The sequence below is a fragment of the Panthera pardus genome, unplaced genomic scaffold (assembly GCF_024362965.1).
Source record: "Panthera pardus isolate Hobbes unplaced genomic scaffold, ASM2436296v1 HiC_scaffold_5, whole genome shotgun sequence".
In the NCBI taxonomy this organism is placed as follows: Eukaryota; Metazoa; Chordata; class Mammalia; order Carnivora; family Felidae; genus Panthera; species Panthera pardus.
This window is the reverse complement of record NW_026526980.1, coordinates 7,353,551-7,641,908: the sequence shown is the minus strand read 5'-3', so window position 1 is coordinate 7,641,908 and position 288,358 is coordinate 7,353,551. Positions and strand designations below refer to the sequence as shown.

Genomic DNA, 288,358 nt, shown 5'->3' with positions numbered 1-288,358 from the left:
TGGCTTCTTGCGTTAGGATTCTGACCAGAATGGCCCTTGCCCACGTACGTGTTCCAAAGTCCTTGACAAATGTGGCCTCCACATTCAATGAGTCCACTTTTCCTCGTCCTTCTCCAGGAATTCACCAAGAGGTCAGTCCAGGGGGGCTTGAGGCATCCCTCGGTCTGCGTCACGGCTTCACGCTGTCATCCACGGTCAGCCACACATGGGCTCTAGGCATCCCTGTCGCTGACCCCCACCTGGCCACGGGGGGACTCTCTCTCTCTACTCCGGCGAAATTCCGGGACTTGGGGCACCACCACCTCCTCCCCCAAAGCCTGAGCTCTGGAGAGAGGCAGACAAGATCAAGAGAACAGGTTTTGCAGAGTTAGACAAAAAACCTTTGCGGTTCATAACGTCAGCGAGAAAATTCCAAAACCCCGGGGCGAGCTGTGATGTGGATGCTGCTATCAGAGGCCGGCCTCTGATTGGAGCCGCCCGGGGCCTCCCTGCCAATCAGCGCGCGCGCTGCGAAGCCTGGAACTTGAGAGCTTAGCAACGAGAAATCCGGAGGAACTCTGGAATTAATTTCAGGAAAGGGGCAGGAAAAAAGGAGAAGGGAATTAGTAGGCAGATAATCAGGCAGCGCAGTTTTATGATTACCTTTCGGCCAAGGCAAGTCACGAACATTTGCAGCATTAATTACAAGCCCAGAGGGAACCAGCCAGCTATCTTGTCTCAAACGCTGGGGCTCGTGTTTTGTTTATATTTTGTTTTGGTTTTTCTTCCCCCCTGAACTGGTGCCGATGTGAGCTGGTGCTGATGTGTTCAGATGTGAACAGGGCCAACAGGGCCAAGAAAGAACAGGTCCAATAATTAAAGAAAACGCTCCCTCCCTCCCGGATCCTGGCTGCCACAGCTCCTTCCAGGAGCCTCTTGGCCAACCTTTTCCTGGGATCATCTTCTGTCATGTGACATCACGGATGCCAGCCTGTCTGAAATGGGAACTGGAGGTCGGGGTGGCTGTAAGTGGTTTCTGTGATTTCAGACGGAGGCCCAGGCGAGGTGATGGCGGCATTGGTTGGGCCATTCGATGACTGTTCAGTAACTGCCTTCACCACCGAGACGGGGGCTGTAAGACAGAAGTGAACATCTCCTAACAGTCCCTGCTTCTGCGGCCTGACAGTCCAGCCGGGGGCGGGGGAGACTAGGTATTCCTAATGACTTAATCACGCAACCAGCCGTGTGATTACAACCGGGCTGATTCTGTGCAGGGACGGGTGGGTGCTAGGAAAGGGGCGTGTGGGTCGGGGCCCCTGCAATTAGAAGGGCCCTGACTATCTTGGTCCTGCTTCAAGTAGGGTAGCGGTCACGTGGGTTCTGGAGGGAGGCTGGACGGCCCAGCTGGGCCAGGCAAACCCAGCGCAGGGGGCCTCTGGGCCGGCAGAGTTAAGAGTTTGTCCTAAAGCAACGGGAAAAATGAGAAACCATTTAGGTTTATAAACTGGGACGTGGGGTAATTAGATTTATAGCTGAGGTACAACACTCTGTTGGAGGAGAAGAGATCAGAGTCGGCAAGGAAGGGAGCGGGGTGATGATGTGTAGGTGGTACCCCCCCGGGGACCGCGAGCAGGACCCCATGATTCCATGGGGGCCTTGTGGATGGTTGTCCTCAGCCAGCTCCGTCCCAGGGCCCCGGGTCCTCGAAAACACCCCTTTAGGTGCCTTGCTCTGCGATATAGCGTGACCGACTCATCCTGATTGCCTATGACCTGCTTGGTGTCAGCCTGTAAAGATCCCGTTCCCCAGGAACCCCAGGATTGTTGGTCCCCCTCCTCTGGGACGGGATTAAGTGGGTCAGAAGAGCCAGCTTCGCTCACCACGTGGGGGCTTCCTTGCATCTTCTCCCCAAGCAACCTAAACTACAGGCTTAGCAAGCTGACTTGCTGTGTGGTCTGGAGCAAGTTACTTGGCGTCTCTGGGCCACTATTTCCTCATTTGCAAAACGGAGTTTGACCTGGGGAGAGCCTGTCGGTCTCCTTGAAGCCCTGATTTCCTAACTCGGCTGCTGCATTTTCAAAGCTCGATCACAGCAGAGGACCGAGCAGAGAGGACAGGGCCATATACCCACGGTGCAGCCTTAAGCAAGGTAGCTCGCCTCTCTTTCCCTAGTCGCTTCTTGCATAAAATGAGAATAATAGTACTTATCTCATGGAAATGCGAGCACTAAGTTAAATAAAATTATTCTGTGTCTGGCATAGTTGGATCCTCTGGTTAACCAAAAATAAGCTGGAGACTTAGGATTTTCCTAAGTAGTGACTTATTTACCGCACTTCTACTCTTTTTAAGACTGCCTTTTACCTCTGTCTGGTTCCATGAGGTGGAGCCAGGGTCCTTTTTGCCACTGTCTCCCCATAATAAAGGTTTGTTGAGCTAGTCGAAGTCACATTCCGCCCATTTTACGAGTGAGAAGACTGAGGCTCAGGGAGGCTAAAGGTCCTGCCATTAAGTGATGAAAGCAGAATTTAAGTCTGGATCTGATTCAGGGTCCTGTTCTTTTTTTAAAATGGTTGTTTATTTTTGAGAGGGCACAGCGGGGGAGGGGCGAGAGAGGGGGACAGAGGATCTGAAGCGGGCTCTAGGCTGACAGCAGCGAGCCCGACATGAGGCTCGAACTCGTAAACTGCGAGATCACGGCCTGAGCCGAAGTCGGAAGCTCAGCCGGCTGAGTGTGCCCCCGGGACGCCCCCGGGTCCTGTTCTGTCTGCGAACTGGCCTCTGCTCCCTCGGGGGGGGGGGGCGGGGAAGGAGGGACAAAAGTGATAGGGCAGGGGTGCGAGCAGGCAGATGTGGGGAGGGCGCCCCCTGTGAAGATGAGTGAGTGGCAATTCTCTGAAGGGAGCAGCTCCAGTGGCATGGCATGACAGGAGCAGCCTGACCTGATCCTCATGTGGACAGGAGCATATGGGAGGCTGTTTGCTCCCATCGCTGGTTGCTGTGGAAATGGATGTGCGTGTGTGTGTGTGTGTGTGTGTGCATGTGTGTGTACGTGCTGAGATGGACCTCAAGTCTGCGACCCAGGCTTGCCCCAGCGCTGCCAGCAGTGGGTGAGCAGACCAAGCCAATACCCTTGAGAGGAGGGAGGGAAAAAGGGGGCGCTCTCATTTTTATCATGAAAATCTTGGTACACAGGCGTGGGGTATACGGTACAGTAACCCCCAGCTACCCACCACCCACCTCCAGCAATCCCACCTCTTGGCTGATCTCATTCTGTCTCTCCTCCCTTCCCTTCCGCCCTCATCCCAGATACTTTGAAGCACATTCCAGACATCAACCGTTTCTTTTGCAAATATTTTAGTATATGACTCAAAAAAAAAAGGGATTTTTTTAACCACCGTCACCCCTACGAAAACAAACAGTAATGCTTTCATATCGGCAAATATCCGGTGTTCGGATTCCTCTGGTTGTCTCATGAATGTTTTTGTCACAGTTGGTTTAAATCAGGACCCATATAAGGTCCATACGCTGTGGATATGTCTCTTAGGTCTCTCTTAATCTGTAGGTACTCTCTTCCTCCCTTTTTCTTCTCTGGCAATTTATCTGTTGAAACAACTAGGTTGGTTGTCCTGTGGCGCCACTTACGGAATGAGTTTTGCTCGTTGCGTCCCCGTATTGTTATTATATGCGTTCTTCTCCCCGCTATCTTTCTTTCTCTCCCTCCCTCCCTTCCTTTCTCTTCTCTTCTCTTCTCTTCTCTTCTCTTCTCTTCCTTTCTTTTCTTTTTTCTTTTCCTTTTCTCTTTTCTTTTCTTTTTTTTTCTTTTCTTCCTCTCTCTCTTCTTTCCCTCCCTCCCTTCCTTAGCAAGCTCCTGGAGTCACGACACGAGCCACAATCAAGAGTCGGACGCTTAACCAGCTGAGCCACTCCGGCCTCCCTCCCAGCTGTATTTCTGATAAATCCCTCGTTAGAGCTAGAAGCTCACTTAGATTCATGTTCCGTTTGGCGTGTGTGTTTGTATGACTACTCTTCAGTGGCTGTTTAGTATTTCCCTTTGAAGGCACATAACGTCTGGCTGCCCCTCTTCGTGGTGTTAGCAGTCATTGGTGATGACGGTCCGGGTCGACTGGACCTTATAAGATGGTGGCATACCAGTTCTGTCCTTTTGTCTTCGCCTATTAGCTGGAACACTTCCATAAAGAGAAACTTGCCCTTATCTACCGTCTGGTTACTGCCAGGTAGATATCGTTCGTACCAGAAACGACAAGTGTTTGCTTCTTTCCCTTCACTTGACAGTTTTCAAAATAATGAGTTAGTTCCTCAGTTTCCTCCAACGATGACAAAGGAGTTGCTGTTTTTCTAGGTATCTTTGTGAACCCATAGATTTCGATGCAAATGGCATGTTTTAACCCGTTGGAGTTACTATTCCTATTGATATCAAATGGTCCCATCTGTGGCCAGTGGGAGCCTCTTCACACTGTCCCCTGCATCCTTTCTGATGCGACCCCAGAAGTCTCTGACAGCTCCACACGATCTGGGTGACAGGATGTTTCCAGGCTCATTGCGCACATTTCCTGCCTCACACCTGCAGTCGGCCATATTTCCACAGAGCCCTGATCTCCAGTGAGAAGTGGTGTTTAGAGACCATAATGTGGGTGCCAGGAGTGCTGATAGCTACTGAACTGGTCGTTATTTAAAAAAAAAATTTTTTAATGTTTATTTTGAGAGAGAAAGGGAGAGAGGGAGGGAGGGAGGGAGGGAGAAAGCACACAAGTTGGGGAGGGGCAGAGAGAGAGGCAGAGGCAGAGAAGCCCAAGCCCAGTGCAGGGCTCGAACCCACAAAACCACGAGATTGTGACCTGAGCTGAAACCAAGGGTCAGACGCTTAACTGACTAAGCCCCCCAGGCGCCCCCATACCGACACTTCCAATTCAAATCTGGGGCTACGGGAGTTTTACTCTGTCTCTCTGATCTTACATTCACCACTCCTTTCTTTCATGACAGTGTGACAGAGCCTGCTTCTAAAAGCGGAGATCTCTGTTGTGTCTCCCCTTGAGCAGGACGCTGAAATCTTTCCCCTCAGACATGAACCCGAGCTCTCTTTGAGGAGGGTGTTTAGAGGTGGTTCGGGGGAGCCCACGTCCAAGTCCACCAGGGGCCACGTTCTCACGGGAGATGAACCAGCTCCGTCCACCATCCCTTTATGGATCCCCTCACCTAGCTGCTTTCAGTCCTGCCTGCACACTTGAATCGCTTGGAGACTTACAAAAACCCCTCCCGGTCACATTTAAGTCGGAATACCTGGGGCTGGAAACCTCTGATCCATAAACCAGTCCAGGTAATTAAAAAAATAATATATTTTTTTATTTTTTAGAAAGAGAGCAGGGGAGGGGCAGAGAGAGAGAGAGAGAGAGAGAGAGAGAGGAAGAATCCCACTCAGGATCCACACTCAGCTTGGAGCCCGACACGGGGCTCGATCTCACGATCCTGGAATCATGACCCGCGCCAAAATCAAGAGTCAGACGCTCAAACACCTAGCCACCCCTAGTGCAGGTAATCTTAACGTGCAGCCAAGATTCAAATCACTGCTTTAGCTCACCCTCCTTGGCCAAAGGAAGAGAAGGAGGAAGTCAGGGGCAATGATGGAATAGTGTTGCCTTCGAAGATCATTAGCTTGGGTCTGAACCGTGGCACTCCCAGCTTCTGCCCTTGGAATCTTGGGAAGAACACCCACCACTAGAGCTTTCTGCAGTACTCAGAATGGTCTCTATCGATGCTGTCCAATGTGGCAGCCGCAAGCCACATTGAACTAATTGCTGATGCAACCCAGGCTGGGAATGTGTACATTTTTAAACTTAAAAAAAAAAATGTTTATTTATTTTGAGAGAGCGCGCGTGCGCACGCAAGCGAGCAGGGGAGGGGTAGAGAGAAGGAGGGAGAATCTCAAGCAGGCTCCACACTGTCAGCGCAGAGCCCGACACGGGGCTCAATTTCACAAAACATGAGATCATGACCTCAGCCGAAATCAGGAGTCAGACGCTTAACCGACTAAGCCACCCAGGCGCCCCTAGAGATCACGTATATTAAGCTCACGGTGCACACAAGGCATTCAGTAAAGTGCCCGTTTATTTTCCTTGTTAACATCGGCCTGTCGCTCTTTAAAAAAACAAAACGAAACAAACTTGCCGTGAAAGTGAGCGCTCAGCAGCACCCCGCCACCGAGACGAAAAGTTCTAAGCGGTTCCACAGGACCTCATGGAAAATATTCCTTAATTGTAGAAGTTCAATTGCAGCAGGACGTTATCAGTTGCAAGGGCTGTATTTCATTACAGATCTAGCCGCAGCTCAATAAATTAAGCAATCACTCAAAATAACATGTTGCTTTAATCCCCTCTTGGAACAATTTCAAGTTGTTTGGTTTCATATTAGCACAGCGCTTGAAAGGAGACTCACGTTGGCCTCGTTTCTTGTTCCTCAATTCATCAGCCCTTCTCCGGATAGGTCTTTGTGCGACTAGCAGGAGGGAGCTGAGCCAGAACTGCTTTTTTATCAAAACCCGGAGCGTTTCCATCCTCTGGCCTTTATGTGTGCCACGGCTCATTCGCTAAAATTACTGGCAGGCTTATCTGCAGCGAACACAGAAAGAGACACCTCTCAGCAGCCAGTTCTGGACGTGAAAAGCAAACTTGCAGGGGCTTTTCTGTTCCCATCTTCTCCCAAGTGGTTGGTTTATAATCTCACAGCAGAATTTCATTTCTCCTAGAAACTTGGCACCGGAGGTGTCAGCCAGGGAACATATTTGTTTGTGTAAATTAAAAGAAGAATATGTTTTGACCATATTTAAGTTCTAACTGCACTAAAGAAATAAATACTGAGCTGCACAACGCTTCTCCCTGCACGGTTCTGGCTCCCCTCCCCAGACTCTGCCTTTGTTTATAAAACCCAAGCTGATGAGAACTCTGAACAGGTTATCATCCCGGAAAGCTCAGGGGCCACGTCCACCTCACCCGGGGCCACGTGGGAAGCCCGCGTACCTCACTTGGGACTTGCTTCCCCTAACGGACTGTGCCCTTGATGGGGCGGGTGAGGGTGCGGAAACAGGCACCCCGCGCATGCGCTGTGGATGGGCACCGGACAGCGGCTGTCGGAATTAGAAATGCACATATGCTCTGGACTGAGAAATCCCGCTTCTAGCAATGTATCCTAGGAGTGTACTTAGACCCGTGCCAAAGAGAGTGTATGTTATAATGGCAAAATCCTGCCGTTAAGTGAAATGCTGGCCGGTAGGGGACAGGTTACGTATGGTGCAATGCTAGAAGTCATTAGAAAGAATGGGGTGGGTCTGGGCTGTCACGTCTTCAAGATACATTGGAACGCCCCCGGCTCTCTCGACGTTATGAGCAAAAAAAAAAAAAAAAAAAAAAAAGTGCACTTGAACCTGCCTTGAAAATGTATGGAGATTATGCAAACTGCATACAGTGGCTACTTTTTAGAAAGGGAAATTAAAGGGAAATGGCCAAGGGGGTCCTTCATTTCCCACATTTTTCTCTTCTGTACTATTTTTCTTGCCATGAGCATGGTATTATTTTTACAATTTGGGGCAATGACATAACATAGTGTATTTAAAACGATGTCCAGGGGCGCCTGGGTGGCTCAGTTAAGCGTCAGGCTTCCGCTCAGGTCATGATCTCGCAGTTTGTGAGTTCGAGCCCCACGTCGGGCTCTGCGCGGACAGCTCAGAGCGGGGAGCCTGCTTCGAATTCTGCATCTACCTCTCTCGCTGCCCCTCCGCTGCTTACCCTCTTTCTCTCTCTCAAAAATAAACAAACATTAAACAACTGAATAAGATGAAGTCCACACTCAGGAACAATATAAAAGGGTAATACTCTTTCCTTACGTTTCTGGCAGGCCAATGGAGTAGTGGTGGGGATCCTTGCTTCTCCGGCTTCTTAATGCAAATAATCTGTGGTGGGCTGCATGGTGGGTCCCAGAGAGATACCGGATACGTCTACCCTCCCAGTCACCGGAACCTATGAACATTACCTTGTGTGGCAAAAGAGGTGTTTAAGTCAAGGATCTGGAGATGAGTTTATGCTGGATTATCCAGATGAGTACTATGTGCCTCCTTAAAGAAAGAAGCGGAGACAGACACAGAGTTAGAAAGCCTGAAGACAGAGGCAGAGATTGGAATGATGGGGCCATCGGCCGAGGACGATGGGAGCCACCAGAAGCTGGGAGAGGCAAGGTACAGATTTTCCCCTGAAGCTCTGGGGCGGGGGGGGGGGGGGGGGGGGGTGGGGTGGGGATATGTGACCCTGCCAGACTTTGGACTCCTAGCCTCCAGGACTGTGAAAGACTCCATTTCTATCATTTTAAGCCTCTTGGTTTGTGGTCATTTGTTACGGCAGCCCTAGGGAACTAACACCACGCCTGCTTTTCTAACGCCTCTAAAATGCATGAAGGAAGCACAGAGGTATTTTAAGAAACAAGTTTGGGGGCGCCTGGGTGGCTCAGTAGGTTAAGTGTCTGACTCTTGATTTCGGCTCTGGTCATGCTTTCAGGGTTCATGGGTTCGAGCCCTGCGTCGGGCTCTGTGCTGGCCGTGTAGAGCCTGCTTGGGATTCTCTCTCTCTCTGCCTCCCCTGTTCATGTTCTCTCTCTCTCTCTCTCTCTCTCTCTCTCTCTCTCAAAATACATAAATAAACTTTAAAGAAAGAAAGAAAGAAAGAAAGAAAGAAAGAAAGAAAGAAACAAAGAAAGAAAGAAAGACTGGCTGGCCTGTGTGTTTGGGGGGAACACAAAAGATTCGTTCATTCACAGCACGGGTATTTCTTGAGCATGTCCTTGGTGACAGGCCCGGGTCTAGGTGCTGAGGGGACAGCGGAGAACAAAGATGCCTGACCTCCTGGAGCCAGTACACATCCCTGAGGTGGGAGGGATAGTATGTAAGATAAATGGAACATAGAGAAAGACCCGTGGTGGTGGAGGGGGCCAAGGAGAACAAGAAAACATGGAAGGAAGACAAGCGTCCAGAAGGGGGCTGGGGCACGGGGAGGTGACACTGGAGTAGAGCCCTGAAGGCGATGTGGGCAGGAGCTGTGTGTCCACCTGAAGGGAGAGTATCCAGCAGAGGAAAGGAGCACAGAACTTGGCCCCGCCTGTGACCCAGTGGTTGGACCACAACGAATAGGAATGAACTGCCCTTTCTCCCCTCAAGTTTCCTTCCCCACCTCCCTTCCTCCCACGCTTGCTGCCTGCCTACTGTGTGCCCGCAGCTGGGGGCCCAAAGATGTCCAGGGTCCCCAGGCTCAAGAGGTGGGGGGAGGGGACAGCCCTAAACAGATCACCACAAACAACATGGCAGGCATCGGAGCTTGGCCAGGATAAGCTGCCTGCCCGGCCCATGGCGGAGAGCAGGGCAGGGTGGGGAGGAGAAGTGGGTGTGTGTTGGAGGTGAGGTTGGGGAGACCCAGGCGAGCAGGAAAAGGGTGTGACTTCAAGTCCAAGGACGTAGCTCTGATCCAGTGGGAAACTAACGGTGCGTTGCCGCGGTGCCTCGAGACGTGCCTGGGGGTTGTCGTATTCTCAAGTACAGCAGGCACACCTGGGGGGGGGGGGGGAATGAGTTCCGAGGATAACCCACCCCTGTCGGTTTCACACAATCCACCAAGGGAACAGTCCCCACGTCCTGAGTGGGGATGCTCTGGGCCGCACAAACACCGGAACTGATCTGAGGTACAATCAGAGATTCGCTACTCTGGCAGCTGCGATGGAAAAAGGGCAACGCTGAGCTGCTCCCGGATCCGGGACCCGTCAGGCTCTGGGGTCAGAAATTAGCGCCGGCCTCTTTCCGTCCTCCCCACCCCACCCCCTTGCTCATGTCTCCCTCTTGCAGCTTATTAACTTCAGTCTCTGCGATCGCGGGTATCTCTGGACGCCAGAGAGTGGGGATGAGGCAACTTTCCCTCCAGGTCCAGGTAGGACGAGCCTTGTCTGGCCTTGCTTGGGTCCCATGACCCCACGCGGACCGCTTGTGGTCAGGCACAGAAGTGGGCCGCCGTGATTGGCCATATTTGGTCACGTGCCCATGTTTGGCCCAATTACTACAGTTGAAGGATGGGTGACGGCCACCTTCGGCCATATTTGCACATGGCGTCCGGTCTGTTGGCAGAAGGCGGGAAGCAGGTGCTTGCAAAAAACAAAAAATAAAAAACAAACAAACAAAAAACCCCAAGAAACACAAGACCCACAAATAACAACAACAACAAAAAAACCCCCCCAGAGGCACCCAACCCCTCCGGAGACATCTGCTGGCTGTGCTGCTTCTACCTTGACTCTGCCGAGAATTGCCTCAATCCTGGGTCAGACGCTTTGAGATCCACTCCTCTGTCCCCCAGCCCCAAAGCTGCCTGCGGGGTTTACTCAGACCTGTCGTAGTTCTTTTTGGCTACTGCCATTATATTACTCTGATCAAATTAAAAAAAAATTTTTTTTTTTTCACCTTTGGTTTGCGATGGCCTCTCCTGCCCCTATAGGAGCCGCCCGAGCGTTGAGCGGGGCATCGCTTGACCCACAGGTGAAGGTGTAGGTGGAGAACGGAGTGCGTGGGTGAACGTTCACTTACTGCACATGCCGCCGGAGGAGGTGCAAGGTCCTTACCTGTTCTTTCCTCAAGGAGTCCCTCTCTCGTCCCCTGGCCCCCCTTCCCAGCCGTGTCGTATGCCCTCCGTGACAGGGCCCTGGTGGCATGAGGGCCTCGCTGGGCATCATCCAAACACACACTTGGGGGCTTCGGATCTCTCGCGGTCTTGAGTAAAGCTGATACGTTCCTGGGTTGAGATGCGAGCGCTGGAAATCCGGTTCATTTGGTCGGTGGAGCTCTTTGGAGCTGAGAGGGTTTGGGGTGCCATGATTAGTTGCCAGTGTCTGCCATGGCCACCTACCTCGAAAGGGCATCCCGGGTCCTGCCGCTGCGCTGGACTGTTTGCTAACCAGGGGGCCTCTGTTCTTCAGCCTGAAGCCCCGGGACCCGCTGTGAGATCAGGGGACACTCAGGGTCCAGGACAAAATGGCGTGGCTTAAATAAAACAACTGCAGGCTCTTAGGGAGGAAGGCTTAAGGCCAATGGCTAATTCTTTTTTTTTAAGTACTTATAACCCACAAGTCAACTGGGGTCATCTTATTTTTGGAGATTCCAATGGAATAGGCTTGAACTCTGTCCCACATGCCACTGTCTCCCACATGGGAGACCCAGCTTTCCTTGGAAACGTCCCAAGCCATGGAGGTGAGGGGTGCTTAGGTCTCTCCTAGGCACCAAGGCTCTGATGAACTCGTTCTGCCTGGGCACCCTTTCGCTGGCCTCCTGGGGACGTGACACGGACGGTTGCACAAGGCCTATGTTTGCTTTAATGCTCCGATGTTGTCATCTTGAACTTCTTAATACTTTGTGAACCAAGGGCTCCACATTTTCCCTGTGCCAACGATGTAGCCAGTCCTGCTCTTCTCAGGAGCTGCTTCCTTTCCACCCCACGTCGACCCACTCGGGACCGTGCCCCAGTCCGCCCATTCTCCCCACTTCCGTCCACACAAGGATGTGGGTGTAGGAGGCTCTGTTGGTCTGGGACAAAAGACAAGCGCCGACCTCTCAGCCAAGGGAGCAACCTCAAGTCCGCGCTTGAATTGGCTTTGGAACTCTTCAGAGAGTCACGGGGCGGGGGGGGGGGGGGGGGGGGGTGGGGGGCAGGACGGGAGGCAGATGAATCAGAACTGGCGAAGGTTGGTACTGGGTGGCCCTGGATGGTGGGCCCGGGGTGCTCCTTACAGCATTTTCCTTCCTTCGAGTATATACTCCTTAAAAGGCTAACCACGCATCTTCCACATAACCCGGAAAATGCCACCTGTAGGTATAACGCGGAAGAGAAGTGACCGTGACAGGGCCCACCCACGCACGTGTGGAAAGCTGCGTTATCCCTAACAGCCAAAACGTATGAACGATCCAGATGCCCGTCAGCTGGCAGGTGGGTGAATAAAACGTGGATAGCACTGGGCCGCAAAAAGGAATGAAGTGCTGCCGCGTGGACGGACCTTGAGAGCGCGATGCTAAACGAAAGAAGCCAGTCGCAAAGCGTCACGCCGCGTGTGATTGATAGGAAATGTCCAGAACAGGCCATCGACAGAGAAGAAAGTACATGAGTGATTGCTCAGGATGCTGGGGGTGGGGCGGCGGGGGGGGGGGGGGGTGGCGGTGGCAGATGCTAAATTTTTGGGTGATAAGAAGGAACTCTCTCTCTCCTGCACCCTCTCCCTGTGCACGCGCAAGTGGCCGTCTTCCTTTCAGTCACCTTCTCGTGCCTTAAGATGTTTTTCATTCTATTTCCCAGTCGTACAGACTTCAGAAAACGATCTTCTTTGAGGAGAAGTTCCTTCCACAGCCACAGTGCCCCGCTGAGGTGTCTTTCTAAAACTCTAACACTTTCCTCTTCAAAAGTTACTCAGTCACAGCTATTAAAATCACAATTTTAAAAGCCACCCCCCCCCCCCCCGGTGTTCTGTTATGGCAGTCACTAATAATTCCTAGCAGTTGTAAATTCCAAGAGCTTTGTGATTCCCTCAAGAAACGAGAGGCCGACTCAGTCTCTCCAGAGCCAGGGGTCTCTGACCGAAAACGTAACTCTTAGCAGCCGCACAGGTAGGGAGAGAGGGTGGGAAAGAAACGTTGCCAGGGCCGAACCCGAAGGCAGGTTTCGAGTCTGAAACAGAGACGGGCCGATCGCAGCCTGTGGACCAAGTTCAGCTCATGTCTGTTTTTGTAAATAAAGTTTTATTGGAACACCCAGGCATGTCTGTTCTGTATCGTCCATGTCTGGTTTTTTTGTCCTAATGGCTGAGTGGACACAGACCACGAGGTCTGCAAAGCTGAAAATATTTAGTGTCTGGCCCTTTAGAGACAAAGTTTGCGGGTCCCGGGATGGGAGAGCCAGGCTTGAACCCCAGCTCATCACCTGCTGGGTGTGTGACCTTGGACAGGTCAGTTCCTCTAAGCATTTCCTCATCGGCAAGCTGCGGACAGTTGTGCCTCCTTTTCATGTTGCTTGGGCAACTAAAATGACTTCATATGTGTAAAGTGCCTCGTATATATAAAGCCCATATACATGGGTGGTTATGTTATTTAGAAAAGGAAGCTGCTAACTCCTCCTTTACAGGGTTATCTGCAGCAATGGAGATAATGCCTGTGAAAACAGTTGGCGAAAACATATGTTTATCATTGTCATAAATATCTTAAAGGCTTTTGAGATGTGCCTGGGTGGCTCCGTCGGTTAAGCGTCAGACTTGGGCTCAGGTTGTGATCTCATGGTTGGTGAGTTTGAGCCTGGCGTCGGGCTCTGTGCTGACAGCTCGGAGCCCAGAGCCTGCTTCGGATTCTGTGTCTCCCTCTCTGACCCTCCCCTGATCGCTTGCTCGCTCTCTCTCTCAAAGATAAATAAATATTAAAAAAAAAAATTTTTTTTAAAGGCTTTTGAGATGATTCCTTGCTTCTTAGTAATATTTATAATTTGAGCTTTGAGGGTATAAAAGACCTGTAATAACAGAGGAAAAAGGACCTTTAATCCACACATCCAAACCCTCTCATTTAACAATCCAGGAAACAGTGCCCCCTGGTCCCCAGCTGGGACTTGAACCTGCCCAGAACTAGAACCCGAGTATTTTTTTCAACTGAACTCTGCGTCTTCCCCAGTAACAGATGCTCAGGAACCCAGGCCCCCCACGTCTCTAAATATTTGTGCCGTGGCTGAGCTCCCCGCCAGAAGCTGTTGAAGGTGCTCTGCTACAGAGCGTTGGCACACGGGTTTGGAACGGGGAGGGGAGCAACCAGAAGCACATCCGCACCCCCTTCAGGGGCCGTCAGGGCTGGCCCCGCACCACCCACGACCTGCTTTCCTGGAAGGTGTCATTTAAATAGGTTTGGATCAGGGGCACCTGGGTGGCTCAGGCGGTCAATTTTCTGACTTCGGTTCGGGTCATAATCTTGCTTTTGTGTCCCAGGACACATTACTGACACACACATTACTGACACACACACATCGGAGTACACACGCGTGTATGCACGCCCCTTCTCTCAGATGCTGACGCCACGCACACAGTGCAAAACGTCCCCCCCCCCCCCATATGGGATAATTTCTTTGCTTACTCTCCCACCTGTGCCTCCCAACTCAGCTGGGAGCCCCATGGGGACAGGGGCTGTCGGGCTCCCGGCTGTGCCTCTGGGACCCAGCACAGTGCTTAGCACACAGTAGGCCCTCAACAGACACGTGCCCAGCGACAGGAGGCAGGAAGCCGGTGTCCAGCCGGGGCGCTCTGATCCAGAATGAGCAGCTGCAGTTCTCAGAACCTCGAGACTGAGTGGCTCAAGAACTTGTTTGGGGGAAGTCCCTAGCTAAAGGCACTCCTGGCTTTTCTCACCTGGGGGTCTCCCCCCTGAGCAGGAGAGAGGCACAGAAGGGGTGCCTGCGGGCCCAGCCCCCATCCTGGCAGCCTGCAGGGCAGGGGCGTGGGCCGTGCTCTGGCAGCTGGGCCGGCAGCTGGCCGCCAGGCTCTCGGTGCCTGCCCCAGCTGGCCAGCTGGGCCCCGATGCCACCCCCCACCCCATGACACAGCAGAAAGTGAAACCAGAGTCCGCCCCTGCCTGCTGGGGCCGAGCGCCCGCTGTTTCCCTGTAAAGCCACCAGTCCGGGGTGTGTGTGTGTGGGGGGGGGGGGGGAGGCAGGGAGCTGGCGCCCAGGCCTGGCATGGGGTGGCCTGTTGAAGGAGTGTCCCTCCAGGCTGAAGGCACTGCTGTGGCCCCTGCCTGTCTCATGGGGCTATTGGTGAACCATGGTAGCTGCCCCATGGAGCCCTGTGAACTCCTCGATCTGGGACAGAGGGTTCATTATTGTCCCCATGTCGCCGAGAAACTGAGGCCGACAGGTTGCCTGGTGAGGTCATGGGTCGTCACGACCCCAAGATGAGAGACACATCAGAGCTCTGCGTGGGTGTAGGGGCGGAGGTCTCTGTGTTGGCGAGCAGGGAAGGGGTTGGGCACCCCCGAGAAGGGAAGACATGTGACATCCAGGCTGTCACAGGTGGACCCCTCACCAGATTTGAATTGGGAACCCACCCCGCTCCACCTTGACTTCTGCCCCAGGCTCAGTCAACCGTGTACCACAAAGGGCCCTTCTCCCCGTGCCCCAAATTGCAAACCAACTGCTTAGTGTAAATAGAAATGAGCTGTACAAAGAAATACCTATGAGAGAAACGTACATCCTTAGCCGGGTGCCGCTTAAAATTATTGAGTAGATCTGTGCATCAGACTCGGGAGATCGCTATTCCGAGGGGTGGGTTTCACGTGGGAGGAAATGGCAGTGCGAGAGGTTGAGTCATTTGCCTGGGGGAGGGGGGGCACAGCAGGGGTCACAAAGTGCAGGCAGGCTGATTCCAGAAACCTGTGCTCACTGTTGGGCTGTGGTCTCTCCTCCATGTCTGGGTCGTCTCAGCATATAAGGCGTGTGTTCAGTAAATATTAGTACTAACACCTTCCATGGTTAATGCCTCAACTCCCCCATTTTCAAAGCACCTTCGGGACTTGTACTGCACTTGAGCGCATAGCACTGGGTACAACCAAGAACCCCTTGAGGCCAGATCCTGGGGTGTTGCCCTCCCTTGGCAGATGGGGAAACCGAGGCAGAGAGTGGGAAAGTGACGTGTCTTGGGGAGCTGGGGAGAAAGCCAGGACCGGCCAGGGCCCCGTGCCAAGGTGAAGATCCCAGAGGCCCAGGGCCAGGCTGAACGTGAAATTTTCGCCTCATTCGCCTGGTCAAACAGGTAATGCCTGTTTCTTTTCCACTTTCCCCACCTCCCCGCCAGGAACCCCCAGAGCAAAGGCCAAGGCCCACAGTCCCCACGGCTGCCCTGTTTCCCGGGTCTGACTTCCAGCCCTCTGCCCGTGGAGACAAAAAGCATGTTTAGCAACCAATGTCTGTGCGTGGCGCCTTTTTCTCGCTCGTGGCAGTGACCAGTTCTGAGCGCTGTGAGTGGAGAAGGAGGTGTCTGGGGAGAATTGGGGGGGGGGTGTCTTTCTCTCTTCCTTTGGGTGCTGGAGGAACTCAGAGCTGCCGTCTTCCCAGCCGGCCCAGGGGCCCCGAGGAATACTGCAAGAGCAATAAGGATTTTTAGGGGCATTATGATAGTGGAATAGAAACACATCTGCCCCCAAAAGTCCCTCATTTTCCCTGCGGTAACGAACCAGCTGGGCAGGAAGTGGTGGCTCCCGGAGCACCAAGAGCCAAAACTAAAAAGGAAGAAACGTACAAAGTTAGAGCAAATTTTAAACAAGCCAAAGCTTTCACGGTATGCGGCGGCTCCACCCAGGCTCCCCCAAAGGCTGACGATTATTGGCTGGTAATTGGCTAAATGTGTCTGTGTGCGGCGGCTTCGAGACCGACGCGCCTCCTCTGTGCCCGGAAAACCAAGATCTGGAATCCCAGCGCGGGTCATGAGGCTCGTCCCCTGACACCAGGTGACTCCCACGACTCGCCCGTGACGTCTCTCCAAGACCCCGAATGGTTGATTACTCCCCACTCTCGTTACTGATCTAAGGAAACCACGGATCTGTCAATACCTCCTCGCGGGGACTGTGGGAAAGGTGGTCAGCTTGGGAACCTGCAAGGAAACATGCGGGAAGGGAGCAGCTGTTTCCAACCAACTGCAGGTTGAAGGCTTGGGGAGGGGAGCCTGCTGGTCAACACTGATGGGGCACAAGGCGGGGAGAATGCCTGCTAAGATCCGGGATGCCACCTCTCAGGTCTGGCCGCTAGTGAGTGAGGACTGGGAAGTCCAGGGCAGTGGCTCCCCTGGGGCCTGTGGCCTTCAAGGTCTCTGCAGGTGGGCCACCCAACCCGACCCCCCCTCCCCCGCCAGCCAGCACTCCTGGCTGAAAGGGTTAACCCTGAAAGGGTTAAGCTCTCCACAGTGGCTGACACCCAAGGAGGAGAAGGCTGCTCTCGCAGGCTGGCATATCACACTGGGCCATCTAGACAAGAGAGGGGCTGAAAACAGCCTCTGGGAGCTCTGTCAATGGAGGCCACCTTATCACCATCAGAATGAAAACGGGACGCAAAGCCTTCCTGACACAGAACCAGCTCCCTGGGCGCTCGCTGTCTCCTTGGCACCTGCCGTGTGGCCCCGGAGCCCTGGCGGGGACCCTGGGCATCTGTGCTGGTGAGCACCCAGCCGTCTGGGCCAGGCCTGCAAGGGCGCGATTCTACACTCGCCATGTGACAGCTGGCAACCCGGCCGGATCTCTTCTTTCAAGCAGCACCTAAAATATTCTCTGGGTGAACCCGAGGCTAAATATGGCCTGGCCTACAAGTGCCTGGTCTGGACCTTTTAATGCCATCCCAAGAGACAATCAGGAGCCCACGAGGCCTTCTGGTGGACTGGAGTCCGGTTGCTGGGGCCAAATGGGAGTCCCGTGGGACTGGTGACTCAGGGCTGGGTGCACCTTGCCTGAGCGGGCTTCCTTTCGGCGCGTTCTCCCTGGGGATGCCCACCCAGTTCTCTCTGGGCTGCTGGCCCCGCGCCGTGCCCCCCGGGCCCATCCCAAGTGGAGAGTGGAGAAGACTTCCTGCTGGCCTGCAGAAGCACAGCTCTGCCCCTGAACCTTCTAGACTCACGTCCGCTCTCTCCGCTCTCGCCCAGGCGGATTTGCCCCAAGCCCATAGGGCGGCCTCCTCTATTTCCCTTTGAGCATCTGGGAGGCCGGGCTTAGCGAAGTGAGGTACTGCCCTCAGCACGGACCACGTGGCAACGGCTGGTGAGCCCTGAGAGTCTCTGGGGAGTCCCTCAGGAGCCACACACCCCTCTTGTAGCCAAGAAATGCTGCCGGCTGGGTCCTGGGAGCAGAGACCCCCGGACACCTGTCTTGGGGCTCGTGTGGGCTCCAGCGGTGCCTCTAGGGCCACGTTCAGGCCTGAGCTGGCAGCGGTCCACGCTGTCTTGGGCAGAGATGCCAACAGGCCTGAGCACTGATCTCACGCACGATTCCAACAAGAAAGCCTAGTTTTCCACACGCCTCTGAGAACACCGCGCTGCCCGGCTGGCTGAAGACTGAAGGTAGACGCCGACTCCCTTCCCTGCGGAGGCCAGATCCCAGAGAAAAGGCTCAGTTTGCCCCCCTCCCCCCCCCGCCCCCCTCTTCCCGTGGCTTTTTTCCCCCGTGGCTTTCTTGTGACAGCGACGTACACGTTTTGTAGGTCTGTCTCCCTTTTGTGGAGTGGCGTGGCCATTCAGGGACACAAACTGGCCTTGTGGTTCCTTAAATGCAGATGTGTTATAAAAGGAAGATGATGTAAAATCAGAAACCTGAGGGTTCTGTAAACACTGACGTGCCCCCTATAACTGAAGATGCGAGGTAAGGCTGCTCTGAAGAGAGCCCCAGGGGGTGCTCAGGGTAACGGGAGGGCCCCCAAACTTCAGTCCTTCCAAACTCTCCACCACATCCACCCTCTTGCTTGTAAAAGCCCGCGCGGCTACGGGGCCCGAAGAGTCTCTGGTTGTTTAGCTCACGTTTGCGTCGTGTTTCAGGGTTTCTTTGCACCCCGTTCCATGCACAAGCCGCAAAGAAGCCTTTTACTTCATCCTGATGCCGGGCAAGAGAGAAAATTCCGGCTTACGTGAATTCTGATCAACACCATTTTCTTTTGTTGGCGTAGGCACCTCGGGGCTGGCAAACGAGTCTAAGGACCTGAGTTTGCCTCAACTTTCATCAGGCTCATTTTTATCCTCATGCCCCTAAGAGCTGTATTTATTCTCCTATCCCAATGAAAAGAGGGTGCACCGATCCGCTTCTAGAAAGCCATACCTTTAGCTGGCAAGATTCTTCTTTCTGTTCTTAATATAAAGAGTGTGTGTGTGTGTGTGCGCGCGTGCACGCGTGTGTTTTTGGGGAGCAGTACTGGGGTACTGGGAAGGGAGAAATAGAGGGAGTGGTCCCTCACAGGGACTGGTTGGCATCACAAACACTTTCATTCTTAAGGAAATATTCGTCACACTACCCCCTCTAAATACCTCACCCCTAGCTAGCTACACATTTCCACCCCCTTCGAAAACTTTTTGTCCCTAGGCGATGGGCTCTGCTTGTATATTGCGAAGAACTAATTTCAAAGTTGCTATTTTTTTTCCCTTCTAAACCCACACTTCTTGGTGGGGTGGGGGGGGGGGGGATAGCAGCCGCTTCATGAAATTTCACACAGACGGGCCAAAGGAGAAAAGCCAAAATGCATTCAGCATATTCAGTGGTTACACGTTCCTTTTTTTTTTTTTTTTTTTTTTCTTATTGCTGCAGGGAGGGCAGGGAGAGGGGAGGGTGGTGGGAATATGAAAATAAGCTGTGATTCTCTGCCGAATCACTGAGGACCTCTCACTGCAAAGTCCTGATTTATAATCTCTCCACCATACTACTTTGCCTGTTTCCAGACTCGGTGGGGGGGTGGGGGGGGCAGAGTTCGCTAAATGTATTCGGCGTTACAGGCTCGGTTTCAGAGGGCTTCGTGGAAGCAAGGGCTGTGCTCTCTCTCGCAAGTGCTCGCCTGACAGCCGACCAGCTCCACACGCAGCTCGCAAGTCCGCCTGGTTCCCCGCACTTCGCAATCCAGCAGTGGTAACATACGGCTTCCCCGCCCAGTTCAGTGGCTCGGTATCTTGGGGCCACGTTCCCGATTCCGGCCTCGTTAATTCACGTAAAACACCCTATTTGTGGAAGTATCATTAAAGGCTAATTTGGCGAGAGATCCTTATTTAGCAAAGCAAATAGGATCTGACAGCTCTCTGGTGCGGCCAGGGCGGTGACAATTCAGCAAAGCACAAACACAATTTATGTCACAACGTGACAACTGCCCATCATTGAGCCGCGCTGCAATTCTGGGCTCCTGGATTTTGTGCTGTTTCATCGTGTCCCATAACAAAGAGAAAGAGCCCGGGGAGTAAAGGACAGTTTTTGCCAAGGCCCCCAGCAGCGCAAATGTCATCTGTGTGTACATGTGTCGTGTCTATTAAACACAGGATCCTCTAGCAAGAACCTTGTGTTCCAAAGTTCTTCAGGAACAGCTCACTTGGCTATTCTGTGCGGTGGACACCTGATTGAAATCCAGGTTTGCAAGTAAATAAACTTAAGGTATGTGGGTGTCTGTATAGGTCACGGCTGGAGGGCAGGGCTGTGTGTGTAAATTAATACGACGTAATAAGGTCAGCGTTCTGGGAAGGGTATGGGTGCCCCCACCTCCCCCCACCTGCCCCCGCCTTGCAGAGCTCCTGGGAACCCAGTGTCCTGAGTTTCTTATAAAATGGCTTAGAGCGAGGTGGCAAAGAAATCCTGTGACTGCCGGTGGGAGCAAGCAGAAGGTTGCTCCTTTGACAAATTTGAAGACAAATCTAATGTAATTACCATTCCCAGTGTGATTCTGGGGTGTCAAACAAACACTTTGACATGACGGGAATGCCACTCAGTCCCTTCAAATCCTACGACATCTCACTAAACCACAGGGGGGGAAAAAAAACAACAACTGTACAATTCCCTTATCTCTCTGGCCTCCCAAGGCAAGAGGCCCTTAAAAACATAGCAGGTTCAACAAACTGAGAACACACACACGCACACACAGAATATTCAACCCACCCCCACGTACAGCCTTTCACTTTTACCAAAAGTAGCAAACCTCCCCCCTTTTCTCCAATCAGCTTTTAGACGTGCAGCTTGGAGGTGTTAGCTCTTGGCTGGCTCTCTCCACGGGCTGCTGGGCCCGAATCCCTCGATGTTTAGAATGACCCCAAAAGCGGGACTTTGTGGGCCAGTTGGATAAAACATAAACTCATCTCGCCCTCAAAACCCCGATTCTGGGACCACAGCCTCCGAAACGGTTCCAAAGAAATGTGTTCCCCTCCACAGCTCACAGCACTGGGGCAGGCTGCCTCTGAGGCAGGATTTTGGAGAATCCTGGATAATTAAAGGAATCCTGGGTTTTCCTGCAGGGATGACAGTTGATCTCATGGAAAAGCCAGCACCGTGGTGGGAGGGATGGGGGAGGGTATCTGCCTGCCCCTTGGGGGTATCTTCTCCTTCTTCTGCTTCCCAGCCCCACTGTAAGGCCTGAAAGCTTCCCAGGAAAGACGCTGGGCGCCCAAAATGTCCCTCAGCGAAGCACAAGTGCCCCTGGTGCCGCATACGGTCCCCACCCCATCCCCCATATCCAGCTAAAGTTTAGTTATTTATGCTCCTAATTGTCCTTCATTAAAGTCAAATTTGCTGCTTGCCCGGATCGGGGGAAATGATTTCCACCTTAATAGCTCAATTAGCCTCCGGGTTCTGACAAGGCCACCCCCCCACCTTTTCTCCCCACTTGCACCCCCCTCCTTTTTCACAACTTCTCCTAAAAATAAATTATAAATATGGATGTGTCCTCAGAGGATCTGAGCGGCACATTCCAACGCTCCCCACGGTGGGGATTGGAAGCGAGATAAAGCAGAAAGGCCACTCCCCCCCATCCCCAAATCAAAATGCCTTTTTTCCCCCCTAACTTTTGCCAGAGCAACACGGTGTGGTCTCGGGCCCTGGCACCCGGATCTGCACCCCGGAACCTAGTTTTCCCCTAACCCTCCCCCCCCCCCCCCTTGCGCCTGCCCATCAGAAGCTAAGCCAACGTGCTATGGCCGCCTGCTCCTCGGAAGGAAGGGGGGAGCCGCCAACTTTACTTCGGGGAGGTGGTAACTCTCTGGGGACTGTCCTTCCTGCTTCTCCGTTGGTCCCCAGGGCCCGGCCCGAGCCCGCGCGGCCCGGGGCGCACGTGGAGTGGCAGGGCGCGGCGGGCGCGGACCGGCGGGCGGGCGGCCTGCTCTCCGCGCGGCATTGATATCGGGGTCACGCAGCGAGTCAGTTTCCCGCACGGGCTTTCCGGGGTGGGGGCGGGGTGGCCGCCTCTGCAAACGCCCATTAATTTCCCAGCCCCGGCATCAGGGGAGCGGGGGGCTGCCTCGCCCCATCCCACCTTCTCTCCTAACACGCCCCTCTCGGGAGCCGGGGAGGGGGCTGGGGGAGGTGGCCCAGCCCCGCCGCCTCGGGGGGCGGCAGCGGCGGCGGATCGCAGCCCAGACGAGCGTCTAGCGCCGGGTCCCCGGAGAGCCCGGCGCTGCCCCCGCCACCACCTCCCGGCTCGCGTCCCCCCTCCGCACCCCCCCCCCCACCGCCAGGCGGCCGCCCCGCACCCCTCCGGCCCGGGAGCCTGGGCACCCACCTGCCGCGGCCCCTGCCCTGGCGCGGGGGAGGGTGCCGTGCAGGCAAGAGGGTAGACTCACCGCCGCTACCTCCTCCGGGGGCGCAGGGGGCCCCCCCGGGGCTGCGCCTTCCTGGGCTCCCGAGAGGCGTGCGCGGGGCGGGGGGGCGCCCGCGGGCCCTGCAGCCTCCGCCTCGATTGGAGCCCAGCCTCAAATCCTTCACCGCGGGGGGTGGGGGGGGGAGACTTCCAGAAAAAGATCCCACCCCTCCCCAGACAAGATCCAAGTGATGGGCGGGGGGCGTAGAAAATCCTTTTCTGCCGAGAGCACGGAGCCGACGGGGCTGCACCCGGCCTCCACGGTCCGCTGCCGCCACAAAGCCGCGCCCCCGCCCCCCCCCCCCGGCCCGGCCCCCCCTCCCCCGCTCCCCCCCCCCCCACGCCCTATGGCCGGCCCGGGGCGGGGGGCTGGGCCGGCCCGGGGTTGGCGGCGCTGGGGAGGCGGCGGCGGCCCAGGCGGGGCGGCTCCTCCCCGGCCCGGGAGAGAGGGCGAGAGCCTGGAAGCGGCGCGCGCCCGCCTGCCCGGGTGGGGGCTGGGGCGGGGGCCGGGGTGGTGGTTGGGGGGTGCCTTCCTAGAAACCCTCGCCAAATATAGTCAGCGGATAGGGGCATTCCTAGAAATGCGGCGGCGACGTCAACCTCGACCTGTGGGGGCAGAGCCTGGGGTTCTCCAAACTGGGGGGGGGGGTGGGCTCGGGGGAGGGGGAGATCCCCACTTCCAACACCCCGTGGGCCGGAGGAGGGAGCCTGGGCTGGGCCTCCCTCCTGGGGGCGGGCAGGCGTCCTCCACATGCGCTCCAGGGATCCCTCAGCTGGGGTGCAGGGTGCCTGAATGGGGACACATCTACTTGAGATTCAGACTCGCCCCCAGATCTGCTAGCCTCTTTTGGGAACACTCAGTGACAGCGCCAGCAGGAGCTTTTAGCCGGTCCTCCCAATTTTCTTCATCCCCCCCCACCCCCACCCCCCATGCACAAACTGCACAAGTAGGAGCAGCGTCCAGACTGGTTCCCAGCCCTGGTGGCCACCTCTTGGTGGCCCCGAACCTGCTTGGGGATGACCGGAGTCCCTTGGAAGCCCCAGGTTTGAAACTGGACAGACAAGCTCTGTTCCCAAGAACTCCCCAAATACCAACCCACTTTCTGGCCAAAAAATAAAGTTGTGTTTTCCGCCCTCCCTGTTCCAATGCACTCTGTTGCTGTTTTCACAGCCGCTGGCCACCGGCTCTGGGAGATGTTCTGGAAATTGGAGGTGGGGCATTGAGGGTCCCCTCTCCACCCGGCAAAGATCTGGCCCCTGGGGTGACACCCCACTCCATAAGCTACATAAGGTTCCAGCCGTAAGGGGGACCCTCCCCTACAGCTCAGCCCCTCCTGAAATGTTCCCCACCTGCAGCCCTTGTCCAGGAACCCCCTGATCATCATGCAAGTGTCCCCTCTCGCCCAGACAGGATCCAAATAACTGAGACATGACTTGTCCCCTTCCACTGCCCAGCCTCTTTTTCGAGTAACTGTGACGGGATCGAGAGCCTCCCAGGATCATAAAAAATGTATTTGCTGTCCTCTGTTGGCCGACGTGTGTCACACTCAGAAAATATATCACCCAACCCAGTGGGCCCTCCTCATGCCATCAAGGGGGTCCCAGGGACCCCAGCCAGAGGGAGTGAGCCAGGCAGAATCCTCTATTCCTTGTCTCCCGGGTGCACCCCTATCTCCTGCCCCCACTTTGCAGGGAGGAAGGGAGGAGGGGGTCCTCATTTGCAGCCACTGCACAGGACTTTGACTCACTGGTGTGTGACTCAAGTCCCTTCTCCCTCACTGGGCTCTAATTCCAGAAGCCTGGAGGACAGTGCTCAAGAAGAGGCCAGGAAGGCTGTGTGTGTGTGTGTGTGTGTGTGTGTGTGTGTGTTGGCGTAGGGGTTCTCTGGGTTTTACTCTGGGCTGAGGGACCCCTAGGGGATAGTATTTCTCATAGCAACTTGGAGGGGAATGTGACAGAAGAGGATAGGTCAAATGCCTCTTAAGGCAAAGGGCTGATCACTGATAATCATCAGTCCCCATTTCCTCCTGAGGCCCTACTGTGTGCCAAGCATGTGACATATACTAACTTACTGAGCTCTTCCCATTTTCCAGAGGAAAACACTGAGGCTTTGAGGTCAGTTGTTCCTTGATCTAAAGCTTGCTTGCCCTCTTTGTGCTAGGCCCAGAGCTGACACTGGAGCCCCTGTGGCCAACAGGTTGGGTCCCTGTCCCCAAGGAAGGCATCGTCTCCGGGAGAGACCTGAGTCAGCAGCCAGTTACCATGCTGACCCCTGTGGTCCCGGGCACGAGCTCTGGAGCCCAGCTGCCTTGGGTCAGGACACCATGAGAGACCAAAGCTGGGCTGGGGGTGTCCACTGGGACCCCCCACCCCGGTCCCACTGGCGTGTGTCTCCATGACTGGATACTGCCATGGGGTAGGACACGGGAGAGGCTGGACTCTCCCTGCTGGTGCTTCTCATCAGCTAGGTGACTCTGCCTGGGCCTCAGCTTCCTCATCTGCAAAGTGGGAGTTATTATTATTTTTTAAAGTTTATTTACTTAGAGAGAGAAAACACAAGCTGGGGAGGGGCAGAGAGAGACTCCCACGCGGGCTCCACATTGCCAGCACGGAGCCTGACAAGGGGCTCGAACTCACGAACTGTGAGATCATGACCTGAGCGGAAATGCAGAGTCAGATGCTTAACTGACTGAGCCGCCCAGGTGCCCCTGTCAAGGGGGAGTTATAGAACGTGTCTTCTAGGACTTTCACAGGGATTCAGTGAGACAAGTACCCTGGTAGGGGTAGTTGGCTTTTTTTTTTTTTTTTCATTTCTTCTTCTAAGTTTCTTCTTTTTATTTATTTTGTGTTTAAAAGTTGCAGGGTGAAGTACCACTAACAGAAAATCCGTCACAAAAACCTCCTAACAAGTGGAAAAAATAATAATCAGAAATGCCGCAAAAGTTGGCCCCGTTCACGTATTTTCAGACTTTTACTGAGTATTTCCTCCGCTGCAAATTGGTTCTGTGACATTTATACAAGCATTTCCGGATGGCGCTGCGCGCCCCAGTTCATCACGGTCTCTCACCCAAAGCTGAGAGTCCCCGGCTTCTGAAGGCGATACCTGCGAGCTCGGGAGACGGTCCATCTGAGGCGCTGCGGACGTTGCTCTGTTCCTTCACCTAAAGATCTTTCCAGGGAGGCGGTGTTCTTGCGTTTCCCCCTTCTCTTTGCTCTCACCTCCCCACAGCGTCAGAACGAGGTTTTGGAAATCCGAAACAGATTTCCTCTGTTTTTGCGCTCATTCTTAGGGGCAGGGAACCCGCTTGCCAAGTTCATAGGTAGCTCCACACTGAGAATGGGGTTTCGCCCAGGATTTTAGCAACATTTGACCAAAGAAGGGCCTCTGAGTGAGTCTGCGAGATGGTTGGTTGTGCGTGGGATTATTACCTGGAGGAGGCGATGTTGGAGGAAAGAGGAAAGAGCTGGGGGCGGGGGGGGGGGGGGGGGGGGGTGGGCGTGGAGTCTGGGCAGCAGGTATGGCCTGTGCGAAGGCCAGACCGCTGGGGAGTGGAAATAGCTTCCTGGTGCCACAGTGGCACAGGCTCAGGGGCCTGGAGGGGCTGACCCCCACCCACGTCTGTGCACGGGGCCACAGGAGTCTGGAAGCTAACTCATCACCCCCGGTCCAGGCCCTCGGAGCTGGGTGCAGAAAGAAAATGCACGCTGTGTTGGGACCAGCAGGGCCTGGGGGCAAGACCCCCCCCCCCCGAAGGCAACCAGGGCCCTGCCTTTACCTTGGACTTTAAAAGCCCCCTAAAAGATGTCCCCCAATCCCTTTGAGGCCTGCTCTTGCCTGTTCTGGCTCAGCTGCCTGGGACTCACGCTGGTGGCCAAGCTGAAATGCAGTTCAGCTCTGGAAGAGCCGCCAGACTCCGGAAAACACCCCACTCTCCAGCCGGAAGCCCCAGGGGCCCGCTCCGGCCCTTCTCCCAGGAAGGAGCCCCACCCGCACCCGGGTTTCTGGCCCGGAGCAGATGCCAAGGCCCAGGCCGGAAGTGCAAGGTGGCCACACCAGGCAGTGGGAGCCTCAGGGAAAAGGCCTGGATTCCTGCTACCCTGCCCTGTCTAGCCCCCACGGTAGGTGGGGTGAAATCAAGTTTTGTTAGAGAATGAATTAAAGAAAGAATGAAAAGTACTGGAAAGGAAGCAGCCGGGCTGGGACCATAGTGACGTCCCATCTGTGAAAATGTTGAGGCTCCCAAGAGGGGGAGAACAACAGGCCCTGTGTAGACCGAAAGATAAGCTGCCATTTGGTGAGACCGAGGGGTCTGCGGTTCCTGGTCTGCTGGCGACAAGCCCCTCGCCTGCTAGAGGCATCATGACACTGGTGTGTGAGAAAGGCCGGTTAAGAAAGCCTTTGCAGGGTGCCCGGGTGGCTCAGTGGGTTAAGCGGCTGACTTCGGCTCAGGTCATGATCTCACGGTTCGTGAGTTCGAGCCGCACATCGGGCTCTCGGCTGTCAGCGTACAGCCCGCTTGGGAGCCTCTGTCCCCCCTCTCTCCGCCCCTCCCCTGCCTCTGTCTCAAAAATAAATAAACATTTGCAACGGAGAGAAAGCCAGAGATCAATTGGGCTGTGACCTGGGACAAGTCCTTGGCCCTCTGGAGTTGAGTTTCAGTTAGTTTCCTGATTGCCAACAATGGGGATGTTAAAAGGATTAAATCGCCTGATTCACAAAGTGCTTGTTGGGGTCTGGTGAAGTGAGCGCAAATCGCCTGATTCACAAAGTGCTTGTTGGGGTCTGGTGAAGTGAGCGCTCAATAAATTGTAGCAACGATCAGTCGCTATTAAATGGGCTAGGAATAGATTCAAACGCCTGAGGGTTTCTCCCTTGTCTACTCTAAGTTGTGGTTGACGTCCCAGGCACCAGGGACTGGGGTGGGTGAGTCAGCCTGGCCCACGTGGGACCTGGTCCCCTAGAAATGCAGAGTCGGCTCCTTGGAATTTCAGCAGAGTGGCCAAGCTGTGTCAAGAAACTGGAAGATGAAGGAGTGGAGGGGGCGCCTGCGTCCGCATAGACCCGTCTGGAACCCGCGTGATAACGGACCTCGCGACGCCTCTCGGGCCGGCACCAACTTAAAAAGAAATGCTGTTGGATTTGAAGTATTTGACCAGAGGTGGTGACGGGCAGCCCACAGGCCAAGTGGAGCCCGCGGATGTGTTTCGTTTGGCCCGCAGACCATTTAAAATAATAATAATAAATTTGACTTGGTGGCCAACATTTTTAAATCAGGAAGTTTCATATTTAAAAAATCCAGATTTCTGGATTCTCTTTGAAAAAAAAAAAAAAGGGGGCGCCTGGGTGGCTCAGTCGGTTAAGCATCCGACTTCAGCTCAGGTCACGATCTCACGGTCCGTGAGTTCGAGCCCCGCGTCGGGCTCTGGGCTGATGGCTCAGAGCCTGGAGCCTGCTTCCGATTCTGTGTCTCTCTCTCTCTCTGCCCCTCCCCCGTTCATGCTCTGTCTCTCTCTGTCCCAAAAATAAATAAACGTTAAAAAAAAATTAAAAAAAAAAATCAGATGATCAAAAGACTGGGCAATGCGGGGCCGCATTCCCACAGGGCAACAGTCGGCTGGAGCAGGACAGTGGGACCCAGTATCAGTCAGGGGAGGCTAGCTGTGTGACGAGCCCGAACTTTCGGTGGCTGACCACAATACAGTTTCTTTTCTTGGTCATATTATCACAGCCCAAGGAGTGGGGAGCACGGGGGTCCACAAGTTCTTGAGGAACCGGGGCACCTTTTCTTTCATGGCTCTCGTATCTTCTAGGACTTCCTTCTTTCTCCGTGAACTGGGAAGACGGTGAAGGAGCCTCCAGGGAAAGCAAACCAACTAAGTGCATCGGCTAGGAAGTGTCCCACGCCGGTGGGAACCAATCATGAGGCCCAGCAGGCACCTAAGGGGGCTGTGAGTTGTGGTGCCTGGCTCAGAGACCAGGAGGAAGAGGTGGCTTATGAACGCCAGCATCTCTGTTTCAGGTGACCGTCCCCGATGCTTCCTCAGCTCAGTCAGGGACGTTCTCTTCTCATTGTCTTTCCTCAACCCTCTGCCGCTCAGCTCTTTGGCTCAGGAAACGACCAGTCTTTGGTCAGAGAATAATCATGTGATACAATCCCCACCAATGAGACAAGATGGATTTGGATGTGATGCCTGGAACTGCAGCAGCCATTTTGGGCCAGCGTTGGGGTGAAACCAACATGCTGCTGGCAGAGAAGAGAGATGGTGGAAGGGACCTGTGTCCCGAGTGGCCGCATGTCGTTGCTCAAGAAATCAGCTGAGAAACCCACCCTACTTCTTGTAGTGGTACCCCCTGGTAAATGCATAATAAATTTCCTTATTTTTAAAGGCAGTTTCAGCCAGGGGAGCTGCTGTTCCTTGCAGAAAAAAGTACGCAAAGTGCTAAGGCCATATAGTTTTTGCCTGACTGGATTCACTTAGGTCAGCTGCCTGGCCATATAGATATTTGGGTTTTGACCCCTTGACTTAAAATTCTTTCTTTTTTAATGCAAAGCTTGGCCAGCCCCAAACTTTATGGCCTGAAATAGAAATTTCTGAGTGTCTACCACGGGAGAATGCGATGTGCAACTTTCAGTGCTGCCTGGGACAACAGGGTCCCATCCAGGGCCTGAATCTCCACCTGCAGCCTTGGGAGTAAGGCCTTGATATGCCCGTCAGGGTAATGGGTGAGGGGATCGGGGAACCTAGACAGGGGAGGGATACATTAGAAAGGGACAGAGAGTCTGAGAAAGAGAACAGATCGTGTAGGTGACAAGGGGAGAGCTGGTCAGAGGAGAGTCACCCCAGCTGGGTTGGGACAGCGTCTGGGGAGAGGCCAGAGGCAGCTTCCTATGAGATGGGCCAGCAAAGAGGAAGTAGAATTCTTAAAGCCATGGAGTTGGGTTGTTGGAGTCTCTCCCCACTCATGCTGGCTCTGGTATCTTCTGGAGGCCCACAGGGGGCTTTAAAGGGCTGTTCAGTCCCTCTGGAGTGTGACCTTGGAATGCCACATTCTGCAAATGTCTGCATAAATCTGAGTCAGAGAAGGCTGGTTCTGGAAAAGGCCCAGGGATGGGCCATTTCTGCCTCTGCCCACGTGTCTCTAACCCTACCCCATGCCATTCCATCCTCTGGACCTTTGGGACAGTACCTCCTCTCTCTTCTTCTTCTCAACTATGCCATCTGTAAAGTGCAAGTCATATTTTCCTCATCATTTATGTGCCAGGCTCTGAGCCAGGTGGCCTGATGTGGGTTAGACCACACTAGACCCACTTTTTTTTTTTTTTTAAATGTTTATTTATTTTTGAGAGAGACAGACACAGAATGTGAGTGGGTTAGGGGCAGAGAGAGAGGGAGACACAGAATCAGAAGCAGGCTCCAGGCTCTGAGCTGTCAGCACAGAGCCCGTCGCGGGGCTCGAGCTCAGGAGCTGTGAGATCATGACCTGAGCCGAAGTCGGATGCTCAACCGACTGAGCCACCCAGGCGCCCGCCCACCTTTTTTTTTTTTTTTTTTTTTGCCTGTAATTGGGAGGTATTTCAGGCTGACCCAAAACAATAGAGAATAAGTTTTTTAAGTTTATTTATTTGAGAAAAAGAGAGAGAGAGAGCAGGGGAGGGGCAGAGAGGGAGAGAGAGAGAATCCCAAACAGGCTCCATACCAGCAGTGCTGAGCCAGACGCGGGGCTCGAACTCATGACCCATGAGATCATGACCAAAACCAAGAGTCTGATGCTTAACCGACTGAGCCACCCGGGTGCCCCAAAACAATAGAGGATAAGTTAATAGATGCCCATAGACTACCACCTATGGTGGCTTAATTAATACGTAAGTCAAATAAAGCAAATTGAGATTCACTCAATACCCCTCGTGTGCCCTTTCTCCCTCTCGGCCACCTCGGACATCCCCACAGACAACGCCGTCCTGAATGTAGACGTCATCACATGCAGGCCTGTCTGTATGCTTTTACCGCCTGTGTAGCCAGAAACAACTACAAGATGTTTGCTCTGTACAACTTGCAAGATGTTTGCTCTGTATAATGGTATCGAGATGCCTCCTCGTTCCCTGCCTGCCTTGTGTTTTGCTCCACGTTTTGTGTGCCTAATCCACGGAGTTGGATGGAGTTAGGGTTTATTTATTTGAACTGGCTGAGCTTAATTCTCTTCTGTGCGCACTCCACAGTTTGCTTTTCTCTTTTCCTGGACGGACACTTCGCCCTTCCCAGCAACGCTGCTATGAACAGCCTAGTGTAGACGAATTTCCGCACGGTTTACGGGCCAGAGCGGAGAGGCTGGATCTCACTGAACACGAGATTTTCGGAAACGTGGTGGCTCTTAGCCCGGCGTGGCCTCTCGGAGTCCTTGTTGTCTTAGACCCAGAAGGTCTCACACATTCACACACCCTGTCTGGCTCCCCTGGGCATCCGAGCTTTCGACCTCTGGTCTCGTGGGAAATGCATTGGGCATGCAAGGCGGTAATTGTAATGATTCGTGCTAGGTGCTGTGAAAGCAAGAGACCCCAGGCACTGGTGCTGCATTGAGGAAATAGCAACTCCAACTGACGAGTTCAGGAATGATTCAAAATCACAGTTAAGTTAGGCGAAGTTTTGTGGTATGAGTAGGAGTTTTCCAGGAAGCTGGAGGTGGAGAAAGGCCATGATAGGTAGAGGGAACAGCCTAAGTGCAGGCCCAGAGGACTGAGGAACAAGTCGAATTGAAGGAATAAGAGAGGCTGCTGTAAAACACCGAAGAGCACGGGGGAGATCGGTAGGACACTTGGGGCCCAGAATGCCATGCTAAGGAGGTAGGATTTATCCTGGTGGTGGTGGGCATATGGTGAAGGATGGAACGGTAAGGGTGGCACGTTCACTGCTGTTTTCGAGAGAGGTCAGGTGACAGTGGAAGAAGCGTGGAAGAGAAACAAGACTGAAAGCAAAGGAAACCAGGCGGGAGTCTATTGCAATGGTCCAAGCACCAGTCATCAAAGAAGAAATGGAACCATGAAGGTCTAAAGCAACACACAGGAGGTGACTGGCGAGAGTTTAGGCGCTGACCAACTGGATGAGCAGGGGAGGAAGGAGGGGTGAGTCAAGGGTTGGGGTAGGCAGAATAATGGTCTCCCAAATATGCCCACGCTTTAATGCCTAGAACCTATGAACGTGTTGTGTTTTGTGGCATAAAGGACTTTGAGGATGTAATTAATGTCATAGATTTTATTTAATGTTTATTTATTTTTGAGATAGAGAGAGACAGAGCATGAGCAGGGGAGGGGCAGAGAGAGAGGGAGACACAGAATCTGAAGCAGGCTCCAGGCTCTGATTTGTCAGCACAGAGCCAGACGCGGGGCTTGAACTCGCAGACCGCGAGATCATGACCTGAGCTGAAGTCAGATACTTAAGAGACTGAGCCACCCAGGCGCCCCCTAGAGTCATAGACGTTTAAATAGGAGGATTAGACTGGATTATCTATTGAGATTGAGGCGGGCCCAGTCTCAGTCCAGGAGCCCCTTCCAAGCAGAGAACTTTCTTTGGCTTGCATGAGAAAGAGGCAGAAGGCCAAGTAAGATGTGAAATGTGCGGATGTCAGGACACACACGTGCAGGGACTGGAGAGGGGCCTCGAGGCGCCACGGAAACAGAGCCCCGTCCTACCCACGCGAGGAACTGAATGTGGCCACCAAGCTGAGTAAGCATGGAAGCAGATTCATCCGGAGCCTCCTGATAATAGCCCAGCCGGGCAGCACCTTGACTTTAGACTTGTGGGAGACCCAGAACCAACCTGGGCTTCGGACCCGCAGAAACGGAAAGATTAGCAAACGGGGCGGTTTTAGGTCGCTAGGGTTGCGGTAAGGTGGTACAGAGGCGGGAGGAAAGGGTCGCGAGTATGGGTTCTGGGTTTGTCGCTGGGCTGCGGGCAGCTGTCCCCATGGACCTTGTGGGGACTTGGATGGAAACTAGATCTCCGTGTTCCTCATCAGACTCTTCCTGTGTTAATTATCTGTTCCTGCAGCAGCAAGATTACCAGGAACTTGGCAACTTGAGGCCGCAGGCATTTATTGTCTCCCAGTCTGCGCGCGGCTCCGCTGGGTCCTCTGCGAGGCTGCAGTCCAGGCTGGGCTCTCTTCTCGGTGCTCAGCCGGCGGCTTCCTCGGTTTGGGCTGCTGTAACAGGAGACCACAGACCGGGGGCAGGGGGTGCTTAAACAGCCCACTTTTATCTCTCACACTTCTGGCCGGGAAGTCCAAGATCAGGGTGCTGGGAGATTCGGTGTCCGGTGAGGGCTCATTTCCTGGCTTGCCGACGGCCTTCTTGTCCTCACAGGGTGGAGAGAGACCGAGCTCTCATGCCCCGTCCTTTTTTTTTTTTTTTAATAAGGCATTAATTCCACCGCAAGGGCCTCAACCTCAAGACCTCATCCTGCCCCAATTACCCCCCAAAAGGCCTAACTCTTAGGAGTAATACCATCACACTGGGGATTAGGGCTTCGACATACGGACTGGGGGAGGCGGGGAAAAAAGGGAAGGTGTGAGCTACAAACCTTCAAGCCCAGAGCAACCGGAAGGACTCATTTTCTTCCCTTTTTTTTAAGTTTTATTTATTTATATATTAAAAAAAACATTGTTTTAATGTTTATTTTTTGAGAGAGAAAGAGAGAGACAAAGCATGAGTTGGGGAGGAGCAGAGAGAGAGGGAGACACAGAATCGGAAGCAGGCTCCAGGCTCTGAGCTGTCAGCCCAGAGCCCGACTCGGGGCTCGAACTCACAAACCGTGAGATTATGACCTGAGCCGAAGTCGGACACTTAACCTACTGAGACACCCAGGCGCCCATATGTATGTATGTATGTATGTATGTATGTATGTGTTTATTTGTTCATGTATTTATTTTTCAGAGAGAGAGCCCAAGCAGGGGAGGGGCACAGGGAGAGAGAGGGGACACAGGATCCAAAGCCGGCTCTGCACAGACAGCAGAGGGCCCGGCGCGGGGCCCGAACCCACGAACCGTGAGATCATGACCTGAGCCAAAGGCAGATGCTTCACCGACTGAGCCACCCAGGCGCTCCAGGACTCCCTTCCGAGTCCCCACGGCTGCTGACAATTCAGTCCCTCGTGGCCTGTTGGACTGAGGGCTTCGATTTCTTGCCGTGTTGTTGGCTGGCTTCCGTTCCTTGCCGTGTGGGCCTCCCCAGCACGGCCGCGCGTGTCCTTGAAGCAGCCAGAGAGCGTCTGCTATCCAGATGGGTGCTGCCGTCTTATGCAACATAATCAGAGAAGTGACATCACGTCACCTGTGCCGTATCCCGCAGGGCACTGTCGTCCCACTTAAGAAGAAGGGAAGACACGGGGTGTGAACAGCAGAAGGCAAGAATCGCTCAGGATATTGTCAGAGTCTGTCCGCCAACGCTTCTCAAAGGAAGGTACGGGGTTTCTTTTCTGGGGGTGTTTCAAGAATTGTGAGGGATTTTGCAGCCCGCCCGGCCTGGAGTTCAAGGGTTCTTTTTTTTTTACCCACGGTAAGCCAAAACCCAGGTCTGCTCACCTGGGTTCGAAGGGCCGGGCGGGGACGGGAGGGAACAGACTCACGGGCAGCGTTCTTTGTGGGCCGGCCTGGTGGTTTGCTAAGCAAAACTCAAGTTGATATGACATAAACAACGTCTGCTGCCTCCAGGGGCCTGCCACAATATTTTCTTTTAAGTGCTACTCGTGCCTGAAATACGCTTCTGGTTTTGAAATGTGGTTCTCCACTCATGCACGGCTACAAATCACTGACTCTCTTATTAAGAGCGCCGTTTTTTATTCTTTACTGGAAGTTTGCAAAGCACATGACGTCATTCCAGATGGGAGACACGCCAGGGCAGTGGGCTGGAGGCCTCTCCTTGGAGGGGGTCAGTTTGGAAGACAAGAGTGAGCTTTTTCTTGTTTTTATGTTATTTATTTTACAGAGGGAAAGACAGAACACGAGTGGGGGGAGGGGCAGAGAGCGAGGGAAGCACAGAATCCCAAGCAGGCTCCAGGCTCTGAGCCGTCAGCACAGAGCCCGACGCGGGGATTGAACCCACAACCCGTGAGATCATGACCTGAGCCGAAGTCAGAAGCTCAATCGACTGAGCCACCCAGGTGCCCCAAGAGGGAGCTTTTTCCCTGCAAACTTGGCATCTCATCCATGCAGGGCCGGCCCTGCGTGAACGCCTGTGCTCTCCAGAGCCCTGGCATCTGTTTACTCTTTATATTTTCTCTTTTTTTCCCCCCTGTTGTTAAGTTTGTAAGTTTTTGCTGCCAAAACAGTGCATTCGGAAGTAACACAGCTTCCCTTCCTGAGGCCATGATAATAGGAAAAAAAAAATTGGTCCTTTGCTCTGTAATCCCTCTGTACCCCTCACCCCACCTGCACGTCTCCATGATCAACAGCAGGACATGGAGCCTTCTGCATGGGATGTGGATGTTCTGGAACATTCTGAGAAGCCAACATAAAAATCTCTGTGTATGGGGCGCCTGGGCGGCTCAGTGGGTTAAGCGTCTGACTTGGGCTCAGGTCATGATCTCACGGCCCGTGAGTTCGAGCCCCGCGTCGGGCTCTGTGCTGATGGCTCAGAGCCTGGAGCCTGCTTTGGATTCTGTGTCTCCCGCTCTCTCTCTCTCTCTGCCCCTCCCCCGCTCACTCTCTGTCTCAAAAATAAACATTAAAAAAATTTTTTTTAAATCTATGTGTATGGATAAATATGCTTATTTATAAGCATATCGGCTAACGTTACAGCTATACAAGATGGACAAATTCTAGAGATCTGTACAACCTAGCGCCTATTGTTAACAACTCTCTCAAGGGGCCAGATCTCACGTTGTGTTCTCAGACACACAAAAGAACAAAAGGGCACAGGGAACTTGGAAGTGATGGTATGTCTCTCACCTTGAATGTGCTGATGGTTTCCCAGGTGTGTGCCTATGTCCAAACTCATCAAATTCTATACATTTCAATATGCGCGGGGGTTTATTTGGTTATCAGTTATACCTGAATAAAGCTGTAAAACCACCTCCCTCAAACGGGGCACAGCTTTTCTTACTAAATGAATCTCCAGATCCATAAATCAATCCTTCCTTTTCATGGCGGCCCATGACGCCAGGGGATGGATGGATTGCCCTTTCACGTCCTGGTTGGTGGATGTTTACAATGTTGTCTCAGAAAGCCTCCGTCGCATGAGAACCAAGTGAGTGTGTGCCAGTCCAATTATAGAATGGGAGAAACTGAGGCCCACAGAGATTAAGTGGAGGGTCCATGGCTCCCCCCCCCCCCAGGTTCTGGTAGATTCCCCCAGCGGAGAGAAACCATGGCGGCCCTGCTATTGCACGCTGCTGCCACACAGTGTCACTGTTGAAGCTTGCTCCCCGTGCAGCCTCTGCTAACCAACAGCCCCTCCTAGCTACCACCCAGGAACCTGGGCTCCCTCTTTGCCTTCAGAATTCTTATTTCACCTTCTCTGTCACTGACCATCGTGATCTCTCCTTACAGAGCTCCCTGTGCAAACCCACCTTTTCCCCAGTGGTCAAGTTGTCACTGAACAAACACAGCAGACTTCAAGCTGACTTTCAGAAATTCACAGACAAGTTACGGGAACCCAAACATGGCTTTACAGATTCAGGAGCGCAAGTGGTTCAAACCAACATACAATGGCTTGCTTATTCAGACACACCATCAGCTTTACCCACTTCCGTGAAAAGAGGACCCAAACTCAGAATTTGGCTCACTAGTGTCTGATTCGACAGCCTGCACCAAGCTGGTTTCACAGCTCCGTGGTATCCCCAGATTTCCAGCAGAGATGATGACTTTGAGATTCATGTGTAGTCTTCCAGGCTTAAAAACAAAAAACCGGGGCACCTGGGTGGCTCAGTCAGTTAAGGGTCGGACTCCTGATCTCAGCTCAGGTCATGATCTCACCTTTCATGAGTTCGAGCCCCACATTGGGCTCTGTGCTGACGGTGGGGAGCCTGCTTGGGATTCTCTCTTTTTCCTTCTCTCTCTGTCCCTCCCCTACTTGTGCGTGCCCTCTCTCTCAAAATAAATAAATAAACTTAAAAACAAACAAAAAACAGCAAGCACTTCCCCACACATAAATATATACCCTTAGACATTTTGTGCAATTTTTTTTTTTTTTTTTTTGGAAAAATGGTACCTACAGCACATTATGTAACTTGCCTTTTCCTGAAGCCCGTTCAACATGTGGGGCAAAGGAGGGTGGGCATGGTAGGGACAGTTTTGGGGGGTGGTGAGAATGGGTGTTTTCCTAGGATGATGGCACTGAGTGAGGCTTTACTCTTTGGAGAGAAGGACAGGAAATATGTGTGGACTAACGTCCTCCCACCGATACTGGCCTAACTGAGTGGGGGGGGGGGGGGGAGTGTGGTTTTTGTTGTTGTTTAATGGAAGGAACCTAAGTGTTCCTTTGTGACACTTTTTTTTTTTGGAGAAAGAGACAGAATGCAGGGGAGGCGCAGAGTGAAAGGGAGACACAGAATCTGAAGTAGGCTCCAGGCTCTGAGCAGTCAGCACCGAGCCTGACTCAGGGCTGGAACCCACGAACCACAAGATCATGACTTGAGCAGAAGTTAGATGCTTAACCCACTGAGCCATCCAGACACCCCTGTGGCGCTTCTTTAAAAAGAAATGAATGCTCCAGGGGAGAGAAGACAACACTCAATCATTATCTGTCTTAATTCTGGATCATTCTAACTCGCCTGCCTCCTAATAGGTTATCTTTGGGTTTGTGGGCTCTGGAGAGATTCTGGAAAAAAAAAAAATTCTGCACGTGATACAGTCATCTATTAAATCTAAACAATGTGAAAGTTTTCAGGATAAGAAGTGAAGGAATCCTTTGCACAGATCTCCGACTGGCCAGCTGTTAATTTGATGTGGATCCTTCTACCCTCTGCCCAGTCAGGGAGGGCGGGGCCCAGCCACACGAGCGTCACCCAGCCGCAAGTTAGAAATGCAGGGTCTCGGCGCCACTGAAGAACGAGCACCTGTCTTTTAAGGCGACCCCCGGGGCGAAGAGAGCTTCTCGGTGTGGTCTGGCAGCATCAGGGCCACGTGGGGGGTAGTCAGGCCGCATCTCGGATTTACCGAATATGCAGAAGCCCCGAGGTGGGGCCCAGCGATAGGTGCTTAACAAGCCAGGGGATGCTGAGGAAGGCTGACGACTGTGACAGCCGCTGCTGTGGAGTCGGGGACTCTTAGCCCCTGGCCGCTGCAGCTAGGCTCCTGGCTCCCCATCGCATCCCCCAGGCGCCCTCCCTCCAATCCGAGAGAGCCCGCCCCGATGTGGCTCGGTCACCGAGGTGCCCCCGGAGTCCAGCTCCACCACGTATCCACCAGGAGCTCCGTTAACGCTCCCTTCGATTAGGAATCTCGGGCCGATCCGGGTTTCCCCGAGGAGGTCAAGCTGGTTTTCAGAGGGCGCAAAACCCCCGCGGGTCGAGGCCACTGCACGCGTGGTTAAATGCATTCGAGCAGCCCCGCGGTGCATCCTTTCGTGATGCGAAGAAAACAGGTTCCCTGTGACCCCAGCTCCGTTTCCCGGGGCCGCTTCCACGGCCAGTCCGTCTGGCAGCACGCAAACGCCTACAGCTGGCCAGGCGTCCATTTCACAGAAGGGCAAACGGAGGCTCAGGCGGGTCTAGGTCTGGGCAGGATTTCCTCTCTTCATGCAGTGCCTGCAACGGATTTCTTTTTAAAAATAGCAAGCCAGCCAGCAGCTGCCTCTGGGTGTGGGCCCGGCATCAGGCAACGGCAGTCCTCTCATTAGAGAGGATAAAATTGGGCTTTCAAGTTCAGGGGAAAAGCTTAGCGGCTCTCGAGTCGAGTGCCAGCAGCTGTGGGGTTTTTGCCAGGGGCCACGGTTTCTGGGGGCCCCTCCGCTTCCCGCGGGGGGCGGCAGGGGGCGCCGTCCGCGGGGGGCGCCGCCCGGAGCGGGCAGAGTTTGCGCACTCGCCGAGGCCGGACCACCCAGACGCTCACCTCCTGCGAGGGCAGGAGCAGAGCTTGGAGCCACACGAGGTGAAAACAGTTGGCCGGCTCCGCACCCATCTGCACCCAGGGGCGAGGCTCTCGGCGCGGCAGGCGGGCGGGGGCCTCTCGGGAGGCCAGCTCTTGAAAAGTGGTCCCAACCCTAAAAAGTCTCGCCACTAGAGAGGCTCACGCCAGGCACGGACGGGGTTCGAACCCGTGATCTTCGGTTTACGAGACCGACGCCTTACCACTTGGCCACCGCGCCTGCGTTAGAATGGCGGCTCCGCGAGCCTCTATCCTGGCGTCGCTCCCGTGAGCTCGCCCCGCGGGCACGAGCGCGAGCGCGCCCGCTCGGCCCCCGCGGGGCCCCGCCCCCTCCCTGCGGCGGGAGGGGCGGGGCTCCAGCGGGCGCGCGCCGGACGCTCTCCGCAGACTCCCGGCGGCCGACCCGCTGGGCTTGGAGGGTAACCCGGTCCCCGCGTGTGGTGGGGTGGCGGCCCCGGAGTCCCCGCGGCCACGGCAGGAGGCGTGTCTGGAGCTCCGGAGTCGGCGGAGCAGTTGTCGGGTACTCAGTGCCTAGTGTTCGAATCCCAGCTCCTCCAGAGACGGTCTGAGACCTTGGAGGGCGCTCCTCGGAGCCTCAGTTTCCCCTCTGGGGCGAAGCAGCCCGGAAGCGGGAGAAGGGATGGCAGTGCTCGTTGCCAGCCGGATTCCCCGGGCGGTCCCCGGCTGCCCTGCGCGGAGCACACGCTCGGCGACGGTTGTTGAATGAATGAGTAAGTGTTTAAGAAATAAGCTCAAAGCTCCTTTACCCCGATTGCCGCGGTTAAGCCCAGGGTGTCTGCCTCGTCCCGGAGCAGCGCCATCACCTGGGAGCTTGCCGCCCTGCGACTTGGCGGTTTCACCGGCACCTGCCAAATCACACCCGATGGTGGAGCCAGGCAACGTGAGCTTTCACTAGCCCTCCAGGCGATGCTGATGCGCCGGAAAGGCTGAGCCCGGCTGCGCCAGACAACTGATAGACACATTCATATTTATATACTCAAATGTATGTACGTATTCAAACTTATTTTTATACACATGGACCGACTCTGCAGTTCTCTTGGATTTTTCATGAATGGATGTATGATGTATTAATACAGCGGCTTGTAGTCATAGAAAATAATCACAAGTGACAGTGGATTATTTAACAAACACTAATCTGTGTTTCGTTAATATTATGCATAACCCAATATTGTAAATTATATATACTACAGTATATACGGTAATATGACCATTCTACAAGGATGGGTTACCTTATTCTCTTTAATAGCTATTAGTGATTAATTAGCTAATAGTGGTTTCCTTTTGAGTGGCTCTATCGCAGTTGATTTAATCAATTTCTGGGAAGTAGCTTTATGTTGTCCGCAGCTCTTTTGCTGCACAGAACGTTCTGCTATATGCATCTTTCCCGTCTGGTACCAGTGATGCTTGTAGGGCATATGAAGACATACATTAGGAAACTACTCAACTGTATAGGCAAATAGGAAACTTAAATACCGGGAAGTTGTGTTCACCAAGTTGCTTTAAATGTCATGGTTTGGGACGGTGAGTGGAAAAGGCACCAACACTTACCCTCAGACACTGGGACAGGAACCCTGAGACACTGCACCCAGTGTGTGAGATCTTTCTGCAAACCTCACCGCAGCTCCCTAATTAAAAAAAAAATTGGGGCACCTGGGTGGGTCAGTTGGTAAACGTCCAAGTTTGGCTCAGGTCATGATCTCAAGGTTAGTGGGATGGAGCCCTGTGCTGGGATTCTCTATCTCTCTCTCTCTCTCTGCCCCTCCCCTGCTTATTCTCTCTCTCTCCCTCCCTCCCTCTCTCTCTTTCCCCCTCTCCCTCCCCCCCTCTGTCTCAAAATAAATAAAAATTATCAAATTTGGGGCACTTGAGTGACTCAGTCGGTTAAATGTTTGACTTCGGCTTAGGTCATGATCTCAAGGTTTGTGATCTCAGCCCCACGTCGGGCTCTGTGCTGACAGCTCGGAGCCTGGAGCCTGCTTCGGATTCTGTGTCTCCCTATCTCTCTGCCCCTCCCCTGCTCGTGCTCTGTCTCTCAACAATGAATACACGTCCAAAAAATTAATAATAATTTCCAAAATTTTATAAACATTTTTAAATAGAAAACTCAAGAACATTTTCAGAATTAAAACATTTCTTACTGAGCAATGCCTCTGACTAGTTGAGGATAAAATTGGTGCCAGTGTCTCCCTCCTTTTTTGGGTTGAGCAGTTGGGATGATTGTGCAGAAGTGGCAGAGGCTTAGCCAAAGTTAAAAGAAATTAGCAAATGAAGGAAATTCACATGGGAGCAGAGCCCAGAACTAACCCGGCAGGTGGAGCAGGAATCAGTCTCTTAACAGGTGCTGTTTTTCAGTTTTGTCTTGTGAGGGAAGGGAGGGAGCAGAATAATAGAGGAGCATCTGTAGCTTGTTGGGCAGGTGGGATGCCCCAGGTGTCCAGGATCGGAGGGGCCCTGAGAGAGGCTGGCCCTCCCACCTTCTGTGAGCTGGGTGGTCTGACTTGACTTAATCTGCCAGGCAGAAGACGCGCAAGAGGCCACAGAGCTTGTACACGTGGACGGAGGGTCTGTCCTGGTTCCAGTGTCCCAGAGCGGTACCTGCACAAGGTAGGTCCTCAAAACGTATTATGGAAGGAATTAACATTCAGGGTTTATTTCAGCGCGGTCCTCCTCGTGGTTCTGGGGAACCTCCTTGGCCAGTGCCCTCCAACCACAGTTCCAGGATTGTCCTGACACTGAACTTGTCTGGACTCCTTTTCAGAGGAAGGAGAAACTTTGAATTCCTTGGTGATGGGAGTTGTTCATTGTTCACTCTTGCAGAAAGAGCTTAAATCCAGTGAACATTTCCTCTTTTCTGCGTCCTAACAAAGGCCCTGGGGCAGATGATGGCACAGAATCAATGTGACCCCAACCCCAGGCCTCCCGCATGCATGCGGGGTGAGAAACCAGGGTCTGCTGATCTGGTGACCAAGCCAGGGGATAGGATGGAATACTTTTGATCTTTTTGTTCTGTCTGTATATTCAAGTCACCTGGATCTGAATAATTCATGAGCATTTGCATTTCTTTTGTGTTGAAATGTCACTTTTTTTTTTCCATTTTAGAAAAAAATATCTAGTTTTAAATCTTTCTCTTTTTTTCCTGTACTTTTTTTTGTTTCTCTGTGCCCGTCCCCCAGGTTGATGTGGCTTGAAAAACTCAAGTTCTCTCTGGGACCCTCTCTCCTTGCAGGCCAAACTCCTGATACAGCCCATGCCTGGGTCCTGGCTGCCCTGACTCATGTGTGCTGCCCCCATTTTAGCGGCATTTGATAGTCCGGGAGGGCCTCCACCCACACTGTTTAACGGGAGCCTTCATTGCAACCTTAGCCGCACATCTCACTGGGACCCCCACATCTTGGGAAGGACGCAGACCCATATGGGGACCGTGGGGCAGCCTTTCCGACAAACTCCCATGTTATGCTGATGCTGCCGGTCCTGGCCCTCACTTTGAGAACCCCTCCTTTAAAGGATCTTGGGGGCGTCTGGGTGCCTCATTCGGTTGAGCGTCCGACTTCAGCTCAGGTCACAATCTCATGGTTCCCGACTTTGAGCCCCACGTTGGGCTCACTGCTGGCAGTGCAGAGCCTGCTTTGGGTCCTCAGTCCCCCTCTCTTTCTCTGCCCCTCCCCAGCTTGCTGTCTCTCAAAAAAAAAAAAAGATCTTGGAGACATTCATTTGCATGAAGAAGATGGCAGGGAAACACTTAAGCTTGGATACTTAGGTCACCTGAGTTAATGACATCAGGTTTTTACTGATAACCTAAATCGAGCCTAAACAAAAGCTTCCTCAGCTCCTCCCAGCCTGCCAGCGACCGCGCTGTTAGTCTTGGTGGGTTAGAGCCCAAGGCTGGAGCCAGAGAACACAGCCTGCCTTCATTACTTTCTGGGAGAAAGTCCATGTTTCCCAGCGGGCTGAGCACCTCAAATACTAGGTAGGGGCCAGGCTGTGAACGGAGCAGACATAGGGCACCCCGAGTAAGGGACCTGGGCTTTTTAATTTTAGCTCTTCTGGTGGGTACGTGGTTGTATCTCATTGTGATGTGCATTTCCCTGGTAAGCGCCTCTTCCTGGGCCCATTAGCCGCTGCGTACATCTTCTGTGAAGTGGCTGCTCAAATCTTCTGCCTGTTTTTATAGCTCGTTTGTCTTTCTCTTACGGAATCCCTAGAGTCGGTTGTATAATCTGGATACAAGTCTTTTGTCAGATGCCTAGGTTGTGACTATTTTCACCAAGTCTGGGGCTTGCCTTGTCAAGTCTTGAAGATGTCTTTCAAAGGGCAGGAACTTTTAGTTTCAATGTAGTCCGCTTTATCCTTCTTTTTTTTTTTCCTTTTATGTTTCATGCTTGTTACGTCCTTTCTAAGAAAGGACTCCCCAGGTCATGTCGAGGTAGGTCATGTGTACCTAGGTCACCAAGGTTTTCTGGAATTTTTATCGTTTGACGTTTTACATTTAGGCCTGTGATCCGTTTTGAGTCCATTTATCTGTATGGTGTGAGGTATGGTTTGATGTTCATGCTTTTCCCAGATGGCTATCAAATTGTTACAGCACCATTGGTTGAAATGATTATTCTCTCCCCATGGAATTGTGGCAGTACCTGTGTTAAAATTCAGTTTCCTGTGTATTTGTGGTCTGTTTCTGGAGTGTGTGCTGTGTTTTGTTGATGAGAATGCTTATTTGCAGGCCAGTTACCCCCCAGTCCTGATGCTTGTGTTTTCCGGTGAGTGCTGAAATCAAATGTTATAAACCCTCCATCTTCATTCTTCTTTTCCAGAATTGTTTCTTGCATTCTAGTCCTTTGCATTTCCGTATGATTAGTAGAAACCGCTCATCAGTTTCGACACATGCCTGCTGGGATTTTAATGGGGAGTGCATGGAATCTGTAGGTCAGTATGGAGGAAGTTGAATATTTCATTTCACAGTTGCTTCTTGCTGGTGCCTCTGGGTCTTGGAGTCTAAATTCATTTCCTTTGCATTTCATTATGTGAATTTCCTGTGATTTTCAGTGGAGGAGTAGGTGGGATGCTTGTGGTAACTGTGTTCACCTCCTTTTGGCCTGCCATCCATGTGAAGGAATGGTGGGGGTCCCCGCAGGACACATCTGGAGGAGGGTTGAAGGAGGATGTGTTGTCAGTGTAATCTCGGTGACAACTTTCAGAAGAAGCAATGGTCTCCTGGTTCAGAAAGGGGATCATTGCTTCAACACCCTTCCACAAATAATGCCAACCGTACACCAAAGGTTACAAAGATGTAAATTAAAATTTTCTGCAGAGACATTAGAGTTGTACAGAATGCCCTGGTATCATCTCATCAGATCAATCTTAGAACCTCTAACCTCGGGAGGTCATGTTTCAGTAGGTTCATTCCAGAACTAGAATAAGCTCGAGTTGGCAGCTGTGAATAATAAGTTTTGCTCTTTTTCTTTTTTGCTTTTTCGGATAAGCTCTAAAAAGGTCAGATTATCTGAGGTACAGACATTAGCATGTAGCATTGATGGTGCTTTTATGTATATGTAAAAAAGGCAGAAAGTAATGGAGAAGAAAATTGCTATTTCTCTTATTATTTGTTCTTTGTGTAGCAGGGGGCCCTACGCTTCCAGCTCTCCCTTCCCCTGCTTCCCCTCATCTTATTAGGAGTTTATTTTGGGTCATTCTGTATCTTTTTGTTTTGTGTTGATGTGTATTTATACATGGGAAGTATAGTGTTCGGGGTGGGATTTATCTTCCCTCCAGTGATACATGTTATGTATCCCTCCTGTTGTACATGTTATGTAGCTCGTCTTTTTAAAAGCTCCACAAGGCATCAGATGTCCAGCGGTATCATTCCCTATGGCTCTAATTCCTTTTAACTGCCGTGCTCGAGTGTGCTGGGTGACTGTAGCGGTTTTATTAATTCCCATCTGGCTGGGGTTGTTTTGAATTTTTCTTCATTACACACAGTGCTGCCCTTGTATCTTTGCTTGGGCCTCCTTATGCATGTGTGTGGAGGGTTCTTTAGCAGAGATGGCAGGGTCATTGCTTTCCTAACATAACTTTTCTGTTGCTTTTTAGCAGCCTTGAGCAAACATCCGTTTGGTGGTGAGTGAGCTGCTGTCTGTGCTACCAGGCTACAGGAACAATACTGGCTCTGTTTGAGGCTCTCATTAAAAAAATTTTTTTAGCAGTGCCTGGATGGCTCAGCTGGTTAAGCGTCTGACTTCGGCTCAGGTCATGATCTCACATTTTGTGGGTTTGAGCTCCATGTCGGGCTCTGTGCTGACAGCTCAGAGCCTGGAGCCTGCTTCAGATTCTGTGTCTCCTTCTCTCTGCCCTTCCCCTGCTCATGCTCGCACACTCTCTCTCTCAAAAACAAATAAACATTAAAAAGAAAAAAAGAAAAAAATAATGTATTTTTAAAAATTATCTAATTATTGTTTTGAGAGGGACAGAGAGAACGCGCCATGGAGGGGCAGAGAGAGAGGGAGACAGAATCCTAAGCAGGCCCCGTGTTGCCAGCAGCAGAGCCCGATGTGAGGCTTGAACCCACAAATGGTGAGATTGTGACCTGAGCTGAAACAAAGAGTCAGATGCTCAGCCACCTGAGCCACCCAGGTGCCCCTTGAGTCTCTGATTTTTAAAGTCTTTTTTTTTTTTTTTAATGTTTATTTATTTTTGAGAGAGAGAGACAGACAGACAGAGTGTGAGCCAGGGAGGGGCAGAGAGACAAGGAGACACAGAATCCGAAGCAGGCTCCAGGCTCTGAGCTGTCAGCACAGAGCCTGATGCAGGACTCGAACCCACGAATCACGAGATCATGACCTGAGCTGAAGTGGACGTTTAACCGACTGAGCCACCCAGGCACCCTGAGTCTCTCATGTTTAAGTTTGTGTGGAGTTGGTTGTGAAGAAGCAGAGACAATCAGTCACAAGCTCTGTGTGCCGCATGGCCGAGGTCCTCTCAGCTGGTTGAGACCTGCGTTTTGGGTACGGGTGTGTTGGTGCAAAGTGAACAAACATCTTTGGTTCTTTTCAGTATTATAAGCTTGTGAGAGACAATATGTGAATGTCCCAAACTGGTTCTTTTGCAAATACTGCACTTTGTGTAAAGTAGTACCAACATCTCCTGTGAATGATACATGGGGTGTGTTTGTCAATGCAGCAAAGAATTTATTTTCCCTTAGCTTTATTAATATTATATGGGTTTTTAAAAACTCACATCTTGATTCATATTAACCATGAAGTCATTTTGATTGATAGAGACCATTTTCTGGGCCTTGTGTTTGAAGATGACTGTTACATAAATGACACTTGATCCCCTGGGTTGCAATTTTTTTTTTTTTTTTTAACCAATACAGAGTTTTGGTGAATTTATGCTTGTAATTGGGCCACCTTCCATATACACCCCCTTCCCTTAAATGTAGGAGCAGAAGCAGTGTTTACATGCTTAAAGATTACATGTATGTTATGAAGTTCAAAGTGACTTTAAAAATGTCATCTCCTGTCATCCGACGCCAATTATCATATCCCCAGATTTGGGTGTGGGAGGTGATTATTCCCAGGGCTGTTCTTGGCAACTGGAAAAGATAAACGGGCGGAAGGAAATGAGAACAAATGTGAAGAGACATCTACTTACAGAGCAGAACATACCTTTTGCGTTTTCCCCTGGTGGTTTTATTTTCGTGCTGTGAAAACATAAATACGTATGTAAAACTTGGGGGCAAAGATGTCGAATGTGAAACGTGACTTTCCCCCCATTCCATTATGGACATGTGCGAATTTCTCCTAGGGAAACGTTGAATAAGATTTTACGGGAAACCTTTTAGGGTTGCTCTTTCTCATGGTTCTGTCCCTCACCGTTCTTAAAAAGCTGTCACTGTGTTTTCTTGTGATGCTTTGAGTCCGTAGCTGCTTTCTGGGCACTTCGGTGCTGGAAGTGTGAATGGTTGCTCTGGTGTTTGCCTCTGTGTTTTGCTGGTTGTCATGGTATATTAGTGAGTGCTGTGTAATCTTCTGCTCTCTCTAAAAATAACACAGGGGCAAATATTTGGAGAAAGTACAAACACTACATCCAGACCTCAGCTTATCTCAAATAGAAGCCACTAGTTCCATTCAGGTAAAAACACCTGTAGAAATCGAGAGTGGCTTCTTTCTTTTGAGTTGGGCTGTTTGTTTTTTTTGGGATTGGTTGTTACTGTCATCTTAGAATCTTTTTCTCCCATCTTTCAACAACTACTATTCTGCTTTCTGTCTCTATGTTAGTTTCCACATCCTAGAGTTTTACATAAATGGAATCAAACAGCATGTATTTTTTTTTCTCCTGGTTTCTTTCACTCAACATACTTATTTTAAGATTCATCCATATCATACACGATTTCATGTGCAAGAATCCATTCCTTGTTACTGCTGAGTGGCATGGATATTTACGTTGTTTCCAGTTGAGAGCGATTACAGATAACGCTACCATGAACCCATGAACATTTCATGTACAGGCTTTTGAAAGGACATTGAAAGGCTTTCATGCATCTTGGGTAAATACAAAGGAGTGAGATGGCTGGATCGTGTGTTTATCTTTTTTTTTTTTTTTTCTTTTTAAGAAGGCGTCATGCCCAGTGTAGACTCCAGTGCAAGGCTTGAACTCACAACCCTGAGATCAAGACCTGAGCTGAGATCATGAGTCATTCATTTAGCCTACTGAGCCACCCAGGCGCCCCTGTATGCTTATCTTTTTAAAAAATTGGTAAACTGTTTCCCAAGGTGGTTGTGCCTTTCACATTCCCCCCACCAGCTGGGTAAGAAAGTTCCAGTTCTCACCAGTGCTTGGTAGAGTCAGTCTTTTAAATTTAGCCATCCTAACAGGTGTGGGATGGAATCTCATGGTGGTTTTAATCTGTGTTTCTCTAGTGACTAATGATGTTGAGCATTTCTTCATGTGTTACTACTCATTGGTCTTTGGAGAAGTGTCTGTTCAAATCTCTTCTGCCCTGGGGTGTCTGGGTGTCTCGGTCCGTTGAGCGTCTGATTCTTGATTTCAGCCCAGGTTATGATTGCACCATTCATGAATTTGAGCCCCGAGTCAGGCTCTGCACTGACAGCAAGGAGCCTGCTTGGGATTCTCTTACTCTCCCTCTCTCTGCCTCTCCCCTGCTTGTTTTCTCCCCCTCCCTCCCTCCCCCCGCCCCAAAACAAATAATTATAAAAAGAAAAGGCATGCTCCTGCCAGGACATTTAAAAAAAAAATCCCTTCTGCATTGTTTTATTGGGTGGTTTCTTTTCTTATCAAATTGAGCAAGTTCTTGATCTATTCTGGATACCATTACTTCATCAGAAATTTGATTTTCAATATTTTCTCCTGTGGCTCTTTTCATTCCCTTAACAGTGTCCTTTTAGGAGAAGTTTTAACTTTTGATGACATCCACTGTGTGTTCTTATGCTCATCATTCTTTTTTGTTGTTGTTGTTTATTTCTTTTTGAGAGAGAGAATGAGCACAAGCAGGAAAGGGGCAGAGAGAGGGGGACAGAGGATCCGAAACAGGCCCTGTGCTGACAGCAGTGAGCCCAATGTGGGGCTTGAACTCCTGTGCTGAAGTCGGAAGTTCAACCGACAGAACCACCCAGGTGCCCCACACATCATTCTTTTCTTGATGTATATATAAAAGAAATCTTTGCCCAACTCAAAAGCACAAAATATTTTCCTATAGAAAGTTTTGTAATTTAAAGTTTGGCAAAAATGATCCCTTTAGAGTTAATCTGGTATATGATGTAAATTATGAACTGAAGTTCACTTTTTTGTATATAGAGATAAAATCGTTCCGGTATCTTTTGTTGTAAATCCTGTCTTTTCTCCACTGATTTCCTTTGTACCTGTGTTGAAAATAAGTTGTTCATATGCCTACTTCTGGGCTCTATTTTGTTCCCTTGATCTCTTTGTCTGTTTTTACACCAATTCCACACTGTCTTAATTACCATAGCTTTGTAAGTCTTGCAATCAGGGTAGTGTTGGTATCCCAACTTTGTTCTTCTTTTTGATTATTTTAGTTCCTTTGCATTTTCTTGTGGATCTGGGAACCCGGTAACAGTTTCTCCAAAGAGCCTGCTGGGATTCCATTGAAACTGTAGGTCATTCTGGAGAAAACTGACATGTTGTCAGTACTGAGTTTCCCAGTTCATGAACATGATACATCTCTTGTTTTTTGTTGGTGTTCTTTAATGTGAACAGTGTTTTGTAGTTTTCAGTGTCCACATCTGTTACATCTTTTGTCAGATTTATCCATATGTAGTTCATATTTTTGATGCTATTATAAATGATATTATTTTAAAAATTTCAGTTCCTGATTGTTCATTACTGGTAGCTAGAAATACACTTAAGTTTCTTGCATCAACCTGACATTCTGCCATCTTGTCAAACTCACGTGTTAGTTGTATTGTGGTACATTCCTCCAGATTTCTACACAGAGAGTCATGTCATCTGTGAATCCTGCATTTTATGTCTTCCTTTTTAATATTTATTTTTCTTTATTGGCTAAAACTTTCAGTACAATGTTGAGTAGAAGTGGTGAGAGACAGGCTTGGCTAATTTCTGATGTTGAAGAGAAACCATTCTGTGTTTCAATTTTAAGTGTGATGTTAGCTGCTGTGGGTTTGCCCTTTATTAGGCGGAGAAAGTTTCCTTCTTTTGCCACTTTGTTGGGTGATTTTTTAAAAAAAATCAGGAATGAATGTCAGATTTCATCATGTTTTCTTCTGCCTATTGAGATGACCATGGCTTTAAGTTTTTTTTAGTTTCTTAATATGCTGAATTACATGTTTTTCAAATGTTCAACCATCCCCACATTCCTCAGGTAAACTCCATTTATCTCATGATGCATTATGTTTTTATATATTGTTGCATCCAATTTCCTAAAAATTTGTTTAGAAATTGTGCATGTTCATAAAGATACTGGTCAGTAATTGACTTTTCTAGTAATGTCTCTTTCAAGTTTTGGTGTCAGGGTGATACTGACATGAAGAATAAAGAAGTATTCTTACAGTAAAGGAAGTATTCCCTCCTTTTCAATTTTCTAGGAGAGTTTGTATGGAACTGGTATTATTTCTTCCATAAACGACTGGTAGAATTCACCAGGAAAGGCCTCTGGGCCTGGGGTTTCCCTTGTGAAAAGGTTTTTCACTCACTATTAATTTCATTTCTTTCTTAGATACCGGTCTAATCAGGTTATCTATTTCTTTTTCTTCTTCTTCTCCTTCTTTTTTTTTTTTTTTAAACCCTAACCCCAATTGTATCTATACTTGGAATCAGGGCCCTTTTTTTTTTTTTTTTTTAATACTGTTTTTATTTTATTTTTGAGAGTGCGTGCGAGACAGTGCAAGCAGAGGAAGGGCAGAGAGAGAAGGAGACAGAACCTTAAGCAGCCTCCAGGCTCTGAGCTGTCAGCACAGAGCCCGATGCGGGGCTTGAACCCACGAACCATGAGATCATGACCTGAGCCAAAGTTGGATGCTTAACCGGCTGAGCCTTCCAGGTGCCCCTTAGTTGTTATATATTTATTCTTAAGTTAGCTTTTGCAGTTGGCATCTTTCAAGGAAATTGTTCCATCTAAGTTGTTGAAATACCAACATAAAGTTTTTCATGATAATGCCTTATTATCCACTTCCTGTTTGTGGAATCGGTCTGATGTCACCTCCCTCATTCCTGATATCGGTAATTTGGTAGAGGTTTATCCATTTTATTGATCTTCTCCAGGGACCAGCTTCTACTTCCATTTTCTTTGCTATTGCTTTCCTGTGTTTCTATTTTGTGTATTTTGGTTTTGACCTTTATTATTTACTTTCTTCTACTTAATTTAGGTTTAATCTGCTTTTATTTTTCCAGTTTTTTAAGATGGACACTGAAGCCATTGATTTGAGACCCTTCTTTTTTTTTATTTAAAAAAAATTTAATTTTTTTTTTTTTTTTAATTTACATTCAAGTTACTTAGCATATAGTCCAACAATGATTTCAGGAGTAGATACTTTAGTGCCACTTACCCATTAGCCCATCGCCCCTCCCACAACCCCTCCAGCAACCCTCAGTTTGTTCTCCGTATTTAAGAGTCTCCTATGTTTTGTCCCCCTTCCTGTTTTTATATTATTTTTGCTTCCCTTCCCTTATGTTCATCTGTTTTGTCTCTTAAAGTCCTCATATGAGTGAAGTCATACGATATTTGTCTTTCTCTGACTAATTTGACTTAGCATAATACCCTCCAGTTCCATCCACGTAGTTGCAAATAGCAAGATTTCATTCTTTTTGATTGCCGAGTAATACTCCATTGCATATATATCTTCTTTATCCATTCATCCATCGATGGACATTTGGGCTCTTTCCATACTTTGGCTGTTGTTGATAGTGCTGCTATAAACATTGGGGTGCATGTGCCCTTTTGAAACAGCACACCTGTGTTCCTTGGATAAACACCTAATAGTGCAATTGCTGGGTTGTAAGGTGTTCTATTTTTAGTTTTTTGAGGAACCTCCACACTGTTTTCCAGAGTGGCTGCACCAGTTTGCATTCCCACCAGCAATGCAAAAGAAATCCTCTCTCTCTGCATCATTGCCAACATCTGTTGTTGCCTGAGTTGTTCATTTTAGCCATTCTGACTGGTGTGAGGTGGTATCTCATTATGGTTTTAATACGTATTTCCTGGATGATGAGTGATATGTGGAGCATTTTTTCATGTGTCGGTTGGCCATCTGGATGTCTTCTTTGGAGAAGTGTCTATTCATGTCTTTTGCCCTTTTCTTCACTGGATTGTTTTTTTGGATGTTGAGTTGGGAAGTTCTTTATAGATTTTGGATATTAACTCTTTATCTGATAAGTCGTTTGCAAATACTTGCTCCCATTCTGTCGGTTGCTTTTTAGTTTTGCTGATTGTTTCCTTCGCTGTGCAGAAGCTTTTTATTTTGATGAGATCCCAATAGTTCATTTTTGCTTTTGTTTCCCTTGCCTCCGGAGTCATGTTGAGTAAGAAGTTGGTGTGGCCGAGGTCAAAGAGGTTTTTGCCTGCTTTCTCCTCGAGGATTTTGATGGCTTCCTGTCTTTCGTTTAGGTCTTTCATCCATTTTGAGTTTTTGTGTATGGTGTAAGAAAGTGGTCCATGTTCATTTTTCTGCATGTCAGTGTCCAGTTTTCCCAGAACCACTTGCTGATTGTTTATTCTTTCCTGCTTTGTCAAAGATTAGTTGGCCATACGTTCGTGGGTCCATTTCTGGGTTCTCTATTCTGTTGCACTGATCTGAGTGTCTGTTTTTGTTCCAGTACCATACTGTCTTGATGATTACAGCTTTGTAATACAGCTTGAAGTCTGGGATTGTGATGCGTCCTGCTTTGGGTTTCTTTTTCAAAGTTGCTTTGGCTATTTGGGGTCTTTTCTGGTTCCATACAAATTTTAGGATTGTTTGTTGTAGCTCTGTGAGGAATGCTGGTGTTATTTTGATAGGGATTGCATTGAATATGTAGATTGCTCTGGGTAGTATTGATATTTTAACAATATTTGTTCTTCCTATCCAGGACCATGAAATATTTTTCCATTTTTTTGTGTGTGTCTTCTTCAGTTTCTTTCATAAGCTTTCTATAGTTTTCAGTGTATAGATTTTTCACCTCTTTGGTTAGATTTATTCCTGGGTATTTTATGGGTTTTGGGGCAATTGTAAATGGGATTGATTCCTTGTTTTTCTGTTGCTTCATTATTGGTGTATAGGAATGCAACCAATTTCTGTGCATTGATTTTGTATGCTGCAACTTTGCTGAATTCACCGATCAGTTCTAGCAGTTTTTTGGTGGAACCTTTTGGGTATTCCATATAGAGTATCATGTCATCTGCGAAGAGTGAAAGTTTGACTTCCTCCTGGATGATTTGAATGCCTTTTATTTCTTTGTGTTATCTGATTGCTGAGGCTAAGACTTCCAATACTATGTTGAATAACAGTGGCAAGGGTGGACATCCCTGTCTTGTTCCTGACCTTAGCGGGGAAAGCTCTCCACTTTTCCCCATTGAGGATGATACTAGCATTCGGTTTTTCATATATGGCTTTTATGATCTCGAGGTATGATCCTTCTAGCCCTACTTTGAGGGTATTTATCAAGAAAGGATGCTGTATTTTGTCTAATGCTTTCTCTCCATCTATTGAAAGGATCATGTGGTTCTTGTCCTTTCTTTTATTGATGTGATGAATCACATTGATTGTTTTGCAGATATTGAACCAGCCCCACATCCCAGGTGTAAATCCCACTTGGTTGTGGTGAATAATTTTTTTCATGTATTGTTGTATCTGGTTGGCTAATATTTTTTTGAGGATTTTTGCATCTATGTTCATCAGGGAAATTGGTCTATAGTTCTCCTTTTTAATGGGATCTTTGCCTGGTTTTGGAATCAAGGTAATGCTGGCTTCATAGAAAGAGTTTGGAAGTTTTCTTTCCATTTCTATTTTTTGGAACAGCTTCAAGAGAATAGATGTTAACTCTTCCTTAAATGTTTGGTAGAATTCCCCTGGAAAGTCATCTGGCCCTGGACTCTTGTTTTTTGGCAGCTTTTTGATTACTAATTCGATTTCTTTACTGGTTATGGGTCTGTTCAAATTTTCTGTTTCTTCCTGTTTCAGTTTTGGTAGTGTATATGTTTCTAGGCATTTGTCCATTTCTTCCAGATTGCCCATTTTATTGGTGTATAATTGCTCATATATTTTCTTACTATTGTTTGTATTTCTGCAGTGTTGGTTGTGATCTCTCCTCTTTCCTTCTTGATTTTATTTATTTGGGTCCTTTCCTTTTTCTTTTTGATCCAACTGGCTAGAGGTTTATCATTTTTGTTAGTTCTTTCAAAGAACCATCTTCTGGTTTCATTGATCTGTTCTACTGTTTTGTTTTTTGTTTGTTTATGTTTGTCTGTTTTGATAGCATTGATTTGTGCTCTAATCATTATTTTTCCTGTCATCTGCTGGTTTTGGGTTTTATTTGCTGTTCTTTTTCCAGCTCTTTAAGGTGTATCGTTAGGTTGTGTACCTGAGACCTTTCTTCCTTCTTTAGGAAGGTCTGGATTGCTTTATACTTCCCTCTGATGACCACCTTGGCTGTGTCCTGGAGGTTTTGATGTTACCATTTTCATTGGCTTCCATGTACTTTTTAATTTCCTCTTTAACTTCTTGGTTAGCCCATTCATTCTTTAGTAGGATGTTCTTTAGTCTCCAAGTATTGGTTATCTTTCCATTTTTTTTCTTGTGGTTGATTTTGAGTTTCATAGTGTTGTGGTCTGAAAATATGTACTGTATGATCTCTACCTTTTTGTACTTCTTGAGAGCTGATTTGTGTCCCAGTATGTGATCTATTCTGGAGAATGTTCCATGTGCACTGGAAAAGAATGTATATTCCACTGCTGTAGGATAAAATGTTGTGAATATATCTGTTAAGTCCATCTGGTCCAGTGTGTCATTCAAAGCCATTGTATCCTTGTTGAATTTCTGATTATATGATCTCTCTATTGCTGTAAGTGGGGTGTTGAAGTCCCCTTCTATTATGGTATTATTATCAATGAGTTTCTTTATGTTTGTGATTAATTGATTTATATATTTGGGTGCTTTCACATTTGGAGCATAAATGTTTACAATTGTTAGGTCTTCTTGGTGGATAGACCCCTTAATTTTATGATATAATGCCCTTCTTCATCTGTTACAGTCTGTATTTTAAAGTCTAGATTGTCTGATATAAGTATGGCTACTCTGGCTTTCTTTTGTTGACCATTAGCATGATAGATGGTTCTCCATCCCTTATTTTCAATGAAGGTTGTCTTTAGGTCTAAAGTGGGTCTCTTGTAAATAGCATATAGATGGATCTTGTTTTATTATCCATTCTGTTACCTTATGTCTTTTGATTGGAGCATTTAGTCCATTGATGTTTAGAGTGAGTACTGAAAGACACGAATTTATTGTCATTATGTTGCTTGTAGAGTTGGAGTTTCTGGTGGTGTTCTCTGGTCCTTTCTAGTCTTAGTTGCTTTTGGTCTTGTTTATATATATACATATATACATACACACACACACACACGTGTGTGTGTGTGTGTGTGTGTGTGTGTGTGTGTGTGTGTGTATGTATATGTATTTTGTCTTTTCTCCACTCAGAGAGTCCCCCTTAAAATTTCTTGCAGGGCTGGTTTGGTGGTCACGAACTCCTTTAATTTTTGTTTGGGAAACTTTTGATCTCTCCTTCTATTTTGAATGACAGCCTTGCTAGACAAAGAATTTTTGGCTGCATATTTTTCCAATTCAACACATTGAATATATCCTGCCACTCCTTTCTGGCCTGCGAGACCCTTCTTTTTTATTAAAGGCTTTTATTACCATTCATTTCCCTTCATGTACTGCTTTAGCAGCATATCATACCCTTTGATATATTGTTTTTATTTTCTTTCAGTTAAAAATACTTATTTTCTCTTTGACTTATTTTTTTGACCCACAGTTTATAGTTTCCAAATATTTGGGGATTTTCAAAAGGATCTTCCTTTTATCGATTCCTTATTTAATTCTATTGTGGGAGGGGAAGATGTGCCTTTGTAAAAAACGCATATTCTGTTGTTGGGTAAAATGTTTCATATGTATCAAATTGGTGGGTAGAATTTTAAAATCTTAAAAAAATCCCTACTCAATTTCTTTTGACTTGTTCTATCAGTTGCTGAGAGGATATTAAAATCTCTATAATTGTGGGTTTGCCTGTATCTCTTTGAAATTCTGTAATTTTTTGTTTCATGTTGTATCAATCTGTTAAGTACATAAACAGAATTGTTTTGACTTTTGATGAATTTATCATTATGATATGATCTTGTTTATCTGTGGTCCTGTTCTTTGCTCTGAAAATCTTTGAAATTTTGTCTTATAAAAATACAGCCATTTCAAAAAAAATAAACATAGCCATTTCAATAATTGAGTAGTATTATCATAGTGTACCTTTTTCTATATGTTTACTTTTAAGCTATATCTGTGTCTTTATAATTGAAGAGTATTTCTTGTAGGCAGCATAGAGTTAGGTTTGGCTTTTTTAGCCATTCTGAAAATCGCTGCCTTTTAATTGGATTATTTAGACCATTTACATTTAATAAGACAGTCGATATGGATATGTTGATCATATTCCTGTTTGTTTTCTATTCCAGTTAATGATCCTTCAGGAGATTTAAATACTAAGAAAAGTTGTGATATACTTGTATAGTTACTGTTTCTGGTGTGCTTCATTTCTTTGTGTAGATCCAGAGATGCATCTGGAATCATTTTCCTTTGTTCTGAAGAACTTCCTTTAATATTTCTTGTTGTAAGAATCTGTAGGTGATGAATTGTTCCAGCTTTTGCATGTCTGAGGAAGTCTTGCCTTCATTTTTGAAAGATAGTTTTGCAGGTAATAGAACCATAGGCTAACAGCTTTCTTTTCTTCCAGTATTTTAAAGATGGTACTCCATTACCTTCTAGCTTATATTATTTGCAACAAGAAATCTGCCATAATCCATATCTTTGCTCCATTATAAATAATGTGTACCCCCTCCCCCCGGCTGCTTAAACAATGTTTAAATAGTGGTAAAACACACATAACATAAATTTTACCATCTTAGATGTATAGGTCAGTAGTCTTAAGTACATTCAGTTGTGTCACCATAATTATTGTCCATCTCCAGAAATGTTTTCATCTTGTAAAACTGTAGCTCTGTACCCACAAAACAATAAGTCTCCATTGTCCCCTATGACAACCCCTGCTGAGTACCATTCTGCTGTCTAGCTGTGGATGTGAATTGTCTTTCTTTGAACTTTTAAGGCTGAATAATATTCCCTTGTATGTATATACCATATTTTGTTTATCCCTTCATTCATCAATGGAAATGCGTTTCTTTTACCTTTTTTTGGCTACTATGAATAATTCTCTTATGGACAAGGGTGTATGCAAATATCTCTTTAAGATCCTGCTTTCCTGAGTATATATGCAGAATAGAATTGCTGGATCATATGGTAATTCTGTTAATTTTTTTGAGGGAACAGTCAGGTTGTTTTCCATAGTGGCTACACCATTTTACAATCTTATCAACTACACAAGGGTTCCAATGTCTCCAAATCTGCACCCACCAGTAACTGTTATTTTCTCCCTCCCTCCCTTTCTTCTTTCTTTCTCACTCTCTTTCTCTCCGTCTCTTTCTTTCTTTCTTTCTTTCTTTCTTTCTTTCTTTCTTTCTTTCTTTCTTTCTTTCTTTCTTTCTCCCTTCCTCTCTCCCTCCTTTCCTTTCTTTCTTTTTAGTATTTATCCTAATGGGTGTGAGAGTATACCTCATGGGATTTTGATTTGCATTTCCCTAATGATTATTAATGCTGAACATCTTGTCATGTGCTTATTGACCATTATATACTTTCTTTGGAGAAAAGTCTATTCAAGTTGCTTGTTTATCTTAAAATTGGTGGCTTTTTTTGATTGTTGATGAATTATAGGAGTTATCGGTATATTCTGTCAATGTTTGCTTTATATATTTCAGATCTGTGATGTGTGCATATGTGTATAGTCATTATATACTTGTGAATTGACCCCTTTATAATTATTTAGTGTCCTTCTTTATCACTTGTAAAAGTTTTTCATTTAAAGTCTATTTTGTTTGATAATAGTGTAGCTGTTCCTGTTCTCTTTTGGGTTTACTATTGGCATGGAATAAGTTTTTCCATCCTTGCACTTTCGGTCTATGCATGGTCTTGCGTCTGTGGTGAGTCCCTTACAGACAGCATATAACTGGGTCAGTCCTGTTTTTTTAATCCATTCTGTCAAGTTGTGATTTTTAAATGAGGAGTTTCATCCATTTGCAGTTAATTACTGACAGGGGAGCACTTAATATTGCCATTTTATTTATTTTCTGTACTTCCTGTGGCTTCTTTATCCTTCATTTCTATCCTTCCTTCCTGCCTTTGTCTTCAGATCATTTTTTTCCAGTCATGACTAGTTTTGAGTCCCTTCTCATTTCCTTCTATGTATATTCTGTATATATTTTCTTTGTGGTTACAATGAGGATTACATATAACATCCTAAAGTTATAACAATGTATCTAAATTGATTACTTCACTTCACTTACATGTAAAAATCCTGTATCTTTACCTCACTTCCCCCCCTTAGATTATTGATGTCACAGGTTCCATCATATGTTATGAACGCACTAATGTAGATGTAGAATTACTTGTACGATTTTGTCCTTGATATCCTATGGAGGAGTAAAAAGTGAAGATAAGAACCAAAATGACAACATTACAATTTTTTATTTGTCATATATATACCTTTGCTGGAGAATTTTGTATTTTCACATGACTTTGGGTTATTACGGTCTGTTCTTCCATTTCAACTTGAAGGACTCCCTTTAGCATTTCTTGAAGGGCAGGACTAGTGATGTAGTCCTTCAGCTTTTGCTAATCTGGGGCTGTCTTAATTTCTCCCTCAGTTCTGAAGGACAGTTTGTTGTATAATAAAATACTCGGTTGTGTTTTTTTTAAGGCTTATTTATTTTGAGAGTGCGTGAGCATGAGTGGAGGAGGGGAAGAGGGGGAGAGAGAATCCCAAGCAGGCTTCTGTGTCATTAGCTCGGGGCCTGATGCGGGGCTGTAACTCATGAGCCTTGAGATCAGGACCTGAGCCGAAATCAAGAGTCAGAGGCCTAACTGACTGAGCACCCAGGCGCCCCTCAGTTGTTTTTTTTCTTTCATCATTTAAATCCACCCCGCCAGCTTAATTGAGGTATTGTGGATAAATTAAAATCATGTATATTTAAAGGTATACATTGTGATGATTTGATATATTGTGAAATGATTAGCACAATCAAGCTAATTAACAGACTCATTACCTCACAACGTTCCCATATTTGTGTGTATGTGGTGAGAAAACTAAGACCTACTAAAAAAAAATTTGACTCTTTTAGCAAATTTCAGGTACATAATACAGTATGATTAAACACAGTCACCGTGTTGTACATTAGATCCCCATAAGCTATTCATCTTATGCCTGAAAGTTCGTACCCTTGACCAACATCTCCCTGTTTCTCCTCCCTTGCTGCCCCTGGCAACCATTATTCTACTCTCCTTCTGTGAGTTTGGCTTTTTTACATTCCACATGTACATGAGCTCGTGTGGATTTGTCAGTGTCTGGCTTATTTCACTTAGCTTAATGTCCTCCCGTTCATGTATGTTTTTGCAAATGTCAGGATTTCCTTCTTTTTAAAGGTTGAATCCTATTCCATTGTGTATACACACCACATTTGCTTTTTCCATTCATCTGTCGATGGACACATAGGTTGTTTCCTTATCTTAGCTACTGTGAATAATAATGCAATGAACACTGGAGTGCAGGTCTCTTTTTTGAGTAGTGATTTTAATTCTTCTGGATGTTTTCCTACAGTGGGATTGCTGGACCTATTGGTAGTTCTAATACATAGTTGTATTTTTAGTGTTTTGAGAAAACTTGATGCTCTTTTCCATAATTGTACCAATTTACGTTCCCAGTGTATAAGGGTTCTGATTTCTCTACATCGTTGCCGATAGCTGTTATCTTTTGACTTTGTGATAATAGTCCTTCCAACAGGTATGAGGGGGTATCTCATTATGGTTTTGATTTGCGTTTCCCTGATGATTAGTGATTGGAACAATTTTCCACAAAAACTTATTCACACAAAAACTTGCACACAGCTATTTACAGCATCTTTATTCACGCTTGCCAGAGCTTGGGAACCGCCCACCAGGAGATGAATTGATTAATAAACTGGTACATCCAGACAGTAGAATGTTATTCAGTGCTGAAAGGAGACGAGCTGTCAAGCCCCGAGAAGACATGGAAGAACCTTAAATGCATATTCTGAAGTGAAAGCAGTCAATCCAAGAAAGGCCTCATATTGTGTGTTCTCAACTATGTGACACTTTCGAAAAGGGAAACCATGGAGACAGTAAAAAAAAAAAAAAAAAAAAAAAAAAAAAATCAGTGGTTGCCAGAGGTTGGGTTGTGGGGAGAGATGAATAGGAAGGCACAGGGGATATTTAGGGCAGTGAAAATACTCCATATGATAGCATGGTGATCAATACATGTCGGTACTTATTTCCAAACCCATAGAATGTACACCACCAAGAGTGAACCCTAGTGTAAACTATGAACTTTGGGTGATAATGGTGTGTCAGTGTAGGGTCATCAACTGTAACAAATGTACCACTCCAGTGGGGATGTTGATAATGGTGCAGAGGGTGTATAGAACTCTCTATACCTCCCTCAATTTTGCTGTAAGTCTAAAACTGCTCTAAGAGAATAATTTTTTTTAAATTGGTCATAAATATGAGAGTTTATTTCTGGACTCTCAATCCTGTTCCATTGATTTATATGTCTATCCTTTTTGTTTTTAATGTTTGTTCATTTTTGAGAGAGAGAGAGAGAGCATGCAAGCATGTGCAGGGGAGGGGCAGAGAGAGAGAGGGAGACACAGAATCCGAAGCAGGCTCCAGGCTCTGAGCTGTCAGCACAGAGCCTGATGCGGGGCTTGAACCCATGAGCCGTGAGATCATGACCTGAGCACAAGTCAGATGCTTAACCACCTGAGCCATCCAGGTGTCCCATACATAACTATCCTTATGCTCATACCAAAGTTTGGATTAATGTAGCTTTGTAGTAAGTTTTAAAGTCAGGAAGTGTGAGTCCTCCAACTTTGTTTTTCTTTCTCAATATCGTTTTGGCTATTCTGGATACCTTGAATTTCCATATGAATTTTATGATCAGCTCATACATTCCAGCAAAGAGTCAGCTGGGCTTTTGGTAGGGAGTATATTTAATCTGGAGATCAATTTTTGGAATATTGCCATTGTAAAGATACTAAATCTTCTGATTCATGAACATGGGGTGTTTTTTCATTTATTTGTGTCTCCTTCAGCTGTTTTCTGCACCGTTTTGTAGTTTTCAGAGTATGTCTTGCACTTACGTTATTAAATTTACTCATAAGTATTTTACTCTTTTTGATGCTAATGTAAGTGGAATTGCTTTCTTCATTTTTGGTTTGTTCACTGTTACTGTTTAGAAATACAACAGGGGCACCTGGATGGCTCAGGTGGTTAAGCGTCTGACTTCGGCTCAGGTCATGACCTCATGGTTCGTGAGTTGGAGCCCCACGTCAGGCTCTGTGCTGACAGCCTGGAGCCTGCTTCAGATTCTTTGTGTGACCCTCTCTCTCTGCCCCTTCCCCACTCACACTCTGTCTCTCTGTCCCTCTCTCTCAAAAAATAAACATTTAAAAAAATTTGAAAAAAGAAATGTTAGATTTTTAGTGGATTCCTTAGGATCGTTTATATACAAGATCATATCATCTAGTATAAATTAACATAGTTTTACTTCTTCCTTTCCAGTCTGATGAGTTTTCTTCTCTTTCTTGCACAATTGTCCTGGTTAGAACATCTGGCACAGTTTCAAACAGAGGTGGTCAAAGTGGTCATCCTTGTTTTTTCCGTGATCCCTGGGGACAAGTATCCAGTCTTTCACAGTTAAGCATCATGTTAGCTGTGGGTTTCGTTTAGATGACCTTTATCAGTTTGAGAAAATTCACTTCTAGTCCTAGTTCATTATGTATTTTTATCATGAGGGGATATTGAATTTTGTCAGATGCTTTTTTCATCTGGTATGATTATATAGCTTTTGTACCTTATTCTGTTGATACTGAGCATTATGTTAATCATTTTCAGATGTTAGACCAACTTTAGATTCCTGAGATATGCCCCACTGGGTCCTGGTGTATAATACTTTTTATATGTTGTTGGACTTGGTTTGCTAGTCTTTTTTTTTTTTTTTTTTCTGGTTGTTTGTGTGTATACTCCTAAGCAGTACTGGTCTGTTTCTTTTCTTTTCTGGTGACGTCTTTATTTGGTATTGGTGTCAGGGTGATACCTAATAGAAGGAGTTATTTTTTTCAAAGATGTTTGTGAAAAGTCGGTATTCTTTGAATTTCTGGTAGAATTTACCACTGTGAAGCCAACTCATTAGTAGTTTTTAAAAATTAATTCACGAGCGCCTGGATGGCTCAGTTTAAGCGTCCGACTTCGGCCCAGGTCATGATCTCCCGGTTCGTGAGTTGGAGCCCCAAGTCGGGCTCTGTTCTGACAGCTCAGAGCCTGGAGCCTGCTTTGGATTCTCTGTCTCCCTGTCTCTCTGCCCCTCCCCCACTCACAATATGTTTCTCTCTCAAAAATAAATAATAAACATTAAAAAATTAAAAAAAATAATTAATTTTCTGTATTTGTTATAGTCGATTCGTATTTCTGATTTCTTAATTTTTGATAGTTGTGTCTTTCTAGGAATTTGTCTGTTTTATCTAAGTTAATTTATTGGCATACAATTGTATATAGTATTCCCTAATAACTCTCTTTATTTTAAACCTTTTTTTACATAAAATATTTCCAATTCACAGAAAAGAATGGGGGAGAATAAAGAAATCAACTGCCAGTAAGCAAATGTTAATGGTTTTCTATATGGCTATAGAATTCTTAAAAAAAACAGTGAAGAAATAAAATATTCAGTGTTAATTGAAACTTACTTTATACCTACTACTACCTAATTCCTTTTCTTTCTAGATGTATCCTGAATGTTGAAATTGATCTTAGAAATTGAAAAATTGAAACCTTGAATCTTTACCAGCCATGTTTTTATACTTAGTATCTTTGTATACAGAAAACTGCACACAGCATTCTTGTTTTAAAATGTTACTTGCAGGTGCCTGCATGGCTCAGTCAGTTAAGTGTCTGATTCTTCATTTTGGCTCGGGTCATGATCTCACAGTTCGTGGGCTCGAGCCCCACACAGAGCCTGCTTAGGATTCTCTGTCCCCTCGCCCCCCAAATAAATAAACATAAAAAAATGTTACTTGACGGGCACCTGGGTGGCTTGGTTGGGCGTGTGACTCTTGATTTTGGCTCAGGTCATGATCTCATGGTTGTGAGATCAAGCCCCATGCCAGGCTCTGTGCTGGGAGTGGAACCTGCTTAAGATTCTCTCTCCCCCTGTCCCTTTGCCCCTCTCCCCTGCAAAAAACAACAAAAAATGTTACTTAGGCCTGCTTCATCCTGCACTTTTTTCTCCTAAGCATTTTGAGATTCTCTTACACGGACACATTTGATGTAGTTCATTTATGTAAACTGCTTTGTTTAAAAGTTCTCCAACTGAAAGGCATATGGGTTGTTTTTCTCATTGGCTCTGTAAACGATGCTTTAGTGTTGATTCTGGCACCTGTCTGGGGGCATGGGTGTTTCTCAAGGAGGTAGACCAACAAAGTTAAGTCACAGAGTTTGTATCTCCAACTTGACTAGGTGTTGTAAAATTGTTCTGAAACTCTTGGGCTTTGGGACGTGCTTTAAGTGGCTACAGAAGTCCCAGCTGTGATAGGCAGTGTTGGACAGGGAGTCACTCATTGCGTGTGGCTTGGCCAGCAGGTTCATTTACCACGCCCCGGTCGTGTAATCCAGGTTGTAGCTGGCTGGCCAGGTAAAAGCTGTGCCGTGAATGCCACACACTATTCCTAGGAGTAGCTACTTCATAAAATGTGTGAGACTGAGACTTGAGAGACAGCCAGGTGGGGTGAACCCTTTGACGTAAATGAAGTCAGCTGTGATCAACTGAATCTGTAATATATCGTAATGGAGATGAAGCGTTGTGGGCACCAAGTCTGCAGAAATAGTCTGGGTTCTGGGGTATCAGAAGCGTAGTCTCAAATCCACGCTTTGCTTTCTTTGTAATTTTGGGAAAGTCATTCCCCTCTCAGTCCTCAGTTGCCACATCTGTAAAATGGGGGTAATCACAGTTCGAAGCTCACAGACTTGTGGCTAAATGAGGTAATACGCACGAAGTGTTTGGCACCGGGTCTGGGATCTTGCAGCATTGACTCGGTTTCTGTCCATGGTTGCATTCCCATTCATCAGTGCTGTGTACGAGGAGCGTGCACAGAAGGGTTAAGCAGCTTTCCGTCGTAGTACCTTTTTTTGGTCTGCCCATTGTGGCTTCTGTATCTCCAGTGAATGTGATGTCCTGGTCAGCCTTCCAAGTTGCTTGGCAGACATAATTTAAATAAAGCACATAAAGCTACTATGTCTCAACAGCTCCGCAGACCTTTTCTAGTGCTTTTTTGTTGTAACAAAACCACTGTAACTGCACTCTTGGTCTGGAGAACCTCACCGGCAGACAGCTTTGTTGGCCGTTCTGTTTAGCGTGACTTGACTTCCTTGCAGCCTTGAGACAAGGAGCACAGCAAAACCTTCGAAGGCCTATACTGGAGTGTCTGATGGGAATTGCTTTAAATTCTTGTGTGTGTGTGTGTGTTTTAAGTTTATTTTTGAGAGACAGAATGAACATGAGAGGGGCAGAGAGAGACAGAGACAGAGAATCCCAAGCAGGTTCCACGCTGTCAGCCCCGAGCCTCACCTGGGGCTCGATCCAAGTCATGGATTGGGAGATCATGACCTGAGCTGAAATTGAGTTAGATGCTTAACCCACTGAGCCACCCAGGTGCCCCAGAAGCACTTTAAATTCTTAACTATCAACCTGAATAAAGGCCCCTCCTCCTCATCAGTTAAATTTCAGCTTTGGACACGACACTGGCATTTGCTTCCTTTGGGTTTTAGATGCTTTTGAGTCTACTACGTGTAGCATAGGGTGAGTCCACTGGGGTGACCGCCTGCTGGGCCATCTCCCGTGGTCCCTTCATGGAATGATCTGTGACACAGTCCTGCCCAACAAGAGGGTATTCAGAAAGGTGATGAGCATCTTTTGTTTTTTGTCTCATGACACAGTATGTGTATGATTTCAGTAACTTGCCATAAAAACTAGCAGAAAAGATGGCCAGGATATCAAAGTGAGGTTTCTTTTTGGAAGCTGAATTTGGTTCAAATTAACAGCCATCAGACTCCTCAGAAGCTAAGCTACGTGTGGGAAGAGCAGTGGGGGAATGGTCATTAGGTGACGAGAAACGCTGGAGAGGATCGTGTGGCCACACGAAAGGGTCGGTGGCATGAAGCTGACATCTGTCACCAAGTTGGGCTTGCCTTGGCTCAGTGTGGCTCAGTGCACTTCCAGCCATCGCTAAGCCTGTGTGTCTGTGCTGAGAGATTTGGTACTCACCTCGATTCTAGAGCAAATGTGCATACAGCATTTGAAAGATGCTCAGGGAGGGCCGTGTCCAGGATCTGAACAGCTTTCCAAGGCCCTGTAGGATCCATCCCGACAGAGTGGTCCGCAGAAGATGCTGAAGCCCCTCAAGGCCTGGGACCCTGGAGGGCACAGCTGCCTCCTACCTTTCCAGTAGCCCAAAAGTCTTGTTTCTCAGACTTTCTGTGTGGAGTGTGTCCTGCAGCCAGACTCCAGCATCTAGCCTGTGGCCGGGTGCAGAGGAGGGTCTCAGCCCAAATCGCTTGTTAACCCTGACCTCACCCAGCCTGCGCTCTCTGCCTGGAGTGTCCTTTCCGTGTGTAAACACTGTGTCTTGTGTGTACCTAAAGCTCCCTGCTCTGTCCCGTGGCCTCTCCTCAAAGGCCGAGGCACTTTTGCATGCTTTCATACCGCGTTGTCTCTCCACGCAGTGTGGGGGGCTGGGGGGACCTTGGCTGGTAACATGGGAAGTAACAAAGTTTTAACCCCTTGGAAGCATCGTGTACTTACTGATCTGTTGAGGCGGCTGTCTTGGTCCCTCACCGTCACAGTTAATGACCATCTTGTTGCATTGAGGGAATCAGTGATCTTGTTTTTTCCCTTTTGTGGCTATTGACACGGGGCCTATTTCATAATCAGGTATCAAAATGGACGTTACGGTTTCCATCACATTTGCTCATCACCATTTTATTTCCAAAGCAAGGAGGAAAATATAATGCTGTTTTCCTCAAAACTTGATTTTAACCATGGGCTTTTGGGTTAAAACTTAAATGCCATCTTACTAAAAGAATACCTAATCCTAAAGACATTTTGTATGGTCTATAAAAACACCTTGTAGTGTTTTGTTTTGTTTTGTTTTAAACTTGGTTAAATTGAAGGATTATCTGGGTCTTTCAGGAATTTTGTTGGTACATTTCCTGCGATCAAAGTGTGCGCGTTTTCACTGTCCACGGATGTCCACATCAACCTCCCTGGGGGGAACCAGGTACTTGATCCTATCTTCCCGTCAGTGTTTCCTTAGAAGAATGAACATGACTTTGGTGTAAATCTTGCCATGTTCAGGTTTGGCCAGTCCTGATTTCTGTCTTTTCTCCCATGTTCCTGGACTTGGGGGAGGGTGGCCCACTTGGCCTGTGAGCTAGAGTTCACCTCGGTGAGGCTACTGGTTTCGTCTGCGGCCAGGTGTTGTGAGGTGTGTGTTTGAAGGTGGGGTCTCCTCCAAACTCCGTGCCCAGCTCTGCAGTGGCTCTCCCGACCCGTAGGGTGTGGCCCTCCCTCTGCACAGCAAGAACCACAGTACATCAAAATGTTTTTTATTTGAGACACAAAAAATGCAAAATTGCTGAGATATCAAACGTTTCCCGATCGGCTACAATACTGCCACTATGTACAAAAGATCTGACGATCAGTGTGCACACATATAAAAATACAGTATGCGTTGCCTATGTACAGGACATGTGCAAAATGTATGGCGTTCAGACATGATACGGAATTGATTTCAGGGGTGCAAACAGCAAATACAAAGGCATCATGGTTTTTCTTTTAAAAAACAACATAAAGGCAGTACATGAATGGACCCCCCGATTGCCATAATTTTTTTATTAGGCTAGTGCTTTAGTAAGCGGGGCTCTGTAGATGGGTATCTTTCTCCTTGTTTTCATAAAGTGAGATGCTAAGACATGATGTGACAATGAAAATAAGAAGAGAAACACCTATCACGCTGTGTTTCTACTGCAAGCAAGAAAAAAAGGAAACTAACCTGTACTTAGGAAGAAACTCTGTATTACTACTAAATATGCATTCTTCTGAAACCAACAAAACAAATCTATACTATTTTACATGAAAACAACAGAGAAATATCTACATCTTTGTGAAAACTATAACCTTAAATGGATAATACCTTTTTGGGACTGATTCTTGAGAGCTCGTTAGTCTCAAATTTTAAATAAAAAGTGCCTCCTTTTGGCAAATACTTGGCAATGCCTTTGGTTCCTTTAAAGCGAGTTTGCATTACTACTGGTTACTTGAGGTTAAGTACTTTTGGTAGATACTAAACCCTTCCCTAAATGCTCCCTCTTCCTACCAAGTTAGCAAGTCTCCTTACAGCATCATGTAGAGAGGTAACTGTTACAAGTCTCGGTGATTCTGTGAACTGGGTTAAAGCTTTGTCTTAGTAGTTGGCACAAAGCTCTGTTCAACACAACAGCTGTGCTGATAATCGCCAGTGGCCTGTTTTGATTCCAGACAGCACCTTTGGTCTGAGACCGCCATCCTCGTGTCACAGAATTGTGACCTTTCTGGCTGGTGACTAGCAGAGCAGTGTGTAGTGGGGGGGTGGGGTGGGGTGGGGGGCGATGAGCACTCTGTAAACGTGCAGCTTTATGAAGCGCGGGCTTCAGATCAGCTCTGCAGGCAGGTTGGCCAGGGGGAGTGGGGAAGACACAGACCCCTCTTGGGTGTCATGCGGGCAGTCACTTCACACATGAGAAAGGCAGCCCGGACGGACGGCGAGTGAGCGAGGGTGGGGACCAGGACAGAGAATTACTGCTTCTGGTGATTTTCCAGTTTTGACTGAAACCACTCAGAGGATGAGCTGATGCGCAGGTAGGATGCTCTCCCAATCCGCACCTCTGCACTTGTAAGCTGTGCTCCCTGATAAACCTGACCTTCCGCTTAATGTTCTTTGACGGTGTGGGCTGCGTGGCCTCCAGGGTGGTGGACAGTTTGTGTGGTAGCCCGCTCTGGCGCCAGGAGCCAGCCTGCACACGTCGGCAGGGCCGGATGGCGGAAAATGGAGGGTTACTTGTGGATCTGGATAAACGGCCTGTGTCGCTCTGTTGGTAGACACTGGACAGCTGTTCTCCCCGAACTTCTCTAACAAGTCCCTGGTGGTGCCACAGGCTCCCCCCCCCCCCCTCCCCCTGCCCCACTGCCACTGCAGGCAGGAGCCCGATGAGGCCAGGCGGGCCCACTGCCTTCACCGCGTCTCTGTGGCCCAGTCTGTTGGCAGACTAGAGGGACTGTCCCATCACTTGCGGGGACGGCTGCTTGGCCAGCTCCTGTGGCTGCTTTCGGCCTAGGAATTCTGAAAGGGCTCTGAAGAGAGCCGTGTGGCCTGGAATGATTGGGGTTGAAAGGGCAGAGGAAGCCTGAGTCAACTTTGGTGACAGGATGGGCACCACGCCGCCGATATGCTGACTGCACAGTTCCGTGGCGCTATCTTATTACCATGACTTTGCTTTCAGGAGGCGGCAGCTGGGAGGCAACACCAGGCTACCTTCGCCCCCGTTCCAAAACCGCACCTCCTGCAGCCTCAGTTACGTGGGTCACAGAACCGTGCAGTTTAGAAAGGGAACTGAAATGAGATCTCTCTAGTGCTATAAAAATAGTCCTATGAAACACAAAGCATCCGAGCAAGAAATCCCACGAATTGAGACCGTGCCTTTGTCCAAATAGGTGGCAAATACTGTACAGTAGATTGCACGATTCAGGAGAATGCTAGAACGTGAACCACCAATGACCGGCCTGCAGCGGCTCCCTAGACGCGCTTTGCGAAGATGGACAAGGTGCCCACGTACCCCCGGGGCTTCCAAAGGCTGGAGACGCTTCGGTGTCACTTTCTGTTCGTCCGGCCGCCCAGTGACGTGACCAAGAAAGAACTGCGTACACTCGAAAGGCAAGCTTGGTTCTGTCGTGTTTCAGGAACATTTAGGGAAGGAAGCGTGGATGTGAGGAAACGCGTACGTCCCGGAGCCGGCCGTTTCCTTGGCCAATGGCAGTCTGCAAGACGACGCATGACGCACGACGCTACGCACGTCTGCGCTACAGGCGTTCACACCGAACGTCCACCGCCACCCTGCGCTGGGTTTCGACGGCCGTGAGACCCCTCTCGGACAGTAACAGTAGGCCTCTGGACTGCACAGCCTTCCCGTCGCGCTTTGCATCGCGTCCACAGACTCAGGTCAGGGGCCTCGTTTCCGTGTCCTCTTTGGTCTCGTCACACGCCGCCCACGCTCCGTGTCCTCCCTCTGACCTAGAACGTGAAGCGGGGACCCCGGGCGGCCGCCCCCACGGCACGGACGCCGGGCTCGCCGCCCCGGCCGGGCCCCGAAGGAATGGTGCGAGCGGGAGGCCGGCGGAGCCCCGAACGGGAGCCTCCTCGCCTTCCCTTCCGAGGAAGCCCTGCACGTGACGGCGAGAACGCACGTGTGAAGCGGGCACCTTCGCGGCGCGTGGCGGGCAGAGAGCAGGCTGGGGAGACGGCCTTCTCCGCGCCGCGGCTGTATTTCGGAGAGCGGCCTTCCTGGGGCGTGTTTCAAACCCTGTTTGACGAGAGCGAAGCGGGCTGCTGAGGGCTGGGACACCCCGTGTGCGCGCGGCTCAGGGTGACGGAAGCGGGGGGGGGGGGGGGGGGGGCGGGGCCGGGGCACGAGGCGGCGCCACCGTCCCCTGCAGTCCCACGATGTCGGGTGCCAACCTCGTAAGCCTCGTTTCAATCTGAGTGAAGCCGCGGGCCTCGACCTCCCCTGAGAGGAGGAAGGGCCTGCCCGAGCGAACGGGCCCCTCCGTCCCCAGAGGGCGGCTGGCGCCCTCGCCCTTGCTCACGGGTACATCCTGCTTCGAAGTTTCTAGATTGCATGCGCCGGCCTACCAGTTCCTCGCCATCTCAACTCACTCAGACCACACTGAGCGTAACCGCTTCTGCCTCGAACCACTTAGAAGGGCTTCCAACTTGGGAAGTGCCACCTCACAGAGGGCTGCAGTGTGCGGGGCGACCGGATACGGGAAAAACAAACTTTCCTTGCATGTAGTAGGATCTAGAAACCAAAATAAAAATCTGAAAGGAGGTGGGCTCTGCGGCAGAACGCAAAGCCGGCAGTGATTCCCCAGTTCTTTCCAGACAGTGGGTCAGGCTGGCTCTTCCCACGTCACTGTGGGGATATCACCACCTCACGACCCAGAGAGATCGACCTGACCCTCGGGTTCACACAAAGCGAGGCGTAGAGCATGACAATGGTATGTAACAAACACCTTCACGCTTTTTGGTAGATTGCAGGGTTTTTCTTCAGTTATTTACATTTTATCGTATACTTAAATGACTAGCTTGACCTAATTTTGGAAGTCCTGTGATAGTTGGCATTTTAGAAAACTCTTCAGAAACTACTCAACAAACGTGACAACTTCTATGTAAAAAAAACTACTAAAACCTCCAGTTTTTCAATCTTCGGCCTGATAATATAGCGAGAACTCGGGTGTGACATCCAGTTACAAGCCTATAAAATGACAGGGAAAAGCGACAGGAGAGGCGGCCAGAGCTGGGGGCTGGCGGCCAGCCTGGCGAGAGTCTGACTCCGAGCCGCTGCAGGAATGTCCCGGCTGACGACAGCCTTCTCCCCTGCCCTCTCTTTGCAACTCACCAGCTCAGGAGGACCGTTCACACTGGAGCCTCCTGGGTTCTTTGAGATGGGTCTGGTTACCTGAAATCAGTCAGCTTTTCTTTAAATACAGAAATACACATGGCTCAAGTACTCTAGAAATATTCGAGTTATTAAAACAAGTAGAACCGCTGGCTACCCAATCCCTTACCCCAGTGTAGGCTGTACATACCACATGTGAGAGTGTACAGACAAGTGTCTAATATACACATGAAAATCAATCTAGTCAACCCTGAGGGTTGCTAATAGAATTTTCAGTGTTCTCATTCATTATATGTGGACTTTGTACAGTGGTTTATGACCGTATTTTTTTTTCTTTTTTACATTGTCTGGTGATGGTGAAAGATCATCCATTTGAATTGAAATTTGGGAATCTAAAGTAAGATTCCCCAAACCACAAAATAAACTACGACACACAAAAAATTATGTTGGTTTCTGAATGGAACCGAAAATCTTCAGCTGGAAGCTGTCCCGGAACTGGCTGGCGCGCTCTCTCCACTGCCTGTGCTGCCTGACCAGGCTCAGGCCATTTCTAGGAAACACCACGTGCAGGGACCTCTCCCCTCCCTCAACTGGCATCCTCTTGTGAGTGGAGCCGTCTGCCTTCTATTTGGGGTCTTAAAGCGACCACAGAGGTTTAAATGTAGTTGACGGAGAACCCTCATGTAGTTATCCTGCACACGTCACTCTCTGTCATGTCTTTATCTAAAGGTACTCTTGCATTCTTTACTGAAGTCTGGAAAAACGAATGAGTCTTCTTTGACCAGTGATTTTTTTCAGAAGGCCCCGTGCTATGTTACATTGTAGAAATTCACCGCCGGATGCAATGACATGTTTTCACACTTGGTTTCCAGGCTGTGACCATCTAGCCACCCTTTCTATGACAACATATTTTAAGTGCAACAACGCCGCTATGGATCTGTCTCTAAAAACTGCCCTCTTCAGAACGATCTTCATCTTCTTAGATGTCAGGAACTCGGACGAGAAATCTGTGATGTTAGTCCCATGGCAACGGCAGGTCTTGTGGATCTAGAAAGTCAGTGGAGAACATGCTGGGAGCGGTGGCGCTGAGGGGAGTGAGTCCCGACGTGTTGGGCATGGTAATGTCCAGCCACTCCATGTTGTCTAAGTTTGAGTCAGAGAGGTCAAGTGACAGACAGGGGGTACTTGCAGCAAACTGGGCTTCAGCAGTCTCCATGGGTGAGTGTGAATGGTCCAGCACACTTGAGTGACTCAGCAAGTCATTCTGGAGGTCCTCGATCAGAGAGAAGGGCTCTCTGTCTTCACTGCTGCTTTGCAGGGGAACAATTTCGTTGGCCGAAGGTAAAGTTCCATCCAAGAAAGCTTCTAGCTGGTTCTCTAAGCTGGCAGATAAACTGCTCAGGGGTTCTAAGGAGACGGGTGGTGCCATTTGGACTTGGGGCGGGGGCCGGGACACCACCGTGTTGACTGGCATTGTGGTGATGCTGGCTGTCACTGGTCTCATTTTGGAAATGGGAGAAGGCTCTTCTTTTATAGGGAGGGAAATCTCTGTGTAAAATAATTGAAGTGATTAGTAAGTAAGGACGTGATACTGTTTAAACATTTTTATGAATTAGGACAGTTCTTTTGCTATTTTGTGAGGACTTCTACACAGTCCGTCTTAGGGGTAGGAAGAGAATGCTATTGGTCAGAGTCCTTGATCGCCTGTAGGATGATGGCTCTTTTTAGCTGAATAAACATTTTCAGGTTATAACATTCTGATATGCTTTCTAGTCTTGTTACTTAAGAGCAGTAAGCATGACAAGCAGTGATATGGCACCAGGGAGGAGCTGATGGTTACGTTTATTTGATAATTTGATCTTTGGGTCCTGGTTCCCAGGTACTTCAGGCTCCAGACAGGGTTCATGTCTTGTCCGATACCATGGATCTGCCGTCACAGCAGCAACCACCCTTAAAGTGAACCTTAATGTCACAACTGTGTTCCCAGTTTGTGCAGCCATGAAGTACATTATTAATATCCTGAAAGCTCTAACTATATTCTTTTTCCTACTATCATTATAGTTGAACTTTATACGTTCTGTATAAAGTTCGAAAGAGATGCAATGCCCACCATCTTTTATTTCTGAATTATAGCTAACACACGGCTCCTTTGACCCTCTTCTTTAAGATGGGTCACCTTATTTTTCTGCCTTTTTTGTCTTGTTTTCTGAATGTATACAAAATCTTGACGATCTGGCAAATGTCTTAATAAGCACTAAATATGTGTTATTCCTTGCTGGATCAAGTAGAAAATTAACACCATTTGCATTAGATTGCAGTGTTGCTATAGATACATTTACTTGAATAAAGTATCTTTTTTTACTTTCTTAGGGTATCTGATTGGTTTCGTTCCTATGCAGACACGCCAGGAAGGGTGGATTTAGTAACAGCTGTGACAGCTCAAAGGCCGGGATGCTTAATAAGGGAAAGAACCTACAGGCTGACTCCTGCTTGGGGACTGTCAACCATGTGTGCTGACTGTGCTTCTGTTCCCGGGGTGCAACTCTAGGACGGTCTGTGGTTTCTCACTTCCTGTAGTCGTCCCTAGAATTGTTCTGAAAGCTGACAGCGCGATCTCAGTAACCAGGCTTAATCAACTATTTAAATCTCTGTTCTCATGATTACTGGCCGTGGTTTACAACAGGATAAAATAACATACTCACTGGATACTTTGCCATTTAAAAAAAAAAAAAAATCATGCCTTGTGGGAAATAACTCATTTGATGACTTTGTTACATCTTAATTTCCAAATTTAGGCTGTAAAAATTATTCTTTCTAATCATATAAAAAAAATCTTTATTTTCACCAGATCTGGCAAAAAAACCCCCAAACCATTAAAAATATCCTAAAATCAGGCCATGAAATGTCTATTTCTTTTACCTCCATGGTGTAGATATACTATGAGTTTAAATTACTTTGTGATGCCAGTATAGTTGTTAGGAAAAGAAAAAATCTATTTGCACAAGTAGAGCTATAGTCAAACATCAAGAATTTCCTGTGTCCTCAAAACCAAATACTTATGCTATTTAGGGATATAAGCTGCTATGAATGGGGAAATTTTGATCCTTGTTTAAAAAAGTGATTAAAACTCCTTTCATCAAGGTAATTTAAGAATATTTTATTCCCAAACAGTATTTGTTGAATTTTTAAAATACTGTTTTTTAGATTTGTTTTGAAAGATAGGTTTGCGGAGGTTGAGATACCCTTGATTTCTTTTTTGTGTGGTTAATATCCCTTGTCTCTTTAAAAAAAAATTTTTTTTTTAAGTTTATTTTGAGAGAGAGAGACACAGCATGAGTGGGGGAGGGGGAGGGGGAGAGAGAGAGAGAGATGCCAAGCAGGCTCGGAGCTGTCAGCGCAGAGCCTGATGCAGGGCTCAAACTCACAAACTGTGAGATCACAACCTAAGCCGAAGCCAAGAGTTGGACGCTTAACCAACTGGGCCACCTAGATGGCCCCCCTTATCTCCTTTTAAGATGATACACTATAAAGTCTAAGATTTTCAATTATCTGTAGAAAGTGCTTCAAAATTGCCTTTGAATTCTAATAAAGTCACTACAGTCTGAGCTAGGTAACCCGTGGTTGTTACAGAATTCATGTGTGAAGTAAGTAGAGCACTTTTATCCCATCACAGTGACATACATAGGGAACATGTTTTAAAGTTTTTCAGTGTGGAATTTAAATTTGGCTCTCTTTTGCTATTTTTGAGATGGTCTGTTATTTTCAAAAGGCAGAGATCTACGGATAAAACTAACATTACGTTATTGTTTTAAGCTGAAACAATGGTTTTCCTCCATTTTATAAGTTGTTTTAGTGTCCTCATTTAGCAGATTTAAAACAGTAAATATAGTTGGAATTAGAAAAATATGTTTCTCGCTACTCAAAGATATGCCATGAGCTCTAAAGGAAAATATTCAAAACCTTGTCATAAAAGGTGACTCTGGCGGGTTCTGATGTGACTTGTAACCTACCTCCACTCTTGATAAGGATATCAAAGAGGTCGTCCATCTGCTGACTGTGTGCACTGGAAATCTACAACAAAGAATATAAATTAGCTTTCTTTCATGTGGACCCAGAAGCATTAACAGTTGGGAGCATTAAGGGACCCCTTTCCCCCACTCAGGCTTTCTCTCTCAAAAATATAGATTAAAAAAAAAAAAAAGCTTCTGCACAGCTAAGGAAACAATCAACAAAACTAAAAGGCAATAGAATGGGAAAAGATATTTGCAAATGACATACTGGACAAAGGGTTATTATCAAAAATCTATAAAGAACTTACCAAACTCAACACCCGAAAAACAATCCAGTGAAGAAATGGGCAGAAGACACGAATAGACACTTTTCCAAAGAAGACGTCCACATGGCCAACAGACACATGAAAGGATGCTCAACATCACTCATCATCAGGAAAGTACAAATCAAAACCACACTGAGATGTCATTCCACACCAGTGAGAGTGGCTAACAGTAACAACTCAGGAAACAACGGATGTTGGCGAGGATGCGGAAAAAGGGGAACCCTCTCGCACTACTGGTGGAAATGCAAACTGGTGCTGCCACTCTGGAAAACAGTGTGGAAGTTCCTCAACAAATTAAAAATAGCATTACTCTGTGACCCAGCAATAGCACCACTAGGAATTTATCCAAAGGATACGGGAGTGCTGACTCACAGGGGCACATGTACCCCAATGTTGAAAGGTGTACTATCAACAATAGCTCAATTATGGAAAAAATGCAAATGTCCATCAGCTGACGAATGGATCAAGAAGATGTGGTATATATTTACAATGGAATACCGCTCAGCGTTCAAAAAGAATGAACTCCTGCCATTTGCAACAACGTGGATGGAACTTGAGGGGGTACTATGCTAAGTGAAATAAGTTAGAGAAAGAAAAATACCCTATGTTTTCACTCCTAGGTGGAATTTGAGAAACTTAACAGAAGACCATAGGGGAAGGGAAGGAAAAATAAGAAAAACAGACAGGGTGGCAAACCATAAGAGACTCTTAAATACAGAGAAGAAACTGAGGGTTGATGGGGGTGGGGAGTTGGGGAAGGTGGGGAAAATGGATGATAGGCATTGAGGAGGGCACTTGTTGGGATAAGCACTGGGTGTTGTATGTAAGTGATGAATCATGGGAATCTACTCCTGAGGCCAACCTACACTGTAACATACACTGTTACCCTGTAAGTTAGCTAAAGTGATATTAAAAAAAAAAAAAGTATGCCTCTTCACACCAAGAAACAGACTCTTAACTATAGAAAACAAAACTGATAGTTACCAGAAGAGAGGTGGGTGGATGATGGATTAAATAGGTGATGGGGATGAAGGAGGGCACTTGTGATGAGCACAGGGTAATGTATGAAGTGCTGAATTACTATACTGTACACCTGAAACTATATTTCACTGTATGTTAACTGGAACTTATATATTTTTTTTAATGTTGATTTGTTTCTGAGAGAGAGACAGGGAGACAGTCTGAAGCAGGCTCTGCAGTGCCAGGATGTGGGGCTCAAACTCATGAACCGTGAGATCATGACCTGAGCAGAAGTCAGTGACTTAACCAACTGAGCCACCACCCAGGTGCCCAGCTAACTGGAATTTAAACAAAAACTAAGAAATTTTAGTTACTATCTTATTTTTATCAACCAAAAAAAAAAAAGTATGCCTCTTACTGATGTATACATTAGTTACGCATTGCTGTATTACACATTCTTCCAAGTTTACTGGCTTCAGATGCTATAGAGTTGTTATCTCCCATTTTCTGTGGGTCAGGAATTTAGGAATAGTTGAGGTGGGCAGTTCTGGTGGGGGGCACCTCCATGGGCGTGCAGTCAACATGCTGGCCAGGCTACAGCCATCTTCCAGCTTGGCTGGAGAGTCCTATTGTAAAGATGGCTCACTATATGACTAGCAGGTTGGTGCTGGTTGTTGACGGGCGGGGGGCGGGGGGCTCAGTTTCCCATCGCACGGGCCTCTCCAGAATGCTGCAGGACTGTCCACATGACAGCTGGCTTTCCCCACAGTCAGCATCCAAGAGAGAGCAGGCAAGGCAGGAGGAGGATGCCTTTTATGAACTCGTATCAGAAGTCACCATGGCTTCCGCCACTTGTATTAGAAGTGAGTCACTTATGGAGAAATGTCAAAAAAAAAAAAAAAACAAACCCACAAAAATCTCTTGAAACCACTGCAGGGCGTTTGGTTAGGCTGGGTCTGTTTTTTAGTCACTCTGATAATTTCTGCATTTTAATTGTCTTGTTTACTCCATTTCTGTGTCTTGCATAATCAGTGATAGGATTAAGTGTGGGTTTACCATTTTGTTTTGATTTGCCCTGTTTTTCTTGGTGGTGTTGGTGTTCCTACTTTCTTGTGTTTTAAAAATACATATTCATTTATTTTTGGAATTCTAACTAAATTTTTCTATTTTGTAAAAGCTGTACTTTTTTTTTTTTTTTTAAAGCTGTACTTCTTTATTTGTATGGGCATGCAATATACAGCCTTCATGTTTTGTAGGTTACTTAATGTTGTAGCATCGTACACAAGATATAAAGCCCCGGTCAACATCTAGATCCACTTCCACCATCCGTTATTGATATTTTTAAGTGTTAAATCTATATATTTTAAAACTCCTTTACAATGTTATTTTTTATAGTGCAGGTTTTCTGGTGATGAATTCTTAATTTTTATCTGAAAATATCTTTAGTTCACTTTTATTCTTAAAGAGTATTTCTATTTGATACAGAATTCTAGTTTGACAGTCCCTCTCTCCCTCCTGTTCCCCACTAAGAACTTTAAAGACATTTCTTGGGTATTTTCTTACTTCAGCAGTTTCTGATGAAAACTCGATCATAAAACAAATAGTTGTTACAGTTGTTACCCTGTGTGCATTGTACTGCTTTTTTTTTTGGCACTTTCAAGATTTGCTCTTTAACTCTGGCTTTCAGTAATTTGACTATGATATGATGAGGCCTTCTACTTACCCTGCTTGATGTTCAGTTAGCATCTGAAAGTTACAAACTTGTCTTTCATCATATTTGTGAAAAATTAGATTTCTTTTTTTAAAAAAAATTTTTTTATATTTATTTTTGATAGGGAGAGAGAGTGTGAGCAGGGGAGGGGCAGAGACAGAGGAAGACACAGAATCTGAAGCAGGCTCCAGGCTCCGAGCTGTCAGCACAGAGCCTGACGCGGGGCTTGAACCCATGAACCATGAGATCATGACCTGAGTCGAAGTTGGATGCTCACTGGACTGAACCACCCAGGTGCCCCTATATATTTATTTTGAGAGAGAGACTGGGGGAGAGACAGAGAGAGAGAGAATTGCAAACAGGCTCCACACTGTTAGTGCAGAGCCCAACTCAGGGCTCAAACTCAGGAACCTTGAGATCATGACCTGAACCAAAGACACTTAAGCGACTGAGCCACCCAGGTGCCCCTTGACTATTATTTCTTAGAATATTTGGCCTGCTTCATTTTCTTCTCGGAATCCTATAATACCCATCTCAGACTGTCTGATATTAAACAACAGGTCTCTGAGGTTCTGTTCGCCTTAAAAATAAAATCTTTTCTCTCTTACTCACATTTGGATAAATTCTATTCATCTGTCTTCAAGTTCACTGTCTTTTTACCTGTCATCTCCATTCTGTTAAGGCCATCTCTAACTTTTTTCACTTTATTATTTTTTCAGTGTTTATTTTGTGAAAGGGAGATCATGTGCAGAAGCAGGGAGAGGGGCACAGAGAGAGGAGGAGAATCCCAAGCAGGCTCTGTGCTGTCAGCTCAATCTGACAAACTGAGATCATGACCTGAGCAAAAATCAAGAGTCGGACACTTAACTGACTGAGACACTCAGGCACCTCTTTCATTCTAGATCATGTATTTTTTAGTTTTATTTATTTTTAAGATGTTTATTTTTGAGAGAGAGAGTGAGAGAAGGAGTGGGGAAGGGACAAAGAGAGAGATCCACCATGGGCTCTGTACTCACAGCAGAGAGCCTGATGCAGGGCTCAAACTCATAATCTGCTAGATGGTGAGCTGAGCTGAAGTCAGAAGATTAACTGAGCTACCCAGGTGCCCCATATTTTTTAGTTTTATTATTTCCATTTCATTAAAAAAATCGTTTCTGTATTTCCTATTTTTTCATTCATTGCAAGTACATTTTCCTTTACATCACTGATAGTTATAATAGCTATTTTAACACCCTTATCTGCAAATTCTAATACTTGGATTAGCTGGAGTTGCTCTTAATTCACTGCCTTTTGCCCTTCAGAAAGGGTTGCATTTTCTTCCTCATTTCTATACTGCATGTGGTGAATGGCTATGAATATCACATAGTGGTGACTCTATTCTGTTACTTTTCTCAGATGAGTGGTTTCTTTTGTTTTAGCATGCAGTCAACTTGGCTAGACTTGGAACTTCTGCCCAAGAAACATTTGGAAGGTCAATCACAGCTCACATCTTATCTTCAGCTCCGTTCCCATGACGACCCAATGTCTATGTGGCTTAGGAGTCAGCTCGAGATACAGACAGAATTTGGGGATCTTCCCCACTTATTCCTTTCCTTTTAGGTTGCTCTCAACTCAGCCATCAGACTTCCCAGGGCATAAAGGCTATGGTTTTTCGACCGGTAACCTCACCACTTAGCTTGATCCCAGAGTAAAAGCAGCAAAAAGAGGGAATTCGTGCCTTTTATCTCCCTTCCTGCGAGTCTGGACTCCTCACCAGAATATGCTGCATCGATTCACTCTTCAATGCCCTCATGTTAGTGCTCTTTGTATTAAGACCAGGCTTTACAGCTGTTATCTGTGGAAGACTTGCTTAGCCAATAGTGAAATTGGAAGGCTGAGTGAAGGTATTTTAAAAACCTCAGCATGCCTGGAGTTCGGTTCTTAACGGTGTATAAAGAACACCAGACAGTGATGTAGAGCTGAGCTCCCTTAGCCTGTAAACAATAACCAGAGACAAACATGGCAGGGATTCCGGTCAGCTGTCTTTGGTTAAAGGGAGGTGAGGTTCCTTCGCTGCTGTGGCATGCATCAAGTGAGCAGCACATATGAACCTACACATGAGAACCGGGTTTGGAAGGATGCGTCCTACCTATTAATTTTCTCACCAATTGCAGTTAAGCTCTTTGCCTTTCATTTCATCTCTGCTCTCCTGTGGAGAGAACAGGTGTCACTCCTTACGGACTAATGGGGAGGACAATCTAGTGTAGCACCATGTGTTCCCATTCTTTTTGTAAATGTTTAAAACTATTTCTGAAATTTGGTTTTCCCCTCACAGATAAGGGCCCCTGCTGACCATGGAACTGAAGAAAACCTTTTCAACGACAGGGACTGTGTTCCTTTGGCACTAAGCAGTCAGAAGCACATGGTAATTGCACTTCCCGGGAGGCAGGCCACCCTGGGAGCATGCCGAACTGTATGCTGCGGCCTGGGACCGAGCAATTTCTGCAGCTGTCCGCTGAGGCGGCTGGGTAGGTCATGGTGACTGCTCACTGCCTGGTTGAGGGGACGGGCTTGTTCGGTGCTTGCTACACAAAGTGTGGATCCTCTGTGAGGCAGGGGTTCTTTCTCGAAACTTACCTTTTAGTTTAGAGGGGGAGGGAGACCAGGAAAAAGTTTAGGGGAAGGTATGACAAGGTTGTTGTTGGGCACCCACTGCGGGCCGGACGCCTTTACCAACGGGAACTCTCTTCCCATGGCTTGCAATAGGGAGCAATGAGGAAGGCTCGGCGGACAGGGGGATGCCTGGCGCACCGTGCCTAAGAGCACCTGGTTGGTCTGCGGATCAGCGCCCAGTGAAGTGAGGAGGACATCGGTTTCCTCCAGAGTGCTCTTGCTCAAAACACTAGCAAAATGGTTTGCACAAGCTGGCCGACTGGAGCAGAGGGTTCTGGGGACGCGTGGAAGATGAAGCAGGGTAAGGTAGGGGCTGGGCAGTCCCGATGGCCAGCCAGGTGGAAGACCGTCAGCTGAATGCCCCTGATGAATGGCAGCTTTAGGAAAGAGGGCCCCATAGAGGACTTCTGGGAGGATGGTGGAGTCCAGGACCCTCGGCTCACCTGATCCCACGGACAAAGCCAGATGACAGCCACATGGGTACAAGAGTGACATAGCAGACTTTGCATGGGTAATGGTAGGAGAATACATGGAAAAGAGGGGGGGTGGGCAGAGACGCAGTAGGGAATCAAGTTCCTGGTGAGACAAACCACAAAGGAGAGGGATACCACAAGCACAGAGAAGGGAGGGGAGCAGACCCCACCCACATCAGGCACCCCAAACATCGGGGACCTGAACTGGGAAACGTTGAAAACCAATGGGCCTTAACTCTGGGTCCTTTAACAATCAGTGGGCTTAGCTCTGGGAGAGCGGGATGGCAATGGGAAACCGAGTCCCCACCCTTTGACCCAGCATAACGAACAACCCCACTGAGATGCAGCAGTTTGAAAAGCGCCTGGGGTATAAGGGAAGCAGATTAATTTTGTATTTACAAATCTCAGAACATGTGCTGGAGAGGCAGGGATCTTTGGCAGACTTCTGCAAGAGCCAAAGAGCTGGTGGGCACCATACTTCCCCCGACTGCCAAGTTTAGACACCCGACACTTGTAGGAACCAGTGCAAATACTCTCCACCTGCCTTGGTAACCCCACATACTGATTGTCATTCTCTCGGGGACTCACACCATCCAACCTGCCCTAGGCAGACGGGAAGATAACCGCACACACGAAGGCTTGGGGCAGACAGGTGCTCTTATTAGTGGGCAGGGCCGGCAGTCAAAGGCTCTCAGGGACAAAGCAGGGAGAGTGCCCTGCAGGCTGGTATAACCATAGCCCTGTCAACTTGGGCTGAAGGCAGGGATCTGGTCTGATCCAACTACAAGCCCAAGGCAGCCCCAGACTGGCCCTTTAACAGCACAAAGACAAAATCCTGCCATGGTAGGCAAAGTGGGTCACTGCAGCCAACTGGACTAAAGGCAAATGTGGCTCAGCCACAACAGTGGGGTGCATGCAACACACGTAAGAGACTCCCTGAAGCAACTACTTCTGGTGAGCGAGGCACATGGCACTACAGGGTACGACAGGACCTCTTCTTCATGAGGACCCTACTTTCAAAAGCAGGAGACATAGCTGATTTTCCTAGTACAAAGAAACAGGTTTAGACAAAATAAAGAGACAGTGGACTGTATCCCAAAATATAAAAAAGAACCAGAGATTAAGAACTCAATAACTGAAATTGATTCCCTCTTGTGTATTTTTAATCACAGAGGAAGCAGAATAATGGATCAGTCACCTGAAAGACAGAGTAATGGAAAGCAACCAAGCTGAACAACAACAAAATAAAAAATGAGAATAGGTTAAGGGAATCAGCAACACAACAAACCATAACAATATTCAAATTATTGTGATCCCAGAAGGAGAAGAGAAAGGGGGATACAAAATTTATCGGAAAAATTAATAGCCAAAAACTTCTCTAATCTGGAAAAGGAAACAGACAACCAGATCTAGGAGGCATAGTGCGCCCTAAGAAGGTGACCCAAGAAGGTAAACACTGAGACACATTTCAAATGGCAAAAAGTAGTGGCAAAGAATTATAAAAGCAGCAAAGGAAAATGGTTACGTACAAAGGAAACCCCATATAGCTATTGGCTCATTGTCCAGCATAAACCTTGCAGGCCAGAAGGGAGTGGGATGATATATTCAAAGGGTGGAAAGCAAAAAAACCTCCAAGAATACTCTACCCAGCAAAGGGTATCATTCAGAATAGGAGATGAAGAGTTTGCCAAACAAAATTTAGAGGACTTCATCACCACCAAAACAGCCTTACAAGAAATGTTCAAGGGGATTCTTTGGAAAGAAAAGGCCAGGTTCAGGAATAAGAAAATTAGGAAAGGAAAAAATTTCACAGGTAAATGCAAACATAAGAAAAGTCATAGATTAGTCACTTATAAAAACCCAATTCGGAGGTTAAAGCACGAAAGCAGTGGAATCAATTATATCTACAAAAATCAGTCAAGGTAATTCACAAAATAAAAGGATGTAAAGTATGACAGCATATACATAAAACATGCAGAGGCAAAGAGTAAAAATTTAGTGCTTTTAGATTGGGTGCACACTTAACTATCAACTTAATATATGCCTATGCCATATGCATAGGATGTTACATATCAACCTAATGGTAACCACAAATCAAAAACCGGTAATAGATACGCAAAAAGTAAAGTGAAAGGAATCCAAGCATATCATTCAAGAAAGACACCAAACCACAAGGGAAGACAGCAAAAGGGGAAAAGAACAGAGAAGAACTAGAAAACGAACCATAAAACAAAAAACAAAATGGCAATAAGCAGATATACCCATCAATAATTACTTGAATGTAAATGGATTAAATGTTCCAATCAAAACACATAGGGTGACAGAATGGATAAGAAAGTAACATCCATCTATATGCTGCCTACCAGAGACTGACTGTAGACTAAAGACACATACATTTTGAAAGTACAGGGATAGAAAAATAATTATTATGCAAATGGAAGCAAAAAGCAAGCTGACACAGCAATACTTACATCAGATAAAACAGACTTTAAAACAAAAGACCCTACAGAATGAAATGGGAACAGTCCAATAAGAGGATATAACAATTACATATAGTTACGTACCCATCATGGAAGAATCTAAATACATAAAGCATCTATTAATAGACATAAAGGAAGAAACTGACAGTAGTACCTAAGGGTAGGGGACTTTAACACCCCACTTACATCAATGGATAGATCATCCAGACAAAAAACATGGAAACAGTGGCTTTGAATAACACATTGGACCAGATGGACCTAACATATATTCAGACCATTTCATTCAAAACCCAAAAGAATACACATTCTTTTCAAGTACATATGGAACACTCTCCAGAACAGATCACATATTAGACAAAACAAGTCTCAATAAATTAAAAAAGACTGAAATCCTATCATGCATCTTTTCCAACCACAATGGTATAAAACTAAAAATTACAAGAAAAAAAATATGGAAAGAACAAAAATACATGGAAAGAACATGCTACTTAATGAATGGGTCAACCAACAAAGCAAAGAAGAAATCAAAAAGGAAACAAAATATAAATGGAGACAAATGAAAATGAAAACATAATGGTCCAAAATCTCTGGGATGCAGCAAAAGCTGTTCTAAGAGGGAAGATCATAGCAATACAGGCCTACCTCAAGAAGTAGGAAAAATCTCAAAACAACCTAGTCTTAAACCTAAAGGAGCTAGAAAAAAAACAAAGCCCCAGGCCAGTATAAGGAAGGAAATAATAAACATTAGAGCAGAAATCAATGAAATAGACTAAACAAACAAAACAAACACCCCCCCCCCCTAAAAGAACAGATGGAGCAATGAAGCCAGGAGCTGGTTCTTTGAAAAGACCAACAAAATTGATCAACTTTTAGCCAAACTCCTCAAAAAAGAAACAATAAGACTCAATAAAATCAGAAATGAAGGAGAAATAACCAACACCACAGAGACACAAAAGAATATAAGAAATACTATGAAAGATTATATGCCAACAAATTGGACAACCTAGAAGAAATGGATGAATTTCTAGAAACATACCATTTTCCCAAAGCGAATCAGAAAGAAATAGAAAATTGGAACAGACTGATTACTAGTAAAGAAATTGAATCAGTAATCTAAACACTCCCAACAAACAGAAGTCCAAGACCAGATGGCTTCACAAGTGAATTCTACCAAACATTTAAAGAAGAGTTAATATCTATTCTTCTCAAACTAATCCAAAATAGAAGAGGAAGGAAAGCTTCAAAATTCATTCTATAAGTCCAGCATTACCCTGATACCAAAGCCAGATAAAGACACTACAAAAAAAGAAAATAAAACTATAAATTAGTATGATGTCTGATAAACATAGATGCAAAAATCCTCACCAAAATATTAGCAAACCTAATTCAACAATACATTAAAAAGATCATTCACCATGATCAAGTGGTTTTTATTCCTGAGATGCAAAGGTGGTTCAATACTTCTGAATCAATCAAGAATGATACATCACATTAACAAGATAAAGAATAAAAACCATATGATCTTCTCAATAGATGGAGGAAAAGCATTTGATGAAGTGTCACATCCATTTAGGATAAAACCTCTCAACAAAGTAAGTTTAGAGGGAACGTACATCAACATCATAATGGCCGTATATGGGAAAAACCCACAGGTAACCTCATACTTGATAGTGAGAAACAGCTTTTCCTCTAAGATCAGGAGCAAGTGAAGGATGTCCACTCTCTCCGTGTTTATTCAACACAGTACTGGATGTGAATACACAGCAATCAGATAAGAAAAAGAAGTAAAAGGGTCCAAAGTGGCAAGGAAGAAGTAAAACTTCTACTATTTGCAGAGAGCATGATACTATATAAAGAAAATGATATATAAAGAACTGATAATGAATTCAGTGCAGTCACAAGACACAAAGTTAATATATAGAAATCTATTGCATTTCTATATATTAATAATGAAGTAACAGAAAAAGACATTAAGAAAACAATCCCATTTACAACTGTATCAAAAAGAATAGAATGCTCAGGAATAAACTTAACCAAGGAGGTGAAAGACCTGTGGTCTAGAAACTATGAAACACTGATGAAAGAAACTGAAAATGACATAAACAAATGGAAAGACATCCCGTGCCCATGGATTGGAAGAACGAGTATTGTGAAAATGTTCACACTACCCAAAGCAATCTACATATTTCATGCAATCTCTATCAAAATACCAACATTTCCCACAGAACTAGAACAAACAATCCTACAAGCTGTATGGAACCACAAAAGACCCTAAATAGCCAAAGCAATCTGGAAGAGGAAGAACAAAGTTGGAGGTAGCACAATCCCAGTTTTCAAGATACAAAACTATAGTAATCAGAACAGTACTGTACTGGCAGAAAAACAGACACATAGATCAATGGAACAGAACAGTCCAGAAATAAACATGCCTTTATGGCCAATTAATCTAGAACAAAGGAAGAGAGAATATACAAAGAAGAAAACATAGTCTCTTCAACAGACGGTGTTGGGAAAACTGGACAGCTACATGCAAAAGAGTGAAACTGGAGCACTTTTTTTACACCAGGCACAAAAATAAACTCAAAATTGATTAGTGACTTAAATGTGAGACCTGAAACCATCAAAGTCCTATAAGAAAACTTAGGTAATAATTTCTTGGGATATCAGCCACAGAAACATTTTTGTATATATGTCTCCTCTGCCAAGAGAAACAAAAGCAAAATTAAGCTCTTGGTACTACACCAAGATAAAAAGCTTTTGCACAGTAAAGGAAACCATTAACAAAACAAAAAGGCAGCCTACTGAATGAGAGATGTTTGCAAATGATCTAATTGACAAGGGGTTAATATCCAAAATATATAAAGAACTTCTATAATTCAACACCAAGAAAAACCCAATCCAGTTAAAAATGGGCAGAAGACATGAACAGACTTTTTCCAAAGAAAACATACAGACAGGACAGACACATACAAAGATGCTCAACATCCCTCATCATCAGGGAAATGCAAATCAAAACCACAATGAGCCACCACTTTACACCTGTGAGATGGCTGAAATCAAAAACACAAGACAACAAGTGTTGACAACGATGGGAAGAAAAAGCAACCCTTGTGCACTGTTGATGGGAATGCAAACTGGTACAGCAACTGTGGAAAACAGTATGGAAGTTCCTTAAAAAATTAAAAATAGAATTACCATATGATCCAGTAATCTCAGCACTGGGTATTTACCCAAAGAAAACAAAACACTAACTTGAAAAGAGATAGGCGCCCCTATGTTTACTGCAGTATTAATTACAACAGCCAAATGATGGAAGCAATCTAAGTGTCCAGTGATAGATGAATGGATAAAGAAGATGTAGTATATTATACACAATGGAATATTACTCAGCCACACACAAAAAAAGAATGAGACCTTGCCATTTACAACATGGATGGATTTGGCAGGCATAATGCTAAGTGAAGTAAGTCCGTCAGAGACAGACAAATACCAAATAATTTCAATCATATGTGGAATTTAAGAAATAAAACAAACAAAGGAAAAAGAGACAATAAAAACCAGCCTCTTGAACTACTGGGACCTCATGAAGATAAAAAGCTTCTGCATGGTGAAAGAAACAATCAGCAAAACCAAAAGGCAAGCAATGGAATGTGAGAAGATATTTCTAAATGACATATCAGATAAAGAGTTAGTATCCAAAATCTATAAAGAACTTATCAAATTCAACACCAAAAAACAAAGAATCCAGTGAAGAAAGGGCAAAAGACACGAATAGACGCTTTTCCAAAGAAGACATCGAGATGGCCAACCTACACAAGAAAAAAATGTTCCACATCACTCATCATCAAGGAAATACAAATCAAAACCACAATGAGATACCGCCTCACACCTGTCAGAAAGGCTAACACTAACAACTCAGGCAACAACAGATGTTGCCGTGGATGGAGAAAAAGGAACCCTCTTGCACTGCTGGTAGGAATGCAAACTGGTGCAGCCATTCAGGAAAACAGTATGGAGGTTCCTCAAAAAATTAAAAATCAAACTACCTTATGACCCAGCAATTGCACTATTACGTATTTATCTAAAGGATACAGGTGTGCTGTTTCGAAGGGGCACGTGCACCCCCATGTTTATAGCAGCACTATCAAAAATAGCCCAAGTATGCAAAGAGCCCAAATGTCCATTGACGGATGAACGGATAAAGAAGATGTGGTATATATATACAATGGAGTATTACTAGGCAATCAAAAAGAAAGAAATCTTGCCATTTGCAACAACATGGATGCAACTAGAGGGTATTATGCTAAGCAAAATTAGTCATTCAGAGAAAGACAAACATCATATGACGTAACTCATATAGATGAACATAACAGAAGGGAAGTAAAAATAATGTAAAAACAGGGAGGGGAACAAAACATAATACTCCTAAATACAGAGAACAAACTGAGGGTTGCTGGAGGTGTTGGGGGGGATGGGCTAAATGAGCAAGGGACATTAAGGAGGACACTTGCTGGGATGAGCACTGGGTGTTAACATGTAGGGGATAAATCATTGGATTCTACTCGTGAAATCATTATTGCACCATATGCTAACTGGATGTAAATGTAACTTGGATGTAAATTAAAAAAGAAAAACACAACAACTAGACTCGCAAATTGCACTATAAGCTAACTAACATGGATGTAAATTTTTAAAAAAAGCAACCAGAGAACCTGGTTTACTGGATCACTATATTGTACACCTATATGTTAATTATACTTGGCTTTAAAAAAATTAGAAGAGAAGAAAAGAGAAACGTGTATAAAATACATGCCCTGGCTACCATCACATCTATCCTTAACATGACCCACCCCCCAAGGAGAAGTTAAAAGACAAACCCTGAATTTGTGAGTAAGTAGGAATTGCAGGTTACACAGCTGCCGAAATTGTTTGGCAGTCTTCACAGTGAGTGGTATTTTGATTTAAAGTAGCATTTAAAGGAGAAGCATGGGAAATGGCAGAGTAGGTGGATCCTGAGCTCACTTCCCATGGACACATGAAGTGTGTAACTAAATATAGTGAAATTCCTTCTGAAAATGACCTGAAGACTAACAGAACCTCTCCCACAGCTAAAGATAAAAAGAAAGCCACATGGAGAAGGGAAGGAGGGGTGGGATGTGGTCAGAAACCAAATCCCAGGCACCGTGATCCCTATCACCCATAAGTGGGAGTGAGATCAAGCCCCACAGTGGGCACCCCCAACCTTGGGGATCTCCAATGGGGACATGAACCCCCATAATCTTTGGCTTTGAAAATCAGTGGGGCAGGAGCCAGAAGGCTATAGGGAACTGAGATTCTGCTTTTAAAGGGCCAGTGCATTATATCACTTAGTCTAAGACCCAGCACAGAAGTAGCAGTTTGGAAAGCGTCTGGGTTATATGCGAAGGAGATTTACTTTTTAGGGCATGTGCTGGAAGAGCATAGATCTGTGGGATATTTGTCTATGAATGTAAATACTGGTGGGAGCCAGCTCTGACACTGTCCATCAGTCTTGCTAACGATCCTTGCCCTGCCCCACCAAGTGGGCAGCTTGTTCTGTAGAAGGGTGGGGCCGGCCCTGCCCACCAGCGTACCCACAGAAGTCTTGGCCCAGTCACAACAGCCCACACAGACATCACCCTCGAGTGCATGGTTCTGGTGAGCATCACCTGATTGGATTGCGTCACTGGGCCATAAGGGACGCCTTCTACACAAAGCCACCACTTTTAAGACCAGGAGATGGAGCCAAGCTACCTAATACATAGAAACAAACACAGAGTCAGACAAAATGAGGAGACAGAGTAATATGTTCCAAATGAAAGAACAACATAAAACCTCAGAAAAAGGACTACATGAAACAGAGATAAGCAATCTATCTGATAAAGAATTCAAAGTAATGGTCATAAAAGATGTTCACTGGATCTGAGAGAAGAATGGATGAACTCAGAACTTCAACAAAGAGACAGAAAATATAAAAAAAAGAACCAGTCAAAGTTGAAGAACAAAATAACAGAACTGAAAAATACACAAGAAGGAATCAACAGCAGATGAGGACGCAGAAGAACAGGTGAGTTATCTGGAAGACAGTGCTGTGGAAATCATCCAAACTGAATAGCAAAAAGAAAGAAGAACAGACAAAAAAAAATGAGGTTAGGTTAAGAGACCTCTGGGTCAACAACTATACTGACGTTTGCATTATAAGTTCCTTGAAGGAGAAGAGAGAAAAAAAAGGGCCAGAAAACTTTTTTGAAGAAATAATAGGTGAAAACTTCTCTAACCTGGAGAAGGAAACAGGTAGCCAGGTACAGGAAGGTGGAGAGTTCCAAACAAGATGAACCTAAGGAAGTCCACATAATAACTAAAATGTCAAAACTTAGGGGTGCCTGCATGGCTCAGTCGTTCAGTGTAGGACCTCAGCTCAGGTCATGATCTCATGGTTTGTGGGTTCAATCCCCGCATCAGGCTCTGTGCTGACAGCTCAGAGCCTGGAGCCCGTTTCAGATTCTGTCCCTCCCCTGCTCTCACTCTATCTCTCTCTCTCAAAAGTAAGTACACATTTAAAACATGTCAAAAATTAAAGATACAGAGAAAGGCAACTAACTACATATAAAGGAAACACCATGAAGCTATACGCTGATTTCTCAGGAGAAACCTTCACAGAAGGTAGCAGCGTAATATATACAAAGTGGTGAAAGGAAAAAAAAAATCTACAACGAAGAACACTCTACTCAGCATTCAGAATTGAGGGAAATTTATAAAGAGTTGCCCAGGCCAAAAAAAGTCAAAGGAGTGCATCACCACTGAACTGGCCTTACAAGAAATGTTAAAGGAACTTCCTGAAGCAGGAAAGAAAAGGCCTTAACTAGAAGTAAGAAAATTATGAAAGGAAGAAGTTTCACTGGTAAAACAGTTAAAGATAGTAGATCATTCACTTATAAAACTAGTATGAGGGTTGAAAGACAAAGCAGTAAAATCAACTGTATCTACAATAACTACTTAAGGGATTCACAAAATTAAAAAAATGTAAACTATGACATTATATACATAAAAGGGGGGATAAAAATGTAGTACTTTCAGAATGTGTTGGACTTAAGCAAACTGCCAACTTAGAATACTATATACCTAGGATGTTATTTATGAACCTCAAGATAACCACAAATCAAAAAACCTGTAAAAGACACACAACAAATAAAGAGAAAGGAATCCAAGCACACTATCAAAGAAAGTCATCTAATCACAAAGAAAGCAAGAGAAGAGCTATGAGAGGAACTCTGAAAACAACCAGAAAACAAAAAACACCAATAAGTACATACCTTTCATTTTAAATATAAACAGACTAAATGGTCCAGTCAAAAGACACAGGGTTACCTAATGGATACAAAAAACCCCAAGAGCTATCTATGTGCTGCCTATAAGAGACTCACTTCAGACCTAAAGACATATACAGACTTAAAGTGAAGGGATAGGAGAAGATATTCTATACAAATGGGAGCAAAAAAGCCAAGGTAGCAAATATTTAAAAATTTACAACAGACAAAAACAGACTTTAAAGTAAAGGCTGTAATGAGACAAAGAAGGGCACTGCATAACGTTAAAGGGATCAATCCAAAAAGAGGACAGAACAACTGCAAATACCCATGCACCCAACACAAGAGCCCCTATATTTTGCAGATACAGAAAATATTAATGGACTAAAGGGGGAAAATTGTCAGTAATACAATAATAGTAGGGAACTTTAACACCTCACTAACATCCATGAATAGATCATCCAGGCAGAAAATCAGTAAGGAAATCGTGGCTCTGAATGATGCATCAGACCAGACAGACTTAATAGATATATACAGAACATTCCATCCCTCCACCCCCAAATAGCAGAATACACATTTTTCCAAAGAAGACATCCAGATGGCCAACATAGAAAAGAGTCATCAGGGAAATGCAAATCAAAACCACGAGATAACAACTTACACCAGTTCAGGATGGCCACTCTCAAAAAGACAAGAAGTAACAAGTGTTGGTAAGAATGTGGAGAAAAGGGGACCCTCTTTCACTACTGGTGGGAATGCAAACTGGTGCAGCCACTGTGAAAAACAGTATGGAGATTCCTCAAAAAATTAAAAAATAGAACTACCCTATGATGCAGCAATTCCACTTCTGGGTATTTTTCCAAAGAAAGCAAAAACCATTAATTTGAAAAGATATCTGTACCCTTATGTTTATTGCAGCATGACTTACACTAGCCAAATATGGAAGCAACCTAAGTGTCCACGGATAGATGACTGGGTAAAGAAGATGTGACACACACACACAAACACAGGATTATTACTCAGCTATAAAAAAAGAGTATTTTTCCGGGGCGCCTGGGTGGCTCAGTCTGTTAAGTGTCCAACTTTGGCTCAGGCCATGATCTCATAGCTTGTGAGTTCAAGCCCCACATCGGGCTCTGTGCTGACAGCTCAGAGCCGGGAACCTGCTTCCGATTCTGTCTCTCTCTCTCTCTCTCTCTCTCTTGGCCTCTCCCCTGCTCATGCTCAGTCTCTCTCTGTCTCTCAAAAATAAAACATTAAAAACAAACTACAGAAAGTATTTTTCCTATTTGTGACAGTAGGGATGGACTACGAGGGGTTTATGTGAAGTGAAAGAAGTTGGACAGAGAAAAGCAGATACCAAATGATTTCACTTCTCTGTGGAATCTAAAGGGCAGAATAAATGAACAAACAAAACAGAAACCGACTCATCCGACTCATAAATCCAAACACACTGGTGGCTGCCAGAGGGGAGATGGGGCGGGGGATGGGTACAGTAAGTGGAGGTTATTAACAGTACAAATCTCCAGGTACAGAACAAGTCACAGGGATGTACAGTATAGCACAGGGGACACAGTCCGTGATCTCGTAATAACACTGTATGGTGACAGATGGTAACTGCACTTACCTGGGGAACATTTCATAACATATAGAAGTGCCAAATGACTGTCGAACACCTGAAGCCACTATAATATTGTATGTCAAGTATACTTCAATTAAAAAAAAATAGCATTTCGAATGCAAATGAGGTTCTTGGCTCTGAAATTTGTGTTCGTACAGCGGCAAGCGCGTTTTAGACAAGGGATTCAGTGTGAGGACGACACCCCAGATACAAGCCCACAGACCGTGGCCGCTGGTCTCGCTTACTTACCTCTGGAAGGGAGGACGGGGCGCCACGTGTCTGCTTGATGGCCTCCTCGTAGCGGGGAGGGTCTTTTGTCTTGGGGACCGGGCTCCCAAACAGGGAGTGCTGGACGACGCACTGCTGGGGTGGAGGGGGCGAACTAGGCTGAGGCAAAAAGAGGAGGGCACATGTCAGGTCTGGGCAGTGAGCTCAGAGGGCGGCCGAGTCACGGCGCTCCTGAACTCAAGAGCCTTCTCACCTCCAGCCTGTGTGGCCGATGGCGCCGGGGCGCCATCCCGTGAGGGAAGGGTCATCTGTTCCGCGATAACAGCCAAGCTGCCCCTTAACAACCGTCACCACGGTCTTTGGCTATTTTGTCCCATTAATATTGATACTCAGTCCCTTCACGCCCGAAGCACTGGGTTCTGCAATGCTTTAGGGCCCCATGAGCAAGCACTGTTACTGCTGCCCCATCTGCACAGCACTACCTTGTTGGAAGCGGTAGGTCCATTCTGCAGGGAGGCAAGTGGTGCGCTTCTGGACTGAAGAACACTGGTGGAGGTCTTGTTCACAAAGGGCTGCTGGACCGCTGGAGCAGGTGGTCTCTCATATGGAAGAACCGAATTTGATGCCGAGTTCGTGAAAACCTGTAACGGACAAATACTTTCCATTCAATCTGTTCTTTGGCTCTTCCTACCGAAGCAAACCATGTTTTAGGACGAGGCTTGGCAGACTTGCCCTGTAAGGAGCCACCACGTGTGCAGTTTAGGGTCTGCAGGCCACGGGGTGTCTGTTGGAACTGTTCACCTCTGCCACTCTGGCCCAGAAGCAGTTTGGACAACGCATAAATCAATGGGTGGGGCTGGCTTCCAATAACTTTATCTACAGCAACAGGTGGGGCGCTGGAGGTGGCCCTCAGGCCGTGGTCTGCCGACCCTGATTTTCCAGCATCCGTGGTCCCTTTACTCAGTGGCCTGTCTTTGATGGTGGTGTGGACTGTACCTTCTGGGAAATCAGCGCTTGCTCAGTATGATTTCTGTCTTAAGCGATAGCTGAATCTCTCATATTCCTCACCAGGGTGGTCTCATCTATACTTTCACAGCTTTCATGTCCACGATTAAGCTAATAATCCCCAAACCCACCTCTTTTCCACTCTTGCTTCCAAGTGCCAAAGCCACATTTATAACCTTTATTTACAAACATAAATTCAGGACATCTCAAATGCAATATATTCCAAACGAAACTTTCCCCTTCCACCACCACCAGCCTCGGAGGAAAAGTAATTCTTGGTTTTCCCTTCATTTATTTTTAAAACTTTGGTAAACGGAGACATCAGTCCTCTGCTGTCTCCCTTCAGTGCTCACACGCCTTACGAATGCCTCCTGAATCAGGCCTCTGTCCTCCGCTGTCCTAATCCAGGTCCTTGCTCCTGATCACGGGAGTACCGTGGCATCCTCTTCACTGTGCCTCCCTCCCCGTCGACCCTCCGCTACAGTTACAGCCTCAGCACACACCTGATGGAGCCCCCACACTCCCTGGCTCCTCTGTCCTTACGGTAAAACCCTCCTCTCTGGCTGGCACAAAAAGCTTCCACCACCCGGCCCCATTTCTGTCCGACCGGAAAGGCCACACAGGCTGCGGCCACACTCAGGTTTTCAGTTTGTTGAAAGTATCTCCAAATCCTTGCAGGGCCCCATTTAAAATCTGTCCCCTTCTGAGAAGCTGGCCTCCGCTCTGTCAGGGAGCAGTGAGGACTCCCTCCTGTGGAACTAACAAGTGTCTGTTTAGCCCCCATCACGAGCCAAAGGTCTTATGGCCTTTTACAAATGTATGGTCACTGGGTGATTTTGTGATTGTATTTCACAGAGCTGATTTACTCATAAAAGTATTTTATGTACTTTATACCACTAGTATTCTGAAAGAGAAAAACTTACCTCTGCGTTTCTATTGTAAACATACATATGTATTTCTTAAGTGGGCAAGTGTGTGTGTCTGTGTGTGTGTGTGTGTACACACCCCTTCAAAAGGTACAGCTGCTCTGGGTGAGGAGTTCTGGAAGCATACTCCTCTTTGAAAAAGCTGGAATTAATGATCCCTAATTCTAGTATTGAGACTTAGTGAATAAACCCTTATTTCTCCTGTCTATATCCTGTTTTTCTCTCTCTTCTCTTAAAGAAAACTGTCTTAACATTGGAACGTTCACTGAGGCGATCACCACCCTAGAATGTTATTGTGAGCCCAAAGTCAGTAATATGCTGCTGTAACTCACTGCATTTCCCAGAGGAGATTCCAGAAGAGAGCACATGATAATGTGACTACTGATGACCTCAGGCGTCAATTTCTGTCTGCTGCTCAAGTGGTCTTAGCCCAGACGGTTCATGCTACCTTGGGGCATGTCTACAGGTACACCTAATTATCCAAGTTCTTTTATGCTGAAGATTAACATCCTGGGACTAATAATTCTCAAGGTTAAAAATAATAAGACCTATTTTTGAGGCCTTAAGAGTTTTCTGTCAAGGAGATGTGCACACAGCTCCACCTGCTGGGTAAGAGGGAATTTTTGTAACTTCTGGGCTATTCAACATCACAATTTTTTGGTAGGAACACATGGAGGGGTTACTGAGTCCTAGACCAACACGGTCATCTGAAAGATGAGGAAAATGACACTCAGAGGAAGTAAGTGAATTTTGCATAAGGCCAAACCTGTAGGAAGTGGGGAACCAGAATCCGCACACCTGGGCCCTCTGGCTCTTAGTCCGCAAGATGGCAAACTCTTAAATATATAAAGATCTTATTCAAGGTAGACACTGAAAAAGTATCTTTTTCGACTTCAAATATTTCTTCCCAGGGAACAGCACTTCCCCCTCCCCCACAAGATGATTAATCTGAAAAGAAATTTATTTTAAAACTCAAAAAATCCTACATGAGGATTAAAAACAAACTTTTGAAACTTTTACTTGGAAAAGGGCTTTAACTGTTAAGATGACCCGTCTTTCAGCAAAAAAGAACCTTTTTTCCTTAATAACTGCATAATCTGCAGCCGGATGGCAGGTGGCCTGAGGCCCATCCAGTGGGAGGTGCGTGATACAAAAGAACAAACAGGTGCTTCCCACGGAAGAGACCGCTACGAGGACACTTGCAGAATGGCTGAGCAGATGACAGTCACCATCGGTGACGGCCTGTCACTTGTTAGCATTCACCAACCTTTCTAACTTGCTGAGGCTGACTGAGCACATGTGGCGTGAAAGCTTCTTGCTTCTGAGGTACGGTCTGGGCTAAGCCTGAGGACAGGGTGGTGGCTGCTGTCTGCGGCTGAGTCTGAGTCTGGATTCCTGCTTGTGGTGGAGTCTAGGAAGCAAACAAAATATTGATTTAATTATCAAAATCAAACTCGGAATCAAGAGTATAGGTGTGGGGGCACCTGGATGGTTCGGTCAGAAGAGCATGGGACTCTGGACCTCGGGGTTGTGAGTGGGAGCCGCAAAGTTTGGGTTGAGTTTGGGCGTAGAGGTTACTTAAAAAATACATACATAAACTGAAAAAAAAAAAAAAGAGTTTAGATGTGCAACATGCGATCATGTGGGGAACATATCTGAAATGAAGTGATAAAATACTTACGGATAGATACACACTTCATCGACAACACAGTTTGAACCTTAATTCTAAACCAGAGACCTAACACCAGACCAGTTTTTTTCACGCTCTTATTATTTCTTAAGTGGCTAAGATTTTCACTGGGAAATTTTGAGAAAACGGAAAACTGAAATAAAAACCTATAGTGGCTCTACACACAACAGGCCAGGTGTGACAATTTTAATAGCAGCAAGAAAATCTGAGGCCTAACTGCCCAAACAGTATGTGCTCCCTCTGGAGACAGTCAGCTATGTGCTCGGGCGCACATGGGCCCAGAATGGAGAATGTCAACTCTAATGGAAGATTTGGATGGAAAAATACATGTTTAGAAAAGCTGTGTCACAGAGTAGACTTTGAATTTCACAGACAGTCTAAAGATCAAACAGGAGAATTAGAATGCTGGCACATGCCAAGGACCTCTGGGTCATGCTTCCTAACCTCAGGGGCACAACCCACTGGTCTCTGCCATGAAGAGTATGTGGGTGGGGGGGGGGTGGTCAAAGCTGAGGAGCACTGTCCCAGGTGGTTTCTGTTCACCTGTCGCCCACCCACTGTGTAAAAACCTACCAAATGCACTGCATAAAAACAAGGTCAATACACAGGTTATGGAGGAGGCATAAAAGGAGGTTTCATGCTTACCAGTGTTTTATCAACTCCCTCAACACCTTCACTCCTAAGTTTGTGGTCACATTTTCCTCAGATGCCCCACATGCCTTAGGCATCTTGACTTCAATGGTGTCTTTTGAGAATCGCGTTTAGGAGGCAGAACACACGAGTGGGCGTAAAAGTAAAGGCCGGGCAGTTAGAAAACCCGGCTCTGTCCTAGAGCAACTTACCCAACGTTTCAAGGCCTCAGTTTCTCTACCTCAAAATGGGTGCCATCACTTAGATCTTCTGGGGGGAAGGGAGAGCTGAAGGGAGTGAGCCATTTAAAATACACGGAGGAGCATGTGACTCTCGATCTCGGGGCCGTGAGTTGGAGCCCCATGCTGGGTGTAGAGAGGACTTAAATAAATAAGAAAATAAAGTACGTGATCCTGTGCCTTGCACACAAAAAGGACTCAGCGACACCAGCTATTCTCACGATACTGAAACCGGTATCTCAAAATGTCTGCATGTTCGCTAACGATACCGTGTTCACTAAAGATAAAAGCGATCAAAAGCAGGAAAGCACCGCTTGCTTGTTTTAACTATGTGGAGACAATGCTAGCTATTAACATTTCTGAATTAAATTCCAGGCCCCCGCCCCCCACGCACACATTTTCTGCACCTCTGAGGCCCGGTTGGGGTGCATGTATGAGAAGGCTGGGGCGCTCGCCATAAGGCAAGTTTCCGTTCCATGCAGGCTGTAAAGGCAAAGGAGTTAGAAGACACACTTCACACCTGGAGTCTGAGGCTGCCTACTGGGAGTTGCACTGAGGTGACATTGGAGCCCTGGATGGACAGCGGCAGCAGCAGCTGAGCGGTTTGTGTGGTCAGTAAAGCCTGAGGCTGAGCGACAACGGCAGGCGGCGGCTGTCCCTGGGAACTCACGTAAAACTGCGGGACGACGCTCTGCTGCTCGGCCTGGGCCACGGGGACCTCCTGCTTGATCACTACGGCCTTTTTGGCAACCAGGGTCTGGCCGCCCGCCGAGACGGGCTGGCCCACGGGATGGCTGGCCAGCGGGCCAGGCCGCCTGGGGCTGGAGCAGTCGGGCAGCGCGGTCTCGTCCTTGACGGGGGAGCCCACGCCGCCATGCTTCGGATCTAACTTGCCGGCCGAGCTGGCCGCGGCGCCGGGCTGGGGTTCCAGCGGCTGCTGCTGCCGCTGCCCTCGCTTTTCAACCTCAAGCTGCATTTTCAGAACTTCCACGAGCTTCTGCTCCTGTTCCAGTTTCCTCTTTAGCTCCTCGATCTGCTTCTCTTTCTCCTGCAGCTTGCGGTCCTTCTCGGCCGCGTCCAGTTCCAGACTCGACAGCGTGCTGCTGGCGGGACTCGGGCTGTCCTCGCTGCCCGTCACTCTCAGCGGCGACGAGCACAGGAACTGCGCGGGAGACATCATGGTCATGATCTCGGTGAACGTGTCTGCCATGCTTGTGTCCTCGGTCCCGAGACTGGACTGCTCAGAGGGGGAAGGCGAGATGGGCAGGGGGGAGCTGACGCTCTCGGCGTGGGCGACGTTGCTGCTTCCGGCAGGCGGCAGCTCTGCCTTGAAAGAGGGGCCCGAGCTCGTCACGGAGTTGTGCAGCGTTGTCACCGGCAGCGCCACGGTGACTTCTGGGTTGCTGGCGACGATGGCAGACGCTGGCACCGCCAGGACGCCGCCGGCAGCAACAGCGCTGCTGTTCACTTCCTGGTAGGGCTTCAGGCGTTCGATGAGGTCCGGTTTGGTGCCCGACACCGGAAGACCCCGTAACTTCAGCTCCGTCTTCAGTTCCGACACCTGCAAGTACAAACAAATCACGTCTCTTCTCTCGGTACCGCAACTCCCGACAGATCTACAGGACGCTCAGACGGAAAAGGTGCCTCCCGCCTGTCAGCTCCACGTTACCACGTATGGGCAAAGGGGACGGCTTCTCTTCCCGACACACACACGCACACACAGCTACGGACCTGTGGCACTGGGAAGGCTGCAGGTAAAGCAAGGGCTTTTAGAGGGTAACTCCTGCTCTGTCCGAGGATTTACAATCAGAAATCGTGACGAGGACAGTCACATTCACTGAGTAATTACCATGTGCCACACACTGATGGAAGTGCTTTATACTTTGTCTTTTCTCTTCTTTTCTTTGTAAAAAAATTTTTTTTTTTTAACGTTTATTTTTGAGACAGAGAGAGACAGAGCATGAACAGGGGAGGGGCAGAGAGAGAGGGAGACACTGAATCTGAAACAGGCTCCAGGCTCTGAGCAGTCAGCACAGAGCCTGACACGGGGCTCGAACCCACGGACCATGAGATCGTGACCTGAGCCGAAGTCGGACGCCCAACCGACCGAGCCACCCAGGCGCCTCTCTTTTCTTTTTTTTAAAAGCAGACTCCATGCCCAGCGCAGAGGGGCTCGAACTCACGACCCTAAGATCAAGACCTGAGGGGAGATCCAGAGCTGAACGCTTAAGTGACTGAGCCACTCAGATGCCCCTATTCTTACAATTAATCTTCACATGAGGTGTGGGTGTTATTATTGTTATTCCTAGTGCACAGATGAGGAGATTGGGGCAGTGAAAGGCGGACCCTTATGTCCAACCTACCATGGATAACCAGAAGCTGAGCTGAGGGGGGAAGCCTATGCAGTCTGGCCTCGGAGAGGAGATTCTTGACTGTTAACATTTTCCTGCTTCTCCCCAACTCGGCAAGGAGCAGGGAAGAAGAAAATCTCCCTCTGCGGTCACAAGTGTTCTGGTGCCCACACATGGTCTATGCTCAACAAATCAGTTATTACTGATCGTCTTCAAAGAAACTTAATGGACGTAAACAGACAGTACCCCTGAGAAGGTTATCTTACTGTTGGTAAAGCTGAAGGTCTATTGAAAACTTACCTACACCTCAGACAAATGTGGCCAATCATTTCTGTTTTTGTGGTAATTACGGGTGAATGAACTCTACTTTGAAGTATTACCTTTAAGTCATCCAGGCTAGAAGGCAGGGGCCCCGGCTTTCTCACGGAAGCAGATGGATTCTGTCTTGGTGTATTAGGCGTGGTGCTGTTCAGAGCTGAATTCCCACTGTTGTTATTTTTGTCATTGAGTGGCCTTCAAAAGGAAAAGAAAATTAGACTTGATAATAAAATCATGTCTGAATTTGATCCTGCTCTGCTAACGACTTGACTGTTAATGTGTGAAGAGAAAATCATCATGGTCGTGGATTGGAAGACTCAATAGTATACAGATATCAATCAAATGAGACCCCCCTGCAAGTTTTGCTTGCTTGCTCGGTAGAAATTCTGAAGGTGATTCTGAGCTACATATGGAAACACAAAGGACCAAGAATGGCCATGGCATCACTGAAGGAAATCAAAGCTGGAAGAGCCATACCACTTATCAAAACTCATTATAAAGCCAGTTATTAAGATGGTGTGGTGCTGGTACAAGGGCAGAACAACAAATGGAAGAGAACAGAGAATCCAGAAACAGACCCTCACATATAGAGCCTCTTGAGTTATCGCCAAGATGGCACTGAAGTGCACTAGCAAGAGGGTGGTCCTTACAATAAATGGTGCTGGGCCACCCTGGATATTCACACAGATAAAAATAAGGCCCTTAACTGACCCCTATCTCACACCATCTCAGAAACCTAAACGTGAATTATGAAAGCAATAAACTTTTAGAAAACTTAGGGTAATATTTCAGGGTGCCTGGGTGGCTTGGTTGGTCGAATGTCTGACTTCAGCTCAGGTTGTGATCTGGTGGTTCGTGGGTTTGAGCCATGCGTCAGGCTCTGCACTGGCTCGCTCTCTCCCTCTCTCTCTGCCTCTCCCTGACTTGTGCTCTTTTTCTCTCAAAAAAAAAAAAAAAAAAAGAAAACTTAGGATAATATCTTCATGGCCTTTGGGTAGGGAAAGATTTCTTAAACAGGACACAAAACACACTAAGGGAGACAGCTTTAAGAGTGAAAAGTGAAATCATAGGAGAAGATACTTGTAATACATATTTCTTTTTTAATTTTATTTAACTTTTCAGTATTTATTTACTTTTGGGAGAGACAGAGTGTGAGCAGGAAAGGAGCAGAAAGAGAAGGAGACACAGAATCTGAAGCAGGCTCCAGGCTCTGAGCTGTTAGCACAGAGCCTGATGTGGGGCTCAAACCCACAAACCGCAAGATCATGACCTGGGCCGAACTTGGACACTCAACTGACCGAGCCACCCAGGCGCCCCTCTAATACGTATTTCTGACAAGGCATCATATCTAGAATATACAAAAAAAAGTCTCACAAATCAGTAAGAAAAAGACAAAACGCAATGGGAAAATCCTGAACAAGCATATCACAAGAAAATCTATCCCAATGGTCCTTAAACGTGTGAACAAGGGCTTAACACCTCATCAGACATGAGGAAAATGGAAAAAGGCACAACAAAACAGCACCGCACATCCAGCAGAACTGCTGCTATAACGAGTAAGACGCCAATACGAAGCACTCGGAACATCGAGAGCGCCCAATCACGGCTGGGAGAAGTGTGAATTGGTACAACCGCTTCGGAGAAGTGTTTTATGTTATCTACTAAAGACAAACCTGTGCCTATCCTCTGACCCAATTCCATTCCTCGAGGGACACCTGACAAAAATCTACATACATGAACCAAAACACACAGGTCAGAATGCTTAGTATGGCATTATTCATAACAGTCCCAACCGGAAACAACCCAACTGTCCACCAACAGGATGATGGGTGGATAAATGATAAAATACTAGACAGGAATAAAAATTAACTACTTCTCTCTGCACCAGTAAAGATGCATCTCACGAACACAATGTTGAGCAGAAGAACTCACGTGCGTATGTATACCGTAAGACTGCATTTATATAATGTTCAAAAAAAGGCAAAACTAATCAATGGGAGAGAAGTCAGGTAGTCACTGAGGGGGGATGCCAGGGGGCTTTTTGGGGTACTGATATTCTATTTCTGGATTTAGGTGGTGGTTATGGAGGTGTGTTTACTTAGCATTGATTTTCAGTTATGATTTATGGACTTCTCTATCACTTAACACTTCATTTAAAAAGGTGATTTAAAAAATGTGTTTTATTTCTGTACTCATCTTGCCAGCAGAACCAGGTCCCCATCTAGCTTCTTCCCCCTAGGATACTCTTGGCAACAATGACATTTCCTCCTCTGGGTGGTTGACACTGTACAGCCAATTCCATTAGAGCCTCACACTTTATCCTTATATGAGTCTTGGTGCTGAAGCATGGAGACTCTGACTTCCATGTTCTGAAACAGGGACCTGATGTTGCTTATGGGGAGAGGCTCCTGCTTAGATGAGCTTTGTCCAGTGGGTTTTTGGAAGATTGTGTTTGAAGCCATTTCTGGCCCTGTGAACAGCTAACTCTTGACATTCATCTGGGGTCTTTGAAAACCTGCCTAAATTTTATGTAAGTGAAATACTTTAAGTGTTTGCAATGAAGTTTCTTGAAATTTGGGTGGAATGACAAATATTTTATGTATCATTTATTTCCTTTCTAAAAGTTCAGTTTTAAAATCTTCTATTAGAATTATGAAAACATTTTATGTAAATCAGAACTTCTCAACCTTACTTATTTTCATTACTGTCTCCACAAGGAGACTTTCTATGAATTTTTTTTCCCTAATCGACCTCCCAGTGAAATCTTAATACCCTCAGGGATGTACTGTGTAATCACCTACGTACCGTATGTGTGTCTGTGCTCTCTTCAATCACAAGTGCAACACTCCCCCCAACCAATGTCCGCTCTCTTGTGAACAATAAATTATTCTATTGGTGCGTTTGGTTGAGATTCTATAATGCTTTACTTGTTACTACGATTAACAACAGTTCAGGGCTTGCTTCAGCCTTCGAAATAACGAGAGTAAGTTGGACCTAGGTTTTTTTTGTCCAGATCCACAAAGACAGAAAACATGCTGTGGGGGGACCCTGACAAACGTGATGTCTGTGTGGATGAGAAACCTGAAGTCCAGACACCTGAAAGGACCCTCCAGGAGCCCCCGTCAGTGTGTGGCTACAGCCCCATCTCCCAAGGTACCAGGGGCTGTGTTATCAGGTCAAATCTCACTGCTGTGGAGCTACAGACTTCTGCATTCAGCTTCCTGTACCGGAATTTTGGTGAAAAGAAACACTGTTTTAGAAAACAACACCTCCACTGTCAGGACCCGGAAATCAAACAGAAGTGACGTTCAGTCTTTGCGTGGTGCAATAATACACAAAAGTAAGTGACCTTTCCCCCTCTGTGTCCCCGGATCTTTGTGTGTGATGCTCTCCGGGGCTGGGTGGCGTGGCTGCTATGGTGGTGGGGGTGTTTGTGGAGGACAGGGGACCGGCAGCCTTAGTGGAAAGACAAAGAACCATTAGAGACCAGATACTCAGCTCCTCAGATGTACTCTTCCCATCTACAAACTGGCCCCACACAGTCAATTTCTTTCATTACAGAAAAGACTGTTTCATAGATACTACAAAAATCCTTTTATGGGATTTTCAGTTGTCCGGGTTTCCTCACCCGGGAGCGCGGTCAGTAACGTCACCTCCTCCTGGAGTTACGGTGAGGGGCACAGGGATGTCAACGTCGAGCACACTGCCGGGTGCATCGTAAGGGGTGCGCACAGGGGAGCCAGTCACCGCTCGTGTCCCTGCTGCCCGATGCCAGAGGAGGGAGGCGGCAGGGGAGGACACCTCCCTCGGGCCCGGACGGAGCTGCAGAGCGGCGGTGGTCTGCGTCTGATGCGCTTCCAATCCTCTTTGCTCTTCCCTGGTTCCCTTCCAATGTCAACATCTCACTCAGGCCTGCTTGCTCTTAAAGTAATAACATGCTACAAAAATTCTTTCTTTCTTCATCTCTGTGCCCTGATGTTTTAGATTTACGTACTTCACAGTAAGGTCCAAATGACTAATAGGTCTAATCTTCCTCGAGATATCAGGATCTTAAAAGAAAAAAGTGCATTGATAATCACTAGCATATGAGGAGACGGTTCTTAACAGAGGAGCTTTTTAGCAGGTCTCACTCCTTGTCTGCTCCTAGGAAACAGGGCTCCCTGTGGTGGAATGCTCAGCATACGTGGAGAATATCCGAGTCGAATTTCCACACCCACATGGATCATGAATTGAGTGGCCTGCTCACTGAGAAAAACTTTCAACTCGAATAAACTTTGCACCTTTTTGTACAGTTTGTCTTGTGAGGTCAATGTAAATGTCCCTTTCTCCTGATAACTGAGGGAAATGAGAGACGAGGTATTTTCATTTTTACCCATGTTTCCTGGAAAATGCATACTCAGGATGGAGATCTAGAAATTTCCTTCTGTACATAATTAAAGTTCACTACGGATGTCTTGCTGTGGATTCAGTCTCAGAAGCTGTCAGAAGTCACTTCCTTCTGTCTCTCTCAACTGGGCTCAGACTTTGGAAACGTGTTCCTTCTCCACAGTTGTTGGTCACCAAGACCTTTAACTGTCTTGGAAACATCTCTCATCTGTTCTTTCCTTCCCCTTATCAATGCCCTCATCTTCTCACATCTCCTTTATTGTGAAATGTCTGTCTTGCCTACTGCCAGACTCCCCTCCGTGACCAGCATCTCACTGTCCTTTGGTGCACTGTGGCGTCACCACAACAGCCCTCTGAATCATCTACCACGTCAAGATGCAAGGCTGCCCGGCTTCAGATTCCTCTGGACAGCGGCTCTACTCAGTTTTGTCTCTACTTTTCATCCCATTCCTTATTCAGGCTATTTTCCCTGTCATCCCATCAACAGGCATGGCCCGCTCCTTCCTCTGTTCTCGCACGGGGGCGGGGGGGGGTGCGGGTCACTCTCCTTTGCGTGAAAGGGCCCCGCCCAAGTTTTGGGCTCTTTCTCACAGAGGTATCCTGCCTGCTTTCATAAAGCTTTCCTTGACCACTCCGGCTTCTACACTCATCCCCCCGCACCCTGCCTTTTTTAAGCTGTTTATAACAAGACTCTCGCTCCTTACACTTTTCTCGCGGTGCCTAATACTACATGGCAAACAACAGGCAGACCTCTCCTGGGCGAGTAACTGTGACGAGGCACCGCTACCGTGAAAGGTCAAGGTTCGGAACCTATCTCGGAGGACAAACCCTGGAGTCACTGGCACGAGGGCAAGACGCCGCGGGACGGGCTTCGGGGACCAGGCAGTGAGACCGATCGCTGAGCGCAAGCGCCCCACGACATCCACCCCCTAGGAACCAGGGACGTGGCCCGCGCCGCCCCCGGCCCCGTACTTGAGCGGCGCGGGCAGGATGGTCTGGTAGTTGTAGTGCTGCTGCTGCTGGCTCAGGATCTGGAGCTGCAGGAACAGCTGCTGCTGCTGGAGGAGGCGGGCGTAGTTGGAGTCCATCTGGGGCTCGCTCTTCTCCCCCTTCTGGTCGGGCGGGATGTACTGGTGGTACTTGAGTTTCTTCACCCGCGGCTTGGGATCTTTGCACTTCTTGCCCCGGTGTTTGTCGTTAGGGTTCTTGGGATGGCTTTGCTGTTTTCAAGAGAAAGACAGGAGCATTTTAAGAGGCGCCATCACACGCGGCCTGTTCTACCGTGTGCCTGAATGCTCTGACGGTGACGTCAAAGAGCAAGGTGCCTCAGAAATTGGCGTAGCCGCTTCGGAAAGCAGTCCGCCGAATACGTTGCCAGAGCCACGAAAGCGTGGGTCTACCTCCCTGGACCGAGCAATCTGGCGCTTGGGGCTCAGCCGGCTGAGCTTCCGACTCTTGATTTCGCCCCAGGTCATGATCTCACGGTTTGTGGGTTCGAGCCCCACGTCAGACGCTGAGCGGACAGCGCGGGGCCTGTTTGGGACTCTCTGCCTCTCCCTTGCTCACACCTTCTCTCTCAGAATAAATAAACTTAAAAAAAAAAAAAAATCTGGCTCCTAAGAACTTACTTTCTCCTGTTCCTTGTTTTCTTACAGTAGGGAAAGGATATACTCCACTGAGCATTATCTATTCAAGTTCAACAAAGTTACTTTGGGTTTCTTGTTTAGACACACTTGTATCTATTGTCTCCTAGTGAAAAAGAGGCTGTACGCCAAATATACAAATGGGAAAGGATTAGGTATGCTTCCCCCTGTGTCCTGCCTTCAGTCATTAAAAATATACTCTTTAGAGACTATGTAAAAACAGAAGAGTGCTTCTAATGGAACAAAGCAGACTATAAAGTTGTGTATTTCTAAGGAAAACACAAACACACACACAAAATACTGCAGTCTCACAATATTCATCAATTCACCGTCATCTGCTTATCGTGTTATCGACAACAGATTTTACTTCTGGTCGTTTCAAAGTGATTGAAACAATGAACGGAGTGTGAGTTAAGGAGGCTGGACTCTAACTGTTACGTAATGATACAAGTGACTCAGCCAATCAGGAAGGCACCTGTTGGTAAGGGAGGGGGGCAGGCACGTAAGGACCACTGTTCCTCAGACGAAATCTGCTCTTATTTCTCCACTGGCACATTCTCTCAGGAAGGGAGGGCGGGAAACAGCTTTCCTCACAAAAACCCAAAGAACTGTGGTCTGTTTCCCAGTACGTACCTGTCTTCTCCTCTACTAGCAGAGTCCTAGGATCGCCTACCCAGCCTCTGAATGTCACATTCTTAAAGGATGCCTTTTGCCCCAGAATCAAAGCCCTCCTTAAAGAGGCACTCACTAGTGAAGAGGAGAAATTCAGAGGAGAGGAGAAGCAGAGACCTCTTAGGATCCACAGGGAAAGACGCACTGGCAAACAGTCTTTGTGCCATCAGTGGTACGTGTTTGCGGATGTGGGCAGAGGGGTGCGAGCGGGCATTAGCTCAGCTGCCGCTTGCCACACTCTGGAATTTCGGGCTCCAAGAAGAAGTGATGGAAGATGCTGAAATGCACTGATCTGTGCCCTGAAGCCACAAACGCTGGGCCACCCTGACAAAGAGAGGCTGGAATAGAAACAGAGCCTTCTCTGCAGGAGAGCTGAGGACCAGGAGAGCGCCAGAGGGTAGCCGGAAGAAGCCAGGAATCCGCCCCAGGTACCTCCCCTGGGAGAGCGCAGCCCTGTGTTCACCCGGAGGCAGAAAGAAGGCTCTCCAACCCTTCAGGGGGCCTGGGTCCTTCCTGGCCTTGTGACTTCTTTGGGCCTCACTTCCTCATCTGGTAGGTGCAGAGAGGGTCAGCTAGCTCTCTGATGTCCTTTTTTAGTTCTAAAAGTTTGAGATCAGGGTTCTGCTGCTTTTGGCAAAAGCTGTATCGGAACTGTTTAGACTATTCCTCTGTTTATCCCCCCCCTTTATTTAGCAGTTCTAAATGGACTTAAAAAAATCTTTTTAAGCCTACTATATATTAAAATTTTTAATCTTCCTTGGGGCCTATTCTAACTGAATTGTTTCACCAAGTAAAATTTAGGGAACAGTGCCACCAACGTGCAGCTTCTCGGAAGAACAAAACGAGCTTCAGCGGGCCAAATCTGCTAAAGCAAAAAACGCAGCCGCCTGTCTGAAGCCTCTGACCTGTCATGTGATACATGTGGAGTACCAGTGAGCTTGACCTTGTGTATAAACTCCAAAATTATGTTGCCATTAAAGACGTCTGTTCGTGAGGGGCGTGACTCCCCAGTGCTGTGCTGAAGTGAGTCTATCCTACTCTCCTCCCAGTGTGTCTTTCATGTCAGCAGCCTGGATGGAAGCAGGATTGGGAACCGCCGACAAAATGTACCCTCAAGCCTTTCCGCGTGGCTCTGGGAGTTTTCTAGAGACCAAATTTTGTGCAGTTCTTTGGTGACTACAGAACAACAGGGCATCTGCTGAAGGTGGTGGTTTCCAATATATTTTTTTTTTCTTAATTTTTTTTTTTAAACGTTTATTTATTTTTGAGAGAGAGAGACAGAGCATGAATGGGGGAGGGTCAGAGAGAGAGGGAGACAGAATCTGAAACAGGCTCCAGGCTCTGAGCAGTCAGCACAGAGCCCGACGCGGGGCTTGAACTCATGGACCGCAAGATTGTGACCTGAGCCGAAGTCGGACGCTTAACTGACTGAGCCACCCAGGCGCCCCGGTAGTTTCCAATATTAAGGCCTGACCTAGCAAGTCTGCCCGTGGGTTTTGTCTTCAAGGCTTCAATCAGGCTGAAAGGCGGGCTAGGAGGTGCAGAAACTTGCCTTTGTGTTCCCCGCATGGGCCACAGACGCGCCACGAGTAAACCAACCTCACACCGGCGCGTGCCGGGAACCCACCTTCACCAGCGACGGGCCAGGCTTTGCTGAGGACACGGTGTTTGTGGAGAGCACAGGAGCGGGGGACCTGGTCGGGGGCTGATCCGGAGCAGGAGTTTTCAAGAATTCAGGAACTGCTGGGGACACTGAAGTAAACTGCTGGAAAAGGCGGAAAGAGAACAAGCATGTGAACTCGATGGCATAAAATTAGAAAAACCAGAATTATAAGGGAATGACCTCATTTTCTGAACGTCCCCTAGGAAAGAAACAAAAGAAAAATATACTATTGTGTCTGAGACCCAGATGGCAGAATAACAGGCTTTACGTCAACGGACCCAAGTATTTAGTCTTTGCCCCAATGGCAATGAAAAGCAAAAGCTAAATAAGGTAATTCGATTGACTACACCCTAGTAGTGTTTTCTCAGAAATACGGTCAGAACCGCCCTTTTTTGGCAGAAGCGAAGTCCAAGACTCTTGCAGAAATGATGAGAACGGTACGTGATACTTGTGAGGTTTTCTTGCTGTATAGATCACAGTAATGCCGGCTGATTTAAACGTGGCATTTACTTTCGCTTACGGGCCCGATCAGTCCTCTCCAGCATACCCCAGATCCACGGCCTGGCAGCATTCAGTAAGCAAGCTGCCACTCCCTGGAGGCCCCTCCACACACATGTGCTTTACAGCTTATGTCCCACGGTCCGAGCCCGACTAGCACTCTCTTTAACCATTTCCCCCATTTCCCACAACAGTTGGGCATCTGAACAATGTATTATTCTAAGACGGCCTTGTTTGACTGAGGGCACTCTCACACCCAAAGCAAGAAGCTAATTTACTACCGAGGTCAAACAAGTAACCACTAAACCTGGGTGTGGTGTCGTATACTAACAGAGGAAGCTACCAAAGGCTTTCATAGCTTTTATCAACAGCCTAACAGCCTATTTCTGCTGACACTCTACTTTAAGTAGATTTTAAGTATTCACTTACGAGGAAGAGATATTGATTACTATTCTCACAAATCAGTTAAATGTTGCACAGCAATTACTACATGGACTTAACTATTACCAGCCTTAATTTAAGAAAAAAAATCTCTTCCTTTATCACTCTGCTGCCCCGCCCACAACTCTCAAATTCATTACAAGAATCAAAATCAGTTCTTTTGCTGATGTACTTGGGTTTAAGAATAGCAGACTGTATTTTCCTTCCTTAAAATAAATGACCTGAGAACTCAGAGGCTATTCGGCAGCAAGAAATATGAAGCTTGGCACATACTAGTTATTCAATAAATATTTGTTTAATGGGTGAATGGAAATTCCTTGTGGCTTTACTCATGCTGGGTCACACTCTCAAGGCCGGCTGAGACCGTGAGGATGTGTGTGAGTGTGCAGTGAACTGTGCGTGCCCACGACGGCTCTCTCCCTAAGCATGGTTTTCCTTTCACCACTGATTTCCACTTGTAAATAATTATTACTGACAGTGAGGGTTGACAATAAAAAGACGTGACTTTTGAAAGATGGCTCTACGGTAACCCCCTTACCCACGGTTTATCTTTCTGCAGTTTCAGTGACCCATGGGCAACTGTGGTCCTGAAGGAGATGATCCGCCTCTGACATAGGGTCACAAGGTCAATGACAGCTTAACCCTACATTGCAGGCCTTTGTCATTCACCTCACTTCATCTTCTCATGGAGGCATTTTTATCATCTCACATCATCATCAGAAGAAGGGAGTGTACAATCATGAGATATTTTGAGAGTGGAAGCCCACATTCACATAACTTTTATTACACTTATAACTGTCCTATTTTTACAGTCGTTAATCTCTTACTGTGCCTCCTTTATAAATTAAACTTTGCACTGGTATGTACATATAGGAAAAAACCAGGGTATACAGGGTTCTGTGCTCTCAGCGGTTTCAGACACCCCCTGGGCTCTGGGAATGCATCCCCTGTGGGTAAGGGGAGAACACTGCACTTGATTTCATTCAAAGAGAAGTGAAAGAAACGAACTTCTCCAGGAGTCTCGACACCTGTACTCCAGGCTGACTTCTGCCCCCAAATGGCCCTGAGACAGCCGCTTCCTTAACGAACCTCTGACATGAAGGGAAGCTGATGGCCAGCTAAGTCACTGCTTTAAGGATATGGTTTTAAATTATTTGTTTTCCTCTCACTTTGCACATTTTTTGGAAGTGAGGATATTTATCTCTGGGTCAATTTTCCCATAGGGAAAAACATTCCTTGGCTGTTAAATAATTGGCATATGAAGTAGAATCACATATTTGTGTGTGTGTGTGTGTGTATAATATATATGTGTGTGTGTATATATATATATATATATATATATATATATAGTATATTTAAAAATTGTATATACAAAGGTGTGTATATTCATACGGGTGTGTGTGTGTTTTGTTCCTTGCAGATAAATTCTACTAACCTGGCAAGCTGTTTTACCCCTCCAGCCCCACAATGACTAATGCGATTGCAGTGATGCATTTGACAGCTGTCAGTGTTGATAATCTGGAAAATAATCCAGTAGCATAATGTGCTATCAATTATAATATTTATGAAAATGTTTCTCCTGTATTTCTAAGACCTTGTCTAACTGACTTCAGCCTTGATTACGGAAACTCTCATCTTACTAGCTCTTTTCAGTGTGACTCTGCTACTCAGAAAGCCAGAGGCCCCCCCACCCCCCACCCCAGCATTAACACAAGAATGACCCAACTGAGATACGGTGATTATTCACATTACCTTATCTGATGATAAATTCCGGTTAAAATGGGAGAAACGTCTAAACTCTTCTTTACATTTGCCAGTCTTTGTTATGTGCCTTAGAAATGACCCCTTAAATAACCTTACATCCTAGCTAGACGTTAGGATCCTAGTGACTAGAGTTACCCCAAAATCGAGGTATCAGTACTTCTGAAACGACAGTATTCCAAAAAAGATGAAAACAATATACAAGCCATAAAAGGACACCACACTTATGTTACCCCATCATAAAGCAAGCAGTATATTAAAATCTTAAAAGAATACTTCAAATGTTTAAATTTCCACTGACACCTAAGGTCACCTTTTGTACTTTCAAAATTTAATCTCAAATGATCCGGAGTCTTTTCTCCAAGGAAACAAAAGAGCGGCAAGCTTTGCTCTGTTTTCTTCGATCTGAGTGCTGTTCCCAAGCTACAGGTCTCACGACCGCCAATTCTTCAACTGTCATCATGACACTGTGACAGACAATGTCAGGAAAACACTGCTGTCTAATGAGGGATACTTAGGCTTTAAACAAAACCGAAAAAGAGAGCACTCTGAATCTTCAAGACTGACTTTTCTCTTCTTAGAAATTGCTAAGGGTAAGTTCTGCTACCAAAGAAAAAAATAAGTCAAGGTAAATGTTTAAGCTGATTAAAATTTTATAATGTATCAGGTGTCTGCACTGGTTCCTTCTGAAAAGATGATACACTTGTCAAGGACCAATCACTGTTCTCTGGTAAGTTCCTTTTTTATTAGATTTCTTTATGCAATCCAGAGGGGCAGAAACTAGATATTTAAAAACAAAGTTTTTTTGGACTGGAGATTTTAAGTCTAAAATACATGTGTTTTTAATTTAGGATACAGCACAGATCTTAATTAAGATGGGAATATGCAAATAAGAAATTCAAAATGCAATTATTCTTTAAATATTGTTTCCATACTCTGATCCCCAGACAAATAAAACAAATGCTAGTCAATGAATGGGCTGAATACAAATCAAAAACACATGCTCTGTATATTTAATAGATGGATATTTAATGTAAATTCTAGTTTTGCTAAAATATATCACTTAGCACTGACCACTTTATGTAATACACAGTTACGAGTTAAGATATTTCATTTTTTAAGTTTTTATTTATTTGTTTTGAGAGAAAGAGAGAGCGTGAACTGGGGAAGGGCAGAGAGAATCCCAAGAGGGTTCTGTGCTGTCAGCACAGAGCCCGACTTGGGGCTCAATCTCATGAACAGTGAGATCATGACATGGGCCAAAATTAAGAGTCGGACGCATAACTGACTGAGCCACCCGGGTGCCCCAGGCCTTTTCTTTTTAGAACAAGGAGTTGAACATTAATATTTTGGCACAATATCTACTGAACATTTGGTTGGTACATTTGACCTGGTTAGTAAAGAGGATCTGCATGTATCCCTCATTTAAAAAATCTATTATTTAAAAAGATTGTGGTAAAATACATATAAGTTACCATTTAGGGGCACCTGGGTGGCTCAGTCGGTTAAGCTTCCAACTTCAGCCCCAGTAATGATCATGCAGTTTGTGAGTTCCAGCTCTGCATTGGACTCTGTGCTGACAGCTTGGAGCCTGGAGCCTGCTTTGGATTCTGTGTCTCTCTCTCTCTGCCCCTCTCCAGCTCGCACTCTCTCTCTCAAAAATGAACATTAAAAAAAAAATTTTTTAAGTTACCATTTAAACCATCTGATGTATTAAAAATTTTTTTTTAATGTTTATTTTTGAGAGAGAGAGCATGTGCAGGGGAGGGGCAGAGAGAGAGAGAGGGAGACACAGAATCTGACGCAGGCTCCAGGCACCGAGCTGTCAGCACAGAGCCCGACGTGGGGCTCGAAGGCACAAACGGCGAGATCATTACTGGAGCTGAAGTTGGATGCCTAACTGACTGAGCCACCCAGGTGCCCCTAAAGCATTTTAAAGTGTATAGTCCTATGGCATTAAGTATATTCACACTGTTCTGTAACCATCACTACCATCCACCTCCAGAAAAATGGAAACTCTCTTTCCATCGAACGACTCCCCGTTCTCCCCTTCCACCAGCCTCTGACAACCACCATCTACTTAATGTCTATATGAATTTGACTATTCTAGCTCTTAATAAAGTGGAATCATACAGCATTTTTCCTTTTGTGATCGGCTTATTTCGTTTAGCATAATGTCCTGAAGGTTCATCCGTGTTATAGCGTGGGTCGCTCAGAATCTCCCTTCTCTTTTAAGCCTCAACAACATTCTACTGCATATACACACTGCATTCATTTGTCAGTGGCCACAAGGGTTGCTTCTGCCTCTGGCTATTGTCCACAGTGCTATGAACACGGCTATACAAATACCTGCTCAAGTCCCTGCTTTCAACCCTTTTAGGCATTTACCCAGAAATGGAATTTCTGGATCATACGGTAATTCTATTTTTAGCTTTTTGAGAGAACTGCCGTACCATTTTCTGTAGTGACTGTACCATTTCACAATCCCACCCAGAGGGCACAGGGATTCCAATTTCTCCAAATCCCTACCGACGCCTGTTAATTTATCTTCTTTGGATAGCAGCCATTCTAGTGGTGTGAGGTGATAGCTCATGGTGGTTTTGATTTGCATTTCTCTAGTGATTGGTGATGTTGAGCATCTTTTCATGTGTTTATTCACCATTTGTTGATCATCTTTAGAGAAATCCCTATTCTGGTCCTTTGCACATTTTATTTTTTTAGTGTTTATTTTTGAGAGAGAGACAGAGTGCGAACAGGGGAAGGGCAGAGAAAGAGGGAGACACAGAATCCGAAGCAGGCTCCAGGCTCTGAGCTGTCAGCACAGAGCCCAACGCGGGGCTCAAACCCACGAAGCACGAGATCATGACCTGAGCTGAAGTCGGATGCTCAACCGACTGAGCCACCCAGGTGCCCCTGTATTTCTTAAGTAACACAAAGAACAGCTGTCATTATGCGTTATAACAGGGTGACACGGGACGATGTGCTGGAAAAGGGTCTTAAGTAGAATCTCAAACCGATGGCATAATGAGAACAAAGTCATTACTTTAAATCCTGTGCAGGTCAGACAGATGCTGTCTTAATGACACCTGTAATACACGTAATGTAAGTAGCTCAGCGCCTGGCCCAAAAAAGTGCCCAGCAAATGTTGGCCATTCTTTTTTATCCTCATCTCAATTATATTTGATAAACCCTGACTGATTTATGAATACAGAGGAAAGGCCTATTCTGTAGAAAGTATACTTTCCTATTGGTCACAGGAGAACAGAGTTAGGAGCTGGGTTGGAACACAACTTCACAGTTAATGCTGGAAACCAGCTCCAAATCTAAGTCCTCTCGACATGTAAGTTACATACAATGAGATTGGAAGGGTAACAATAGAAATTACCACCAATATCTTTGATGCCCTAATTTAGGCCTTTATTGATAAGCATTTGTAATAAAAGTTAGTCTTGTTGTAATTATTTAATGTATGTGTACATGACCTTGCTCATTTTGTGAGCTTAAACCTAAGGTGTCTATATTATGTGGGAAAGGTCGTCTAGCTAAAAGTTGCTTGATACAATGGGAAAAAAACGTACCAAGCTCCTCTAATCCCGTCTTCATGAAAGTACACAGAGGATCTGACCCACGAGGTTCCTTCTCAGCCCTACTTCCAATTCAGCACAGGAGTTGTCCCCGCAGCACAGACTTGGAAAATGTCAGGTCACACGTACAGTTAAGCATGTGGGTGCTTATAATAAACGATTAATTAAATGGCTTAAGAAATCGCTGAGGGAGTAAAGGTCTTCAGATTAAAAGCACCAGTGTAACAGCTCCTGGTGCTCACATGTAACTAGCTGTTCTTAATTTTCTACAGCTTTCCATTGTTCAAAAATTTCTTAGGCATAAAATAAATTGAGCTCCACCAATGTGTGATGTCTGCTCCATTAATGTTGTGGCAAGTTCCTTTCCATCTGTACTTTGATCGGAATTGAAAAGAAAAGAGAATCATCCAAGGAAGGGCAGTGCTAGTCTCTTACAGACCACACAGAATTACATATTTCAAAGAAGAATTTTTTTTGGTGGAATGTACATTTTGAAGGAAGGATATGCTGGATATTATGTGTTTTATTATTTTTGTTTTGTAAGGAATCTATCTTTTATCTGAATATTTTCCTGTAGGACTCAATCCTCTGGTATCTCTCCGTATGTTTTGAGAAAGAAGTTAGGAGACAAATGTCGTAACACATTTTGGAGTTAAGCAAGCCATAAAACAATATTAAGCCTAATTTCCTCTAAAGTAATTATCTGTAAATATAACTTTTAAAGAACCAGAAAGAAATTCCCTACACTGGCCCTGAGATTTATATTAGGCCAAATTAAAAAAAAAAAATTGAATAGGAAAATTAGAAAAATGTGTTTTAATCACGTGATTAAATGTGTAGCGCGAAGTGATGACTAATTAACATATAAAAAACCCTGGTTCCGGCAAACAAGAAGAAAGCGAAATCTGTGACAGTTACTCTAAGTGGGGTCTATGGACTTTTGTTACCTGCCTGCTACAAGTACGGGAAGTCCCACAGAAATCTGGTGCTACCCTACTACTTTCACTGTGTTGTGCAAGAAGACTGGCCCACAATGATCTGGAAAACAAGCTATGTAAAAAACACATACTAGTCTTTCACTCCAGGCAATCTGAGGACCACTGGTCTATAGTAACAAAATTCACCAACCAAACTCCTGCCCTGAGTTTCCATTTTAAAGACTGAAAACTAAGACACCCAAGTTATAAGCGTTCTATGTTGTTTTGTTGTCCTGTCTTTATACGGACTGTTTCCATAACAGGGAGGACACTGACTTTGGGGAAGTACAGTGATAATTCTAAAGCAGGAAAAAAGAAATTACAGAGATAATCTCCCAAGTTTTTCATTCATTCAAGCAATAAGCACTTGCTGTGTGCTGGACCCTGCATGTTCAGGATGACATCACCAAGATAGAATGAGGGGACATCCCAGCCCTTTGGAAACTCGATGTCTAATGAGAAGCAGTGTTTTCAGGTACTTTTCCCTTGCGCTACAGATGCGAAAGTAATCATGTTTAGGGAAACAAATATATTTTATATATATATGAAGTGAGATGCCTGGACAAATTCATAAACCAACACTAGAGAACAGTGAAAACAATTAAAGTACAAAATGTGCCAAAACAGACCCTAATTATCATTTCTAGATGACACAAAAATCCCGAGGACGTTATAGGCATCACAAAGTTGCCTGTGCAGTTGATTGAAAAACAAACCCCCCAAACCTACAACATACTTAGAATCCTCCTCAAGGATTATTTTTCTTCAACATCAGTAGAGTACAGTTAACAGGGAGATGCTTCTTTAATCGAGTGAATCAAGGTGTGATATAATAATGAGAATCTTTGTCAGAGTCTTTCCTTATAAATACTAACACACTTACTACAAGGGAATTTTATGAAGGACATGCCACGTAAGAAGGTCTCAAGGTATGTGGTGCAGAAATTATGTGACAGGTAAAGGTGCGGCAGGCCAGCCTGAGGTTCTAGGTTCTTCTACTTGGATGTCTATGCAGGCAGCATACCCCTCTCTGAAGTGGGGCTTCCGGTGCAGGCCGAGCCGACAGATAAAAAGCAGACTGTTAAGGGTCTGCACGTAGCAGGCAGAGCTGGGGCTGCAGCAACATCAGTGTTCTAAAAGCCAGTGTTTAAGTTCCCGATGACCCCAGGGCTTCATGTGTATTGCACTGGCAATAAACTGACCAGACTGATTCTTCAGGAAACACTGCTATTCCTTTTTTCCTTCAAGGAATTCAGGAATGTCAGCCCACTGGGCAGGACTCTCTCTGGTTAAAGGTTCTCACTTAGAAACTTAGCTGGAGACCAAGTTTCAAGAGCAAAGTAAAAGACTTAATACAAGCAATGCAGAGACAGGAAAACGCTAATCTCCTACAACACAGGGGGGCTGTCATGAGGCCATCACCAGGCAGATGGCTGACAGGACAAAAATTCCATGTCACTAAAGCCAAGCCCACTCTGATAGCTGTCTGATATCCTGACCTAAGCAGAGAACAACCAAGATGGGTAAGTAGAACTGTTTTTTAATGGTATTGACTTGCATACCTGACATTCTTTTTAGCCCTATTTTTAAAGCTCAAACCCAGGGCGCAGCAAATATGTGAGAATACAGTAGGGGCTGGGCTCCCTTGGTCTCCCTGTCTGCCTGCTCAGACCTCAGGCCGTGGGTCTGGTCGCTGACCCCACCTCCTTCCAGACCAGGCTCTAGCCAAGCAGAGAGGCCAGTGACTCTCACCCTGAAACTCTGATAGGACAATCTGAACCCAGCTGCCTGCACTACCTCAGATGAATCCGAGCTGGAAAGGCTCTGCTCTCAAACAGAACACAAACACTGACTGCTTCTACAAGCCTGGCATCAGTCAGCGCTTGTGCTGAATTCAGTTCAACATTCACTGAGCGTGTCTTCTGTACCAGGCCCGGTGCTGGACGTTGCAGACGCACAGACACACCACACACAGACACATACACAGACAGACACGCGCACACACACACACACACGCGCGCGCGCGCACACACACACACACACACACTAAAGTAGCTCTCGTTCCTCTCTGAGAGTCAAAGTCCCTCTCCTCAAGGGCTTACAGTTTAGTTGGAGGCATCGACACAATATGCAAATGCATGAATGTATTTCAGATCATGGTGATAAGGTCAATAAGGAAAATCCTGCTGGAAGACCTAGTCCCTAACAAACAGACATTCAGGAATGAGAAGAAATGCTGAAAGAAAATACGCAAACATTTTTAATCACCAAATTTCCATACCCCTCTGAACCCACGCCTCCCCTGGTGTAAGGGTTAAGGCAGGTAATTGCTAAATTCCTTCCCAACTCAAAAATGCTATGATACTTGGCTTTAACAAGAACATTTTCTACTGAACTTAACCAGTTCCATTAAGTAGTTCAATAGCTCTGGCTTAAAGATAACTAAATAGCATTAAAATTTCAGTAAAGCAAAAAAAGGCTATAAGGAGATGAACAACTAACTTATGTGCAGCATAAGACTTCTTACATAACCAAACGAAACATGAACACCCATTGGAAAGTAAGAAATGGGAATTTCCAATGCAATTATTAAAAACTATTTGTTAGATTCCTTTGCATGCACTAGATTTTCAGTTCCCAAAACAATCTGACACATAATACGTGCTCAGTAAATATTTGTCGAACAAAGAAGTTCAATCTAACCCAAATTAAGAAGCCAGTTACAACACTGAACTCTCCAAACAGTGTGCGAGGTTTACAGTGAAGGCATTACCTACCTGTGGTAAAGACACAATGACTGTGGGAACCGTATTACCTTCTTGGAAGGCAGTTGAAATGCCCATCTTTTACCTAAAAAGGTCCAAATCCATTTCAAAACCTGGTAACTATCCAAAGAAATAATCAGACAAGTGTCCAACAATGTATGCATAAAAAACTATGGAGGGGGCGCCCGGGTGGCTCAGTCGGTTGGGCGTCCGACTTTGGCTCAGGTCATGATCTCGTGGTCCGTGAGTTCGAGGCCCGCGTCGGGCTCTGCGCGGACAGCTCAGAGCCTGGAACCTGCTTTGGATTCTGTGTCTTCCTCTCTCTGCCCCTCCCCTGTTCGTGCTCTCTCTCTCAAAAATAAATAAACGTTAAAAAAAAAAACCTTCTGTGCATCAAAGGACACTATCAGCAAAAGGTGAGGACCAACACAAAGAATGGGAGAAAATATTTGCTAATCGTATATCTGATAAGGGGTTAATATACAAAGAACCCCTACAATTTAATAGCAGAAAAACAAATAATCTGATTAAAAATGGACAAAGGACTCAAACAGACATATCTCCAAAGATGACATATAAATGGCCAACAAACATATGAAAAGATGCTTAACAGCACTAGTCATTAGAGAAAGGCAAATCAAAACCACAGTGAGATACCACTTCATAACACTAGAATGGCTACTATCAAAAGAGCATAAACTAGTAAGTGTTGGTGAGGACGTGGAGAAACTGAAACCCGTGCATGCGGGAGTGTGAAACGGTACAACCACTATGGAGAACGGCACGGAGGTGCCTTAATAAACTAAACATAGAATTACCATGTGGTCCATCAATCCCACTTTTGGGTATATGCCCCAAGGAAGTGAAAGCAGGGTCTCAAAGAGATATTTCCAAACTCATGTACCTAGGGCCGTTATTCACAATAGCCAGAGATGGAAGTCAATGACTGCCGATGAGTGGACACACAGAGTATGGCATATATCCATACAATGGACTGTCGTTCAGCCTTAAAAATGAAGGAGATTCTGTCACATGCTACAACATCAACAAACCTTGAAGGTATTACGTTAAGTGACATAAAAAGGCAAATATTGCATGATTCCATTTATATGAGGCATCTAAAGGAGTCAAATTCATATGTACGTATGTACATATTTACTTAAATTCCAGTATAGTTAACACACGTCATATTAGTTTCAGGTGTACAATATAATGATTCAACAATTCTATACATTACTCCGTGCTCATCATGGTAAGTGTACTCTTAACAGCCTTCACCTATTTCACCCATCCCCCACCCTAAAGGAGTCAGATTCTTAGAGACAGAAATGCAACGATGGGCGATCATCAGGGTCTGGAAGGAAGGGGGATGGGGCGTTACTGTTTAATGGCCACAGTTTCAGTTTTTGAAGACAAAAAGTTCTGGGTATTTGTTGCACAACACAAGTGTACTTAACACTACTGAGCTGCAGATTTTAAAATGGTTAAGATGGCAAAAAAAAGGGGGGGTGGGAAGGGTTATATTTTATAGTGTGCGAATTATACCCCCAACAAAAGTTATGTGAAACATTTTAAAAAGCAAGTTACACAACCATTTGTAAAATAAAAGCGTGTGTATAGAACAGAAATGAAATGTAAGAATCTACTGAAAAATGTTAACAGTGTTTGTATTACAGTGAAAAAGAAGTCTGTAGTTTCCCACACTTTCAGACTTTTCTTCTGGAGAAAATGTAATTACCTTGATATACAAAAAACAGGGCGTGGTCTCTATTAAGGGGCAGAAACAAGAAAGCTGATACCTGGGCTGGAGTGCTTGTAGTCACGGGAGACGGCGATTCACTAACTTTTGCCTCAGTCGGGGAAGCGGCGGACCCCTGCGAGTCCTGGCTGGCTGGCTGGTCTGGAGACAGAGCATCACTGCTGTCTTCGTCAAATGAGAAATCGCCCTGAGTTTGAGGATAGTCCTCCTTCCCAACGCCTAAAGAAAGAAATGATTTTCAACTTAACTTGACCTTGGAACACCAAGCTTACAATGATAAAGAAGGAGAAACAATGTTTAGTACAAGAACTTAAGAAGCTGGTTTAAAAAAAAAAAATTGATGGGGCTCCTGGGTGGCTCAGTCGGTTGAGCGTCCGACTTCGGCTCAGGTCATGATCTCACTGCTCGGGAGTTCGAGCCCTGCACTGGGCTCTGTGCTCACAGCTCAGAGCCTGGCGCCTGCCTCGGATTCTGTGTTTCCCTCTCTCTCTGCCCCTCCCTGACTCATGCTCTTTCTCTCCCTCTCTCAAAAATAAACAGTAAAACATTAAAAAAAATCGAACATAATGTACTTCCCAGAGGAAGGACACACCAGTCACTACCTATGATGAATACTTGGGGAAGAAAGTCAGATCAGATCAGTCTGAATCAGATCAAGCCTTTGGATCCAACTACCAGTTTCAGGAAATACAGAAGACAAAAAAAGTTTTTAATGACACTGGGAATGCTAATGCATTCAGTAAAATCCAGTATGTGGGCATGGCTAGAGAACAGAAGGCTTTTTCACCAACGAAGTAAGAAAAGTTAGAAGACCCACCCAGGAGATTAAGATTTAAGAGCTGTATCAGCAAAGACAAGGTGTGAACCTCGCTTGGACCCTGATGTGGAACACGAGTGTTAAAAAACATTAAGAGGCATGGGAGAAAACGGAGCTATGGTTCGGTATCTGTGGATGAGTCCCATTCCATGGAGAGGCCCAGTTACGCTGATGCCTTGCCTTTTGGGGCCCATTTCTTTGGGATTGAATGGAATCATCATTGAATGTACTACTTAGAATTACTGACTACAAATTGCCTGAGATTTAAACCCATACTCAGGCAAAATATGAAGTCCCCAGAGTAATGGAAACAAGACTAGTTTTTACAGCAGGATATTAACTTTTCAAAATTGCTTGCTGAACAAGCGGTATTATTATTATTATTTTTTCTGCTAAAACTTGTGCCAGAATATAAAGTATGCGTGGTGAGGAAACATTAGTAACTATGATAAGATCAGGATAAAATGGACAAATTTTACCATTCTTAATAAATACATCTGTCCTCATGTGCTACTTACGTTGTTGAACTAACACTGAACAAGATATTCATCTTTCCTAGAAGTACACAGAATTAAGTAATGAAAAATCTGTAAGGATCTTAAACAACACAACAGAAATTAAATAGTATAATGAGTAAGTTGAATTAAGAAAACGTCAGAATGAGGGGCGCATGGGTGGCTCAGTCGGTTGAGTGTCCAACTTCAGCTCAGGTCATGATCTCACGGTCCGTGAGTTCAAGCCCACGTCGGGCTCTGTGCTGACAGCTCAGAGCCTGGAGCCCCTTGGGATTCTGTGTCTCCCTCTCTCTCTGCCCCTCCCCACCTGTGCTCTGTCTCTGCTGAAAATGAATAAACATTTAAAAAAAAAAAAAAAGATGTCAGAATGAAATTGGAACTTAAGGACAGAAACCTCAGACGTGACAAGAGGAACTTCTGTGTTAACTGGTAAGAGATGCTTCATCTACCTTATTACATAAAAAACAAACAAAAAATCCCAAGAATAACGGGAATTGGTGCAAGTATTAATCGACTTCTAATTCACCCAGAAAACAATACTCATGATCGGTGCTGGCTTTTTTATTTTAATGTTTTTTTTATTTTAAGAGAGCGAGAGAGAGCATGTGCACGAGAGGGGGAGGGGCAGAGAGAGAGGGGGAAAGAGAGAGAGAGAGAGAGAATCCCAAGCCGACTCCACACCGACAGCACAGAGCCTGACGTGGGGTTCGATCTCATGAACCAGGAGATCATTACCTGAGCCAAAATCAAGAGTCGGACTCTTAAGTGACTGAGCCACCCAGGTGCCCCTGGTGCTGGCTTTTTAAATTAAATTTGTTTGAAACTTCCAAGTTTCTCTTTCTCCCAGAAATAGTAAATTTTTAGAGTCTTGCCTATAATTGCTTCCTTAACACTGGAGTCTACAGGAAGGATGTTTTTCTCTACCAGCTCCATAGGACCAGGTCTTTGAGCAATCTTTTCATTCAGATCATCCGCTAGTCGAGCTCTTTTCAACTTCATCTGAGTAGCCTGCAGGGATGGTTCTGCAAATGTTTCTAAAAGAGGAAACATAGTTTTAACCATTACTTGAATTACTCGGTTCCATAACGTTCCTTCTGGCCAACTGAATCTAATTTAATTTAAACTGGGTTAAACATATTTATGTGTTCTCAACACACCGATGGAAAGAGAAGTAGGCTGTTGAAGAATGCTGTAGTGTACACTGTATATTTTTAGTCCTGGATACTTTATACTGTCCATATAATGCCCTTAGACGCAAATTAACATGAACTCGAGCCAAAAATGTGGTACTGCTCTTGTTCATTTACGGTGAGAGGATCACAGTCACATTTGTTAGGGATTGGGAGGTCTGGAGGATGAACACGAGGGATGTGGTCCATCCGTGGCCCAAGAAGTGTCCAGGTGTGATCTGGCTTCACTGCAAAGTCAACTGCGAGACGTGGCACTGTTCTCTTACTTAGTTAGGTCCTAAAGCTTCTCTGCAGGAGCCAAAGGAAGAGCCAGAATCAAATTCTTGGGTTGATCCTTGTGTGTCTCAGTCAATCATCCTCACTAAGAATCTGGGTTTATTTCTGGGTATATAACCTTGGAACATTCAATTACATAGTCCTATGTCATAAAGATAGATGTCAATGGTCATAGAGAAGGCTCGGCTCATCTACTTGCAAACAGGAAGTTGTGCAACAAATGCAAAAGTAACGTAAGTATCCTAGCTCATTCATCTGGGTAACTGTGTCAATGACTTGGCTTCTGGTACCTCTCATTAACATTTTATTACATTGTTCTAAATAATGTTTAGAAGTGATTAAAAACATGGTGAGATGTTAACCCCAAATTCTGAGTTGACAGTTGCCTGCCAGTTAAATTATATAGCAGAAGGTCTTTTAATGAAAATCCCCATAAATAATCTCAGGATTAACTGATGTTCTCTTTTTAGTGGGTACAATGTCCTGGCTGAAGCCCAAAGCACACCAAAAGCCCACGGCCCGTGAATTACTCCCCAGCACATCCGAGTGCTTCTCCTTCCACCAGCTGAATTACATGCTTACCAAAACTCAACCTTGATGGTCCACAAAACAGTTCATATCATTTCATATCTGCTGTCAACACATAATTTAACTACATCTTACAGGAAAATGATAAACTTCAAAAATAAGACTATTTCTTGGGAACCTAAGTTAAAGCCTTTGGAATGATTTGATAAAGGTGGGTTATTACAGAATAAGTCACTGTCAAATTACGGCAATTAACAACTAAAATATTTGGGAAAAATTATAAAATCTAGGATTTTCCAACTCAGATTGCTTTTCAAGTGTCTTTATGTTGTTTTTTCCACCCTAAATGGAAATTGTAGATGACGTATGATAGCTGTGCTTCATGCAAGAAAGATGATGTGAACTCCATTCACTTCCCTAATGAGGGCCCTGGTCTTAAATCAGAGTATTGGTAATAAATGCACATTTCTGTAAGTGAAGATAACATGTGTGACCTCTCATTTTTAACATTTTCCTGTATAACCTTAGGCTGTGGCCCCCATCTTATTACATAAACCACTTCTAACCACACAGGAAGATGACAGGTAGAGAGAATGAGACCATGCAAATCACTCTTAGGGTGATTTTAAATGCTGTTGTTAAGATCTAGGTAGGACAGTCTTCTGCCTTTCTCCTTTCTCCCATCAACATTTCCATATCAGGAATATGTCTGGAATGAAAATATCCCGAAAGTAAATAATTAGACGCTGGGATTTTGGTATGTTTCTGTTTTTGGTCTTGTGATCTCCTCATCTCCACGATGCTGAGGTTAGATTTTAGCTGAACTTCAGAAAAATAATTTAGACTTTTGCCTGCCAAACATCCAATTCAATCAAAATTGGGGTAATGTTAAGATAAGTTGGGGGGTTTGAAGTTATTTTTTAAAATTACAAATGATATATATTCTTTCTTTAAAAATCCCAACTTGAGAACAGATACTAAAAAAACATCACTTACGGGACGCTCATGCACATAGTTGGGTTTTTAACCATTGGGTAATCTTTTCTTCTTCTTCTTCTTCTTCTTTTTTTAAAGCAAATATGATTCTTTTTGATAGTTAAATGTATTTGCTTTGGTTTTAATTATATTAATAAAGCCTGTTACAATTAGAAGGCAAGGTGAAACAGACAGCATTGTTCCTTCAAAAATGTCCTTTATAGGTCAAGGTATTTTTAGGTGCAGAAGGAGCCCCGTCCCCAGTTACTTACCACCACAATTGCTTCCTGAAGATTCACTTAACCCTGACATTTTTTGGTAGCTGTTTCTACCCTACCACTTGAGTTCTGGAAAAGCTTTTTTAGCCCAATGGACTTCTGAGAACACACTAAGAGTAGTGGAAGGCATATACCCGTCACTTCCCACCCCAGATATGGAGATAGTCACATAATCATAGATTCTTTGGATTAGAAGAGACCCTACTTGGGGATGCAGATACCAACTTGCTACTTGGAATTTGTTTACAACATCCTACTCTGGTGTCATCCTGTGCTTCGTCCCCACCACAACAGCCTGTTTACTGCCATCGAGCCCTTTTCACAATCTGTAATTCATTTGTTTTGCCTGTTTATTATCTGTCCCTGCTACTAGATTGTAAACTTCATGAAAGCAGGCACCGATCTGGCTCATTTGCTGGGTCTCTGGGGTCTAGTTCACTGGCCAATGAATGACCACCTCAAATGAGCATAACCGTATTGCTTCTGGAAGAGTTTTAAACATGTCTGACCTTCAGGATATTACTCCTTATGATGAGCGACAATCTAATACTTTATAATATCAACCTAATTCTAATACTAACTCTATCATTAGACCAGAGGAGTAAGTATAATATTCCTACTTGAGAAGGGTCTCTGAATCTTTGTGAGAAATTTCCAGATTCTTTCTGTATCATCTCAGGGTTTAACACACTCAAGACTATCACGGGGTCAAGCTCCTAGTCCTTGCTTAATAAATCAGTCTGAGGAACAAAACAATGAAAGAAAACGTACTCAGGAGCTTATGCGGGGCGGGGGGGGGGGGGGGGGATACTTTCAAGAATGCTCTGTCTTTAGACAGAAAAACATTCTGGTATGAGTCATGTGTCTCACTAGAGACAGAACAGAACTGTCCCTACCAGCTTCACAAGTGATGAAGCTAGACCACTGAGGAAATCCGGTGGGCTAAGTGGAGAGTATTTATATTAATGGTCAGATCAAGCTGGACTGTTGTGGGTACGTAACGACAAACAAAAGATGTTAGGTGTGGGCAGTGCACCAGGTAGATATAACAGGGTCCATCCAGATAGGTGAAAATCTAGGGTTACACTTGTGGCCACTGTACCCTTTATGACTTAATGGGAAAATATTCCTCACTGATGAAGAAATCCTCTGGACCAAAAATGTTTTTCCAGAACAGATGGTAGAGACATCTACAGCACCAGTTGGTGGGGCAGAGTCAGTTCATCAATTGGTTATTTGGAGAATCAAGCCTTCCCCATGTATCTAACATAACATTTTAGCTTTGGGTCTTCATGTTGGCTATCCAATTTGGAGGATGTCAGCCTGTGGGGTAAAAAGTTATTAGATGGGAATAAACAGCAATGGTGGAATTCTCACTTCTTTTCTTGAGAAAATGCAGCAAAATAAGCAGAAATAAACATTTTTACCTTCTAAAATGTGCATCCTGACAAGTTCAGAACGATCTGGTCGGCTCCGAATCTTATGCTTCAAAAAGTTTTCAGTCTTGAGAGAGAGAGAGAGAGAGAGAGAGAGAGAGAGAGAAAGAGAGAGAAGAGAAGAGAAGAGAAGAGAGTGAGTCTTACTATAAATTGTTTATGACTTATTGTGGTTTTGCATTTTTCTCTCAAGGTACTCCATTTAAGTAAATTGTATACTCTTCGGTCATGATTTTGAGAAGAAAAGAGTAGCAATTAGTACTTTGAAGAGCTATTATCCAATACATAATTTAAACTGCAGCCTTCAAAACTGCACAGGCACTTGAAATGCATGCTGGCATAAAGTAAGCACTTTACAGACTTTTATTTTAAAACTTGGAAAAGGCAAAAGGCTCATAATTTGCACAGACATAGGATTTTGATCATTTAAATATCTAATAGCTACACTTCAGGTCAAGTAAAAATCCACCTAAATAACAAATTTCTTTAAAATCCTAATGTGTTTTCATTGATGAATTCATATCCTTGATCATACTTTCTTACTCAGAAAGGTTCTCAACTGAAACAATAAGGCTTTCAAATGGGTTTTATATTTTATAAGATTCTAAGAGATCATTATCGCCTTCTGGGAAAATTCCTACGGAATTTTTGGAACATGCTTATTTTCATATTGCATGATAGAAGTATTCCCTAAAGCAAAAAGAATGAATGTGCATAATGGTACTTTTAAACAAAAGTAATGAACATGAATTCGATGTGCAAATGGCATGGAAAACTCTCAAAGAATAGAGCGGAGTTGAAACACAGCAACTTCTTTAATTCAGCCAGATTCTCCTGCCCTTGGTCAAACGTACAGCTGACGCAGACCCAGTAAGGAAACCACCTAAAGATGTGTGGTTGTCGGGACACCACTTGGGCTGTCGGTCTGCTGGGGTAACAGGCGGCAGAAATACTCCATGGTTATTCTAAAACCTGTTGGTATGCCCCAGCACTGAAATGAAGAAATGCGATTTGTCCTTTATGTACAAAACCAGTTACTGGTTTTAAAAGAACAAAATTTGAACATCATGCTTTTTCTACAAACTTCCAAGATTCAACTACCCCAGAATATATAACTCTGGAAGCCACCTGTCCTGAAAATACACTGCATTTTCTCTATGGATATATTTAGGAGTACGATTGCTACTTGCCCACAGGTACTTTAAAATACAAGAGAGAAGCAGAGAAGCAGAACCTCTGAAACTGAAATTTCTTACTCTGGCTCGTTCCAAGCTTTTTATCTGCTCATGGAATGCAGCTGGGCTCTTCAAAGCTGTGAGAAGAATAAGAACCATGTAGACAGACGAGTTAATATTTCAGCCAAACGTTAGGGTACATTATGTTGATGTTCCTTCTTAATCTTACTAGTTTGCATCTACAGTTCCATTTATTACTAGTTCCTTTAGGAGATCTGCAAAATTTGAAACCTTAGACGTTTCAGAATTAAAATCATATATTCACAAATAAAACAAGTGAACATTGAGGATAGAGTTGTACACATAATGACAATACAAGTACCAGGTCAGACTAGTTGGAGCCAACAGTTGGGCCAAATTACCATCACCAAGGGAACCGCGTGATGACTCCTTGATGGGTCTTTGCTCTGAGTGGCCATAAAAGATACCAGAAAAAGCCCAAATGTCCAGAGGACGTTTAGCCTAGGAGTGGTCTAACCTTGAACACGAGGACATGCTACACTTTCTGTCTAGCAGAGCTGAGTTACCATTCACTGAGACCCCACAATGGACATAGTCCTTCGCCCTGTGGTCAATCACAGTTATATCGTGGCTGATCGTCACCACCTCGCAAGGTAGGTATCAGGCCAAGTACAGACAAAAGGCTCAAAGTGGTTACCCAAATTCTCGAAGCCATATAGCTAAATTGTGATCAAAGTGCAATCTAAGTCTAGCATTGTGAATTAGAAGGTGTCATGATCTTTCTATTGGACCACGGTGCAACTCACCCTAAAGACCTAATGATTCTTTAATATGTTAACTACTAGTACTTTAAATATTCCAAAATCCCAGAGGGAGGATAAGCAGTGTTTTACTAAAACATCATTTACTACAGTATTTCTATCAATTATCTTTGCAAAATCTTTTGTGTGTATGTCCACCTGTAAGAACTACAGGCAGTCAGACGCTGTGCATAGGATTTGGGCTAGGTTTACATGGGCCGTCACCTCTAAAACTTGACTCTCTGGGTAGGATTATTTTCAGCTCTGGTACCTGAAGCACTGCAAAGATTCCCAGGAGACAAGCCCATACAGGTTTCTGTCTAGGGAGCAGCTCCCAAAATCAGACTAGAGCTGGCTTGGCAGTGGTGTTTTAAATATCACTGATACTATTTAATTGATTGGTTCATCATTGGGAATGTGGTAGAGAAATCTGGCAGATCCTCAAACCACCTTTTGAGTCTATCATAATACTAGATTCAAAATATTTAGATACTCAATTAATAGTAGTCCAGAAAAGTTTTATTGGGAAAAAAGTCTACTGCAGAGAACTGTTCTCATAAGCCAAAAAAAGGTAGGGAAGCATAAATTCATTTTGTAATTTCTTCTTAGTCTTTTAAAGCCATATAAATTACTTCTTCGAGAGATCAATTTTTAGACAAATATCCATATAAATAATCATAACACCAAAGCAACCACTCTTCCACCTCTAAAACAGGAAATTACCTCCAAACTTGGTGAGCAAAGGTAAGAAGGCAACAGGCAAATATTCTAGAATTAATCAACTCTAAAAAATGAAGGCCTCGAAATACCTCCAAATTATCTACTTGGGCAAGAAAGATTTTATTAATTATAAATAGAATGTGTATTAGTCCTGTAACCGAGATGCACTTAATTACAGACCAGACTGTACTGTATCAAGGATAATTAACTTGAATTAAATAAAGTAGAACAAGTTTTAAAATTAATTTTATCACGTTACTTTTGCAAGTCAAAGTAACACTGGACCTGTTAGGCAGAGAGGAGTCTGATGATTTCAAAACTAACACGAGGGCTCATGTTGGAAGTGAGAACTGATTTCAACCTAACTACCCCGTTTTCAAGGTGTTCTTTGTGTAATACAGAATTAATTCAAGCCCATCTTTTACAGTGCATCTGGTTTTCAAAATGTTCTTTGAGAGGATTCTCTTAGGTTGGCAGCGCTGATGCCCGATTTTCCGTATCAGCTCACGTGGACGCCGTATACTGACTACGTGGACACAACTGAAAGCAGAGTGCGGTCCAGGTTCTTCCCGGACGGGTGCGCTTTGTTACATCACACTGGAGGCGACAGTGACACTGAAATCTTACGTGGCATGATGCCCTGGTCCACCAGCTGTTCTCTCGTCCTCCTCTGTTGGAGCCTCAGCTGGAGCACTGTGAAAAGGAAAGGATCACCACTGAGTTTATCGGCAACTGCAGGTGCCAACTAGCGGATCCCGGAGGAGATACAACTACGCTTTATTAAACCCCTTCTACTTCATAAGCGAGTGAGGATAATACCTGGCACCGTCCAACTTGTAAAAAGAAAACCGATTTGTAGTTTCTGCCAGTTTGGTGAGCTCGGAAGTTCCCTTGGCTTCTTTTTTGTTTAGTTAGTTCATAATCTTAATTTGATGAATATAGCTAAGTATTTGTTGTTTAAATACAATGACAACATACTCTGCAAATAAACAAAAATAGTTGGCTTATACCTAAGTTAAGACTTGGGAATAAAAAATTTTAACTTGTAGAAATAGAAATATGAGATTCCTTGACATTAATTGGCTTTTTTTTTTTTTTTAAAGCAACAAAAATTTATTTTAAGATTGACTTATTCGGAGAGATTTGCTCCATCTGGAACGAGTTTTAAATAGCTTTAATGAAGGCCAAGTATATAACAAAAATTAGACCTGTGAGGTATTACTAATGACCCAAAGGAAAATTTCTAAATTAAGAACTTAAAGTTTAATAATCTTTGCACAAACATCACACCATGTCTCACTCTACAAGTTCTAAAAAAAGCCAAAATCAATCGATATCTTATCTTTTTAATGAAGAGAAGAAAGAATAAATCATTAGAATTTGTAGAGAATGAAGTATACGTCACAAAATGTGAAAATCCAGTTTGCCACATTTAATTAAAAAAAAAGTTTCCCCTGTATTTCTCCAGCAGCTTCCTTTCCTAGCATCTATTTTTGTCTGGAAAACGAGCCGATCTTCACAAAAGAATTACGTGAAGTAACTTTGAAAAATACTTTCCTTGGTTTACCTTATGTTCAATTTTAAGTTTCTATTTTGATTTTTGTGGTTTCATCTATGGATGAAAACCAAGGTTAGGATTATTAAGGGTCTGAGTAAGGTTTGCCAATATGCTAAAAAAAAAATTACCTCTATGTACTTCTGGAAGAAAGAGAGAGAATTTTCTAGCAAGGGGGTGATGGCTGGCCCGAGAGGCTAGCTCAGGCCAGTCACGCACCCAGGCTCAAACAATATGCAAATGATGGCTCCTAGTTGTAACGACCCCCTGAGATCCAAAGGCACAGGGCCCAGGGCCCTTATATCCTTTGCTTTTTGCTTGCCCTTGTGCTGGGTGCACAGCACAGTCCTAGAGACAGTTCCAAAACAGTCTAGACTGCAAAATGGCTTGTAAACACATTTTCTTATTCAATGCTAGATATGAATGTCATCCTTTACTAAATGCTGAAAAATTTTTTTTGCTTCTTTTGGGGGCCGTAGGGATCACAAAGCATCAATGACCTCCCATTTAGAACCGAAGCAACTGACCTAAGATTCTATCACATAAAGCCAAAGAAAAATTTGATGAGTCAAAAAAATACAGGCACATGTTTCTCCCAGTAAAATGGCTTGTGATACTTTGAATCAATTATGCTCTAACACAAAGATCGTTTCCCTGATAACTTACAGTTTCCTGAGGACAGTATGTTCCCACCAAGGTACTTCACTAGGAACAAAAACAGCCAAAGAGATGACCTATGAACAGGATAGCACCCAAACGGCTGCATCCTCTAACATTCTTCTGTGAATGCTAAAGCTAACACTTGTCTGAACTTGAGACGGTCATTTCAAGAGGCCGAGTCCCAAGAAGAGGAATACTGAGGGGAGAAAAGGGTCAGAACCATCTCCAGTTCAAAGGCTGACACTTCTGGAACACGGTGGTCCATGTCTGCTGATGGATCTCTAGCAGTGGCAGCCTTCCCTTCTCACAAGGGGGTCCTCAAAGAAAGGTGTAAAATAGAAAGAGTAATGAAAACATCAACAGCCCCCTTCTTTGGTTTAAAACAAACAAGCAAAGCACCGTACTTGTGAGACATTGTGAGACACACGTATCAAACACGATACAGATCTTTAGGGTGCGTGGCATCTCGGGATGATGGACACATTTGCAACAGCTTCATCTGCAAACCACAGTGACAACAGTAAGCCACAGTAAGCCGTAAGCGTCTCCTGACTGCACGCGGGTCAGCAGCCCTCATGCACTTTGCTGGCAGCCCTGCCCGCCATCAGGTCTTTGACTAGACATCACATTCTCATGCTGACATGCAAAGTGCGTGTGCTACCAGGAGGGTACCACACAACGTGGACGCACGTCACCGACGGTGAAGACGAAGCAAACACCAAACACAAACCACGTGTGTTTTCCATCCAGGTTCCTACGTGGCAAAACAAAGCACCTTTCTTATGCCATACTGCTTGCAGGGAGGGGAATCATCTTGCCCATCGATTCCCTTCTCATTGCCTCTGTAACCTTCCCAAGAAGCAACATCATCGTGCTACAGCACTACTCAAAGCAGGGGAGGCGGGCAGCCTTCGTCTCCTAAGAGCCACGTACTGAGTGTCCGCTCGTGACTGCACGGAACACGTGTGGGATGCACGGCCAAGGGCGGCAGGAGCAGCAACGGCCAGGAATGGAGGGTGTGTGTCGAAGCAAAGACGTGAGGAAGAACATGAATGGAAGAGGCGGAGGTACAGATGACAGTCAGGGTGTAAGCCTGATGACCCAGTCTGGCTTAGTTTTCACCTCTAACAGAAGGGGGGCGGCCCTGGACACACTGCACCGACTGTCAGGCACAACGCCCCGTGGAGAGCCTCGGGTACGTTGCCACTTTGGGTCAGTGTTAAAACACAATTACAGTATTTGCCCACATTAAATATAACCAGTCACTCACAACCTGATGGAAGCTCTTCTGAGAATTTATAAAAAGTACAAATAGGTACAGGCTCATGATTCTGGGAAACAGCAAACCTCCTTTGGGTACTTCCCACTCAGCCCGTCAGTAAAAAAGTTCACGTATCATAAGCGACAACCAGTCCGCACCCCAAAGGCAGAACGTCCAGCCCAGGAGAGGCGAGGATGGAATGATGCACACAGTGTGGCTGTTCCACGGCACTGGAAAACCGGAGCTGGCAGAACCGGAAGCTGAGCCAGAGCAGCGAAGGCGCGAGGGGTCCTGAAGACAGAGGACCTGACTCTGTTAGTAATCAGAGCGCCACTTGTAGTTGTGGGATCAAGATGCTTTCTCGACTTTCTCTGGGGCCCTTATGAATCCGGCCCGGAGACCATTTTCCTCCCTTGTAGGCTCCACACTCGTGCTCCCGTGGACACAGGGAAGGCCCGGCCCGCTGACCTCTGCCGGGCCTGCCGCACGGTTGTCGTTCTTAAGACAAAGGAGTAAACTGCTATCCCGGATGGTCTCTGGAAAAGTGACACACTCTGCGTGTGTCGGTAAGACTGCACTTCTGTAGCCACGAAGGCAAGACTAGAGGCTGGTCCGGCAGGTGCTTTCTTGGGGTGGCGGCGGGTGGCCGAACAGTTGCCTAAGAAGCCAACGTCCCGGACAATGGCCTTGCGTCTGAAAAATGAACCTCAGAGTGTCCTCCCTGGTGCCGAGATGGGCGGATCCACTGAGCTACTGGGCTGACACCACAGCCTCCATCCTATTAGGAGATTAACTAAAACTGAGGGTTCTCCATGGGCACTTTGCAAATACTACACGCAAGAGAAGAAAACATGTAAATCTAGAGAATTCTGAGGGAGAAAAAACCATAGTTCCAAACAGTCAGCGAGCGGCTACATCGTTTCAGAAAACGAAGGACACGGTAATAACAGAGCAAAGAGAATTCACGTTACCATTGCTCTTATTTGAACATTTTCAAAGAATGCCTTTGTCTTTGAAAAATGTAGAAATGAAAACAATCCAACACATGATCCTGATAAGTCCTTCAGTTTAAAATTGTTGAGTTTAAACTCCTTTGATTTTCTCAACAACGGGGGGGGGGGTTAGATATAAAAGATACGTATCTCATTATACAGCTAGCACTGTACTCTCTGTGTAAAAGCAAATACCTCAAGTTGAGAATTCTACGACAGCTCTGTTTCCTGATGACAAGACTCACAAGAGGTGCTCAAAGGACCTCCATCAACGAAGGGAGAGGAAGTGACAGAGCCATTTGCATACTGTATGTGGCACATCTTTCTTAATTAGCCGAGTCCAAGTCTTTTATTTTTTATTAGAAGACAAACTTTTCATCTAAGAGTCAGATATGTTCATTACACAGGCTAAGGAAATATACCAAAGGAGGAGGAAGAAACTAAGCAACAAAATCCCTGAGTATATCACCCAGACACACCACTACTGCAACCATACTGGGGTATTTCCTCTGTCTCTTATCTAGGCCTAAGTTTGGACCCTCTGCTTCCACACATCATACCGTACATGTCATGAAAAACACTCTTATTTTAACGACTACACATTCTTTGGCGCTCACACTCCATGGCCTACTAAATATCTGCCTGCCATTTAGCACGGGGGTCGTTCCCAATTTATGCAACTATATACAATGATGCTACGGTGGAATTTTTGTGTATAAAGTTTGTTCCTTACTTCTAGGTATTTCCCTAATTCCTAGAAGGAGTAATACCTCTAGTGGTCCATAGAAGGTATGGCCGTGAAGTAGTGAGATGCATTTCTTCGGGGGCAAACCAGCATCTTTGGAAATTATAGCAGATGGGGGAGGGCGTGAATACAGACTACTTTACATCTACTTCATGTAGAGAAAAAAAATTCTTAATTATTGAATTTTCCCAAGGTGGACAGGTCTTAATACTTTTTACGGCTAACCTTCAGGGCTTACTCTTATATTTCAGCAGAGAGGAAAAAGCACAAGCAATTTAAAAAATTCTATTTTGTGCTATTCTTTACTACAACAGATGAAAACAATAAATGTGTCAAGGGAAGTGCTGGAGGCTTGTTCTTTTTTTTTTTTTTTAAAGAAATGTAAAACTTGGATTTTTAAGCACCGTTCCAAAAAATGAAAGGGAGCTTATTCAATGTTAAAGAGGAAATGTCTCTGTTATACGGCATCACAGATACTCTACACATTGAAGAGTATTTTCTTTTAGTTCCTTTCCCCTGCTTTTTGTTAAATGGATTAAAATGCTTTTGGAACAAAATTTCCAGGTTAGTTTCTAATAGAAAAAAAAAAAGAAACATAATATGCAATAATGTTGTTCACGTAATACTTACACCCCACTTCAAAATTTTCAGCCGCTTTATGAACCAAGGCGATTTGTCTGTTCTTTTTTTTCTGTAAGTAGAACGTTTGAAGTGCTTCTATAATATGACATAAAGTGCTTTTTCACTCTAAAGGAAAAAAGCCCCATATTATGCAGCATTTTAATAACATACGACAGTTGAGCATGAACTGGATAAGCCAGAGCAACGTGCAGTTTTGGCGCAAAGGGCTTGCGAGGGGACATCTGAGGACTGTATACTACAAAAACAGGGCAGAAATGACCCTTTCTGGGAAGCGGTGTGGCAGTGGGCCATGATCTTGGAAATTCTCAATAAATAGCCAGTTTCACTTATGGGGTACGAAGGAGGGTGGAACAAGAAGGGGAGGGGACATAAGCAGCTGTCGGTGCGTCAGAGAACCTGACTGCGGGACATCGGGCAGGATAAACCGCAGAATCACGGGGAATGAAAACCCAAAATCCTGAGCAGTCAAGGGAAGGCCGGCTAACCAGAGGCCAAAGCAAAGATGGAAAACCAAAGAATACTCTGGAATTGATGATGTATCGACTCTGAAGTCAATACCAGGCAAATACCAGTCAAAACCAGGCCCTGGTTTCAGTTTTTCAATTTAATTTTATTTTTTCAAACAGATGTTTGAGGAAAGGGAATAAAGTGATTGGGGTTTGGCAAAAATCTATTACGGACCGTTTAAACTACATTAACTTAGGGGCCTGGGGTGCCTGGGTGGCTCAGTCTGTTAGGCGTCCAACTACGGCTCAGGTCATGACCTCACAGTTGGCGGCTCTGAGCCCTGCGTTGGGCACACTGCTGTCAGCAGCCCACTTTGTATCCCCAGGGTCCCTCTCTCTCTGCCCTTCCCCCACTAGCACTCTCTCTCAAAAATAAATTAACATTTAAAATAAATTAGGGGCCTGATGCTATGAAAACAAGACAATGTTATCATCATAACATCTTTTCAACAGATATGGGAGGGAGTGACGGGCCCCTAAGTCACATCTTAGGACAGTGAAGCCTGAGGGCCCCATTCAGTCCTGGATGCAGTGGTTTATTAAAGTGGCAGTTGAGTGGTAAAATGTACAACTACATTTGCTTACAGGTAAGGCCGAAAATTTGAAGTCTTGGAAAAATGTGATATTGAAATAGCAAAAGATTGATGAACTTTTCCTTGTCCTTAAAAATAAATGTTTAAAAAGGTGGTAGTTATTAATACTGTACTATGACCACTATTACTCCAGATGCTTGGGAAAAATTACCATTTTTTGCCCCAAATATAAAACCATAAGGATTGTTAAAAAGACTTTATTATTTTTTAAAGCAGTTTTAGATTTACAACAAAACTGAGAGGGAAGGACAGATTTCCCACATACCCCTGCCCCCACACATACAGTCTCCCCCATTATCAGCAAGGTTTTAAAAAATTTAATCCCACCAAGATTCGCATGTTCTTGGTGTGGACGGGTACTCTGTAGTCAGAAGGTAAGCAGTCATATCCTGAGAATTCCATCTGGGCCCGGGTCTCAGAAATACACCACTATATGTACCACCAATGCCTCTATTCAAAATCCATGTTTTAGGGAGAATCTTTTCTATTTATTTGTTGAAATAAAAGTGACACACACACATAAAAAAGGCATTAAAAAGAACAGTGAATGTTGGTCCATCCCGCTCCCCACCTCTAGTCCTCCACCATAAAGGAAAGCACTGGGAAGCTTCCATGGCTCCAGAGGTGTTCTGTGAATATTCCCAGAATATTAAATATAAAATATGCAAAGGAGATGTATGGGGTGGGATCTTACTATTCATGTAGTTTGGTGATGTGCTTTAAAACACCCCACGAAATCTAGCTCATTCTTACCAGCTGTGTTAACGGCTGTATCTAATGTGTGGAGGTCTCAATTGTATACACATTAAGTCTCTAGGTTTTTTGCTATTATAAACCAGGCTGCGGTGATTGTCCTCATTCATTTTTTTGGTATCCTTTCATGATGATGATGATTATATAAAATGTATGATAACAGAATATGCACTTCAAATTCTGATAGGGGTGCTTTTCAATCCAAACGGTTTCAGCACTCTGTAGTCCCACTTACGACGTAAGAGAGGACACTTCTGTTCGTCCCTTCCCCAGTATGTGCACCATCGTGTCTTAAGTTTAAATTCAGAAACAAAGATCACTTCCACTCACCCCAGACCACTGGCAAATATCATGCCAAAAATGATAGTAAAATTTGATATAACTAATAAGGAGTAAGGGACCAAAAGACATCAAAAGAATTAGGGAGGGTGATGGGGCAGGTTTTTGACTGAATGTGGAGACATTTACGGTTGTCAGAAGCTCTAGTTAAGCTTTCTGTTGCAAACCTCGTATTTATTCATAAACCTGGAAGAATTTTCTGATGTTCCTGGGTAGAAACCTCAAGCACAAGACATCTCATTTTTTCCCCCTTCAACACAGCTGAGAGATGTACTAGACAGATTTAAGATATATTTAGAATAAAATCAACCAGTATGTGGTAAGAGACTGGATGCTGGGCCTGAAGGGGGAAGACACAACCAAGATGGCTCCTGGGTTTCGGGCTTAAGCACCTGGGTAGACCGGTGATTGAGACGAACAACGCAAGTTGGCCATTTGGGAGCTCGGTCTCGGACGTGTGTGAATTATAAGTGCAGATGTCAAAGTGACGATGGCTCTGGGGGTCCAGATTTCAGAAGGCAGGTCTTGGAAGCAGACTGAAATTTGAAAGTCGTCACTTATGTGGCATTTAAAGCCCTGAGAGTCCGCCGAGCTGGAGAATACGGAAAGAGAAGGCAAAGGAAGCCCGGGACTCAGCAACGAGGAACAAGGAACGTTAACAATTAAAAGCCCACTTATGGGTCAGCAAGGGGATGAAGAAGACCCAGCAAAGGAAGTCGAGGAAGCCGTCTGTGAAGGAAGAGGAGCCTGGAGAGTGGTGTAAAAGTATTTTCTATAAGGGGGTCATGAGGAGCTACTACTCGGAGGGATGGATGTAAGTCAGACCAGAGGAGGCATATGGAGTAAAGGAGGGGCAAGGGTGTGAATGACGTCAACGGAAGCAAGGCTTTCAAGATGGTGCCCATGAAGGCAGGAGAGAAGGCGCAAAGCTTCAAGCCGGAACATACTGGAGCAAGTCTATAACAGATGAAGAGCAAGAGAGAGGAATGGGGAGGGGAGGGGAGGGAAAGGGGAGAACGGGCTGAATGAACAGGAAGTTAGAATGAACAGGAGAGTAGGAGGCGGCAGGTCCCTTGAAGGGAAGGGCGTCGGAGCACACAGAGACAGCTTCTGCTAAGAGCTCCTTCTTCTGGTGCAACAGGAGGGCAAACAGAACGGGGCAGAGCTGCAGGTAGGTATACAGATCTGGATTGGGCTGTCCAGAGACTTGCCAATGACGCCTTCTATTTCCTCGAAGGAGGAGGAAGCCAGGCGACGCGCTGAAAGTGAGGCGAGGGAGGAAAAGGTCAGTCTGAGGCCAATGCAGGAGGTGCGAAACAGTCGCTGCAGACGCTGAAGAGCAGGGTGAAAAGAGAAACAGGTTATTTGTTCCCGAGATGCTCCGACTAATGGTGGCAACAGCTTGGGGGACAGAAGTCACTCAGGAAACTGGCAGGTCGCTCGTCAGCTCTGAACGTTATCACTGTGATCAGAGAAAGAGACCACGAGATACAAAATCACGACGTCTGGCAGTTCTCCCTAAAGCTCAGCAAACCAAGTTTTCGTCACGAGCAGTTGGAGCCCAGCAATTCCCCGTCTGGGTGAACCAGAAAGAATGGACGGCGGGGGCTCAGACACACGGGTGCATCCGTGTGTGCGGCGGCACCGCTGACAGTCCGCAGAAGTTGGGGACGGTCCCCAAGTCAGCAGCGCATCAATGGATGAACGCGCTGCGGTCCGTCCACACAACGGAACAGAATCCAGCCATAAAAAGGAATGTAGCACGGACAGGTGCTGCCACACGGACGAACCTGGAAAACACGATGCTCAGTGAAAGACGCCAGACACAAAGGCCACCTGGTGGACCTGAGACAGAGTTCAGAGTGGTGACTGCTATGAACTGGGGTGGGGGGTGGGAGGTGGGAGGGGGGCGTGGGAGCAACTGTTTAACAGCTGCGAGGTTTTCTTTGGGGTGATGAAATGTTTTGGAACCAGAGGTGTGTCTGAGCAACCTGGTGAATACTACTAAATGCCTCTGAATCGTTCACTCTAAAATGGTTAAGTTTTTGTTGTATGAATTTTAGCTCAATTAAAAAAAAAAAACACGTCAGCAGAACAAGAGACCTTAAGACACGAATAACTCAATAACCAAATTTCTCATTTCTCACCCACTCCTAGCTAGCCCTCACCACAACTCCATTAACCACTAACGCTGACTCCATCTTTTAATAATGTGATAATATAGTCACAGCTACATTTTACACTCGCTGTCACACTGAATTCTAGGTTGTGCTGGGGCTGTTCTGGCCCCTATTTCCCCTTCTAGACCACACCCCTATATTCTAGCATCTTCTGTAATGCTCACAGTATGTAAGTTTCAATCAACACGTTTTACTTAACTTTGCACGGTAGATTTACAGTATGTAACGGAGTTGAAGTTTCTAAGGAAAGAAAGCTCTGCCAATTTTTTTTTTTAATACTAGGCCAAATTTAAGAAGAGATCAACAGAAGAATTTTCGAGAGGCAAGGGCTTATCATGGGCAGAACCAAGATTATTTCAGTTTGTTGTAGGAATCTGAGGCTGGGGTATTTTTGAATTACTGTGGGTGGTAGAACAGAAAATAAAATTTAATACAGGACGACTAATAAGGGAAGGTGAAGGCAAAGGAGTCAAGAAAACCATGAAAACCTGGCAGATACCAGTTTGTTTTCATCTCCACTTACAATTACTGTAAAATTCATGATGCATTAAGGAAGAGAAAAAGCACTCAAGGACTCTCACACATGACAAAAGGGAGCAACCAAAGATCACAGACCTCTGGCTTTATTTTCAGGGCTCTAACTTGCCAATTACAAAGTAAGCCTCTTCTTTAAGTGATGCTACAAACTAGAAAGCACAAAGAGGCCCCAAATAAAGTGGTGGCTTGTCTTCTAAGAGCCACGCCATCTGCACTGACGCGCAGGCTTCCCGGACCACGGCTTCCTTTCTGGAGCAACGCAGTTACGTACGGAGTGTACGTAAATCGACACTCCGACATGACGAAGGGGCAAGCAGCACTGTGATCAGGAATTTTTATATTATGATTATTTTCCACTGAAGAAAGGGAGACAACATCAAATTAGCTAAAAAAAAAACAAAAAAAAAAACTGCACAGGGGTGCCTGGGTGGCTCAGTTGGTTAAGCGACTGACTCCGGCTCAGCTCATGATCTTGCGGTCTGTGAGTTCGAGCCCCACGTCAGGCTCTGGGCTCTGTGCTGGAAGCTCAGAGCCCGGCACCGGTTTCGGATTCTGTGTCTACCCCTCTCTCTGCCCTTCCTCCACTCGCACTGTGTCTCTCTCTGTCTCTCAAAAATAAATAAACTTTAAAAAATTAAACAAAAACTGCACATATTAGTGTTTGAAAAAGTTCTTAGACGACAGAGGAAATATTGCCTTTCTTTCCAATGTCAGAAAGCCTACTGTAGCCTATGAACTCCCCGGGGGTGGGGGATGTGGGAAGGGGCAGGTGAGACAAACTTTGGAATTCTAAACTTGCTGGTAAGGAGGTCGCAGTCTAAAATGCACCATTTAGCCTCTATTAGGAATTAAAAGCAAAAATGAAGTAGAAACGAAAATGCGAACAGTCCAGGCTAACATGCGATAGGTTTCCTGAATTATTCTGCAGCATGAGGTCAGGAAGACCATGTTTTCAACATGCAGCTTTGGAAATTTACAGGCACTTTGATAACTCCGTGGTTGGCTGCTGCTTCTGTTACCATGGAAACAGACTGCTAAAAATGGGGCATGTTTCTTTAAACTGATCATACCTTCACACAAATTCCCTTCTCCTTTTTGTCAAAAGTTGGAATGAATTTAAAGTATGCCTCTCGTGGTATGACAACGTGATGTCAAGCTGGGGGGCCTGGTACAGAACAGCAGGGGTAACATCAGTCTGTGGCACGCATACAGAAGGATATTACACATATATGCGTTTTAAAACATCTCATTTGGTTAAAGAGCGGTGGAAATAAAGTACCTAGTGGCATAAAAGGAAGTATAACGCAAATATCAGGCACTTTGAAAGCAACATCATCCACTTAACTGCCTCATCACCAGCAACGTAAAGAGGTTAAAACAATACTTGATTTCTTTCTTGTTGATAACGGATTTTTAATCTGTAGGACCCTACTGGCTCTATCCCTGAACTTCCACATTTCTTACCCTACATGGTTCCCAGAGAAGATAATATTTTTCTTATTTTGGGGGCAATCAGAACTTCTCTATTCCACCACCACCACATCAGAATTCCAGTGGGCAGCTCTCGCTAGAGGTGCCGTTGAGTAAAAGCATCTTCCTAACTGCTCTAAGCTGGGAAGATGTACGCGGCATAAAACATTCTGCAATGTCTTAACGTAAATGCCTGAGGCAGGTTCTCTGAGTAAAAGGACAAGTGACAATGAAACAGGAAAACTTTGGCATATTAGGTACCTCCGATTTTTCCCAGACTAGAAAGCACATGCCACTCTTTTGAGGTCACTTGATCCTGGCTCAATGGCTTGGTTTTTCTGCCTACTTTGTGGATTTAGAAGTGGGCCGCACACACACACACACATGCCAATCTGCCCAGGAAAACAAGAGAACTGAGAAGTGGGCTAACCTGTGTGCTCTCCTAGCACCCCAGCGACTGTATGTGATGGTGCAGACGAAGGGGTGAGCTGCGGCCCGTCAGGCCAATAGAGTAGGGTGGGGTGGGGAGGAGAGGCATTCTGGGAGAAAAGAGTGATGGAGGGACAGAAAAATGTGACCCGCTTCTGGACACAGGGGAGGGCCCTCACTTGATGGAGAGGCCCGAGTGGGTGGGGCGAGATGAGGAGGCAGCTTTTGGTCTACTAGAGTCAAGACCCCTATAAAGACTGTATTTGAGGAAGGGGACCTCGACGACAAGGGTGTGGCTGTGGTGCAATAATGCTGTGGATAGGAGAAAGAAATACTGTTGAGGTAGAAGTGACAGATCTGGTGACAGGACTCGGTGACAGGTTATGAGGAGGAGGTCAGGGATCAGCCCTATTCAGGTGTCCGTCATGAGTCAACAGGTGGACAGAGGTGCCCTCAACTGCGACAGGACACTGGAGGAGTGGGTCTCATGGGAAGGAGAAGCCGGCTGGTGTCGCCAGGTCGAGGACTGCACAGGCCTGGAACCCGCGAGAGAGGCGTGACCATCCCTCACTGGACCAAAGTACACATGGGTTTCTTCTTTATCTTTTACACATGTGTGCTCATTTTTACTCCTATATTATCATTTACTTTCTCACTTTTTGGGCTGTGAGCTCCTTGCATGCTGGCATAATGCTATGCATGCTCAAATTTCTGCAAAACGGAATTATTTCTAATAAAAAAATTAAATAATTTCATCTCAAAAAGAGCACGCACCCATTTTCTTTTTAAAAACACTGACTCATGTCTGGGAAGAGGGACCTTTTACCTTTTCCATCACACCTGTATGTTATTTCAATTTCTGAAAAGGACCATATCCTACTCTTTGAAATTACTTTTTTAATGTTAACTTAGTGATATCTCACTGTACGACACTTTGAATTTTGTAGAACACTGACAGAAAACAAAGAAAGGAGACATTCCCAGAGAAATCAAAATAGTTGTAAAACTCAAGTGCTTTTACTGTAAAGCTTTGTAGCATTCTTTATTTCAACTGCCTATTTGTCTCTCCCACCATGGCTCAATAAATGTATTTTAGTTAGGTCAACAACAGAATCAAGATTGCACTATTACATTTTGTTAATTTTTGCTTACTTTGAAGGAGCTTAGACAAAGCCTATCTGAAAAGGGAGAGCGGCCAGATTTTGGCAAAAATCAAACCATAAATAACAATGCTAGCAATCTAGTGATGGTCCAGGGATCGCTCTGTATATCTCCACAGTGCCTTAAGGAACCAATGCATTCCATTTGGGGGTTATTAGTTTATAGATAATTATAAATTATATCTGATGGGAATAGTTCAAATGGTATTCTGCTTAAGAAGGCAGGGAGGTAGATAATACTCTTTAAATCCTTGTTGCATAATAATGTGTCTGTGAGATAGATGCAGGACACTGGGGGTGAGGTATGAAAATGATCCAAATAAGGATTCTATCCCCCCAAATCATTACGGCCTAACAGTGAAGATAATAAAGATACAATAGCAAAAGGTAAGGGGTGCATGGGTGGCTCAGCCAGTTAAGCATCTGACTTCGGCTCAGGTCATGATCTCACAGTTCGTGGGTTCGAACCCTGCATCGGGCTCTGTGCTGCCAGCTCGGAGCCTGGAGCCTGCTTCTGATTCTGTGTCCCTCTCTCACTCTGCCCCTCCCCCGCTCATGCTCACTGCTCGCTCTCTCTTGCCCTCAAGAATAAACATTAAAAAAAAATTAAAAACAAAAACCCAGCAAGACGTAAAATGCCATAGACAGACGCAGATCAAGTTATCGGGAACATACAGAGGGAGGAAATTATTCTTAGCTGATAGGGTCAAGTGACTTTCTTTAGGAAATGACATCGGGATTGGGTTTTCCCAGACTCAGCCTGCAGAGCTGAGGTGAGAGGAACATGGTGAGCAGGGGCGTGGAGTGAGGGGAGAGCAACACCATCTTTCACAGAACTTTCGACACCGGAGGCAATCTTTTATCATCTGCGCCGCTCAATACGGCTGGCTCTAACCACCTGTGCCTAATGTGATGAAGGAGCTGGATTTTAAACAAAGTGTTTCATTTTAATTACTTTAAATTTAAAGAGCCACACACAGCTAATGGGCAGCGCAGGTACAGCACGTATGAGATGATTTCCAACATTTAGAAAAGTTCTGGCGTTTAGGGAAAGGTATTTGTTTCATCTCTCCTCCCCAGCATGGCCTGCTTAGAGGATTTCAGACAAAGGTGCACTATCTTCTTACACAGCCACAGCCCAGCACACCGCGTCGATCCCCCCACGGTTTCCTATGCCACCTACCATGAACTTTCACACCCTTTATCTCTACTGGGATTCACCGGCCTGTGACAGAAGTGGGAACGGGGCCCCCCAGTCTGGAAGCCTTCCCCCCGCCCACACCCACGGGCTGGACAACGCGACAGGAGCCCAGATCCCCCAGTCACCGAGAGGAGAGCTGACCAGGGTGGCAGTCTGATCCACCTTGCGCAGTGCTGAGCGAGAAATGCACTTTGGTTCAAACGTTGAGTCTTGGGGCTGTCAGAGCAGTCCGTTTTGGTGAAAGGAAATTAATAGACAGCCCCGTTTTCTTTCTGTGGTTTTTATTCTCACCATGAGAGAGCTCTGGAAACTGGACATCCATTTTCCTGTTTAATTGTAACTAGCTGGTAGCACCGGTATTATGATTTGTTATCTTAATAATGACTCCGATTAAACCACTCAATTGGATTAAATCATCTCAACTTATTTGATTTTTCTTCAAAATCTGTAATTATTAATTCTTCAGTTGTCAAGTCAGTGATTTGTAATATCCTTTAGTTCTAGAACCAGAAATGAAATTTAAATCTCATCCATTTTGCACACAAACAAAATGTTCAAAGCCTTCTGTGGACAAGTCAAAGGCCGAGGCTCCCTGCTGCTGCTTTGACAAAACAAACTAGTCTAAGGAGAGTGTTCTGTTTTGAATTTCACCAGGAGAATCCGCGATGCTTACGGCTAGCCTCACCTAAAGCAACTGATAATGAAATTCCCCACTACGCACACGGACTGGTATTTACCAGGAACTTTATATAAGCATTCACAAAGCTGCGAGGTCATAGGCTTCGTTATCCCAACAGTTCTTTGGTTTGTGATGACGACTCCTCGTAGGCTGACGGTACTTGGAACATCTTCCTCTTAACTTTTCAGTAGGTATTACTACCTTTTCTTGTTCAGGAGCTGCAGAGACTCCCTGAAGCCCGACACTATTTGCTAGTACGTCTGCTTTTCCCCCTAATAATAATTCTGGCTAACCAGCACTGTCAACAGTAACAGGAATTCTGCGATATCCTAATGTAAGTAAGAAACAGGGCAACACTGGACTCCCAAGCCCTTACAGTCGGCACACGTCAGAAACACCACAGAGACCGAGCAGTGTCCATGCCATTAGAACTAAATGGACCAAAATCCATCGTTCCTCATTACCTGGAAACTCGCGGTCTCGAAAGAAAAAAAAAAAAAAAAATCCCAGCAGCCGTTCTTTCAAATAAACCAACTTTGCCAAAAAGGAGTGGAAAATGAAACGCTACTGATGTGAAATATCCTAAGTATTTTTAGTGCCCTTCACACGTGAGGCAGAAACCTTCAGACACTAATAGTCACTTGTCTATGTGTCTCTTTTGACAGAACGGCGTAGGATCTAATGAGACTCCAGGGCATTTTCGTGTTTCCACAACTGCTGCTGTGTCAATCAACTTTCACGGATCAATACAACTAACATATGGTCCGAGGCCGAAAAGCAGAAGAAACTCAGTAAAGGGTTGTCCCAACGTCGTCCTCTAGAGTCCGATGAGCTGACCACCGGTACTCATCGGCGGGCAGGGACCGTGACACCGTGAATTCCAGGAGTTCGATCTTGCACAGGAACGTTATTTTCATACTACTCCAAACAAAAAGGGCTCTCTGCAAAATTTCTCCTGTTTTTTCCTGTTCTAATTAAACCCAGGTCTAATCTCTCTTTCACTGTCACTAACTTGGAGGTAACAGATTATCCTTGATATCTATGGGTTTGCTTGTCCCTCCCCCCCCCCCACCCCCCGCCACCACCCAGCCCTATCTCTGGCAGAAAACGAGTAGAAATGCAATCTCTTGAGGTATAAAGAAAACCCTGTTCAATGCAGCTGTGATGAGAGACTAATTTGATCCAAACACATCTATGGAGTGTTTTAAAATATGAAAGTTCTCTCCCTTTACCTCTTTATACCTATGAGCTTATATGACAGTAATATTTCTCTATGTGGTAAATATATACCTATATCTATATCTATATACGGAATTTTAAAAACTAAAACTTAAATAGAAGGAAAAAGTAACAAAGGGCTGAAAAAAAGACAAGAGGGATGACAGAATGGCATCAAACTGGACACCTCATAAAAACAGTATCAGGTACGTACTGCTTTTCCTCCTTGTACAAATGAGGACAGAAATTAAGGCTCAGAGCAGTGAACTTGTCCAGGGTCACAAAGCTAGAAAATGGTGTGCCTGGGACCTGATCCCAAGTATATCTCACTTGAGAGTCCATGTTCTTGCTCATGTGACATTACGCTGTCACACAAGTTTAAATGGAAGGCACGGTCACAATCGTTAGGGAAACAACCTGTACCTTATGTAATCATGTCAACTCTGCTTTGCTGTGCTTGTTGGTAATTCTACCCGGTTTTTATATTTTTAATCCTTGCTTCCAGGCTCCTTTATCAAGCTCTGCGGTTGGGACATCTCCATTTTCCTCCATTTCCTCAGTTTTCAAGTAGCACAAAAATTGTTTTTAAATTTAAGATATTAATAGGAGCCTAACACACGAACTTGACTTAAATGATACACACACAGCTAATTCTTAACTTTTTTTTAAGTTACAATTTAAAAACCTTAAGTTCCCTCAGGGAATCTCTAGAATGTGTCCTAAAAACCCCACTGGTATCGATTTTAGAAGAATCCACAGTAAGGCTTGCTGCGCACAAGCAGAGTCGACCCCATTGTTTGATTCCTGGTAACAGCTATTTATACATGATTGTGTTTGTTTTGATCGAAAGGTTTTTTTCTACCTGTACTTAAAAGTAGTTCAACTTTAAAAAGTCCCACTGTTGTTTCTTCTTACTATCTTTCAATTCCGTAACAATCCCTACCATCACATTCTCATATTCTAAGTGAGCAAAAAAGGGGGCAATATGCTTTTGGAAGAAGCTCAGACTCCTGCTCAGGCAGGTAAGTCTACATTTACTCTCTGGGTCTAGGAGGTGAGCAAGAGCGAGTGGAGAGGTGAGGGGGTGGCTGATGGCCGGAGCGGAAAGCAGATAAAACGAAAAGAGGATATTGTGGGGTTTTTTTTTCTCCCAAAGAACACTAGAAAATCAAACTTCAAAGTCAACAAGCATGGCGAGGGGTGGCCGTCAGGATCCCAAATTCAGGAAAAACTTCATGTCAGTAGGTCCTCTATTTCCTGAACCATGGCCCTTGCTCTCCAGCTGCTGCAGTGGAGCACAGATGGCACCAGTCTTGCCACACTTCAGTATATGCCGGGACGGGGGACAGCAATGCTCACATCTTTGGCCATCTTCTCACGTCAGTCACTGAGGTGCTGTGCAGTGGCCATCAACAGTGATCGCCGGCATTCACAAGCTTATTTTATGCCTTGTTAAAAACCCCCACGAAACTAAGCAATGCGTTTTTTAAAAACAAAACAAAACAAAATGATGCACTGAGCATTACAACCAAACAAACCAATCATTTAAAGACATGCTTAAGAAAGCAGCAGCTACCTTCCTGGCTTTAAACAATAAAAACCATGAACGTGTCAACTGGAAAAAAATAATTTTCCTGGACTTATGTGTTTAAGCCTAAAGCAAATAGTGTGCTAAAGACTATCGAAAGGGAAATGGCCTCTCCTAAAGGGGTGAGGGCGGGGGGCATGAGAAAATGCACGAAATGGACCTGGCAGGATTTCACTGAAATCAGGGCTGGCCTGCTAAAGTCCCCTTCCTGCGTGAAACCCTGCAACACGCCTGGAGGTCTGTGAGCTAGGGAATGGTTGCAGAGAGCCACCGAGGACAGCACTGCGCTTTCATTTCCAGGAACTCGGAGCGTGTGAGGTACAGGAGTGAGCACAGAGAGCAGACACACCGCACGGTAGGCAGACGGGCACACGGACGTGCACAGCCTGGCCTACGGGCAACAGAGACCGGGCACTTGTGCCCCCGGCCACAGACACACTGACCTTCCTTGAGACTTTTCTGGTTGCTCCCCTCAAGGCATTCCTTCTCTTTGACCGGTTCGAAATCCCCAGCAGTTAAAATCTCCGGGAAGCCCTGTTGCTGCTTCTTGGAGCTATCGATCATGGTGAGAGGCTCCTGGCGACGGGCAGCATCAAGAGGGAGAAAAGCGCAAGGTGCAGAGCACGCTCCGGTCCGCTCCCCGGGTCCCGGGTCCCTCCTCGCAACGCCCCAGGCACCGGCTGATCAGGCACCGGCTGATCAGGTCTCTAAGCAGCCGGAGGCAGCCATTCCCCTCTAGCTCCCGGCCCGACCCGCGCGCGCACACACACACACCCGCGCTGCGCGGCAGGAAGCCCTCAACTCTCTCCACCTCCCACCAGAGACACCCGCAGGCACGATGCTGAAATCCCACCCCTTTTCCCAGCCAGCCCCCTCTCCCCTGCCATTCCGGCTGCCCCCTCCCCCCGCCTCCCCCGCGCGCCGGGTCCTTCCATCTGCAGTTCGATGGTCCGAATCATCTGACAAACACTGAGTCAAGCGGTTAAAAATAAATCCTGTAGTTGTTAGAAGAGAAGACTTTGCTGATACCTAAGAAGACAAAGTGTTGCCTGCGGTCTCTCCCCGGCTCTCTCAACACACCCGCAGGCTGGGGAAACACTTTCTATCGGCCAGACAGGCACATTCATTACTCATTAAGTTCTCCAGCTAGACAAACGGCGGTCTAGGGCATCAGAAGGAAGCGGGTCTTATCTCAGCGCAGGCACCACACTCCAGAAACGCGGTACCAGCATAACCGGCTACCAGCGCACACATCCCGCTCCCAGGGGTCTTTGGCCGGGGGCTTTGCCCCGAGTCCCGCTCTTCCTGGCAGAGCCCGGGCTCTCGGTATCGGGGAAAGGCGCTGGAACTGCAGCTCTCGGCCGTTACCAACTCAGACCCGGGCAGCACTTTCCCTTTGTGCCACTAGTCGGCCGAGAGAGTTAACATCGCCATGATTGTGCGAAGGGAAGGTCTCCTCCCATGGATGAGAAGCAGACGCAGCGGGAGAGCTTGTCTCCTACGGAGCGGAGCAGATTCCGCCGGCCAGCGGCCGAATTTAATCTCACGTGAGTCATTTAATCTCACGGGCACCCCTCCCATGAGTCACAGACTGCTGGCCGTGGGTGCCGCTTGGAGGGAACCACTAGGTATGGCACTTCCAGGCAAACGTGGAGAGGAGCCTGTTTTCATACGTATCAAATACATATCTACCCACAGCTACAGCCAAACCAATCTGATTTTTTTTTTTTTACAGGTTCAAAGTATGCTCCTTTGCAAAGGGTTCCCATAAAACCCATGAGAGGCTGTAAGAGCAGTGGATGGGATCCTCTTCCATGAGGGCTATATTTTGCTCACTTTTTTTTATAACCAACATCCAGCAAACTGCCTTAACTATTAGTTTTCAATAAAACTTGTTGCATGATTGAGGGAACGAATGAAAGCCGAAGAAGCTCCAACAGGAAAACTTGTTTTGATAACACTCAAAATTCTAAATCAGTCCTAGATCAATGACTATTAGTCACTGATTTGAGATGAAATGTTCTCTAAAAGCAGCACATTCTCTTTAGAAGAAAATATACACATACATTTTGAATGTGCATCTAACATGATCCTTCTGCGGGATAAAGAAAGGATTACGTTTTTGAAGCCAGAAAAATCGCTATCGTCTTCACCACTGAAACATAAATGGGGACTGGATGAGGATTCTGTCCTTTGTCCCTGGGTCCAGGGCTGGCATGCACTAAACCCCGTGGTGTTCTAGAAAGATAGTGATCTACTCTCCTCCAGCGTCTCTCGAGAATGGGATTACACAACACATGACATGCTTCTTGTCAAGTCAAATTCCTTCTGAAGCACCGTAAGCCCGGTGCTGGGAGTCTAAACCCCCACAGCACAGACAACACTGAGCTTATCACACACAGTTCCCAAAAATGTGCTCAAAGGCTCCACTACTATTTCCGATTCTGAGGCCTCTGTTCATCTACGTTGACTGTGTCTGCATCTTTAAAGGAGCAAGAAAAGTAACCATAATTTTTTGAGGACATTCTTTAGGTCAGTCGCCTTTTTAGCAGTTTGGTGAAGTTTATCTCATCTAACCCCCCAAAGCCCTTTCTGACCACTATGATTTTTGGTTCATTGCAGACATTTTCCAGACCCAGCCCCAAGTTACAAAGCTTCTAAGGGGCAGGTCGGAAATTTAACCAATCTTAGCTCTCCGAAGCCTGAGTCTTTGATCTTGAGACAGGTTTTAACAGTAGAGGCCATAACTTTTATGGCGTCCTAGCAATTCTACTCCTGGTGAGGGAGAAGGAAGTCGACATAACCATATCAGAATGTTTTCGTGAAAGCATTTCAACTTTCCTGAAATTACTATTTCCTGAAATAATAAGAGCAGTAGCCAAGTCTGTTTAGTGCTTACGGTGTGCCCCAGTCCAAGTGCTTTCCATACGTCATCTCATCTGTCCTGCTGCCAGCCTGGGAGTTCAACATTATCGCAACTTACAGATGAGGAAACTGGGGCCTAGAAAAAATTGACTATTTTGTCGGAGCTCGCATGTCTTCTACGTGGTGGCCGGGATCTGAGACAGGTTGCTTGGTTGCAGAGACTGTATTCTTAATTACTTTGCTAAAAAGAACAACAACAATAGGTCCTAATATTCTCTTTCTCATAAAGCTGCTTTTGAAATCCTGCTCAACCGTGTTCAGGCCATAAGTTTAGAAATCTGAGTAGATACGGAGCTCAATCAGCCACGTCAAAATTCTTTACTGGCTGTGTGTGCCTGCCTATGTGTGCTGAGTGGGTTAAAAACTGAAACAGTTCTCTTTTAAGGATCTTCTCTAAACTTATTATTTTTGTATCTGATAAAGATAAAAAAATCTCAATAAGGGAACACATTGTCCTGCTGTAGGTTTCTATCTCAAGTCTTGCTTCTGTAGTTTTGAGAGAAAATAATAATTTCCTTAGTGGTAAATATGCCTGAAAGAACATTTATTTTGTTATTTTTAAAAATCTGAAATAATTTCAAATTCACAGAGCATTTTTTTCCTGAACCATCTGTGACAAGGCTCTGACGTGATGCCTCTTTACCCTAAGCACTATGGTGTGTAATTCCTACAACAAGGACATTTTCCTAGAAAGCCCCAATATTACCATCAATATCAGAAAATTAACACTGGTTTATCACCATCTAATCCACAGACTCAGTTCCACTAATTGTCCCAACAAAAGGATCCCAACGAGGATCACGTGTGGCCCTGAGTTATTTCAAGTCTCTTTAGCATTCTTCCATTGTGAATAGTTCCTCAGTCTCTCTTAACTCTTCTTTCCTTAAATTTTGAAGATTACAGACCAGTTATTTTGTAGAATCACCCTCGGTTTGGGTTATCCGGTGTGTCTTCATCATCAGACTCACGATCAGGCTATGGCAGGAGTATCTTGGGCAGGAACATCACGGAAGCAGTGATGCGTTCTCTGCATCCTGTCAAGTGGTACGCAAATTCAATTTGCCTCATAACTGGTAAGAGTTATTTTGATGAACTGAGTAAGACGGTACCGGGCATGTTTCTTCATGGTAAAGTTAGTTTTTCTCTTTGTAACAAATGATTGTGTGCGGCTGAATTATTTATTACTATGATGGTCGCCAAATGGTGATTTTGAAAAGTCTATCATTCCTTCTACGTTTATTAAGCAGCACATCCTACTGTAAGAATAAGAATTCCCTGTATCTCGTTTACGTTACCTGTTTCTATCACCATGGACTCCTGGGCTCCTATTTTATTTAGTGGGGGAGAGCATGTTCCTTTCATTTATTCTGATGCTCAGATTCTTGCAGTTTCAGCCAGCGGGGGCTCCTTCAGGCTGGCTTCAGTTCCTGGCTGCCATGGCCCATCCTCTGCGTACTTTATTACTTCCCGGTACAAGGCATCCCGGATTCTTTTACTTGTCCCACCCCGCTGAGAAAGCAAGGGCTGTGTACCAGGTGTGCTCGTTGCTTTTGGGGTGACAGTGTTCTCAGGCCTCCTTTGGAGGAAGTTAGGGAATATGTCTGTGAGATTATGCGTGTGAATGTACACACACACACACTTACTTCTCTCTATATTTAAGTATGTATGTCTGTATTTATTTATATATGTTGAAAACCACGAGTTTGCCCTGATGCCTCCAATTCCGATCCAATGCCAAAGGTTCTTTCTCAATTTCTCTCTTTTATACATTTGTAACCCCCTTCTCTGACAGCGAGGCTCTGGTCTCCCACGGTCTGTGCACCCCGTTCGCAGATATCCCGGTCACCTCCTTACTATCAATGCTGACCAGACCCGACGCAGGTGTCTCCTCACCCCATGTGGGCTCGAAAGCCCTACCCTGCACTGCTGCCCCCACGTAGCTCAGCCCCACAAAATGTCTTTTGGATTCAATCAGGGACAAAGGGACGAAGGATGCTTGCATTCTCTCTGAGTAAAAGAAGCCCACAGTTATCAAGTGAACTGCTCTCAGTAGGTCTGTCCTTGTTCCTTACTACATGTACTACATCATCTTCAGTGTCATTTGGCTCTACTGTCGTGGGGGGGCATTTAACTTCAAATGACAGGTGATTAGAGTCACTTTGGTTGTGATAAATCTGCTTCCAGAGTGTTTGTGTGTACACACACATAAAAGAGAGCTGTTTCAGTACGAAAGACGGTACCGTAAATCAAGTCATTTTCCCACTACTCCAAGCATAGATATTTAATAAGCGTGAGAAAAACTGTGTGGCTTGGAGACCAGGAATAATCCAGGAAAGGCTTCAGGGACTCGAAACAGAAACAAATGCGGCTCAAGGGACCTCCACAAAAAATTGGCAGAGTCAACGTATGCTCATAAAGCTGCTGATAAAAAAGAGATCGCTGTGGAAGACACTGCGCTTCGATAAAGACAGACTGGACGGTACTGCCGATCGGGCAACTCTTCCGCAACCTAAGAGGCCGAGGGTGATGAACGCTGTAATCAGAAGCAGAATGGAAACGGGTTGCTAAATACTGTGTCGTGCTTCTCCTGTAGCCTTTCTGACAACAGACTAAGAGAAGATGCCTTTCCTTTTCACCTCCAGCATCCTGGGACTTTGAAACAGGGCCTCAAGGAGCCTGTCACTGGAGCAAATGAAGGTGCATCCTGGGGCTGGCCTCCACAAGGCCTGAGCCATGGTGTGGCACAGGTCAGGCACATGTGGGCAACTAGACTGGATGCATGTAGGGGGAAAAATGGCAGTCTAGGTTATGCCTAATTTTTTCCCCAAGGGTACCGTATTTTTAGTAAAATACAGATATGATCCTTAATTTTCCCTCTTTTAAAATTATAAGACCAATATAAAAATATTGTATCTTTTAAGGGTGCCTGGGTGGCTCAGCTGGATGAGCACCTGACTCTTGATTCCGGCTCCGGTAATGATCCCAGGTTCATGGGATCAAGCCCACATCAGGCTCCATGCTGAGTGTGAAGCCTGCTTAGGATGCTCTCTCTCTGTCTCTCTGTCCCTCTCCCCAGCTCATACTCTAAAAAAAAAAAAGAAAAAAATATATAGTATCTTTAGATACATAACTAAATGGTTATGATAAATTCTAATAATTTTATAATTATTAAACCCAATTTAATGATCCTGGTAATTAAAATGATATATTTTTGTTAAAAAAAAAAGGACAGAATGCCATCTCTGAAATCAGAGGACATATCCCAAAAGTCCTTCTTTTTTACATTTTAAATACACGGATATCAAATGTGTAGTACTTCAGATATAAAGAGATTAACAAATAAGCCCTATGGAAACCACTATTTTATAAGGAGGGACAAGTTTTCCTGTTATTTCTCAGACGAAGGACCGTCAACAGTCTGAACAATTAAGCACGGGTGTAAATGAATACTACTATCGGGTAAAAGAGCCTGATAACTTGGCTTGTAAAGTATGTTCACGCTCCTGAGGACAGGAACCTCGGCAAGAGTGTTCGGGACTGGAATGTGACCATCTCACCATCGGTGACCACTGATTAACCTCCGCTTACGGGAGAGGCAGGAACTTCACCAGGGATGGGTGAATGGCAGGGGAGGCCGAGGAATGCGATTTCTAGCTCCTTCTCAGTCCCCGTTACGTAATGATGGCAGTGGTCAAGAGCAGTGTTGGGTGCACACAAGTGACCGATGCCACGGGTCTCCTCCTGCCCAAAGCTGCAGTATGGATGATGAAGAGATGACAGAATACACTTTATCAGCTTTAAAAAAAGTCATCCAAATCCCTGCTCTATTTCTTTTTAATTTTTTTTAAACATTTATTTATTATTGGGAGACAGAGAAACACAGAGCGTGAGCAGGGGGAGGGGCAGAGAGAGGAAGACACAGAATCCGAAGCAGGCTCCAGGCTCTGAGCTGTCAGCAAAAAGCCTGACGCGGGACTCAAACTCACAAATCGCAAGATCATGACCTGAGTCAAAGTTGGTCGCCTAACCAACTGAGCCACGCAGGCACACCCCCCCTTCCCCCGTTCTGTCTCTAAGCTGGACCATTACTTATGAACATGTGAAGATTTACAACAAAGCTTTCCTTAGACATCTATCTTCAGAGTAGTGTTCCATGAATTCGGAGTTACAGAATAGAAGGGAGAATGAAACGGCCGCACCTTCGAAGGTTTGGCACAGACAGAAGGGAGGAGGGAAAAGTGAGAGGGTCAAAGCCCAGCAAAGGCGGGAAGACGCATCATCAAGCTACGAGCAGCGTGATGCTGAGGTCAGCACTTGTAATAAGAACACTGTCTACAGGAGTGTCTCTTCACCTTTTTAGCATCATTGTCCCCATTGCCTGGTCCTAATCATTTTCCATGGAATTTTAATACCACAGATTTACTACGTATCTGTTTACGTACTTTATGTGTATCTGTGCCTTACACATAAGAGAAGTGATTTTTTTTTTTCCGCCCATCCCTCAAGAACCAATCTGTGCCCCTGTTGGGAACGCTCAACCCACAAGAGGGAAAAACCAATGTCCCCTGTTCTGCTGAGGGAAAAAATAGTAAGAAAATAAGAGTGAGCTCTATGTAGGAAACCCTCAACGGGAAAATAACAAATGTCCTCCACCCGTGATAATGATTTTTAGGTCACAAGTAAATTTAACATACCTTTGAGGGTCTTAAAGATCTTTCGATCCTTAGCAGCTCTGAGGTAGGGGACCCACGCACTGACATTTGTTTTACAAAACAAAGAAAAGAAACTGCAGTTCAGCTATGAAATACTGTGTTTTAAAGCTGGCCTGCTGGTGAACGCCTGTCTTTAATCCTGGTTTTCTGACTCCAACATTATTTTCACCAAAAGCAAACACCTGTATGGGTTTTTTTTTTTTCTTTTAGCTAAATCTACATATGATTTTCAAAGGCATGTAATTAAGGAAAGTGGGTAATTTAATTTCAGGGGGTGACAACATCCCAGATGGATTTATGAAGGGTACAGGCAGGATGGCTTTGTGGAAAGAACATGACTTCAGAGGTGAACACAACTGGGCTCTGAGGGCTCGGAGACCCTGGAAAAGCGCCACCATCTCTGTGCCACGGCCACCTCGTCTACAGAAAGGCAGTGACGACAAGGACGACAATGGATGTTTTCCGTGGTTATGAAAATCAGGGGGAAAATGCATATAAAGTACCCAGCAGAAGCATTACGGGCACTCCCCCAACAGCGCAGTCCGTGAGGACCCCTTTCTGGCATGATCCCCCTCGTCGGCTATCCTCCACGGCTGCACGTTCGCTAGGTTAGGGGTTTCTCTAGCAGGAGGCGCACACAGACGTCCGTGGGGAGCAGCACGCTAACCACACACGTGTTCTCCGGGTCCCACCACATCCGATGGAGCTGCCCCTGGGTCTGGGGAAAGTTCACAGGGTTTTGATTTGGCGCTTAATATCTTCTGGTGTCTTCCTACCACTTTAGATTTCATTTATTAGATTAAATTTGAAATTTTTATACATGCGGAAAACCCTGCCGATTCTTCTTCACTTCATTGGAATAACAAAATAGAAAAAACGCCCCAGGTGACTGACCATGGTCACGCCGTGAGCCATAGGGTCTGAGAACTGAGTAGAACAAACACTCAGACATGGTCTCAGGAATCCAAGGATGTATTCTCCGGTGAGCTCTTCATGGAAATTTTTAAATTCTGTGGTTTTGTTTTGTTAGCCTTGAAAAAACGATCCTGAGTCGCCATGTAAGAGTGAAGAGTAAAGAGAGCTGGACATCGTGGTGACAACACACGCAGAAGCCCACAGAAGGCAAAACGGTGCTGGGCCAGCAGCGGTCCGAACAGAGCACAGGTGGCGGGGAAGCGCGCCGACAGCGCGCCAGGCAGCCCAGGCTCGGAGCCACAGGACGGCAGCGGGCACCGAGGTCGGGTCCAGCAGCAGCCACTCTGGGGCAAACACGCATCGTGTCACAGCCAACTGACAATGATGCGAATTTCGCGAGCTTCACAGATTTTACAAATAATATGCAAAAGTGTTTCTGTTTTGTGGTTGTGTTAAGTGCTACTAAACCTAAGTGTATACTTTTCTGTATGCTTTTATACATTTATGGTTGTACACAATTTAGCAACATGAGACTAGTAAAAATTAATTCTAGTAATTGTTTTTATTTTTCTTTATTTTTTAAACATTTGTTTGTTTGTTGGTTTGTTTAGAGAGAATGTGAGCAGGGAGGGGGCAGAGAGAGGGAGACAGAGAATCCCAAGCAGGCGCCACGCTGTCAGTGCAGGGCCCGACACGGGGCTCAAACTCACAGATCTCGAGATCATGACCTGAGCTGAAATCAAGAGGTGGATGCTTGACTGACTGAGTCACCCAGTCGCCCCTCTAGTAATTGTTTTTAAAGGGTCAGTACCTTTCTTGAGTTTGTGAAATACTGCTTCACCATACAACTCAAACGGGGAGAGGGGACCCATTTACTTTGCTGCTTGGCTTCCACACAGTTACCCTGAGGAATTAAAGATTTGCCTTTACACAATCTGCCTGGATATCCAACCTGGCCATCTCGGGGGTCCTGACACAGGTGGAGGTAGAAGAGTTCTAGAAGAGTGTCCAAATCTAACGTGAAACCATGTCACGCCGTCACATGTGTTCCAAAACGTTTCCTGGGTCTCTTCTCAAGTCTATTTTGAGTTAACTGTGCCACTGTTTCAAATCATTTCCATTTTCTTCAAGACCACACTACATCACCACCCTCACACCCTTCTCAGCAAGTAGCGTGGCCCCTAGATTTCCTAATACTGAGGTCTTCACACACAAGCCCCACTCCGCCTTCCCACTCCCGTTCTGTCACCTGTCTTTATGGAGAAGTTTTTTTTTTTTCTTAAGTTTATTTATTTTGAGAGAGAGCGAGCGAGCGAACAAGCTAGAAAGGGGCAGAGAAAGAGACAGACAGAGACAGACAGAATCCCAAGCAGGTTCTGCGCTGATGTGGGGCTCAAACTCACAAACGCCGAGATCATGACCTGAGCGGAATTTGATGAAGAAATAACCTTTCTTCTTGCCCAGGGGAATCCAGACACTTTGTTTAGGGCTGTAGTTCCTTCCCACCTACTTACCAAACTGTGATCAAGAAATTATACTTCTCCACCAGGATCCTTCGTACTTACCAAGATACCTGCATTTCCCCCTTTTCCCCGCATTTCCTAAGATTTTGACTATTTCTGAATGTTCTCCCTTAGCAATCTTATCCTTTGCACTGGTACCAACCATTAACTCCAAACATCCACCAAGACACACATCAAGACAAACCCTGCCTCCGGATCAGCATGCACTGACTTTCTAAATGGCAGTTTCTAAATGAGTTTTCCTTCCGCAGTTAAGGTATCCTTGATTTTAGGATTATATGCTATGTACTGAGGACAACATCATCTATAATTTTATAACATAGTCTTTGCCTGACTTTGTATTTTTTTAAAGCTTGTTTATTTTGAAAGAAACAGAGACAGAGCGAGCGTGGAGGGGCAGAGAGCATAGGGGAATCCCATGCAGGCTCCCCACTGTCAGCACAGAGCCCGAAGTGGGGCTCGAGCCCACCAAACAGTGAGATCATGCCCTGAGCCAAAACCAAGAGCCAGACGCTTAACTGACTGAGCCGTCCAAGCGCCCCTCTGTGCTCGACTTTAATGGAGAAACAAAGATTAATGTTGCCTGAATGAATAAGTCAATGCCACTGGACCAAAACTCCTTCGGGCCTCTCTACCCACCTGATTCTGCTCACATTTGTTGGCTTGGCATTAAAACCACCAGTGTTTTGTCTCCTGATTTCCTGAGCAGCATTACCAACCCTGACAACGGTCCTTACGCTTCAGCTAAATCAAACTGCTTCATATCCCCGAAGACGCTCTGAGTTTTCCTGGTCTTTATTCAAGCTTTTTCTTCTGCTTGAAACTCTCCATCTCTGCTGGAAACAGCACTCAGACACTCTTCAAGAACCATGTGCCGCATCAGTCACTTTCAGAAACTTTCCAGGATGTGTCTCAATGCTCCCAAGGAGTCCGGTCTCTTTCCTCTGCTCACTGTGACCACTCCTGGTACGGGCCACGGGAGGACTTAGCATTCTGGGAACGATGATGAGGTGATGCCGACTCTGGTCACTAACAGGGATCTGTTGCTTACTGTGTCCTGAGCACAGACGTCACGCATGGTGACGTCATGTCAACAACCCTCACAATAACACCATCTCCGTTTCACCGCAAGGCACCAGGAGGTGAAATAACCTGTCCAGTGACACAGCTTTTAAGGAGCAGAAGAGAGACTTTTGATGTAGGTGGCAGGCTTCTGGCCACTAGCTTTTCTCCATGGGTTCTGGGAAAGAATTAAGCCCTAATGCCCAAAAGCATCCACTGTATTAACTTCTCTCCTATGTATCGAAAATGACACTAGCTAGGTCTTCCTTGGGGTAAGTGAGAAGACTAAGCACATTGGTAGGACTCCATTTTGCACCGAAACTTGGCTGAGAAAGACAGGATGCTTTTAGCTACTGCATGGTTTTTCTCAATGCCTGTCTAGATAGTTTGCACATTCCTGATACCCCTTCACCATTTTAGTAAATTTTACGGTCTTCAAAAGCTGGAACTTCACCTCATTCACCTTCTTATTTCCTGTGAGATCTGTTCCAGTATTTTAATCATGTTCACAGGGTCAATTTCTCCTTAACTGACTCAGTTCTTACATTTAGTAGTCCAGGCTGGACGGTAAGTATCTTCCTTAAACTAAAACTACCTGCTAGTTTGTATTTTTTTTTTTTTTTGGTTGTATCTGACAGACACTTAAAAAATCACTATTACTAAGGTATAAAGACCATCAGATACATCAGTTTAAAGTGTATATGTGTGGCAAGTTTTGATGGAGGTATACGGCTATGAAGTCACGGTCATGTTTGAGATACAGAACATTTTTGACATTCCTACAAGTTTCTTCTTGCCCCTCTATAATCCATCCTTCTGCCACATGTAGCCCCAGGTAATCACTGATCTGCTTTCTATCACTAGAGATCAGTTTGCCTGTTCTAGAATTTCAAGTAAATGGTACCATATAATGCACAGGCCTTTGTGTTTGAATCCTTTCACTAAGATAGGACTCTGAGATCCATCCATGCTGCATGTATCAGCAGGTGGTTCCTTTCTACTCCAAAGTAGGAATCTAGTGTATGAGACACCACATTTTGTTCATCCATTCACCTGCTGATGGACATGTGCGTAGTTTCCAGTTTTGAGCTACTATGGATAAATCTGTTACGAACATTTATGGTATAAATCTTTGTGTAGATGTTTATCTTCTTTTGTATAAAGGCTTGGTCAGATAGTAGGTGGATGCTTAGCTTTTGAAGAAACTTTATTGGCAGCTTTATTTTTAAAAGCCCAAAACTACAAACAACCCATCCATACGCAGGTGACTGAACAAGTAAATTGTGGTATATCCACAATGAAGTACTATGCGACGGTAAAAAAGAATAACATACAACAATATGGGTAAATATCAAAATAATTATGCTGAATGGAAGAGGCCAAACAAAAAGGAACACATGTATATATGACTCTATTTTTGAAAAATGCTAGAAAACGCAAACTAATCTATAGTGACAGAAAGCAGATCACTGTTTGCTTGGAGACTGGTGGAGAGAGGAATGGTTTACAAAGGGGCATGAGGAAATTGTTACGGGTGATGAACATGTCATCTTGATTGTGGTGCGGTCAAAATTCCTCAAGGTGAATACTTAAAATACGTGCAGTTTATTGTATGTCAATTATATTTTGATAAAGTAAAAAAAAAAAAACCCACAATGGTACTTATGGGAACAGAGAAATTCCTTTATGTAATATGATAATTGTGAAACAGTCTATTTACAAAACTTGAATACAACTGAGGATTTACGTGGGTGTCTAAACTCTAAAACAACTGAGCCAAGATTGCTCTAGAGAATCTTAAAAACAACAACAACAACAACAACAACAAACCCACTCAAACAGACAAACCCATTCATCCATTAAAATAAGTAAAATAAAATGAATCCCACGTGGGATATGATAACTGAATGAGGTTTCACACGCCTGCCGGAAGTGCAGCCTGGCGCGCTGTGACTAACGGGCACGTGTGAGTCTGGTGAACCGGCACGTGTAACAGACCAGGATGTGGAGAGGCAGTGATCCTGAACACAAAACACAGAATTCAAGTTAGAAACACTGCATGTGACAAAGAGGACACCTCTTAATGTGAAAAGCCATAATCAACAACAAGACTGTAACAAAACAACGTAACTACTCTCATACAATATAAAGCCCAGGAGGCACAACGGGACGCTGACAGAAATGCACAAAGAATAGGAGACGTTAATCTGTCTGTCTCAATACAAGACAGATGAAGTAGACAGGATAAGAAAGGATATACAAAGCCAAACCAGCATAACCAATAAGGAGATCTTATCACTATGCAGTGAACTTTATACCTTGATGACATAGAAGACACATTCTCAACTACACATGGAATATTAAAAAAAAAAAAAAACAAAAAACAAAAAAAAAAACACCTATTAGGGCACAAAGAAAACCCAAGGAAGTTTCATAAAATAAAGAATATAAAGAACACTCCAATCTCAATGCAGTACTAGAAATTATTAATAAAATAGAAAAAAAACTTTTTAGTAGCCTGCCTACCCAGAAATTAATAACATCTCCTATTAACTCGTAGAGAAGAGGAAAAGCCCAGACTGAAATGAAGGAACTTCTCGCCAGAATCTATGGCATTTGTACAAAGCAGTGATCAGAAAAACATTTAAAAATGTCTATAAAAATAAAACCATCAAAATCCTAGGAGAAAACAGGCAACAACCTCTTTGACCTCAGCTGCAGCAACTTCTTACTAGACATGTCCCCAAAGGCAAGGGAAATAAAAGCAAAAATGAACTACTGGGACCTCAACAAGATAAAAAGCTTCTGCACAGCGGAGGAAACAATCAACAAAACTAAAAGGCAACCGATGGAATGGGAGGAGATATTTGCAAATAACATATCTGGTAAAGGGTTAGTATCCAACATCTATAAAGAACTTCTCAAACTCAACACCTAAAAACCAAATAATCCACTGAAGAAATGGGCAGAAGACATGAATAGACACTCTTCTAAAGAAGACATCCAGATGGCTAACAGCACATGAGAAGATGCTCAACATCACTCATCAGCAGAGAAATACATATCAAAACCATGATAAGATACCACTTCACACCTGTCAGAATGGCTAAAATGAACAACTCAGGCAACGACAGATATTGGCGAGGATGCGGAGAAAGGGGAAAACTTTTGCACTATTGGTGGGACCGCAAACTGGTACATCTACTCTGGAAAACAATATAGAGGTTCCTCTACAACCCCGAAATTACACTACTAGGAATTTATCCAAAGGATACAAAAATGGTGATTCGAAGGGGCATATGCACCCCAATGTTTATAGCAGCACTATCAACAATAAGCCAAATTATGGAAAGAACCTAAATGTCCATCAACTGACAAGTGGATAAAGAATAAGTGGTACATACAGGGATGCCTGGGGGGCTCAGTCAGCTAGGTGTCCAACTTCCGCTCAGGGCATGATCTCATGGTTTGGGAGTTCGAGCCCCACGTCAGGCTCTGTGCTGACAGCTCAGAGCCTGGAGCCTGCTTCACATTCTTTGTCTCCCCCTCTCTCTGCCTCTCTGCTGCTCATGGTCTCTCTCTCTCTCTCTTTCTCAAAAATAAACAAACATTAAAAAAAAAAGACGTGGTATACACACACACACACACACACACACACACACACACACAATCGAATACTACTCAGCGATCAAAAAGAATGAAATCTTGCCATTTGCAACAACGTGGAAGGAACTAGAGTGTGTTATGCTGAGCGAATAAGTCAGTCAGAGAAAGACAAATATCATTTGATTTCACTCATGTGGAATTTAAGAAACACAACAGATGAACACAGGGGGAGGGAAGGAAAAATAAGATAAAAACAGAAAGGGAGGCAAATCATAAGAGACTATTACAGACAACAAACTGAGGGTTGCTGGCGGAGAGGTAGGTGAAGGGTGGGCTAAAGAGATGATGGGCACTAAGGAGGGCACTTGTTGGGATGAGCACTGGGTGTTGTATGTAAGGGATGAATCACCAGGTTCTACTCCTGACCCCAATACCACACTGCGCGTTCACTACCTTGAATTTAAATAAACAAAAACAATTTAAAAAATATAAAAATGAATGCAAATAAACTATGTGCCTCAGAGAAAAACAGATTCAAAAGACAAAGAACAGAGCCACCATGGCACACGGATGAGATCAGAGAGTCTACCTTATGAGCAACGTGAGTTCCAGGAGGAGGGTGGCGAGAGAGTAAGCCACGAAACACACCTGCAAAGATAATGCCTGAAAATTCCCCAAATTTGATCAAATACATAAATTTACATATTCAAGAAACCTAGAAAACTGCCAGCAGCATACATTCAAACACATACAGTCTTCAGATACACAAAAAATAAGCTAGAGAATATAAATGTAGACAAAAACCCACCAATAATAGCAACAAAGAAGGTAAAAATAGGAGTAAATTAAAGAAATGTGTAAAACTCCTGAAAAACCTGAAAGTCGGCTTGAACAAATAGAAAGACAGTCCTTGTTCCTGGATAGGATAACATCACATCATAAAAATGCCATTTTACACATTTAATGCAATGTCAATAAAAACAGCAACGAGCTTTCACTTTAATGGGGCTAAAGACAAGTTGATATGTAAGCTCATTTGGAAAAAAATGAAAACACCCAAGGCAAACTGAGAAAACAGAGAAACACAGAGAAAACAAAGCACCATGTAGGGGAGCCTTATTAGATTAAAACAGACTCAAAGTAGATCCGAGATAAGCAGTTAAACAAAAACATCCAACCATATGAGTACTTCACGTAAACACTGATGGGACCCTTCTGTAACTAGGATATAGGGAAAAGCTTTCTAATTGTGACCCCAAATCCAAAAGCAGTAAAAGGAAAGACTGATAAATTTTGGCCACATTAAAAGAAAACAATACAAACACACTGAAGAGGAGGGGCTGATCTCTCTGACACATAAATTAGTTATTTAAAAATGAGACTGAGAAATGAGCAGATAATTTACACTCTCCTCCAAAAATGATTCTGAAATAGTGCTTACAGATATCAAAGGATGTTCAACCTTACTCATAGTTAGAGAAAGGCAATTAAAATTACATCAGAATACCTGATGGCAAAAATATATAACATGTTCTGTTGTGAGGCTAAAATAAACATTCTCATACAGTGATGATCAGAATGCAAACCGGTACAGCCCTCTGGGAAAAGAATTCGGCAATATGTAACAAAACTACAAACGCATTCACGTTTATTTATTTCTTGAGAGAGAGAGAGAGAGAGAGAGAGAGAGAGAGAGTGCGCACTAGCAAGCATGAGAGCAGGGGAGGGGCAGAGAAAGAGGGGGAAAGAGAATCTCAAGCAAGCTCTGAGCTGTTAGCACAGAGCCTGACACAGAGCTCGAACCCACAAACCGTGAGATCATGACCTGAGCTGAAACCAAGAGCTCGATGCTTAACTGACTGAGCCACCCAGGCACCCCACATTCACCTTCTGACCCAGCAATCCTCTCTCTATCTAGGAATGTACCTGTAGGATAAGCCTCCAACATTATAAAATGGTATGGGTCCAAGGTATTTACTGCAGCACCATTTGTAACCGCAAAATGCTGTAGACAACTTAAATGCCTTTCCCTTCCAAACAGGATTGGTTGAATAAATCATGGTGCAGACACGCCATGAAATACTACACAGTTGTGAAAAGGAGGACCATCTCTTATAAACTGGGATGAAGCAGTCTTCAGAAAATATTAAATGAAAAAAGCAGACTACAAAACTGTAACAACATTACCTCTTGTGTAAGAAAGAAGGGGAAGCAAGACAATATATTTACAGCTGCTTATATGAGGGGGAAAAAAATGAAAGGAAGGAGAAACCAGAAACTATGGATGGAGGCTGATTACCTTCAGTGGGTGGGGAATCAGGGTGGAATGGATGGGGGATGGGAAAGGGACAGGCAAGAGGGGCAGGTAGTGACACTTACCCAAGGACATCTTTTTTTAAATATAATTTTAACTTTGAGAAACTGGTTAATACATCACATTCCCAAAACTATATTAATAAAATCGGCAAAGATGGAGGAACATCCAAATTTGAATACAAACACAGTAAATGAACCGAACTGTATTTCAAATAAATAACATGAATACGCTAAACAGGAGACAGAACCAATCTCGGGAACCTCTGAATATAATATTTTCACTGTACACCTTTGGGCTAAAGACAAAAAGAAGGTAAAGAAATATTCAACTCCAGTTAGCAAATTTTTTTTTAATGTTTATTCGTTTTTTTTTGGTGGGGGGGAGGGGCAGAGAGAGAGAGGGACATATAATCCGAAGCAGGCTCCAGGCCCTGAGCTGTCAGCATAGAGCCTGACGTGGGGCTTGAACTCACGAACCGTGAGATCATGACCCAAGCTAAGTGAAGTCAGACGCTTAACCAACTGAGCCACCCAGGCGTCCCAGTAAATATTTTTTAAACAGGTTTACTGAAATATAACTTAGAAACCGTAAGGTTTGCCTGTTTCTGATGTAGCGGATTTACTTTCTCCCAGTGGCATGGGTTAGCAATTTTGGTACTATGTGTATTCTGGAATTAAACACAGAAGAAAATTCTATGTGTACCATGGGAGCAGGATGGGAGTAGTCCCCCCTGCACCCGGGTCAGATGAGGGGGTTACAAATATGGGAAGGGGGAGGCAGTGGATAAAAGCAGAGGTGTCAGTAAAGATGCCTGATTTTCAATATACGTAGTGATGCAGGTAGACAAGAATAGATACACAGGTGTGTGTGTGTGTGTGTGTGTGTGAATAAAAACATGCATTTCATATTGAATTCCTTCTCTCCTGAGAAGATCAAGAAGCAATGAACAAACAGTAGCGATGGACACCCCCGGCTCCCAGGTCTTGGTCTATAAATACTGCAGTGAAATCAACCAGACTTCCTAAGAGAAATGGCTGACGCCAGGGCAAGATGAGCAAAAGCTGAGCCGGCAGCACACTGCTGTATGTACTCAAAGACGATGGGAACCTGTCAAAAGGACAAGGAAGCCAGCTTGAGGGAGCACCACCTGGCCAAACCTAAGACAATCTGAGCATCAAAATTAATAATAAGAGAATTATTAATAAATAGCATGATTTGCTAATAAACAGACTAAGACTCCATGATTCCATGCTGATATAAATTCATAAATAAAGGGGGCACAAAGGAAAGCTTGTCTTCAAAGCAGAATGTCATCAAATAAATGTAAGGAATGATGGAATTAGAAAATCACTGCTTAGCAATTACCAGCATAATAGTTCTAGGCAAGAATTACCAATGGGTACTAAAACAATTCAGTATAGGTGAGAGTTTGAAAGGGGCAAGATTTTCATATAATGGCAAAGCATTTCCTCACAATATACTTATTACTTACAAAATTACAAAAAGAAAAACAGTAACTTTGCCTTGGAGGAACCTGGAAGATAGATACTACCTTAACCATATGCCCAAAATTAACACCACCAGTAACAGGTCAAAATGATATCCTTTGCCACCGAGAAGCCACAACACCACTTTTGTGCTCTTCCTGCCCAAGGGGCCCGGCCTAATCTAATCATGAGGAGCCAAGAGACGAACCCAAGTTACTGACTGTCATTCCACAAAATGTGATAAAAGACTTAAAAAAAAAAAAAAAAAAAAGAAAAAAAAAGAAAAGAAAAAGAAAGGAATAAGCCTACAGAACTGTTCCATTCTAAAGAAGACGGAGAAACCTGACAAATGTAACCTGTGATCTGGGACTGGAACATGAAACATGGAAAACATATTTTTATTTCTTTTGCTACAAAGGATATTATTAGTGGGACAACTGGCATAATTTGAATAAGGTCTGGGGTTAGTATTGTATTGATGTTAATTACTGATTTAAATACTTATACTGTGGTTACATAAGACTGTCGTTATTTTTAGGAAACACACAACCAAGTGTTTAAAAACATTTTTTTAATGTTTATTTATTTTTGAGAGAGAGACAGACAGAACACGAGCAGGGGAAGGGCAGAGAGAGAGGGAGACACAGAATCCGAAGCAGACTCCAGGCTCTGAGCTATCAGCACAGAGCCCCATGTGGGGCTCGAACCCACAAACCGTGAGATTGTGACCTGAGCCAAAGTCGGGCTCTCAACCGACTGAGCCACCCAGGCAAGTGTTTAGGGGTAAAAAAAAGGCATCCTGTCTGCAACTTACTCTCAAATAGTTCTGGGAAAAAACATTATGTATAGAAATGGAAAGAGCAGGGTAAAGCAAGTGTGATGAAGACATTATCATCTGGGGAATCTGGATATAGGCTATACGGGAATTCTTGGTACTATTTTTGCAACTTTCCTGGAAGTCAGAAATTATTTCAAAATAAAGTTTCAGAAAATGAATCAAACTGGACATGATGGCTCTGTGTGCATTACAGTGAATGTAAAGTATCACTCAACCTTTAAAAATTTTAGTAACAAAAATTCTTCAAGTAGGTAAGAATGCTGTGAATACACTGCCAATAAATGCATAAAGTGGTATATTTTAGAAAGCCACTGGAACTATGCTAAAGAATGCAGAAAGAGGTCTGAGATGTTTGAGCCTGTAATTCATTTTGAGCCTTTCATTCTAAAGAAATATTCTGGAATACACACACACACACACACACACACACAAATATAGATATATCTGTATGAACAAAACCATGTGTGTGCGGTGCTATTCATCCCAGTACTAAACACAGTGGTAAAGACACGATCCAACTGTTAATCAACAAGGGAGTACATAAATTGGGACATATATATAATGACATCTTGTACAGCCACTGAAGTGATGGCTTCAAAACTGGAAAATAATTACTGGGTGCTCACAATGAGCCAAAGAAGTAAGAGGGATTTCTTTTTTCCACAGGAATATTTAACAACGTGGAAAATATTGGGGCGCCTGGGTGGCTCAGTCGGTTAAGCGTCTGGCTTCAGCTCAGGTCATGATCTCGCGGTTTGTGAGTTCGAGCCCCATGTCGGTCTCTGCGCTGACAGCTCAGACCCGGGAGCCTGCTTTGGATTCTGTGTCTCCCTCTCTCTCTGCCCCTTCCCTGCTCATGCTCTGTCTCTCAAAAATGAATAAACGTTAAAAAAAAAATTTTTTTTAAAAAGAACATGGAAAATATTTACTGTAAGATGAAAGGAGAAAAGGCTGCCATAAAAATGCATGCTCAGTATAGTCTCCATTTTCTTTCTAAAAATTATATGAATGGAGAAAAGATCAGGACAAAATACTGTGAATGATAGGACTTACAGTTTACTTACATGCTTTTGCTATTTATCTTTCCAAATGTTAAAAATTATCTAAATAGAGCATACATTGTATTTATGATGGAAAAAAATGCTAAACCTTAATAAAATATTTTCTGTAGTAAAATATCCTGAATTGACAATCCAAACTATCTTGTCACAGTAATAGCGTATACGTCATTCATTTAAACAAATTCTAAGCTATTAGAATTCTAGATAAGCAAATACATAACTCCACGAAAAGAAGCAAGACAGCCATTTGAGAAAGCAATTAACAGTTTTAAAGCATTTCTACAAATTTAAAATTGAGAATAAATGAGTAATTTATTTCATCAGAACTGTCAGCAAATCATTATATTCTGACACTTTGCAAAATAAATATTTCCTTATCTTATGATTCTGATACTGTTCTAGGAAATGACTCTGACATATTACACACTATTGTCATTCTTTGTTTATTATTTGTATTAAGTAAGTTGTGCCTGACATTTCTTTTAAAACATTAGGAGTGAAGTCACCTGAAAAGAACTAACAAAATTAAAAAAAAACAAAAAACAAAAAACTTTTTGGGGCGCCTGGGTGGCTCAGTCAGTAGAGAGTCTGACTTCGGCTCAGATCATGATCTCGTGGCTGGTGAGTTTGAGCCTCATATCAGGCTCTGAGCTGTCAGCATGGAGCCTGCCTCGGGATCCTCTGTGGCCTTCTCTCTCTGCCCCTCCCCTGCTTGTTCTCTCTCTCCCTCTCTCCCTCTCTCTCGGTCTCTGTCTCTCGCTCAAAAACAAATAAACATCAAATAAAAAACCTTTTCTACCTAACAAACATCCCATCTAGTTTGAACGTCTGCGGAACAGATGACATAACATGCTCCCAGCCTCAAAGCCACATTCTGGTAGAGCAACCTCATAACGCTAATGAGACAAGACCATTTTCATGAAGAGTTTATGGCGTACGAGTAACAACCATTCCAGAATTTCAAACTATAAAATTCATTTATAATAATTCTGCCATCTCACAAACTGGCATTCTCTCATTTACCCCGTACACATATTTCCATGAAGCACACAAAAAGGGGGGATGGCATTTTAGGTACAATATAGAAATGAGAATTACATTTTAACTCTTCGAATCCAATAAAACACAACCAATTCAATAACAATCACTATAGCTATTTACTGAGCACTCACTGTGTCTAAGACACTGCTAAGAACTTTGTTTGTCTCGTTCCATTTACCTCCCTCAACCACCCTAACGACAGGCACAGTTACTGTACTTTTATCCCAGGTCCCCGATGAAGAAACCAAAAGGGTGGTAAGGTAACTGGCTGCGATTCGGAAACTCAGAACTAGCTGTCCATAGAGTCCAAAGTCCATGCTCTTAGCCAGGAGACATCTTAAGACTACATGAGCTAACTAAATAAGAGACACTTTAACAAATGGAATTAAAATGTATCTGAATAGTCACAAAAATGGTAGTGTATTTTAAAGAAAGATTTTAGTCTATGGGAAAATAAATACATAGCTAAAAACGATCTAAGTGTCCAAGAGTAAAGATTTGGTTAAACTATACCTGATGTACTCACTTGAGGCAGTATGCAATAATTAAACTGTTGCTTATAAAGCAAAAAATTTTTAAAAACTACAAAAAAGTATATTAAATTGGAAACAAAACAAAACAATACAACTCAGGAAACAACTCTACATAAGTGACGTTTTAAAACCAAAGCGGACTGCACCTAAGAAAGATTAAGACAGTACTACACAATTTAACTGTGGTTACCTGAGAAGTGGGAAAATGTATTAACCTTTTTGTCTTTCCTTTTCTTCTTTCTCATCAATTTGCCATTAGTATATGTTACTGCCATTTTTAGGACAGTCCAGCTATCTTCAAAAGCGCTAATAGGCTAAGTGTCTAAGCAGCACAAAAAGACCAAAGAAAACACAAAAACAAGCATGAAGAGTGTCAACAATGACTTACAATAAAAACACTTCTCATACAAACTGGTATCGGCTATTTATTTACGTATGATCACAATGCTTTCTTTTCCAGGCTACTGTGTTTGCTGGAGTTTCAATTTTCCCCTAAACATTATTTTTGGAAACATGAAGATCTTCTTTAAACCTCGGAGAACAGTGCTAACATGTTAGCTTACGAGGAGTTAGGAAGCGTCAAAGGGGAGGGTGAGAACGCCTCACCAGGAAGAGAAACAGGAAAGAAAATAGGAAGCAGAAAGGTGAATTTATCTCAAGCGTTGTCAAGGAGAAACCTTTTCTTAGTCATAACACTAGAGACGATACACAGAAAACAAATGTGAATGAAAGAAATCCAGAAAGAAAATGAGAAGTGGGATATCTGTTGTATTCAGATTTAATACATAACACATTTTCGTAAGTAAAATTTATTAAGGAAGGACACCAAACCTTGGGAAGTAACACGACAACGCACATCTCTGCTGTATCTATGAGATGACAATTTCGAGTGAACCAAGAAAAAAAAGGCTGGGAAACCAGAATATTCTAGGAATAGTCTTAAAATAACAGGCAAATTCTTGGACACAGAGATCTGTAAAGCACGAAACTGCATATAGCTAAATTAAATGCAGCTGACAATAACATCGGCGTCACCAGCAACCATCAATTCCTTTCAAGGTCAGGTTTATTACCGCTGCAGAACATTCTGTCATAGCATGGAACTTCATGAGCACCAGAGAGCCTAAAAAATGGATGGGCCCTCTCGGCCCTAAGCAGGGTCTCGTAATTTGCAGAGGCTGGTGCTGGTACTATAAATCAGAGGGGGCAAAAAAGGAGATTTCCTCAAGTATGTGCCAGTTGAGCGACAGTAGCTTTCAGTCACAAAGGGCAGGGCTGCTGGGAGAAGATGCTCACTTACGGTACACTGGGTCACACATACGCAATGGAACAAGTTAAAGAAAACAGTATAATGTCAGCAATCACATAGAAGCCCCATGTTTTAAAAATCTAGATTCGAGTTAGTTAACATACACCGTAGTCTTGGTTTCTAGAGTAGAACTCAGTGATTCATCACTTCCGTACAGCACCCCAGGCTCGTCCCAACAAGTGCCCTCCTCAGTGCCCATCGACCATTTAGTGCACTCCCTGCCCAACACCCTGCCTGCAGCCCTCAGTCTGTTCTCTGTATTTAAGAGTCTCTTGTGGTTTGTCTTTCTGGTTTTGTATTATTTTCGCTTCCCTAGAAGCCCTATTTTTTTCAGGTAAGGAATATTTTCAAAAACATGGGTTTTTCTTGGGTTTCCTTAAATCTGGCTGCTCTGTTTCTATAGTAAATACAACACCAATAAACACTCATCAGTGACTGTGGAATGAGCTGAACTTCTGGATTATTCCCTGAGAGAAGAGACTGAGGCTCCCCCTGTACAGCCCTAGCATTTGGCACAGAGTCCAACACTTAACAAAAACACACTGCATCAATAAACAATGATCACAAAACCTGTGAGGTCACAATGCATCCATCAACAATGGCAACATTACCTCCACCTATTGTCGCTTTCTTTAAAATACACATGTGTGCACACATACTTACACAAGACCCTAATGTAACATACACAAATAAACTCACTCGGGGGCGTTTCTAGCAGTTTTGGCATAAATAAATCCTTATCTGAATTGTTGCAGAATGAAATGACTTTTTTTTTTTCTTAACTTCTAAATGTTTATTTTTGAGAGAGACAGGGTGTGAACGGAGGAGGGGCAGAGGGAGAGGGAGACACAAAATCTGAAGCAAGCTCCAGGGTCTGAGCTGTCAGTACAGAGCCTGACGTGGGACTAGAACTCAAGAACTGCGAGATCATGACCTGAGCCGAAGTCGGATGCTCAACCAATTGAGCCACCCGGGCGTCCCCAGAATGAAACGTCTTTTAAAGGGATTTTCACCTCAAATTTCAGAGAAACAGATTAGTATGTAACAATTAGCAAAGGGTTATTAAAAGTCTACCAAGTTATCAACAAAGCAGAGCAGAAAGCTATGTTTAGGTCATGAAATCAGAGTATGTAAAATGAGATTTAAAAATCAATTTTATTTACAACACTGTCAAAAATAGATGTATGTACAAGATTTCTATACGAAAAACTAGAAAGCACTGCTGAGAGAAATTAAGGAAGACCCATATAAATGGAGAGAGATCATACTGACCAGCTGGAATTTAGATGTCAGTTTACCCCAAAGTGATCTATAGATTCAGCACAGTCCTAATCATATTCCATCTAGTTTTTTTGTTTTTTTTTTTTTTTTTTCAGAATATGACTCTAAAATAGACATGGAAATGCAATGGATCTAGAATATCCAGAGCATTCTTACAAAAGGAGAACGCAATTGGAGGGCTTATCCTACTCGATTTCAAGAGTGACTATAAAACTGCAGTAATCGAGACTATATAGTACTGGCATAAGAATTAAGAAACAGATGGATGGAACAGAATGAGAGGCAGACACACATCCACACTTAAATGGTCTTTGGATTTCAGACAAAGGTGCCAAAGCAATCCAATGGGGAAAGGGAGACTTTAACAAATGGTGCTGAAAACAATCAGAAATCTGTATGGAAGATGAGCTTCAACCCCTACCTCACACCAGACATAAAAGCTAATCTGAAATATACCACAGACATACATGTAAAATCAAAAACTAAAAAAGCCTTTAGAAGAACATAAAGGAGAATACTTTCATGGCACGGGGGTAGGCAAAGGTTTCTTGGCGGGGGGGGGAGGGGTGGGAAGCAAAAATCATAAAAAATTGATAAATTAGACTTGACCAAAAACGAGACCTTTCCTCATCAAAAGACACTTTGCGAAAATGAATAAGGAAGCTGTGCACTATGAGAACATGCATGAAACGCTTACTTGACAAGTATCAAGGGTATATAAAGAACTGCAACCATTTCATAATAAGAAAGCTGGCTTAAAATTAGGCCAAAGTGTCTTAGTACTATTACAAGAAATTTTCTGAATGGGACCTGAGAGAGACTGTCATCTCAGAGAGCACCTGGGCAGAAGCACAGGCGAGGGACTGGGGTGGAGAAACTTAAGAAGGAGAGCGCAGGTGACGTGCTCTCAAAATAGGCTCGTTTTATAGAAATACTGAACCCTGATGATACACACGTTGACATCTGCAGGGAAACGTGCACAGATGCTTTTTCAATCACCAAAAAAAAAAAAAAAAAAAGACAGACTGATGATTGGAGGGAGGGCGATGGTTACGCCTGAGATCAAACAAGCACGAAGAAGTAATAACGGGAGAGCGGAGGTGGGAGGGGGAACAGATGAGACGTCATCTTCCTGTGGTTTCTCAGGTAATGTTTATATTACTTTAAAAATTATTATTTTTTAATTTTTTAACTTCTAATTTTAACATACATACTAACAAGCCACATGTCCTAAGTGTAGTACTCGCTGGATGTTCACGAACTGGACACGCTCACACAACCGGCAGAAGGGAACCCAGCATCTCCTGTACCCTAAGAGCTCTTGCGCTGTGCTTCCTTTGCAGTCACTTCTCTCCTGATAGGGGTGGCTGCTGTCCTGGTTTCTAACACCACGGCATAGTGTCACCTGGTTTGGGGCTTCGTCAGCAGAATCGTAGCATATACAGTCTTTTGTGACTAGCTGCCTTTACTCCGTGTCATTTTTGCGAGAGTCACACATATTGTCACATGTAGGTGCGGTGTACGCATCCCCAGCGCTCTACGCCACTGTGGGGTACGTCACTAATGAACCGGCTTCTGCGGGTAGGCATCTGGCAGCCTCCAGGCCTTCCCTTTAACAGGCAGCGCGGCGGTGAGCATCCCCGTAGACTGAACCGCGTGAAATGGCTCAGAGAACCTACAGAAGATGACACCTCCACATCACTCAGATCAATACATCAGCTTCTGATGAACACAGCTAGAGATGTCCCCTGAGTAAAATCAAGGAGTGGACTTGCTGATACTTAGAATTATGCACAGGTTCCCTATTCAAACTTCCTTCTGTCGTTTAGATTTTATTTTTTAAAGTTTATTTACGTACTTTGAGAGAAAGGGGGAGGGACAGAAAGAGCAGGCGTGGAGGCGGGCCAGAGAGAGGGAGAGAATCCCAAGCAGGCTCTGTGCTGTCAGTGGCAAGCCTGACACAGGGCTCGATCCCACAAACCACGAGATCATGACCTGAGCCGAAATCGAGAGTTGGACACTTAACTGACTAAGCCATCCAGGCGCCCCACATGCAGAAGTTTTCTAAAATAGTTACCCCAGTTTACACATCCACCACCTGTTCTGTACACCATGCTCCTTGGTACGCCTAGTGTGTTCCTCTCCCTTTTTGCTGTCCTAGTAGGCATGTGGTAATGCCTCACTGAGATTTGCACCCGTCCTGCTTTTTTTCTTTTTTCTTTTTTTTTTTTATTATTTTTATTTTTGGGACAGAGAGAGACAGAGCATGAACGGGGGAGGGTCAGAGAGAGAGGGAGACACAGAATCGGAAGCAGGCTCCAGGCTCCGAGCCATCAGCCCAGAGCCTGACGCGGGGCTCGAACTCACAGACCGTGAGATCGTGACCTGGCTGAAGTCGGACGCTTAACCGACTGCGCCACCCAGGCGCCCCCACCCGTCCTGCTTTGATGACCCATGGACACACATCTATATATATATGCACACCGTTTGACTCCCTCTTTTGTGACGTGTGCGTCAAGGCTTTTGTCTGGTTCTTTATATTGGCTTGTAGGAGTCCTTTTTATGTTCTGGAAACGAATCTTTTGTTAACCACATCCATTAAAAATGCTCTCTTCCCACTCTTCTGGGTTGCTGTTTCTCTCTCAATGATGCCTTTGGTGCACAAGAGTTATTAATTTAAATATAATGCAATCAATCACGTTTTTCTTTTATGAGTAATGCTTTCTGTATGCTGTTTAAGAAATTTTTGTTCATTTCAAGGTTATGGAGATGTTTTTCCCTAAGAGCTTTCTTGCTTTACCTCTCAGAGTTGGATTTTTTTGCATGTATGTATGATTTAAATATCCAATGAATATTTAATCCAGAACCACTTATTTAAAAAGACCACCCTTTCCCACTGCATGTACGCGTTACCTTTGTAGTGAGTTAAGTGACTAAATACTATCTATTTCTGATTTCTCTATTCTATTCCACTACTCAGACTGTTTATCTGTCTAGACTAGTGTTATAGCAGGTCTTGATATGTGGAAATGTAAATCCTCTGGTTTCATTCATATTCTTCAGACTGCATGGCTTCTCCAGCTGTAACTAATGATTAAAAGAAAAAAAAAATGTGCTAGCTCCGTCCACTGAAAAGGCTAAGAAGCAATGACACCCAAGTAACAATGAATGTGCTTAGCTCTCAGATCTTGGTTTCTAAAAACTATACCTTAATAAAAGGAACCAGGGATCCTTAGAGAAAGGGCTAATTTCAGGACTGGGGCATGAAAGTATAAGGAGATCCTGAAATATTCTTTGCCAGGAAGTAGGTAAGGGCTCAAAAATTAAGGGGGATGGGTCAAAGGGACACAAAAGCCCCACGAACAAGGCTCTCATTGGCCAAATTTGGGACAATGTGTGTATCAGAAATGATGACAGAAATGGATAATACCTTTCCAAATATAAAAAATAATCTATGAGTCCATAGTGATACTTCCCTTAGAAAAGAAGGTTCTAGAAGAATGCCAGCTAATAGAAAAGGAATGTCAGAATGAGAAAATCATCAAGTACCTTTATAATAATTTATTTAAACAAAAACTGTCATTAAAAGCATGGGTGAAAGATGCTTGTGAAAGAGAACAGAAAGTCTCAAGGTACTATCTCACATACTACTTTATAACTAATCATACTGTAACTGATAATATTTACAAAAAGGAAACAGGGCATTTACATAGGAGAAGTAGAAGGTGAACACTACCTTAAACAAGTGATCAAAATGAGCATCACAGTAATGGAACAAATGTCATGTATCTTCTGATGTGATTCACTGAGGACATAATGTCACCTATGTAATATTCCCACTGAAATGTGTAACTTGAACTGATTAGAAGGACCTCAACAGACAAATTCAACCTGAGGGTCATTCTGCAAAATAAATGGCCTCAACTTTTAAAAAATGCCAAGTCTGTGAAACATTAAAAAAAACAAAAAGTGGTCATGAATGCAAAATGGTGTAGCCACTTTGGAAAATAGTTTGGTGGCTTCTTATGAACCTAAATATACTCTTACCATACAATCCAGCAATTATGCTCTTTGGTTTTTACCCTGAGGAACTGAAAACTTACGTTTACACAAAAACCTGCACACAAATGTTTACAGCAGCCTTCTCCATAAATGCCAAAATTTGGAAGCAACTGAGATGTCCTTCAGTAGGTCAACTACTGAACGGATAAACAAAGTGAGGTATACCCAGACAACGGAATATTACTCAGCACTAAAAGGAAATGAGCTATCGAGCCATGGAAAGACACGGAGGAACCTTTAAATACATATTAAGTGAAAGAAGCCAGTCTGAAAATGCTACCTATTGTATGATTCTAATTATATGGCATTATGGGAAAGGCAAACTATGGAGATAATAAAAAGATCAGTGGTTGCAAGGTTGGGGGTGGGGCGGGCATGAAGACATGAATAGACAGAGCACAGAGGACATTCAGGGCTGTGAAAATACTGTGTGTGATATTATAAGGTGAATGCATGGCATGATACTTTTGTCCAAACCCAGGAAATATACAGTAAGAATCAACCGTAAGGTAATCGATGGACGTTTGGTGATTATGCTGTGTCCATGGAGGGTCAGCCTTGGTAAAATCCTTCTGGTGAGTGACGTTCGTCATGGGGGAGGCTATGCATGTGTGGGGCGTATGGGAAATCACTGTACCTTCCTCTCACTTCTGTTGTGAACCTCAAACTGCTCTGAAAAAATTAAGTCTTAAAAAAAGTAGAGAAAGTGTTCTAGATTAGGGGGGGTTAAGGGGTTATGACAGCTAAATGCACAAAATGATACAAGATTAGATCCTGGTTAAAAAAAACAATAAAGGACGTTCATTACTGGGAGAAATGGAGAAATATGAATACGGGGAATATATTAAGTATACGCTGTATCGATGTTAAGTTTTTGAGGGTAGTAACAAATGCGGTACACAAGAGAAAATACGTATTGTTAGAAGATGCACGTCATACTGACACGTTCGGGCATGCCTGCAACTTACTATACACTGTTCTTAAATAAAGAGTTGATAAACTGCTCTAAGTTTAGAAGTTAAAAAGAACATGTAGAAAGATTATTATCCTACTATAGGAAATCAGAAAAATGTCCCTTTATATTTTTCCACAGCCAAGATACAATTGATTTACAGAATGAGTAAAAGGAGATTTTTATTCTAGTCTTTAAATGTCATACAGTTTAATATGACATAAATTGCCACCAACAGCACACTCTATTATTAGGCTCTCAATCTTAGTGGTAAATCCGAAAATACATTTGTTTAGAAGGTTAAAAACAACAAAATGACTAGTTGGGCATCTACCACTAGAGGAATCTTGAACATTTCTTCATTCATTCAGCTGAGTACCTTCAAAAGCACGAGGCAGGAATGAAGAGACACACACAAAACTGCCCGAGGTCTCTGCTCCGGGTGACCATGGTGCCCGGTTGTGTGGCTGGCTCCTAGCACGCAAGCGTCTGACAAGAGGGTGCGGTGAGCTGTGATGTGGAAGAGGGGGCTGACCACGTCCCGGGGCCCCTATTTGTGGGAGGGACCGCGGGCACAAACTCCCCCCACACCCATCACTCGTGGTGGGTAAACTCCAACGGGGCTGTCCGGCACACGCCGAGAGGGTGACGGCGACTGCACAAGGACTTAATCTCCAACAGGCTTTTAAAGGGCACTATTCCGCTCAAGTAAAATCCTAATTAGAATTTTAGCTTTATATGTGATTATATTTATACCTTTGCAACTATTTTCTGTATATAAAAGTTGAAATAGTCTACTTTAGAAATACATTTTATTTGGAAGAAAGAGAGTCAAAATAAAGGTATCTTTCCTGTTCTAACAGTACCCTTTATAACTGGAGAGGTAGCCTTAGAACCAACTGTATCTTTAAAACTTCACTCTGTTCCTTTTTAGCTGCTTGTCCTTGCATTATTTAATCTCTCTTTCAGTTTATAGTCCTATAAAATGAAAACACCTGAAACCCACCTCATAAGGTAAAATGCCTTGACCTATTTCAGGAAGAAACCCTCTCTCTACTGGTAGAATTTAGTATTTTAATTTGGCTATTTGCCAGGTTGGGTTCCAGGCCTATGGTACAGACAACAGGGAAGAATGTAATAATAGGCAGAAACACACGGACAAACCTAACACGGTGCCTTATTTGCAGGTGGATTTTAAAAAACATACATTGATTCATCATAGCATAGAAGGAAGTAAGAAATGAACTGTTTTGTTTTTGTGAGAAGACAGTAGCTAAGAAGGTCAGAATATAAGTGTTATGTATTTAATTTACATGATTATAATACTTAAAAAAGCAAAGGCAGGGAACAGCACCTTATAAAAAGCACAGAGCTTAAAAATAAAAATTCTATTGGAAAAGATTATGCATTCGCGTACTGAGACCACTCACACATAATTCGAATATGCTTTCAAACATTTGGGCTAATCAAATGGAATTGTATATATGAAACTTATTTGACAAAAAACAAATATATTCTAAAATGCACAGTTTGAGTATATATTGATGATTCTAATTTTCAGAAATAGTCTTTTCACTTTTCATTTATTCAATGGTGTCTTATTTTTTGGGTTTCCACATCTTATTGTTTATGTATCACCTGGACGAAACAAGACTGAGAACCAGTCCTGATGGCCACTTAGTGGAGCTGCAGACCTGCCCCGGGCTCTGTTCTTCTGGGTCTCGGGGGCCAGCTCTGACACACAAGCCTCCTTCACCCCGCCCATGACTAGTGACACCCCGGGTATCTGTTCTTTCTCTCCTAACCCACTTGGGCTTCTCAGCAACTGTAAGACAACCACATGAGGGCACACAGGGACAGCCAAGGTGGCCGTGTGAACCAAGGTGGCAGCTTTTGACCTCTGGGCCTCAGGGTGAAGCAGGAGTATAGACCATGGGACCCAGATTACGGAGACTGATCAAATCGCATTTCTGTGATCCTCCGGTGACCCCAGTAATATTCGACTTCACTTCTACTATAGCACGCACAACTCTTTATCAACATAAATTCTCCTTTAAAGCTCTGTCCACAAAGGATGAGAATCTGTGATGTGCTGTGAACATTCAACCCAGCTCTGAGCAGAATCTGATTCTAAGTAGAATCTGATTTTTTTTTTAAATTTTTTTTTGATGTTTATTTATTTTTGAGAGAGACAGAGACAGAATGCGAGTGGGCTGGGGCAGAGAGAGAGGGAGGCGCAGAATCTGAAGCAGACTGCAGGCTCTGAGCTGGCAGCACAGAGCCCGACGCGGGGCTCAAACTCACAGACCGTGAGATCATGACCTGAGCCAAAGTCGGACGCTTAACCGACTGAGCCACCCAGGCACCCCAGAGTAGAATCTGATTCTAAGGAGGACCCCCCCCAATACCATAATATAATCATGAGCTACAAATTACTCTAATATTTCCCATTACGTAATGTGGCATATTTTTTAAAAAAGGTTTTCTCCTTCCTTGACATCCAAGCAGCACACGTGCATTACGAAAAATGCACACCACAGAAAAGCAAGCAGGTGACAGTAGTGTGTGTAGATAACTGGATATAATTCTCTGCAGGGTGTTTTCCCTCTGCACGGGCTCTCTTTTCTGGAGGGCGGGACGTGTTGGTGGGACAAATGAAGAGGAGGGTGAGCTGCATTCATGGTGAATTACCATGAGGACCACTTAATTCTGTGCTTTGCCATTCGATATAACCTAGACGTTCTTGAGGAGAAAATTCCCATTAAATCACACATAAGAAGAAAAATGTCATCTTTAGTTATATTTTCTAAATCTTCTATAGGCTGACTCTTTTGCCAAACTGAGTCAAATTCAAATACTGATACAAGGAGACGTTTTCTTAACTTCAACATCCCTGTTCAGAGAAAGTAGTATGTAATCATGTCTTTATTAACGAAGGATGGCTTCTGCCAACCCGCGAATCCTTCCCTCCTCGCGGTCGAAGCCCGATGGCCCCATGAAACCCCGAGTACCTATGCCGCTGGCTCTGAGCGAGCCAAGAAGGCCTAGCATGGCACCTTTCCCCATAATCTGGCTCGCCATTCTGCGCCCACAGCAAAAGCTGGAAAGCTGGTTGGCGTGGGAACCCCACTAACAATCAGCCTCGGCCTTTAACCCACAATTTGGTTTCCTTCATTCAGCGACCCACAAGAGGGGAGCAGCCCATGTGCCCAGCACCGTCTGAGTGTCTGGGGGGGCTCCCAATGCAGAGCGGCACGGCTGCAGCCCTGTCAGAAGGCCAAGGTGCAGGCGTTCGGAGAGGAACATGTCTTCGTGGAAAAGCATGGGCCTTGTGCCGCGTCCCCAGGTCCAGACTCCGGTTTGCAGCTGTGCTGGAAGAACACGCACTGCCCTTCACCTGTCACCGCAGGAAACCACACAACTGGACAGAACTCTCTCCTACACTGGGACACAGGCCGTAGAGAACTCCTCCTATGGTAAAGGCAACGACGGCAGTGAGTCTTACAGCCGCCCGAGCTTTCGGCCTGCAGGTAACTTCCAGACTGGGGGCACAGCCCTCAAACAGAGCTGGTCAGGCTTGTGGAATCGATGAGCCAGAGAGGAGAGCTGAAGGGGAAGTTGAGACAGCTGGGAGCCGCCATGCAGATTTCCGAACTGGAGGGACCCATGCCGAACAACAGCTCCAGAGAGCAAGCTGCACAGGAGCGCCCTGAGTCTTGGCTGAGGCCTGAGCTGGATGAGCAGGGCACACAGCTACACAGGGCCGGGCAAGCAACGACCGGGAGCCGTATGCTCAACATGTGTCAAAGTGCACACAAGGTTGGGGTGTTCAAGCTCAAAACGAGCCTGAGCGACATGATCTCCCTGGGGCATTTACGGGGGCATTTGGCAGATATCCCAAAGGGGGTCAAGGCCTGATAGTTAACGCACCATCCCTGGTGGGAATGCTACCTTACATCTTTCCTAACAATGCTTTAAAAAGGCCTTGAGAGTGACCCGAAAGCTCAGCACTCTTACCAGAGCAAAGTCCCAGCACTTAAGGAAGACAACGCAAAATGCAGCCACTCAGCAGTGTAGCACTCACAACGTTCCACCCAATGAAAGAATTACCGGACTCTGTGCTAACAGGTAGGAAAATGTCTCTTTAACAGGAGAGAAATTTCTCAGTAAAAACAGACTCAAAAATTACTGAAAAAATAGAATTAACAGCCATAACTATGTACAAGTATTTAAAATCTTTAAATTTCTTTATTTCGACAGAGACAGTGCGAGTGGGGGAGGGGCAGAGGGGCAGAGGGGCAGAGAGAGAGAGAGAGAGAGAGAGAATGAGAATGAATATGAATTCCAAACAGGCTTCGTCCTGCCAGTGCAGAGCCCCATTAGGGGCATGAACTCATGAAACTGTCAGATCATGACCTGAGCCGAAACTAAAAGTCAGACGCTTAACCGACTGAGCCACCCAGGTGCCCCACTATGTACAAGTATTTAAAGGAAAACATGAATATAATGATGAGAGAAAAAGACAATGTAAAAAAGAACAAAATGGAACTTCCAGAGATAAAAATAAATTAAGATTAATGTTTTATTGGATAGGATTAGCAGCATATTAGACCTTCATTCGAAAAGATCAGTGAACATTTGAAAAAAAAGTAAAGCTAATAGGATGTTGTAAAAATAATAATACACAAAATACTAAAAAAATTTTTTTTAAAAGGCAAAAGAAAAAAAAGGAATAAAGGAAGAGTGAACTGACTAGACAAATACAATATATAGCAAAATAACAGATTTTAAATTCAATTGTGGCAGGTGGCCTCTAATGATCCCTGCCTTCTGGTATTTATGGTCTTATATAATCCTTTCCCCTTGAGTAATTTGCTTCTAAACAATAGAATAGGACAATGTTGAGGAAATGTTGGGGGAAGAAAAAAAGATCACTTTGGTCTTGCTAGCACACATCTCTCTTACTGGCTTTGAGAAAGTACGATGCCATACTGGAGAGGCCCATGTGGCAAAGAACAAGGCTCCAGCCAGCATCCAGCATCCAGAGAGGAACTGAGGCCCTTGGTCCAACAGTCCTCAATGGACTGAATCTTGCCAACAACAATATAACTAAGGTTACAAGCAGATCCTTCACCAGTTGAACCTTCAGATGAAACCCCAGCCTTGGCTGACACCTGACTGCAGGCTTATGAGAGACAGAGGTGTCCAGCTAAACTGTGCCTGAATTCCTGACCTAAACAAACTAGGAGACAATAAATGCGTCTTGTGTTAAGTTGCTAAGGTATGAAGTACTTTGTTACACAGCTATAGATAACTAATATGCCACATAAATCAATAATGACCTTAAATGTAATCTATCTAAACAGTGCAACTGAAAGACAGAGACTGTCAGACTAGACTAAAAAAAGAAAGATCCAGCTCTATGCTACCTGAAAGAAATCTACTTTAAATCTAAAGGTGCAGATGACTTAAAGGTAAAAGCTGGGTAAGGATGTATCGTGCAATCCGTAAGAAACTCAGGGGGCCTATATTAGTACCAGACAAAGTAGACTTTGGGAAAAGGATCATTACTAAGGATGCAGGTATTTCATAATGTAAAGGGATCAATCCAACAAGAACACATAATAGACCCTCAAAATATGAAAAGGAAAAAAATTACTGAAAGGAAAAATAAACAATTCCACAATATTAGTTGGGGTTTTCAACATACCTCTCTGGGCAATTGACAGAACAAGAGGTAAGAAAATCAGTAAGGATATAGGACTTGAACAATCTTATAAACCAACAGGACCTGACATTTACAGAACATTTCACCCTCAAGGATACATGAAACATTCCTGGTCACTTAAGAGATGTATACATTTTTATGACAGAGTACATGTTACATAGTTTCAATGTAATAGAACAAAAACCAAATTATGTCTAAACCCACTGGATTCTGAAATTCACAGTTTAGGACTAAGTTCTTGGATTTCTTTAAATTTCAATTTTTTTCAATCCTTGCTCAATCTGCTTGGTTTAAGTGTAAATTCTTTTATCTGGAAAATCCTCCAAATTACACTTGGGTGTCCAAATAAGATCTTCAAATTCTTGAAGGTTGTAAACTTTGTTTCTGTTGAGGGTTCAAAAAGCATTCAGCAAGCAATCAAGCAGCTACTCTAACTCTACACACAAGAAAACAAGCACACAATTATACAGGCAGAAATTTCACTAGTTTATCAGCAAGTTATTGAATCAAGTTCCATTGTTTTGAAAGATGAAGAGACTACCTAACTGAAACTGACAGAGACAGAAACATCCATGTTAGAAAAATATATTAGAAAAGTACTACTTTGTCATATTAAGAGTATGTCTAGTTAAATATCACTTTGTTATTCTCGGCTTGAGAAAAACAGTAATATAAGCACATAGATCTTTTTCATCATATACATTTTATACAACAGTCAAGAGCCACAAAATACTTTAGTACATTCAGTAACTACCTGTGACCAGTTACTAAGCACCTTGTTACGTCACTGTTGTTTCCATTTTCTTTTACCAAGGAGACCTCTAAAATATGCTGGGTTTCTAAAAGCTTCCTAGAATGTGATAAAAATGAGGTTTATTTGTACCACTAATATTAAGAGGCTTGGTTGAAATCATATACCAATTATTTCCTGCATCCCATTTTAAAATTTGTTTAAAACATATTACAATCCTACACCATAATCAGATATCAAATTACAACAAAGTTCTCATTGTGTAGGATTCATTTGTTAAATACTGAAAACTCTGTACTTTCACACAAAGGATTAACTCATTAGAAAGAAACATGCAAAGAAGGAAACAAACCACACAACCCCCGACCCCCACCACCTCCAACAAACCTGACCCTTCAAATGCAGAACACTGTTCTGCCCTGGAATTTCATACATGCTCCAGATTGGAGAACCATGAGGCTGGTAGCATTTAAGGCCAACTGTAAACCAAATAAATCCCAATTACCCATTTCCTTAGGTTGCTCAGACTCTAAATCTCTTGGCTTCTGGCCCTCTCATTTATTTTTTGCACTACGTTGCTTTTTTTAAGAAGTGTATAATACTACACAATAGAATATTTTAAGAGAATTCAGATTAGTTGAAAAACTTCTAGACCCGCCCCCCTTCTAAATGACCTTAAAGCATCATCTAAACAACTGCCATCACACCAAGATTTCACAGAAGAATATTCTACAACACTAAAACTGTTTGTTCTCACATATGCCAAAGGTCATTATGAAACATGTCATTGTATACATACGTGTTTATTTTTTAAAAGGTCATTCCCGAATTTAGTCAATTTCTTTGCTAAATAATTGGGTTCTTAATGAAAAAAAAAATTAGTTGCGAGATGTGATTACGACATAGATTTCCAGGAATCAAAAGGAAAAAGAAAAAATTTAAAAGTCAACTCAGAGCAAGAAATCTCTTTAAACAAATGACTGTTTTACTACCTCAAAATACCACAAGTCTTCTGTGTAATACTTATCATATACATCAAATGCCTTAAAAGCGTCTGAGCAACCATATCTACTATGCTAATCTCTTCAGAGTAAGTACATAAGAAGGAGAAAGATCTATAAATCAGTCCTTGATGACAGAGGGTTTGTTTAGGAGTTTACCAACTGGAATGGTCCTGCTGGAATTCCTTCAAGCAGCCTGTGAAAATGTCAGAACGGAGTCTGTTTTGGAGGTCATGGTCCCTAGAGAGCTCTGAGTTTTGGCCTGTTTGTCTTTTCACATGCTTTAATATTTGAAAATCATTCCTTGCAGACACTGACTGATGCCCAGGGAATGCTAGGATTGTGGGAACTGGCAGTACCAACAAGACAGACAAACTCCATGGGAAATCAGTGCCTACTGCACTCGCCCTCTGAGCTCTCATCAGATAAGCTGCTCTTCAAGTGTTGTGAAGGTACATGGAGAGACATTAAGAAACTGCATGTCATTTTGGTATCTTTAAAAAGAAATACTTGTGGAAAACGGGCGCAGAAATGACTGGGACTATTGAAAGAGACACTAAAAGCTATAAAAAAAAAAAACAAAAAAAAACACACAAAAAACCCAAACCCATGGTGGCATCCTGAAAACTATATTCACTTAATATGAAGTGGAATACAGCACGGCAGTTGAAAATTCACAAATAACGTTCGACTCCCCCAAAACTTAAGTGCCTACCGTTGACCTAAGACATCAACAGGTAACACACATTCATATGTTGTATGTGTTACATGCCGTACTCTTACAATAAATCCAGAGGAAAAAATGTGATTGAGAAAATCACGAAGAGGAGAAAATACACTTACGGCACTATACTAGCTATCAGAAACCACCTGCCTATGTGGGGACCCGTGCAGTTCAAACCCATGTTGTTGAAGGACCAACTGTACTACATTCTCAAAACATATGTAACAATAACAAACAGTTGTAAGGTGCTACTTACTTGCCCTTGTTGTTCTAAACACTTCACTTACGTGAACTCATTTAATCTTCCTAGCAACTCTGTGAAGCAGGTCATAGTAGGGTGCCCATTTTGCAAATGAGGAGACCGAGGCAAGGGGAGGATAACTAATTTGTCTAAGTTCAGTGGTGGTGTGGCCAGGATCTAGACTCAGACCACCACAGCCAGTGGTGGTGCGGCCAGGATCTAGGCTCAGACAGGCTGGCTCCAGAGTTGGTGCTCTTAACCACTGTCCATACCGCCTCTTTCGTGGTATTTTTACGTCAGGCAGGCAGTGCTGGGTACCTATACCATGTACTGTATTTTATGATGTACCATGTGCACGCCAGTTTGTACAAGAGCTCTAGTATTTTAAGCCTCTCAGCGATTTATGAGGTACATCTAACATGATTCCTATTCACGGATAAAAGACACAGACTTTGTGTCTGACACCACACAGCTAGTACAAGAGAGCAGGCTCTATGCTTGGCTCCACAGCCCTCTTTACTTTTTATTTTATTTTTTCACAGCCCTCTTCCTTAAAACTAGGTTCTTCTTCCTCTCTGTTATCTGCAAGAATCGTCTCCGAGTTACTTTTCTGTATATAGTTGAAGATTCGGCTTTCAAAGATCTACGTGTCCAACAGTTTTATGAGAATACACTACACTACACTGTGAACTGCCAACGTTGTACTAGAGGATTAAAATCTAAGAACTATTCTAGGGTAGGAGACACAGTGATCATTCAGTAAATGTTTTCTAATAGTAAAAGAGTCCCTACTTCCACTCCTGAAATGCTGATTTTTAGGCTATTTTGGAGAGCTGAGTATTCCATATGGCAAACTTTCCCTTGTATATACTGCATGCTGGTGCTTTCGTCAAACGGTTCAGTCAACACACTTCCTCACTGCTATGTTGGGATCATGGCTTCTGTCAAAGAGGTTTCTTATCTTGAAGCTATGAACCTCAAATCTTCAGACAGTACTGACAAATTCTAGTATGTTACTTTTTTAACTAGCCCACAAGAACCAAAGGCAAGTTGTTGATCAGACTTTCTGCTTTTCTTGTTATATCTTCATTAAAAATAGAGATCATGTATCAAAAATTTAAGTTTTGTGAAACAGACACCCAACTATTAGCATTTCCTTGATGCAAACAACCACAAAGATGACCAGAATAGAACATGAATAATTTGGACTTTAAACAAAGCTAAAAAATTGTCTTTGGATAGTCTGATGCTTACTATAAAAATGTTAACACATACCTGCCAACCCTTAAATACCATGAATAGGAAGATACTGCATGTCCTAAATTAGATTAAAAAAAATTTTTTTTAGGACAACACAATTGAGTCAATTTGTCTTTCTTTTTAAATATGGGGGAAAGTCTGACTTATTGGGCGAGCTGGCATGTATGCTTAATAATACACCTTGAGGAATGGGATACACAGCGACATCATTAACTTGTATCTATGGAAAATTCCACCTGCTGAGATGGAAGTCATCTTCCATTCTTCCTGGTTCTGCTGCCCAATGAACAGCACGGGCAAGGGTGACAATGAGATATAAGAGCACATGATGCCATGAGGAAGGGCAGCCAGAGAAGGACACACGGGCTGAAAGCTACCACACAGGTACTACAACGGGCACACTGGGACACAGAGCGCTTCTGAGACTTACCCATGCTCACAGACTGAGTCAGCAGAGGACACTGGAGTCCTGACTCCCAAAAGACTACACTTCCTGTTAATAACAGTGAGGGCAGCAGGTGAGGGTAGCCAACAGCAGGGGTTAATTTTAAGGAGTTAGAAAAACACTGGGTATGGTATTTGCTAATTAGTCAGGGTGATAATTAACTAAAACCCAAAGAGAAAATTCCAATATGTCTGGTATTCCAACATATTTGTCTTGCTGGTTTCTGTCTCAAAAGTGCTTTATTACTGATATCTTAAAATAAAATAACAAAGGCTGAAAAAAAATCACGACCACTTTTCCCCACTCTATTCCCTATACTTAACAGCTCTTTCAAAAGAGTCACAGTAGACAGCAGGTATCCAGTATCTATCCTCTCTCTTCCTTTTTAGCTAAAAGAGGTCACACTGTAGTTGGCTTAGGGGGAGCACCCAGGCACAAAGAGCCCCTACTTAATTTTAATGAAGTCTTTTGGCCTCGCACAGGGTCTGATTATAAACCAACTATTTAATTCCAAGTACCTTGAAAGGTCTAAGTAACTAGGGTACTGTAGTTGAGTAATCTTTATTAACTAATCATTTACATTGTATAGGTAATTAAAATTACCCTCTGACGGACAGGAAAGCCTGTTTCTTAATAAATTGTGTCAGTTTATTTGCTGATCCAGGGCTTAATGTAAGTCATATGGTAGACTCTAGTTTTATGAAAATTATCTCAAATAATCTATATATGAAATAATGCACTTTTAGGACTCTCGTAACTTTAGAAAATCCTTATAAAAATTTCAGGCAAACATTTTAATAATTTTAAGATAATGCTAGATTGAACTGATAATTACTATTAAGTTCTAAATCTTACTTTTAATAAATACATTAACTGTCAACACTCGAAGGGCATGTTTGCAAGAGGACACAATATAAAGACTGGATAAATAACTCAAAATGGGGCTTCGCTCGTGCTGAACTGGGGCCTGCCATCTTGCTGATGCACTTCTAAAACTGTAAGCTTCATCCACCCGGTCAGCAATGACTCAGTAGGCCTCTGCTAGTGCTCTGACCCTGCCAGCTGCAGATGGGCGTGTGTGAGATTAAGGCCCAGCCCCCTCCCTCCACCCGCACACTGCTTGGGTGTGTTAGGCAATGCGCTAAAGCCAGCTAAGTCCTCAGTAACAAGAAGCCCAGAGTAGGAAAAAAGGTGATGGACAGGGTTATAGCTGCTCATTTACACTGTGAAACAAAGCATGCTGTTTAATAGGAGACTTTGTAAAGAGCGTTGCGAAAGAGAGTACCTCACCTTTAAGCTACTTATATGACTTTGTTTTCATGGTGAAAGGTTCAAGAGATTGTCATAGACAAAACATACGAAAACCACCTTAATTAATCAAGAATTTCTTTTACGGTGGCCAGGGGGCTCAGAATTGGCTTTTAAACTTTATAACTGTGTTAAGTATTTACCTGTAAAGGCTAATCTCAGAAATCTATTAGAAACTAAGGAAAATTAATTAAGGAAATTATACCTATTTCTGTTCTCAGTCTAAATACTCTTAAGTAACATCCAAAGCAGAAAAGGAAATTATCTAAATGTATCAGACTGTTTATTAATATCACTGAGAATTTTAAATATTTAAGGTCCTAAAGATGTTAACAGTAAAGCCAAGGACAAGAGAATTTTACAGAATCGTACTTGTTTCGATTACCTCCAGTTAAAGAAAGGGAAAGCAAGAATCCTAGAGTTACATGTTTTGGTTATTTAGCATCTATTTATTTCCTTCCCACTTACGACACTCTGAGAATCTTATGTCTGGCTGTCTGCTCCAGAGAAAAATAGAAATATTCTCCCTTTTCCTCACCAATCTCCAGATGGCCACCCCATCTCATGTATACTCTTAAGGAACAGGGTTCTGGTCCAGAGAAATGCTCACCACCTTTGTGCATTTCCAAACACCTAGAGTGACAGTAAACCTAACAGGTTAAAGAGGAATGAGGAAATGTTGCATGAAGAAAAGATCAGCTTTGAACAAATACCATTTATTTTCTATAGTACAAGGCAAGCAATTTTCTTTAGCCGAGTTCCACGGCAAGGCAAAGTTATCTGTGTGCAAATGTATTGATACCTGTATTGAATCTAATGCAAAGAACTACCTTGTGTTCCCTCGTGTGCAACAAACTTTTGAATGAACTATTTTCTCTTTAGTATAATCATTCAAGAGCAGAACAAGAGATGGTCTAAAACTGTCCATTGTGATAAATTTAATGGACGGAAAATCTTAGGGAAAAAAACTCAAAACGGGACCATGAAATCAAAAACCCAACGAGTGCGGTAACTAGAAGCGTCAAAGTTTAAAATAAGAATGACAAAGTCTCCTCTTCACTGAGGCCTAAAACACGCTGTTCCCAAGTAAATACAGTTTCAAAAAGTCTGCTAATAAACGGAAGAGAAAGTAGCAGACACTATTTTTCCACCTACTCCATACTACTGACAGCCGGCCTGGGGCGTTACCTGTGGCCATGTGAACACGACTGAACTGTGCCTCATTTTCAGAGCTGTCCCAAGTGTTAAAATACCAAACTGTTGTGCAAAAGGGAAATCTATGTCAACTTATCTGCTTTATTGTCAATGCTGGGAGTGACTCAAAAGCTTACATTCACCAACCAGCACACTTCTCGGTCTTGCAAATGACCTCGGGAACCAAAGCCTTCCTGCTGTGATCTCCCCTAGTCCGGGGCACAACGCAGAGGGCTGGAGCTCTTGGAGGCATGTCGATTCCATCTACTTCGCCTTTCCCTGCCTTTACGAAGCTGTATTCAACTTACAGCATCTGAACTTTTCCCACGTGAACAATAAAAAACAACTAACTGTCCCTCGGACTGATTTCCCCTTTACTGCCAGTGTTTACCATCTGAAGGAACGTTAATACTGTGTAAAACATCAAAACAAAGCTCAAGTTCTCTGTGTGTGCGCTGTTTCAGTAAAAGTCTGTCATTTATGTGTTCTGTATATCCACATTTCTTTTAGGAAAAACTCACTTCTTGGGAAGAATTAATGGCCTAATTGGTGGCCTTACTTTGGAGGTGCCACCGGCCACACGTTCAGGGGTAAAGAACAGCCCCAGCTTATCTTTCACATGTGCTACAGTAGTAGGAATGTTCTGCTATGCCACTACATTGCCAACATAAGTATCAGTCAAAACTAAGGGAGGATCCTGGAGTCATTACTTAGATGTCAACTTCTCTCTCATTAAGTTTATTTATAAACTATTTGGTGACATGATCCTTCTACACACTGATCCAAATTGAAGTGTCTTCATTTTGCCCCCAACTAGAAAGGGAAATAATTCAAACAAGTGAAATTCAAATGCTTAGGGCTAACAATGAAACACAATCACAAGAAAATACCTAAATCGGACTATTTCATAATACTCTGAAGAGTTTTTTGTATTAATTAATTTCGAGGCTAAGATTCACATTTTGTATATGATATAATCTAAACAGGGCACTAAGAAGACTTAAAAATGAAGCACAAACATGAAAAAATCAGTAGGGTAAGAAAGTTATGCTTTTTCTAATTCCATAATTGCTTGATGTGATTCCACTTGACTCATATAACTATCAAAAATGTAGATTTCTGATAGCTATACAAAGGATTCCATGTATGCCTTGGAATATATATGTAAATCAAGCTAATATATCATAAGCCTGACATCAGAGTATATGCCTGAATATAAGGTAAGCTTTTTAACTGCCTGAAGTCACTTATTAAAAAAGAAGAGATTGGGGGGTGGGAGGGAGGGGAAAGTGGGTAATGGGCACTGAGGAGGGCACCTGTTGGGATGAGCACTGGGTTTTGTATGGAAACCAATCTGACAATAAATTTCATATTAAAAAAAAAAAGAAGAGACTGTCTGCTATTTGAGTCTTTACATAGCATTTCATAAGATATTCTTTCATTTACTCAATATTGAACAAAAAAAGTACTTGAGGAAAACATTTGCTTAAAAATTAACTTCATTTAAAGCTAGTTTTAGGATGTTTATAAAAATATCTTAGTAGAATCATAAACGGGGGGGAGGGGGCGGAGAAGGCCAACACATTAATTATTTCTAGGTTATAACCTTAAAATCGGAAGTACTAAGTGTCGTTGCAAAGAACAGTTTCAAAAACTCATTTTAAAAAAGTAGTCAAATACAATTCTGTCAGAAAGGATACAAATGATAATAGTGAACTCCAGGAAAGGAATCATGTGGCTCAGGGGAAAGACTGGGAAGTGACTTTCTTTTCACTGTGTACCCATTGGTACCCTGTACATTTTAAGCCAGTGAATACGTTACGTACTCACAGAAAACAGATAATTACATTCTAAAACAGGAACTGAAGCCCCATAAAATGTTATAACCAATCACAAGTCACAAGAGTGATTATGCTATAGAGATTATGAGTATATGACAATACACCACACACACACACACACCATTTTGTCGATGGTACTTGTGGTTTAGACAGAAAATCTGTGGTATCAGGTCATACATATACTCAAAAGCTGCTGTAACTCAGACGAAAGAGACAGTAGTGAAGACGCACCGTGGATTTTAGCACTAGGTGCATGATGCCAAGGGGTTCTGTTGATGATGAGGAAAAAAAAAAAAGCATTTCCCCCAAAGATTCACGGATAGAGTCTGAGCCAGATGGTTCTATGAAATATTAGTGTGAATGAAGGAATCCGTCTATATTATCGCACTGCATCATAAAAATGTGATTTTAATTATGGACACGTAGCTAAATTAAAAAATTAAAATTCTTACCATTTACTCCACTTCCCAAAAGTTTCTAAGGGGAGGCTACTTAATATTTGGGCTTAGCTTACATTCAGGCATACATATTCAAGGCAACATTCTTGCAAGAGAACATGGTGCGCTGTGTCAAGCCGATCACGAAGTACAGGTTTGCCCGATACATTTCCCTACCATTTTCCTGACTAATTGTGTGTTATTGCAATTTCATACCAGTGCAACTCATTTTTTGAGGATAAGAATCTGAACACTATCCAGGCCCAAATGTGCAGTGTGAACCTGATCGCATTTGGTCATGCTTCAGTAAATGTGGTCATACTCTCCAAGCCACTAAGAAAAATGGAAGATTCTAAAGCCACTGCTCAACGACAGCCTCCTGAAGGGCCTGACAGCACCTGAGCCAGAATGCTGCTTTTCACCACTCACAGCGGACAAGGGTTATGCCCGAGAACAAGTACCAGAAGCCTTATTTGAATGGAGAACAAATACACTCCAAACACATGTACTAAAGAACTAAGAATCATAACATACATCTTTTCTCCACTTTCCTGAAGAAGGTGAGGCCAATAATGAAAAGGCCTGGTTAGGACTCAGAACCCAGAAAAACAGTAACCAGGTACAAAAGGAAGTGTTTTACAAGGGAATGGTTTTATCTCCTCAGGCTTTTAAATCTACAATTTTTAAAAACTATTATTTGTAAATGTAAAACTCATCAGAACGGTGGAAAGCCTAAGAAATTCAGCTGTAATTCTTAATGTGGCCCTTTTAATATAAGTGCTTGATGTGTTTATAAATTTTAACATTTTGTTAGTTTTTATGTTTTAAGTATTAAAAATAAGTGTCTATCGTCTATCCTTACTCATTTACATTAAAAATGGACAGTATGATGTTTTCCAGAGAGGATGGGAAGCCTTTGTGATCAATGAAAATTTCCTGAACAGATACCAAATGGATAGAAAATATTCATTTTGTATACAACGATAGGCAGAGAATGACAACATGGTCATATCCTGTAACGATTAATAGAAAAACACTCAAACAAAAAATTCTTCTTTTCTTAGTAATCATTAGGATAGCTTAAATTTTATCAATCTTGAAATTAAGGTGCAACACACTGGAGACGGGAAAAATGGGAGGAGAATCTAGTCAAATCCACAGTCAACCTTCCCCAGGATCAGTGCAGGAAGCTACCTTCCAGTATCTTCTAGCATGAAATCTGCTGGTACTAAAATGGTTGCATCTAAAGCTTGTTTCCAAGGAGAATACTGCTACCAGACACTTATTGGGGAAATAAATGAAAGAACTGGATGGAAAGTGAAATTCTGCCTGTTACTCAAAACCAGCCAATAACCCACAAGGCTCTCCCCGCCATGACAGCCTGCCCAGGGTAACTGACAAAAAAAAAAAAAAAAAAAAAGAAAGAAAAAAGAAAAATTACTACCAAACAGGAATCAATTGGACTCATGAAGGGGTGAGTCTTTAAATCCAGCTCCCACCACACATGCTGAAGAGCTCACCGTTCTTCCTCTCGTTCAGCGGGGGCAGGTGCTGGCTGGGCTGCAGGGACAGCTCCTGGAATTCATGGGCAACAGCTTCGCTTTGAGGACTTGGGGCAAGATGGGCTAACGGCCCCACTTCATCCTCCGCGTCCAGTGCCCCTGGGGGATCCATCGTGCTCCAGCCACCGGCAAAAGGTGTACGAGACCTCTCTTAAATGCGGCCTGCTGAAGAGACTGTCAAATTAAAAACGTGTAAGTAGATAGTACATTTATTTTGCTCCAATTTACACAAAAATATTAAAATGGAAACCCTGGGTTCTAGTTCAGCTTCACTGCTGTGTAGCAAGTGCCAATTCGTTTACTCTCTCTGGATCTTGGTTCTTTGTCCCAACGCACAGGAATAAAAGACTAAAAATAGCATTTACCAGGTAAATACAAGTTGAAAAGTATTTTAATTTTTTGTGCTGTGGATTAAAAGTTACAGTTACTGATGTCATTAAAGATTTTAATGCACCCTACAATAAGATAAAAGTCAACTAATGATGATGGGACAAAAAAGCAGTCTAGCTTGAAAATCTGTCTTAACTCCTACGAATCAAAACTTTACATTAAGTCAACATTCACAGCAACCAGCAATGTCTCGGAGGAGGGCTCCTCCCTCGACAGGGAATAGAACTCTTAGCTGCACCAAAATGGACATGCAGTTCACGACAAAGAAACCAACCTTTACTTCAAGCCACTGGGATTTAGGACTATTTATTATCACAGCATAACTGGTCCATTCTGATTGAAACAGAAATCAGCAAGAGAAATACCAAAGACATAACCAAACCATAAATACGTGACACGGGCTTAGGAGCTGAACAGTGGGCAGCAAGAAAACGGTTACAGAAAGCCAAAAGCTAAAAGGCTGGCGGTCCACATTGGGCAGGGGAGAAACATTTCATAAGACTGCTATCTGCTTAGCAACATTCTGGACCACAGTTCATTGAACAGCCTTCGCCTACTGATGGACATCTGAGTTGTTTCCAGTTTCTGTCAGAAATAAAAATGCTATGAACATTCTTGTCCAAGTATATATAGGAATATAAGCTTTCACTTCTCTTGGGTAAATACCTAGGAGTAAGTGGACCATAAGGCAACAAAGGCGTGTTTAAATTTTAAAGAAACGAACAAAGGATTTTCCAAAGTGGTTCCACCATTCTTATTAGCAGTGAATGAGAATTCCAATTGTTCTACAACCTCACCAACACTTATGGTCAATCTTTTTCATTTTAATTATTTTAGTGGGTGTGAAATGGTAACTTAGTGTGGTCTCACTTAGTTATTTTATTAAATTATACTTGAGATATTATATTATATTAGTTTCAGGTGAATAAGAGTGATTTGATATTTTAATTTTATTTTTTTATGTTTATTTATTCTGAGAGAAGAGAGAGAGAGGAAGAGTGAGTGCGGGAGGCGCAGAGATAGAGGCGGAGAGAAGATCCGGAGCAGCTTCCCCACTGTCAGCACAGAGCCCAATGCAGGGATCAATCTCACAAACCATGAGATCATGACCTGAGCTGAAATCAGAGTCAGATGCTTAACCGACTGAGGCATCCAAGTGCTCCGGTCCTTTTTTAATAAACAGGGCCCAACACAGGGCTCAAACCCACCAACTGTGAGATCACGACCTGAGCCAAAGTCAAGAGTCAGACTGAGCCACACAGGTGCCCTGATATTTTTACATATCGCAAAACGATCACCATAATAGGTCTAGATACCATCTGTCACCATACAAAATCATTACGATATTAATGACTATATCTCCTGTGCTGTATACAACATGAGACTTATTTTATAATTCTTTACCTCTTAATTCCCTTCACCTATTTTGTCGGTTCCCTCTCCCAACCACCAGTTTGTTCTTTTTATCTATGAGTCTGTTTCTGTTTTGTTTGTTCATTTTGGTTTTTTTAGATTTCCCATATAAGTCAAATCATACAGTGTTTGCTTTTCTCTGACTTATTTCACTTAGCATGATATCCTTGAAGTCCAACCATGTTGTCACAAATGGCAAGATTTCATTCTTTTTGTAGCTGAGTAATATTAGTGTGTGTAATATTCCAGTAATATTTCACTGTGTACACACACACACACACACACACACACACACACACACACCCGCCACAGCTTCTCTGTCCATTTATTATCTATTGATGAACACTTGGGTTACATCTATGTCCTGGCTATTGTAAATAAGCATAAAGGTAGTACAGCTTTTTGAACTGTTCTTTTCGTTTTCTTCAAATACCCAGAAGTGGAATTCCTAGATCACATAGTAATTCTATTTATAATTTTTTGAGGAACCTCCAAATTGTTTCCATAGTGGCTGCACTAATTTACATTCCCACCAAGAGCGCACAAGGGTTTCCTTTTCCTCACATCCTCAGCAACACATGTTATTTCTTGTCTTTTTGATAATAGCCATTCTGATTGGTATGAGGTAGCACCTCACTGCTTTTGATTTACATATCTGTGATGATTAGTGATGTTCAGCATGTTTTCATGTGCTTGTCGGCCATCTGTATGCTGTCTTTGGAAAAATATCTATTCAAGTCCTCTGTCGGTTTTTTAATTGGGTTGTTTTGCTGTTGTTGTTATGATTTGTGACATATGGTTGTTGATGTATTTTGGATATCAACTCCTTATCAGATATATGGTTTGCAATCATCTTCTTGCATTCAGTAGGCTGCCTTTTCATTTTGTTAATGGTTTCCTTCACCCTGCAAAAGCTTTTTAGCTGATGTGGTTCCAGTTGTTTATTTCTGGTTTTGATACCCGTGCTTGAGGAGACGTATCCCAAAAAACATTGCTAAGAATGATGTCTTACTGCCTTTGCTTTGTCTAGGAGTTTTAAGGTTTCAGGTCTTAATCCATTTCGAGTTTATTTTTGTGCATGGTGTAAGAAAGCAGTCCACAATTTCATTCTTTTGCATGTAGCCGTCCAATTTTCCTAACACCACTTATTGAAAAGATGGTCGTCTCCCCATTGTATGTTCTTGCCTCATTTGTCATAAGTTACTTGACCTCATAGGTGTGGGTTTATTTCTGGGCTCTCCATTCTGTTCCACTGATCTATGTGTCTGTTTTCGCGCAAGTACCATATTGTTTTGATTACTATAGCTTTTCAGTACAGTTTCAAATTTCAGAACATGATACCTCAAACTTTGTTCTTCTTTCCCAAGCCTGCTTTGGCTATTTTGGGTCTTTTGTGGTTCTGTGCAAATTTTAGGATTTGTTCCACTTCTGTGAAAAAACATTAACTCTACCAACCCAAAAGCACAGCATATCTTTTCATTTATTTATGTTATCTTCAATTTCTTTCATCAGTGTTTTATAGTTTTCAGAGTATAGGTCTTTCACTTCCTTGGTTAAATTTATTTCTAGATATTTTATTGTTTTTGATGCAAGTGTAATTGAGATTGTCTTAATTTCTCTTTCCAACAATTCATTATTAGTATGCAGAAATGCAACAAATTTCTGTGTATTAATTTTGTATCCTGTAACTTTACTGAATTCATTTATTAGCTCTAATAGGTTTTTGGTGGACTCTAAGGTTTTCTGTATATGGTATCATGTTGCCTGCAAATAGTAACAGCTTTACTTCTTCTTTTCCAATTTGGATGTTTTTATTTCTTTTTCTTGTCTGATGGCTGTGGCTAGGATTTTGAATACTACGTTGGATAAAACTGCCAAGAGTGGGAATCCTTGTCTCGTTTCTGATCTTAGAGAAAAAACTTTGCATCTTTTCATCCACTGAGTATGTTAGCTGTTTGTCTGTCATAAATGACCTTTATTGAGTACAGGCCCTCCCTACCCACTAGAGAGTTTTTATCATAAATGGATATTGAATTTTGTCAAATATTTTTGCTGTACCTATTGAGATGATAATATACATTTTTAATGTTTATTTTATTTATTCTGAGAGAGAGAGAGAGAGAGTGCTAGCACAAGCAGGGGAAGAGCAGAAAGAGAAACCCAAGCAAGGTCTGTGCTGTGAGTGCAGAGCACAATGTGAGGCTCACTCCCACGAATCATGAGATCATGACCTGAGCCGAAATCAAGAGGTGGACGTTTAACTGACTGAGCCATCCAGGCGCCCTGAGATTATATAATTTTTATTCTTCATTTTATTAATGTGTTGTATCATGTTGATTGATTTGCAGATGTTAAACCATCTTTATATCCCTGGAATGAATTCCATTTGATTCCAGTGTATGATCTCTTTCGATGTTTTGATGAGTTCAGTTTGCTAATATTTTGCTGATAATTTTGGCATCTGTGTTTATTAGGGGTGTTGGCCTGTAATTTTCTTTTTTATAATGGTGTCTTTGTCTGGTTTTGGTATCAGAGTAATGCTGGCCTTGTAAAATAAATTTGGAAGTATTTCTTCATCTTCAATTTTTCATTATAATTTCTGGGATAGTTTAAATGTTTGGTAGAATTCACCTGTGAAGCCATCTGCACTTGGACTTTTATTTGTTTGTAGTGTTTTGATTACTGATTCAAATTTCATCTTAATAATTGGTCTATTCAGATTTTCTGTATCTTCATGATTCAATCTTAGAAGACTCCATGTTTCCAGGAATTTATCCATTTCTTCTAGACTAATCTGTCAGCATATAACTGTACACAGTATTTACTTATGATCCCTAGTATTTCTGTGGTATAGGTTGCAATTTCTTCTTTTTCATTTCTGATTTTATTTATTTGGGCCATCTATTTTTTCTTGAGGAGTCTGGCTAAAGGTTTGTTGATTTTGTTTATCTTTTCAAAGAACTAGCTCTTAGTTTCATTAAACTTTTCTCGCGCATGTGGATGTAGTTCATTCCCCCACTATCACTCTGATCGGTATTATCTCCTTCCTTCTATTAACTTTGGGCTTCTTTTTCTAGTTCCTTTAAATGTAAAGTTAGATTGTTTATTTGATATTTTTCTTGTTTCTTTAAAAAAAAATTTTTTTTAACATTTATTTATTTTTGAGACAGAGAGAGACAGAGCATGAACGGGGGAGGGTCAGAGAGAGAGGGAGACACAGAATCGGAAGCAGGCTCCAGGCTCTGGGCCATCAGCCCAGAGCCCGACGCGGGGCTCGAACTCACGGACCGCAAGATCGTGACCTGAGCTGAAGTCGGACGTTCAACCGACTGAGCCACCCAGGCGCCCCTTTCTTGTTTCTTGAGGTAGGCTTGTATCAGTATACAAGTCCCTCTTAGAACTGTTTTTGCTGCACCCCAAAGAGTTTGGAATACTGTGTTCCCATTTTCATTTGTCTACAGGTATTTTTTTGATTTCCTCATTGACCTATTGGTTATTTAACAGCATGTTGTTTAGTCTCCATGTGTTTGTGGTTTTTTTCCAGTTTTCTTCACATAACTGACTTCTAGTTTCATGCCACTGTGGTTGGAAAAGATACTTGATAGGATTTCAATCTTCTTAACTTTACTGAGACTTGTTTTGTAGCTTAACATGTGATCTATCCTGGAGAATGTTCCGTGTGCACTTCAAAAGAATGTGTATTTAGGTTTTGGAAGGAATGTTTTGCATGTATCTATTAAGCCCATCTGGTCTAATGCGTCACTTAGGGCCACTTTTTCGTTAATGCTTTTCTGTCTGGATGATCTATCCACTGATAAAAGAGGTATTAAAGACCCCTACTACTGATTACAGAATGCATTTGTGATGAGCACTGAGTGATGTATGGAACTGCTGCGTCACCTGAACTAATACAACCCTGCATTTGAACTACAAATAAAATAAAAAATTAAAAAGAAAAAAATAAAGTTCTCTACTATTACTGTATTGCTATTTCTTCTTTTATTTCTGTTAATATTTGATTTATATATTTAGGTCCTCCTATATTGGGTCCATACATTTTTACAAATGTAATATCCTCTTGTTGGATTTACTTCTTTATCACTATGTGATACCCTTCTTTGTCTTTTCTTACAGTCTTTGTTTTAAAGTCTATTTTGTCTGATATAACTATAGCTACTCCATCTCATTTCCATTTGCATGGTGTGTATCTTTTTCTAACCCTTTATTTTCAGTCTGTGTATGTCTTTACATTTGAAGTGGGTCTCCTATTGGCAATATATAGAAAATTCCTGTTCTTTCTTATCCATTCAGCCACCCTATGTCTTTTGACTGGTGCATTTAGACCACTTACATTTAAAGCAATTATTACTAAGTATGTTCTTACTGTCATTTGGTTCATTGTTTTCTGGTTGTTTCTGAAGTTCCTCTCTGTTCTTTTTTTCTTCTCTCCCTCCTCCCTGTGCTTTATTTTCTTTATGTGGTTTTATTCCTTTATCCTTTTGTGTATTTATGTTTCTTCTTTGTGGTTACAAGATTTACACACATCTTATGTATACACAGTCTCTCTTAAGTTGATAATAACTTTAATTGCATTCCAAAGCTTTGTAATTTTAGTTCCCACTCCATGTTTTATATATTTGATATCACATTTTACATTTTTATTTTACATATTCCTTAACTAATTATTGTAATTTTAATTAAACTACTGTTGTCTTTTACCTTTCATACTTGCTTTTCTAAGTGGCTGATCTACTACCTTTATTATTTATTTACCTTTTCTGGTAGGATTTTTACTTTTATACATTTTCTTATTATTAATTAGTGACTTTGCTTCAGAATTTAGAGAAGTCCCTTTAACATTTCCTACAAGCTTGGTTTAGTGGTGATGAATTCCTTTAGGTTTCCCTTTTCTGCAACACTCCCAATCGCTCCTTCTTGGTTGGCAGTTTTTTCTTTTCAGTACTTTGAACGTCTCATGTCACTCGCTTAGGGCCTGTAAAGTTTCTGGTGAAAAATCTGCTGATAGCCTTATGGGGTTTCCCTTGGATGTAAGATGTTGCTTTTTCTCTTGCTGTCTTTAAGATTCTCTCTATCCTTAACTTTCACCACGTTAATTATAATGTGCGCCAGTTATTTTTCTTTTTGGTTTCATCTTATCTGGAACTCTGTGGAATTCCTGGACCTAACTATTTGTTTCCATCCCCAGATTAAGGACGTTTTCACCCATTATTTCTTCAAATAATTTGTTTAGTCTTTTCTCTTTCTTCTCCTTCTAGAACCCTTATAGTGTGAGTGTTAGTAGGCATGAGGTTGTCTCAGAGATCCATTAAGGTATCCTCACTTTTTAAAATTCTTTTCTTAATTTTGCTGCTCTGTCTGGATGTTTTCCAACGCTTTGTCTTCCAGTTCACACAGTCGTACTTCTATTTCATCTACTCTGGTGTTGAACAACTCTGGTATATTTTTTCAGTTCTACTATAACTTCTGTTTGGTAGTTTCTCGTATTTTCTATTTATTTGTTGACGTTTTCTCTGTGTTCATACCCTCTTATGAGATCAGTGAGCATCTCTATGACCATTACTTTGAACTCTTTCTCAGGCAGGTTACTTATCTCTATCTCTGTTCTATTAAGGTCTCTTTCTGGGGATTTGCCTTGTTCTTTGGTTTGGAACATATCCCTCTGTTTCCTTATTTTGCCTGTCTCTCTGTCTATATGCATTAAGCAAAACAGTTACCTTCCTGAGTACTCAAAGATTGGTCTTGTGCAGGAGCTTTCCTGTGTGGCCCAGATGCACAATCTCCCCTGGCTACCAGAATCAGGCACTCTGTGTGTGTCTCTTGCATGGGTTGTGAGTGCCTGCCATTGTTTTAGGGATGTGGCTGCTGTGTGTGAAGGGTGGGGCTCAGGGCACTCACCCGGCCTGGTTGCCCTGGTTGTCCCAATTGTGGTTCTAGCACTGCACAGGGAAAGAGGGGTTTGAGTTGCTTGTTCTTCCTGGTTGTGGCTTTGGTCACTGTGTGAGGTGGGTGGGGGCTCAGGGAGCTCACCCAATCCTGTTGCTGCTAAGATGCTGAGCAGGGTGGGTGGGGCATGGGGCACTTGCCCAGGCCAGTTACAACATGGGGTGGCGAAGAGCATACCCTCTGGTGCTAGGAAGCTAGAGAGAGGGCACCAAAAATAGCACCAGTCAGCTCAGTCACCACCAAGTTAGGATGAGATTACAAAAATGGCATCTACCAGTACTTCTGTCCCCAGATAAAGTTCCTGCAAATTCCTGCCTCTCCAACAGCTGCTTTTAAATTAGTAAAGGGGTGTCCCTCATTTAAGGTCTAGATGCTTTTCAACCTGTTGCTTTTGTGCTGGATCTCAGAGTGAATGGGTTTGTATACAAGCCCTTTAAGAAAGGGATCTCCATTCCCTAAAATTCTATGATTCTCCTGGTCTTAATTCCCATTGATTTTCAAACACAGACATTTTGGGGGCTCATCTTTCTGGTACTAGTTCCCAGGGTTGGCATATCCAGTGTGAGGCACAATCCTTCAATTCTTTGAGGGAGTATTCCATATTTGAGGAAATCCCTCCTGCTGTGAGGTCACCCTGTCTGACTGCCTCTCCTACCCTGGTTGATGCGTCTCTTTTACCTTTTGTTGTGGAGGCCACTGTCTATCTTATTCTCAGGTCCTTTTCAGAGGAAAATTACTCCACATGTAGCTGTAAATCTGTTGTGTCTGTGCGAAGAGGGAAGTTTAGAATCTTCCTATGCTACCATCTTGAACCCTCTTTATCAGTGTGGTTTTCATTTATATTTCCCTAGTAATGTTGAGCATCTTTTAATGTGTTTATTTGCCATCTGCATATCTTCTTTGGTTAAGTATCTGATTAAATATTTTGTTCATTAAAAAAAAAACCTTATTTATATATTTTGAGAGAGAGAGAGAGAGAGAGAGAGAGAGAGAGAGAGAGAGAGAGAGAACACACAGGGAAGGGACAGAGAGAATCACAAGCAGGCTCTGTACTGTCAACATGGAGCCCAATGGGGGACTTGAACTCACAAATCATAAGACCATGACCTGACCTAAAATCAAGAGTTGGACACTTAACTGAATGAGCCACCCAGGTGCCCCATCTTTTGTTCATTTTTAAAATGAGGTGGCTTATTTTCTTATTATTGTTTTGAGAGCTCTTTATATATTCTGGACAAAAGTCTTTTATTGGATATGTGATTTGCAAATATTTTCTCCCAGTCTACAGCTTACTGTTTTATTTTCTTAACAGTGCTTTGTAAAAAGCAATTTTTTTTTTAATTTGATTAAGTCTGACCTATCATTTTTTTCTTTTCTGAATCATGTTTTAGTGTTTTAGTGTTGTTGCCAAGAAACCTATGATTAATCCAAGGTTACAAAGATTATCTCCTATATTTTCTTATAGACTTTTCATAGTTTTCTGTTTTAAAGTCTACAATTCATTCTGAATTAATTTTTGTATATGCTATGAGATATGAATCAAAGTTTTTTGTTCTTGGCATAAAGATACATGACTTTTCAAATACCATTTGTTGAAAAGGTTATCTTTTCTCCACTAAATTGCCTTTGCACCTTTATTGCAAATCAACTGACCATGTATATGTGGATCTACTTCTTGACTCTGTATTTAGTTCCCCAAAAAGAAAGAGCCTCAAAAGAGAAGTCCCTAAATCCTGTATATAAACTCTGCTCAAGTCTCTGGGTGACCCCTAAATGATACACATGCAGACAGACTCCCAAAAGTCCAGCTAAGGAAAAAAACAAATAAAAAACAAACAAACAACAGAATTGAGATTTCAGTTGCTGCTCACCACAGGAAAGGGAGTTTGCAAAAATAAGTTCACCAAAGTTAATTGCTGAAATAAAACAATATTGTGAAGATGGAACCTCACAGAATCCAGAGTCTACAACTGTCCACCCAGAATTCCGTATCCAACAAAAATATCCTTTAATAATAAAGGCAAAATTGTCAGCAGACACACACTACAAGAAATGCTAAGAATTTCTTCAGGCCTTCAGGCCTTCTTCAGCCCTTCAGGCCATCAGGAAGTGATGCCAGATAGAAACTTGGATCTGAGGAATGAAAAGCATTAGAAATAGTAAACATGTAGATAAAAACCAAAGACTAGTTTTTCCTCTTGCTTTCTTAACTATTACTAATCAAAGTAGCATTTATATAACACTATGTTATGGGAACTATAATGTATGTATTTGTACCATACAGTAAAACCTTGGTTTGCAAGCATAATTTGTTTTGGAAACATGTAATCCAAAGCACTCATATATCAAAGCATATTTCAAGAACCATTGGCCCAGTTGTGATCATGTGATGTTCAGCATCATATACGACTCGAAATGCAAGACACTGTTGTTTATCAAGTTAAAATTTATTATGTTTGCTCATCTTGCACAACACTCTCAGAACAAGTTACTTGTAATCCAAGGTTTTACTGTATATGACAATGATAGCACAAAAGATGGGGAAGGGTAACTATGACAACATTATTACATTTCTATACATTATAAGAAAGAGGTACAATTTTAACTTGAAGTAACCTGAGAAGTTAAGGTTATTTATGGTAATTCCCAGAGCAACCATAAAAATATGCGAATTGGGAAATTAAAAAGGAATTCCCAAAATACTCAATTATCCTAAACAGAAGTAGTAGAGGGGAAAAAAGAGAGAGAGAGAGAGAGAGAGAGAGAGAGAGAGAGAGAGAGAGAGATGGGACAAACAAGAATAGTAAAATAGTAGAACAAAATCCTATGTTATCAACAGTTATATTAAATGTACATGGACTAAACATTATGAATAAAAGACAGAGACTGACAGAATGGATTATAAAAGTGTAAAAACATATGCCTATAAGTGGCATAATTTAAATATGAAAATATAAATAGGATGGAGGTAAGTAGATAGAAAAAGGCAGATTATGCAAACAAGAAGCCTGAGAAGGCTGAAATGGCTACATAAACATCAAATAAAATAAACCTCCAAAAAGATGTGTTAGGTAGGTACATTTGCATTGAAAATGACTTGTTTCACTACAGAATATTAAAACACAGCTCCCAAGTTTCTTTCAACATTATGAATTTCATTTCAAATTATTTATTCATATAAAATAAAATATGTTCACAGTAAACTAATCCGAAGATACTGGGGTAACATACTGTCCTTATAAGGGCAAGAAGTACAAACTCTGAACATTAGTGCTAATGATTTGGAAGATCCTTTAGGCACAAGATTTTAAAATATTTTCATGCAATATTATTTTTTCTTCATGTTGAAGAATTTTTTTCAACCTATTATTCCTTGACATTATGATCACCTTAAACTCCCACACATTCCTCCAAATTAAGAAAATTATAAGCTAAGAAAAATCTTTAGAAAATGTAGCAAAAGGAGAAGAATAAGTGTTCAAAAATTGTTAAGTTAATATCCATGAAAATTTTTGATGGAGTATAGACTATTCCCACAACCTACTACCAAATTTGTAAGCTGTCACCCAATATCCACTTAACTGCTTAATTTTCTTTTGAAACTGAAATCTAACATCAAACATAAAAAAGCATTCTCCGTCCAGAAGTCTCTAACTGAGATGTTAAAGAAACAGCATTAGAATGGATTCTTTCACTGGGTCATAATTTAGTTGTGAAAGTAAAGCTCTCATTTAGCTCTAACTAGAGAAAGTGTGATAAAAGATTAATGTGTCTATAACTGACAGAATGAATGAATATGGAGTTAATACTCATATTATAGTGGAACTTCATTCCAAAATGAAACTAACCCAACAATTATCTGGCACCAGGTCAAAGCACAACACAACAGATAACCCCGGAGAAGATGGTGGCATAGGAGGACGCTGGGCTCACCACGTCCTGCTGATTGCTTAGGTTCCACCCACATCTGCCTAATTTACCCAGATAACCACCAGAAGAGAGGCAGAACGGACTCTCCGGAGCCAAGCATAGACGAGAGGCCCGCGGAAGAGGGTAGGAAGGGCGGAGAGGCGGTGCGCACAACATGGACTGGCAGGAGGGAGCCGGGGTGGTGGAGGGGCAGCCAGCCGGGCAAGGCAGAGCCCCCGAGTCTGACTTGCAAAAGCAGAGGGGCCGGATGGAGTGTGTTCTGACAGCCAGTGGGACTTAACATCTGGAATGTTATAAGTCAACAGCTCTGCTCGGAGAGCGGGAGGGAGAGTTGTTGAGCCCCGGAGGACAGAGCTCGGCTTGGCGGGGAACAAAGGCGCTGGGAAGGGCCTTCTCCCTTGCCCATCCCCCAGCCAAAATCCCAAAAGGAACCAGCTCCCGACACGGAACTTGCTTGCACCGCGCAAACACACAACGCTGTGCTTCTGCGGATCCATCCCTCTGAAGGGTCTGCCTCCCTCCCGGTGCTGCAGGGCCCCTCCCAAAGCAGACCACCTAAGCCTACCCCTCCCGCCCCTGTGCACCTTGCAGATCCACCTTGGCTAATACGTCAGATCCCATTGAAACAGCACCACAAGCCTGGCGGTGTGCAAGTAGCCCAGACAGAGGCCACACCACTCCACAGTGAGTCCTGCCCCTGGGAGAGGGGAAGATAAGGTACACACCAGTCGGGACTGTGGCCCCAGCGGTGGGCTGGGGGCAGACAACAGGTCTGACTGCGGCCCCGCCCACCAACGCAAGTTACTCCAGTCAGCACAGAGGAAGAGTCCTGCAGTTCCACGCCACTCCAGGGACTATCCAAAATGACGAAACGGAGGAATTCTCCTCAAAAGAAACTCCAGGAAGTAGCGACAGCTAACGATCTGATCAAAAACGATTTAAGCAATATAGCAGAAAATGAATTTAAAATAATAGTCATGAAATTAATCGCTGGGCTTGAAAAAAGTATAGAGGACAGCAGAGAATCTATTACTACAGAGATCAAGGGACTAAGAAACAGTTAGGAGGAGCTAAAAAATGCTATAAATGAGCTACAAAATAAAATGGAGGTGACCACAGCGTGGATTAAAGAGGCAGAGGAGAGAAGAGGTAAATTAGAAGATAAAATTATGGAAAAAGAGGAAGCTGAGAAAAAGAGAGATAAAAAAAATCCAGGAGTATGAGGGGAGACTTAGAGAACTAAGTGACATAATTAAACGAAATAATGTACGCATAATTGGGATTCCAAAGGAGGGAGAGAGAGGGAAAGGTGCTGAAGGTGTACTTGAAGAAATAATAGCTGAGAAATTCCCTGATCTGGGGAAAGAAAAAGGCACTGAAATCCAAGACACACAGAGAACTCCCTTCAGATGTAACTTGAATCGATCTTCTGCACGACATATCATAGTGAAACTGGCAAAATACAAGAATAAAGAGAGAATTCTGAAAGCAGCTAGGGATAAACATGCTCTAACATATAAAGGGAGACCGATAAGACTTGTGACTATGTGTCTACTGAAACTTGGCAGGCCAGAAAGGAATGGCAGGAAATCTTCAATGTGATGAACAGAAAAAATATGCAGCTGAGAATCCTTTATCTAGCAAGTCTGTCATTTAGAATAGAAGGAGAGATAAAGGTCTTCCCAAAAAAACAAAAACTGAAGGAATTCATCACCACTAAACCAGCCCTACAAGAGATCCTAAGGGGGATCCTGTGAGACAAAGTACCAGAGACATCACTGCAAGCATGAAACCTAGAGACATCACAATGACTCTAAACCAGTATCTTTCAATAATAACACCGAATGTAAATGAACTAAATGCTCCAACCAAAAGACAGAGGGTATCAGAATGGGTAAAAAAACAAGACCCATCTATTTGCTGTCTACAAGAGACTCATTTTAGACCTGAGGACACCTTCAGATTGAAAGTGAGGGGATGGAGAACCATCTATCATGCTACTGGAAGTCAAAAGAAAGCTGGAGTAGCCATACTTATATCAGACAAACTAGACTTCAAATTAAAGGCTGTAACAAGAGATGAAGAAGGGCATTATATAATAATTACAGGATCTATCCATCAGGAAGAGCTAACAATTATAAACGTCTATGCGCCGAATACGGGAGCCCCCAAATATATAAAACAATCACAAACAAAAGCAACCTTATTGATAAGAATGTGGTAATTGCAGGGGACTTTAATACTCCACTTACAACATTGGATAGATCATCGAGACACAGGACCAATAAAGAAATAAGGGCCCTGAATGATACATTGGATCAGATGGACTTGATAGATATGTTTAGAACTCTGCATCCCAAAGCAACAGAATATACTTTCTTCTCGAGTGCACATGGAACCTTCTCCAAGATAGATCACATACTGGGTCACAAAACAGCCCTTCATAAGTATACAAGAACTGAGATCATACCATGCATACTTTCAGACCACAATGTGAAGAAGCTTGAAATCAACCACAAGAAAAAGTCTGGAAAACCTCCAAAAGCATGGAGGTTAAAGAACACCCTACTAAAGAATGAGTGGGTCAACCAGGCAATTAGAGAAGAAATTTAAAAATATATGGAAACAAATGAAAATGAAAATACAACAATCCAAACGCTTTGGGATGCAGCAAAGGCAGTCCTGAGAGGAAAATACATTGCAATCCAGGCCTATCTCAAGAAACAAGAAAAATCCCAAATACAAAATCTAACAGCACACCTAAAGGAAATAGAAGCAGAACAGCAAAGACACCCCAAATCCAGCAGAAGAAGAGAAATAATAAAGATCAGAGCAGAAATAAACAATATAGAATCTATAAAAACTGTAGAGCAGATCAATGAAACCAAGAGTTGGTTTTTTGAAAAAATAAACAAATTGATAAACCTTTAGCCAGGTTTCTCAAAAAGAAAAGGGAGATGACCCAAATAGATAAAATCATGAATGAAAATGGAATTATTACAACCAATCCCTCAGAGATACAAGCAATTATCAGGGAATACTATGAAAAATTATATGCCAACAAACTGGACAACCTGGAAGAAAAGGACAAATTCCTAAACACCCACACACTTCCAAAACTCAAACAGGAAGAAATAGAAAGCTTGAACGGACCCATAACCAGCGAAGAAATTGAATCAGTGATCAAAAATCTCCAAACAAATAAGAGTCCAGGACCAGATGGCTTCCCAGGGGAATTCTACCAGACATTTAAAACAGAGATAATACCTATCCTTCTCAAGCTATTCCAAAAAATAGAAAGGGAAGGAAAACTTCCAGACTCATTCTATGAAGCCAGCATTACTTTGATTCCTAAAGCAGACAGAGACCCAGTAAAAAAAGAGAACTACAGGCCAATATCCCTGATGAATATGGATGCAAAAATTCTCAATAAGATACTAGCAAATCGAATTCAACAGCATATAAAAAGAATTATTCACCATGATCAAGTGGGACTCATTCCTGGGCTGCAGGGCTGGTTCAACATTCACAAATCAATCAATGTGATACATTGCATTAATAAAAGAAAAGATAAGAACCACATGATCCTGTCAATCGATGCAGAAAAAGCATTTGACAAAATTCAGCATCCTTTCTTAATAAAAACCCTTGAGAAAGTCGGGATAGAAGGAACATACTTAAACATCATAAAAGCCATTTATGAAAAGCCCACAGCTAATATCATCCTCAATGGGGAAAAACTGACAGCCTTCTCCCTGAGATCAGGAACACGACAGGGATGTCCACTCTCACCGCTGTTAACATAGTGTTGGAAGTTCTAGCATCAGCAATCAGACAACAAAAGGAAATCAAAAGCATCAAAATTGGCAAAGATGAAGTTAAGCTTTCACTTTTTGCAGATGACATGATATTATACATGGAAAACCTGATAGACTCCACCAAAAGTCTGCTAGAACTGATACATGAATTCAGCAAAATCGCAGGATACAAAATCAATGTACAGAAATCAGTTGCATTCGTATACACTAATAATGAAGCAACAGAAAGACAAATAAAGAAACTGATCCCATTCACAATTGCACCAGGAATCATAAAATACGTAGGAATAAACCTGACCAAAGATGTAAAAGATCTGTATGCTGAAAACTATAGAAAGCTTATGAAGGAAATTGAAGAAGATATAAAGAAATGGAAAAACATTCCGTGCTCATGGGTTGGAAGAATAAATATTGTCAAAATGTCAGTACTACCCAAAGCTATCTACACATTCAATGCAATCCCACTCAAAATTGCACCAGCATTCTTCTCAAAGCTAGAACAAGCAATCCTAAAATTTGTATGGAACCACAAAAGGCCCCGAATAGCCAAAGTAATTTTGAAGAAGAAGACCAAAGCGGGAGGCATCACAATCCCAGACTTTAGCCTCTACTACAAAGCTGTAATCATCAAGACAGCATGGTATTGGCACAAAAACAGACACATAGACCAATGGAATAGAATAGAAACCGCAGAACTAGACCCACAAATGTATGGCCAACTAATCTTTAACAAAGCAGGAAAGAATATCCAATGGAAAAAAGACAGTCTCTTTAACAAATGGTGCTGGGAGAACTGGACAGCAACATGCAGAAGGATGAAACTAGACCACATTCTTACACCATTCACAAAAACAAACTCAAAATGGATAAAGGACCTGAATGTGAGACAGGAAACCATCAAAATCCTAGAGGAGAAAGCAGGGAAAAACCTCTCTGACCTCAGCCACAGCAATTTCTTACTTGACACATCCCCAAGGGCAATGGAATTAAAAGCAAAAACGAACTATTGGGACCTCATGAAGATAAAAAGCTTCTGCACTGCAAAGGAAACAACCAACAAAACTAAAAGGCAACCAACGGAATGGGAAAAGATATCTGCAAATGACATATCAGACAAAGGGCTAGTATCCAAAATCTATAAAGAGCTCACCAAACTCCACACCCGAAAAACAAATAATCCAGTGAAGAAATGGGCAGAAAACATGAATAGACACTTCTCTAAAGAAGACATCCAGATGGCCAACAGGCACATGAAAAGATGTTCAACGTCGCTCCTCATCAGGGAAATACAAATCAAAACCACACTCAGATATCACCTCACGCCAGTCAGAGTGGCTAAAATGAACAAAACAGGAGACGATAGACGCTGGAGAGGATGTGGAGAAACGGGAACCCTCTTGCACCGTTGGTGGGAATGCAAACTGGGGCAGCCGCTCTGGAAAACAGTGTGGAGATTCCTCAAAAAATTAAAAATAGACCTACCCTATGACCCAGCAGTAGCACTGCTAGGAATTTACCCAAGGGATACAGGAGTGCTGATGCATAGGGGCACTTGTACCCCAATGTTTACAGCAGCACTCTCAACAATAGCTAAATTATGGAAAGAGCCTAAATGCCCATCAACTGACGAATGGATAAAGAAATTGTGGTTTATATACACAATGGAATACGACGTGGCAATGAGAAAGAACGAAATATGGCCTTTTGTAGCAACATGGATGGAACTCGAGAGTGTTATGCTAAGTGAAATGAGTTATACAGAGAAGGACAGATTTCATGTTTCCACTCCTATGTGGATCCTGAGAAACTTAACAGAAGACCATGGGGGAGGGGAAGAAAAAAAAAATGGTTAGAGAGGGAGAGAGCCAAAACGTAAGAGATTCCTAAAAACTGAGAACAAACTGAGGGTTTATGGGGGGTGGGAGGGACAGGTGGGTGGGTGACGGATATTGAGGAGGGCAACTGTTGGGATGAGCACTGGGTGTTGTATGGAAACCAATTTGACAATAAATTTCGTAAAAAAAAAAAAAAAAAAAAAGCACAACACAACACTAGTAAGATCAACCTGGGATGTGGCTTCTGCTCTCAAAAACAAACTATTTCATTGTCAGATACTCTACCAGAGACAGAAAACAAAATAAACGAAAAACAAAAACTCAAAAACCAAGAGACCTCTTGTTCATCTATTGATTCACTCCTATCTTTTTTCCTGAATGGAGTCAAGATAACATCAATAATAATCTTGTATTTTAAAAGATGCTGGGCTCTTGGGCTAAGGTAGTCTCAAAACCAATGCTAACATCTGTTCTAAAAAGAGTGAAGTCCAGGGGCGCCTGGGTGGCTCAGTCGGTTGAGCATCCGACTTCGGCTCAGGTCACGATCTCGCGGTCCGTGAGTTCGAGCCCCACGTTGGGCTCTGTGCTGACAGCTCAGAGCCTGGAGCCTATTTCAGATTCTGTGTCTCCCTCTCTCTCTGCCCCTCCCCCATTCATGCTGTGTCTCTCTCTGTCTCAAAAATAAATAAATGTTTAAAAAAAAAAAATTAAAAAAAAAAAAAAAGAGTGAAGTCCAAAGCCGAAACTTTTCCTACTGTACCTTATTGTTCCCAATGACTAACTCACATGAACTATTAGTAAATAAAGTGTGTATTGATTTTATAATCAATGCTATAAGAAAGGAAGTAAAAAATAAAGGAGTCCAAAGAATATCAATATCAAAATTAAGAAGTTTAATATATAACCAACCAAATGCAGACAGAATATTCAAATATACTCAACCAGAAATGATTCAGCAACAGCATAACTGTCATCCCTGCCCTTTAAAGCATCCCTGAATTACAAACATTAGGAAAACACCTGGCAAACAGCCAGGAAAAATAAATTTCTAAATTCAAACAAGATAAAACTTGAATCAAGAAATTCAAAGACAAAGTTAATCACACACACAAATTCCCTACGTTAGAAGCATATTTACTAAGAAGTCCTATGATCAAACAAGTTGAAAATTTCAAATCAAATGCACTTTTGAGAAACAGAATCTTATTTGGGGTTGGGTAAATTCGTGATATCAGCACTAGGTTATTTTGTTATCTATTCTTCCTCCAAAGTTCCTGGTGGCAATTTGTTAAAAACCTAATGTTAGAGTTTAAAATTTATTTAATAATTTAAGAACACACTCTCACCAAGCGCATATAAGAAAATACTTCCTTAATAATATATTGCTGTTTCTGTATTATCTTCTAAATGACATTTCTTAAGGATACCAAGAATTCAGTCAAATCTGTTTACATTTTTATATAAATAACATTCACCTCCCTGTTTTGTAATTAGGGGAAAATTACAGAAAAACATTTTACCCTATTTGTCTATATTCAGGTTTAACAATTACGATAGAACCAGAAAATGAGAGTTTCTATACAAATATTATTTCACAACATATTGCTCTCACTGACTCTTACCATGAATTATTTTGTTTCTGTACGTGTTTTCTAATTTGTGGTTTGATTACTTGAATGCTCTTATATGTAAAAAGACTGTTTAAGTTCTAGACTAAGAGAGTATTTTACTTGAAAGGCACCTTAGATATGATGTCTAGTGAAGTACTTCTCAACCTTCCTCACAATATGATAGTCCCTTGAGGAACTTAAAAAAAAAAAAAAGAAAAAGCAAAAAAGGAAAATCCTGGGTGGGTGGGGTACAGGGGAAGGCTCTCCAGAGATTCTGATGTTAAGTGGTCTTCAACAGAGTGACTCTAATGTGCAGCCAGGGTTGAGAGTCACTGATCTAGGGGAACGCTTTAAAGAGAGAAGAAAGCATTTGCTCAATGAATGGGAAGGGACACCAGGAGGGAATTACTAAAATGAGACTCTAAGTAGGTAGAAGGTGCTGCAAGAAACTGAAGAATCCAATGTGTAACTGCAGCCGGGCAAGAGAGCAAAGTCTTCAAGGATGAACAGGAGTTTGCAGGCACCGATGTTTTCTCAGCAGTCAGAGCACTGCGGCTGGAACAGTTCTCGCCTAAGCAAGCGCACAGCTTGATGGTGCAGGACAGAGAGGGCATGTCGTGGTGACAGGAGGTCAGGCTGGTGTGGCTAGTTAGAGCACAACTGTGAAGCAGTGTGCACCGTAAAGGACAGTGATATGATCCGATTTGTATTTTTAAAAAAAAATTTTTTTTTAACGTTTATTTATTTTTGAGACAGAGAGAGAGCATGAACAGGGGAGGGGCAGAGAGAGAGGGAGACACAGAATCTGAAACAGGCTCCAGGCTCCGAGCCGTCAGCACAGAGCCTGACGCGGGGCTCGAACTCACGGACCTGAGATCATGACCCGAGCCGAAGTCGGAAGCTTAACCGACAGAGCCACCCAGGCGCCCCAATCCGATTTGTATTTTAGAAAGATAATTCTGGCAGAGGCTGCTTACTGATAAAATCTCAGGCTGAAATGGGGAGGAACCAAGTTAAGGCAGTGGAAATGCAGAACAGGGAAGAAGTTCAAAAAACATGTAAGAGGCAAAACGTCCAGGCTTGGTGATGGGCTCATTTGAAAGGTAAAGGAGAATAAAAAGAGTTGAGGGTGGCTGAGATGTCCAGATTCGGGCAGGCAGGAAAGCTGGTGGCGTCATCAAAAGGCAGGGGTGAAGCAGAGCGCTCACGCTGAGAAACACAGGCCTTTAGGAGGGAACCCGGGGGGAAGGGGAAATGGTGTGTCTAAAGAGATAGCTACTGAATTGTAGGCAAATCACTTCACTTCTTGGGGATCCTGTTCCCTTATTTAAAAATGACAGATGAAAAGAAGAAAATGGAAGAATATTTACATTTCTGCTCAGCTTGGCACGAAATCTGTTCTTTGCTTTCCTTAATGTTATCCTAATGACCACTCTGTAGGCAGGCAGTGTTCTCATTTCACAGATGAGAATATCAAAGCTTGGCAATATGAAGCATATCTGAGAGACTAATGTCAACTAGACCAGGATTTCAATTTCAGAGGCCATATTCCTTCCCCAGTAACGTGACGTTTATGTGCCAAAATGCAAATAAATTAGAGCAAATAACTGGGAGACACTCTACTGTTGGGGCGGAGGGAACGGCGAGGACGAGGGAGATGTCGCTGTGAGAAGAGCCACGTGTACAAATCTTTAACAGACATACTGAAGGGGGGTCAGTCTCTTGAGCGTCGGACTTCAGCTGAGGTGGTGATCTCACGGTTCACAAGGTCGAGCCCCGCATTGGGCCCTGCTGTCAGCGCAGAGCCCGCTTGGGATCGTCTGTCTCCCTCTCTCTGCCCCTCCCAGGCTTGCTCGCTGTCTCTCAAAAATAAATAAACATAAAAAAAAAAAAAATACATACCGAGGGCCCAGAACATCAGGCCTTGTGCTGGGCACTGGGGTTCTAGTGACAACCTAGGCATAAGCCCCCTAGCTCCTGGAGGTAAAGACCTTGTCAATCAGGCAATGATACCACAACATTGATACTTAACAGGAGAAAGCACAACATGCCTACTTTGTGGCAGATGAAGGAAACACTCTCCTCTTATTGTTCCAGTTTACAGCAAACACAGAGTGTAACTGGAATTAACTCCAGACCAGAAGAAAATGAAGTCTAGAGTCGTAGATGTACTGCACATAAATAGGACGTGTTTTTGACATCAGCCTACAACTCTTTCAAATAAACAACCTCTAGGCATGGTTTTTATTTGTAGCAGTTGGATTTTTATGTGTAGCCACTAAACACCTAGCAAAAAGGTACTATAAATATACCAAATACTGACAATACACTGTATAGGAAAAGTTATAGAACTGTTTCTTATGCTTGAAGTGGCTGTGAAAGTTCTACACGAGCCAATGTGATTTATTTTTTGACATGTTTACTGTAGATTTGCTTCAACTGACCATAAAACATGGAGCAAACTGCATACTTAACACGCTCCAAGATAATGCATTCTTAAGTACTATAACTAATACTTAAATGAACAGCGTTTCTGAAATATTCATTGCCATCCATTTATAAATAAAAATTTGAATTAGCATAAGTCTAAAACACATGTGGCTTTTAAATTACTATATAAAAAGACATGAAGAGCTAGAAAATATTATTTGTTCTTCAAGCAAAATGACCAAAATTCATGTTTTTTTTAGTTTGAACAACTTCACTTTCCAAGTTTATTCAAAATGAATGATTCTCAGAGAATAAGAACTGATTGGAACATTAATTTTAAACTGAGATGATTTCCATATTTAGCAAACACTGGGTTAAAAACAAACTCTAATTTTGTTGAATCATAAATTAGCACTCTGATTTTGTTGAATCATAAATTAGCACGGTAGGTTTACATGCTACAAACTAAATATTTGTAAACAGATTAAACAAATGTTTTATTTAACAGATAAAAAATATACTGGACTCCTACTTCTAGGTTCGGTAAGGCAGAGAGGGAAGGTGGAAGAAAAAGAAAGGGGAAGGGGGAGAAAAGAGCACCAAGAAGAGGGAAGTCTCTCTCTCTCTCTTTTTTTTTTCCTAGCTCTTCACTCTTTGTGACGGTAGGAATCAGTAGAATTTAAACTTAAACACAGATATTTTACTAAATTCAAAAGTATCGCTAACATACGAAAACAAAGCCTGAAGTTTAGTTTACTTGTCTAAGGTATCGGGACTAGTTAAGCACCAGGCGGGGCCATGCGTCCCCTCATTCATAACCCAGTTCTCTTGCCTGAGGCAACCAGGCAGGTGGTTGTGAGGTGGGTAGGTGGTAAATTGAAAAACTCAGGTAAAAGAGGAGTCATTACCTATAAACACAGAAGACAAACCAATGGTTGCCAGACGGAAGAGGAGTGGGGGGCTAGTCAAAATGGATGGAAGGGCGTGGGAAGGACAGGCTTCCAGTTCTAGAATGAGTAAGTCATGGGGATGAAGGGCACAGAGAGGGAAATATAGTCGACGCTTCTGTGGTGGCGCACTGTGCGGTGACAGGAGAGCTACGCTTGTGGCGCACAGAGAGTTGTACAGAGTACAGACTTGTTGAATCACTACGTCGCACACCTCGAAGTGACGTAACGCTGTGTCTCTACTGAAAAAGAAACTTTTCTAAAGGGTCCTTAAACATGATACACATAAATCTTCACACATTCTCTTTCAAATCAAAGGGCATATGTGGCCTTTCATTTTGCCAGTCTTCCACCACAGGGTCAAGGCCTTCTCTTCGCACATGTATCAGCTGTCTGGCATAAGCCACGACTGTCTACGATTTCAAGTTTCGATTTCTTTAGAGTGGAACCCAAATTTAAAGGATTTGAAGCATAGAATGCTTCCACATTTTTACAACTTTTAACCCAATTTTTTTAGTTTCTCACTCACACCCAATTCAACAGCATTCAGTAACATGACTTTGTGTTTCCAAACATTTAACTTTTTTGCACTCATATTTCATCAGTTTATATAATATTTAGTTGAACTATATAATTATGATTACTACTGCTATTGTGCTATTGGCATGAACAGCTTTGGGAATAAACACAGCTGACTTGTGGTTAGCATACAACTTAACTAGTGAGAACAGAAATGTATCACCAGACTTTATTGTCACCTCTTACGTCCCAAGACAAACGGACTAGAAAAGGTTGGTAAACCAGCCAACTGGACAAGTAGAGAATGGATAAAGAGAGGTTCTACCAGAAAGAATATTAAAGATTTACGTTGCTACCAAAAGGCAGCTCAAATTGGAAACTTGGGTCTTTTTATGTTTTCTGGAGTCTGTTAATACAAATTACTACTGACATATTATTTCATTACCATCTCACTTTATGCAAAATATCGTCAGACTATACTTTGAGACAAGCATTCAGAGTACATGCCAAATAAAAGTTCATATTCAGAGAATTGTAACAGCACCCTAGCAGCTAGTACCACTATAAATAAGTTTCTAATGCCATAATTAAATATGAAATCTATTCTCCTTGTATCATAGTCCTTCAAAATACTTGTGAATTCTTCTCTGCCTTAAACACACGTTGGCACATATCATCAATCAGCAATTTCAAACATCTGCGAAAATTTTATTAGTTTTACAATGGTTATAGATAAGGAGTCTTTTTTGTTAATTGCGATATAATTCACCTGCCATGAAATTCACTGTTCCAAAGTGGACAGTTCAGTGATTTTTAGTATATTCACAAGGTGTCCAGCCATCACTAATTCTAGAGCATTTTCACATTTAAATCCCATGCCCATCAGCAATCACTTCCTTGCCTCCCCTCCCCCAGCCACCACTCATCTACTTTCTGTCTCTAAGGATTTGCCTGTTCTAGACATTTCAGATAAACAGAATGTGTGGACTTTGCGTGTAGTTCCTCTCACTTAACATAATGTTTTCAAGATTCATCCAGGCTGTACCAGGTGTCCACATTCCATTCCTTTTGATGGGTAAATAATATTCCAGTATATGGATCTACCATATTTTGTTTATCCTCTCATCAGTGATGGACTTTGAATATTTCCACCTTTTGGCCGTTATGAATAATGTTGCTATGAACACCATGTTCAAGTTTTGTGTGAACATGTTTTTAGTTCTCCTGGGCATATACATAGGAGCGGGAATACCACAGAGTAACTGTGTGCTTAACTATTTGAAGAACTAACTATCCACCTGCTGTCCACAAGTCTGCATGCATCATCTTCCATTCCCACCAGCAAAAGAGAATGGTTCCAATTTGTCTAAATCTTTTCTTTCTTTTTCTTTCTTTCTTTCTTTCTTTCTTTCTTTCTTTCTTTCTTTCTTTCTTTCTTTCTTCCTCTTTTTCTTTTTTTTTTTTTTTTTGTCACAGTTATCCCAGTGGATATGCAGTGGGATCTCACTGTTGTTTTGATCTGCATTTCCCTAATGACTAATGATATTGAGCATCTTTATGTGTTTTTATTGGCTACGTATGTATCTTCTTTGGAGAAATGCCCATGTAAAAGTTGGGTCATTTGTCTTTTTTACTGTTGAGTTGGAACAATTCTGTCACTATGTGTGCTTGAGAAGAGACGTGACACACTGCTGGTGAGAATGTAAAATGATACGGCTACTTTGGAAAGCGGTTTGGTATTTTCTGAAGTGTTAAATGTAATTTTACCCTATGGTCCAGCAATTCCACTCCCAGATGTCTTTTCAAAGGTAAAGGAAAACCTAGATCTGCACAAAGACTTACAAACACATGTTGACAGCAGCATTATTCATAATAGGCCCAAACTGTCAACAATTTAAATGATCATCAACTAGTGAATCAATTAGCAAAAAGTGGTATATCCTAGTGGAATATTATTCAGCAACAAAAAAGAAATATGATACGACATGGATGAAACAAAAAAAAAATTATGCTCACTGAAAGAAGACCACATATGGTATGATTCCATTTATGTGAGATTTCCAGAAAAAGCAAATCTATCTAGGAAGAAAACAATGGTTTTCTGAGGTTGGGGTAGGAATCGGAATTACATGTACATGGGATGGGTGTGAGGCTTCTTTTTGGGGTGATGAACATGTTGTAAAAGTAGAATGCAGTGATGGCTGCCTGGCTCTGTAAATTTACTAAAAACCACTGAAGTTTACACTTTTAAATAAGTGAAACCTAGGATACAGAAATGACACCTCAGTGATGCTACTTGTGAAAAATAATATCATCTGTAGGTAAATGTTGATAGCAGCATTACTCCTAATTGCCAAAAACTGGAAACTCAAATGTCCTTCGATTCGAATGCAAGAGGAAGCCGTGGTGCATCCATACAAGGGAACACCAGTGGTCAGTAACAGGGCTGATTACTGATACCTGCGACGGTATGGCTACATCACCAATGCACGCTGCGACAGGAAAGGAAACCATCCTGGAGGGCTTCACTTACCGGGGAAGCCAGTTTTGTGGAAAAGCAAAAGCACCAGCGGCTGCCAGGGGTGGGGCTGATAATAAAAGGGAAGCCAAGGAAATGTTGGGGAAATCTATAGAACGGTTACAGATCTTTTTTGAAATTGTTGTCGTGTTTCTTTATTTTGGAGATAAAGAGACAGAGTGTGAGCAGGGGAGGGGCAGAGAGAGAGAAGGAGACGCAGAATCCCAAGCGGGCTCCAGGCTCTGGGCTGTCAGCACGGAGCCCGATGTGGGGCTCGAACCCAGAACTGAGAGATCATGACCTCAACCAAAGTTGGCGCTTAGCCACCCGAGCCATCCCGGCGCCCCAGAATGGTTACAGATCTTGACTGTGGTGACGACTCTATATTGGTCAGAAACTAGAAACGTATGCCCAAAGCAGTGACTACTACCACAGGCATATTAAAAATAAAATTTTAAAAATGATATTATAAAAGATTATTTTTAACGTAATAATACTGTAATATTTTTCACATAATAAGAAAGAATGAGAAAGCTCTCCAGGTGACAGTGACAGGGAAAGATGTCAGACAGAAAACTAGAAAAAAAGAAGAACATAAATTTATCCATTTTTGCTAAAATGAAACTCTAGATGCAGACACGAGAAAGCAGTAGAGCGCTTCTCCCCTGTGTGAGTGAGCGGGGGGTGCGACGGAGTGGCTGCTGGTGGAGGGAGAGCAGATTTAGTCTCGTGTTACTACCGTCCCCGAACATGTGGACAGATCACTTACGTTTAAAAAGGAACATAACAGGGGCACCTGCGTGGCTCAGTGGGTTAAGCGTCTGACTTCAGCTCGGCTCATGATTTCATGGTTCATGGGTTCGAGCCCCACATCGGGTTTTGTGCTGAGAGCTCGGAGCCTGGAGCCTGCTTCCGATTCTGTGTCTCCCTCTCTCTCTGCCCCTCCGCTGCTCATGTTCTGTCTCTCCCTGTCTCTCCAAAATAAATCAATGTTGAAAAAAATTCTTTTAAAGGAAACATAACAAAGAGAACTCACTGAATACCGTTTCATCCTCCAATATACGCATATACTCTCTCTTTGTGTCCTGTGAAATTTGTCTTTTGCATCTTCATCTGAGTCAATGATGAAAATATTGAGCTGAACAGAGCTAAGGCAAGCCTTGCAATAAAGTAATAGAAATCTTTCTTAAACTGATGCTAATCCATTACTCCACACCGTTTCAAATGCACGGGTTACAAGAAGGACAACTAAGGGCAAGTTACCTAACCTCCCTAAGCCTCTTTGTAAAATGGCTGTAAATATTATCTCCCTTGAAGGGTGCAAATTACCCTTCAACGTATGTGAGACAATATACGTTGCGTGCTTGGAGCCATGCTTGGCACTGACTGAGTAGGCATTCAGTAATCGCTCCCTGGCTTCATTTTTAGTTACAGCTGTATCCTAGCTGGTATATTCACCTCACTGTCACCAAATTCAGTCCATATTTCACGTGACCTTGTCACATAAGACCTGCATTAGTGAAGGCTTTCTTCTCTCTTTGTTGGGCTGCTTGGGTTCCAGTTCCAGCTCTGGGATTGTCTAACTGGTGGGCAAGAACTTTCAAAGCCACGGGATCTTGAGGTATAAATGGAAGTGACAAAGACTTACTGTACAGGATTAAAGGGAGAAGTGGAGATATTAGAGATGTCAGGTGCACAGCAGAGCTGTGAGCACACAGGACGTGGTCAATAAACATCAGCAACTGGCGGTATGATTTTGTCTACCACACTCCTGCTTCCCTAGTGCATGAAGTAACATAAAGAGTATCACAATCCTTATCTGAATTTGGTAAAAACCTCATGCTAAACTTCATTTCTAGCTTGTCATAACTTTCTAATTATACTTCAAACTTCCAAAAAAAGTTTATTCCTACCAACTGTGCAGACACACAAAAATATTCTGATGAATAAATGATAATAGGGTTTTCAAATCTCCCTAACACAGGCTTATGGGCTAGCTCTAAAAGGAACAGAAGTTGAAATCAATATGTATACGTCGTATTGTCTTCTCTGACATTTGGGACTTAACAGGCTTTCCGTTTCTAGAGATCTGGCAGTAGAACACGGCTATGTGTATAAACTAAAGTTTTCTGAAAGAAAAGAACAAGCTTATTTTTAAAGAAAAGGCATTGTTCTTACATCACTTCTGAAATCTAGGTACCCAAACTAATCTCAATGGAGTACAAGAATCCAAAAGTTGTTTGTCATTTTTTTTTTAAAGTACTATCAGTAAAAGGTCTCTGGGTACCTTTTTATTCCTTGTAACATTGTTACCTCTTAAGTGTCTTCTTAAGGTAGGCAGAGAAGTTCAGGATTTTGAATTTAGTCCTTGAAAGTAATTATTTAGGGTTACAGTATCTGTACTGGAAATGACTAACTACTGAAGGGGAAGGCAGCTCAGATTGCTGTGTTCCACAAGCCCTTTGTTTTTCAAGCAACGTTACTTTAATTATTTCCTATAAATACATCATTGTCCTTAAGAAAAATATTTTTCAGATAAAGATTAAAAAAAAATCTTTAATCATCACTTGGAACACAGAACTTGGATCATCACTTGGAAATGACCTCAGCATATTATAAACCTTCTGAAACAGATTTAGTGCATAAAACCCATTTGCCAAATAAAAGTAACTATTACACGGAATTTCATTAAACAAGTTATTTTTAAAAGACTTAAGAGTTTTTATCTTTTATTTGTGGCAACAGAATATTTTTAGAAAATTCTGGGATATGGTAAAAAAAAAAAAAAAAAAAAAAAAAAAGCCAACCGGACAGAAGTGAGTTGTTAGCCAGGGAGGGCTTCTGCTCACCCTCAGCCATCCATCCCCTCTCTGAGGCCACCGTCCCCTCTCTGAGGCCTCCTTTCCAAAAAGAAGCCTCTGGCTGACATGACCATTGTCTGCTGGGCCAAGCTTTCCATTAAACCATTAAGATTTCCTTGTGAATCCCAGAGAGACCTGGATCCGCAAGGATTTATCCCCAGTGGAACTCTGACCATGAGGCAGTGGGCAGTGATGGCCTTTCTGGACGGCTGGGCAGAAGGGGGGCTGGTGCCGCCGTGACATGCCCCCTTGCCAAGATGGCTCAAGGAAGGTAAAGGCAGTTGCCCCCAGCCGACTTCTCTGAGACAGGCAACGGTGGGCAGACACTCAGGTCAGTGTAACGTTCCAAGTCGCTTTCTTCCCAGCGTATCGCGCCATTAAAGGCTATAAACCTTAGTATGGTCTTTGAAGCTGCAGGCAAGTGGTCTGAGGGCAGGGGGCGGGGGGGGGGGGGGTGTCTTGAAGTGCTAAGGCAAATCCAACAGGTACCGCAGAACAAAACAAAGGACAAATTTCACAGTTTTGAACAACCCAGCCCTATGCGCAACAGCAAAGTACTCAAAGAACATACAGGAAAAACTCTAACAGGAGAAAGTACAGTGGTTACAAACAAATATTTATAGAGAAAAAATGAGAACAACCCATTGCCCATCAGTAGGTTAAATAAATACTGGTACATGCATTTCACTGAAATGTTGGTATAAATGAGGGAAAAAGACGGACCTTGGTATACTCAGAGGGGAAAAAGTCCATGACACAGATTTAAGTGGAAAACTTGGCTCTAGTGAACAGCAAGGATCGCGTATACAGACGACACATGGGAAGACCGGGCGAAGAGACTGGGGCAGGTACAGAGAGGAGCAGGGAGGCTGGCAGGCAAGAGAAGGCAAGGACAGTCTGTGCGAGGCAGGCTAAAGAAAGAGGAAGGTGGTAAGAGGAAGAGAGACGGGGCAAGAGACAGAAGAGAAGAAACAGGAGGGCAGACACAGAGACCAACAGACACACAGGGACTTAATCACAATGGTTATTGCTCTGAGCGCCCGATGCAGGAGCCACGGGCCACAGATGTCTGCTTAGACTTAAATTAAATTAAATTAAAAATTCAGTTCTGCAATCATCCTAGTCACATTTCAAGGGCTCAACAACCACATGTGATTAATGGCCACCACCCTGGCAGCACGGAACAGAGCGTCTCTGGCACCACACAGACGTCTCCTGGGTAGTGCTGCTCTGTACCCTTTGGTATCGTGTAAACTTTTTATAGTGAGCGTGTTATACTTTTGGAGTCCGCAAGGAGAATAAAGACATTTCCAATCTGAAAAAGAAACACACAGGGTTTTGGTCCCGCTGTCCCATTCTGCATCTCTCTAATAGTTCTTTTTCAAACAGCACAGAAGGAAGTTCAAAAGGGAGTTCATAAGGGCTTAATGATCTAGATGCTGCCAATTTCTCGAAGTTCGTTGATTGTTACTAAGTCACTTAATACTTAACAAGAGTTCAGATGCCACCAAAATAAGGAAGACAACAACATATATTTGGAACGTCGTGACATCGCTCTTATTCTCTAAAATCTAAAAAAAAAAAAAGGTCATGTTACTCATTCTTAGTAAAGCAAGCACAGTTGAGAGAAACCTCTTACAGTTTAGACCAACATTTTAAATTGAAGCTTTTCTTCAAAAGAATAATAGCATTTAAAAATAGTATTCATTTTTTTCTGATTCAATTCAGTACAAAGTAGAGAAGAAAAAATAAAGCCAAAAGTTAATAAAGAAAAAGTGCCACATTAACTGTAAAAGAAAATGGCAATGCTAAGAACCAGTTTTCAAATGAAAGCTGTAACACCAGAACAACAGTTTCTAAAGACTTTTTCATGTAATAGAAGTTTGGATCATCTGGTGGGGTTTTAAGAAAATAACACTTTCCTAAAGAAAAGTTAAAGTCCAGAAAAACATAAGGCACATATACGTTTACGGGAAATGCACAAATAACATTTTGAGACCCTCCGTCCCCTCCAAAAAAACCACCGACTGCTGCTGAAAGATTACAGTCCCAGTCCCTCCTGCTGTCCCCAGCAGCATCCACTTACCCACTGGGTCCAAGGGCAGATCTAATCTGGGCCCTCAAAGTTCTCCTGAAAACCCTGCACAGTATCACATCCACCTTCCTTCCTAGGTAGCTACCTGCTACTCTCCTGCCGGACCCTAAGTTCCAATCACAACCATGTGTCCAAGGTTCCTACCATGGGGCTTTGCCTAATACAAAAATATACAAAGTCCCAGTAATTAAGATGGTATAAAATGACACAAGAATATATTGTAGAACAGTGGAGCAGAAAGAACTCTTGCACATTGAGCAATCCGAATACAAGACAAAGTGGCAATACATATCAGTGGAGAAAAAGATGGGACTATGCAATCAGAGATGCTGGTTCGTGCCACTGGTTTATTCGCATGGAAAATTATTCCCTATCTCATACCACACACACAAATAAATTCCATGTGGATTAGACTCATGCTAAAGAGCAGAACAAACTTTTACAAGAAAATATGGTAGGATCTCTTTATGACCCCAAAGTACTCAGAGTACGGTGGGATTTATTAAACATGATGCAAAAAGCCAACCATAAATGAACAGACTAATAAATGTGACTTGATTAAAATGTAAACTTGCACACAACAAAGCACATCATAAAAGATAAGCCACTGGGAGAACATACTTGAAATGCAAAATATCAACAAAAGATAAGCAGCCAGAATATATAAAGAACTAAAGATACATAAGCGGGGGAAGCAATCCAATAGGAAAACACACAGAAGAGAAACAACTCACTGAAGAGGAAACTGAAATAGCCCAATAAACATAGAGAAAAGATGCTCACACTAGAAAACAAAAAAATGTACTACAAATTAGCAAAAAAAAAAAAAAAAACAACCACACCCGGAAATTTGACAATACCAAGGCTTGGCAAGGATATGGAACACGAGGAACTCTCAGACATTGCTATCAGGAGCTGTACTTGGTACACCTGCTCTGGAGAATGATCTGGCCACATCTCGTGAAGTCAAGGATGCACATGCCCTATGAACCAGCAATTCTACCTCTAGGAAACTCGAAAGAAGATGTTAAATATGCACAAGAAGACAGTATCACATGCTCATAGCAACACTGTTTAATAGCAAAGCATGGAAATAACCAAAACTCCCACTGACAGCAAATGAACAAACTATCATAATCCTAGAATACCAGAAGCAAAAATGGTTAACAGTAGCGAATGACAGGAATTATTGCTACACACATCTGTACGGATATATCTCACACACAACAGTTAAATGAACAAGTTGCAGAAATATACACAGACTATGATACCATACTGCACAAAGTTCAAGATGCACAGAGTAAATACACTGTTTATAAATATACACGCATGTATCGAAACCCATGTAAGGGAGTAACACACTCTCACTTCAGGATGATGGTTCTTCTGCAAAAGGAAGAAGGGGGGGGAAGCATCTGGCAGGGCTACAGAGGGGGCGTCAACTATTTGCAAGACATTTTGTATCACTTTAACGTAAAGCGAAGGTAGCAAAATGTTAAGATTCCACTTAAGCTAAGCAGAGATTATATTATTCTCCGTATTTTTCTAAATTCATATATTTCAAAGCTTCAAGGAACCTGCATTTTAAAGAAAAGGCAGCAGAGGCTGACATCTACAAAGTGGCTGTCTCCTAACATCAAGCCTGTGGTTATGGACAGCTTTTCTTTTTTCTTGCCTTCTATATGTATACATATATTTTTTTTCCCCAGAAAGTCAACCCAGATACTTCTAGTCCAATTTCTTCTCCTATCTTACTCCCAAAACCAACACTGTATTTTCTTGCTCTTTTGGGTTCTTGGAGGGCCTACTAGATGCATTCTCACTTGTCTATAAATTATGCATTAAATGCCTACAATGTGCCAGTTCCTGTGCCACGAGCTGGAGAAACATACACTGTCTCTTCCTCCACAGAGGTTAGCCTCAAGGAACAGAAACATTAAATAAACATGGAAAAAACTATACAATTAAAATTGTGGGAACATTATGAAGGAAAAGAACAGGTGCTCTGGGCCCATATAATAGAATGGCCCAGTTTAACCTAGGTTGCATAGGAGGCATACGCAAATGCCAGGAAGGAAAGGATGGAGGGGCAGAAACCAGAGACAGAAACCAGCCAAGTGTCGTTCTCACTAGGCTGGCGCAACTCAAGGGCAAGGATTGCTTCTGATTCTTATCTGTGCCCATGACTTCGTTGGTGCTTGAACAAATGCTCTCTGGCTGATTCTAAGGCAGCCTCTGAGCAATCAGGAGATTCTGTGCCTGTAGCTCTAAGGCAGGAAAGCAGTCCCTTGGGGATGGCCCAGGAGGTGAAAGGAGTAACAGAGAAACAGGCGGAACAGAGTCTGAACCCACTGTGTATAGAAACTCACACACATCATGCTCCACATCGTGACAGAGCTGAGCCTTTTTCTTCATGTGTCCATCGTTTATCCACCTCCTTCCTTGTACAGTACCCTCCCCCCTACCCTATTCATCAATTCAATACTTTTAAGGGGATCTATGTGTGCCAAGCTAGGGGCATTAAGATCCACACAAGCATAGCCTCTGCCACCAAGAGTTTTCCTTCTAGACCAGTGGATCACAACCAAGGGTGACTGTGTCACCCAGGGAACAATGTGTGGAGACATGTTTGGTTGTCACAATGCAGCAGGACAGGAGGTGTGCTACTGCCATCTAGCATGTAGGGTCCAGGGATGCGGCTAAGCATTCTATGATGACTCTTGCAGCGACAGTCTCCCACAGCCAAATGTCAGCAATGCCAAGGCAGGAAAACCTGGGGAGATGTTTAGAACCGTGTAGAAGTTGACTGCTAAAGCAGGGCAAATGTCAGGGGTCAAAAGCCAGAAGCCAAGGAAGTCAAATGTCAGAGGCGTAGGAGAGTGGTAAACACCAGGTCATTGGATAAGCAAAGAAACAACGTCAAGAGAGCTGAGGTTGAGGAACTTGCTCTGGACAATGAGCAACGTAATCACACCACAATGCCAGAAGAGAATAAAATGCCGTCCAAATACAAGGTGCAGCATCTAATCTAGAATCAGGGGTGCAAAGGTGCCCTCGGAAGTGACATCTAATTAAAAACCTGAAAACCAGATGAGTTCGAAAGGGATGTGAAGACGAAGGCAGGGTAAAGGGGCCATTCCAGACAGAAGGCACAGCCGGCGGGCAAGCGGGACTACGGAACGGAGGAACACATCTGTACGGTGGAAAGTGGGAGGGGCTCCGGGGCTGGAGAGGCGGCCGCCCTATCATAACGGGCTTGTGTGATGGCTTAAGAAACACAGACGTTATCTTTAAGGCAGTAAGAAGCCACCGAAAGAATTTACACAGAGGAGTGACAGGAACAAGCTTGTTTTAGGACAAAGGACTGCTAAGAAACTGAGTGGGAGGGAGCTCCTGACATCCAGACGACGGTCGTGGCCTAACGCTGCCCCTTGGAACGGAGGGGAGGCATTCAAGAGACGCTCAGGTATTAAGCACCACTCCAGTTCTCTGCCGAGTAATTCCAAGCCCCCCAGACTCCAAAACCTTAAAGTTTTTACATAATTCATCTGTGGCCCAGCCTAACCAGAATTATGTGGCAGCAAACCCAGAACCTGAACTTACTTGAGGCTATTAATAGCACATTTATCCTATTTAATGTGAATATTTCAAGACAGAAGGACAAATGCTTGATTATGGGGTGACGTCCCAGACCTCACTGGGTAGCATATTAACTTTTTAAGATTCAAAGAAGTCCATATTCCAAAAATGCAGCTGGGCCCCAGGGTTTACGATAAGGGATCGTGGACTTACACAAGGTGCTAAGTAAACCGTTGTCAAACTCCAGTGAACTGGGCAAAGCAGTTTTCTGGATGATTATTTGCGCAGAATATTTTTCTAAGTCACTATCCTTACTATCAACAGCATGACACTTCCAGATACCACATATATACATACCACATGATTTATTTTATGTAACTTTCCCTTAAAAACCTAGAAATTTGGCTTGCGATCCTAACAGACACAGCAGCAGGATATGGGGAAAGAACTAAAATTATTTCACCAAAATTTATCTGTTGACTTCATCATTCTCCATCCTCCCCAGGACCGCCACACAGAAGGCAGAGTAGGTACACTCAGTCACAGTGAACCAGACCTTCACCTTAGTAGAATAATTCCAAGTAAAGCCAGTTAGGAGTTGCAAGAGCCTGAGGTCACCTCCCAATCACCGCCAGCACAGCCACAAACACATCAGTGACTGGATACTTTCTCAGCAGAGGAGACCTGGCCCTTTGTACTTGTGCCAGGTGGTCACTGGGCACAGCGGCAGTGGCGAGGAGGGCGGGCCTGGGTCACGCTCTCATTCGTTCCCTCCTTCCCTCCCCACGTATCTGTGTCCCAGGCACTGTGTATTCTAGGTGCTCAGCATCTAACACTTCGTGAGACAGACGTGGTCCCTCAGAGGTTATGAATTTTACCAGGGCACAAGGAGATGACACATGTAATTACAACCAGGTGTAAGAAGTTAGGATGGGAAAGCATAATGATGACAATATGCAGCAGAGGGACCCAACGAAGTCGGCAGGGAAGACTCTAGAAAGACCTCTTTGAGAAAGTGATACTGAAACGGAGACCTAATGTATAGTTACAAATTTTGATCTGAAGGTACTAGAAAGAGAGGAAGGAGTTGAACTGAAGTAAACCAGACGACAGGAGAAAACAGTGGTTGAAAACTAAGGGTGGGAGGGGAAGCCAGAGGAGGCCTGAGCCAGCAGAAACATGGAGGAACACAGCCTCCAGTGCGGGCTGGACACGAGCTATCGTCTATTCATCCTCCTGGAAATGGGACGACGCTTGCTCATGTTCTGAAGGTATTTTGCACTTAAAAAAAACACCAAACAAATGTGGGAAGTGTTTTTAAAATACTCAAACACTTATTTTATGCTTATGTGAGTGAGGGGAAGACGACCCTTCAAATGTAATAAAGTACACCTAAAATGCACTTCAAGTGGACTAAATAAATAGTTGTGTACTGAAACACTGAGAACACTGAGAGCGAGTCTGAATGGTAAATTAGGTCAGCAGTATGCTGCCAACCTTGTAAAGCACTATGGTCTCTGGCAGAGTATAAGAAAATCATAAATTTACCAGAAACATAACTGAGATATTCGGATGTCAATGGAGATGACTTGGGCACATTAAAGTTTCCAACCACAAATATACCCGTGTAAAGCATACTCTGTATTTTGAACCTACGACAGCCGGAAAAGCAAACGCTAGTGTTCTACCCCAACGACCCCAAGGAACCAGCCATTCACTGCCACCATGTTTATTCAGAGGCCCTTGTCATCCCACGCCAGAGTAGCAGACTTTTAAAAACTAGTGTTAGTTGGGCGCCTGGGTGGCTCAGTCGGTTAAACATCCAACTTCAGCTCAGGTCATGACCGCACGGTTTGTGAGTTCGAGCTCCACGTCGGGCTCTGTGTTGACAGCTCGGAGCCTGGAGCCTGCTTCGGATCCTGTGTCTCCCTCTTTCTCTCCCCCTCCCCCACTCACACTCTGTCTCTCAAAAATGAATAAAAGTTAAAAAAAAATTTTTTTTTTAAAGAACTAGCGTTAGCCATTTTAGTTCTATCTGTGTAATACTTTTTATCCTGTATTTCAAGAGACCTTCTAAACCAAAAGAGCTCTCAGCTAACTCAGTACACCCAGGAGAATCTGGGGGAAATGAAGCCTGCTGCATGGGGAGGCAACGCCTCACAACCTCACAGGTGTTACTTAGTTTCTCTGTGAATAGGCTTTTCTTTCTTTCTTTCTGTCTTTTGTTAACTCCTCTCCTCCTCAGCCTTTGCTAGAGTCCCGTACTGACCACGCAGCCCCTCCTGAAGGCCTCAGCGACTGGGCCTCGTGTGTACTCTCCTCTCTGCATAAGCCCTTGCCGTCGGCTGGAGAAGTTGGACTTCCCTCTCGCTTTCCAGGGTCCCCGAAATTCAGCTTCCTCGACAACGGGAACCTTCCCATCCTCTCCAACCCCCCACGAAACAATCCCATGCCAGGCTCACCCTAGAACCCGAACTCTGCGACGACACTATCTCCTCGTTCTTGATGTCCCTTGTACCTCTTTGTTCAGCCCACCTGCACTCCCTCCCTCTCGCCCTCCATCAATTCTACCTTCAACTAATATTCACCAAATACTTGCCTTTTGCCAAGTTCTGTTCTGGGTATGGGGGGAACACAGCACTTAAAAATTAAGACATAATAACTCACAAATACACGAATAAGGAAATAAAATGTATACCGTCAAAGAGTGATAAGTACTGCAGAGACAAACAGAAAGGCAGAGAATGGGGATGTTAGTACTTGGCAAGAGAAGCCCCATTTCAGAGAGGGTGGCCAGAAAATCCCTGGGAGGAAGACACCTGAATAACCCTAACCCTGAAGGAGGTGAGGGATCAAGCTGCAAATAATACTCGTGGGGGCGCCTGGGTGGATCAGTTAGTTATGTGTCTCTTTTTTTTTTTTTTTAATTTTTTTTGATGTTTATTTTTTTTTAATTTTTTTCAATGTTTTTTATTTATTTTTGAGACAGAGAGAGACAGAGCATGAACGGGGGAGGGGCAGAGAGAGAGAGGGAGACACAGAATCGGAAGCAGGCTCCAGGCTCTGAGCCATCAGCCCACAGCCCGACGCGGGGCTCGAACTCACGGACCACGAGATCGTGACCTGAGCCGAAGTCAGACGCTTAACCGACTGAGCCACCCAGGCGCCCCTTGATGTTTATTTTTGAGACACACACACATTGTGTGAGCAGGGGAGGGGCAGAGAGCCAGGGAGACACAGAATCGGAAGCAGGCTCCAGGCTCTGAGCTGTCAGCACAGAGCCCGACGCGGGGCTCCAACTCGCAAACTGGGAGATCGTGACCTCAGCCAAAGTCGGATGCTTCACCGCATAGGCGCCTCCATGAATCTGACTCTTTTTTTAGGCTCAGGCCATGATCTCACGGTTCGTGCCTGTTTGGGATTCTCTCTCTCCCTCTCTTTCTGCCACTCCCCTGTGCTTGCTCTCTCTCAAAATAAACTAATTTAAAAACGGGGACAGAAACACTCAGACTTCTGCTACAGACTGACCCCTCTGGCTGCTGCATGAAGCACAGGCTGCAGTGGAGAGAGAAACCCTGGCTCGCTCTCACCTTGCTTCTCCTGAAGCCCCATCAGGGTACTTCTCCGCCCCACAGCCCTCAAGCTACCGGACTTGGAGAGGGGGCAGGTATCATCCCTGCTATCCACCATCACTCCCCCACCTCCCCGGAGGCCCCTGGCTTCGAATGTCCTGTCATCAGACCTCCCCCACTCCTGTGGCTGCTATCCAACACCCCTCACCCCCATGACCACCTGCCAAACCAAGAATACTCCTCGGTCGTCACTTTCACGCACCTACCCTCTGACCACCACCTCCTAGATTTCCAGCTCACTTTCGTCCATAACCTGGATCCGACAATCCATTCACCCTCCCGGGGCGTCCACGCCACTGATCCTACCACCCTTTCACTGTCCGTCATTCCTTGATATGGTCACTTCCCTCTTCCACTTAACAGCCAGTCCCTTCAACTGCACTGCTACTTTGTGCCTGCTTGGCAGATGGTCTATGACGATTATATTAAATCCCACTCTGCCCCTGCCCAGGGAACAGCTGATGGCGTGGAAGGAAGTCCAAAGACTTCAAGAGCAGAGGACAGCTCTTGAGTAGGTGAGAGGGGCTGGTATCCAGCACAGAAGGGGCGCCGCAGACGGGGCCTGTGGGGGGTGGGGGAGGGAAAGCTGAGCGCAGGGCACAGGTTCTGCTGGGCGGCAGCGTTTGGCAGAAGCTGCCTTCTGGTTGCTTCTACGTTCCCAGTGGGCGGGAGCCAGGCCATGCAGTGAGAGTGAGGGAACGACAGTGGAGGGAGGATGGAGGAAAGGAGAGAGCAGCAGAGCAGGCCAGCGAATGACCGTGCACGGCCCGTCTTGGGTTACCCAGCCCTCCTCTGCCCTCACTCCTCTCTGCCAGCCTGGAACCGGGCAGGGGCGGTGGAGGGGAGACGGTCGCTTCACCGATACCAGTATTTAACTCCGCTCCCCCATGCAGATCCCTAAGGCCAAGCACTGCTGGACACAGTCCGAAAACAGAGAGGATTCTGTCCCCGACGCCCGCAGGTTAGTTCATTTCAGGTGGACTCCCAACGCTCCTCAGTAAACCCTTTACTCACCGCTGCTTAATGCCAACGCCAGAGCCCGCAGCACGTGAGGATCCCTGCTTTCTTTAGGTTCCCGGCAACACCCCTTCACCCTGAGCAGCTGAACGTGGCTTCCGTTTTATCGAGGGCAAAGGTCACTTGATGTGAGTGAGCTTCTTCACAACTTCCTTTCTCTAGGGCTCAAACCCCCTGCGTGTTTAACATCGACTGTCCTTTCCTCTCGGCTCACAAACGCTCTTCCCTTTGTTGTCCGGCCAACCCCACCTCTCTTGCTACTTCTTTCGGCCCCAACCTACAGAGCTTTATTCAGTCATCCTACCCTTCCTGCCTCTTGAATTTGTTACATGCACAGGTTATGAAGAGAAAAAGGTATTCCAGATAAAAGAACCAAAATCAACAAATGACACGAGCGGACGGAATATGGAAGATGCGCGAAAACAGCTATAAACTGGTCTCACTACACAGCAGGGTGTGCTGGAGAGTGACAGAAAACAAAGGTAGATGGGGAGGGTGGGACAGGATCACAGTGCAGGCTGATCATTTCTGAACAGGGAAACACTCCTGATGGAAACAGTGTTTAAGGGAGATGAGACTCCGCACAGGATGGGATGGGAAAGAAAGGACTCGCACTGAAAACAGGAACAGGATGAGGGGGTTGGGGGCAGGGAGGGTGGAAGGCAAGAGGGTGAGGCAATCATCCTGACAAGTATACTGAGAGTCTGGTCAAATGCAGAGGCGGTGAGAAGGAAGAAAAGACAAAAGGCATTTCCCTTTGGGGCGCCTGGGTGGTTCAGTCACTTAAGCGTCTGACTCTTGGTTTTGGCTCCGGTCATGATCTCACAGGTTCGTGGGTTCGAGCCCTTACATGGGGCTCTGCACTGACAACAACGAGTGGACTTGGGATTCCCTCTCTCTCTCTCTCTCAATAAATAAATAAACTTAAAAAAGAAAAAAAAAGGCATTTCCCAGGAAGAAGTGGACAGCACCTGGTGAATGACAGCACACCGTGGACACAGGGCAGCCCGAGTCCCCTGAGAGAGGGGTACGAGCGCTTGGGGATGGAAGGAACGGTGCTCCACTGGTGACCTCGTTAAGGTCACTGCACTCAGAGGCCGGACGGGGCCAGGGCCTCTGAGACCATGTGATTCAGCCCCCTCACTTTACACATGAGGAAGCAGAGCCTAAAAAAGCGCAATGATTTGTCCAAAGCCTCCAAGCAAGTTGCCAAGGGCTGGAACTGGAGCCCTGACCCCTGCCTCCGTCTACTCCACCTTGCTGCCTCCCCTAAAAACAATGCTGTGCTTCCGATTTGCCCTCTGAAACCCCTGGGGGCCCCACCACTGCTGATGCAATTCGCCTGATGGAAGCGGCCGCCTGTGGCCTCCGCACTTACCTGATCCAGGAGAGTCAGCTCCTGACCATCAGGCGGACAGCTGCTGGGCTGACTCTACCAGGACGTTCCTGAAGATGAGCCTGCCTTGCCCTTGCATGGCTTGCCCAGCTGAGACTGTGTCACGTCTTTGGACGGTTTTGAAGTTTCTACCAAGTACCAAGGTGAGAGAGTAAACACGACATAACCCTACTCCAGGGATCATTAACGTGATTTGGAAACTAAAGGGCAAACTATTGACCCTTATTGTTTCCTTCTTCCCCTCCTGTTCCTACTCGGTGACAGAAGTTCGGATACCGTTCGCCCCTTCTGTGTCGGCAATCTTAAACCTTGTGTATGCTTTCCTGGCAAAGACTGCAGTGGTGCTTGGTATTCTTCACAGTGTCAGCTCACAGACCTCCGCTGAAAACAAAAAGTCATCCATAATATTACTAGCAAGGCTTCTACGTTTTCTTTTTCCCAGACGATGATGATGAAACACAAGTTTCTAGGTAATTTCCCGGTGAACTTTGAGCCTCGACAGAGGTTAACATGAGTATAGCTTCCAGTGTCTTATGGAAAACAAGCACAATTATTTACACTAAATAAATACGGACAACTTACTTGTCTCATTTCCTCTGTCAGTGTCAAAAAAAAGACTTCAACAAGCTAACACAGACTTCAGGAAGCCATCCATATTGAAAGAGATATTTAGAGCGGACTATCCTGAACTACTTGAACTTATTAACAGCTACCTGAATGAAGTCAGTAGATAATCCGGAATAATTTTATCACAGAGGAATTTAGTATTATTTTTTTTCTCTTCTTGCTATTTCAAAGAGCTGCAATGACAAAAAAATTTTTTTGAAGAAAAAATTATAAAATCTGCCAAATCCTTCCTTGGAAAATACTGACAATTCTGTTTTCAAAGAACAGTTTTCAAAGACCAGCCCCCACAGAAAAGACAGTAATGCAATTAAAAGGTACACAATTTAGGTACTGAACTTGACCCCTCAGTTTGTTTTCTTCCACCTTTATTTCCTCATACTATCCACTCTGAAATTTATTATTTTTTACCACATGCTGTGAGTACCTCAAAAGCTTATACTGAACCTCTGTTTGCTTAGCAGCCTCAAGATTCTCCTTTGTGACTAAGTGTTCAGTTTATTTTCACACACGTAAACTAAGCCCTTGAACTTGGGGTGAGGAAAAGCATTGGGCTCAAAGTTTGGAAAGGAAGGAACTACACAACAGCTTCCTTTAGAACAGCCTGCATTTTCAGCTTCCTGTATGAAAATAATATTGTATTTTTATAGTAATTGCTAAGAAACAATGAAGAAATTATAATCAAGCCTTTGTATAGTTAAGCCTCAAATCCCTTAAAGAGCAAACAATTTCTTCCAGTAATTTAGATATTTAAATCAAGCAAAGAACAAGAAAAGAGACGAATAAATAGAAATGTGGTACAAATCTTAAAGTGGATTATACAATTTTCGGATTACTATAAGGAGCTCACATTTTCTTTCACTGAATGACAGGCATTAAGACTTTCAGCTTTAAAAATCCCAAATATCAAGCTATTGCATTTAGTAGAGACGACGGGGGAAAGGTTTTCTTTGTCAGTGCAGGGGATGCGACCGTTGTTGTGAAACTGTTTTGATTCAAACACATAAACACACACGCGCGCACGCGCGCACACACACACACACCCCCCCCACATTTATTAAACACAGCTTTTCAGACTCTAAGTGAAGCAGAGATAATTGAGTATTCTGTTTAAAAATAGAATTCAAATGCCCCCGGAACCTGGGATCCGAGGGGAGGGAGAAGGCGCCTCCTCGGGGCTGGCTCTCGAGGGCCTCTGTGCCACAGCACAGCCACAGGCCCGGCAGTCGGCTTCCAAGGCCATCCCTCACACACGGGTTTCAACAGCTAACACGTGCACCGCCAGAAAGCAGCTTCTGCTGTTCGTCACTCTGGGTTCTCTGCGCACATAATTCAGTATGTTACTACCATGCATTTAGAAGTTTCCTACCAAGGGTCGTTAAACGAACGGAAGCTCATAATGAAATCCAGCCTCTTGTTCTCCCCGTATTCTTGCCTGCATGCTGGCGCTTCGTCTTACGCATTCGAGATTCAAGTGTGGGAGAGAACGTCATTCCCCTGGGCCACTCAGGAAAGAGCAACACAGATGTAGAAAGCTCTAGAACAATTTCCTGGATGTTATTTAACCTGCCCTGATCCCACAGCATCCAGCAGCCGACCTAGCAGCTGGTTCACAAATCCACGGCCCCGCAGAAGCATACGGCCCCTGTCTAGGAGACCAAAGCCAGGCGGACAGCAGCCCGACTCACAGTAAGCTCCAACACGGCCAGCGCCACAGTCCACTGCTACGGCCCAAACTCCGCCAAGGAGAGGGGTGCCTGGAGGAGAAGCCGTGGTGGCCAATGTCTGGAACGAGCGCTCAGGGTTCCCTGTCCCTACCTGGCATCAGACACCTGGAAAAGACGACGAACGAAGGTGCGCCTTCACAGTTCCCAATAACCCTTACCGTGTCCTCTCCCTGGAGCACCCTGTGCCATACTGCCCCCGACCCTTCTGCACCCTCCTGGCCGGTGACCGCCACCCCACATGCACCTTATTCACTGGTTCACTCTATCTTTTCATGCGCCCACGAGGGTCTCAGGTCAGCGGGGTGAGGAAGGTCATCTGCTCGTCTCTGTGTTTATCCCTGGTTTCCAGCACAGTAATTGGCACGGGGCAGTCCTTCAGTATTTGTTACTGAACTTTTTGTTGGCGAGTTGTCAGAGACCGAAATGAAGTCTATTTTCTAGTACGTTCACCTCCTAGCCCCGCCCCCAACCATGCCTACCTCCTACTCTATGCCTGGTGCTTATTCCTCATATCTGATGAAAACTACTATCGGGGAAGGATATAATAAATCCCTTCAACGTGAAAGGAAAAAGACAGATATGTGGTTGACCTCTCCTAGTGACCCTACAAAACGATGGCATGTCAATCACCTAGATGTGAATGGAAGAGACTCCCGGTGGAAGCCCGGAGGCATACCGCGGGCAACTGCTTCCCTCCTACACACAGCCAGACCACTGCATGAAGTTTTCAGGTTCGTTTTTTCCCTGCGTCTTCGGCCCCGCTGGCTCTGTCTGCCATCTCTGTCCCTGGTGCCCTAGACCCACCTGAAAACACGACACAACTTTAAATAACATACTGAACAAATGCATGACAGCCATACAGTACCCTTCACTTCCTATCTGTCCCTTTACATTCTCGGCAAAGGCGGGAGCTGCCTGAGGGCAGGAGCCACGTGTACTTCTCTACACTGGGTCCTAGCCAATGCTGAGCACACAGTAGACATGCAACAGGGCGTTACACACAAGATTTGCAATCCAGCAAGCATGGGAAATGTTTTACAAACAGACTACCCTCACTGTTACAAAAGCATCCAAAATAACCAGAAATCTGGAATGAGCAATGATAATATTGATGCCGTTAAAAAAGCAACGCACGTTTCCTTACAAGCTTTACTAAATGTCAGACTCTGAGCTACGCCCTTCACAAGACAGTCTCTCATTTAATCCTCATGATGTTTGGAGATGTCCAACACCTCAGTTACACTGTGAACTGGGGCAGTCGGCAGACTGACTGCAGAGAACATTCAAATGGCTCATGAAATCAAATATTTAGCATCCCCCAAATATTTCCTAACAGTATGGCTAAGAAGATGTAAAGCGATTTAAAAGAACTGCTTTAAAATACCTTTTCATCTCTGAGCCCAAACCCATGCAGTTTCCTTTGTGGGCACACCACCTCTGTCCCACCCTCCCTGTCGGTCAGACAAATCTCGCACACCCTGAAAGTCCGCTCAAGCATCGCCCAGCTCCGGCAGTGCTCCCACAGCACCTCGCACATGTCCACATTCTACCAGCGGCCCTGATCTGGTCCCTGTGTCTGATTATTTCCCCAGGAGAATCTGAGCTCCTGGCGGCAGAGAACCTTGTCTTTCCATCTGGGTACCCAGGTCTCTAGCATCTACCACACAACAAGTGCACGGTCACTGTTTGTCTTCGAAATAGTTGTAAGAGTAGCTTTACAATTTTTAGTTTGCAATGCCTATCTCTCACAGAAGATCTGTATCAAGATCAACATCATAACTTTCAACTCAATAATTTAAATCTGTCTCCATAGCAACTCGGCAAAGTGCTTCTTACAATACTGAGAAAGGCAGGCTCTAACTTCAGGTTCAACGCACTGAAATACTTCACAATCATTTGCTTTTGTTCTTAGCAGGAAGAGACAGAATGACAGCATTTAACTCTCTGTAACTTCTAAGAACACTCTAACTTCACCATTAACAATAAATCAAAACTTATTTTTTTCTAACATAACTAGACTGTCATCTCCATTAATAAAGAGACAGCATCTTATTACTTCCCAAATTGAAAGTATCTGTAAGAGAACAATACATCTAATGAGGGCCATAGCTATATTTCAGACTCTGACAGACCAAAAGATATAAATTGTGACACTCTATTTTTAAAGTAAACATCACTTCTTTCTGACAGTTGACCTTTTATAAAAGATGTCATGGACAATTCTAGAAGAGATTAGAGGAGAGACTTCTATGGGCGAATGTAAAACATGGCCCAAATTAGGCAAGGGGGTGGCATAAAACAACTCAAGACCTCTATCAGTTCAGTAATTTTAACTCAAAGGCAAGGTAAAACGAATTCGACTTTTCATCTTTCATTATAATGGCTGCGTGCTTTCTGAAAGTTTGCTGATTTCCAGGATATTAAATTTCAAGTTCTGGGCATTTGTTCACTTTTTTTTTCCCCCCTTAATACTTGGTTGGTTCCCTTCCTTCCTTCCAGATGCTCCCTCCACCCCTAAGTATTAGACCTCTAAAAACGACTGGTGGTACCCTGACGGCCCTAAGTTCTTGTAAGGGTAACAAAGCAGAAATGTAAATATACCTCACGGATAGGCTAACTCTACTAACTATACACTCCTATTTCTTTACTACAGATGCCAAAGAAACATAGATGATGACCACACATCCTACCTGGAAAAGCTATCTAGGGAAGGGGAGTTATTAAACCCTAACGGAAAAGATCTCATCCGAAATTTAGTATCTTTCAAAGCTTACGTTGAAAAGCCTGTCCTTCTCAAATTTTCCTCCCGGAAATAATGGTATATTAACAGAAACAATACTCATTTTTTGGTTTTGGTTTTTTATGACAAATAGGATGCTCCGCTTTATGGGTGAAAGCTCAACAATTTAGATAATGAAGGCCTCCGATAATGCAGAGACTCACTGATACGCTTAAAAGGCAAGATTCAGCTGCAGGAATACACGAACAGAAATTCACTGCGCCGTCCTGGTGAGCGCAGAATACACAGACATCAATCCACTGCAGGAGCCTCATGTATCATGTTTACTCATGAGTGTTTCTGCTGCTTTTGAGCAGCATCCGAGGAACATGAATTTCCGCAGTAACTTAGGAGACCAGGTCACCTGGCTTCTAGAAGTCTCTATCAGAAACTCTAAAAAATGGCGAGAAGAATGAGAAAATAAACCTGGCCCACACATTCAAACAATTTGTCCTTTTATAGGTCCCTGCCACCTGAATAAGTAATGTTCAGTCTTTTGGGCTGAACTATGGTTCAGGACCTCACACCTCAACATTCTCCATGCTACATACCACGTCAGAGTTCACTCGTAATTTGTGCCTGTAAGTTTTTTTTTTTTTTTTTAATTCTGGCTCAAGAGCACCCTTTGAAAAGAAATGGTCATCCATTCATCAGGTAGACTATGTATGAATACGTAACATCATCAGGTAATTTTGTTATTTTTTTTTCCAGTAGCACATCGTAGTCTCTGTGCTTCAGCATCCAGAAACGAGGCAGAACTTGGCCCACAGGGAGGTTCAGTACCACATGACTGACTCAGCACAGCTTTAATTCTGTGTAGTACCCTACAGTACAGAAAGACGAAGCAGGGGCCAGTCGCCTCTTTAAAAGTGCTCCTTCAGTTCCAATAATTTCAATTTCAGCACCTAATTTGCTGTGGCTCTGCTAGACTGGCTTTGTGAAGGCATTAAAAGCGGACTGTGTTTGTAGCCAACTGGCCTGTGTACCTAATGTAAAAGGGTAGCTACATCACAGTGACATCCCATTCTGATTGCAGCAGTGAAAATGGGACTCCATGGAGGTATCCCAGGGATCCAAACAAGTCCGTGGACCTAATAAGCACAAGGTAATACCACAAAGCCTGTCAATAACACTAAGAAAACACCTCAGCTCATTCTTCTCGCTCAAATGTTCCCGGAGTGGAAAAAGAAGAGGAAGACGAAGAGGGAAAGATTCAAAGAGAGAGATGAGAGAAGAGAAGGGAATATGAATACATTTATTAGATAAATAGTATATCCTTACTCTCTGAACATTATGCATCAAACTCAATGTTTCCTATATAACGCCATCTCCCTGAGCACTTTTTTTTTAATGTTTATTAATTTTTGAGAAAGAGAGAGCAAGCAGGGGAGGGGTAGAGAGAGAGGGAGACACAGAACTCAAAGCAGGCTCCAGGCTTAGTGCTGTCAGCACAGAGCCTGACACGAGGCTTGAACTCACAAACTGAGATTAATGATGTGAGCTGAAGACAGAGGCTTAACCCACTGAGCCACCCAGGTGCCCTTCCCTGAGCACCTTTTAAGTCAGGAGTTCTGCCGGGTGCTGGGAAACGGAGATAAATAAGACCAATTCCCTGCCTTTAAGGTTTGTTAGGAAGACAGACAAGAAACCATACAGTCACAACATAGTGTGGTAAGGAACATTAGATGAGAGCAAGGTGTTATGGGAAAAGGGAGGGGGTCTTTAACACAACTGGGCAGGAGGATTGGCAAAGAAGCTAAATCTTAAGAGAATAGATAAGGAAAGGATAGGAAGGTGGGGAAGGAGGGCAGGGGCATTCCAGCAAAGAGAGGGATATGCAAATGATCCCTCTACTCCAATACTCTTTATCACCCGATAATCTCCACCTCACTATCTTCCTTTAACCTGAAGAAAGCTAACGCCTCCACACAGAGGAAAATGGACATTCCGGAGTACATATCACGAGAGGGAAAATTGCACACATGCATGCTGTGGGAATGTTTTATAAACACGAAAACTTGTAATGACAAGAAGCAACACTTGTTTTTGCACATATTGTTTGTTGGACACCTTGTTACAAAGTTTGAGACCAAACAGAAGTGCTAACAGGTTTAAAAAAAATTTTTTTTTTAGTGTTTATTTATTTTTGAGGGAGGGGGGAGGAGGGAAGGAGGGGGGGAGGGAGAGAGAGAGCGCACGCATGCACACACACATACACACACACACACACACACACACACACACACACACACGAGTGGGGGGAGGGGCAGAGAGAGAGGGAGACACAGAATCCAAAGCAGGCTCCAGGCTCTGAGCTGTCAGCACAGAGCCCGACACAGGGCTTGAACCCACGAGCCATGAGATCATGACCCGAGCTAAAGTCGGACACTTAACCCCTGAGCCACCAAGTTTTAACAGGTTTTAAAGCAATTATAAATGTATGAAAATCAGGTGCATTTGTTTAATTAGAAAAATATATATATAACCTAAAAACAGATGAAGTGGATGAGGTTGGAATCACTCTGGAAAACAAAAACTCTGAGATTCTTATGTCCATGTGACTCTTAATTATTTCCTCGAGTCCTTGAGAAAGGAAAAACCGTTCCCTTGTCAAATAGTTTTAAACATTTACTAAGTGCTAACTCATATATTTTCTCGTTTAAACCACAACCAGAGGAAAAGTGTCTTCAGGCTACGGTCCCAGTTACAGAGTATAAAGTAGGGAGGCAGGATTAGAATCCAGTTTTTCTGACTCAAAGTCTGGGCACCCTTACAAACTAGACACTTAATCCCGCTTAATCTCATCGCTGTTTTCTCCTCTAAAAAACTAATTTTGAGAAACAAACTGTTAAAGGAATAGCTTGCTCTTTCAACCATAAATTATTTTAAAATACTCAGGTTCACAGTGCCCACCCTCTCCTTGTAAGAGAAACTAAAATAATGCACATAATAACTCTCTGCCCTCATGGCCATTTGAAAATAACTCCATTTCTTTCTCTTCTGTTTCTTCCCTATAGTTGACCACCAGCCATGCTACTGCTGCCCCAGCAAACAGCTATTACATATTTTTCAAGATCCTAAATACAGTACCTTGATTCAGATTCAACCTTATATGGACACTGAGAAGATATCATTACAATATGCTGGCTTCACTCCATTTATAAAATAATTATACAATTAAGCTTTTTAATGATAAAAATTCTTAAATTCTGTTTAAAGTTTTTTATTTTATTTAAAGTTATAATGTGTTAAAGAAGAGAAATACTCCTCAATGAGACTAAGTTTGCGGCGAGGTATTCATATCTTTATAACAATGCCCCCACTTCCTGCCGCCAGATTTTCCTCCTATTCAACAGTAATCTTGTCAGCAACACCTGCCGCTACTGTTACAGCTCGTTACCATGACCACTGCCAACAGTCTTAATAGAAACAAAAAGCAGGTTTGTCAATTAAACCCAAGGGAACATTTGCTATACGCAGACTTCTAGAATATTCTAACTCATTTTTCTGAATAAAGCAACCAAGGAGGAGGTCTGCAACCAACGCAAAATAAATTTTAGGAACTACTACTTTGGATTTGATGTCATCGATTTTATTTTTTCTTAATTTTTTTTTAATGTTTATTTATTTTTGAGACAGAGAGGCAGAGAGCATGAACAAGGGAGGGTCAGAGAGAGATGGAGACACAGAATCTGAAGCAGGCTCCAGGCTATGAGCCGTCAGCACAGAGCCAGACGTGGGGCTCAAACTCATGGACCGTGATATCATGGCCTGAGCCGAAGTCGGACGCTTAACCGAATGAGCTACCCAGGCGCCCTGATGTCATAAATTTTATCTTAGACTTCAACAAAGTAAGATGACTAAGTCATCAAATTCTCCAAAAAGGCCCTCTTATCCCACTCTTTACAGGCTAAATCTCTTTGCACTCTTACTTGCCTGTGTCACAGCATTTATGACCCTGTAAGATAACAGATACAAGGCTCTGCATATTCACTGTTGACTCTCTTAACTTCTCAGAGCCTCGATATCTTCACTGTCTTGGGGAGGAAAGTTTAAAGGAAGACCTTAATGGAACCATACTGTATAAAATTAGAAAAATTTAACAAAAGAAAAACTAATTAAAGTTACAAACACACACAGAGTAAGCAGAAGAAAGGAAATAATGAAGATCAGAGCAGAAAATCAATGAAATTTTCAAAAAAAGAAAAATGAAGGAAACCAGAAGTTGGTTCTTTGAGAGGGCGGAAAAAAAAAATTGAGAAACTTCCAGCTGAACAGCTCAGGAAAAAAGAGAAGATACCCATTGCCAGTATTAGTTCAAGAGAGGTGACATCACCATACAGATCCCATACACATGAAGACGATAATAAGGAACTATTATGAAAACTTTATGGCAGTAAATTCAACAGTGCACGTGAAATGAAGTCTGTGAAAGATACAAAGTACCAAAACCCACTCAAAAAGACATAAATACCTGGAATAGCCACAGATCTATTTTAAAAAACTGATTTTGTACTTTAAAATCTTCCCTCAAAGAAAAGTCTGGATCTAGATGGCCTTATTGGTGAATTCTAACAATTAAGGAAAAAACAGTACCAACTCTACACAAATTCTTTCTGAAAAATGAACAGGAGGAAATACTTCCCAACTTCTTTTATGAGACCAGCATCAACTTGGCACTAAAGCCAGACAAACACATCACAAGAAGCTATTACATCCCTCATGAACACACATGTAAAAATTCTAAACAAAATCTTAGTAAATCAAATTCAACAATACAAAGGAAGGATAATATATCATGACCAAGTGGGGTTTATCCCAAGAATGTAAGGCTGGTTTACTGTTCGAAATATACTCAACAAAATTTACCGTATTAGCAAACTAATAAATTAAAACCATGTGATCATCCCAATAAAGCCAGGAAAGTATCTAACAAAATCCAAAAACCATTCCTGATTTAAAAAAAAAAAAAAACAAAAAACAAAACTTAGCAAACTTAGAAGAGAATTTCTTCAACCTGATAAAGGGAATCCACAAAAAATTACCACTAACATCACACTTGATGGTGAAAGACTGAATGACTGCTGAGACAAGGATGTCCGTTCTCACCTCTTCTATCTAATATTATACTAGAGGTTCCGATTAGTGCAGTAAGACAAGAAAAAGAAACAACAGGCATCCATACTAGAAAAGAAAAAATGAAACTGTCTTCATTCAAATACGACATTCTTTATGTGAAAAAAGCCAATGGACTTCACAAAAAAGCCAGAATAAGTGAGTTTAACAAAGCTGCAGGATGTAAGATTTATACACAAAACTGAATTCATATACAAAACTGTATTTCTATCCTAGTAATGAACAATTTTATGTTGAAATTTTTAAGACCACCACTTACAATAAATAACGCCACAAATATGAGATACTTAGGGATAAAACTTGACAGAAGATGTGCAAGCTCTGTACTTTAAAATGTTGCTGAGAAAAATTAAAGACCTAAACAAACAGAGAGAAATAACATGTTCATAGGATGGAAGACCCGGTATTGTTAAGAAGTCAATTGTCTTCAAACTGATAATACAGATTCAATATAATCCCAAACAAAACCTCAGCAGGCTGTTTTGTATAAACTGGTAAGCTGATTCCAAACTTCATATGCATATGCAAAAAATCTGAATAGTCAAAACAACTCTGAGGAAAAGTTGGAGGAATGACAATACCAAATTTCAAGACTTATTATAAAGCCACAGTAATACAGTGTGAGACTAGCGTAAAGGGAGAGAAATAGATCAATGGAACAGAGGGTCTCAAATGGATACGACACTTATGGACAACCAACCGATTTTGGAAAAGGTGCAAAGGCAATTCAGGAAAGAGAGTGGTCAGTTCAACAAACGGTGCTAGACCAACGAGACATCCACACGCAGACAGCATGAACTCTGATCTGCACCTTGCACCACATGCAAAAATTAAGTCAAAATGGATCAGATATCTAAATGTAAAATCTAAAACTATAAGACACCTACAAGAAAATGCAGGAGATAATCTTGATGACCTAGGGTTAAAGATTTTTTAAATAGGATACCAAAAGCATAACCCATAAAAGAACAAAGTGATAAACTGAACTTCACAAAAACCAAAAACATCTGCTCTTTCAAAGGCATTGTTAACAGAATTAAAAGACAAGCCAGACTGAAAGAAAATATTAACAGATGATATATCTGAAAAAGAATCCATACCCAGAATATAAGAAGAACTCTCAAAACTCAATAATAAGAAAACATACAATCCAATAAATGAGTAAAAGATTTAGCATTTCACAGAAAAATGGCAAATAAGCACCGGAGAATATGCTCAACGCATTAGTCATCTGGAAAATGCAAATTAAAAGCACAATAAGAAACCACGACATGCTTATGAGAATGGCTAAAATTAAAAAGACTGACCACACCAACTACTGACAGAGATGTGGAGCAAATGGAACTGCCATGCAATGTTGGCAAGGAATGTCAAAGGACACAACAACATGAAAAATAATTTGGCAGTTCTTAAGAAGTTAAACATATACCTACCATATGATCCAGCCACCCCACGGCTAGGTACATGCCTAAGGGGAAAGAAAGCATATGTCCATACAAAGACTTGCATATAAAATGTTCAGATAGGTTTTATTTGTAATAGCCAGAAATTGGCAAGACCCAAATGGCCATCGACAGTGAAGAGATATATAAATTGCAGAGTATCTGTAACCCTCAGCGATAAAAAAGGCATAAACTACCGATACACTCAACAATATGAACAAATCTCAGCACGATTATGCTGAGTGAAAGAAGACATCCTATGAAAAATCCACTTCTATAAAAGCCCACGATAGGCAAACTAATCTATAGTGACAGAAAGCAGATCAGTGGTTGCCTGGAGACAGGGGCGAAAAGGTGTGAGGGTAGAGTTCCAAAGGGATACAAAGATACTTTTGTAGTTACGGACATTCCTATTATCCTCATTGTGACGATGGTTTCAAAGATGCAAACGTGTCAGGAGTGATGGCACTGTACCCTTTAAACCTGTGCCATTTATTTGTGTCAATTATGCCTCCATAAAGATGGGGGGAAAGTAACTGCCTAAACTTTATAATATCCATTTTGAATTGTCCTTTTTTCATCGGCATACTAAACCTCTTTCACTGTAGCAAAGCAACTGATTTAACTGCTTTCCTTTGACCTTTCCTCTATATAAACAGCACTGTAAAAGCAAATTACTATTGGATGGAAAAGTGAACCAACTGGTCTCCCTGGATTGCACAGTGGTCTGTTTACTGGCTTCAAATGAAGCCTGAATGTTTAGCTCAACTACCAGTACAGAATGTTGCTCACTTAATAGTGAAAATATTATAACCACGAGCCACCCTAGAGCAATTCATGAATTCAAATTGGCATTTACTGCACATGTACTCTGTCCGGCATCGTTTTAAGTGCTGGATTTCAAGCAGAATGGTCAGTACCAAATTACAAACCCATTCTGTACCTACCCTGGAAATGCTCGGTAAGTCAATGCATTTAAATAACACAACTAAAGAAAATCGACAGAAACAGGCTGATCCTTCTAACACAAAGTTAAGATAATAAATGCTAGTGATAAGATTATTAAAGAGTTGTACACTGACAGTTTAGAATTCCAGATAAAGGTATCTCTTGAAACCTAAGTGAATTCAGGACAAATATGCACAAAGTACTCTCACACATAGCTGGAAGAGCAGAGCCAGTCAGCTAGAAGAGGTCCTGCCAGCTTGGAAATAAAAAAGATGCGAAAAACTTAGGGAGACAGAGACAGAGGAAGACAAATACCATACGATTTGACTTACATGCAGAATCTAAAAACAAACGAACAAAACAGCCTCTTAAATACAGAGAACTGGTGCTTGCCAGGGAGGAGGGAGGTAGGGGATGTTGAAATAGGGGCAAGGGATTAAGAGAGACAAGCTTCCAGTCGTAAAATAAGTCACGGAGATAAAAAGTACAGCATAGGGAATATGGCCAATAATACTGTATGATGACACATGGTGACTGCACTTCTCTGGTGAGCCCCGAGTAATGCAGTGAATTGTTCAATCAGTGGGCTGTGCCCCTGAAGCTAATACAACACTGTATGTCAATTATTCCTCAATAATAATAAAACTTAGGTAAACAGATCCAAAGTGATTTAAACTAAAATCATAACTAGAAACCTTTAAGTAAATTCTCTAACTGCTCATATCAAAGACAGCAAACACACTATACCATAGTGTATACTCTGCAGTCAATTATAGAGAATTCTAAGCTAGCTGCACCAACGATGGTAATGACAGCTGACAGAAGATGTGAACTCATTTACTCATCACAAATAAAACTCAATGGGTCCACATCTCCTGCCACAAATACAGGATATTTTACAGCTTATCAAGGCTATCCATGTGAAAACCTTTTACTCTCTTTTTCCCCCCTGCAGTGGTACTTCTCTTTCAAGCTTTTTCTATAAAAGGATCCAATCAACTCATGCAAGGGCCATGAAATCAACGAATATCCCTTGTTAGGGATAATTGTTGATGACATTATGCTTCACCTTCCCTTAGAAACTGTTATTCCTTTCCCAAAATTTTCAGGTTGCCTCTGAACTGTCATGTTTTTATTCTCAAAGGAACAATTTTACTAAATGATAAGCTTTTAGTGAATTTTGACTGACATAATGATTCCTTGTCACATGTCCTAAACACATCATACCCAGATTTATATCCACATTAAACACTGCTAATCTCCCAAACACTCTGTTATCATAGCATTCCAGACCAGGTTCTGCGAGCATAGTTTGTAAATATTCTCATTCCCACAGAGAAGCAGTAACCATTAAAACAAAAGATGAAAAAACAAACCAGTATTTGGTCATTTCACCTTCTGGTTTTTGTTTTTCAGGATTTTAAGCACAAAATGGTTCCATTTTAGGTAAAATTGTAAGAAGCACCCAAAAGCAGCCACATTCAAGTGCTGGTCAGTAACAACAGGTCCCCATCAAGGGCTCTTCCAGTACCTAGATACCTACTTTCAGTAAAATGTGGAAATGACACCTGTTGACCAAATGTGTGTTTCTGCAGGACAGCTCCACCGTCAACGGCTGCACTATTATCACATTTCCTCTTGGAGGAACATGTCCCATCATGCCCCATCTCCACGCGCCCTCACAACAGTGCTCGGCTGGCGCACTTTCAGCGAGGTGCAGGGTGAGGAACCTTAAGTGCTTGCTCCATGTCACAGAGCTAATTCCTAATACTACCAGCTCGAAGGTCTTTCCCCCTTGAGGAGCAAGTCTCCCAAGCGAGGCTCCCAGCAGGACCACACTTGCCTGAGAATGCGGACTCCTACCCATCAAGCCGTATTGGACTGGACGGCCTAACAAGGAAAAGAAACTTCGCTGCGAATGGGCGAGGTGCACGTGCCGGTTTGTCTTCCACGCTTTGGCTCTTGTTACCCTTGGCTCCATAATCTTGCAAAGTCAGGCAGGTCTCTTTTGTCAGAAGACAAAACTGTTGTACCACGATGGACCAGCCCCACTAGGAGTGTGATTACTGCTCCTGACGACGTGTAACGTGGTGTTAAATATTCACAACAATCCTGATTTCAAATCCTATTGGTGTTTATCATGCGAGCAAGTGATACAGTATAACGTTATAACAAATAAGACGCGTAAATGAGTAATTCATCCCTCCTTCCTCCTAGGATTCAACATTTCATTAATGACAGCATGGAACAGTGGTTTCAAATGGTGATCCTGGAGTGCCTGTGAGGCACTCGTCCAGCCTTCCACAGCCCTCTGAAAATAACCTATTTTATCATCGGGGTTTCATGGATAATACATTCATAAAAGAAGTCTACAAAACATATACTCCCACCCTTACAGAATTTCTGTTTACGATTTTGCTACCTTTGAGATGTTGAGTAAAACTTACTTAAGTTCAGACTTCACTGACACAGGAGCAAGAGCTGACTGAATAGCTTCTGCATTACGATTCAGTAGAGAAAATAATAAGCAAGACTTCTCTACTTAAACGACAGAAGCTACAGCTGAAGCACATTAGAAAAGTCTATTTACATACACAATACATATAAATTACTTAGAATCACTTCACAGATTGTTTACAACTGCGAGGCACCTTATCAGCCTAAACCCTACACCCATCTACTGAGAAGTCCATTTCAATTGTTTTACATCTTCCATAACTCAAATTTGTCCCCTAGTTACACTGAATCTAGGTAGAAACAAGACATTTGCACCCCCCCCCCGCCCCCATTATTTAATGCTACCTGTTGAATTATATTTACCAGTGATCAGAAAAGCCAAAATTAAAAGAGTGGAAATCCTGTGTCTGGGAAAGTGATGTTGTCATTTTAGGGGATGCAGTAGAGGAGTGAGCCTCACAAGCCCAGAGACAACGGCATGAGGGATGCAGGCCTCTCTCTGCAGGGTCTCCTGTTTGCCACTGTCTGTAAGAGCTGCTTACTCTCTGCTGGACATCTAGGCTGTGAGCTTTTCTATTCTGAATGATGCTACCTTCGAAGAATTCATTAGTAAAGAAGGAAGCTAACTACCTCATAAAGAATAAAATCATTTCAGAATACAGAATAAGCTGTACTATATCAGATGCATTTTAACCATTTTTTTTCTCCAGGGGGTGATAAGGGGTGCCTCCAGAAATCAACATTCTTTCATTTCAGCTCTATAAACTGATTTCAAAAGGGTTATACAATTTGCAGGGATCTATGATCTCAATACAGAGATTTTTTTCCATGTAATTAATAACTTTTGATGCAGTTAATAACTTATGCAGGAAATTAAACCTATAATATTGATCTCATTATCATTAAAATCCAAAACATTTCTTTCCCAGCCTTTGAACAGTTTTGGTAAAATTCAAAATACATGAATTCTTAGCATATTAGGTATTTGTTGAAACTCTTATGTGAAATAATAAGCATCAATCTATAAGCCAAAAGAAAATCATCTGAGTTATGTTATGTATATATACACATAAACATACATATATATACATATATACATACACATATTTATGTGTGTTTGTATATATATATATGTGTGTATATATGTGTGTGTGTGTATATATTCATATTTATATGCATATATGCGTATGCATATATATATACACACATATATATATATACATACACACACACACACACACACACACACATATGTATATATGCACACTACAGTAATTTTAAAAACCGAGATGCTATAAGCTACTCAATGTGAGCTCTTAGAGAGAAATACTCTATTAAATTACAACTTTGCTTAAAAGACACTGGCCTGGGGTGCCTGGGTGGCTAAGCCAGTTAAGCATCTGACTCCTGATTTCGGCTCAGGTCACGATCTCACAGTTCACAGGATCAAGCCCTGTGCTGGGCTCTGCGCTCACAGCACAGAGCCTGCTTGGGATTCTCTCTCTCTCCCTCTCTCTCTGCCCCTCCCCTGCTCACTCTCTCTCTCTTTCTCAAAATAAATAAGCTTTAAAAAAAAAAAAAAAAAGAGAGACACTGGCGTGCATTCGTTGTATGGTGAATTTAGTCAAAGTTCTTTAATGAAAAATTAAGTAAGTAAAAATGCTCCTCTCTCTACTGAGGCGGGTGTGGGGAAGAGGAATCTAGAAAATAAAGATACTTAAAAATATATGCAACTTACTATAGTATCTTCTCATATGGCAGGGTGATAAGAGGGTGTTCAGCCTACAAAAGTAATACAACGTATTTATGCCTTAAAATGAAACAAACCACCTCTCCCAAGTGTGAACATAATATTACTATTTTATATAAACATGCCTATGTTTTTCTAATATTTAAATAATAAAAAATACGGCATATTCAAGCTACAGTGGCGTGGTTTTCCTGAATACAGAGGGAAGACAGAGTTGGAAGCATACTCATCTCAAAATTAAAGGGTAAAAAACCAAAGTCAAATTCCATTTTTAGCCTAGTGTTCCAATGGTTATTAAGAGATAGGAATCAGGAGTCAGATTTCAAGATGCCAAGATTTGAAATCTGCAATTCATTTTATTTTTATACAGAAGAGGAAACTAAGTTAACATCTGCTATCCAGAATATAAAATTTAAAGTCTTGATGTGAACCGAATTCTTACTTTTAAGGTGAACTTCGAGTCCTTTTCCATTCACAAATGGGACTTGATTTATTAAGTTCCCTGCTTTGTATCTCGAGTTGATCAAAGCACATTTTCTTAGTACAATCTGTATTGTTCCAAGTGTTTTATAAACATCTTTTGTGAGAGTTTACAGGAGTGATCTGAAATCATATCCAAGGTTTCATCCTATGAGTCAGTTATTCTTAAAAGGAAATGGAATCTCCGTCTTTATCACCTTTGTTTCCTGATCTATCACAAATCTAATTCTAATCTGTCTTGGAATTTGGAAAAAATCATTGGTAGGGTTATCAGCAGAAATTACTGGCATTAAATACTAGGCAGGGCAAAGGAAAAAAAAGGCACAATATCATTATGTGGACATGGAAATTACAGGTCTACAAAGTATCTGAACTTTCATAAAAGTCCCTTAGCCAATAAGGATAACTCTCACGGCTCGTCTACAATCTAGCCCTACACTGATACCCCCAAATCTGTATTCCCTGTCCTCATCTGAGATCCAAGCTGTCCATCCAGCTGCCTGCTGGACTTGTTCACGTGAATGCATTCATTCATAAAGATACTTGCTGAATACCTACTACATGCCAAGCACATTATGGTAAGCTCTGGAGATTCATAGCAAAGAAAAGAGACAGTCCTGTCTTCACGGGGCTTCTAATTGTGAAGGCCACACCAATCAAATAATAACAAAAATACATAACATACAAGTTGTGATTAGCCCTATGGACTAGTCGAAGTTAGTCTAAAACTGAACTGAGCCCTTATTATCGAATGGAAATGGTGTCTTCACAGGTTACCGAAGCCACACATTTGGGAAGCATTCTTGACCCGCCCTTCCTGCTCAGATCTTCCTTCCCAATCTCTGGGTCCTGCCTGTATTTCCAGAGTTGATGTACATGATTGGCTCTGCCCAGCATAACCTTTCCCTACTTCTTCTGGGAAATCCCAATGTGATGGTGGTAAAAGTTTCAACAGAGACCCCTTCTGATAAAGGCACAAAACCCAAGGCCAAGAGAGCCCCTGGGATTTTAACAACTAAATCTGAGAGGGAGAAGGTTTTTTTTCCTTTTAGTTGAAGAGTGTGAAGATGGCCCCCGTCCTGTGGAGAAGCTGGAGGCAAGAGACACAGGGGGGCAAGAGTCCCTGTGATAATGAGTGGCACTTCCAACTCTTCAGGCCCCTGAGGTTGTCCTGGCTTCTACAGCATTTCATTCCTTTTGGACCTTCTCCAGGAATCTTCTAATTAATATAGTGTGAGCATGGTTTCTGTTACCTGTAGCCAGGATTCCTAAGAGCTTCTAAACATTTCCACCCTGGGACTTACCCAACTCTGCCAAGAATGCCCTAGTTCAGGTCCCCATAAACTCCCACCTGGACCTGCTTAACAGCTTAATGGGGTCTTCTGTCCCCAGTCCTACCCTTTGCATCCAGCATTCCCAGTACAGTCACCAGAGTGATTGTATCACCTTCCCTGTGCTAGACACGTCAATGGCTCTCCTTAACATGGACAAAATCGAAATTCCTCAAAGGATACATCCAACTCTCTATAATCAATTTCCTCTACAGCCAAGCCAACTATTACTCCCTCCCTCATATTTTACGCTGATTATGTGGAACTATGTGGGCTTCAGCTTAGACAAAGAGACAAAGACACACACACACACACACACACACACACACACACACACACACCATGCTGAACTAATTGGCAAGCAGGACATTTCTGAAAACTTTGAAAATCTGAAGACATTAGAGAAAAGTCGTTTTCTTCAGGTTCAGTTCCAGTCATTAAGGCATCACATGCACATCTCTATGTCATCAGGTCGATAATCCTAAACATGGCACTGGGGCACAGCACACACAGCGGCAAGCAACCCTAAGAGGAAAGTCCTCACCGCCGAACCACCTTTGCAGGTGGAGCTCAAGTGCCTACTCCTCCAAGACCCGTCCTCACCCAGACAGAGGGAGGTCCTCCCTCCTCCTTTCTGTATTCCTTCACTGTCCGCTGTGAACACTCCTCACACGGCACCTGTGTGCTTGTTCCTGGAGGACGGAGCCACATTCCACTTACCTCTGGCTCCCCCAATGCAGTCAAGTCCTCAGTGCATATGACCCGCTTATAGACATTCACAGAATGATGTGCCCATTCTGAGCTATACAGAACCCTGAAAGGCAATTTTCTAATTAAAAAGGGGGGAGCACTTTGGTATTAGGCTAGGAAATTTGGTCTTCTCACACGAAATTTGAGAACACTTGATGTTTAATGTCTCCGACTCACTATACACAGTTAACTGGTTAGCCACTTAATTTTGCACCGATGTTTTACACGGGAGAGGTCTAGAAATAAGGTATGACTTTTTAACTTCTAGAAAATTTCAGAGAGAAGACCACACAAGCAACCAAAATAATTAATTTATTAAAATAAATAACTTATTAAAATAAATAAATTGGATTTCATCCAAATGTAAAACTTTTTGCCTCAAAGAATAAGAAAGTGAAAAGACAATTCACAGAATGGGAGGAAAATTGTACAATTTGCATTTTTGATAAGGACATGTGAGTGTGCGTGTGTGTACCCAGAATACATAAAGAACTCTTATAACTCAACAATAAAAAGACAACCTGATTATTTTAATGGGAAAAGAATCTGAATAGGCATTTCTCTAAAAAAAAGATACACATGTGGCCAACAAGCACATGAGAAGATGTTCAGCATCATTAGTCATTAGGGCAATGCAAACCACAACTACAAGATATCACTTCACACTGTTTGGGATGCCTACTGTGAAAACAACAACAACAACAACAACAACAACAACAGAAAATGACAAATACGGGCCAGGATGTGAAGAATTTGGAATCCTGCCAATATTTGGAATCAATACAGCCGGTAAGAATGTAAAATGGTGCAGCCACTTTGGAAAACAGCTTGGAAAAAAGTTGAACATACAGTTATCATAAGACCCAACAACTCTACTCCTAGGTCTATAACCAAAAGAAATGAAAACATACATCTGCCCAAAAACTTGTACATGAATGGTCATGGCAATTATTCCTAACAACCAAAACATGGAAAACACCCAAATGCCCATCACTGGATGAATAAACAAAATACGGCATATCTATGCAATAGAATATTATGTAATTACACAACAGAATACAATTCTGATGCGTGCTACAGCATAGGTGAACCTCAAAAACATGCTAAGTGAAAGAAGCCAGCAAGAAAGGCCACATAATGTAAGACTCCATTCCTATGACAAATCCCAAACAGGCAAATCCACAGAGAAAGCAGCTCCGTGGTTGCCAGGGGCTGGAAGGCGGGAAGAATGATGAGAGACTGCCAACGGGGATGGGCATTCCTTCTGGGGTGATCAAAGTGTTCTGGAATTAGAGAGGGAGGATCGGTGCACAGCTCTAGGTATACTAAAGTCCACGAAACCGTGTGCCTTAAACGTACTAGCTGAAATGTATGGTATGTGAATTATATCTCAATAGAGCTATTGTTAAAAAAAAAGTGACTGCACAAAATCATATAGTGACACCTCTGTGCAAAGGCCTGCCTGAACCACTCTGCCTGCTAAGGATAACCTGTTGTAAAAAACACACAATCTGTCCAGAGGAGGAAATGATTTATTTTCCTACCACTAGATCCCCACAGCGACCAACCATAAAATCCAATCCAAAGGAAAAAGAAGAAAGAACAAAACAGCACACAATTTGCAATCTGCTGGCAGGTACGAAACGGAATTAGCAAAGACTGAACAAAAAAAAAAAAAAAAGTTCAGCAGCACTGCTTGCTTCCCTTTGATTACACAGATTTAAACAAGTCCAAGTCCTTTTTAACTCATGAAAAAATGAAAAACAAGCATTCCCTCCTGTAACAAAATTAACATCCCACAGAAGGTCTGTTTGTACTTGGCCGTCATGAACCTTTCATCTCCAAGCACTGCTAAATTAAACAAGCCTATGTTGTATTGAACACAGTGAGCCAGACACCCTGGCAGGCTCCTAACTTCATCCGTTGATGCTGAAGAACATTCAAAATAAAGAGGATGGCGATGGTGGTGATAAAGTAGCCTCCTCTTTGCTCTGTCCAACATAACAATTATCTACAATGATGAAGCACTCCAACAACTGTGAGACCCCTTTCTCTGCTAGTGCAGAGAAGAAGAGAGCACACTTTGGAGCCAGAGACGTATGAATTCAAGTCATTGTTTTGCTTTGTTTTTTAACACACTAGCTGAGTGCCCAAGGACAACTTTCATAACGAAGGCATTCTGTGCTCTAAAACCGGGTGATTATATCTATCCTCCGAGTGTTGTTAAGGTCAAAATGTGGGAACGGCCAATGCTCAGTATGCCAATCCCTACCACTCTCGACTCTTCACAGCAAATGCTCATTTTAGAGCTTCTATCACAGTATAAGTAACTGACATCAGCCATCCTTTTTCTACCCTGAGGACACCTAAACAACCAAAAGATCCTGTGAAGATTTCATATTAAATAAATTACCCCCTTCCATAGAACTGAAAGGAAGAAAGCCATCAATAACGTCTGCTTTAAATGTATTAAATCAGGGCATGACACAAAGCATTCATTCACCTAAAAGGTATTTAAAAGTACTGAACCGAGTGAGACATACCAAGAGAAACACGTACTATTAGGGAGAAATGCCTATTTTTCAGTGCAATAATTGGTAACCTTTCTGTAAAGATTGACGCCATCTGATTATAATTCCCCAGTGGCAGTAATCAGTTCTTAAGGTAAAAGAAAAAGGAAGTGGGATGGTTTCAAGCACTCCAGAAAAGATGTAGGAGGATATCCTTTCCCAGTGACAGCAATTAATGTTTGAGTGATGGCTGCTAGAACATTCAGACTGAAAAACTTTGTCACATTAGAATAGACCAAAATCTACTTAAAACAAAACTTAGTGGGTTTAACAAACACAAACAGGACCCTCGCCACGAAGTGGGCATCCTCTCTGAACAAACCAAACGGGCACAAAGGCGAAGCGTGCGTGCAGCTCCCGTACTGGTCACCACACCGGTAGGACAGGATCAGCCATACGCCCGTGCTGGAAGTCTATTTAAAGAGAGTCTCTGGACCCTGCAGTAACAGACAAGAGTCAGACTCCCTCTGCCCCGCTCCAAACAAATTTCTATCAAGCCCAACACGAGGCCAAGCTTCCGGCGTTAGCAAGGAAGACTTCTGGAGGAGGATGGACCGTTCAGAGGCTGGAGATTTCCCGAGGGAGTTTCTCTAAGCCCTGTGCTCATCGTGGAACTTGAAGCCCAAAGCTACCGCTCTCCACTGCTCTCTGCCTCTCTGGGGTGATAATAATGCCTTTGTGAGAGACCAACTCAGGTATGCACACTGCAGAAGTAAGCCCCGGGTGCTTACTAGGGATTCAGCCGCACAGAAGCACTGAAAAATCGCTTTCCACTCTTCCATACCCTCACCCTGACCATGAAACCATTTCATGTGAATAGTCTACCACCACAAATTCTGGATATGAAGACAGAACTTCTCCTCTTTCCAACTTTCCAATCAAATAGCCACTTATACTGCCAGTCTAAACTTTAAGCGGTACGCCTAAAATAGGAAGAAATTGTTACAAATGCACAAAATCCAACCCATTAATACATAAGAATGTCTTAAAATCTGTTGAAATGCAGAACAATTTTTACAAATACAGCTAAGAGCAGAAATAAAAGATAAAGTCTTAATTCTAATTAAGACTTTGGTTTAAGTACTACTGGTAATTCCTCACTTTTCAGGAGTATTTTTAGATTTAAGGTTTTAAAGCATGCAATTACAGAAATTAGCTCCTCAGTGAAATGAAAGCTACCATGTAAGCAAATTCCTATACTACCACAGAAAAAGTTTCAAGAACCCAGAACTTTGGTGATTTTAGAAGACAATTACAAGGTTATATACCATTAGCCACACTAAAATATCCAAGGAAAAACTCCAGGAAATCTCATTAATTTCGACCCCACTAATGAAGACTCAATAATGTCCTTTCAGGTCTGCCTAGATTTCACTTTGGACTATTTATTTAGTAAGGGGTTGCTAAGGAAATTAAAGTACAAATAAAAATTGCTAGGGGGTTATTTAATCGATTTAAAATTTTTTACATGCAAATAACTGCTGCTAAAATGCTAATTAAAACTAGCTCATGCATTCTCTAAAACCCCATAATCCAGTGGAAACAAAATGTATGAAACAAAAGTCCCCAACACTGCTTAAATCTATTAAATGCTTGTTCCATCTGCTGTGTTTATTTTGGCTGTGAAGAACTAGTTTAGGAGTCAGAAAAGCTTAAAAGGCAGGATACTGGACAAAGATTTATACAGTCTTCTCAATGGCTGGCAATCTGTTTCTCTACTTCTATTTTTAACAAATGCTGAACCACACAATTAAAATATAACTCAATGTCTTTCCATCATAGTTTTTTTATTTTTTTAATTTTTTTAATCTTTTATTTTTGTTTTGGAAAGAGAGAGACAAGCCCAAGTGGGGGAGGGGCAGAGAGGGAGGGAGACAGAGAATCCGAAGCAGGCTCCGGGCTCTGAGCTGTCAGCACAGAGCCCGATTCGGGGCTCGAACTCACGAACTGTGACATCATGACCTAAGCTGAAGTCGGACACTTAACCGACTAAGCCACCCAGTGCCCCTCTCCATCATAATTTAAAATATATTCTGGGGTATTCTCTTTAGCCTTGTCTACAAATAACAGCTGAAAAATCATCCCATGTCTATAATACCAAACATCATAGGATTCTTGAATTAAGATCTAGCATCTTACCTAGTTTAGATACTTACTATGCCCACAACAACAACAACAACAACAACAACAACAACGAAATGGGATATAATCCAAACCAATAGTCCAAACAAAATGTCACAAAATGTTACTGTAGTAAGTGTCACTATAATTATGCATGTCTAGATTTAGGTGCATTTAAGAGTCACAGATACTAGCTTTCTTCTCCAAGAAATTAAATGTCTTCATTAAAACCTAAGGGACTCCTCACTTACATCTTAGTTCTAACTCAACGATGCCAATACACACCAATCATTAATTCCCTCAAAAACAACTTGAGCGTCTGCCACATATGTGCCAGGTGTCACATTAGTTGCCAGTTATAAGCTGGTAGATAAAACACACTTGGCTGCAGCCTCAATAATGTTAACTTGGAATGAAAAGGAAAGGACCCACATGAAACACAAACTATATTATAAGAAGATCCATTTTATACATAAGAAAAAAAGATGAATTTTAATACACTTTTTATACAAAGAACAAACAGTAGGACAATGACATGGCTGGGGTCTGTTTCATGGGAGACCTTCCTTAAGAACTCTCATTTGATTGAAATAAAATCTAAAACAAACATAAAATCAGAGCTCACATTCACATCAGAAACTGACAAAATACTCTGGACAGATGAGACTCCGTATCGATATTCACAGGTTTACTGTTGAACAAGTATTCGTGTAATTGACAAGTTCAATACAGATTCCACTGTCACCCAAGTTTGCGAATCACATTCTCTATGCTAGTCTGCAACTGGGATCTGTGTTTGAAAGATGTTAACGAGTCAGTTTTTAAAGCTTCTTCAAGCTCCACTATGAATGAATAAAAAACAAAGTACTGCTCCCTACAGAGGAAAACGTCCAGTATCCAAAACAATTAGTTAGTTGCCAATAATTGAAAAATATTTGTAATGAGGTAATCAGGGAAACAGAACTAAAAACAAAGGACTCAACATATTTGAACATTTTCCTCATATTCAAGTCCAAGAGAGTGTCTCACTCACACAGGAGAATCACAGGTCTGTTCTCATGTAAGGAAATTCTTCATGTCAGTGAGAGTATCAGATGAAAGAGGTCTTTGAAAACATAAAAGGCTTATTTAGGTCAAAACCTTGCTATCTCAAAGATACTATTTTTTTCTCCTATTGGATTGGCAAAGATTAAAAAGGTTAACAGAACTCGGTGTGGGCAGGCATATGGAAAACAGGACTCTCATCAACTCTGCGGGGCTGGAGGGCAGGTGATCAACTGGTAGTCTTTACAGAGGGTAGTTTGGCCAAATGGACCAAAGCTGAAAATGTGCGTCATGTCTGACTCAGCACTTATACCTCCGGGGAGACAAATGAACAAGGACACAGTGATGTGAGTACAAGCTGATCAACACACCACTATCCGCTAGAAACGGTCTAAATGGTCATCAAAGGAATGATTCAAGTATGGCGCCTCCCAACAATGAAATATCACACAGTATAATCATGAATGGTTATGCACGCCTTGTACAACTCGTGGGTAGAGAATTATATAAACTACATTGTTGCATTAAAAAAAGACTACCATCTACAGCATAAACCAATTTATTTAATGATTTGTATACGAGTACTTCTAAATCCACTGATACATTTCTTAAAGTATGTTCAGCAAGATATTAATGGCAGGCCTTTCTGTGTGCCACTATCTCCCTTGAAAGGAGGCTGTGGAGAGAAATTAAAAAAAAAAAAACGGTGCTGGGGGGGGGAGGGAGGCTGGGAGGTTGGAGGAGGGGGAGGTTTCCTTTTGAAAAAAATTAGATCATAAAAAACTTACCTCAGTAAAAATATTTAATTATCTTCCTGTCTTACATCCTCTTTCTTAGCACCTTTACTGTGAACCTGCGGGGGGCGGCGGGGGGGGGGGGGGTGCGGAGAAAGTAAAAATTACTTTTTCCTGACCACCTACTACATGCCTGGCGGGGGCAGTCAGAGAAAGCCTCCTGGAAAGCATGAAGTCTGAGATGAATTGGAAAGAACAAAACAGAAGGTACTAAAATGGGATGGCTGGGAAGGAAAACGGCAAGTTGCAAGTGTGATTAAGTAACTTTTCCTAAATTGTTCAAGAACCTATAAATGGCATACTCAACAAACAGGTGGAGAACACTGTAAAAGGTTAAGGGTTGGGCTGCCAGACTCGGAACGTCTGTATGTGAATCTCAGCTGTAGCACTTCCTAGCTCGTGCGCCCTGGTTCCTGCACAGAGATAAACAGCACCCAATTCTAGGACTGCTGAGGATTATAGGAGATAATCCACGTGAGGGACTGTACAACAGTTCCTGGAACATAATAAATGTTCAATAAATGCTAATTTGGGTTTTTACTCTTTTTTTTAATGCTTATTATTTATTTTTGAGAGAGAGAGGGAGACACAGAATCTGAAACAGGCTTCAGGCTCCGAGCTGTCAGCACAGAGCCCGACACGGGGCTCAAACTGACAGACCGTGAGATCATGACCTGAACCAAAGTTAGACGCTTAAGTGACTGAGCCACCCAGGTGTCCCTGTTTTTACTATTATATGCTCTTACATAATAAGTCTGTTTGCCTCTCACCACCATTATTACTGTTGTTATTAAGAGATGATATAATCCTTGTCCTCAAGGGGCTTACAGTATAGAGTATAAGAGTTACCCAGATATTATAAGGCTAAAGAAAGATCAAAGTCAATTATTCATTCACTTATTTAACAAATACCCGAGCGTCCATCCTTTGCCAGGTATTTTGTGGGCATCTTTGGATGAATGGACAGCTATGGTTTCTCTCTTCGCTTTCCAGTCGATCGCAGGCCAAGCTATAGGGCAGATGAACTGCACAAGGAGACGGATACTGTTCTTCACTGGCCGAGGGGCAGTACGTATCCGAACCGGCAGACACAGGTAGCAGAACATTCTGGGTGGAAGGGATGGTGTTACAGGATACACAGGGCCTTCAGGGAAAGCTAAGTAGCCTTGCTGTCAGGGTGCATCTACAGGGCAGTAAGTAGTAACGCCAGAAAGTAGGAGGGGCCTCAAGTGCGGAGCTGGGTTTGTTTCCTATCTCAAGCACACTGATTATCCCGTTGGCATTGAATCAGAGCTTACTTTTAACTTCAATCCCAACACTTGACTGTTTTTCTCCATGGTTTCTTTTTTTCCTCTTTCAACGATGAAAGGGGTAAGAGTGGGAAAAAGAAAAAACCCAGTGGCCTCAACCCATGTTGGCCTTGGTGGTGGAAGCAGCAGTAAGTGATGAGTCTCTTGCGTTCTTGTTTAATTCCTCCAACATCCTTACACAGAATGCTTCCTTGTACAGGTTCAGGAAGTGAGGCTAAGAGAAGTCAAACAGACCTCCTCAAGTCCAAGGGCTAATAAATGCAGACACGGATTTCAACTGCAAGCTTGACCCTCAAAGCTTTCTTTCTCTTGGGCGAAAATGTACACGGGAATTTGCGGAATTTGAAGTCTCTTAAAAACTACTTGTAACTTCGGGGTCTGTCAATTTCTGTACTCATACAGAAAAACAACCTCCATACATACAGGCAAAACCACTTAGAAAAGATAAAGAGAAGATCTCACCAAAGCAACAGAAAAGATAAAATACGTAAAATAAATTTTAAAAAAAATTGGCAAAACGTATGTAGGAAAAAATTTTAAATGCTCCAGAAGGACTCAAAAGTAAAACCAAACAAATGAAAAAACTACACAAGGTTCTTGGATGGCAAAATTCAGTATCAAGGACATACAAATTCTCTCCATAAAATTAGTTTATAATTTTAACATGATCTCAATTTTTTAAAGCTTTTTTTTTTCTGGAACTAGACAAAATGATTATAAAGTTAACATGGAAAAGTGAACAAGCAAGAATTTCCAGGAAAATGAAGGGCAACGGGGGAAACTAAAACAGTTTATAAAACCAATAACGTGAACTGGTGTCTGAATACAAAGACTAACGGAATAGAACAGGGAGTCCACAGATGGGCCCCAATACACGTGGAAGTTCTAAATACAATAACGGTGTATTGTATTCTGAAACAAATGGGTAAAGATAGCTGGCAGCTACATGAAAAAAGATAAAGGTGAATCTATATACCATCCCTGAACACCAGAATAAATCCCATATACTGTATATCAAAGATTTAAGAGTAAAAATGAGGGGACCTGGGTGGCTCAGTCGGTTAAGCGTGCAACTTTGGCTCAGGTCATGATCTCACCGGTTGTGAGTTCGACACACTCCCCCCAACCGCCTTCAGGCTCTGCACTGACAGCTAGGAGTCTCTGGGACCTGCTTCAGATTCTCTGTTTCCCTTTCTCTCTCTGCCCCTTCCCTGACTTGCGTGCACTCTCTCTCACAAAAGTAAATAAATATTTTTTAAAAAGGAGTAAAAATGAAATCATATAAGCACTGAAGGAAAACATGAACAAATTTCAAATTCTTGGCGGCCTTTCTGTGACGCAAAATCTAGACACCGTAAAAGATTAGAAAAAACTACCTAAAATTTAAAGAAAAATCTTTTAACCTTTCTCTATGCCAAAATATATGGACATAAATTAAAAAACAAATAAACTGGGGGAAAGCGCAACTCACATCCCAAAGGGCTAATCTCTCTGATTTATACATTCCTAGAAACCGGTAAGAAAAAGGCAATCCAAAAGAAAAATTACAAAGGGTATGAACAGGTAGTTCATAGAAAAGGAAATAGAAATTGCCTTTAAGCATATGAAAAGATGCTCAGCCTTATTCATAATCAAAGTAAGGCACATTAAGACTACAGTGTTATCATATTTCACGTATCAGAATAATAAAATCTAAAGGTTGGGAAACACTGCTGGAGAGCCCCTGGAGGAACGGGTACCATAAATGCATTACTTGCAGGAGTTCAAAATGTACAACCCTAAAGAAGGGGAGAATTTATCAAAATTATCAATGCATTGCTCAACGAACCAGTAGTCTCACTTTGGAAAGATATCCCACAGATATACCTCACATATATGAAATGTGTACAAGTTTATTCACCATGGCATTGTGATTGTTAAGGGGCTGAACAAAACTCAAATAGGCATCAATAGTTGATGCACAGGGGCTAGTTCAATAAACTATGGCACAGGCATACACTGGAATATTCTGAAGCTATTAATGAAGTGTTTTCTACACATTAATATGGAAAGATCCCAAAGGTATGTGAACTGGCCAAAAAGCAAGGGGCTGAATAATTTACAAGGTATGCTATATTTTATATACAAAGAAGGAGGTATGTATACTCTGCTGGTATTGGCTTGTGTCTACACAAAGGAAGATCTGTAACGATACAAATAAAAGAGGTTATTTATGGGAAGAGAGGACAGATTAGATCACAAGAGTTGGAAACCAGACTCCTCCAAATAAGCTGTTTTAATTTTTGAACTACACGAATATCTTACCTATACAAAAATTATTTTAAAGCATTACAAGTGTAACCTGGGGCACATGGGTGGCTCAGTCGGTTAAGCATTCAACTCGGTTTTTGGCTCAGGTCATGATCTCATGGTTTTTGAGTTCAAGCCCTGAGCTGATAGCCTCATGCTGTTAGAGCAAAGCCTGCTTGGTATTCTCCGTCTCCCTCTCTCTCTCTGCCTCAACCCGACTCTCTCACACGCACTCTCTCTTAAAAATAAACATTAAAATAAATAAATAAATAAATAAATAAATAAAATAGATTGTATCTACCCGTTTTTTTTTTTAAGGGTAACTCATAGAAAGAAGAGAAAGAGAACTACTCATTAGCCAGAGTCAAAATCCAACAAGCATTAAAAAAGAGAATTTTCTCTGAAATTAGATATCGACAAGCAATTTTAGTGTGGCCATCACTAAAAGCTATAAAAGACAACGTAATCTTTTTCTCCAACCAGTCTGAAGCCTACAATTATAATAATCCATAAAAAGAGCTATTTAAAGGGGCGAGGAATTACAAAGGAGAGAAAAGGAAGGGGCAATGAAAAGGATGCCTTCGTCTAATGGTTCTCATAGTATGGCCCTGGCCCATCAGCATCAGCATCACCTAAGAACCTGGGGAGAAGGCCCCGGCCCCGGCCCCGAGTTACTGAACAGGAAAACCCTGGGAGTAGTGGATGAACATAGCAATTCCTATAATGCACACCCAAGTGTGAGAGCCACTGATCTGGCCCAGCGCTCCCCACACATTCATGTGCATCACTTGGAAGAGGATTTTGTTAAAAGGAAGATCCCAGTTCAGTAGGGTCTAGGATGGGCCCCAGAGTCTGCATTTCAAACAAGCTCCAGGATGCTGCTGGTTTGGAGAAACACACTTAGAATAGGTGAGGTCCCCCTGGGGGAGGCGAGAGGCAAGCAGTCTTCTTGTGACTGACGGTCCTATGGAACCTGCCCTCAACATCAGATGGAAAAAGTCCTTACACAGGATTTCTGGCTAAGAGAAACCGTGCAGCCTCCCATAAAAAAGCTGTACCTAACATGTAGTAAATATATTTCCAAAAATATTTCTTATTAAGACAATAATAACTATGAACTGTTGAAATCCACTTTAAGGATGTCCCATCCGAAGAAACTGTCAATTATGAGTGCACTTATGACCATTCCAAAATGGAAAAAAACAAAAACAAAACAAAACCATATTCTTATATCTGTTGGGTTACACTGTCTGATTAACTTTACCGCAAATCCATTAACCACACCATCTGCTCTCCATGAAAAATCACCCAGCATGTTTCTTTCTAAAAATCTTATATAAATTTGTTCTGGGGACACCTGGGTGGTTCAGTCGGTTGAGGCTCCAACTTTGGCTCAGGTCACGATCTCATGGTTCATGGGTTCGAGTCCCGCATCGGACTCTGTGCTGACAGCTCAGAGTCTGGAGCCTGCTTGGGAGTCTGTGTCTCCCTCTCTCTCTGCCCCTCCCCCACTCATGCTATGTCTCTGTCTCTCTCTCAAAAATAAACATTTAAAAATTTTTAAGAAAAGTTGTTCTTATATTTATAAGTACTGATTTTTCATTTGCGTTACATGGGGGGGGACTTTTTTTTTTTTAAATAGGAATCTTCTGAGTAAAGGATTCTAGTTCAGATGGAAGTATCTAGAAATGTGTCTTTTCATTTTGCAAGTCATGCTTGAGGTAAATTTTTTGGCGTTAAACATTAATCAAGGTGCTGAAATCTGTACACATTCCCTATGTCACTGAAGGAAGACACCATCAATTCTGAGACATACTATTATTTCATGTGCCACTAAGAAAAGTTGCCAAATCATGACATGCCAATTTTAAGATACCATTTCATTTTAGAGATGCATCTTAAAAAATAATGAAATAGCTTAATTATAAAGCCCAAAGATATGTGCATAGTAAGTCACTCTTTTTCATCTACAAAGGCATGATTTTTGCCCATTCAACAATGTATCCCTACACCTAAAAAGTGGAAATTTCAATATCTATGCAATTCATATTATTTGTTCCATTTTTGTACATATATTTTTTTTAAGTAGTGATGAAAAAAAGTCGTGAGAAAAAAAAAAAAAGAGGGATGACCTCTTTTTACCCTGCAACATGATACGGCTTGCTCAAAGTAATAAAAGTTAATTACTCTCAATCTGGAGGATTTTCCCATCTGTAAGTATTCAATTTATCTATCTCTAGTCAATTTAAAATACATTATCATCCTATTCTGACAAGAGCCTTTACTTACATGCTTGTTTCCACCTTTCAAAAGTAACAAGCAATGAACAATATGCATCGTACAGCATCTTCTCCATTCAACAATAAGAAAAATAAATTGGTTTTGCAGATTTAACAAGAGTTGAAGAAATGTACGGTGTTACACTATAGCTATATGTGACTCTGAGTTGAACTTCGTGACTCAGTTGCATTTTCCTCCTGGCAACAAGATGAACAGTTTCAAACGAAAAGACAATTTCTAACAAATCACACTCGCAGGACTTAGGACCTATGTGATTACAGGACATTCTACACCTTTGAATTTGCACCTCTGAATCCATCTACATCTTCTAAATTCTCTATTATGGATATCAGCAAGAAAAAAGTTATTTAGTAAGTGGTTACACTAATTTATATTTTACTTTAACTCAGACTCTTTAGTTATTCTACACATTGTCACTGTCACTTCCCAAATCCATCCTACCTCACACTGCTCACTGATTCAGGTGTTTAGTGTCAGCATTTCTAACAAGAATCACAATTAAATAAAGCAAGTTTTTAGGCAAAGGGATATAGGTATGAACCTCTCTCCCGTCTGAGATTCTAGAATAATCAATGAGAGCGTTACTAGCCAAGAGCCTGCCCTTCTGATACGTCAGATGCCTCAGAAAAGAATAGGGGAAAAATTTTTTTCCCCACAAAAGTTGTCAGTTAAAATCTGCCCCCTTTCCTGTTATAACTGAGTAGACCATGGACTGCTGCTTAGAGTGGATCTCAGGGTGGGGTTGTTAGTGTCCCTTAAGAGACATGTTTAGATACAGAAGTAACTGGGGGACACCACTGGCATTTAGTATTTGGGGACCAGGATGCTGGACTGACTTCACACAATGCATGCAACAGATAATGAAGATCCATCCTGGCCCGGAAAATCTTTTAAATGTCCAGCCAGATTAATCACTATAAACAGGCATTACTTTAGAACATACTACCGAAAAGTTTTTAATAAGGAATTATGGGGAAACCCCAGTGATTTAGGAGAAGGTAGCTAAAATGAGAAAAGTTGAGATAAAATATGTCTGAAATTAGTGGCCATAGCCTGACATCACACACTGCTAACATATAGTTACAAGGTCACAATACTGAGCATATTAACTAATGAGATATCAGCACTGAATCCAAAAATTTCAATCTAATATTTTATTCGTTATCAGTGATAAGTGGCAGGAATCCAGCACCGTGCCTCAAAGCTTGTGACACAAAAGGTGCCATTCAATGTGGACTGAAAACACAGCATCCATGGAGGGCTTATATAATATTATTTGCGTGTTGGCTGAATCTGTAATTTACCTTGACATGTTATCCTTACTGCAACCTAGGCTCTTTCTCCCTTTATTATCATAAACAGGTTATCCCAACACTTAGGTGTCTACCCCCCACCCCTTCCCCGCCCATGCCAGGGTCCATCTATAGCTTCGCTCTTTCCTTTTCTTGTGTGAAATCATCCCTGATATTTTTACTGCTCTTCAATCTAAACATCTTCACTGGAAGCAGCTGCAAGCACCCGGTACAAGCTCTCTTCCAGCACAGCAGTGTGTGCGAGATGTAAACGATAACGGCAATGTGTGTCATAGATGGTTCTTTTATTTCTCCCTTACACTTAAATCGGAGCATCACGGTGATGTTCAACTACGTGTGCAGGTAGGTTACACTGTCGATGAGTTTCATGGTAGGGAGGTAAAGCGGGCTTTGCGAAAGTGTGCTGCAAAGGAGAGGGGTCTTGGTTCTAACAAGGCTGAGAGCACCACAGCTTCCAAAGACTGTAATCATGTGCTCAACGACAATCAAACTTCAAAGTTTCCTTTGCTTACAGCAAGCCCTGCACTCCAAAAGTCCACTTCCATTCAGCCTGACAACCCATCCCTGGCACATACTCGCTGCTCTAAGACCTCTTCTGGGGTCGTGCAGGGTCATACAGGAGTTCTTGACCATCTGGGGGTCAGGGACCCTTCTGGGGATATGACCAAAACCAAAGACCCTCTCCCAAGACACTGCTATACCATGCTGCAGCCAGTTCCGGGGGGTGGGGGGCTCCACACACCTACTGCAGCCCAACTCGGACCCCAGGAAGACTTCAAGTCCTAAAACCCTGAGAGTGGGCGTGGAGACAAGGATGGGAGGCAAGGACGGGACGTGGGGGCTGGAATCGGTGTGCCTGGGTGTGAACCCCCCACTCCGGCGCTTCCCGCAGGGTGACTCTGGGCAGGGCGCTTCGCCTCGCTGTGCAGCCCCGGCGCGGAGCAGCGCAAGTTAAGTGCCCGGCATACTGTAAACGCTCAATAAATCGTGCTGCCGCGGCCAGCGGCACCGCGTCCTGGCGTCAACCCCGCCGCCGGAGGGCACCGAGGCGGGCCCCGGGGTCGCACCCGAGCGCGGGGACCGGCTGCGAAGGGGACTGGCCCTGGCGGCTCCGCGGCCCCGGCCCGGCCGCCCCGCCCCGCCTCGCCCGCGCGAGTCCCGGGACGGCGCGGACCGGGCGGCTCCGCTGCGGCCGCCGGGCACCCCGCGGCGGCCGCCCAGGACGCGGACCGCTCGCCGGGCCCGCTCCCCCCGCCCGGCCTCGGCCTCCGCCGCTCTCACCCCCTTCTCAGTCCCCAACGGCCGCCACCGCCGGCCGCAGCTCACCTCCAGGGCCGCCGCTGCCGCCGCCGCCGCCGCTGCCGCCACCGCGCGCGATCTCGCGAGACTTCGCTCCCTTCGGCGCTCCCCCGCCCTCCCCGCGGCGCCGCGCCGCAAGCGCGGACCCCGGCCTGGAACCGACACGGCGCGGCTCTCCAGAAGCCGCCCCCTGCCGCGGGGGTCAGGCGTAGCAGTGCTCGCGATCCCCCGCCCCGGCTCCTGCAGCCATTCCCCTAGGTCCGTGACCGCGAAGGGTTAAAAGCCAGGTGCGCGACGGTCGACTCCCCTCACCTGGCCGGCCTGGTGCGCTTGCGCATGCGCATGCCCGGGGCCCTGGACCTGCGAGCTTTTGCAGAGTCTCGACCACGGCGACAGCAGCAATCCTAACCACCGGTCTTGGGGTGCTTACTGTGCCCCGAGTACTTATGCAAGTCCCCATGGGTTCTCACAACAACCCCACGAAGTGGGCATTACCATCCTCCCCACTCCAGAGAGGAAAAAACGACTAAGTAACTAGCGCCAGCTCACACTGCGAGGAGTCTGACACCCAAGCCAAAGCCCCATTTTTCTGCCTCCGTGACAACCCCAGGCGCTGGCCTTGGCCATCCTTTGGCTGAGGGCGCCGAATCTCATCGGCCCGGTCTTTACTTACCTCCCAGGGTTCACCAAGGGGAGAGGGGCGCTCCTAGGTGGCCAGTTGCTACAATCTATGAGCTGCTATCCAGAAAATGCTTATTACACGACCTCCCTAAGGCCTCCCCCTGCCAGACTCAGCATAGGGCCCTGAAAATTATGTGACTATTTATATTCTTATATTCAGTGGTCTCCTTTTTAGACTGGTGGCATTTTGATTGTAGAGAGCCCCGTGGAGTGGGACACAGGACACAGACCTAGAATGTACATGATGTTAGGGGGCACAGAGAAACGTGTGTCTCTTTCCTAGGGGTAAACTCTTCACGTATAATTGTTGCTAAAGCAAAGGGGCTAGGATTTATTGAGGACATTTCAAGGGTGCCACCAATATTCTTCCAAGTTAAGTCCTAGGAAAATGGAGACTGGCGAAATGGAGAAATTGGCCTGAGGCTCCGTAGTGAGACAAGATGTAGACCTAATCCGGAGTCCAGAACCCAGTACTGCCTTGAACCAAAGTCCCGTGAGTGAACATAGGCTGGCTTATCTGGGCCAGCAGGCTGCTGGGAAAGCAAGAGCCTTGGAGGTTCTAGAAGCTCCTGCACGTCGCATCAGGGGCCACACGGGCTTACCCAGCCGACCTGACAGTCACATCCACATTGGCAAACATTGGCCTGCCCATTCTCCAAGCCTGTCCACCCACTCTAGCAACAATGTCATTCTTTACAGGCCAGATGTTATGGGTGCCCCTCCGTGTGCCCAAATAACCCAATCCACCTGATGGAGGAAGAAGTGAGAAAGGCAGGGAAATCGCCCCTCCTGGGAAGCTACAAGGTGCCAAGTCCTGCTCCAGGCACTATCCATTCATTAACTCATTTAGTCCTCCCCAAAACCCCATGTGGAAGGTATGGTTGTCCCCACTGTAGATAAAAATTCAAGGAGCTAAGAGGGGAGTGAAACTGCCCAAGGATATACAGTTAGTAAGTGGGAGGGCTGGGGTTGTACCTTAGGTGGGTCTGTCCCCAGAACCACAAACTTTGGCCTCCATGACTAACAACATTCTTCAAGACCCCCAAATGCCTGCGTTCTCACAAAGCTGAAAACCTAGAAATCTCCTGAGCTCAGGGCTCCAGTAGAAGATACTGTGTGAGATAGAATAGTCTCATCTAAAATAAGGATATAGGGGCACCTGGGTGGCTCGGGCTGTTAAGCATCCAACTCTTGGTTTCAGCTCAGGCCATGATCTCACGGCTTGTGAGTTTGAGCCCTGCACTGGGCTCTGTGCTGACAGTGCAGAGCCTGCTTGGGATGCTCACTTTCCCTCTCTCTTTCTCTCTCTGCCCCTCCCCTGCTCGTGTTCTCTCTCTCTCTCTCTCTCAAATAAATAAATAACTTTAAGAGTTAAAAAAAAAAAAGGATATAAAGAGGTTGTTGGGAGGACTAGCCAAGTTAATATATATGAAGCACGTAGAAAAGTACCTTGCACAGATTAAGCTCTCAGCAAATTGTAGCTATTATTACCATAGGTGCCATATCTGTGATGTTTTATTCTTTCCCCATTTCCCAATATAAACTCCCAATCGAGTTGGAGGATATGACCTTATTTGCTCAGGCATAGGAAGAAAATTAGTTTCTAGCAACAATAAATGCTCTTTAATGGACAAAATTACCCCCACACTTCCTCTTGATGGTGGAAAGAAACCAGACTTTTCTGAAGCTCTGATGTGCTCTCTCTTCCCTGTTTCCTGGGGGGGTGGGGGCCAGTCTTATAACAGGCTCCCTCATTAGGAAAAGCTACTCAAATATTTTTAAGTTGTTGGCAAAAACAAAAAGAAATCCGACTTCGGCTCAGGTCATGATCTCACAGTCTGTGGGTTCGAGCCCCGCATCGGGCTCTGTGCTGACAGCTCATAGCCTGGAGCCTGCTTCGGATTCTGTGTCTCCCTCCCTCTCTCTCTGCCCGTTTCCCACTCACCCTCTGTCTCTCTCTCTCAAAAATAAATAAACATTTAAAAAAAAAAGCCCTGGGGTGATTCTAATGTACACACCTCTGAGGTATAATTTTCAAAAAGCACTATTAAAACGCCTTTGAGGAGCACCTGGGTGGCTCACTCTGTTAAGTGTCTGACTGTTGGTTTCAGCTCAGGTCATGATCTCATGGTTTTATGAGTTCGGGCCCTGCATCCGGCTCCATGCTGGTGGTGAAAGCCTGCTTGGGATACTCTCTTTTCCTCTCTGCCCTTTCCCCACTTGCACTCTCTCTGTCTCTCTCAAAATGGTGGAAATAAATAAATAAAACCTAAAAAAAAATAAAATGCCTTTTGAGCCAGGAGAAATTTTATAATGTGATTTATTTAATGCTCATTCATTCAATAAAAATGTATTAAGCACTTAAGTGTCAGTTACTGTGTTAGTAGCTGTCAGCAAGACAGGCACAGCCCATGCCCATGTCACATCGATGGCATAGAGGAAGAGACAGGTTTTAATTAAATAATTCAACCAATAGGTGTTGAAACATTGTGTGATAAATAGAATGAGAAAGAAGAGCAAATGACCAAAAGAAGAGAAGAAAGAAAGAAGAAAGAAAGAGGAAAGAAAGAGGAAGGAAGGAAGAAAGAAAGGGAGAGAGGGAGGGAGGGAGGGATGAAAGAAGGAAGAAGGAAAGAAAGAAAAAGAAAGAAAGAGGAAGGGAGGAAGGGAGGGAGGAAGGAGGAAGGGAGGAAGGAAGGAAGGAGGAAAGAAAGAGAGAAAGAGGAAGAAAGAAAGAAAAGAAAGAAAGAAAGAAAGAAAGGGAGAGAGGGAGGGAAGGAGGAAGAAAGGAGGAAAGAGGAAAGAAAGAAAGAAAGAAAGAAAGAAAGAAAGAAAGAAAGAGGAAGGAAGGAAGGAAGGAAGGAAGGGGAAAGAAAGAAAAAAAGAAAGAGGAAGAAAGGGAGAGAGGGAGGGAGGGAGGAAAGAGGAAAGAAAGTGAGAAAGAAAGAGGAAGAAAGAAAGAAAGAAAAAGAGAGAGAGAGAGGGAGGGAAGGAGGAAGGAAGGAGGAAAGAAGAAAGAAAGAAAGAAAGAAAGAAAGAAAGAAAGAAAGAAAGAAAGAAAAAGAAAGAAGGAAAAAGGAGAAAAGGCAGGATGGATGGAAGGATAGGAAAGAACTGGCTTGAATGGAGTTCTCAAGGATCTATCCGAGTGAACGAGGTAAGGAGAGGGGAAATCATTCTAGAGACAGGGACAGCATGGATCAGCAAAGAGTAGGTAGGTAAGTGTTGGTAGCTGGGAAGGCAGGGGGGACTGGGGATTTAAGAGGCATCCCAGACCTGTACATACTGTGAGCACATGGGGACAATGGAGAGGAGAGAACCCAAGTGGAGGTGGAAGAGTGTGGTGACCTATGACATTGGTCCCCACATACCCATCCTGCCCCGTTGGTCAATTCAAACTCTTTATGGAGTCCTATCACCCTGCCCCGACCCCCACCCAGTGCTTGGGCAAGGATGGGCAGACTGTAGTGACACAGCTGTCATATCGCTAGCCAATCTATTATAAGCCCTGGCACCCCAGAGTGGAAGCAGGATGCAAGTCTCCTGCCTCCCTGCAGTTAGGACAGGGGATATGACGCAGGCCCGGGTGGCCAGATACATCACGTGAGACAGAATCCGTCATGAGCTTCGGTTCTGTTCAAGTGACTGGTGGCCAAAGCAGCCAGGTTTGGGCAGGGCAGCTGCAGGGTTGAACTCCCGATGGAGAAGCTGACGGCAGTGGTGGTTGGGGTGACAGCATTAGCTCCTGGGGCCAGGCCTGCAGTGTGGTTTGGGGCATTTTTCCTAGAAGCTTAGCCTCAATCTCTTTTCTCCCGCCCTTGCTATGATTCTGTGGGATACCTAACTTCCTTTATTACATTCCCCTTTCTGCTTAAACCAGCCAGTGTTCCCACCAGGAACGCTGACCCCTCACAAGCCAAAGCCAAGTGGAGCCAAAGAGACTTGGAAAGAGACACACTAGGGCAGCAGTGAGCAGTGAGAAAGCATCAGGAAGCCAGTTCACTCTCCCTGCTTTCCACTGCCACCCATGGTTCTCCCCACAGCTAGGGTGGATAAGTTACATAAACTTGGGATGTGTGTATATATATATATATACATATATATATATATATATATATATATATGTATATATACATGGGATATTACTTTAGCTTGGAATGTTATATATAACATCCCAACATATATATGTGTATATATACGTGTATGTGTGTGTGTGTGTGTATGTGTGTGTGTGTGTGTGTGTGTATATATATATAGCCTTTAGCCAGGAAATAAAAAAATAAAAAGAACTCAAATCCAGCTCCTCTCTCTGGCCTTGAGCAAGCTTCTGAAGTCTCACTTTGAAATGAAAATGAAGTTAATGATGCCAGCTTCATAGAGTCTGGCAGTCAGCTGTGCCATTCACCCGTGACTTCTGGCTTCCCACCTTCTGGGCTCCTGCAAGATGGGTACTTCCTGGTAGGGTCATGTGACGAGTCCCGGCCGAAGAGTGTTTTCAGAGGGATTATATGTCTGCTCTGTTGAGCAGAGCCCCCCACCCCCCCCCCCCCCCCCCGCCAATCCACTGGGGCCATATAATGTGAGCAAAACCCAAAACTTTACAGTTGGAAGCCACTGCGGATTGGGGGTGGATGGTTGTCCTCTCGTGCGCTAGCCTATCATGACTGATGCATACGGTGTGGCCATTGGCTCATTTATTCACCTGCCATGGTCCAAGCCCCAGCTAGACACGAAAGAAAGGTCAGGCCGCGATCCTGAAGATTCTGGCTCAAGATGTCTGGGGTGGAGCCCGGGCCTCTGCAGTTAGGTGGGGCTTCTGGGCGATTCTGATGCACTGGCAAGCCTGAGGTCTTTGCCTTGCTACTGGCTCATCATGTGATGGGAGAGTGGGACAGGGTCCCTACCACCGAGGGCCACACAGACTGCTATCTCACACCTCTGTGCTTTGACTCATGCTGGTCCCTCTGCCTGGCATGCCTTCCCTCCATGCCTACCACCATGCCTCCAAACACCAGCCAAGTCTTCAGACACGCAGTTTGATGACACCATCCTAGTGGCTGTGGCCATTCCCCACAGCGTGGGCCTACAAACAGCCTGGCATGTGCCTCCTCCCTTAGATTGCAGCCTTGTGGAGGGTGGGGCCTTGGCTTCCTTTCTCTGGGCCATCTGTCTCGCACTGTGGAGGTGGGGAGGGACCTGTGCTAAAACATCGGCCATAGCCACCTTATTACAGGGCTCACCAAAACCAAAGCCCTACAGCTGACAAGAGAGACCCTCCCAAAAAGACTACTAGCAAAGTATTTTCGAAAGCACGTTCGGGATTCTAATCCAGCCCCTGCCGCTTTGTAGCTTTGTGACCACAAGCACCATAGTGAATCCCTTCTGAGCCTCAGTCTCTTAGACGTCAAATGGGACGAATCACAGTACCTGCCTCACACAGCTGTTGTGAGAAATCAGTGAACTACAAGAGCCGAATTAAATTCCAGCCACCTTCATCACTGTTACCATTATTGTCACTGTCTCCTTCTTCTTATTACCTCCTACAGCTACTGAGCATGCCCCCATAGCTGTCATTATTAATATAATTACTCACCACATTTTCCCTCCCTTCCTGCCAACCCCGAGTGCCTGTGCTAAGCATTCTTCCAAGAATGGAGAGTATTCTTGGAATTCTCGAAATGAGTTCTTCATTGTCTTCATTGATGGTTCAGTGCCCACAACGGTTTAGCATCCCTAGTTCCCCCCGGGGAAGTTGGCCAACCTCAGGAAGTTGGTGGCTGTCAATACCTTTCCATCCAGGCTACGTGGATACAGCTAAGAAAATACAGGCTCTCCTGAGACTCCCTCCCTCACGGACTTGCCTTCCTCCGGCTCTGGGACACTCTGGGTTCATTCCTGGTTGGCCCAGCCACTGTGAAGCTGGCCCCCACCCCTTGCTATGGGAGTGGCAGGATCCCAGTCAAATAGGCCTGTGGACTTCTGGAATCACTGATAACACTAAAACTAATCATAACAATAAGAGCACCTGAAACGGGCTTACATCTTTCTTCCCAGGGAGAGCTAAAAGAGGCAGGCTTTTGAGTTTCCGATCATAAATGCTCCTTATGCCATGAGAGTAAACAACTCCTGCCTTCCTTCCTTATCTTTCATACATCCGGAGCATAGTGGGCAGAAGTTGGGTTTTGAAGAAAACATTCCTGAGGTTTCATGCTGAACAACTGTCCAAGCTGGTATGAAAAGGAAGGGAGAAACAAAATCCCCCCACACCCGAAGTGTTACAAGAGCAGGGAACTGACCGAATAAAAACCAAACCTCCGACGACAAAATCAGGGAAGATGTCAACTAGGTTTTTCCGACTGAAGAGTTTCTGCAGAGCCGGCCGGCCTCGCAAGGTTTCTGCTAGGATCCCCTTTCAGGCGAAAGGCGACAAGTTCTGTGAAGAGGGAAAGAAAGACGGGAAGTCAGAGGAAAAGAGAGCAGCTCACATGTTGGGAGCAGGAAGGGCCGAGATCAAGGAGGCGATAAGAAGGCAGCCACAAGAGGCAAGATGCTTGCAGCCAGGGCAGCGGTCAAGGTAAGAGGACCACTAGGTGAGATTTTTCTCTAGAGGGCTGGAGCGGAAAACAGGAAAACGTCCTTCCTCCTCGCCAGCTCCCCAAGACTTTGTTGACAGATAGCTGCTCAAACAAATTTGTATTCTCATTTCAACTGACTCATTTGGCTGGAACAATAAGCTTACATTCCAGAGCCTGGGCTGACCTCATGCACCCCACTGCCCGTAAAATATTAACTATGTAATTAGTGCTTTTTGCACTAAGAAGGACCATGAAATCTGCTGGGTTCTCTTCCGTCTCGCTTCCGACAGCAGCTTTCGGCATTCAGGGCTGTGTTCTCATGTCAGTCGTTCCCAGGGGAGAAAGGAGGGAGGAAGGGATGGGACGGAAGCATGTTTTACCATTTATCCAGATTGAAGGATCAGCCCTCGAACGAAAAAAAAAAAAAGTTGCAAATAAAGAAAAATACAAAGATGGAGGGAGGCTGTGGTGATGAGTTGAAATCAGTAGTCTGGTTATAAACTGAAGTTTTAAAATAAATAGACAGATAAAGATATAAATACAGAGGTGTGTGTTTGCACGGACTGATACACATATTTCTAGGCTCTGAACACTGAGAGGTCCTAGAAGCAAGGATGCCTCAGTAGCAATGAGCACCCTTAACACTCGTATCTTAGTTTCTAAGCACCATACTCCAATCAAAGGAACCAGGGCTCTGGGCAGAAGCGGTTGCTTCCAGAGCCGGGGCAAGGAAAATACAAGACGAGCCAGGAACACCATGCAGTGCCAGAAAGCAATTTAAGCAACAAAAACAACAAAAGCCAATAGTATTGGATTATAAGCCTTGAAGGGAAATAAATACCCTTGAGTTCATATTGATGGAAAGAAGGAAATATGGAAGGGAGGAAGGCAGGATGGGAGGGGGTCTCCTTAAAGAAGAATGACAATAAATGGAGACTGAAGGAAGGAAATAAATAAAAAATCACCATGAGAAAAGCACAGGAAATAATTGCTACAGTAAGATCCACCCACGGGATGCTAAAATTTAAGTGGGCCAAAGTTTGAGGAGAAACAGGGTAATCTTGAAGTACCCCTTCCAAGATGTTTATTAATTATAACAGGAACGCTAGTAACCTCACGGCAAAGAAATCCTACAAACACCACATTAATCAAGCGATTGAGGTTAACGTCACTAGTACTAAGTTATGTTTTTATGTACCCCTGATACAGTTTGACAAAAAAGGCACTTCACCTCTGTGGCATCCTCACCCAGAACTTGTAACCCCTGTCATATACGGAAGAAAACATCAGATGCACCCAAACTGAGGGACATCCTACAAAATACTTGGCATGCATTTTCTTTAAAGTGTTAAAGTCATGAAACTAACATAACACTGCATGTTAACTATACACACAAAACAAAACAAAGCAAAACAAAATAAAACAAAATAAAAAGTGTCAAAGTCATAAGAGATGAGGAAAGCCTAAGGAATTGTCACAGACTGGAGGGGACTAAAGAGACATGACTGCGGTGGGGAACCCTGGACAGGAATAGGACCTCAGAGGAAAAAACTAGTGAAATCTGAACAAAGTCTATAGGTTAATTAATAATATTGTACCCATGTTAATTTCTTAGTTTCGATAATAATGCTACAGTTTAAAAGATACTAACATTCGGAGGTGCTGGGTGAAGGGTATAGGGGAATACTCTGTTGTTCTTGAAAATTTCCATAAGTCTAAAATTGTTTGAAAATAAAAAGTTTTGGGGGCTTCTGGGTAGCTCAGTCAGTGAAGTGTCTGACTCCTGATTTCGGCTCAGGTCATGATCTCACAGTTTGTGAGATCAAGCCTCACATCAGGCTCTGTGCTGACGATGTGGAGCCTGTTTGGGATTCTCCCTTTCCCTCTCTTTCTGCCCTTCCCTGCACTCCCTCTCTCAAAATAAATAAACACTAAAAAAAAAAGAAAGAAAGAAAGAAAGAAAGAAAGAGGCCCTTAAGAGCTATCTGTTTCAAAAATTAAAAAAAAAAAAAAAGTGGGGGGGGAGGGGGTGCCTGGGTGGCTCAGTGGGTTGGGCATCCAACTTCAGCTCAGGTCATGATCTCACGGGTTGTGGGTTCAATCCCCGCATTGGGCTCTGTGCCAACAGCTTGGAGCCTGGAGCCTGCTTCGGATTCTGTGTCTCCCTCTCTCTCTGTCCCTGTGCCACTTATGATCTGTCTCTCAAAAATAAATAAACGTTTAAAAAAATTAAAAAAAAAAAAGAGCTATCTGTTTCTTGGGGGAGGGATTTGAGGGGGAGTTTCATTTGACAACAAGACAAGATTTCCAACCTCAGAGAGCTTTCTCCCTAGGGGAGGAGAGCAGACTCCAGACAAGTACCAAAAAAAAAAAAAAAAAAAAAAAAAAAAAAAGAAAGTAACAGCAAGCTGTGCCAAATGCTGTGAAGGAAGTCAGTCAGGGGGGTCTGGGAAAAGCATTTCTAAGGTAATGACTCCATGACTGAGACCTAAGGAATAAGGAGCTGAACCTACCAAGGACAGGAGAAGAAGAGCCCCAAGCAGAGAGAACAAGACGAGCAAAGCCTGGAACCAGGAAAGATCTTAGCGTGTTAGAAGAGATGGGGCACAGATCACCAAGAATACTAGGTCATCCTTTGACTTCAAAGGAAATCCTAAATCCACAGGAGACACGACCACCTCTACCACCCATCCTGTGTCACAGGGTCCTCCCCCAAATCCTACCCTACTGGGTAGGGATGAATGAAACCATCACCATTACCTACAAACCCTCTCTAAACGGCAATAACGAATGGAGTGTAATCATGGGCTGCGGTCTCAATGTTTGTGCCCCCTCTCCCCCCCCCCAATTCATACACTGAAACCTAACCCCCAAGGTGAAAGTGTTAAGAGGTGGGGTCTTTGGGAGGCGGTTAGGTCATGACAGTGGCGCCCCCAGGAGTGGAATCTGTGCCCTTCTAAAAGGACCCCGGCGGGCTCCCTCGCCCCTTCCGCCAGGTGAGGACACAGAGAGAAGATGGCCGACTCTGAACCCGGAAGTGGTTCCCTCCGGACACCGGATCTGCCGGCGGCGCCTTGACCTTGGGCTTCCCCGCCTCCAGAACCGGGAGAAATCAATGTGGGTTGTTTGGGAGCCACCAAGTTTATGGTATTTCCGTGAACAGCCTGCTGGGACCCAGACACCTCACCAGGGTTTTAAGGTCGAGTGAGGGCGCGTGGCTTAAGTCACAGCGGCGGGGAAATCAATCTCTGTGCTGTTCTTCTCCCCTGGCAAAACCCGCCGTGAGAGGAAGAGCCCAAAGGGGAGGACTGTTTCTCAGCAGAGCACACTCCTGAGAGGAGAGGCCCCTGCACGCCACGTCCAAAGCGGTTTGCAATTCGAGAGTTGAGAAGTAACGAACTGTCCAGAGAGGGAAAACTAGTGGAGAAGAGTATTTGGGAGGGAAAGTAAAAGCAAGGACGGAGGGGACGATGTGCAAGGGGACTCCGAAGATACCTGACGACCGCTTGTAAGTTGTCTGTATTGGAAGTCCCTTCCAGAACCCCGGCCCCTGGCCAGGCTCTACCGCAGGCTCAGGACTGGTGTGCCTCTGCATCTGTGCGCGTGTCCGTGAGTGTGCACGTGTGTCTGTCTGTCTGTGCCCGTGTCTGTGTGTGTCCGTGAAGGAATGTTTGTGTCGGTCTGACTCTGTGCGGATCGCGGTGCCTGTCCAGGCTTGGGCATGTCCTTGTTTTTATGTGCTTCTGTTTCTAAGTCTGTGTGTGTCCGCGTCTCTGCGTGTCCGTGCCTGGGTGTGTTGTGTGTGTTGGAAAAGGCAGCAAGGGGCTGAATGGCTGCCAGAGGGAAGACAGATGAATCGCCTTGAGAGGCAGAGGGAGAAGCTGGCGGAGCCAGGAGGAAGTCGGGGCCCAGGTGACAGCGAGAAAGGCCCCAGGAGTTCAGTGACATCCTGGCAAGGACCTTGGAATTTCCCCGGGGTTTGGAATGCAGTGGGAGTGGGAAGTCGGTGGATAATTATCTAAAGACCTCAAAGGGCAGGAGGACCAGCCCCCAAATTGGGCCCCGGCTCCCAGCATCTTATCCTCATTTTGCAGCAGAGAAAACGGAGTCTCTTGGCCAAGACTTTCTTGAGACCGAAGAGGAACCCTCAATCGCTGGGCTTCCAGAGGCCCTGAAAACACCGAATCATCCCACACTGAGAAAATCATCCCTTTCTATCACTTTCAATCTCTCTGCTGAGAAAGCCTGTGGTTGGCGCTGCTCTCTCTTTAACACCTCTTTTGTTTACCTTTTTCGAAAGAAAATCTTTTTTCTTTAGTATCAATCAAGAGCACCCCAGCCTAAGGCACAATGGTTGGAACACAGTCTCTCACGGATATACAGAAATACAGCTCGAGGGGCGCCCGGGTGGCTCAGCCAGCGGGGTGTCCGACTCTTGATTTCTGCTCAGGTCACGATCTCACGGTTCATGGGTTCTAGCCCGGAATCGGGTTCTGTGCTGACAGTGTGGAGCCTGCTTGAGATTCTCTCTCTCTCTCTCTCTCTCTCTCTCTCTCTCTCTCTCTCTCTTTCTCTCTCTGCCCCTCCCACGTGCTTGCTCTCCCTCTCAAAATAAATAAACTTAAAAAAAATTGAGATTTTTGTGATATCATAGGTACATTCAGGAGAGCTTTTGTTCGTTTTCTTGCTTTGAATTTTTATTTTGAAAAGAAAATCCAAACCCACGGAAAATTACAAGAAGTGTACAATAAACTCTCATACTCTTCAGCTAGAGTTACCAACTGTTTACATTTTGGCACATTTGCTTTCTTTCTGTGTGTGTAGGTACACATATATACACACATGTGTAATATGCACACATACAGATGAAGACACGTGTGTATACACACACACACACACACACACACGCACATACACATGCGTTAAAATTTTTTTTAATATTTATTTATTTCTGAGAAAGAGAGACAGAGTGGGAGCAGGGGAGGGGCAGAGACAGAGGCAGACACAGAATCCAAAGCAGCCTCAGGCTCTGAGCTGTCAGCACAGAGCCCCATGTGAACCCACAAACCGTGAGATCACGACCTGAGCCGAAGTCAGACGCTTAACCGAATGAGCCGCCCATGCACCTTACACATACACACACTTTTAAAAAATAAAACAGGAAAGATCTACAATGGAATCAGCCCTATACTCTTCATTTTCCGGGGCAATGGTTCTCAAACGTCTCTGCACATTTGGGGAGACTTTTACAAAATGCCACCCCCACAGGTGCTGATAGAATTCAGGTGGAGTGAGGTTTAGGCTTCAGAATGTTAGTAGCTCCTAGGAGGATTCAAAAGTGCAGCCAACAGTGAGAACCACTGTCCCATCTTTTTCTTAAAGGTAAGCCATTACACTCACCTCTCAATCTTGAAACCGCTTTTTTCTCAGAAGAAAAATAGTGGGAATAAATTGCCACTATCATCACCCCTTATCCCTAAATACTTCATGTATCTCCTAAGAGCAAGAAAGGACGTTTGCTTACATAACCAGAGCATAATCACTAACCTCGAGAAATTTCATAGGGACACCAAGCCAGCATCTAACATTAAATCCATATTCAGAAGTTTGCGAACTGTCCCAATAAAGTCATTCCAGTAATTGTAGCTTTTGTGATCCAGGATCCAGTCCAGAATCATGTTGCATTTACATGTCTTTTCTCTTTCCTCTTATTTAACCTAAGGCAGGTCCTCAGTCTTTCTTAGCCTTCCGTGACATTGCCCAAACTCCCTTTTTAACCTCGGGAAACTCAGAGACTAGAGCTAATGGCACCATCCAGCTGGAATGCAGTCGACTTTTGTCTTCTGCGTATTTATCTTTCTGGTCAACTGTTTACGGCAAGTGACACTCATTTCTTATTTATGGTGGTGAATGTGTGTGTGTGTGCATGTGTGTGTGTGTGTGTTTAATTTACAGAGTGAGTGAGTGTAAAGGGAAATATAATTAAGGAAATAACAGAACAGGCAGGTCGATCTAGCCCAGGTCTTCCCGAGCTCAGCACTATTGCCATTCGGGGCCCGATAATTCTGGCTTTTGGGGGCTGTCCTGCGCAACGTAGGATGCTTAGTGGCATCCCAGGGCTCTGCCCATTGGATGCCAGTAGCGCCCTCTGTTCCCCCTCTGGTCGCGACAACCCAAAATGTCTCCAGACAAGTGGCCAAGCGTCCCCTATCCACAGGGAGGCAAACTCGCTTGGTTGAGAGCCACTGATGCAGCCCCAGGCATGAGAGAGGAGGGTGAGCAGCTGAAGTTTGGGAATCTGTAGTGGGGCGCTTGCCTCTGTCCACTCAGGGTAAGTGACGCTTACGTCCCACTTGGGCCTTGTCTGGCGCTCCGGGAGCCACGGCAAAGCAAAGGGAGGTGGGGGTGGTCTAACAGGCAGAAAAAAGTAAACCGAGAAGAAGGAGCTAGGAAAATCATACTGTCACCTGGAATTAAGTCTCCTTAAGCTTTGTGACCCCTCACAGAAGTTCTTCTGCCCCGATAATTCCTTTTAAGACACGAATTGGATCATTTCAGTTCCCTGATTAAAAGCCTCCAGTAACTTCCTATCACATGCTGAGTAAGAGCCAAGGACCAAGTGGACCCCGCAGGGTGATCTCGCGCCTCTCTTTCCCTTGGGGTCCACTCGACCTGCTCCCCATCACTGTCTTCTGCAGCCGCTCTGGACCCCTCTCTCTCCAAAGTCTCACCATGTTCATTTCTGAACGAAACTCTTTGCATTGCTGTGTCCCCTGTGTGGCATGCGGTGTCCTCAGATCTTTGTAGGGCTGGCCTCCTGTCATCAGGTCTCAGTTCAGCTGTCACCTCCCCCTAGCGTGCCATACACAGGAGCCCTCTCTCCCAGGGTCCTCTTTGCACTTTCTGTGGCAGGCACTGTTGGCCAGCTGACCTGACTTTCAATATCAGCTCCCTTCTCCTTCACGGCCATCCAGGCAGAGGTGCCCATTGGACCCCCATCTGGCCAATGACAGGTCCTGGCATCACCCCTCTCCCTCTTCCACCGTCTGCTGGATCACAGGGCCGACGGCTGGAGCAGTGCAGCCATTCTGTGACCAGGAGGAAAAGACAATGCGAATATCAGATTCCTGAGCCAGAGGACCAGCACCAGCATCCTCACTGTCTGTTCCATGGAGGGAAATAAATCCCAAGGGTTTACACCACCAGGATTGGGCTATCGGATACTTGCGGCCAAAACCACCCCTGACTGAAATTACTCTGTTAATTTAGGTGTTTGCTTTTTGTCCCTGACGTCCGCTTGAAGTGCTGTGAGACAGGGATTCATGTCTGTCTTATTCACGATTACATTTTCAGGGCCTGGGCACGGCGCCTGACTCAGGATAGAGCCCCATCACTATTAACCGGTGTGCTCCCCAGTTCTCTCACACATCAAATAGGGACAGTCACAGCACCCTAACAGATTGTAAGGACAAGACGAGTCAGTGCAAGCGTAGTGTTTACAGCAGTGTCTGGCACATAGTCATGGCTCAGAGTTGACTTAATGACCTCATTAACGTGTGGAAGAAAGGATTCCTTCTCTCTGTGATTTTGCAGCAGTGGCCCTTGGCTTTCCCCCCTTCTCTTCAAATCAAAGCTGTGTTTACTTGGTGCTGACAAGTCAGGCTATCGATTAAGAAACGTGACCACTGTGGTTGGAAGAAATTCACGCCTTTTACAGCGAGCTGTTGGATTAGCACCTTGAGGGAGTGGAGAGAAAGACAGACACCGAGACACAAAAGGGTAGAGCGAATAAAGCCTGGTATATTCCAAAGTTCAGGCCAACGAACGCTGGAGACGAAACCTAATATGGGATTGTGCTGTTGCACGCCGTGGGAGAACAGAACTGTGTGTTATAACTCACGCTTGGCTAAAGCCACTTAGAGGTAAGTTGGAGGTTATAGGGACAGAGAGTCACCACGTGTTGGGAGGCGTCGGGGGAAAGGGGTTCATTCATTCATTCACTCAACACAATATTTATTGAACAGCTGCGATGTGTCGTGCAAAGAGGGATCCGGCAGGGGAAACAGCGAGCGCCCGCCTTGTCTGAAACGATCGGGTGGTTCTAAGGGACCCCACAATCATTTTTCCCTAGTTGCCTTGCAACCAAGGAGATGCCACTCCACATCTCAGATCCCACGTGACATAGCTCGTGACTAATATTACCGCTACTAACTATCATTTTCCAGTATTTCCTCTGTACTAGGTGCTACGTTGACACCCCTTTACCATGGTGGAGACCATTTGCTAGGCATCTCTCCAGCATTCGTTTCCTTTTTCTTTACAAACAGAACAAAAACAAAAACAAACCTCCCTTTTATTCAGGGTCACACCAAAGAGCCCGTATCCCCAAATAAAACTGGCACCAATCTTTATGATTAGCACCCAACCACACATCCCAATGAGCACAGTGAGGTAGGGATTAATATCATCCCCATCTCACAGGTGAGCAAACCAAGGGTCAGAGAGTTTAAATGATTTGCCAAAGGCCATAGGGCTTCTAGCTGGTGGTAGCTTGGTTCCAGAACCCACGCTTTTTATTCTTTCGGTGTATTCTCAGGCACACAGAAAGCACATGTACACCTCTCCCATTTAACTCTCCCAGGAGCCTCGGCAGGGAGTGTAATGGGTAAGATCTTCAAATATCTGGGGACATATGTTCCCTAATCAGCCAGCTGGCTTCCTTCCTTGAACCACCTTCCTCCCCACTCCTAAAGCTAATCCCTTCCAGGCCAGTGGAGTGAAGAGCCTAGAAGAAGAGGGAGAGAGAGAGAGAGAGAGAGAGAGAGAGAGAGAGAGGTGGGGAAGCAGTCAGCTGCATCTGGATGCCCATCTAGGCAGGACTCCTAGGAGAAGATTGTTAGGGTGTGGGAAAAGCCAAAGGCAGAGAAGATTGTGCATCATTTCCCATATGGGATTCTACGAAGAGACATTCAAATAAAATCAGTACACAACGCGGTTAGGCAGAGGGAGGGCTTGAATTTCGCATCCGGAAGGTTCCATGTGCCCTGTGGATGGATAGAGAAAACAGCTGATGGTGTTGATGGGTGGCATTAATGGGAGTTGCTCTGGGAACGGTGAAGTGGCCACAGGGTGACCAGAGACGACCATGGGCAAAGTGGGTGTGGCAGCCAGACCACAGGGGGAAACTGGGCACCGGAAAGAGCTGAGGTAGGGCTGGTCAGCTGGGAGGCACCCTGAGTGGACCGAGTGAACCGCCAGCTGTCTAGCTGTCCGCCAGTTGTAGACCCAGCAAGTGCGACCTGCTGGGACATGAGCAGGACAACAGGAGTAACAGAGGCCACCTCCCAGGATTATGAGGGTACAGCAGGAGCTGTGAGGGCGTGTGACAGAGGTCAGACGCTAGACACGGGACTTCGGACCTCACCCTTTCTTCCATCCTGCCGTCTTGCCACAGCCGCTGCCGTGAGCGATGCCTAGAGCCGTGGGGACCTGGGTGGTGACTCAGGGACAGGAAAGAGACAAACAGGCCTCATTTTAATGCTTGTCCACAACCTGGACCTGGTTTTTTAAGGTGAGCCTCGCCTAACCAGCAGTCGGTGTTTATTGATACGTAGTAAGTCAATGACCAAATGAATAAGTGATGAAGGCCTTTCCCAGGGACTTTGGGAGTCATGGAAACCTTTCCGGCAATACCCTCCTGTGAGAGGATGAAGACGTGTGTATTACAGGAGGGAGGAAACAGTTGCCTGCAGATTTCTTTTTTTAGCCCAGCACCGAGGGGATTCTAAGAGGGGACAGCCAGAGTTAGAGCACAGACGAAGGGCCACCAACTGGTGTCATGTGAGGCTCTGGCCTGCTTTTGGCAGGATCACCAAAACAGCAGAAGGGAGTCACTCTTCAGGCTCCGTTCAGATGTCACCTCCTCCCGGAAGCCTTCCCGGATAGCCGCCCGCCAGGTTGACATGCCTACTCTGTGCTTCTCTCTACGGACCCCTTACCTAGAACAGTCTGCTCATCGCGGTTCTCCCTTGAAGGTGAGTGCTGAGAGCCAAGGTGGTGTCCCATTTGAGTTTCCCGTGGCCCGAACACTGGGTCTGGCCCCCGGTGGGCATGCGAGAAATAAGAGGAGCGGTTCACTGAGCGCTCCCCAAGTCCCAGGCTCTGCGCCAAGCGCTTTAGCTACCAGTGCCTTCCACCGGCTCAGTAAGCTCGGGAGCCGGGGTGGCCTGATGATGCCACGGTACAGGTAAGAAAGCTGACGCCAAGAGCCGCTAAGAAGCTTTCTATCTCTCTCTCTCTCTCTCTTTTTCAATTTCTGCATCCTTCTCTTCCAGAGCGCCTGGCCTAAATTCTTGAGGTTTGGGAACAGCACGGAAGCTCAGGGCGACGGTGCGGTCCGCCTGGGTGGTGGCTGGCCGGGTGGGTGGGGACGAAGACGGAACAATGGAGAGCCGGCACATGGTAGCAATTGGCCTCTGTGCCTAGACCACCCGAGGAGCCGGGCCCCTGGCCTCCGAGCAGGGAGCGTGAAGGGCGCCCGCTGTCGGTGCCGTCTGCGAACGGATTTGGAACCGACGGGCGCAAGGCAGCCGGTGGCGGTAGGCCCCTGAAAGCTTCTGGCGGAAGGAATCGGGCACAAAAAGCAGCGACCTCAAAACCCCAGCCACACATCTGGACGTGTGCAGAGGGGAGCGGACGGGGGATGCTGACGGTGACGTCTAAATACCAGCCCGAAGGCCCAACAGGGAAGAAGATTCCGCCCACCCCCTCCAACCCCCCCCCCCCCCCCCCCCCCCCGCCGCACCTCCCACTTTAGAGATGAATAAAATAGAGCCCCGGTTCTGCTGTTCCGGGCGGAGCCGCCCCCCACCCCCACCCCCCATCTCAGGACAGACTCTTGAAGTTCCCCGGGTGGGGGGGTTTTCCTTTGTGGCCTTTCCTGCCCACGCTCTGGGCTACCCGTAAATCTGACCCTGTCCACGGCCAGCGGGCCTCAAGAGCTGGGAGACTCACGGGGGCAAACAACTTGACAAAAACAATCTGTCCCATAAACAAAGTCGGTGGAAAGCGTCCAGCCCCACACAATGGAGCTAATCTTCTGGGCACACATTTCCCGTCCAGGGTATTAGCGTAGACACCGCTTCCTCCTAGGTGGAGGTACGCCACTTGGCCCGCCGATCCAACAATAATAATGCTCTGTAGATCCCCAGCTCCCCCCGTCCGAGGCATGGTGGGCAGGAATTCACAGGCAGGGAGCTGAGCCTTCCCCCTTCTTTCTTTTCTTAAAGAAGCCCTGTGGGTTTGGAGGCAGGGTCACATCTGGAAAGAACAGGGGTGCACAGAGCATCTAACCCCGGGTCGTGATTCCGCGCCACCCCTGCCCGGCCCTGAGCTTTGGGGCAAGTGATTTAATCTCCTGGAACTGTAATTTCCCCATTGTTCAAGGGGGATGGTGTAAAGATGCCCAAACTCACTCGTACTCAGGGGGACGTAAAATTAAAATATCGAATGGCCACTATCAAAAAAAAAAAAAACCCACAGAAAATAACCCATGTCGGCAAGGATGTGGTCGTACACCCTTGGAAGCGGTGTAAGATGATGCAGCTGGAGAATAGTATGATGGTTCCTTGGAAATTAAAAACAAAATTACCACGTGGCCCAGCAATCCCGCTTCTAGGTCCATACCCAGAAGAATGCTGTGCTCCCAGCAACATTGTTCAGAATAGCCAAGAAATGGAAGCGACGCAAATATCCATCTATGAATGCACTGATAAGGAAAATGTGGTCTATCCATTCCACGGACTATGCTTCAGCCTCAGAAATGAGGGAGATCATGTCACCCTGCTACAACGCGGATGACCCCTGAGGACATTGCGCTAAGTGAAACGAGCCGGGCATAAAAAGACAAAATGGTATGTTTCCACCCATACGTGTTGTCTAAAGTAGTCAAATTCATAGGAACGCAAGGTCGAATGCTGGTTGCCAGGGGCGGCGGGGAGGAGGGGTGGGGGGTTCTTGTTCAGTGGGTACAGAGCTTCCGTTTTGCGAGACGAAAAAGTTCTGGGGAGCTGCTGGACAACAACCTGTAGGTACTTGACGTGACATAGCTGCACGCTTAAAAATGGTCAAGATGGTCAGTCGTATGTGATCTGGTTTTTACCACAGTTTAAAAAAAAATCAGAATATCGAGATACCATTTCTCTACCTAAAAGTTGTCTCAACTCAAAGTTTTGGGCAACATCAAGAGTTAGTAATAGTGTGGAGAAACGGAAACATTTCTATGACGTGGGGGGAGGGCAAATTAGGATAACTACTGTTCTTTTTAAAAAATTTTAATGTTTATTTATTTTTGAGAGAGAGAGAGAGAGAGAGAGAGAGAGGAAGGCCAGAGAGAAAGGGAGACACAGAATCCAAAGCAGGCTCTAGGCTCTGAGCTGTCAGCCCAGAGCCCGACGCGGGGCTCGAGCTCACGAACCGTGAGATCATGACCTGAGCCAAAGTCGGACGCTTAACCGACTGAACCACTCAGGCTCCCCTCATCATCTATCCTAAGACATGTACAAGGATGTTTCAGTCATCGGTGTTATAAATGCAAAAAATTAGAAAGAATCGAAATGGCCATTAGTAGGGGAATGGATCCATAAAAATGGCAAATGTTTATAATTTAAGAGAAAGAATCAGCTTGAACACAGATTGATCTCAAAAATGTATTATTGAGCAGGGAAGAAAGCAGATTAGATATTTATATATAGCATATCACTTGTATATATGTGCATATATAATTAAAAGAACACAAAATACTAGTATATGTTTTTGCGTATACAAATATAGACAAGGTAACCAAAAAATAGTTAATCACTAAATAAAACTCTTATTACCTCCTCTCGTGTCAATCTCTGAACTGGCCCCCAGTGATCCCTACCTGTTGGATTCATTCCCTTGTGGGGTTCCCTCCCGCAGTAAATGGGGCTGACCTGTGCTCTATTCATCCCATAGTCCCCAGTAGAACACTGTGGAAATGACACTTTAGGACTTCTAAGACTAGGATATAAAAGACATTGTGGTTTCCTTCTTGCTCTCTTGTTTTCTCCAATTGCTCATTCTGGAAGAAGCCAGCCGCCATATTGTGAGGACACTCAAGCCGTGTGACAAGGAACTAACAGCTCCCTCTGACAGCCAGCACCGGCTCGATCCACCTTTGATATACCTACCTACTCCCAGTCAAGCCTTTAGGTGACTGATTGCACCTCTTGAGAAACCTTAAACCCGAACCACCCAACTAAGTTGCTTCTGAATTCCCGACCCATGGGAACTGTGATATAATAAATATGAAGGGTTTTAAGCCACTAGATTTGAGGGTAATAGGTAACTAATGCAGTTATAGTTGTCTCCTTAATGCTCTGGGCCTGCGGTCTGTTCTCCTCTTGCTCGGCAGGTGTCAGAAAGGTAACATCAGAAAGTCACATTAGTACTGAACCAAAACTTTTGTTCTTCAAGTAATCAGAAGGACTGGTTGCTCTTCAAGGCTTATTTCTGCATTTGATGTAAAGTCAATTCCACTAGAAGCAAGAACCCATACGGTGAGAAGCACTGAACCGGCCAGTTGTGGGCTCGGCTGGGTCCCCCACCCCTCAAATTCATATGTTGAAGTCCTCATCCTCACTTCCTCAGAATGGGACTGTATTTGAACCCAGGGCCTTTAAAGAGGTCATTAAGTTGACATGAGTTCATTAGGGTGAACCCTCATTCAATAGGACTGGTATCCTTATAAGAAGGTGAGGACACAGACACACACACAGAGGGACAGCCATGTGCAGACACAGGGAGAAGTCGACCATCCACAAGCCAAGGAGAGCGCTCTCACCAGACCCAGCCATGCTGGCAACTTGAGCTTGGACTTTGAGCCTCCACAACTGTGACAGAATAAATCTATGTTGCTTAAACCACCCATCTGTGGTGTTTCGTTTTGGTTCTCCCAGCAAACTAACACATAGTCTAACACACTTGCTTTACAAATTATGGCCTTACGTCCAAAGGGCAGAAGTGACTTGGCCAAGGTCACAGAGAGAAGACAGAGCAGAACAGCAATGAAAGCCCCTCTCTCCTCACTGGAGTCCAGTGGTTCTTCCAATAAGTGAGGCCAAGCCCCCCCAGTGGAGAA

The 288,358-nt window shown here is 44.1% G+C and overlaps 1 protein-coding gene, 2 long non-coding RNA genes and 1 other non-coding gene across 17 annotated transcripts; 1 reads left to right on the top strand and 3 right to left on the bottom strand.

Annotated features, from left to right (window-relative positions):
- Positions 1–6,084: 6,084 nt before the first annotated feature.
- On the bottom strand, positions 6,085–22,638 carry LOC109278359 (uncharacterized). 5 transcript variants are annotated; one of them, XR_008419325.1, is made up of 3 exons: positions 22,354–22,638; positions 10,601–11,008; positions 6,085–8,101 (listed from the first exon to the last, which is right to left on the bottom strand). It is a non-coding gene; the product is annotated as an uncharacterized LOC109278359 (long non-coding RNA). The 5 variants fall into 5 exon arrangements; XR_008419323.1 differs by lacking the exon at positions 10,601–11,008; XR_008419324.1 differs by lacking the exon at positions 22,354–22,638 and having other exon boundaries at positions 10,601–11,293.
- Positions 22,639–33,299: 10,661 nt separating this feature from the next.
- On the top strand, positions 33,300–36,482 carry LOC109278454 (uncharacterized). Of its 2 annotated transcripts, XR_002085668.2 has the most exons (3): positions 33,300–33,820; positions 35,522–35,605; positions 35,908–36,482. It is a non-coding gene; the product is annotated as an uncharacterized LOC109278454 (long non-coding RNA). The 2 variants fall into 2 exon arrangements; XR_008419330.1 differs by lacking the exon at positions 35,522–35,605.
- Positions 36,483–38,593: 2,111 nt separating this feature from the next.
- TRNAT-CGU (transfer RNA threonine (anticodon CGU)) lies at positions 38,594–38,665 on the bottom strand. Its single transcript has one exon. It is a non-coding gene; the product is annotated as a tRNA-Thr (tRNA).
- A 27,288-nt stretch (positions 38,666–65,953) lies between these two features.
- Positions 65,954–267,007, bottom strand: MRTFB (myocardin related transcription factor B). 9 transcript variants are annotated; one of them, XM_053894394.1, is made up of 17 exons: positions 266,969–267,007; positions 192,481–192,696; positions 186,166–186,228; positions 128,526–128,591; positions 126,439–126,494; positions 125,174–125,249; positions 121,372–121,533; positions 119,208–119,386; positions 107,347–107,481; positions 104,377–104,624; positions 99,081–99,213; positions 97,020–97,910; positions 95,058–95,201; positions 92,342–92,500; positions 91,881–92,018; positions 74,084–74,144; positions 65,954–71,621 (listed from the first exon to the last, which is right to left on the bottom strand). In XM_053894394.1, exons 2-17 carry the CDS (start codon positions 192,632–192,634, stop codon positions 71,089–71,091), a joined length of 3,198 nt encoding a protein of 1,065 aa, XP_053750369.1. In that variant the 5' UTR covers positions 192,635–192,696; positions 266,969–267,007; the 3' UTR covers positions 65,954–71,088. The 9 variants fall into 9 exon arrangements, with proteins under 9 accessions (XP_053750369.1, XP_019324175.2, XP_019324180.2 ...); XM_019468630.2 differs by having other exon boundaries at positions 96,870–97,910; positions 266,969–267,005; XM_019468635.2 differs by having other exon boundaries at positions 107,347–107,484; positions 266,969–267,000.
- Positions 267,008–288,358: the final 21,351 nt, after the last annotated feature.

Bases quoted from the DNA above. Each gene is read 5' to 3' on its own strand.
- MRTFB (XM_019468629.2), bottom strand. From the start codon at position 192,634: ATGGATCCCCCAGGGGCACTGGACGCGGAGGATGAAGTGGGGCCGTTA. The intron at 121,534-125,173 runs GTAAAAATGTTT...TTCCTCTTTTAG, and splicing joins CAGGATGCACATTTTAGAAG to AAACATTTGCAGAACCATCC. The intron at 95,202-96,869 runs GTGTGAAGTGTG...TTTGCTTCCTAG, and splicing joins TAGGCAGCCTCAGACTCCAG to ACTCCACCACAAGCAGGAAT.